The sequence below is a fragment of the Canis aureus genome, chromosome 1 (genome assembly GCF_053574225.1).
Source record: "Canis aureus isolate CA01 chromosome 1, VMU_Caureus_v.1.0, whole genome shotgun sequence".
Taxonomy (NCBI): domain Eukaryota; kingdom Metazoa; phylum Chordata; class Mammalia; order Carnivora; family Canidae; genus Canis; species Canis aureus.
Genome location: NC_135611.1, coordinates 110,681,492 through 110,905,512, shown reverse-complemented (window position 1 = coordinate 110,905,512; position 224,021 = coordinate 110,681,492). Strand labels below are relative to the sequence as shown.

General features: G+C 52.1%; 9 protein-coding genes, 1 non-coding gene and 1 pseudogene across 32 annotated transcripts; 4 read left to right on the top strand and 7 right to left on the bottom strand.

Moving 5' to 3' along the window:
• Window positions 1-29,892: 29,892 nt before the first annotated feature.
• Window positions 29,893-50,775, bottom strand: EXOC3L2 (exocyst complex component 3 like 2). 4 transcript variants are annotated; one of them, XM_077848513.1, is made up of 12 exons: window positions 50,694-50,775; window positions 46,308-46,846; window positions 42,337-42,970; window positions 39,983-40,094; window positions 38,928-39,029; window positions 38,723-38,823; window positions 38,400-38,510; window positions 37,077-37,212; window positions 34,305-34,427; window positions 33,667-33,822; window positions 32,752-32,873; window positions 29,893-30,573 (listed from the first exon to the last, which is right to left on the bottom strand). In XM_077848513.1, the coding sequence occupies exons 2-12, from the start codon at window positions 46,828-46,830 to the stop codon at window positions 30,285-30,287; spliced, it is 2,409 nt and encodes an 802-aa protein (XP_077704639.1). In that variant the 5' UTR covers window positions 46,831-46,846; window positions 50,694-50,775; the 3' UTR covers window positions 29,893-30,284. The 4 variants fall into 4 exon arrangements, with proteins under 4 accessions (XP_077704639.1, XP_077704631.1, XP_077704634.1 ...); XM_077848505.1 differs by having other exon boundaries at window positions 50,615-50,751; XM_077848508.1 differs by lacking the exon at window positions 50,694-50,775 and adding an exon at window positions 50,371-50,505.
• Window positions 50,776-54,966: 4,191 nt separating this feature from the next.
• Window positions 54,967-85,008, top strand: MARK4 (microtubule affinity regulating kinase 4). Of its 2 annotated transcripts, XM_077848532.1 has the most exons (18): window positions 54,969-55,228; window positions 59,634-59,834; window positions 62,454-62,507; window positions 62,612-62,660; window positions 63,374-63,439; window positions 63,516-63,586; window positions 64,667-64,723; window positions 67,193-67,429; window positions 70,076-70,195; window positions 70,644-70,743; window positions 71,932-72,041; window positions 72,148-72,307; window positions 75,992-76,209; window positions 78,437-78,540; window positions 80,828-81,106; window positions 81,263-81,342; window positions 82,226-82,270; window positions 83,657-83,851. In XM_077848532.1, exons 1-18 carry the CDS (start codon window positions 55,178-55,180, stop codon window positions 83,719-83,721), a joined length of 2,067 nt encoding a protein of 688 aa, XP_077704658.1. In that variant the 5' UTR covers window positions 54,969-55,177; the 3' UTR covers window positions 83,722-83,851. The 2 variants fall into 2 exon arrangements, with proteins under 2 accessions (XP_077704657.1, XP_077704658.1); XM_077848531.1 differs by lacking the exon at window positions 81,263-81,342 and having other exon boundaries at window positions 54,967-55,228; window positions 83,657-85,008.
• A 2,870-nt stretch (window positions 85,009-87,878) lies between these two features.
• CKM (creatine kinase, M-type) lies at window positions 87,879-96,762 on the bottom strand. 2 transcript variants are annotated; one of them, XM_077848498.1, is made up of 8 exons: window positions 96,604-96,762; window positions 94,181-94,392; window positions 93,561-93,715; window positions 92,968-93,100; window positions 90,406-90,577; window positions 89,426-89,549; window positions 88,930-89,119; window positions 87,879-88,400 (listed from the first exon to the last, which is right to left on the bottom strand). In XM_077848498.1, the coding sequence occupies exons 2-8, from the start codon at window positions 94,371-94,373 to the stop codon at window positions 88,222-88,224; spliced, it is 1,146 nt and encodes a 381-aa protein (XP_077704624.1). In that variant the 5' UTR covers window positions 94,374-94,392; window positions 96,604-96,762; the 3' UTR covers window positions 87,879-88,221. The 2 variants fall into 2 exon arrangements, with proteins under 2 accessions (XP_077704624.1, XP_077704627.1); XM_077848501.1 differs by lacking the exon at window positions 96,604-96,762.
• Window positions 95,566-114,756, top strand: KLC3 (kinesin light chain 3). Of its 6 annotated transcripts, XM_077848485.1 has the most exons (13): window positions 107,466-107,575; window positions 110,071-110,336; window positions 110,822-111,052; window positions 111,350-111,419; window positions 111,788-112,007; window positions 112,329-112,416; window positions 112,490-112,591; window positions 113,027-113,200; window positions 113,664-113,754; window positions 113,829-113,866; window positions 113,958-114,064; window positions 114,257-114,320; window positions 114,541-114,756. In XM_077848485.1, exons 1-13 carry the CDS (start codon window positions 107,515-107,517, stop codon window positions 114,610-114,612), a joined length of 1,584 nt encoding a protein of 527 aa, XP_077704611.1. In that variant the 5' UTR covers window positions 107,466-107,514; the 3' UTR covers window positions 114,613-114,756. The 6 variants fall into 6 exon arrangements, with proteins under 6 accessions (XP_077704622.1, XP_077704616.1, XP_077704618.1 ...); XM_077848496.1 differs by lacking the exon at window positions 107,466-107,575 and adding an exon at window positions 95,566-95,661 and having other exon boundaries at window positions 114,257-114,756; XM_077848490.1 differs by lacking the exon at window positions 107,466-107,575 and adding an exon at window positions 107,024-107,141 and having other exon boundaries at window positions 114,257-114,756.
• On the bottom strand, window positions 113,392-131,085 carry ERCC2 (ERCC excision repair 2, TFIIH core complex helicase subunit). 4 transcript variants are annotated; one of them, XM_077848459.1, is made up of 24 exons: window positions 130,956-131,085; window positions 130,507-130,606; window positions 128,849-128,926; window positions 128,709-128,771; window positions 128,436-128,549; window positions 125,304-125,420; window positions 125,099-125,215; window positions 124,734-124,857; window positions 124,533-124,629; window positions 124,221-124,354; window positions 123,969-124,137; window positions 122,161-122,279; window positions 119,494-119,563; window positions 119,340-119,409; window positions 119,139-119,240; window positions 117,954-118,017; window positions 117,312-117,433; window positions 116,357-116,449; window positions 116,183-116,255; window positions 115,843-115,913; window positions 115,596-115,739; window positions 115,347-115,490; window positions 114,873-114,971; window positions 113,392-113,999 (listed from the first exon to the last, which is right to left on the bottom strand). In XM_077848459.1, the coding sequence occupies exons 1-23, from the start codon at window positions 130,958-130,960 to the stop codon at window positions 114,879-114,881; spliced, it is 2,283 nt and encodes a 760-aa protein (XP_077704585.1). In that variant the 5' UTR covers window positions 130,961-131,085; the 3' UTR covers window positions 113,392-113,999; window positions 114,873-114,878. The 4 variants fall into 4 exon arrangements, with proteins under 4 accessions (XP_077704585.1, XP_077704579.1, XP_077704589.1 ...); XM_077848453.1 differs by having other exon boundaries at window positions 113,392-114,971; XM_077848463.1 differs by lacking the exon at window positions 130,956-131,085 and adding an exon at window positions 130,917-130,935 and having other exon boundaries at window positions 113,392-114,971.
• Window positions 131,086-136,864: 5,779 nt separating this feature from the next.
• On the bottom strand, window positions 136,865-138,705 carry LOC144284078 (V-type proton ATPase subunit G 1 pseudogene; annotated as a pseudogene).
• A 142-nt stretch (window positions 138,706-138,847) lies between these two features.
• Window positions 138,848-155,557, bottom strand: PPP1R13L (protein phosphatase 1 regulatory subunit 13 like). Of its 6 annotated transcripts, XM_077848417.1 has the most exons (14): window positions 155,418-155,557; window positions 154,449-154,789; window positions 149,447-149,523; window positions 149,195-149,337; window positions 148,294-148,804; window positions 148,104-148,202; window positions 147,937-148,028; window positions 147,185-147,665; window positions 146,213-146,667; window positions 143,244-143,375; window positions 143,010-143,143; window positions 142,715-142,881; window positions 140,681-140,880; window positions 138,848-139,460 (listed from the first exon to the last, which is right to left on the bottom strand). In XM_077848417.1, coding segments are annotated over exons 2-14 (2,532 nt in total). In that variant the 5' UTR covers window positions 154,451-154,789; window positions 155,418-155,557; the 3' UTR covers window positions 138,848-139,421. The 6 variants fall into 6 exon arrangements, with proteins under 6 accessions (XP_077704543.1, XP_077704545.1, XP_077704542.1 ...); XM_077848419.1 differs by lacking the exon at window positions 154,449-154,789 and having other exon boundaries at window positions 155,418-155,534; XM_077848416.1 differs by lacking the exon at window positions 155,418-155,557 and having other exon boundaries at window positions 154,449-154,906.
• A 136-nt stretch (window positions 155,558-155,693) lies between these two features.
• On the top strand, window positions 155,694-158,400 carry POLR1G (RNA polymerase I subunit G). The gene is made up of 3 exons (XM_077848423.1): window positions 155,694-155,840; window positions 156,213-156,354; window positions 156,686-158,400. The coding sequence occupies exons 1-3, from the start codon at window positions 155,717-155,719 to the stop codon at window positions 158,109-158,111; spliced, it is 1,692 nt and encodes a 563-aa protein (XP_077704549.1). The 5' UTR covers window positions 155,694-155,716; the 3' UTR covers window positions 158,112-158,400.
• ERCC1 (ERCC excision repair 1, endonuclease non-catalytic subunit) lies at window positions 158,237-174,477 on the bottom strand. 3 transcript variants are annotated; one of them, XM_077848427.1, is made up of 10 exons: window positions 174,352-174,477; window positions 173,907-174,018; window positions 172,744-172,959; window positions 167,270-167,391; window positions 166,187-166,286; window positions 165,960-166,036; window positions 160,476-160,575; window positions 158,926-158,997; window positions 158,665-158,733; window positions 158,237-158,343 (listed from the first exon to the last, which is right to left on the bottom strand). In XM_077848427.1, exons 1-10 carry the CDS (start codon window positions 174,381-174,383, stop codon window positions 158,290-158,292), a joined length of 954 nt encoding a protein of 317 aa, XP_077704553.1. In that variant the 5' UTR covers window positions 174,384-174,477; the 3' UTR covers window positions 158,237-158,289. The 3 variants fall into 3 exon arrangements, with proteins under 3 accessions (XP_077704553.1, XP_077704560.1, XP_077704567.1); XM_077848434.1 differs by having other exon boundaries at window positions 167,270-167,373; window positions 174,352-174,469; XM_077848441.1 differs by lacking the exon at window positions 174,352-174,477 and adding an exon at window positions 174,224-174,346.
• Window positions 174,478-211,448: 36,971 nt separating this feature from the next.
• On the top strand, window positions 211,449-218,462 carry FOSB (FosB proto-oncogene, AP-1 transcription factor subunit). 3 transcript variants are annotated; one of them, XM_077848413.1, is made up of 5 exons: window positions 211,463-212,170; window positions 214,105-214,425; window positions 214,667-214,774; window positions 215,716-215,871; window positions 216,012-216,162. In XM_077848413.1, the coding sequence occupies exons 1-5, from the start codon at window positions 212,045-212,047 to the stop codon at window positions 216,012-216,014; spliced, it is 714 nt and encodes a 237-aa protein (XP_077704539.1). In that variant the 5' UTR covers window positions 211,463-212,044; the 3' UTR covers window positions 216,015-216,162. The 3 variants fall into 3 exon arrangements, with proteins under 3 accessions (XP_077704536.1, XP_077704539.1, XP_077704537.1); XM_077848410.1 differs by having other exon boundaries at window positions 211,449-212,170; window positions 215,716-218,462; XM_077848411.1 differs by lacking the exon at window positions 211,463-212,170 and adding an exon at window positions 213,395-213,949 and having other exon boundaries at window positions 215,716-218,462.
• Window positions 218,463-220,739: 2,277 nt separating this feature from the next.
• TRNASTOP-UCA (transfer RNA opal suppressor (anticodon UCA)) lies at window positions 220,740-220,826 on the bottom strand. The gene has a single exon. It is a non-coding gene; the product is annotated as a tRNA-Sec (tRNA).
• Window positions 220,827-224,021: the final 3,195 nt, after the last annotated feature.

Below are 224,021 nucleotides of genomic sequence, written 5' to 3'. Positions count from 1 at the left end.
TCTTCTTTCTTTGTATGTTTTATGATTTTTTGTTGTTAAAAACTGGACACTCTGAATATTATGTGTTAATTCTTGAAATCTAACTTTTCCACTCCTCAAAGATTGCTGATTTTTGCTTATTGAGGTTGGAGCTATTTGTGATTTTTCCAAACTATTTTTGCCAAGCATGTATTCCTTGTTGTGTGTGGTCACTGACATTTCTGTTCTATTATCTCTGTGTCATCCAGTGACCTGATAAAGATTTCCTTAAGTGTCTGTCTCCAAAAATGGGGAGAGGTACTGTCTTTTTTGTCTTTTGAGATGTTATGATAGATACTGCCAGGGGAAGATTCTGCTTCTAAGATAGCCAAACCCAAGGCAAGTATTCATACCCATCCCTCAGGATATTACCAAACTAACCAAAATGCACAACATCAAATTTTTAGAGGACAAGGTCTTTACTGCTCTTCCTAACCAGCCATTCCAGGAATTCAGGATGCTATTCCCACAACCACAGTGGGGCTAAGGAAGGCGAGATGGTGGCTTGTCTGCCCATACCACTCACTTATGAAAGATCATCAGCCTCTACAGGAAGCACTCTTCTGATTATTAATGTCCAGTCAGGTTCCAGAGCTCCCAAAGAGTTTATTCCAATTGTTCTTTCTCACTCAGTGGTTGCTTTCCTGAAAGAATTGATCCTTCACACTGTCTACTTTGCCATTTTGTGTTATGCTCTGCTTGGCATAGATTTTAAAATAACTATGATGAATATATTTAACGTATTATAAACAACAACTAAGAATTTACTAAGTAGGGGCAGACCAGGTGGCTCAGCGGTTTAGTGCCGCCTTCCGTCCAGGTTGTGATCCTGGAGGCCCAGGATCAAGTCCCGTGTTGGGCTCCCTACATGGAGCCTGCTTCTCCCTCTGCCTGTGTCTCTGCCTCTCTCTCTCTCGCTCTGTGTCTCTCGTGAATAAATAAATAAAATCTTAAAAAAAAGAATTTACTAAGTAAACCTAATTTTTTAAAAATTCAAATTCTAGGATTGAAAAATACAATTACATGGGATCCTTGGGTGGCTAGCGGTTTAGCACCTGCATTTGGTCCAGGGCGTGATCTTGGAGTCCCAGGATCGGGTCCCACATCGGGCTCCCTGGATGGAGCCTGTTTCTCCCTCTGCCTGCGTCTCTGCCTCTCTCTCTCTCTGTCTCTCTCTGTCTCTCATGAATGAATAAATAAATTAAAATCTTTAAAAAAAGAAAAATACAATTACAGAAAACATTTATGTATAGTTGTTCTTTAGATTTTTATTTATTTCAGATAGAGTGAGCGAGAAAGGGAGTACAAGTGGGGGAAGAGGCAGAGGGAAAAGGAGAAGCAGGCTCTCCACTGAGCAGGGAGCCTGATGTGGGGCTTGATTCCAGGACTCTGAGATGACAACCTGAGCTGAAGACAGAGACAGATGCTTAATTGATTGAGCCACCCAGGTGCCCCTATGTATAGATTTAATAATGAAACAGAAATAGTAGATGATGCCTGGGTGGCTCAGTGGTTGGACCCCTGCCTTCAGCTCAGGGCGTGATCCTGGAGTCCCAGGATCAAGTCCTGCGTCGGGCTTCCTGCATGGAGCCTGCTTCTCTCTCTGCCTGTGTCTCTGCCTTTCTCTCTTTGTGGCTCTCATTAATTAATAAATAAAATCTTTAAAAAAGAAACAGACATAGTAGGATGACTGGGTGGCTCAGTGGTTGAGTGTCTGCCTTTGGCTCAAGTCATGATCCCAGGGTCCTGGGATCAAGTCTTACATCAGGTGCCTCACAGGAAGCCTGCTTCTCTCTCTTCCTATGTCTCTGCCTCTCTCTCTCTCAAATAAATAAATAAAATCTTAAGAAAAAAATGAAACATAGTTGAAGAGAGAATCGGTGAACTGGGAATGAGGACAGAAATGGATATCTGGGCACTTACAGGGCAAGGCAAAGGATAGAAAATATAGAAAAAGATAAAAGAGAGATGCCTGGGTGGCTCAGCAGTTGAGCATCTGCCTTCAGCTCAGGCTGGGATCCCAGAGTCCCAGGATTGAATCCCACATTGGGCTCCCTGCAGGGAGCCTGCTTCTCCCTCTGCCTGTGTCTCTGCCTCTCTCTGTGTGTCTCTCATGAATAAATAAATAAAATCTTTAAAAAATGAAAGAAAGAAAGAAAGAAAGAAAGAAAGAAAGAAAGAAAGAAAGAAAGAAAATATGTGAGGTATTGTGAAAATCCCCAACATGTGGGTAACTACAGCCCCAGAGGAAAGAAGAGAGCAAATGGGGATGAAGTAAGGTTAAAAATATAATGGCTACATATTATGTAATCTCAACCATAGATATCAAGCCAAATTCCAGAATCACTTTGACTCCCCTCTCACCAGCAGTATAAAAAAAACCACATCAGGGGATCCCTGGGTGGCGCAGCGGTTTGGCGCCTGCCTTTGGCCCAGGGCACGATCCTGGAGACCCGGGATCGAATCCCACGTTGGGCTCCCGGTGCATGGAGCCTGCTTCTCCCTCTGCCTATGTCTTTGCCTCTCTCTCTCTCTCTATGTGACTATCATAAATAAATAAAAATAAAAAAAAACCACATCAGGCATGTTCTAGTAAAAGACTTAAAACTAAAGTCATAAAGCTTAAGAACACACAGCAAATATGGATTTTGAATAATGTTCTTGAGTGTATGGAATATTTCACTAAATTGACCCTTTACTCGGTCATAAAACAATTTTCAACAATTTTCAGAGGCTCCAAATGATAGTTTGTTCTCTTTCCATAGTGAAGTTAAGCTAGAAATACATTATTTAAAAATTTGGAGACACCCAATTTGGAAAATCAATTGTTTAAGTACTCATCTCAGGAAGTTAGAAGAACTTCAAGCAAAACATAAGGGTGGAAATAATGAAGAGGAGAGCAGGGATTCATGCACTAGCACACCAACTTGCAAAAGAGAGGATTTAGAAATTCAATAATGTGTGCTGAAAAACTAACAAAATCCTATAAGACTGATCAAGATCAGAGGGAGAAAAGGCACAAATAACTAAAGAAAAATGAGGGTATTGCTGGATATATTAAACATGTAGGGGATGCCTGGGTGGCTCAGTGGTTGAGCATCTGCCTTTGGCTCAGGGTGTGATCCTGGGATCCAGGATCGACTCCCATATCAGGCTCCTTGAGGGGGGCCTGCTTCTCCTTCTGCTGGTGCCTCTGCCTCTCTCTCTTCTCTCTCTCTCTCCCCCTCCCACCTCTCATAAATAAATACATTAAAAAAAATAAACATGTAGGAAGGTCCTAAGAAGACTTAATAACAAATTAAAATTTGACAAAGTTTCTTTTTTTGTTTGTTTGTTGCTTTGTTTTGTTTTGCTTCGTTTTTTATAGAGAGGAAGAGAGAAAGTGGGGAGAAGGGCAGCAGAAGAGGAGGAGTGAGAATCCCAAGGAGGTTCCACACCCCGTGCAGAGCCCAATGCATGGCTTAATCTCACCATCCCTAGACTATGATCTGAGCTGAAATCAAGAGTCAGACAAAAAAAAAAAAAAAGAGTCAGACACCTAACCAACTGAGCCACCCAGGTGCCTCTCAACCTTATTGTTACTGAGGAAACTAAAATTATAACCAGAGTGAGATACAACTACACAGCCACTAAAATGGTTCACTCTAAAATTATTGATGGTACCAAGTGCAGTCAGGGATGTGGAACAATTGGAATCCTTAAGCTTTTGCTAGTGGGCATATAAATTTGGATGATCGGCTGGGATCCCTGGGTGGCGCAGCGGTTTGGCGCCTGCCTTTGGCCCAGGGCGCGATCCTGGAGACCCGGGATCGAATCCCACGTCGGGCTCCCAGTGCATGGAGCCTGCTTCTCCCTCTGCCTATGTCTCTGCCTCTCTCTCTCTGTGACTATCATAAATAAATAAAAATTAAAAAACAAAAACAAAAAAAAATTTGGATGATCGGGGAAACTCGCAGTACCTCCTAAGACTGGAGATATGCATACTCCATGATCTCTCCATTTCACTTGTGGTTGTATGTGAGTTCACCTGGGCTCCAAAAGACACATACAAAAAATGCTCCTAGATAAATTATTTGTGACAACCCTAAACTGGATACAACTTAAATGTCAATCAATAGTTGGTTAGCTAAATAAAGCCTTCTGTATTCATGCAACGGAAAGTTACAGCAATGAACAGGAATGAACTGCTATACCCAACATGGATGAATCTTAGAAACATTATGTTTAATGGAGGAAACCAGAGATTAAAGTGTACATACTGGGCAGCCCCGGTGGCGCAGCGGTTTAGCGCCGCCTGCAGCCCAGGGCGTGATCCTGGAGACCGGGGATCGAGTCCCACGTCAGGCTCCCTGCATGGAGTTGGCTTCTCCCTCTGCCTGTGTCTCTGCCTCTCTCTCTCTCTCTCTCTATGAATAAATAAAATAAAATCTTTAAAAAAAGAAAAAGAAAAAAAGAAAGTGTACATACTACGTGAGTCCACTTATATGAAGTTCAGAACTGGACAAAACTATTCCAGAGCACGTTAGAGTTCACGACAGCAGTGAACCATAGAGGAGGCATGGGGGGATGACTGCAAGAGGAGAAGAATCTGAGAAACTCACTACCTTATTTCTTTATAGAGGTAGAAGTTAATGATTTGTGCTCATTTTTTATGTTAAAGATTTGTGCACTTTGGTGTGTGTATGGTACACTTTTATAAAAAGTTTGTTTAAAAAAAAAAAAGTTTGTTTATACAACAAAAAATCCAGAAAGATAATTTTATGGAATGAAGGTGAAATCTCCCTTCTTTCTCTATCTCATGCCCCAAAAGTGACCCTCAATTAAAAATTTGGTAGTTTTTTTCTCTATTCACATATAAGTATATATATATATACATATATATAAATAGATAATATGTAAAAGTATATAGTATGTATGTATATAATATATAATAGTACATATTACATGTTATATATTATATATACATATTTTGTACATACATATACGTATAACATGACATATAAACTTAAAAATATATTTAATAGTATATATTACATGTTACATATTATACACACATGGCATGGTTTATGTATTATATATATGACCCGTGTTACATGTATACATACATGTATAAATAACACATACACATATATGTATATAGGTATAATATACATTGTGTGTATTTTATATATATATAAATCTGGAGGGCAGGCATCTTGCTGTTCTGCAAATGCTTTTTTACCACTATGCGTATATCTTGAGGATGGTTCTAAGCAGAATAAACAACCCGCCTACCCTTTGTCCAGGCTGCACAGTGATCTATCCACTGCCTACACTGTACTTATTTCTCCATTGATGAACATTCAGGATGTTTCCTGTTAATGTGTAACCAGGAATAGTGTTGCAGCCAACATCTTTGGACATATTCATTTCCCGCATGTGTATCTTGGAAAGCAATAAATTTCCAGAACTGGAGTTTTTGATGGGTCAAAGGGTGTGTGCATTTTAAATTCTAGCAGCTGCTACTTAGAAGAAGGAGGAGGAGGAGGAGGAGGAGGAGGAGGAGGAGAATTTCAATGCTCAAAGAAAAGTAAGCTAGGAGATAAAAAAAAAGGGGGTGGGGAGTGTGGCAAGGCCAGTGAAGGGATGGGCCGATTGGTTCTATCTTCTTCCCTAGAGACTTTTGGATAATAATAATAAACACGGTTGAGTTTTGGATAATAAACTCAACACGGTGTTGGTGGTCCAGGTGAAACCAGGCTGGAAAAGATGGTGTTTAAGGACAGCGTAGCTCTGGCCACTTTGCAGAGTCCCCAGCCAGCATCCCCTAGTGCTGGGCCTGATGGGGAGGAGATTCCGGGAATGGGGAGCAGGTAGAGAGATGGGGGTGGACTTGAGGAGGAGAGGCAGGTAGCGGATTGGAAAGGGAAAGATGCGGTGCTCCCGGCTCTTCTCTGCTCATGACTTGCCCCACATGGTCACCAGGTAAGAGGCAGTCTCTTTCTCTTCCACTCCGGGTCCCCCTCCACGCACCCTCTAGGCTTTTTCTTTTCCCCAGCTGTCCCATCCGCCTTCCAGCTCTTCTCGGTTCCTCTGACTCAACAGTAGGGTGGGGCTACGGGTGGAGGTGCGAGCATCACCCGGATCCTCTCGACCTCGTCGGTGGTGACTGCCTTCCTGAGGCCTTCCTGAGGCTTCCTCTTCCAGGGGCAAAGAATCATCACCGACGTGTCTTCAATGACTGACAGGAACCCCTATTATATTAGCAATGTACTCAGACCCGGCAGACCGGGCCCAGAGCCGTCCTGCCGCGCTGATATAGCCCTTTGTTCTGGCATTGGAAGTTATGGTGCAAAGTCGCACGTGTGTGTGTGTGTGTGTGTGTGTGTGCGCGCGCGCGCGGGCGTGTGTTTAAAGTGCCACCTACATCTGGGGCTACTAATAGGTCAGACGGACATCTGGGGTACAGTCCAGTGAATAGGGGCAGTTTTTTTTTTTAAGATTTTATTTATTTATTCATGAGAGAGAGAGAGGCAGAGACACAGGCAGAGACACAGGCAGAGGGAGAAGCAGGCCCACGCAGGGAGCCTGACTTGGGACTCGATCCCGGGGCCTCCAGGATCACGCCCTGGGCTGAAGGCGGCGCTAAACCGCTGAGCCGCCCGGGCTACCCCAGGTGTTTTGTTTTAAAAGAGAAACAGGAGGCTCTAGGTCAAGTCCTGAGTCCGGCCCAACTAGAACGGAGAGCGGGTGTATGGGGACAGGGGTAGGGCTTAGAACAAGCAAACATTCAGGCGTCAAGGTGAGGACTCGGGTCCTGAGTCTGGGGGCTTTCTGGAGCCTTGCGGTGTTCTAGGGTCCAGGACAGCGCCGGGCAGGAGTCGGCTGGAGGAGTTTGCACAGGGAACCTTCTCGGTCCTGGGGCCCGCCGGCTCCTTCCTCGGCAGGCCTCTACGTGAACCTTCTCCGCCTCAGTGGGCGCAGAGCGATCCTCTCAGGGGGTCATCATGCGGGAGCCGAGCCAGAGTGGGCAGCTCCGAGGGGGAGGGGCACCGGCAGGGGGAGGAGCTTAGGGACCCTGGAGGCTGGAGGGCGGGGCTGGGCAGGTCTGAGACCCGGCGGTGACTCAGGAGGCCTTCAGGGATGCCGAGCCCGCAAGGAGTGGGTTCTCGCGGGGGCGTGGCCTCTCTGGAACACGCCCACTCGGGGGCGTGGCCCGGGGAGCTTGGAGACCTGAGAGACCCGCGGGCAGAGCGTGGAGAGGATGGGACTCTGGGATTCTGAGGCTCTGCAGAGCTTGGGCTGGTGGGGACCAGAGTGCTTTTCTTTACCCCCCTGCTGCAGACAGTGAGCCCTTTACGGCCGACACAAATATGGGCAGACACGCACAATAAGGGCTGCTCGCGGTGAATTTTTGAAGAGTGCTCGGCAAGATGTTGGACACCCTTGGCGTTACCCCAAGCCTCTGGGTGCCTCAGCCACACTGTACAGATGCCTTCGTGGGCAGCCGTGGGCAGAGAGCTGCACATTCCCTGGCCCAGCTCCGGGCTGGGGAGAGAGGATTGGAGATGGGGGACCCAAGGGTGAGGTGTTCCAGATCCCTGGTACCCAGCTTTCCTGGGGTTTCTTGCTGCCCCTCCTCCTGCCCCGTTGGTTTCTCTGTCGCTGGGAGTAAAGTTTTCAGCTGGGTATGACGAGCTCATATAACGCAAAGGTCTTTGATAAAAGGCCTTGGAGAGGTGTGGCCACCTGTCCCCCCTTCCCCATCCAGGGCCAGGGCTGTTGTGAGCGAAGAAATCCCACACGTGGACATAGAGGGACAAGCGGGCCGATGGAACAGAGCTAGACCCCCAAACACCTGGGCATTTAGTGACAACTGGGACATCTCAGCCTCTGACGAAAGATGGAGCTTTTTAACATATGGTGTTCAGACAACCAGATAGGCATTTGGAGAGAAAACGAAATTATATATAGATCTAAGATTGTAGTGGTGATGGTTGCAAAACTTTGTGAATATTTTGAAAACTGGAGAATTGTACCCATTAAAGGGTGAATCTTATGGTATGTGAATTATATCTCGATAAAAATAATTTTTCAAATAGAGACTCCCCCCCAACCACGTGTATCTATGGCTGCAACTTTACTTTGAAATGCACTGAAAAGTTAGATGAACTAAAGGATGGATAGAGAGGTGCATAGAGTAGATGGAAATATGATAAGACAAAAATGGTAAAGTGTTAGAATCTAAGTGGCAGACACGTGGGTGTTCACTGTACACTTCTTTTGCTTTCCTGTATGTTTGAAAAATCTTCATAATAAAATGCTGGGAGAAATTCAGGGACAATGAAATCAAATTTATAAACAAAACTACTTAAGCAGATTTAGAAATTGGTTAAGAAAATAATCCCATAAACAAAGTAAAAACATGACAATCTCAGAGAAAATATTTACAACTTACATCACATACAATGTTTATCTCCTTAATATATAAGAAAAAAACCCCAAAACCCAATGTTTTCAAATGTGCAAAAGAAATGAACAGATGAGGGGCACCTGGGTGGCTCAGTGGTTGAGCATCTGCCTTTGGCTCAGGTCATGATCCTGGGGTCCCGGGATCAAGTCCCACAACAGGTTCCCTGCAGGGAGCCTGCTTCTCCCTCTACCTGTGTCTCTGCCTTTCTCTCTGTGTCTCTCTTGAATAAATAAATACAATAAAAAAATAAATGAACAGACGGTTCACAGAAAAACAGGTATGAATAGTCCTTAATTATATGGAAAGATGGTCAGCTTTGCTCATAATAAGAACAATGCCAATTGAAACTCCTCTGAAGTAGCCTTTCTCCCTTATAAAACTAGCAAAATCTCATAAGCTGCAAAACACACTCTCATGCATTGCTGATGGGGCATGCCAAATGATAACCCTTCTGGGACAAATTCGACAGTAGCTCACTAACAAAACAACATATACATTTGCTCTCCCACTTGGCAATGCCCCTTTAGGAACATACCACGAAGACCCACCTATCCAGCGATGGGGATGAGAGTGCATTTGAGCTGGGTACCTTCGAAGAACAGAAAGGAGACCCAGCATCTCTGGAACAGGTGGGGCTATTTTTAACTTTTTATTTTGAAGAATAGTATCCATGTACTATTCATCTAGATTCACTGCTCATTAATATTTGCTTAACTTGCTTTTATCTCTCTCCATACCTGTCTGATGATGATGATGATGATGATGATGATGATGATGATGAATGGCTCATTTGAAAGTAATTTTAAACATCATAAGCCTTTACCTCTAAATGCTTTAGTGAGTAATTCCTAAGAACAAAAACATTATCCTTTTTTTTTTTAAAGATTTAATTTATTTATTCATGAGAGACACAGAGAGAGAGACAGAATCATAGGTAGAGGGAAAAGCAGACTCCACACGGGAGCCCCATGGGGTACTCAATCCCAGGACCCTGGGATCGTGCTCTGAGCCGAAGGCAGATGATCAATCACTGAGCCACCCAGGCATCCCACAAAGACATTATCCTAAAGACAACAAGACAGTTATGGGATTTTGGAAATTTATCATGGGCATGAACTGTTTTTTTTTTTTTTTTAAGATGTTATTTTTTTTTTAGATTTTTTTTCTTTTTATTTGAGAGAGAGAACAAACACAAGTGGGAGGCAGAGGGAGAGGGAGAAGCAGACTGCCCACTGAACAGGGATCTTGATGTGGGGCTCAATACCAGAACTCTGGGCCCTGACCTGAGTTGAAGGCAGGCGCTTAACCCACTAAGCCACCCAGGTGCCCCTAAGATTTTATTTTTTAAATAATGTCTACATCCAACGTGGGGCTCAAACCTGCAACCCTGAGATCAAGAGTCACAGGCTCCACCAACTGAGCCAACCAGGTCCCAAGACACATACTATTTTTAGTACACAGTCTATAATAAAAAATTTCCAAGTGTAAAAAAAAAATTTCCAAGTGTCACAAAAATGTCTTTTTTAGTCTCATTTTTCCTGTCCAGGTTTCAATCCAGGATCACACATTACATCTAGTTGTCCCGTTTCTTTAGTCTCCTTTAATCTGTACCACTTCTCATCGTTCCTTTGTGCTCCGTGACATGAAGATCTTTGAAGCAGAACTGTTTTGAAGTTGAAAAACACTGTGAATTTTGTGGAATTGGGGTTTTATTATTGGACTGAGATCTTATGCAATTGTGGATGATGGTGGGAAAAGGTCTAGAGAGGGGAGTTGAGGGAGAGGTGGAAAATCACCAACCAACCCTCTTGAAGCACTGGTGCAGGTGGACAAGTCAGAGCTTTCAGGAAAATCTGGGAAGCTGGTATATCCAACTGCCAGAGTAGGATCTCAAAGGACAACCGGTGTGAGGAAGTATCTGGAAGGCTGTTGCCTCTGCATCCAATAGTGGGCCTGGGATTACTGTTGGTTAGCAGGGCAGAAAGTTGAGATGAACAGAGTGTGAGGAAAACAGGTCACAAAGCCTGTGCTTTTGTCTGTCCATCTGTCCGTCTCTCTCACTGCAATGGAGAGCAAGAGTGAGCTGGAACCCACTGGCACAGCCATATTTGTGTCTAGCCATGTCTGAATGGAATCAACCACCCAGAACCAGTGACCAAGCTTCATGTCTTCCTTTGAGTTTTCATGTGGTTTTCTCTGTAGTCTGAACCATAAGGGAGAAAGGGATTCTGAGAAAAGCAGGCGCAGCTCAGCCCCGTTGACACAGCACAAAATCACCAGAGAAGTGTGACTTGTTTTCTCGATTCCCTAGAAGAGCTTCTGTGAGATTGGTTGTTGGTTAAGTGTCTGGAAGATTTCACCAGTGAGACCATCCGGGCCTGGATTTGTGTGGGGAAGTTAATTTGGGGTTAAATTTCCTTAATAGATATAGGACAATTCAGATTTCCTATTTTTCCTTGGGTCAGTTGTGGTTAAGTTTTACTTTTCAAAGAATTTATCAAAAAAATAAAAAAAAAAAAAAACAAAGAATTTATCCACTTCATCTGAATTTTCAAATGCAGTGGTTCCTAATATCATCTTTATTACTTTTCCCATGCTTGTAGGATCTTTAATGATGTCTCATTTTGATTCTTTTTTTATTTTTTAGATTTTATTTATTTATTCATGAGAGACACACAGAGAGGTAGAGACGTAGGCAGAGGGAGAAGCAGGCTCCCCCCAGGAAGCCTGATGCAGGACCTGATCCTAGGACCCTGGGATCGAGACCTGAGCCAAAGGCAGACGCTCAACCACTGAGCCACCCAGGTGCCCCCTCATTTTGATTCTTGATATTGATAATCTGTTTTTTCTCTTTTTCTTCTTCATTGCCCCTAATAGGGATTTATTGAGTATATTAACCTTATATTTATTCATTTTAAAGATTTTTTTCTTAAATGTTTAAGTAATTTCTACACCCCGCACAGGGCTTGAACTCACAACCTTGAGATCAAGAATCCCACACTTCACCAACTAAGTCAGCCAGGTTCCCTAACCTTTTATTTTATTTTATTTTATTTTATTTTGCCCTGACCTTTTAAATAAATGACTTTGCCTTGCTGATTTTTATATTGTATGTTTTCTATTTCACTGATTTCTGCTCCTATCTATATTACTTTATATTCTACTTTGTTTTTAATTTGTTGTTCTTTATCTACCTCCTTAGATATTGGTTTTTTAAGTTTTACTTTTCTAATGCACACATAAAAGATGATTTCCCTCTAAACATAATGTTTACGACATCTAGAAGTTTTGCTGTGTTGCATGTTACCTTCACTCATTTAAAAATGATTTTTTACTTCTTCTTGACTCATGAGCCATTTAGAAGTATGCTGCTTAACATCCAAACGTGCAGATATTTTAGTTATGTAAGTATTGTAGTGCTCAGATTTATTTATTTATTTTAAAGATTTTATTTATTTATTTATTTATTTATTTATTTATTTATTTATTTGAGAGAGAGAGGGAGAACTTGAGCAGGGGAGAGGGGACAGAGGGAGAGGGAGAAGGAGACACCCTGCTGAGTAGGGAGCCTGATGTGGGGCTCAATCCCAGGATCCCAGGATCATGACCTGAACCAAAGGCAGTTACTTAACTGGCTGAGCCACCCAAGCACCCCTGCAGTGCTCTGACTTAATTCAAAAGCGACTGGTGAACAAGTCTTGGCAAGGATATGGAGAAAAAAATGAACCTTCTTGCACTGTTGGTGGGAATGCAAATTGCTTTAGCCACTGTAAAAGACACTATGGAGGGCCTTCAAAAAATTAAAAATAGAACTACCCTATGATCCAGTAATCACACTACTGGGTATTTACCCAAAGAACATGAAAACACTAACTTGAAGGGATACATGCACCTCTGTGCTTATTGTAGGATTATTTACAGTAGCCAAGATATTGGAAGCAGCTCGTGTCCATTGATAGATGAATGGAAAAAGAAGACATGATATATATTTTTTCCAGCCATAAAAATAATGAAATCTTGCCATTTGCAGCAACATGAACAGAGATCTAGAGAGTATTATGCTAAGCAAAATAAGCCAGCCAGAGAAAGACAAATACCATATGATCTTACTCATGTGTGGAATTTAAGAAACAAAATAAAGGAACAAAGGAGGGGGGGGGAGAGAAACCAAAAAACAGACTCCTCTATAGAGAACAAACTGAAGATTACCAGAGGGGAGGTGGGTGGGAGGATGTGTGAAATAGGAAGGGGATTAAGAGTACACTTCTCATGATGAGCACTGAGCAATGTATAGAATTGTTGAATCACTATATTGTACATCTGAAATTAATATAACACTGTATGTTAAAATACTGGAATTAAAATAAAAATTTTAAAGTGATTGAAGAATATCTTCTTATATATGAAATTCTTATACATGAAATATAATTTTCATCCCTTGAAATTTTTCTTTCATTTTTCCAAAGGTTTATTTATTCATCTTAGGGATGGTAGGGGCAGATGGAGAGGGAGAGAGAGAATCCCAACTAGACACCCCGCTGAGTGTGGAGCCCAATGCAGGGCTCAATTCGAAGACCCTGAGATCATGACCTGAGCTGAAATCAAGAGTCAGAGACTGGGACGCCTGGGTGGCTCAGCAGTTGAGGATCCGCCTTCAGCTCAGGGCATGATCCTGGGGTCCCAGAATCAAGTCCCACATCAGGCTCCCTGCAAGGAGCCTGCTTCTCCTCCTTGCAGTGTCTCTGCTTCTATCTCTGTGTCTCTCATGAATAAGTAAATAAAATCTTTAAAAAAAAAAAACTGTTGGACACCCAACTGACTGAGCCACTCAGGCACCCCTCAATTTTATTTTTCTAAGATTATTTTTAAGTAATCTCTACACCCAACATGGGGCTATCAAGAAGAACTGACAAGGCATTTACCAAAAGGCAAAAAATACAATTTGAAGAGACAGAGTGAGCATCAGAAGCATGATGCTCTGTGAGACATGGCAGGGATGTTGGAATTATCAGACCAGGAATTTGAAACAACTATGATTCATATGCTAAGGGCTGTAATAGATAAAGTAGACAGAATGCAAGAACAGATGGGCAATGTCAGCAGAAAGATGGAAATCCTAAGAAAAAAATCCAAAAAGAAATGTCTGAGGTGTTGTGGGGAGAAGAAGCCTTCTAGTCCTGTGATTAGCGAGGCTGCATCACTAGACTGTGAACTTCACAAGTGTTTTTACTTTTTTTTTCTTCCTCTTAAGTCAGGGTGGACAGCTGGGATGGGCTGGAGTTGGGTTTTTCCCTCCCCCCAGGTGGGTTAGGCTCTCCTTAACTAGTTTCTCCTCAGGGTGAGCCTCATTAAGAACAGAGTGCTCTGCTGAATTTCAAAAATGGTCCTTTTTCTCCTCTTCCTGCCAGAAGCACAAGTGGATTTTTCTCTAATATTTACTCTGGGAACTTGGCTTGAGCTCCTGGAGGTAAATCTCTTAAAATTGTGGGGTTTGGGATGCCTGGGTGGCTCAGCGGTTAAGTGTCTGCCTTTGGCTCAGGTGGTGATCCCAGGGTCTGGAATCGAGGTCTGCATCAGGCTCCCCGCAGTAAGCCTGCTTCTCCCTTTGCCTGTGTCTCTGCCTCTGTGTGTCTCTCATAAGTCAATCAATCAGTCAATCAATCAATCAACCAAAAAATAAAATTATGGGGTTCTCCAGTGACTGGATCCCTCCTGGATTTTTTAACTCTCAGAATAGTCCACTCTGAGCCTCCAGCAACCCATCAATTACTGTTCTGGTTTTCCTGCCCCAGCACTGGTTTCCCCAGGGGTTTCTGCTCAGGAGTCTGCCCTGATAAGTTATTCTCTGTATTTGCCCGTCAGTCTCTCCAGTCATGGGGGCAGTGGTTTGCCCTATGTCCTCAATTCTCTTAAGGATTCTAGCAGAGTGGTCGACTTTTTAGTCTGTTCAGCTTTTCATTTGGTGTTAAGAGGGAGTGGTGACTTCCAAGTTCCTCACTTGTGAAACTGCAAAACAGAAACCGCCTTAAAGGGCTCCATTTACTTGAAAAAAGAAAGTGTAGGGGATCCCTGGGTGGCTCAGAGGTTTAGCGCCTGCCTTTGGCCCAGGGCACGATCCTGGAGTCCCGGGATCGAGTCCCACATCGGGCTCCCGGCATGGAGCCTGTTTCTCCCTCCTCCTGTGTCTCTGCCTCTCTCTCTCTCTCTCTGTCTATCATAAATAAGTAAATTTAAAAAAAAAAGAAAGTGTATTTTGCAGTTGTTGGATGTAGTGTTCTATATGTGTCAATTAGTTCAAGTTGATTAACTGCATAATTCAAACCTATATTTTTTCTGATTTTTTTGGACCGTCCTATCAGTTACTACATGAAGCATGTTAAAATATCCAACTATGATTGGGAATTTGTCTACTTCTCCTTTTAGTTCTGTCAACTTTTGCTTTATGCTTTTAAGATACATTATTAGATGCATGCAGGTTTAAGATTATTATATGTTCCTAATCATTTTAAATTATGAACTGTCCCTCCTAACTCCTAATACTTTTATCTAAAGTCTACTTTGTCTGATATTAATACAGCCACACCAGCTTTCTTTCTTCTACTTAGTATTTGCATTGTACTTATTTTCCCTTTCTTTTACTCTAAATCCATCTGTGATTTTATATTTAAGGTAAAAAGAATAAAGGTGCCTGGCTGCTGGCTCAATCAGTGAAGCGAGCAACTCTTGATCTCAGGGTTGTGAGTTTGAGCCCCATGTTGGGTGTAACTAGTAATTCAAAATATTGAACTTTCTTACTATAGATATTACTTAAAAATAAAATCTTAAAAAAAAAAAAAAAAAGGATGCTTGGGTGACTCAGTGGTTGAGCGTCTGCCTTGGCTCAGGTCATGATCTCAGGGTCCTGGAGTTGAGTCCTGCATCAGGCTCCCCTCAGGGAGCCTGCTTCTCCCTCTGCCTATGTCTCTGCCTTTCTGTGTCTCTCATGAATAAACAAAATATTTTTTTAAAATCTAAAAAATATGTATTAAGATCTTGTTTTTCATCCAGTTTGGCAATGTTTTCCTTTTCTTGGAGTGTTAGTTTTCATTTACATTTAATATATTTAGATTACTATTAATTATCTATCGCTGTGTAACAAATCACCCCAAAATTATAGGCTTAAATCAAGAACAATAATTTATTATCTCTAGTTTCTCTGAATTCAGAACTCCTGGGTGGCTCATCTGCATGACTCAGAATTCTCTTGCCAACACTTGTTATTAACTGTCCTTTTAATTCTAGCCATTCTAGGGGATTGAGATGATATCTCATTGTGGTATTGACTTGCAGTTTTCCAGTGACTAATGATTTTGAGTGCCTCATCACGGGCCTGTTGGACACTTGCATACCTTTTTTGAGAAATGTCTACTCAGATCCTTTGCCCATTTTAAAATTGGGTCCTCTTTTTATTATTGAATTTTAAGAGCTCTTTATATATTGTAAATACAAGTCTCTCATCAGATCTATGATTTGCAAATATTTTCTTTTAATCTGTGTGTTCTTTTCACTTTCTTTATGCTATGCTTTGAAGCACAAATCTTTTTAATTTTAATGAAGTCCAGTTTATCTATTTTTCCCTTTGTTTACTTTCATTTCTAAGGCTGTTACTACTGACATAGAATTCTAGGGTAACAATTTCTTTTTCCTTTTGGTGCTTTAAGCATGTTATTCCATTGTCTTTTGGCATCTGTTATGGATTGAATTGTGCCTCCCGCCAAAAAACCCTCCAGACATGTTGAAGTTTAATTCCCAGGATCTCAGAATGAGACCTTATCGGGAAATAGTGTTGTGGATGTAATAAGTTAAGATGAGGTCATACTGAAATAAGGTGCACCTCTAATCCATTATGACTAGTGTCCTTATTACGATGGCCATGTGAAGTCGAGACAAAGGGAGAAGGCCAGCTGAACACGAAGGGGATCCCTGGGTGCTCAGTGGTTCAGCACCTGCCTTTGGCTCAGGGCATGATCCTGGAGTCCTGGGATCGAGTCCCACATCGGGCTCCCGGCATGGAGCCTGCTTCTCCCTCTGCCTGTGTCTCTGCCTCTCTCTCTCTCTCTCTTTCTATGTCTCTCATGAATAAATAAATTAAGTCTTTTTAAAAATTGCTTTTTAAAAAATTGCTTCTCTTTTCTCTCTGGAAGCTACTCCAATTATACACATGATAGATCATCTAACAGTGTCCACATCACTTGAGCATCTCTTATGTTTTTTCTCTCCTATTCTTTTGTTTTAGAGCTTCATTGTGGATAATCCCTATTGACCTGTATTTTTATTAAAGATTTTTTTATTTATATGAGAGACACAAAGAGAGAGGCAGAGACATAGGCAGAGGGATAAGAAGGCTCGCTATGGGGAGCCCAATTCAGGACTCGATCCCAGAACCCCAGGATCATAACCTGAGCCAAAGGCAGATGCTCAAGCACTGAGCCACCCAGTGCCCCCCTATTGACCTGTCTTCAAGTTCACTGTCCTTCCTTTCTGTTACCAGTAGTCTCCTGTTGAATCTAATGAATGAATTATTTTAAAATCAACATTATAGGAGCCCCTGAGTGGTTCAGTCAGTTAAGGTTCTGACTTGGTTTCTGCTCATGTCATGATCTCAGGGTTGTGAGATCGAGCCCTGTGTCAAGCTCCGCGCTCAGTGTGGAATCTGCTTGGGGTTCTTTCACCCTCTCCTTCCCCCTCTTCCTCTCCCCCTGTTCGTCGTCTCCCCCCTCTCTAAAATAAATAAATAATATCTTTAAAATAAAATCAACATTACAGACATAATTTATATATAATAAAATCTCACACTACATGTATATGGTTCATTGGGTTCTGAAAAATAATACACTTGTATGATCACCATACAAATCAAGGTTTAGAACATTTTTATTATTCTAGGAGGTCCTTTGTTCTTTCCAGCCAAATTTCCTTAACTCCTCCAGGCGATCACAGATCTGGTTTATGTTATGATTTATTAGCTTTGCATGGACTAGAATTTCATCTAAGTGAAATGGTATTGTTTGTACCCTTTTGGGGTTTGGCTTCTTTCTTTGGTGGTTTTGAATTCACCAGTGTTGTTATCTGGATGTAGCCTATTCCTTTTTATTGATGAGTGGTATCCATTGTATGACCATACTGTGATTTGTTTCTGATTACCTATTAATGAACATTTGGATTATTTCCAGTTCTTTTGATATTATGAGTAAATCTTCCATGAACATTTGTGTAAAGTTCCTTGTAAACATATGCTCTCATTTTTCTTGGGTAAATACCCAAGAGGAATTTCTCAGTCATCAGGTAAAAATATGTTCAACCTGAAAACAAACTGTCAACTTGTTTTCCAAAGCGAGGCACAATTTTATGTTCTTTTAACAATACGTGAGTGTTCCAGGTACTCTACATTTTTTTGCCAATGTCTAGTGTTGTCAGTCTCGTAAAATTTTAGCCTTCCTAGAAGATGTGTAGCGATATAACTTTGTGGTATTAATTTGAATTTCTCTGATGATTATAGATGTTGAATATCTTTGTGTGTCTGTTGGCCTTTCGTATATTTTCTTTTTGGAAGTGTTAACACTTGAGGTTAGATTTTTTGAACCTTGAAGGTTCACTTGAAGGTTAGATTTTTAAAATCTTTTTATTTATTTATTTTTTTAAATCTTTTTATTATTGGAGCTCCTGGCTGGTTTAGTTGGTGGAACATGCAACTCTTGATCTCAAAGTCATGAGTTCAAGCCCCACCTTGGGTGCAGAGACTACTTAAATAAATAAATTTAAAAAATCTTTTTATTATGGAGGTGTACAGATGATTTATGTATTCTGGATTCAGCTTCTCCGGCAGAAATACATATTGCAAATATTTCCTACCAGGTTCTGGCTTAGATGATTATTTCCTTAATTATGTCTTTTGAAGAACTGATTTTTAAATTTTTAAAAAGGATTTTATTTGGGGATCCCTGGTTGGCCCGGTGGTTTAGCACCTGCCTTCGGCTCAGGGCATGATCCTGGAGTCCAGGAATCCAGTCCCACATCGGGCTCACTGCACGGAGCCTGCTTCTCCCTCTGCCTGTGTCTCTGCCTCTCTCTCTTTCTCTGTGTCTCTTATGAATAAATAAATAAAATCTTTAAAAAATAAAAATAAAAAGATTTTATTTATTTGAGGGGCAGCCCGGGTGGCTCAGCGGTTTAACACCGCCTTCGGCCCAGGGCCTGATCCTGGAGACCTGGGATCGAGTCCCACGTCGGACTCCCTGCATGGAGCCTGCTTCTCCCTCTGCCTGTGTCTCTGCCTCTGTGTGTGTGTGTGTGTCTCTCATGAATAAATAAATAAATAAATAAATAAATAATCTTTAAACAAAAAGATTTTATTTATTTGAGACAGAGAGAAAACACAAAAGTAGGGGGAGGGGCAGAGGGAGAGAGAGAGGCAAATTCCTCGATGAGCAGGGAGCCCAACATAGAGCTCGATCCCAGGACCCTGGGATTATGACCTGAGCTGAAGGCAGCCACTTAACTGACTTAATTATCCAGGCACCCCCAGAAGTTTTTAACTTTGATGAAATTCCACTTATCTTCGTTTTTCTTTTTTTTTTTAAGTTTATATATATATATATATTTTTTTAAGTTTATATTTTTTAGTAATCTCTACATCTAACACAATGCTTGAACCCATGACCTCAAGATCAAGAGTCACATACTGTTCCGGCTGAGCCAGCCAGGCATCCCCTCCTCTTTTTTCTTTTGTGGCTAGTGATTTTAGTGTGCTGTCTAAAATATCTTTGCCTATCTTGTTTTAAAATAAAATCTTAGGGGAGCCCGGGTGGCTCAGTGGTAGAGCATCTGCCTTCAGTTCAGGGTGTGATCCCAGGGTCCTGGGATTGAGTCTCCCATCAGGCTCCCTGCAGGAAGCCTGCTTCTCCCTCTGCCTATGTCTCTGCCTTTCTCTGAGTCTCTCATGAATATAATTAATTAATGAATTAATTAATTAAAATGTTTAAAAATGAATAAATAAAATAAAATTATCTTTGCCTACCCCAAGTTCATGAAGATTTTCCCCAGTGTTTTCTTCTAGAATTTTTATGGTCTTGGCCTTTATACTTAGGTCTATGATTCATTTGAGTTAATTACTGTATGCTGTGTGAGCCAGGTTCAGTTTTGTTCATGTACATATCCAGTTGTTTCAGCACCATTTATTGAAAAGATTATCTTTACCTCCTGTCAATCATACTGACATATATTTAGAAAATCAACTTTGGGTTTGTGTTGGGCTCTTTATTCTGTTTGTGTGATATATATCCTTACACCAATACCATCTTGAATACTGTAACTTTATAGGAAGTCTTGAAATCAAGTAGTAAAGCTCTCCATCTCTGATTTTTTAAAAATATTTTATCTATCTATCTATCTATCTATCTATCTATCTATCTATCTATCTATTTATCTAAGAGAAATCAAGCACAAGCAGGAGGAAGGGCAGAGGGAGAGGGAGAGCCAGACTCCCCACTGAGCAGATGTGGAAGCCTAATGTGGGGCTTGATCCCAGGACCCTGGGATCATGACCTGAGCTGAAGGCAAAGACTTAACCAACTGAGCCATCCAGGTACCCCTATTTTTTTTTTTTTTGTAAGTAATCTCTACACCCAGCATGGGGCCCAAATCTACAACCCTGAGATCAGGAGTCATATGCTCTACTGACTGAGCCAGTCAGATGCTCCATCTCTAATATTTTAAGTCCTTGAATTTATATATAAAATTTAGAATCAGTTTGTAGTTTTCCCTAAGAAGATTCTGGGCTTTTGTTTGGGTTCATTTCTAGGCCCTTTATTCTGTATCTGATCTATTTTTTCTGTCTTTTTAGCAATAACACACTGTTTGATTATTGCAGTAGCAAAATAAATCTTGAAATCAGATAGTGTTAGCTTTGCAACTTTGTTGTTTTTTGAAGTTGTCTTAACCATTCATGGTCCTTTGTGTTTTCATGTGAATTTGAGAATTTCTACATTTGTCAATTTCTACAAAAAAAAAAAAGATAGCTGGGATTTTTATTGGGGTTGCATTGAATCTGTAGATAGATTTTAGGAGAATTGACAACAATATGAGCTTCCAATTCATGAATATAATCTAGCTGTCCATTTATTTAGGTTTTCATTAAATTCTTTCATTAATGTTTTATAGTTTTCAATGCCCACATCCTACATGTATTCTGTTATCTTTACATGTAAGTATTTTATGTTTTGTGACACTGTTATAAATGATAATTTTAAACGTTATTTTACAATTGTTAGTAGTATCTAAAAATCCAATTAATTTCCTGCATTTACCTTGTATCTTGCAACCTTGTTAAAATAATTTATTAGTGCCAGTACTTTATTATTTTTTTGCTAGAATACTTAGGATTTTCTATCTACATAATCGTATCACCACAAATGGAATTTTACTTCCTCTTTTCCTATCTGTTACCTTTTATTTCCTTTTTCCTGCCTTATTGCCCTGGCCAGGATCTCTATTACAATATTTAATAAAAGTGTGACAGCAGACATCCTTATCGTTTGTTTTTTTTTTTAGACATCCTTATCCTATTCCTGATCCTAGAGGGAGAGTGTTCAGTCTTTCACCAGTAAGCAAAATATTAGTGTAGCTCTTTGTAGATACCTTTGTTAAGTTAAGGAGATTTCATTGTATTTCTAGTTTTCTGGGAATTTTTACTGTGAATGTGTGTTGAATTATGTCACATTGTTGTCATTTATTGAGATGATGTGGTTTCTCTCCAAAATTCTATTAATGTGACTAATTTCATTGATAGTTTTATGATGGTTAAATCCACTTTGCAGTCTGGAATAAACCCCAATGGTCATGAAATGTTCCTCCTTTTTATATGTTGCTGTGGTAGATTTGTTAATATTTTGTTAAGGATTTTCGTATCTTTATTCATGGGGGACATTGGTTCTACTTTTCTTTTATTGTAATGCTTTTGTCTGATTTTGATTTCAAGATAATGTTGATCCCATAAAATGAATTGGTAAGCACTTTCTCCTCCTCTGTTCTGAAAGAGTTTATGTAAAATTGACATTACATCTTACTGAAATGTTTGGTAGGATTCAACTGTGAAGCTTTTTGGCTCTCATACCTTCTTTGTGGAAAGGTTTTTTTTTTTTTTATAAATGTTTATTTATTTATGATAGTCTCACAGAGAAAGAGAGAGGCAGAGACACAGGCAGAGGGAGAAGCAGGCTCCATGCACCGGGAGCCCGACGTGGGATTCGATCCCGGGTCTCCAGGATCGCGCCCTGGGCCAAAGGCAGGCGCCAAACCGCTGCGCCACCCAGGGATCCCTGTGGAAAGGTTTTTAACTATTAATTGATTTCTTTAATAGTTCTAATGTTATTGAGATATCCTATTTCTTCTGTGTCAATTTTGGTAATTTGCATTTTTCAAGGAATTTGTCCACTTCAACTAACTTGTCAAATTATTGGCATAATATTGTTCATACTATTCTTTTTCAATTCTTTTAATTTCTTTGGGAAATGCAGTGATGTCCTTTCTTCCATCTTTGAATTTAGAAAATTTTATCATTATTTTCTTGATTTGATCTAATGAGAAATCTATCAATTTTGTTAACTTTTTTCAAAGAACCAACTTTTTTTAAAAACTGAGTTTCCTTGTTTTTGGTCAATCTCCTATATCATTGGGATCCATTCTTTATTCTTTCCTTCTATTTATTTTGGGTTTAATTTACTCTTCTTTTCCTAGCTTCTTACATAAGTGGAAGCTTAGATCATTGATTTTAAACCTTTCTTCTTTTCTTTTCTTTTTTTTTAATTAATTAATTAATTTATTTATTTATGATAGTCACAGAGAGAGAAAGAGGCAGAGACACAGGCAGAGGGAGAAGCAGGCTCCATGCACTGGGAGCCCAATGTGGAATTCGATCCCGGTCTCCAGGATCGCGCCCTGGGCCAAAGGCAGGCGCCAAACCGCTGCGCCACCCAGGGATCCCTCTTTTCTTATTTTTTTAAAGATTATTTATTTATTTATTTATTTATTTATTTATTTATTTATTTATTTATTTATGAGAGACACGGCGGGGCGGGGTGGGGGTGGGGAGAGGCACAGGGAGAAGCAGACTCCATGCAGGGAGCCTGACGTGGGACTCGATCCCGGGACTCCAGGATCATGCCCTGGGCTGAAGGCAGGCGCTCAACCACTGAGCCACCTAGGGATCCCCCCTTATTTTATTTTTTAAAAGAATTTATTTATTTATTTGGGAGAGAGCATGTGTGAGCAGGCATGAGTCGAGGGAGGGGCAGAGGGAGAAAGAGAGAATCAGACTCCCTGTTGAGCAGGGAGTCCAATGCAGGGTTCAATCCTAGGATACTGGGATCATGACCTGAGCCAAAGGCAGATGCTTAACTAAGTGAATCACCCAGGCACCCCTAAACCCTTCTTCTTTTCTAATATAAACATTCAAATATATAATTTTGAGTTAATTTTTATATGTAACCTTTATATTTAGAATGTGCTTCCTATAGGCTGCATACAGTTCAAAACAGATAGTCCAGCTTGGCAATATTTGTCTTGTAATTGGGTGTTTCCATAATTTAGGTTCAATGTGATTATTGGTTTGGTAAGGTGTAAATCTGTCATCTTGATTTTTTTTAATATATCTTATGAAGTATTTGTTCTCCTTTCCACCTTTCTTTTGGACTGAGTATTCTCTATGATTCTAATTTATCTTCTTTTAGGTTTATTAGCTCTAGCTCTCTTTTTCCCATTCTTTTAGTGTTTGCTTAGTTTATGTTATAGCATTAACCTATCACAGACTATGTTCAGTGACCTACTAACACTCACATATGGCCTAAGAACCTTGCAACAGGACCTTTGCATGTCTCCCCTTCTGACATTTGTGCTGTTGTCATGCATTTTACTGTTACATATTTTATATACTCCATAACATTGTAATTAATTTTGCTTACACAATCAATTGCCTTTTAAAGAGATTTGAATAATAATAATAATAATAATAATAACCCAGCTTGTGTACTTACCCACCATTTCTGGTGGTTACTAAATAGTTACCATTTCTAGTGTTTCTCATTCCTTCGTGTAGATCCAGATTTCCATCTGGTATCTTTTTCCTTCTGCTTGAAGGGCTTTCTGTAACATTTCCTGTTTTGCGGGTCTGCTGGTGATAAATTCTTTAAGCTTTGGAATGTCAAGAAAAGTCTTTTTTGCCTTCAGTTTCTTAAAGCTTTTAAAATTTTTTAAAGATTTATTTATTTATTTATCATAGACACAGAGAGAGAGGCAGAGACACAGGAGGAGGGAGAAGCAGGCTCCATACCGGGAGCCCGATGTGGGACTCAATCCCGGGACTCCAGGATCGCGCCCTGGGCCAAAGGCAGGCGCTAAACTGCCGAGCCACCCAGGGATACCCAAAGCTTTTAAATTTTTAAAAATTGTGGTAAAATAGAACACAAATGGACCATCCTAACCATTTTTAATGCACATTTCATGAGCATTAAATACATTCATATTGCTGTGCAACCTTCACCACCATCCAACTCTAGAACTTTTTTGTGAGTACAAACGGAAACTCTGTGCTCGTTAAACACCAACTCCCCATTTCTTCCTACCCTCAGATCCTGAAAAGCACTATTCTGTTTTCTCTATCAATTTGACTATTCTATATACCACATCTAAAGGGAATCATACAGTATTTGTCCTTTTGTGTCTGGCTTATTTCACTTAGCATTATGTCTTTAAAGTTCATTCGTTTTGTGGCATGTATCATAATTTTCTTCCTTTTGAAGGCCGAATAATATATCATTGTATGGATGTACCACATTTTGGTTACCCATTCATCTGTCAGTGGATACCTGGACTGCTTCCACCTTTTTGTCCATTGTGAATAGTGCTGCTATGAACATTGGTGTACGAGTACTGTGTGAGCCCCTTAATTCTTTGGGAGCACATAGCTAGAAGTGAAAATGCTGGATCTCTTGGTAATTCTATGTTTAACCTCACAAGGAACTCCCATACTGATTTCCATAGTGGCTGCACCATTTTGAATTCCCACCACAATGCACATGAGTTCCGATTTCTCCACATCCTTACTGACACTTGTTATTTTCCTTTTTTTGTTCTTAATTAATAGCCATCCTAATGAAAGTGAAGTGGTTATATCATTGTGCTTTTGATTTGCATTTCCCTGATGAGCTTTTTTTAATGGGCTTATTGGCCATTTATATGTCTTCCTTGGAAGAATGTCTTTTTGTTTGTTTGTTTAAACAGATTGCTTTGCTAGAACAAATACAATTTTTTTTGGAGAAATATCTTTTAAAGTTGGGCAGCCTGGTGGCTCAGCGGTTTAGCGCTGCCTTCGGCCCAGGGTATGATCCTGGAGACTCGGGATCAAGTCCCATGTCTGGCTCCCTGCATGGAGCCCACTTCTCCCTCTGCCTGTGTCTCTGCCTTTGTCTCTTTCTCTCTCTCTCTCTGTGTGTGTGTGTGTATGTGTGTGTGTGTCTCATGAATAAATAAATAAAATCTTTAAAAAAAGAAATATCTTTTAAAGTCCCTTGCCCATTTTTTAATCAGGTTATCAGTTATTTTGTTTTTGAATAATAGGCGTGTGTGTTTGTGTGTGTGTGTGTGTGTGTGTGTGTGTGTGTGTTTATGTAGACTCCAAGCCCAGTGTGGAGCCCAGTGCAGGGTTTGAACTCACAATCTTGAGATCAAGACCCAAGTGGAGATCAAGAGTCAAGTGCTTAACTGATTGAGCCACTCAGGCGCCCCAAGGAGTTCTTTTTATATTCTGGATATGACTCCCCCTCTCACATGAATCATTTGCGAATATTTTCTTCCATTCTATGGGGTGTCTCTCTTGATAGTATCTTTGTATCAAGTATTACTCTCTTGATAGTATCCTTTGATCCACAAAAGTTTTTTTTTAAGATTTTGTTTATTTATTCATAGAGACACACACAGAGAGAGAGGCAGAGACACAGGCAGAGGGAGAAGCAGGTCCCCTATAGGAAGCCTGACATGGGACTCGATCCAGGGTCTCCAGGATCACACCCCAGGCTGCAGGCGGCGCTAAACCGCCACGCCACCAGGGCTGCCCAAAAGTTTTTAATTTAGGCAAAGTCCATCTGATCTATTAACAGTCAAAAAATTAATCCAAGTAATCTATCCCACAGAATAAAGAAGAAAATAATTGGATTACAATTCAAGAAACAGAAAAAGCATCAAGCACATTTTATCTCCCATTCCACCCCCCAAAACTCTCACCAAACCAGGACTAGAAGGGATTTTCATGTGACCATGGCCCATATGAAGACTCTTCTCCCTGTCCAGCTCCTCTCTTTTTATCTCCAGTGACAAGGCTGCTTGGCCACTTCCTGGCTGTGTGACCAGATAGAGTGACTGTCAGGGATTGGGAATCTCATGAGTACATCAGGGACGGTGACACGATCCATCTCCTGGGAGTAGTGGGGGAGGGTGACCTGGTTCCAGGAAGCAAGGTGCAGGCACAATTAGGCACATGCTTGGCCTGGCATACAAGGGGCCTCATGGATAGTGGCTAGGAGCTCTTGAAATCTACCTGTATGGAGTTAAAATCTCAGCCACTGCCTCTAACATACTCTTTCCTAGCTGGTGCCTAACCTTCTGAGTCTGCTTTCTGCCTGAGATAAATAGTTCCTTCTCCCAGAGCCAGAGGATAATGCCATGGGATGCTGCACATTTGGGCCACACTCAAGGAGCTTCTCCTTTTTCCTTTCTTTCTTTTCTTTCTTTCTTTCTTTCTTTCTCTCTCTCTCTTTTTTTTTTTTGGAGATGGGGAGGGAGAGGGAGGGGGAAAGGGAGAAAGGGAGAGAAGGAATTTTTAAAAGATTTTTAAAAATTAATTAATTAATTAATTTGACAGCACAAGCAGGGGGAGGCTGCAGGCAGAGGGAGAGGGAGAAGCAGGCTCCCCGCTGAGCAGAGAGCCTGACACAGCTCCATCCCAGGACCCTGAGATTATGACCTGGAATGAAAGCAGATGCTCAATTGATTGAGCCATGCAGGCGCCCTGAGAGAGAGGATTTTTTAAAAGATTTTATTTATTTATTCACAAGAGACAGAGAAAGAGGCAGAGACATGGGCAAAGTGAGAAGCCGACTCCCTGCAGGGAGCCCCATGCGGGACTCGATCCCTGGACCTGGGGATCACGCCTAGGCTGAAGGCAGACATTCAACCATGGAGCCACCCAGGCATCCTGAGAGAGAGAATGTTAAGCAGGCTTCACACCCAGCACAGAGCCCAACACGGGGCTCAATGCCCAACTCGATCTCGTGACTCTGAGTTTATGACCTGAGCTGAAATCAAAAGTTGGACGCTTAATCAACTGAGCCACCCAGGCGCCCGCCAAGGAGCACCTACCAATAAATAGCTTCAGTGCTTTCCCAGTGCCACAGCCAGAAACGGGTGGAATCAGAACTGAATATACCTCCATCTGAGTCCAAACAGCTAGTATTTTCCTAGCACTTTCCATGAGTCAGGACCTGGCCCAAATGCCTCACCAGGGACTGCCTTGCTGTGCCCTCCCAGCTACCTTGCTCAGAGGAGTGGCTGTTGTCCAAGGCTGGGGTATACAGGCAGGGTATACTGGCTGGGTGATGACTCTGACCACATTCCTTCCCGCTCTGTTTCCAAACCTGCATGTTTGTTGAGAAGGGGCATGAGTGAATCCTCAGGAGCATGGGACTTGGCATGCAGTAGACACTGAATTAATGCAGCCATTAGGACCTTCCCCCCCCCCCCATTTTACAAAAATGGAAACTGAGGCTCAGAGGTCAGAGTAAGGTCAGAGCTGCTCAGGGAACCAAACAGCTGTTTGCTATCTAGAAAAAAGTGGCGTACCATAACAACCAAAGAGTAGAGACAACGTAAACATCCCTCAGCTGATACACGGGTAAATAGAATGTGGTGCACACATGCACCTGCAATACTATTCAACAGTAAAAAAAAGGAAGGACATACTGACACAAGCCACAATGTGGCTGAACCTGGAACATATCTGTGCCAAGTGAAAGAAGAGAGACATTAAAGACCACATGTTTATTCACAAATAGCCAAACTATTGCAAGAGCCCCCACGTCCATCCACAGATGAACAGATAAAGAAAACATGGTCTAGCCACGCAATGGAATAATATTCAGGCTTCAGAAAAGGAAATCCTAACCGTCTGTGACCATATGGATGGACCTGGAAGACGTTATGCTAAGTGAATCCCACCAGTCACGGTAGGACAGACTGCACGATTCCACTTCTCTGAGCTCTCTAAAAAACTCACAGAAGCAGAGGATAGGATGGTGATCCCAGGACGGGGGGCGGCAGGGGGGCTAAGGGGAGGTGTTTATTGGAGATAAAGTTGGTCAGCAGGCTGGGTGAGCTCCAGAGATCTGCGGTAGGATGTTGTGTCTGGAGCTAACGATGCTGTATTGTACACTTAGACTGATTCAGTCGGAGGAGCACGTGACTCTTGATCGTGGGGCCGTGAGTTTGAGCCCCACGTGGGGTGTTGAAATTAATAAAATAAATAAAACTTTTTTAATGTTTTAAGGGATGCCAAGGTGGCTCAGTGGTTGAGTGTCTGCCTTGGGCCCAGGTCATGATCCCGTGGTCCTGGGACTGAGTCCTGCATCAGGCTCCCTGCTTAGTGACAATGAATAAATAAATAAGATCTTTAAAAAAAAAAATAGCGTAGGGTCACCTGGGTGGCTCAGCAGTTGAGCATCTGCCTTCAGCTCAGGGCGTGATCCTGGAGATACATAAAATCTTTTTTTTTTTTAAGGATTTTATTTATTTATTCATGAGAGACACAGGCAGAGGGAGAAGCAGGCTCCATGCAGGGAGCCCGACGTGGGACTCGATCTTGGGTCTCCAGGATCAGGCCCTGGGCCAAAGGCGGTGCTAAACCGCTGAGCCACCTGGGCTGCCCCACATAAAATCTTTTTTTAAAAATGTGTTAGGAAGGCAGATCTCATGTTAAGTGTTACACACACACACCCCCACATATTCTGTGATCCTATTTATTTATTTTAAGGATTTTACTTGTTTATTCATGAGACACACACAGAGAGGCAGAGACACAGGCAGAGGGAGAAGCAGGCTCCATGCAGGGAGCCCGATGCGGGACTCGATCCCAGGATTCTGGGATCACACCCTGAGCCAAAGGCAGGCGCTAAACCACTGAGCCACCCAGGCATCCCATCTGTGATCCCATTTAAATGAAATGCCCAAAATAGGCAAATCTACAAAGACTAGCCATCACCAGGACCTGAGGGGGAGAGGCAGCTAAGAGGTACAGGGTTTCTTTTGGGGGTGATGACAGTTCTAAAATTGACTGTGGTGCTGGTTGCACAACTTGGCGAATATACCAAGGGTGACTGAATCGAACCTTTCAAGGATTGAACTGTCTGGCATGCAAATCCTATTTCCGTAAAGCTGCTTCAAATGGGGGACCCAAATCTGGAAAGAACACTGCCACGCTGAGGCTCACACGTCCTTCACAAACTGCCCACACACCGCAACCTGTCATTAACTCCTCAACCCCTGTCTCATACATAAGGGACATCGAAAGCGTCCTCTTAGGAGTGGAAGTGAGGGGGGTACGTCCTCTGGACATCTCACCTTGTCCCGGGCAAAGAGAGGTTACGCAGTTCCCCAGAGAGGGGCAGCTTCCTGCCCAACGTCACACAGCCCCAAGGCTCCAAGAGTCCTGAGTCCCCACCTTCCTGAGTTCACACGTGGGTGAGGTTCCATCCCCAGCCCCAAAGCTGACCCCTGGCTGCCTCCTCCTTCCCAATTCTCAGAGAAACACACACACCAGGAAATATCCATCATAGGCTGTCCAACCAGGCCGGAGGGGCAGGGGTCAGCAGGGAGGTGACCTCAAGGTCTCCGTGGGGACCAGGATCCGGTGGGGCTGGGGGTGAGAGGCTAGAATGTTTCCCACCCTGAGATTTTCCTGCATCAACCCAGGAGGGCGCCCTGGATGCCGTCGGCCCTGCCCCCAACCTCCTTCCTCTCTTGACACAGCTTCCCGCTAAGGATGGATGGGGGGGGGGGTGCCAAGGTGGAGCCACCAGGCTCAGAAGCGAAGGAGAGGCACGTTTGGGATGGAGGGACTCTGGCTGAGAATGGCCAAGGGCCTGCCCTGGAGTCCTGCGGCCTGGGGACTCGGGGTAAGTGGGATGGCTTGCCTACTGCTGGCCTGCAGGGCCTCCCTCAGCCTCCCACTGCCCTGCCCAGGAGTTGGACCCCAGCCCAGCCTTGGGGCGTGTGAGAAGCCCTTGGCCCTGGGCCCTGCCCCCGGTCCTTCCTCCCCCACACACTGGGGACTCAGCCCTTCCTTGTGTTAAATAGAAACCTCTTTATTCTAAGTATCGTACATTCCTTAATACGTTGGACTGGGGCCAGACCTTGAGGTGAGGGGGAAGGGAGGGGAGCCTGGGATACTTCTGTAGAGCCTTCCAGAACGCCACCCACCACACACTGGGCCGGGAGCGGGTGCTGGGAATGAGCTTCGTGGCCTTGGGAAAGTCCTTGCTCCCTCCGGCCTGTTTCTCTTCGCCACAGGAGTGTAGGGGTGGCCCAGAAGACCAAGGATCTTTCCATCCCGGGGGCAGGGGAGGGGAATAGGAGGATCTGCGGTCCCAGGCAGGGAGTCAAGAAGGGGCCATACAGGAGGATGGTTTGTCAGCAGCAAAGATGGGGGGCCGTGAGGCGGGGGGCTGCTAGAGTCTCAGCGTTGGCTGGGGGGCCGCGATGGGGACGGAGGCCGAAGCCGGGGCAGACAGGCCAAACCAGGCCTGGCCAGCCGGCCGAGGGGAAGGCGGCCCGGGAAGGGAGGGAGGCCGAGGCAGAAGGGTGGGCGGGGCACGGAGATGTCGGAGAAGAAGGCGCGGTCCCGAGGGGGTGGCAGGGCTCCCCCCTCCGACAGTTCCAGGTCCCGGGCCACGGCCAGGATCTCCTGGCGGGCGGCTGTGTTGTGCAGGCCGCGGATGTCGAGGAGGGCCGCCACGTGCTTCCGCCTGGGGAGAGAAGGGACAGGTGCATGGGCTTCTCCGCGCCAGACGCAGACGCAGCAGCCCATCTGTGAACCCCCCTGTTCCCCATCCGTCCCACAACCTTAGCTCTGGAGCCTCTATGCCCGGCTCCGAGGTCCCTTCCCCAGACCCGCAACCCCCAGCCCTCCCCTCTCCCAGGCCCTCCCCATTTCTAGTCCTCCCAAACCCTCCTCCACCAGCACGCCCTCTGGAACCCTCTGCCAACCATTTCCAAACCCTTCCCTCATGACTGATTCCAGACCCCTCACCTCCACACCCAGCACAGGAGTCTTCCTTTTCACCCTGGTCTTAGCTCCCGATTAACCTTCAATCTTCAGCCCCAGCTCAGCTCAAAAGGAAGCCCCTGGACTTCCCTCTGGTCCCCTCATACCTGCATAGGCTCTGGAATCAGCTGCAACCCTAACTTTGTCTTCACTTGCACCTCCAACAGTCCCCACTGTCCCTCAGAGGCTGCCCAGGAGGGCTCACCCGCACTCCCATCTGAACCCTCACCTCACCCCTCACCTCCGAGGCAAGGTCTAGAAGCTTCTCCACCAATGTAGTTCCACTGCCCCATATCCAAAACTAACTCAAAATCTCTCAATCCAGAGCCCACCCATGAGAGAACCTTCATCCCCTTGGAAGACTCACTTCACCCCCACACACACCCCAACACACACACCATTCCCAGAACCCTGCTCAGCCAAAGTTCCACTCCAGAACTAAAATTAATGGGGGGGGGGGGGCTTTACCTCAACCAGAAATTTGTCCCAAAACTAACTCTATTTTACAACCCTTGCCCTTAAATCCAAGAGAGGCATCTCAGCAACAGCTCTCGGGTCTCAAGATCCTAAACCTAACAGTCATTTCCAGAACCTTCATTTCAAACACAGCCCTGTGGCCTTCACTGCTTCCTTCAACAGCAGCTCAGAGTCTTCACTTCCCCACACCCCTGGTTTGGAATCACGACGGCTCCAATGTTTGCTCATCCAAAAATGTGACTTAGGAACCTTCCAGCTCACACAAGCTCCAAGACCCAGCCCCAAAGTTGGCTTTGGAACCACTCCAAAAGCTTGAGAGCTTTCAAACAGCTTCACGTTCAAGGACAGATCCCAAATCAGAAACCCCAATCCAGGAGGAATGCTGGGACTCCCACCCTCCATGCACTCCAGGGCTCTGTGCCTTCCCAAGGACAAAGTCCTCCACATCTCAGAGTCAGAACTGTCCATCCTGGAATGGTTCCAGAATCCTCACCCTCAGTCCCAAATCCTCAACCCTGGAGCCTATAAACCCTACTGGTGCCTCAGTCCGAGTATGCAGAGTGCTGCAGGACTGCCACCACCATTCACATTTCCCTCACGGGTGGGGTGGGGGTGGAGGGGGTGATCAAGTGCACCGGCTTTAGAGGCAGCCTGCTGCCCCGGTTCAAGTCCCAGCTTTGCCACTTGCTAGCTGTGACATTTAGGGTAATCTACTTAATTCCTGCCTGCCTCAGATGATGCTAAGCATTTAGAACAGCACTGCCTTTTACTTGCATATAATTTTCTAAAATAACTTCATTATAGGTCTTACTTATAGAGTGTGGGTGGATAACATGCTTTCTCAGGTCTGACATAAGGACTCAATACACAGGCCTTGGTATTGGTACGCCTGTCACCGTGGATGACGAGGGTAATGCTGCTGTGACGCACGATGCAAAATCCCCCAATGATCCTACGAAAAGGGTGCCATGATCCCCACGGAAGCGCCCGCAGAGGGTCCCACACAAAGGAAATGGTCCGCCAGGATCTGAGCGGCGCCTGCAGCTGTCCCAGTGCGTGTGCGCCCGTGTGCCCGTGCGTGTCCCCGTGTCCCCCGCGGCTCCCGGGCTGGGCCGGCCCTTCCTGCCGCCGGCGGCCCCGCGCCCCCCTGCCCTGGGCTTCCTGTGACTGCCTGTTTGTTTGCGAGCCCTGGTGGCGGCGGCGGCGGCAGAAGGAGGGAAATCGTATTAATAATGCCCTGGTTCCAGCAGGAAACGGCCGTCAGACACGCTCGCCGCCTCCCTCCCTCGCCCAAGAGCAGGAAACGCCGGGACGGATGCCAAGGCCGGGAGTCCTCGGCCTGGTGGCGCGGGCGGGGCGGGCGGCGAGGGGCCGGCTCGGGGCGGGGGCGGGGGGCGCTCACCTGATGTCTGGGTAGTCCCGCACCAGCACCCCCACCTCCACCTGGATGCTGGGCGTGTCTTCCAGCTGCAGGACTTCGGCCAGATGGGGCACCACGGCGTCCAGCCACGAAGCCTGGGACTCCTGCAGGGGAAGGCCCCAGCTCACACTCGGGCCCCAGGTCCCCCTCCTCCTACACCACACCCCTCTGGGCCTCGGTTTTCTCGGTGAAGCCGGGCAGAGGACAGACTGGGATCAGAGGGTTTGGGAAGGACCTGGAAGCTTTGGAAACTTGAAGGAAAAAAAAAAAAAACCCAATCGAAATTTATCTATACTCAGTTTTGCGGATAATTTGGGGGCTCGGGGACACCCTTCAAAACCTAGTCTTGTTTGCAAAACGTAACCCTCCGGGGACACCGGATTGCTTGGACGACAGGTCTCCCTGCGTTCTCAATAAAATGAGACACCCTTGGCCGCCCCCACCCCACCCCCGCAATTCCAAGTAGTGCAGACTAGAAAATCCTGGAAACTTCGCGGCCGAGCGAAGCCCTTCCTGTCCTGAGGATTACGATTGGGTAGAAATAAAAGTTGGTCGTTTTAAATTCTTGGGTTTCTGTTGCATTTGGCTCCTATCTGTGCTCAGGAGAACGGCTCCTGTTTACGGAGCGCTCGCTGGGCGCCGGGTAGGGTCCTAAGCACTTCACAGGACTGAACGGATCCAATGAATCCCCACCGCCGGGTGTAGGGAGCCCGAAGCCGGTTTGCGCCGGGAGGCGAGCTCGGCCCGCAAGCAACCGACTTTTACGCGCGGAGGGAGGCCAGGATCGAAGTGTCCCTGTTGACTGAAAGTTGGGAGAAGGCCCGACGCTAATGCCCCGCCCCCCCGCTATCGGGTCCAGGGGTTCTCGGGAGCCCCCCGCCCCCGGGCCGCACTGACCAGCCGCCGGAACAGCCGCTGCAGCTGCGCCGCGTCCTCCCGGAGCCTCCCGGCCACGCGGCTGCGGGTCCGTGCCGAGCGGCAGCGCAGGCGCCCGCGGAGCAGGGGCCGCACGTACTCCACCAGCGCCCGCCGGTGCAGCTCGGCCACCAGCGCCTGGGGACCGGGGGAGACGCGAGGGCCAGTGAGCCGCCGGCGACCCCCTCCCCGCTCCCACTCCCGGCACCCCCGCCGGAACCCCCTACCCCGCCCACAGGGCGCCAGGCCTCTTGGTCGCCCCCAGCGCCCCCCCCCCAAGTAGCCCTCCCGACTCCCAACGGGTGGGTGACCTCTGTCCTGCGGATGATCCCCTCCTCTGCCCCCTAATCAGCTCGCCGACATCCCCTGCCGGCCCCCAAAGGCTGCCCCACCCCAGTCCTCTCCCCACTCTCCGGGAGTTCCACCTCCCAGAGGCCCCCCCCCCCGACCCTGTATGCGCCCCACTCTCCACCCCTGTACCCGCTGATCTGCCTCCCCGCAGACCCCACGCAGAGCGCCGCCTATCTCGCCTTGAGAGAGCGCCCGGCACCTGGAAGGGGTCTCCCCCTGCAGAGCGCTCCCGCTCCCCGCGCTCTCCCGCCCGCGACAAGCCCGCGCACCTGGTAGGGCTCATCCTGCATCCTGCGCAGCGCCAGGGCCTGAGCGCCCAGCGTGCCCACGATGCCATCCAGGGCCTCCGGGCTGTTCAGCCACTTCCTGCGCATCAACTTGTTGAAGTAGGGCTGGGGGGGACAGCATGGGGGGATGGTTGCAGCTCTCCTCCCTTCCACCCTCTTTCTCCACTTACCAGTTCAGCAGAGGAGAGCTGAACCACTGCTGAGCTGTGCCCTCCTGGGGCGCACAGTCCAGGGAGGGAGACCGACCATTCCCCACTGATGGACCCAGAGTGGTGGGGGCTGGGAGGAGGGAACCCGGGAGTTTTAGGAAGCCCAGAGGAGTTGCCTGGGTCAGCACAGAGAGTCCAGGAGGGCTTCCTGGAGGAGGGGCACCAGAGCTTGGGCGGAAGGATGGTGTGGCTAGCCGGGCTAGGGATGATGAAGAGAGTGGCTCAATTAGCGTGAAGAGCCAGCGTGAAGGCTGCTCGGATGGGTTTGCCTGTCAGAGGGTCAGAAAGAGGGTCCAAGTGGCTGACAAGACCATCTATACAATAATTTGTGGGGCCCGGTGCAACACGAAAACGGAATGCCCTTATTCAAAATTATTAATAACTTGAAGACAGAGGGAGAGGGTCAGGCTTATACTTTACCGAGATCCTGATGGGAGGGGCCAGGCAGAGGTAGAAATGGGGAGGAGGGACCGGAAGGAGGGGAAAAGGAGAAAGAAGTGGGTAAGAGGGGTGAGGAGGGGGAAAGCAGAGCCCAAGGAGTAGAATTCCTAGGATTTCTGTGGGGGTGGAGGAGGGAGGCACCTGGATGTGATCCAAGAGGTGGGAAGGGCACTGGGTCTGTCCCTGAAATGGATCTGGGGCAGTAAGGGGGTGAATGTGAGGCGGGGGGGGGGGGGGGGGGGGGGCGGGTCTGAAGAAGGTCAGATCCCTCTCTACCCTGCACCCCGGTCCTGCTCTCATTCCTACAGTAGCCTGCTAGCCCAGGTGTCTGAACCTCCCCGAATAGGGCCTTTTGTTGAAAAGTGGGTGTGAATTAAATGAGCTGATGCTCTCGCTGCAGCACCTGGCTCCGGGCATGTCACTGTTTCTATAAACTCTGTATTTTTAGGAAGATTTCAGCCAGTACCCGTGGGCTGAGAGGGAGCTAAGCACTGTACAGCCACACGATCCCGTTGCTTCCTCACAGCCACCCGAGAAGCCTGGAATTCCTGTGCCCATTTTCCAGATGAGCAAACAGACACCCCGAGAGGACAAGTAACTTGCTCAGGTCCCCCTATTTGGAAAAAGTGCAGCCAGGCCTGGAATGTAGACTGCATCCCCTTCTCGGCAACCCCATAACCTCCGACTCACTTTCATGCACACACCTATCCATGTAGTCATTCAACAAACACTCTTCCTGTGGCTCAGCCAGGGGTGGGTGGCTGGGGACACTTGGGGATGCTCGGGGACACAGAGCAGAATGAGACGAACAAAACTTCAAATATTTGATAATCCTAAACAGGTCGGGGTGGGGATGGGGATCTGATTACCGGTCTGATATTTGCTGATATTAAGGAATTATCGCTCCCTTTGTTTGGTATGAAAAGTCACTGTGGTTATGTTCATTTACAAAGACTTTCTTATCTTTTGGAGATGCAGACTGAAGTGTTGATGGATGATGACAGGATGTCAGGGATGGGGAGGGCGCAGGGGGTGGGGGAAAGGTGAAACAAAATTGGCCAGGAGTTGATATTTGCTGGAGCTGGTCCACCAGGAGGTCATTCTGTCATTCTGCTTACTTTTGTGTACGTTTGAAATTTTCCATAATAAAAAGTTATTTTAGAAACATTCCGACAAACCTTGCCCTTGAGAAGCTCACATTCCAGTGGATGGAGCTGGCTGGGGGGGGGGGGTGTTGAAGCAAAGGCCGTAGGACTGCAGGTGGCTGTAAGTACTTGGAGAAAAACAGCAGGGAGTGGGGAAGGGGAAGGGAGTCTCCTCTTGGGGATTCTGTTTTAAATAGGGCAGCCCGAGGAGGTCTCACCGAGAAGGTGACATCTGAGTCAAGACTTGAAAGAGGTGAGAGGGTAGCGACGTGGCTACTGGAGGTGGGGAGAGTGGTCCAAACAAAGGGAACAGCAGGTGCAAAGGTACTGAACTGTGTGTGGTGAGTTTAAGGAAGAGCAAGGGGGCTGGTATGGCGGGAGGAGGCAGGTGGGGGGAGGCGAGGTCAGAGAGGGGAGGGTCAGATCATCCAGGGCCTCCATCCATCCACCACAAGGGCTTTGGCTCTTGCTCTGAGTGAGCTGGGTTGGACGACATGAATGAGCCTGCATTACAACCAGGGATATGCACCCCTCGGGCTCACTCACAGGTACTCCCACCACTCTCCCCACATACTCTCATACACCTCTTCTGACTCCAGCCCCCTCTGGGGTCCCACAGGAGCCCAGAGGTCAACAGGGTGCAGGGATCTAGGAGAGGCTGGGCAGGGATTTGGGGGGCCTCAGTGGGGAGGGGCCCCACCCAATCCCCAAGGCCCCTTGGCTCTCCATCTTCCCCTTGACCATATCCTCCCCTGTCTTCCTTCCTGCACCCTCCTTTACCCCCCCATGACCCAAACAGGCTATTACCCCCACCCCTGCCTGCTTCCCGAAGAACACTGAGTCCTGGGCTGAAAGGACCTGCCGGTTGGCAGGATGCTCCCCTGTCCCGGCTGCCCCCTTCTCACACACACACACACACACACACACACACACACACACACACACACCGCCTCACTCACCTGCAGCTCCTGGAATAGCAGGTCAGCCAGGACTCGGTGGCAGAGCCGGGTCACGCGGTCCAGAGCGCTGGCTGCTGCTTCCCGGGCCGGCTCACTTTCGGGAGGGCCCACCCGGGCCAGGCGCTCTGCCAGAGCCCTGTGGGGATCGGAGGAGCCAAAGTCAAGGAGCCCCAATATTCAGCTCAATTGCCTGGACCTCGCTCCCTCCTTAGATGGACTCTATTTTGTAAGCACAGGGGTGATGGGTCAGATGGGGAGCTGGGAAAAGTCAGGAGTTCTGGGGAGAGTCTAGGGGCTAAGAAATATCAAGGGATGCCTGGGAGGCTGAGCGGGGGTGGGTGGGACGTGGAAGCTCCGTGGAATGTGATTCGAAACACCTATAATTCTAAAATCCTACCCTTCCCATTTTTTCTTCATGATGACCCGTCATCATGAAGAAAAAGGGCGATTTGGCATTTTCTGCCCAAATCCCAGCGAGGCCCCCTTCTGGGCATGTGTCCCCCAGAGTCCCCACGTTTGTGGGATTGACAGGTGTACCAGATTTTGCTCTAGAAAGGGTGGAGCCGAGAGTCTCCACATTGAATACACGACGGTATATCCGCTCAGTGGACTACAGTTCAGATCTTACAAGGGAGTGTGGGAATGCCACGTGCTGACAGAAAGATCTCCAAGCTGTTAAGGGGAAAGGCACAAAAGTGTGTCCAACATTCTTACCACTTGTGGGTTTTTTTTTAAAGGAAAAAGAATAATATGTATGCACACAGTGAAATATATTTACTTGTATCTGTATGGAATGTGCATATGAAATATGCATATGAATATGCACAAGATATGCATATGCATGAAGTATGCATATGCACACATACACTTATTTACACATATTTACGGGTAAATATATCAAATGCCCCAGCAGAGATATGGCAGGCTCTAGCAATAAGGAAGGTGGGGAGCATGTTGGAGGGAGACTTTTCACTGCACGCCCCATTGTATCTAGAATTTTGAACCATGTAAATGCATTAAAAATTACTTAATAAAAAAAGGAAAGGAAGATAAAAAGGCAAAAAAAATCTGTAATTCCTAGAGTGTTTGAATCTGGCTTCTAAGGTTTCTATAATTACAACACTCCAGTGTTTGGATCACTCAGTAATTCTAGCGCTCTGTGATGCTGAGGTTCTTTTTAGGACTCCCAGGGTTTTCTGCTTCCAAGGCCCCATGTGCCTTTCACTCTGGACCAGCTCTGTGATTCCCCACCCGGGATCTGGGCATCCCAGTTCAGCTGGTCATGGTGACTGGCCCTGTCCCCCACACACGGGGTGCTCTCACCTCAGGGGGGGCCCACAGTTGACCAGGGAGATGGTCCTGCTGATGTAGGTGTCAGGTAGCAGCTCCCGAACTCCTGGATTCTCATGGAATCGCTCCACCCGCTGCTGGAAGCTGGGGACAGGAGAAAGGGAGGGTGTATGACAGATGGGGCGCAGCTGGAGGGGGTCTCCTGCTGGGCACTCAGCCCCGCAAAGCCTGTGATCCTCACCGACAGGCCCCTGCCCATCCATCCTCGGTTTCCTATCTTCCCTCCTCTCTCTGTTGGATCCTGGGTACTGATGCCTCCACCCCAGCCCTGCACCCCTGCCCCAACCCTCCATTACCTCTGCAGGAATTCTGCTAGCCCCCCCAAGCAGCAGTGGGCCATCCGCTCCCCAAACTCCTGGCTGATGCGGGGTGCTCGCTCTGTATGCTCTTCTAGCAGCTGCGTGGTCCATGGAGAGGAGAAGAGGTGAGGAGGGGGGAGGTCCTGCTTTCCCCTCCCCGGGGCACTGTTCTGCTGACTCTCCTCCTCCCGCTACCCCCTACCTCACACACGTCCTGTGCCAGGCTGCTGGGCCGGTCCTCCGTCCTCGCCCAGTGCTCCTCATTCTCCTGCAGCACTCGAAGGAGGGCTGCTCGTGTCTGAGCCTGGCGTGGGAAGGTGGGGGGAAAGGCAGGAGTCAGGGGAGCCCGGGAGCCTCTCCCTCCTTTCCCCCCCTCTATGGTCCCCAAACCTTAGCCTCAAGCAGGTCTGGGTTCTACCCCTAAGCTTCTCAAGGTTACCCTAAGGAGAGAAGCTGGACCAGAAAACCTCCCCAGCCTCTTGCATCCCTAAGTCCATGATTTGCAGCTTGATATTAAGAGTCTGTAGTTTTAAGCTTCCTCCCTTTGATAGCCAGAGAGTTTGAGGGTCTTGTCTCTCATTATTTGACGGTCCTAAGGCTCCGCTCCCCAGATTCTGCAAAACAATTTGCTCAAGAGAGTCAGATTCTGTGATTCCAGAATGCCAAGGGTCTGGGATGCTAAGGTTTACGCATCTCTGACCCTCTGGTTCAGTGCTCCCTTCAATGAATCTGAGACTCTAGGTGTGTTGGGAGTCTAAGATTCTGGGCTCTTAGGTTACAAAGATTGTAATTTCAACGGCCGAGGCAGGGCTGGCATTCAGGTGGGAAGTGGCCCCGTGGCCAGGCTGGGTGTTCATGGCCGGGCCACTCTGCTGACTGGTGCCTGTGCCTGGCCAGTTACTAACCATGCTGACTATCTGCCTCGCTTATGTGCAGAGATGGCTTTGATGCCGAATCTCTGGGACTGTGAGCTGAGCTTCTGTGACTGCCTCTTGCTCCGTGATTGGAAGTATGGGAATGTATCGAACCTTTACTGATGGTCCCTCTGCCTGGCTGGGTGCTTGGGTAATAACACTGAACCTAAGACAGAGTGATCAGTATGGGCTGACATTTCTGTGTCTTTTGGGCCGAGCTCAGAAGTCCCCACAGAGGGAAAAAGGGAATGAGAGTAGCGGAAGGGAGAGAGGGGAGGCCCCCAAGCCCAGCATGACCACTCTCTCCCTGCAGAGTGCCTCCGCGCTCCCACACCCCCAGTACCTTAACGTCTGTGACACATTCATCCTCCAAGCCCCGCAGGGTGCCAGGAGACAGCAGAGGCCCGAGCTCTCCATTCTCCAGGGCAACCAGGTCCACCAGCCCTAGGACCTCTCTGGGAAGGGGGGCGAGAGACAAGGAGGTCTGTGAGAAAGGGATCTGGGCAGCTGAACCCCCTCCTACCCCTACCTCTTTACACCCAGTGTGTTTCTGACCCTGGGCCACTCCCTTCCTCTCTAGAGGCCAGCTTTGCTCATCCCTCAAAGGAAGTCTCTGGAATTGTCGCGCCCCTGGCTCCAGTTCTCTGAGTCAGCTCCCTGATGAATGGTGTCCGGGCAAGACTTGCAGGGGTCAAGTCCAGGCTTGAATGGTCTGGCACGCAAGATCTCACCCAAGATCAGCTTCATCAGATGGAAGCTCCCTTCCGCCTCCACATCTCGTCCCTACCACCTCACCTGGCCTTGGAGGCTTCCCCAGTCCAGCCCTCACTCCCCGATGCTACAGTCTTGCACACCTGGCCTGGGTGATACCATCACCCCCCCATCCCCCACCCCACCCACACACATCCCAAGCTTTTGCTCATGGCATCTTCTCAGCCACAAGCACCATCTTCCTACTCCTGTCCTGCTATTCCAGGAAGCTTTCCAGACTCCCTGTCCTGCCTCCATCTCTCATAGGTGGTGTGAGAGTGTCCTTAACACGTATTCCCAAAGGGGATCTAGGAGGTCCGATGTCACTAGCTGTTTGTTTCCCGTTCTTCTAAGTGACACCATGATGATTTTGTTTGAGGAACCACCCACTCCTCTCGCTGGCCAACATGTAGTTTGGGTGTGGTCAGCTCCCTTTTCCCTGGAGTGCATAGGTGATTCAGTCATGGCTAATCATAGTCCATCCCCTGGCCACAGGAATGGATCCAAAGGATCCAAAGCCTCAAGAATTTGGAGATGTTAGGACTGGGACCATCAATGGTGCTGAGGTTCTAAATGCTAAGATTATAAACTTAGAATTCAAGGGACCAAGAGTCTTACAGTCCCAACACTGGAAGGATCCAAAGTATCAAAGTTCTAGGCTCTAAAGAGGGGATAAGGCTAAGGCTTAGGATTTGAAATCTCATTGGTACTAAGGTTCTAGGATTGAAAGTGTTGATGCTTAAGTTCTAAGATTGGAAGAATCAACAGTGCTAATGTCCTAGGACCTAAGGAAAGCAGTGAAAGGGTTATAGAATTCTGAGGGTCAACTATGCCAAAATTTTAGGGATGATGGTACTAAGGTTTTAGTATTTAAGAATCAGTGGTATTAAGGTTCTAGGACTGGAAGAGTCAATGGTACCAAGATTCTAGGATGGGAATGATCAGCAGTGCTAAACTCTAGGACCAGAAGGATGAACAGTACTGAGATTCTAACAGTATAACTGTCAATCATATTACGGTTCTAGGCCTGGAGGGATCCACAGCACTGACCTTCTAGGGCTGAAAGGGTCAATGGTGCTGAGATTTTAGAACTGGAAGGGCCTTTGGTGCTAACAGGTTCTAAGTCTGGAAGAGTGGGAGGTGTTAAGGTTCTAAGATTTCAGGGGTCAATGGTCAGGTTGCTAAGATTCTGGGAGTTTGTCAATGATGTGAAGGTTCTAGGCTTGGAAGGGTCAGTGGTGCCAAGATTTTAAGAATGAAAAGATAACAAGGCAAGACTTCTAGAACAAGAAGATCAACGATGCTTAGATTCTAGGAAGGGTGAGCAGCGCTGTGATTCCAAGTGTTGAGATGCTTAGGTCCTCGGGCTGGGGGTGCTCAGGTTTTAGAACTGGGAGGACTGATGTTGCTAAAGCTCTAGCACAAACGGGTGGAGAGCGTGGAGAGCGCTCAGATGCTCAGACTGTGAATGTCACAGTGCTGAGGAAAGGAAGGATCCACCTGTTACGGATGCAGGAGTGGAATGGTGCTGAAGTTCTAGGACTGGAAAGGGCCACGGTGCTAAGGTTCTAGGGGCGTCATAGAACCTTTCCACCATGGAAAGGTTCGCGATCTGGAGAGATCACTAGTGATTCTGGGACTGGAAGGGTGGGCAGTGCCACGCGTCCAAGGGTGGAAGTGTTGACGATGCTGAGGTCCTTGGGTTCTCAGACTGGAAGGTGCTGAGGTTTTAACACTGGAAGGACCGACGTGGCTACGGTTCTAGCGCGGGCAGGGGGAGAGCGTTCAGTGTCACCAGTGCCGAGGACCGAGGAGGACCGGAAGGGTCAACGGTCCAGGGTGCTTACTTAGCATCTGAAGAGGTGCGGGAGCGCGTGCTTGGGTGCGGGAGCGTGCGCGTGGGTGGCGGGGTTCTGGGCGACCCGGGGGCAGCCGGCCCCGCCTCACCTGGGGTACACCTGGTTGTGCCAGTGCAGCAGCGCGTAGCGGTCGCCCAGCGGCAGCCTCCGGCGGGCGGCGGCCCCGAGCCACTCGGCCAGCGCGCCGTGGTAGCCGCGCAGGTAGACGCCGAAGGCGCCCAGGCCGGCGGGGTAGGCGGGCGCCAGGCGGCCCCGCACGACGCCCATATCCTCCAGCAGCCGCGCCCGCAGCGCCTCCAGCTGCCCCGCCAGGCCCCCGGGCGCCCCGGGCGCCGCCGCCTCCAGGCGTTCCCGCGCCGCGCGCCCCACCGCCTCGGCCCAGCGGACGCGCAGCTTGCGGGCCGCCCCGGGCCCCCGGCGCCCGTCGGCCGCCTCCTCCTGCAGCAGCACCTGGCCCAGCTGCGCCACGGCGCCCGCCCCGGCGCCCGCGCCCGGCCCGGGGCCCGCCAGCGTCTCGCGCACCAGCGCCCACAGCTCGCGCTGCAGGGCCTCGTAGAGCAGCGCCACGTCCCGCGCCCGGCGGCCGCCGCCCGCGCCCTCGGCCGCGGGAGGCCCGGGCGCGCCGCCCCCCGACGACGCCAGCTCCTCGGCCTCCAGCTCCAAGATGTGCTCGTCGGCTCGGGCGAGCTCGCGCTGCTGGATCAGGCTCAGGATCTCCAGCACTGTGGGGGCAGAGCGGGAGGTCAGGGGGAGGCAAACCGGTGGCGCGAGAGTGGGGGTGGGGGGTGGCTGGCCGGGAGGATGGGAAGGGGGAGGTGACGGCCCAGGAAGGAGTCGGGAACGCTTCACGGGATCGGGCGGAGAGAAGGGTCGGTGAGGGAGGGAGGGAGGAGGGAAAGGGGGACCCAGGGGTGGAGGGTGACGAGGGTGGGGGACAGGAAGGCCAGAGAGGGGTAGGAGAGGGGAGGGGGTGCGGGGGAGAGAGGGGACGCAGAGTTGGGGAGCGAGAGGGCCAGGACCTGAGGGAGGGGACAGGAGAGGGTTAGGGATGGCGGAGGGTGGTAGGCAGTGGGATAGGTGTCGGGATAAGGGAAGCTAGTCAAAGGACCAGAGCATCATTAGGAGACTAGCAAGAGGATGGGGAGAGGGGGGGAGGATGGGGAGTCAGGGGAAATGGGGGTAAGGGATTGAGGCAGAAGGGAGAGGGTCAGGGCACAGGGGAGGACAGAAGGTATTGGGGAGTGGGTTATGATATGGAAAGGGGTCAGGATATTTGGGGGGTGAGGACAGGAAAAGTCCATCAGAGCTACAGAAAGGGATCCGGGCAATGGGAGGGCTGGGGTAAAGCCAGCCTGAGCCAGGTAGGGGGAGAGGGTGGAGAGAAGCAGTGGATCAGGGGGCAAGGTGGAGGCTTGGAGGTGGGGAGAGGTTAGCCAGACTAGAGATGGGGTCTTCTGGGGGGGTGATCTGGCACTCTGAGTTCAGACTCCCCAAGACACAGCCCCATGGGATTGCTGTGAGTGAAGGCAAAGGGAGGGTCCTGGTGGCCCAGGGTTACCCCGACACCTCCACCCCCCTCCACTTCCTCCCTGGCAGAAAAACTGTTTCCTGGCCAGCGCTATTTCTGCCCATCCGTTTCCAGAAGGCGGGGGCTCCAGTCACCCCCTCCTCACCTCACCGAAGTGCCCTCCCAGTCCCTAGGGAGCTGGTGCTGAAATAGCCTCTGGCCAGGATGTAGAGGATACTCAGAAGAGGCTTTCCTGAAGTCCCCACCACTGAGGCAGCACGCCCAGGGGTGGGGTGGGGGTGGGTGTGGGTGGCTAGGAGTGAGAAGGGGGATGGAGCCAGGGTTGGGGACCGCTGGAAGGGGTGAAGATGAGTTTGGGGTGACATCTGTAGAGGGGACAGGAAAGGAGTTGAGAAGGACATCTGCGTTTTGTGGGGTGCGGAGATGAGGGTGGAAGTGGAGTTAAGTGACAATTGAGGATGGAAAACAGGTGGAGATGGATGTGAATTTGAAGATGCAATGTGGACATTAGTTGGGGCTGGGAACGTGGGTGGAGGTTGGGAATGGGGGTTCAGACGCAGACTCAGGGTCCAGGTGGAGATGGGATTAAGAACGAAGGGGGAAGAGACACCTGGGTGGCTCAGTGGTTGGGTGTCTGCCTTTGGCTCAGGTCGTGATCCCGGGGTCCTGGGATCAAGTCCTGCATCAGGCTCCCTGCACGGAGCCTGCTTCTCCCTCTGCCTGTGTCTCTGCCTCTCTCTCGGTCTCTCATCAATCAATAAATAAAATCTTAAAAAAAAAAAAAAAAAAGAGTGAAGGGGGCAGGGACACCTGGGTGGCTCAGTGGTTGAGGGTCTGGCAGGCGGTTGTCCCAACATTGGGCACAGTGCTGATTAAAAATTGCCTTTATTATTATTATTTTTTTAAGATTTGATTTATTCATGACAGATACAGAGAGAGAGAGAGAGAGAGAGGTAGAGACACGGTCCTGGGTCTCCAGGATCACACTCCCGGCTGAAGGTGGCGCTAAACCGCTTGGCCACTGGGGCTGCCCAAAAATTGCCTTTAGACAAGAAATGGGTTGGGAATAAGCATGTGTATGTGTCCCAAGGTGGAGATGGCTGATGGAGTTGGAATTAGTTTGAGGTACAAACCAAAAAGGCATCACACTGGGGCTTGGAGTAGTTTGGGGTGAATATACAGGTGGGGGGGTGTCTTAAGTTGATTTGTACCCCACCCCACCTCCCCCACCAAGAAAAAAGATGTGTGAAGTCCTAACCCCCACAACCTCAGAATGGGATCTTATCTGGAGACAGGGTCCTTGCAGAGGTAATCAAGTTACAATGAGGTCATAGGGTAGGTTCTAATCCACTATGACTGGTGTTTTTTTTTTTTTTTAAGATTTTATTTATTTATTCATGAGAGACACACAAAGAGAGAGAGAGAGAGAGAGGCAGAGACATAGGCAGGGGGAGAAAAGCAGGCTCCCTGCAGGGAGCCTGATGCAGAACTCGATCCCAGGACCCCAGGATCACCACCTGAGCTGAAGGCAGATAGATGCTCAACCACTGAGCCACCCAGGTGTCCCATGACTGGTGTTATACAAAGGGAAGACTTGGACACAGAGACTCACACAGAGGGAAGATAATGTGAAGTCACAGCGAGGAGGCCGCGTGGCGACAACAGGAGTGAGGTGGCCAGGACCCAGGGAACTCCGAGGATGGCTGGCAAAGCATCAGGTGCAGGAAGAAATGAGGAAGGATTCCCCTCTGAGTTTCCAAGGATGCGTGGCCCTGCCGACACCTTGGTTTCAGACTTGTAGCCTCCAGCACGGAGAGAATAGGTGTCTATAGTTTAAGCCGCCTGGTTTGTGGGATTCCATTACTACGGCACCCAAGGGAACCGAAGAACACAGGCCGTGGGGGACACAGTCAGTAGACGCAGGTAGAAGGTAGGCACTGGCCACGGTGGTGAGTTTGAGATGAAGCTTGGACAGTGGGTAGAGGCTGGGGGTTTGGGAGTGGGATGGAGTTAGGGTTGGGGTCCAGAGTGGGATGGAAAAGGAGAGATTAGGGTGAAGGAGGAGGTAGAGGTGGTCTTTGCAATCTGGGGCCAGTGTTGGGGCTGGGGATGGGAAGTAGGCAGGGTCTGGGGGTTAGGGGGAGGCAGAAGGTCAAGGTTGGATGTGGATACTTTGAAAGGAGATGGGATAGTGGTTGAATTTGAAGGGAGGGAGGGTAGGAGGGTTAAAATTGGAAATAAATAATAAATAAATAAATAAATAAATAAATAAATAAATAAATAAATAGGAAAAAGATTGGAGGTAGGGAGGGAATTGGGGATTGGGACCAAAGTTAGTGATTCACTTATCACAGGACACGGTGGTGGGTGGAGGGGGGATGGATTGGGGGTGGGTGTGGAGCTGGAGCTGGCTTCGTGATGGAGATAAGGACTGCAGGGTGCGGTGGGATGTGGACAGACAAAGGTTGGAGAAGTGTGCAGAGATGGGGTCACAGGAGGAGGCCGGGGCTGGGCAGGGGCTCCTGACTCACCTGACAGAGGCTCCTTCATCTTTGGGGGCTCAGGGACCTTGGGCGGGGGCTCAGGGGCCGCCTCGCCTGCGGGCACCACCCTCTCAGCCAGTGACGCACGGTGGGGCTTGGGCCCGCGTCCCAGTCTCAGGAAGGCCAGTCTCCGGGCAGCCTCCCCGGCCGCCTCCTCGTCGCCCTGGGCTCGGGTCCCCTGAAGCCTGGCCAGGAGGCCAAAATCTGCAGAGCTCCTGCGTATCCCTGGCGTCAGCATGCGGCCCAGGAAAGAGCGGGGCGGCCCATCTCCGGGGCTGCCTACCCGCCTGCCAGGGGTCCAGCCCAACCGGAAGGGGGACAGGCCAGCCAGCTTCTCCAGAGTGGCCCGGCGGCGACAAGACGTTCCATTGGGCAGGGTCCCCAGCTCCCCAACCTCCTCTTCTTCCAGTCCTGGAACTTCCTCAAAGGGGTTTCGGGAGGACCTCAGGGGCAGGGTCCCTGCCCGGGGCACCTTAGAGTCGGCCACCCCTAGACTCTTCAGGATGGGCATTTTGGCAGGCAGGGACCTGGGGAGAACATAAGGGACCATCAGTGGGGTCGACAGCAGTAGTGGTGTTGATGACCGACGATAATGCCCCTGCGTGCCAGGCCCTGGTCTAGGCACTCACGGATCCCATGAGGTTAGGGCTACATTATGTCCATTTTGCAGATGTTGCCCAAGGTCCCCCAGTGATTCAGGGATGATGCTGTCATTCACACCCAGACCTGTCGATTCTGGGGCTGGGGTTCTTTTCCCCCCAAGCATTGCCATTCAGACCCTTTTCCTGCCTTACACCTGCCTGGAGGGTTCATCATCTTTGTAGACCCTCGTACTCCACAAGGAAGCAAGCTGACAGAGGAGAAGTGTCCTTCCCAAGCTGGCACAGCCAGCGAAGGCCAGAGGCTGAGTGGGGACTCAGGCCCCACCATGTACCCGGTCAGCCAGTCACACACCTGGGCACCTGCCTCATCTCCCCTGTCCAGTCCACACACCTGTCACCTCCACCCTACCCTGTTCATTCCTTGAGCAAAACTTTCCTGGGAAATGTCCAGAACAGGATAAATCCATAGAGACAGAAAGGAGATGAGGGGTGGCCAGGGACTGGGAGAGGGGGCACTGGGGATTGGGGACGGGTTTCCTTTTGGGAAATGAAAATGTTCTGGAACTACATAGTGGTGATGGTTGACAGCCTTGCGAATGTACCAGATGCCACTGAATTGTATGCTTTAAAGTGGCTCATAAAGTGAATTTTATGTTCTGTATATTTTACTACCCTCCCCGCCCTCCAAAAACAAAACAACACAAAACAAAACCTTACTAGGTATTTGCCCGGTGCAGGCACTGGGGACACAGCGGTGGCCAAGGCAGATCCGTTCTTGCCCTCTTGGGGCTTGAAGTATCCCAAATTCTGTTAATCCCATCTCCTAAATCCTTCATCTCCTCCCTTTCCATGGCCCCCTGCCCCAATCCAAGTGCCCTCCAGCTTCCTCACTTCCTCTCGGGTGTCTGAGCTCCTCTTGCCCCCCCACCCCCACCCCAGCCCACGTTTGAGGGCCTCCTTAAAGCACAGACCTGCTCCTTTCTTTCTTTTAACCTTGCATGGGTCCCCAGTGCCCTGGGGACAAAATTCGACTGCCTTCACCTGCCAGCTGTGCTTCTCACTGCAGGCTCCTCTGCGCGTCAGCATTTGTTGATCCTTCTACAGGGAAACCTGTTCCCCCTGCTCCACTCATGCTTTAGGACACAGCCCCAAATCCCCCTCCTCCCAGAAGCCCTCCCTGATGCCCAGGCTGGGTCAAGTTGCCCCCCTCAGAATTTCCCCCATCCCAACCCTGCCCACTCTGACTTGTCACTGTCTGGGGGTGAGTCTGTGCCTCCCCCCCCCCCACTGGACTGTGAAGCCCTGAGAGGACAGGGTCAGGCTGTTGCAGTCACTGCAGTGTCCCCAGCTCCCAGGGCAGGCGCTCAGGAAATGAATGGGTGCTAAACAGGAAACGAAGGAGGGAAGGACCTCATTCCTCGTGGGTGAGGAGGAGTCAAGCTGGAGAGGTCAGTAAAGAGCAGGCCATGCAAGGCCTCGCAGGGCCATGAGGAGGGACTTGGGCTTTTTCCCGAGGACACTGGGGAACCATGGAAGGGTGCTTTTTAAAATGATGAAATAGTTCAAATATTCAGAAATTCAGAAAAATTTAGAAAACAAACACCTCTTGTGCCTCCAATCTTAGCATCTAATGCAAACATTCGCTCTACTTGGTTCAGGTTTGTTTCTTTGTTTGTTTAAGAATCAAGCATTATAGGGGAACCTGGGTGGCTCAACGGTTGAGTGTCTGCCTTCGGCCCAGGGCATGATCCTGGGGTCCTGGGATCAAGTCCCACATCGGGGTCCCTGCAGTGAGCCTGCGTCTCCCTCTGCCTGTGTCTCTGCCTCTCTGCGTGTGTGTGTCTCTCAGGAATAAATAAATAAAGTCTTAAAAAAAAAAAAAAAAAAGAATCCGGCATTACAGACGCACCCACCCCACCCCACCCCGACTGTCCCCCTGGCCCTGCTTGCTCTAGCCTTCCCCCAAGGAATGCAGCATCCTGCAGCATCCAGCATGTGCATCTCCCCATCCACGCAGACATTTACTCTGCCAACACAGACTTGCAGCCAGGAATCATGTATTGTTTTACGTGGCTTCAAACTCCCTAGAAATGCTACCGTGCCCTGCGTATCCTGCAACTTGCTGTTTGCTGGTTGTTTTTTGGCTCACATACTTGTGAGATGTTTCCACGCCTATCTCCGTGGCCCTGGTTGATTTTTCTTAAGCGTTGCATACTATTCCACTGTGTGGCTGTGGCAAAACTCTGTCATCTGTCAGACGTTCACACGTTCTCCTGTTGCTAGGTTGTTTGGACCTGGGACAGGTCCCAAGCAGGTGAAGGGGCAGCTGTGCGGGGGTGTGGAGCATCTGGAAGGAGGCCGATGCTCACAGAGCCCTGAGGTGGCTGGGCCGTGGGCATGAGCATCTCCATTCATGGTGGAGACCCCCTTCTTTCCTCCCTGACTTCAGCCTCTGGACCTCAGCTGCTGTTCTTCAAGTCCCTTCCCGGTCTTCATGGTCCCCTGTCCCCCAGGGAGGCAGTCTCCATGGCAACCCTTGCCTGGAGCCCCCATGGTTGTGGGCAATCAATACTGGCCCCCCCATGCACACACACACACACACACACACGCACACACACACGTCACCCTCTAATTCTCCATCTTTCATTTTCCAAACAGGCTTCTCCATGCTTCATCCCATCCCCCAGAACTGCCTCCATCACCTCCCCCCAAAAAAACTGCACCTCTCCCTCAAAACAGGGGGTTCAACTTCCCCTCTAATGGGATGTCAACAGTACCCCAACTGGATTTGCCACTCCCCATTGGCTCCCACATCCATCCCCAAACTGGATCCCCTAACCCACCCCCAAGCCATTCCCAACATCCCCAGACCCCATTGCAACATCTTCTGAAAACTGGCCCCCTCTGTCTTTCCCCTTCCTGGCTCCAACAGCCGCCTCTGCAAACTGGCTCCGACATCCTGCCCCTTCCAGCCTCCTCAACTGCCCCCAGTGCCCGGCCCCCTGACTCACTTCCGAGGCATCCCTGGAGCCCCCAGCCTCCCGACCTCCCACAGGATGTCTTGGCCACCAGCTTTCCTCTCTGGGCTCCGGCTCCTCCCCCTCCCCCCCCCTTCATTGCCAGCCTTTCCCTAAAGTCCTGAACCCTCCATGGAGGAACAGCCTGACCCTGTTTGCAGAAGTCAGTACCTCCAGTCCCCAAATCTGTATCAGAAAGCAGCCCTTACAAACTGTGTCCACGCTGGACCCCGACCATGCAACCCCAATCCAGACCTCGCCCCCAAACAGTCTTGTCACCAGCCCAGCCTGTTTCAAGCCCACGCACACCTTCCTTCTGAGCCCCATCTCCAGCTCCGTCTCCATCCCAGCCTTGTCTTCTTTCCCATCTCCAAGCCCCCATCTCTTGGGGAAGGAGCAAAGCACCCATCCCTCTCTGGCCCATCTTCCCACCTGAACTCAGAAGGCATCGGACACAACCGTGCTTCATGTCTCTTCTCCTTTGATGGTCCAAGCTCTCCCTGCGGTCTTCAAAGCTTCTCTGGATCCCCAGGGCCCCCAAATTGTCCCCCCCCACCAACCCCCCTCCTACTTCCAGCTCCTCCTGCCCTCCCGCTGGCACCCTCCTGAGGTCGGGCCCACGTTCTCTCTTTGCCCGCCCCCCAGCCTCTCCTGGCCTCAGGGCGTGTGTTCTCACCACCTCTGGTCCAGCTGAGATCCAGGGGGAGCCCAGGCCTGGGGCATGTGGATCCCGCCCCCTCCTCGGGGGCACTCACCTCCTAGTCAGTGCCTCCGTGCCTCTGTCCCTGCGCTGCTGTCCTGCCCTGAGGACACTTGGGCCAGAACTGCTGAGAGCTTGGAACTTGGGGGGGTGGGTAGGGGGGGGTTAGAGGAGGTCAATTTCCTGTCAGGAAACCCCTCCCTCTCTGGGGCCAGGGGCCGGAAGGACTCTTTATCTGTCTGCCCTTTTAGGCCAAGCTGGTGTTGGGCTGGGAAGGCCAAGGCCACAGAGTCGGGCCCCCACCCTCACCCCCACCCGGAATCGGCCCCCCCTCCTGCCTGCTCTTCACGCCTTCCAAGGTGACAACACCATCCTGAGCACCCTGGGGAGACACGCAGCGCTGGATACGGGCCCAGAGCTCTCCTTCGGGGTCCTCGCTCTGGAGTAATGACATGGATGGGGGTTCTGCTGGCCCAGAAGCTGGAATTAGAGGCCAAAAGGGGGTGACACTGGTCATGGCTTTGGAATTGTGGTGCCTAAACGCCCCGTCCCCAGGTCCTCGCATGGCCCCCTCTTCGACACTGCCCTGGCCTCAGCTCCAGCATCCGTTCCTCAAAGGAGACCTTCCCTGAGCAGCAGAAGCTCTCTTCCCCCACCCCCCATCCCCTCTCTCCTCCAGGGACTGGCTCTGATTTGTCAATTCCTTTATATCACCTTCCTCAATTTGAATGATAAGATTTCTCTGTCTCCCTTGTAGAGTTTCTGAGTCTCCCACTGGAATGTGAAGTCAAAGCCGATTTTGGTCACCTTGTTTATCTTTATATTCCTAGATGTGTGCCTGGCACATAGTAGATGCTCAGTAAAGATTTATTAACCAAATGTGCACATGGGGATACATTAGAGCTAAAGATTGGAAGTTGGGGATGTATATGATGGGTGAAGTGGGGGCTAGGAATGGGTTAGGGGTTGGGTGGAGTTAGATGCAGGATTAGGGTTATTTTTAAGGCTGAGTTTTAGGTTTAGGTGGGCTTTCAGGGGCTCAGGCACAGGTGTTAGGCCTGGGACAAGGGATCACTTGCCTAGACAAGTTGGGGTTGGTGTGGGATTAGGGTCAGGGCTGGGTTCAAGGATCACTGCTTCTCCCCCACTCCCAGTAAGGGCCTTATAGATACTTAGGCTGGGAGAAGTGGGTCAGGGGTTAAGATTCCAAGGTCTGAAGGCCTCAGATCAAGGGTTGGATTTGCCAGACAATGAGTGGTTGAGTGGCCAAGAAGGGAGGGGAAGGCTTTGTCCTCGCCAGGTCAGTGTGGCCAGGTCAGCGTGGACCCATGGTAATCTGAAGGCAGCAAGCAAGTTGCCCCTGGCTGGAACCAGTTGACCTGGTGTGGGCTGTAACAGCTATCAGATCTCCCCTTCTTTTTTTAATTTAATTTTTTATTGAGTTATAATTCATATGCCATAAAATTCACCCTTTTGTGTGTGTGGTGGGGGGGGGGGCAGACAGAGATCTTAAGCAGATGACTCCACACCCAGCACGGAGCTCCACACAAGGCTCAATCTTACAACCCTGACATCATGACCTGAGCTGAAATCAAGAGTGGGTTGCTTAACCGACTGAGCCACCCAGGCACCCCTAAAATTCACCCTTTTAAGATGCAGGATTCAGTGGTTTTAAGTATATTCACAAGATGCAGCAAGTGTCGCCACTATCTAATTCCAGAACATTTTCATCACCTCAAAAAGAAACCCGTAACCCGTTAGCAGCCTTTTCCCAATACCCTGTGTTCCCAGTTCCGTGGATTTCTCTATTTGGGGACGTCCCATATAAAAGGAATCAAACCATAAGTGGTCTTTTGTGTCAGGCTACTTTTGCTAAGCATACTGACTTTAAGGTTCATCATTTTGTAGCCTCATTTAACCTCAGTCCCTGCATCTGGGAAGTGGGGTGGGCACAGTATTGGGGTCAGCGGAGCCAGGGTGGGGCCTGAGGTGTGGTGGGCAGGTGTGTTGTAGGGAGGTGATCTGCTGCCCCCGAGTGGTGTCTGGGAGAAGTGCAGCCCTCCGTGCTAAGCCTGAGAGGAGTGACTCAGCTCCCCCAACCCATCCCCAAGACCCCACCCCTCATCCTGCAGAGCCCTTGAGATCTCAAAACTTTAGAACACCAGCCTGAAGTCCTCCTTCTCTGCATCCCACCGTCCCTGAGACGCCTTGGGCCCCATCTGCTGAGTAATAATAGTAATGTCATCCACTTATGAAGTTCTAATCTGTTCACAGGCGAAGCATTTACGTTTATTGTCTCATTAACTTACTGCTGACTGAGGCTGCTATTATTTTTCGGGGACAGGAAGCCACAGCGGTTAAGAGCCCAAGTTCCAGAATTTGGAGGCACTTGGTTTCAAATCCCGTCCCACCACTCACCAGCCATGTGACCTTCAGCATGTGATTTTTTTTTTTTTTTTTAATTCTCTGGCTCTGTTTCCTCCTGTGTAAGTCGGGCTAATGATGATGGTCCAGCCTCACAGGGTGGCAGAAAGGATAAAGTGCTCAGAGCCTGGCACAAAGGAAGCCTCTGTGAGTCTGTGTAGCTGATAGTATCAGCCAGTGACATGCTGATAAATGTTTAACAACCAGCTCTGGGTGGGTGGGTGGGGGGGGGGGAACCTTGATTTGTGGCGTTTGTCAATTTCCATGGTGTAAATAAATATTCCTGCACTGGCTGATTCAAGCTTGAATTCAGTGATGCCAAGCCACCGTGATGTCACTGAAAGCGTTTCAGGGGCTGGGGGACTTGGGGGGTGAGAGACGCACAGAAGCACATTATACAGTTGTGTCATTATGAACATTCAATAGGTGTAAATAACCTTAGGATCACAGATAATAGTAAAATGTAGTAAAAATAATTAGGCTGTGATGAGTATTTATTACCTTTGTTTTAAACAGAATTTATTTAATTATGTGTTTGCATAATTTAATTTTTTATAATGCCTGTTTAACAACCAGTTCCAAAATTCCTGAGACTTTAACAATCAGCTCACTCGAGCTGACTCCAACACGCTGCTGTTAGCACCACACCCCTACTTTAGAAAGAGAAACTGAGGCGAGAAGATGGTCAGATAGACAGGGGCTGGGCATGGACCCCGCCCAAGGGCCAGATTCTGGGGCCAGGGCTATGCAATGCCCCTCTTTCTCTCATCCCACCCCGGTCTGGAGGGCATGGGTGGTGCCCACAGGGCTGGATGACCTGAGCCAAGCATGCCCTCTCTGGTTTCAGTTTGCCCATCCAGACAGCAGCTGCGCCCCTGCAGGTGAATACTTACACAGGGCTCTTTGGCACCTGCTGCAGCCCTGCCAGGGAAGGCAACATGTAGATCCTCCCCCTCGCTTTATAGATTGGGAAACTGAGGTCCCCCCTGAGTCCCAGAGCCATAGGGAGAGTCCTCAGACCCCAGCTGGGGTGCGCAGGAGAGGAGCTGCAGCCACAACCCCGGGCTCTGGAGTTTTCTGGGAGGTGGGAGGCAGCCGTGCTGGAGACGGTGCTCAGCCTGGGGCAGAGGCTCTGCTTAGCCCACCATGCCCCCGGGACCCTGAGCCCTACGCTCCCCAGAACTTCCTGGGCCCCTGGGCCCGAGAGGGGACGCGCTGGGAGGGAGCAAGTGGACAGCGCCGGCCACCTGGTTCGCGTCCCTGGGGGCTTCCCGGCCTCTGTCCCCATTCTCTTCCCAGGTCTCCGAGTCTCTGGATCTCTTTGTCTCTTTTTGCTTCTCCCTCCGTCTCCGTGTGCGGGTCTGGGTCTTCGTCGCTCTCTGCGTCTCTGTTCTCTCTGAATCCCTGTCTCTTTGTGTGCGGCTCTCTCCCTGCCTTTTCTCCCTCTTTCTTCTTTCTCTCTCTCACTGTCGCTCCGATCTTTTGGCTCCCTTTACATCTCTTTGTGTGTCTGGGTTTCTGCCTACCCCTGTCCCTCTCTCCTGGGGTCTCTTTGTCTCTCTATCTCTGCGTCTCTCAGGACCGTTCCCTGCGTCTCTGGCGCTCTGCCCCGGGGCTCCTCTCCCCTTCCCTTCCGGTGAGTCGCTTCTCTCCTGTGCGAACTCGCTCGCCACCGGCGCGCCGGGACCTGCCTCCGCCCCCGGAGCCCCCGGCTAGCCCGGGCCTGCGCCTTTAAGGGCCGGCGGCGGGGGGCGGGGTCTCGGCGGCCCCGCCCTGCCCGCCCCTCCCCCTGACGTCCCTTCCTCCCCGGCCCCTCCACCGCCTCCCTCCGCCGCCGCCCGGGCCGGCTCCGCGCCCCCTCCCCGGCCCCCGCCCGCCCGCCCGCCCGCCGCCCCCATGGCGCCCCGGGCCCCCGCTGCACGGGGCCACTAGGACCCTCGGCGTCCCCTTCCCTTCCCCGCCCTGCCCCCTCTCCCGCGGCGCGAACCCCGGTGTGCACGGCGCCCAGCTTTTGAGCTCGCGTCCCCAGGCCAGCGGGGGGGGAGGGGAAGAGAGGGGACCCCGGGACCCCCGCCCCCCCCACCCGGCCGCCCAGTCCCCCGGGACCCGGAGAAAATGTCTTCGCGGACGGCGCTGGCCCCGGGCAACGATCGGAACTCGGACACGGTGAGTGGGGCCCGGCCCCTTGGGGAGCGCCGGTCGGGTTCAGCCGCCGAGCCCCTCGCCTGGGGTGCCCCTCGCCGCGCGCGCCCCTACCTTGGTTCGCCGCGCCCGGCCCCGCTGGCCACCTCCCGACCCCCGCCCGGACTCCAGGCCTCTCGACCCTCCCCCACTCCAGCCCAGCCCGACCCCTGGGGGCGCCCCTCTCTCGGGACCCCTCTCTTGTCCCTCTGCAGACCGCTTCCGCTCGGGTCCCTTCCCTCCAGGAAGCCCCCTCCTCTGCCTTCCAGGAGCCCCTCCCTTCCCCGGCGTGTTCTGAAGCCCCTTCCCCTCCTGGCCGCCCGCATCCGACAACTCGCCCCCTCCCGGATTTGCAGGGCTCCTGACCCGGAGGCCCGGCCCTGGCCCTCTCCCAGGAAGGCCTGGCCCAGTCCCGCCTCTGGCGCCGGCCTTCCCCATCTGGATGTGGGTGCCGGGCTCCCCAGGAGCCCCCCTCTTATTCTCAGCCCTCCGCCCCTCTGGATCCTCCCGGATCCTGTGGGCACCCCCTCACAGGAAGCCGGTTTCCACCTTTTCCTGGGCCCAGGGCCCTTTCTGGCTTGTTCAAGGTCTCTCCACTCCCAGGCCTGGTCTCTGTCTTCCAAGCAGCCCTGTCCCTGGATTCCCAGCACCCCAGGTCCCCCCCTCCTCGTGCGCCCCAGACCCTCCCTGGGCTCTTTTCCCAAGCAGCCTTGGCCTCCAGCGTCCAGGCTCCTAGCCTAGTCTGGGATTTCTAGGCCCTGGACTATGGACTAGTCTGACTCCAGGCCTCATCCTCCCTGTATCAACTGCTCAGGTTCAGGCAAGCCCCCTCCCCAAGTCCCCAACCCCTTGATCACCTCCTAGGCCAGGAGTTCCCTCCCAGGGCACCACCTCTTCCCCTAATCTCCAGGCCCCCATCTGTTCTGTCCCAGGGCCTCCTCCTTCCTTGCAGGGGGTCTGGCCTCCCAGGGAAGCCCCCTCCTCAGCTTTGGAGGCCTCTCCCAACTCACAGGGCTGGGCCCCAAATCCTTCTTTAGAAGACTCCTGCACTCGAAGCCTGTGGTCTTGCCCTGGTTGTAAACCCTCTTCTCTTGGGATCTGTCTGCAGGAAACCTCCTCCCCAAGTTTCTAGGTCTTTTTGACCTCCACAAGGCTCAGGCTTTATTCTTCTGGGCTGCCCCTTGGCCAAAAAGCCCCTTCTCCAGGATTTGCATGCTCCTGGACCTTTCTCCACTTCCAAAGACTAGAAACTCCTAGAAACCCCTTTCTTTATCTTCTAGGAGTTTCCTTGGTGTCTGAGTTCCACTGCCCGATGGCTTTAATCCTTCCCACTATTCCCAGGCCCCCTGTCCCTATACCACAGCCCAGAACAAGCCTAAGAGACGCCTCCCTCCCCATCTCCCCAGTTTCTGATTACTCTCAACCCTTCTAAAGAGCCTCCCACCAACCAGTGCCAGCCTCCTCCCTAGGTGGGGTCACTGTCCCTTTCCCCTTCAGCCCCTGCCAAGTCCCTGGACCGCCACCCCCCCCCCCCAGCCACCCTCAGTCCACATCCCCATCAGAGAGCCTTAGCTCCATCCCTTCATCCTGCAAGACCCTCCCTCACAGAGATCCCCACCGCCGCCTCAGCCCACAGACTATAGACCAGACTTTGATTTGGAGTCTCCAGTGAGATACCCACCCTTCCCCCAAATCACTCAGGAAGTGCCAGGGAGCCCACGGGCCCCGGTTCAAATGCTGGTTCTCTCTGCCAGCCGGTTTGCATTGTGTCCTCAGACTACCGGTTCTTCCCTTTCTAAGCCTCAGTTTCCTGCTCTGAAAAATGGGGACGATCCCTTGAGTCCCTCGAGGAGAGGATTACTCGAGATGACACGGGTGAAGCCTGGTACCTAGGACGGGCTCCGCACATGTCGGCTGCTATTGTGACTATAGATATGAGTCAGACGGCCCGGCCCGTGCATTCTCCACCTGGGGCTGTCATCATCGGTTGTTGCGGGAGCTTGCAGATCCCCTCCCTGCTCCGAGCCTCAGTTTATCTCAAAATGGGGTTGATGGTAGCACCTCCCTGTTAGGCATGTTTTAAGGAGCCAAGGAGATTATGTGAGTAAGGTGCACAAGTAGCCGCGCTATTATTATTGCTTTGATTATTCAGACAAGCATGGGTTCAAATCCAGTTTCTATCCCTCCCTAGCTGCGTGACCTCAGGCAGGTGACGTCACCTCCATGAACCTCGGTTTCCGCATCTGTAAAATGGGGCTCATCCGAGCACTCCCTCCCCTTTTGTGGTCCAGATTCGCACCTGGTGGGCATTCGAGGAGGACTATTCCCCTCCTCTCCTCTTATCTCCTCTCCTCACAACTAGTGTGTAAGTCCTGTTTGTGGGTCCTGGCTGGGACTTACCTCTCCCTCTGGAATTGGAGGTCGCAGGCTCCTCCCCTGCCACCAGGTTACCAGGCCGACAGCCATGTGGGGTCATGCTCCCCCACCCAGGGTTGGGGGGGGTGGGGGCCACCGCCCTGGCCTCTCTGGAAGTTCCCTAGCAACAGGCCCGGGTGTTGGGGCGCCAGCCGGGCTGGCGGGAGGGAGCCGGGCCAGCTGGTGGTGCCGGCCAATTTTAGCTCCCGCCCCCGGCTCTGGGGGGCTCCGTCACCCACTGCCCCAGCGCCCTTTGCAGGGATCCCACAGGCAGGCCGCTCTCGGTGGGGTGCTAGCCCATCCCCAGTCTGCTCCCCTGGTGCCACCTGATGGGGATTCTTCTCCAAGCCCTTATCTCTGTGGAGATCAGGGGCCTTATCAGCTGGGATCTCCACCTCCCTTCCCACCCTCCCTCCCCTGGGAGGAGACCTGGGACTAGGAGCAGCCCAGTGGGATGTGGGAAAGAGCTCAGCACTCAGGATCCAGCAAGCCTAATCAATCCCTGGCACTGCTTCTTTGCCCTGTGACCTTGGCCGAGGCACTCACCCTGCCTCAGCCTCAGGGGCCCCTGTCTAGAGAATGTGGATAGTAACCGGGACCCACGAGGGAGGCCTCAGGCGAGGGCACAGTAGGCAGCCGGCATGTGGTCAGGGCTTCCGTGGTGCCGGTGGTCCTTCTGTGTCTTGTGGGTGAACCGTGTGACCTTGACAGGGTCCCCTTTCCCTGTCCAAGCCTCAGTTTCTCCTCTGGAGTATGAGGATGTAGGCACCACCCTCCGTGGGCTCCCGTGGGAATTAAATGCAGATGAGGCGCTTACTAGCCCAGGCCTTGGCCCGTAGTACAAGCAGCGTAATGCAAACATGTAGGAGTGTGAGTCAGTGTGATATGGTGAGGGTGAAGGACAGCAACTCTGGCGTAAACTTTGCCCAGCTCTGGGCCTCAGTTTCCTTACCTTAAGATGGGGATGATGACCGGATCGATTCATCCGTGCTAAGTAGCCGTGCAGATTCCCTGTTGCCTACCTGGCCTTCCTCCTCCTCAGCTCCCCTCGCCCTCCTGCTTCCCACCCTGGCCCTGGGAAGGGCACAGGCAGGGGTGCAGCACAGAGCCACCTTGGCTGGGACCTGTGGCTCCCCTCGGCCGCCTGCACCTGGGCCCCAGTGCTGAAAGGGAGGCACAGTCCCTGGAGCTCACAATCAGGACAGGGCAGCCTGGAGCAGGCAGTGACCTGCGGGGGAGAGAGGCCCAGGAGGGACAGGACGGCAGGAACAGAACATCGGGGACAGATGGGAGCGCTGGCGTGGGAGCCACAGCGGTTCGCAGGTGGTGGGGGGCCACGGGGGAGGCAGCAGTGTTTTCCACAGGAGGAAGGTAGCGGTATGGGGCCAGAAGGTCCGGGCGAAATGAAAGAGTCTTGATTACAGTGTGTGAAGTCGAATTTGGGGCAGTAAGAATTGGGGGGCAATGTTAGAGGCAGTAAGCTGGGAATGAGATGCTGCTCTTGGGGTTCAGAGGGTAATTGGGCCGCCTAGACGGGGAGGTGATGGGTGACCCAGGATGCTGGGAGCCCTGAGAGAGACCTGGGGCTTGAACCCAGATCGAGGACACGGATTGGAAGTGAGGGCTGCAGCATTTGGAATAAAATGCTGTGGTCCCAGCACATGGAAAAGGAGGTTGGGGGGTAGACCAAATGCTGGGGGTACTGGGGGGCGCAAGGAGGAGGCCTGATGTCTGGGACCTCGGATGCTGCCCAGTTGGGGGATCCCCAGCGTTTTTTGTTCTTGGAGGCGTCTTTTTGTAGAAAGGAATGGGGGGACCCCCGAAAGCAGCTTGCTTCTCTGTGGCCTGGGTTTGAGAAGGACCGTGAAGGGGCTGGTGGCCGTGGCTGGAGTGGACCACCCACCCATGGGAGCCACCTCGAGGGCGGGATGGGACGGGCGCTGGCCACCGCTCACGCTCCGTCTCCCCTGTCCAGCATGGCACCTTGGGCAGTGGCCGCTCCTCAGACAAAGGGCCATCCTGGTCCAGCCGCTCCCTGGGTGCCCGCTGCCGGAACTCCATCGCCTCCTGTCCCGAGGAGCAGCCCCACGTGGGCAACTACCGCCTGCTGAGAACCATCGGGAAGGGCAACTTCGCCAAAGTCAAGCTGGCCCGGCACATCCTCACGGGCCGCGAGGTGAGTGGGGGGATGGGCGGGGCGCAGGGCCCAGTCCTGCCATCCCAGTGCCAGCGCCGACGTGGTGGGAGGTGGGGCGAGGTCAGACTTCGCCATCGCTTTGCTTTGTGACCTCAGGTAAGTCCCTGACTCTCCCCGGGACAGGTCAGGACATCTCAGGTTTGTCCAGAACAATCCAAGTAGAATTGGACGGACTACCGTGGGAATTAAATGTAGATGAGGTCCGTATTTGCCCAAGACTTGGCCCGTGGTAAAGGCTAAGTAATAAAAACGACGTGGGTGGGGTGCTTGGCTGGCCCCGTCGGTAGAACATGATCTCCGGGTCTTGAGTTCAAGCCCCACGTTGGGCCTAGAGCTTTAAAAAAAAAAAAAAAAAAAAAAAAGATGTAGGAGTGTAAAGTGGTGGTAAAGAACATCCGCTCTGGAGTAAACTTTCCCCACCTTCAAACAGGGATGACGGCACATGAGTGGCCAGGGCTCGTCAAATATCTCTCATTGTCCCCGGAATTGTCGGGAACTCTCAGATCGCCGGCAGAGCCGTGTGTTGTATTTCTAAGAATTCGCGCAGCTTTTGTGTCTAAACCTGGACCACCTGCCTGTTGCAGGGGTGGATTTTGGTTCCATCCGATCTTGCAGCGATCTTCATGAGATGACAGCACGATCTCCCTGGAGTTCTCAGTTACCCACAGTCCCATTCTCCCCGCCTCCCCCCCCCCCCAGAATGGGCATGTGTTCGGAGGATGGCAACATTAGAGCAGAAGCGCCCACACAGACCTTGTAACCTAGATAGGAAGCCTCTCACTCCCACCTGGGGGGAGGGTATGGCTACTCTGTTCCCCTTTAATTTTAGAGGCTGTGGCTGGAGCGATTTCTCTTGCCCTGGATGAACTCTCTCCTGCCCACACGCCATTACCCCAGACACACAAAAGACACCAGGCCCCTATGGTTTTATGGGCGTATTCCACCAAACGTTCCAATTTTATGCCAGTACTTCCAGAGACTAAGGAAAGAGGGTTCCACTGCCCAGCTGATTTTAAATGCTAGCTGGACGATGACCAATATGTCAAAACTAGATACGAATGCAATTTTGGGCCGGTCATACATGGGAACATAGGTACAAAAATCTGAAGCAAGATATTAGTAAAGAGACCCAGCACATCAGTGAAAGAAAGCCATGTGATGACAAAGCTGGGTTCATCCCAGGAATGCACAGTTCTTTTCAAATTGACAATTTATTCATGTACTTCAGCACATTCACAGATTCAAGGAGAGAAACCATATGATCGTCTCAATACTGGCATAAAAAATGCTTGACAAAATTAAAAACCTGTTCGCGAGGATATGAGGAACGCTAACAGACCCTCTCCTGCACGAAGAACGTGTCATTCCCTTTGTGTGGAACTTGAACATGATTCCAGGGGCTTCCTAGAGGACCAGCTTCTAAGGAAACAGGGCCTCCCAAGTGAAGGATTCTGTAATCCAGGGAATCTGGGGGTGACTGGGGGTCGCCCCCAAAACCTCTGGGAAAGCTGTAGACCTAGGGCTGAGTCAAGACTTTAAACAGCCCCTCATTACTGAAAAATTTCTGCGGCTCTGCCCCAAAGTGCGATTCAAAATAAAAACTTAAACCATGCCGCAAGACAAACAGAGAGGAGAGTTCATGAACTTTCTGATTGTTCCCGCATGGTGACTGCCTCACAGCTCTTTTAAAACTAGGGGCGGCTGGCTCAATTGGAAGAGCATGTGGCTCTTCATCTTGGGGTCTGAAGTTCAAGCCCCACGTTGGCTGTAGAAATTACTTAAAAAAAAATTGGGGCACCTGGGTGGTTCAGTGATTGAGCATGTGCCTTCGGCTCAGGTCGGGGCCCCGGGGTCCTGGGTTCGAGTCCGAGTCCCACATCGGGCTCCCCACAGGGAGCCTGCTTCTCCTTCTGCCTGTGTCTCTGCCTCGTTCTCTGTGTCTCTCATGAATAAATGAAATATTTTTTTAATAAATAAAATCTTTTTAAAAATTTTTAAAAATTAAATATAATCAATAAATTCTATTTTCTTAAGTATTCAAGAAGTAAACTTGATCAGGCTACATATGTTAAAATCCCAGCCCAGGAACTTACTAGCCATGGAACCCTGGCCAACTGACTTAACAGCTCTGTGCCTCAGTTTCCCAGTTTGTAAAATGGGGATAATACTAGCACTATTGTGAGGATTGAAAGAGTTCTCCCTTGTAAAGCACCCAGACTGAGGCCAGGTGGGTGACTCCTCGGAAAATGTTAGCTATGGTTATTATTTATTGTTTCACAGTTCACATGTTCAAAACAAAGGAGATGTGCTGGGCGAATGGTCTGAGGGCTCTCACAGAGGGGCCCCCCTGAAAGGTCTCAGTCACTGTCCCACACATTCACACAGGCCTTTGGAGCAGTCCCACCCAGGCCACGCTGCAGGATAAGGGATATTTCCCTATAGAAGTCAGCGAGCACTGAACACAGTGGGAACAGTATATGCAAAGGTCCTGAGGCCCTGATGGAGGGCTTTCTGTGAGGGGGGCAATCTGGGTTGGGGATCCTTCCCCAACTCAAGCCCTTGGCACCTTGATCTTTTATGCCTTCCTTCTACCTCCAGGTCGCCATCAAGATCATTGACAAAACCCAGCTGAACCCCAGCAGCCTGCAGAAAGTGAGGCTTCGGGAGAGGGAGCAAGGTGGGGCCAAGGTGGGGAAGAGGGTCACTGAAACCGCCCACCCTCATCTTTCTCTTTCTTCTTTTCTGGCCATGCCCAGCTGTTCCGAGAAGTCCGCATCATGAAGGGCCTAAACCACCCCAACATCGGTGAGGAGGGGAAGAGTGTGGGCTCAGAGACTACCAAGTGGGGCACTCAGCAGAGGAGAGAGCTGGGGGATAGAAGAACCGGCAGCTTTAACAGTTAGAAAGACCTGTTTTCTCTTAGCTGTATATCGCTGCTCACTGGCTGTGTGACCTTGGGCAAGTCACTTAACCTCTCTGAGCCTCTGTTTCCTCCTCTGGAGTGGGGCTGATAAGAGGGCCTACTTCAAGGTCATCATGGGGGTTGGATAAGATCGAGCATTCGAAACCCTCCATTTAGAGCTAAGGTGGGGGGCAGCTGGTCTGATGACTGTCATCAGGAGCAAGCACTGTCATTGTTATGAGGCAGGGGGGAGACGGGGATCTTTATGTAGAGAAGCCGGATGTGGCCACAGCATTTATCCATCCGTAGGTTTGTTCACTCGGGAAGTGTTTATTGAGTGGCCGCTTTATGCCAGATGCTGGGGACATCTGGCCTCTGGCATAAGCAGGGAAGAAAGCAGACACAAATCTCAGCCTCACAGAGCCGACTTTCTTGTGAGAGAGAAAGTAGGAAAGGTGGTGACGTAGGGCTGAGGATTTTGAAAAATCTTGCCATCCGTAGGGAGCCATTGAACAGTCTGGAATAAGGGGTGTTCTGCACACGCAGAGTTAGAATGTGGGTGGAGCTGGGGGGGGTCTTTTCCCCACATAACCCTGCTCTCCCCGGATCCTTGCAGTGAAGCTCTTCGAAGTGATCGAGACGGAGAAGACGCTGTACCTGGTGATGGAATACGCAAGTGCCGGTGAGGCTTCCCTCCCCGCCCTGCCCCCTGCGCCCCCCACACCCCTTGCTCACCCCACTTGGCATCTACCCTGCAGGAGAAGTGTTTGACTACCTCGTGTCCCACGGCCGCATGAAGGAGAAGGAAGCTCGAGCCAAGTTCCGACAGGTGAGGGGGGCAGGGTTGGGGGCGGCACCTCCATCCCCAGGTGGGAGGAGGGCCTGGGTGCTCGGGGGAGGGGGGGGTCTGTGCTGTCCAGTGACCTAGGGGCTTAAGTCTGGGTGGGAGTGAAGATGGAGAGCTGGGTGTCTGTGAGCATGCAGATGCCCAGGTGTGAGAGGCTGCCCTGATGCAGGTGTGAGGGTGTCCGGACAGGTGGGTGCAAGGGCAGGCCCATGTGTAGGAGTGGGGCTCGGGCGCGTGGGGGCCAGGGTACTGTAGCGTGTGAGCACAGCAGTGCGGATGAGGCGTGTGGGAAGTAGGTATGTGGGTGCCCAGATACAGATGTGCAGTGTAGATGTGCATATGGCAGGGGCACCTGGGTGGCTCAGTGGTTGAGCATCTGCCTACAGCTCAGATCATGATCTCGGGGTCCTGGGATTGAGCTCCGAGGAGTCTGCTTTTCCCTCTCTCCCTGCTCGTCGTCTCTCTCTCTCAAATAAATACATAAATAAAATCTTAAAAAAAAAAAAAAAAAAAAAGCATATGGCAGCCCCAGTGTATGTGTGAGGAGCCCCAGGTGTGGGCATGTAAGTTTGTTGGGAAGAGGGTATGCAGGTGTGTGGGTGCCCAGGTGTGTGGGTACGGGGGCATGCTAAGGGGCGTGAAGGTCTGCTGGGTGAAGGGATTTGAGCCAGGGGGCTGGTCCGAGACTGTCCAGATGCCCTGGTTGGCCGTACTGGGTGTGTGGGGGCCGAGTGTCTGTCTATAGCTGCATGGTGTCCTTATGCATGTTTCCAGATGTGCAAGTCGGGAGGGGACTAGTTGTGATGTTCTGGTTCTGGTGCCCCTGCTGGGAGGGTGTGCAGATGTCTGAGGGTGTCCAAGTGTCTGAGTGTACATGTGTGTCTGTGTGGGTCCCCGCTGTCATGGAATCAGAACATCAGGCCCCAGCATCTCGGCCTGTGCCTAGGGGAGGCCTGGGGCTCTGGGGCTCTGGGGCTCTGTTGTGAGTAGGTTCCTGGGGTCTGAGAGAGGCCAAGGGCTTTGGGTCCACAAGTGACTGAGCTTCTCTTCTCTCCCCTCCAGATTGTATCGGCTGTGCACTACTGTCACCAGAAAAACATCGTGCACAGGGATCTGAAGGTGAGCCCCCCGACTTCAGCCCACAGACCACCCACCCACACTTGTCCCCAGTCCCACCTCCAGCAGCCCTGGGGATCCCCTAGGGCCTCCTCCATATTCCCCTTCTTTCCTTCCAATCCTCCTCCCTCAGCATCCAGGGCCCCTTGACTCTTTCCCAAGCTCTGGTGGCCAAGGAAGGCCAGCAGATGGGGGAGCAGGTAGGGAGGTGGGGGAAGGAGGGGAGAATTGAAAGAAAGAAACAAAATGTCCCAGGACATCCCACACGAGTACGTGTGTGCTGAGCAAGGACACAGGACACCATAAAGGGCTCACCCACTCTCAGAGCCTCTGGAGCCTTGGCATCTCTCAGGAACCTTCAAGAACTAAGGTTTCAGAGCTACAGGGTCGCATGACCTCTGGGCCTTAGAATCACAGGCATCTCTGAACTTGAGAAGGAAGGATTTTTGAGAGAGAGAGAGCCCCTGAAGCAAACCCCAGCCAGCCTGGACCCCTGCTCCACACCCCCCACCCAGAGAGAACCACCTGTCTCAGGGCTTCTCGTCCCAGACCGGAGAGAGAAACCCATGTCCTGCTCAATCAAGTCGTCTTTTTTTTTTTTTTTTTTTTTTAAGATTTTATTTATTCATGAGAGACACAAAGAGAGAGGCAGAGACATAGGCAGAAGGAGAAGCAGGCTTCCTGCAGGGAGCCCAGTGCGGGACTTGATCCTGGGACCCCGGGATCACCCCCTGCAAAGGCAGACGCTCAACCACTGAGCCACCCAGGTGCCCCTCAAATTGAGTTGTCTTGACTCTCATTTCTTGAGCACCTCCTGTGTGTGAGGCGCTCTGCTTTACGGAAGGTCTTCTCAAGGTTATCTAGAGTGAAGGACCAGGTTTAATATTTTCAATTCCCAGTCCACTGTGATACACGCTTTTGTGAAGTACAGTAAAGATGAAGTGAACAACAACAAAAAAGATATCCAAAACGCAAGACCAATTTTTAAAAACTATTATTATTAGATTCAGAAAAGCCATAAAAATCAACTGTCAAATTGCTGTAGAAGTTTCTAGACTCTCTGCCTTGTCTATACCCACCCTCTGAGAAAGCCCCTTGGGGCTTGGGAGTCTGCCGTCCCCTGGAGGAGGCACGCCCCCTGGTGGAGGGTTCTGGAAGTGGCTGGAAGGAGTTTAGGGGATCTGATTTAGGGCACCCCAGAGGGGGCCAGCCCAGGCTGGACTGTGGAGCCTCAAACACCGGGAAGGGAAGTGTCACCCCTGAGCAAGAGTGAGACGCCATTACACTGAGGTTGGGGGAAACTCTCTGAAACATGTGTCTTTGTTGGTTCTCTGCCCCGTTGGGTTGTAGGTGGGAGGGATGGTATCCAAATCAACCAGGAGGTAGGGAGACCGTGAGGAAGCCGTAGGTGCCGGTGGCCTGGCTGCAGAGAGGCAATGGCTGGGACAGGCCAGATGTAGACAGTACTTTGAAAAGTGGGTATGTATACCGAGATCTGCAAGAGGCAGGAAGCTGGAGACTTCTTCCACGCTCCAGCCATGAGGAGGCCAGGCCCCCCCACCGTTTTTCTTTTTTTTAAGGTTTTACACAGAGAGGGATCCCTGGGTGGCGCAGCGGTTTGGCGCCTGCCTTTGGCCCAGGGCGCGATCCTGGAGACCCGGGATCGAATCCCAGGTCGGGCTCCCGGTGCATGGAGCCTGCTTCTCCCTCTGCCTATGTCTCTGCCTCTCTCTCTCTCTGTGTGTGTGACTATCATAAATAAATAAAAATTAAAAAAAAAAAGATTTTACAGAGAGAGAGAGAGAGAGAGGGGCAGAGACACAGGCAGAGGAAGAGCCAGGCTCCCTGCAGGGAGTCCAATGCAGGACTCAATCCCAGGACCCCAGGATCACATCCTGAGCCAAAGGCAGATGCTCAACCGCTTAGCCACCCAGGCATCCCGAGGCCAGGCCTCCTTTGGAGCCTGGTTGGGCCACTTTCTTGCTGTGGGCATGAGGTGGTCTCCCTAAGGCTCAGTTTCCTCGCTCATGAAATGGCATTTATAAAAATGTTTAAAAATATTTCTTTTTTTTTTTTCATTTTTATGAATCTTGAGCAGCCAGTGCTCGTGTTTTCTTTTCCTGCTCAGAAAACAGAGGTTCAAGAAAGGGGCAGGAGATTGTCTGAGAACCCCCAGCTCTGCAGACCACATGGCATAATAATGGCCAATGTTCTATATGGTCCTTGCTGGATAACGAAAGATTGTTCTAGGCCTTTTAGGATTCACTTAATTCTCAAATGGCCTCATGAGGTAGAAGCTATGATTATCCTCTTCTATGGATGAGAAAACCGAGGCCCAGACAGATAAAGTCACTGCCCAAGGTCACATAGAGAGTGGGGGACCGGGCCACAGTCAGTATAGGTCCATGGGGGGGCAGCTCCAGAGCCTGTGTTCCTGTCCACCACACACACCCACCTCCTACCCTCTCCCAGGCCGAGAACCTATTGCTGGATGCCGAGGCCAACATCAAGATCGCTGACTTTGGCTTCAGCAACGAGTTTACTCTGGGCTCGAAGTTGGACACGTTCTGTGGGAGCCCCCCGTATGCTGCGCCAGAGCTGTTCCAGGGCAAGAAGTATGATGGGCCAGAGGTGGACATCTGGAGCCTCGGCGTCATCCTGTACACCCTCGTCAGCGGCTCCCTGCCCTTCGATGGGCACAACCTCAAGGTGCTGGGTGGGGCTGGCATGGAGCTCTTCATCTCCTGGGGTGGGTCTCTCTGCACCCCCCTGCAAACGGGGCCCCCCAACCTCTCTTCCTACACCTGCTTTGTAGAGGGCCAGAGGGACAGGGCTGGCCTGAGGTCATATAGCAAGACAGGCGGCGGGGGTGGGGAGGCAGGACCCAGGTCCCCATGGTCAGTCGCATGGCCAGCCCAAGTGGATCGGGCTGTGTTGGGGTCCAGTACCCAGGCTTTGCAGCCCAGGCTTGGGTTCAAATCCCAGCTCAATCCCTCTTTCAATCAGTAAATATTTATTACCTGCCATCAGGTGCAGGGGGGTGTCAGGTTCTGTTCTAGGTTTTGCAGATACAGTATGAACAAAAGAGACAAAAATCTCTGCCTTCCAACATGCCAGCCCATGGGTTGAGTTGACCCCAGAGAACACGCTAAGTGGGAAAAGCCAATCACAAAAGGCCACCCATTGTGTGATTCCATTTCTATGAAATGTCCAGAACAAGCAAATCCAGAGAGATGGGAAGCAGATGAGTGGTTGCCACAGGCTGGGGGCAGTTGGAGAACAGGCTTTCTTCAGAGAGGGAGGGGGGCGAAAATGTTCTAGAACTGACCCGTGAGGTCTACAAAACTCAGTGAACCTACTGAAAACCTTTTGCATGGGGCGGCACTTCAAACGGAAAAATCCCTGCCCTCCCGGGAAAGAGCAGAGCTGGGCCGAAAACAAAATAGATAAGCAAAATGTGTATCATGTCAGATACTGGCCAGTGCTGGGGGTGGGGGTGGGGTGGGGACACGGAACGGGTGGGAAGTGTGCACTGAGTGGCAGGGTCCCATGGGGTTCTCCTCTTTGACCTTTTTATCGGGAAACATCGCCTATAGTAGGGTCACAGGACGAGAACGAACGACCCGTGGTGGGGCCTTTTGGGAAATGCTCTGGTCACTAGTGTGGGGACACTCTGGCCCTATCAGTCTGTCCCAGCACATCGTTACTGTTCCTGTGGGGGTTAGTGGCAGCCACGATGTCCCTCTGTCCCTAGAGTCCAGAGTAAGTGCTACTTCAATATTAGGAGGGGGAACCCCTTCTATGCAGAGGCCTCAGCTGAGCGGCCTTGTAGCTGAGGTGGGGTGTGCTAAGTGCTCACTATCACTGAATAATCTCTCTGAGCCCCAAGCATGAAGCCAAGAGACCTTTTCAGAGGGCCACGCCGGCGTTCACTTGCCCCAGGCCCTTGTCACCTGCTCTCCTGGCTTCCCCACCAGGGCCCCCGAAACCTTTCTGGGCAAAGGAAGACAGGCAGCTGGGGGCAGGTTGCCTCTCTGTCATTTCCTTGTAAGTGCCTGGGCACATACCCTCTTTCTGAACCAGTTTCCCCACCTGTAAGATGGGGCCATTAAGAGCATCCACTTAGAGCCATACTGGGTGTCTAAAGCCCACCTCTGGGACCTGGCATCTGGCCAGGCCGTTACACTTGGGATCCGCACCGGTGGAGGTGTCGATGGCCTAGTGGCTGCTTCTCACTACCTGGTAATAGAGGCAGGGTGGTGTGGTGGTTATACAGCACAGGCTCTGGAGCCGGACTGCCTGCGTTTCAGCCCCGGCCCTGCCATTTTTCTGGCTGCACACCCCTAGCACAGGTGACTTACCCTCTCTGGGCCTCAGTTTCCTTGTTGAAAGATGGGCATCATCGCCTGCATCACAGCTCTGTTGTGAGCACAGATGTACCTTACATAAAGACTCAGAACACTGCCCGGGCCCTGGGTGAGTGCTCTGCTCCGAAAGTGATACTCATTATTATTAAATATTCACGACCCTTCGGGTTGGGCTGCTCTGTGGACCCAGGAGGCTCCCGGGCACATGCCTCTTCTAGCCCTTTTAGGAGAATGCTGGGAAGGGAACTCCCAGGCCAGTCCCCAGTCCCCACCCAGAGCAGAGCTTCACCCGGAGACTCCCCCGCACCCACATCACCTGTCCCCCTCCATTTCCTGAGGGTGGAGGGGCTCTCTCTGGTCCGCCATGCCATGGCGAGTGGAATTTATTTTCTCTGTCTTGGCAGGACACCTCATAAAAGGCCCTTTACAAAAAAAAAACAAAAAAAAGTCTGCATGTAAATCAGTTCTCATTCTTTGAGACTGCCAGGGTCTCGGGCATGCCTAGGGGATGGGGGATCCGAGGGTGGGAGCCGGGTGGGCAGGATCCCCCACACACCCCGCTCTTCCCCCTCCATAAACCTAATACTGAAGTAGCACTTACTCTGGGCCACACACGTGCTGGGCACTTGACTTAAACTTACTGACACCCCGGCCTGTGAAGTGGGTGCTGTGAGCGCTGGGTACAGAGGAGGAGACTAAGACCCCGGATGCTGACTTGCCTCTGACCGGGCCTTGTAGAAGTCACTTGCCCTGCGAGATTTCCTCTGAATGAAGGTGCATATAGGGCTCCCATTCTACAGATGGGGAATTGTGGTCAGGAGGGAGGGGTGGGGTTTTGCCACCTGTTTGCTTCTGTGAAGGGATTGGGAGAAAGATGAGCGTGTGTGCTGTGTGTGTGTGTGTGTGTGTGTGTGTGTTTGTGTGTGTGTATCTGTGATGGGTGGGGAAGTGGGGTGGACCCCGCCTCCAGTAACCCCATCCCCCCCAGGAGCTGCGGGAGCGAGTCCTCAGAGGGAAGTACCGGGTCCCTTTCTACATGTCAACAGACTGTGAGAGCATCCTGCGGAGATTTTTGGTGCTGAACCCAGCTAAACGCTGTACTCTCGAGGTAAGCCCCAGCCCCACACCCCTCACATTGCAGCCTTCTTGCCCTCATTTTTCCTCTCCTGTGTCCCATCTGCTTATGATCCCAGCTGGGAGGGGGAGGGAAGCCAGGCAGCCCCAGGGAAAAGGCTCCTAGGCCCGTCTCAACGCCACCCCCAAACAGCTTCGCCCACTCCCCGCCATGCCAGTAATTAGCTAATGAGCTCCTAGGCTGATTACAGGGTGCTGGGGACCCAGATGATGCGGAGGAGGGAGGTGACATTGGGAGGCTCCGGCAGGGGCACTAGGGGTATGGGTGAGGAGGCGCCAGCTCTCAGGAAGCCCTCGATTCTGGGGGGTTAGGTCTTGGAAGTGGGGGGCAGGGCGGGCGGCCCTACATGGGCCTTATTTTCCTCAATTGCTTCTGACACCTGTCTTCCCCCTTCCTGATCCTGCCCCCCCAATCCCTGCAGCAAATCATGAAAGACAAATGGATCAACATTGGCTATGAGGGTGAGGAGCTGAAGCCATACACGGAGCCCGAAGAGGATTTCGGGGACACCAAGCGAATTGGTGAGGGTCAGGGAGAGCAGTGCCCTAGCTGCTCAGTGCCACGGAGCCAGGGGTTATAGGAGGTTCCCAGCACCTGCCCCTCCGGTCAGCGCATGAGAGAAATTTGCAAGGCAATTAGGGAGAGCGGAGAAGTCTAGGCTCTCACCCTTGTGCTGCCACTTTTCTAGCTGTGTGACCCTGGGCAAGTGGCTTCTCCTCTCAGTACTTCTATTTCCTCATCCGTAAAACGGGACAATCGTAGAACCTATCATAGGGTTGTGAATATATTAAATGAGTTAATCTATGTAAAATGTTTTGATAATTAAGACACAAAAGGAAATCATAGATCACGTCCAGAAGTGTTTGGGCCTAAGTCATTGGTAAAGCACACGTTTGGGGCAAATCCCCATGTGGACATGTGCCTCACCCACCAACCCTTTGGTCCCAGATCCTCCAGCCTGGAACCCTTGAACTCTTTGCTCCCCAAGGCATTAGCCCTGAAAGAGCCCCTTAGGAACTATCCAGTAACCCTCCAAGGCCACCATTAGAGCTGGCTGCATTGATCGGGACTGTCGTGGTTGTACATAAGAGAAAATCCAAGCTGTTCGGGCTTATGCCAATAATAATAATAGGCTGGACCATTTGAAACTAGGTGAAAACTTGTTAATGTCAGCAATTTTATATGGTTATAACCTCACAGTCATCACTGATTCATTCACAGAACTATAAAGGCCAGGGTATGTGGGCTTCAGGCACAGCTGGATTCAGGTGCTCAGAGACAGTCGTTGGGAATCTTAGTGGTGGCTTCTCTCCCAGGCAGCTCTGGCCACAGGAACACGCTGGCAACTACATATCCTAGTGGCCTGGACATCCCAACAAGAAGAGGAGCCACTTCCCTAAATGTTCCGATAGAAGCTCTAGGCTGGTGCCCATTGGCTACCCCTGAACCAATCAGTGTGGCCTTGGGGATGGAATACTCTATTTGATCAGACCTGGGTTATATACCTGCCCGTGGGGCTCAGTGCGGGCAGGAGTCAGCCAGGTGATCTGAGCTGGAAAGAGATCTTGCAAGGAAATCAGGGTGCTGCTGGTAGAAAAGAGGAATGGATACTAAAGAGGCCAAAGAGCAGGCATTGCTATATGACACAGAAACGAGTGGAAGGGAAGGGTCTGGAGAGATTGAACCTCCTCTCCATCCCCCTCTCCCAGAGGTGATGGTGGGTATGGGCTACACGCGGGAAGAAATCAAAGAGGCCTTGACCAGCCAGAAGTACAACGAAGTGACCGCCACCTACCTCCTGCTGGGCAGGAAGACTGAGGTCAGAAGGCGCCAGGGGCATTTGGGATGCGCGATGCCCGGGGTGGAGGGACTTCTGGGGCAGAGGGGATAGAGGCTGAGCCTCCTCATCTGTCATCCTCCTGCAGGAGGGTGGGGACCGGGGCACCCCGGGGCTGGCCCTGGCACGGGTGCGGGCGCCCAGCGACACCACCAATGGAACAGGCTCCAGCAAAGGCACCAGCCACAGCAAAGGACAGCGGAGTTCCTCCTCCACCTACCACCGCCAGCGCAGGCATAGCGACTTCTGTGAGTATGGCCCCCACATGCCTTCACACGCCATCCTGGGCCCCGAGGCTTCAGACCTGCCATACATTGGGGTTGTCTGGCTGACAGGCAATGGAAACCTCTGCTCGAGCCAGCTGCAGAGAAGGGAGGAATTTTGCATAAAGATGCAGAGACATTATAGGGGACCTGGAGGTGGGAACACACAGGATCAGGAAGGGATTAGAAACTGGAAGAGCAGCCAGAGCAGATGCTGTTTCTTGCTTCCTCTCTATTCCCCTGGTTTTCCCTTTCTCTTACTTATTTCATGTTATCTTTTTCCCAATCTCTCTGTGTTAGAGACCAGCCCAAATGATAGCTGGAATCCCTTTGGTCCACTTATCAGGGATAGAGCACTCACGTCAGGGTCCACTTGGGATTAAGCCACTGTGATCAGGACACGTTGCACAAAGTGGCTGCTGAGAGCCTGCCCTCTGGCTCTCCTCCACACTGAAATGTGGAGAGGCCCTTCCTAGTGGAAAGGGGCTGGGCAGACACCTAGTTGTACCCCACATTCTGTAACTGAAAGAGATCTCATCACCCACAGAAAACAGACCCCATCACCACCACCACAGATGAGGCATGGAAACGTCCAAGAGGTCTCTCACCCACACCCTCCTCAAAGGTGAACCCTCCCACCTATTCTTGCAATAGCTCTTTTGAGATATAACTCATATACCGTATAATTCACCCATGCAAAGTGGACGATTCAATGGTATTAGTATTTTCAGAGTTGTGCAGCCATTACCACAACTCAGTTTAGCACATTTTCATCACCCCAGGAAGAAACTCCACAAGCCCTAGATAGCCATCGACCTCCAAACCCCCATCTACCACCACCCCAGCCCCTGACAACCTCCAGTCTATTCCCTATCTCTACAGATTCCCCTATTCTGGACATTTCGTGTAAGAGCAATCATACAAGCTGTGGCCTTCTGCGTCTGGCTTCTTTCACTCAGGATAACACTTTCATCCACGTTTAAGCATGAACGAGCACTTCGTCCCTTTTAATGGCCCAGTAATATTCCATTCCGTGGGTCTATCACATGTGGTTTTTCCATTCATCAACTGATGGACGTTGTGTTGATTTCACCTTTTGGCGATTGTGGATCATGCGCCATGAACGTTCGAGTACAACGTTCTGTATGGCCGCATGTGTTTGTTTCTCTTGGGCGGGTACCTAGGAATGGACCGGGTCACTTGGTAACGCTGTGTTTAGCAGTGGGAGGAACTGCCAGCGTGGTCTCCAACTCTCCCTGACTTTGCAGCCCTGCTTCACAATGCTTAACTCTGGGACAGGCACTAGCATGGGGAGGGGGGTGTTGGGGAAACTCAAGCCTCTGTCCTGAGCAGGAAGTGTGGGATCTGGATGATCAAGCCATTCCCCTTCCCTGGATTTCCTTTTTCCACCTATAAAATGGCCAGATTGGCACAGAAAGTCGCTAAGAAACTTATGACTCTAACATCCTCTGGTTCTAGCATGGTAATCTTAACACCCACGTGGAAACCTTCTGGGTTCCAAAGGTTCTCAGGGGATTGTCGATGGGTGCCCTGTGTCCGTCACTGCAGAACTTGTTGTGCTTCTGGGACCTTGGAGCATTGAGGTTCCTGGGGACTTAATATGTAGAAGTTTCGACAGTTCAAAGGGCAGTTCAGCCCCATGAATGCATTTAAACCCACTGGCTCTAGAACTACAATTTCCTAAGATGTTCCAAGGTACCAGATTTGGTTTTGGTTTTTGTTTTTTGTTTTTTGTTTTTTTAGATTTTATATATTTCTTCAGAGAGACACAGAGAGGCAGAGTCATTGGCAGAGGGAGAAGCAGGATCCATGCAGGGAGCCTGATGCGGAACTTGATCCCAGGACCCCGGGATCATGACCTGAGCTACAGGCAGACACTCAACCACTGAGCCACCCAGGCATCCCTTGAGCATCCGATTCTTTTTTTTTTTAATATACTTTAATATAACGCCTGATTTTATTTTTTTAAAGATTTTATTTATTCATGAGAGACCAGAGAGAGAGAAAGAGATTGGCAGAGACACAGGCAGAGGGAGAAGCAGGCTCCCTGCAGGGAGCCTGACATGGGACTTGATCCCGGGTCTCAAGGATCAGGCCCTGGGCTGAAGGCGGCGCTAAATCACTGAGCCACCCCGGCTGCCCGAGCATCCGATTCTTTTTTTTTTTTTTTTTTTTAAGATTTTATTTATGTATTCATGAGAGACACAGAGAGAGAGAGAGACAGAGACACAGGCAGAGGGAGAAGCAGGCTCCATGCAGGGAGCCCGATGTGGGACTCGATCCTCGGTCTCGAGGATCACGCCCTGGGCTGAAGGCGGTGCTAAACCCCTGGGCCACCCAGGCTGCCCCCAAGCATCCGATTCTTGATTGCAGCTCAGATCATGAGATTGAGCCCTGCCTTGGGCTCCATGCTCAGTGAGGAGTCTGCTTGAGATTCTCTTTTTCCCTCTACCCCTCCTCCCCCCGCAAAAAAAAAGTTAAAAAAAAAAAAAAAGAGAGAGATAAAGATGCATAAATACAATACTAACATATTCACATACCATAAGGTAATATTCTCTTTTTTAGATCTTTAAATAAAAGATTTTATTTATTTATTCATGAGAGACACAGAGAGAAAGGCAGAGACATAGGCAGAGGGAGAAGCAGGCTCCATGCAGAGAGCCTGATGTGGGACTCGATCCCGGGACTCCAGGATCATACCATGAGCCAAAAACAGATGCTCAACCGCTGAGCCACCCAGCCGTCCCAATATTCTCACCCTTTTTTTTTTTTTTTAAGATTTTGTTTATTTATTCATGAGAGACACAGAGAGAAAGAGAGGCAGAGACACAGGTAGAGGGAGAAGCAGGCTCCTCGCAGGGAGCCCGACGTGGGACTCGATCCCAGGTCTCCAGGATCAGGCCCTGGGCTGAAGGCGGCGCTAAACCGCTGAGCCACCTGGGCTGCCTATATTCTCACCTTTTAAGACAAATGAGAGCCTTTTAAGATGTTCACGCATAAGCAAGTAGATAAATAGAAATGTAGAGATCTACACATTTTCCTTTCTACAAATGACAGCACGCCTTAGACCACAGGCCCTGCCTTTTCTGCTCTGCAGTCTTAAAGATCATAAGATACATAAGCAGCTTCCTCCTCATAGCTGTAGAGTATTTCATCGTATAGAAATAGCTTAATTTCATTTAGCCATTCCTCTCCTAAAGGGGTACCTAGGCTGCTCTCAGTCTTTTGGCCTTAAAAACAAATCATGATGAGGAGTGCCTAGGTGGCTCAGTCAGTTAAGTGTCCGACTTTGGCTTAGGTCATGATCCTGGGGTCCTGGGATCGGGCCCCATGTTGAGCTACACACTCAGCGTGGAGTCTGGTTCTCCCTCTCCCTCTGCCCCTCCTGTTCATGCTCCCCTCCCACCCAATAAATAAAATCTTTAAAAAAAAAAAAACCAATGCAGTGAATAACCTGCTCATGCATCATGTCATTTACATGGAGTTGGGGGTCAGGGTGCACATTTGTCATTTGGACAGATAGGGTCAGTATGGCTCACACTGGAGCTTGCAGCCTATGTGAGGAATTCTGAGGTTCTCAGGATCACTCAGAGTAGGCTCTGGCTCTTCCAGGTGACGCGAGCCCTAACTGTCCCCTCCCTCCACCAGGTGGCCCATCCCCCGCACCCCTACACCCCAAGCGCAGCCCAACCAGCACCGGGGACGCGGAGCTGAAGGAGGAGCGACTGCCAGGCCGGAAGGCGAGCTGCAGTGCTGCCGGAAGCGGGAGCCGGGGGCTGCCCCCCTCCAGCCCCATGGTCAGCAGCGCCCACAACCCCAACAAGGCAGAGATCCCAGAGCGGCGGAAGGACAGCACGAGCACCCCTGTGAGTGGCCAGGGCTGGGGGTCTGACCGCCTGGCTCACATTTTGCAGACCCTGCTGTTCCCCGTCCTGTTCCCCAGACTGCCACACAGCACTCCTTGTTCTCTTTGTTCATTCGTTCATCCCTTAGACATCTGAGTGCTCTCTCTGCCTGAGCCTGCGCTGGATGCTAGCGTATAAATTAGCATTCGGTGTCAGAAAGAAGCACTCCACTTGCTTTAGGCAGGAGGGGGATTTCAAACAGGGAAGGAAGTACTTACAAAGTTGAAGGAAGGGCTTAGTGCAGCAGGCAGTGGGTTCAACCCCACAGGAATGACACATCAGCACAGCAGAACTGACCCGCCAAGGGAACTGCCACCGCCGGGGCAGACCGTAGCATGGTTGAATTCCAGAACACGCGGTCATGACTGTAATTCAAGGCTCAGAAACATTTCTCTACCAGAAGGGCCCACGATGCCAGGAAGTCTAAAAAGAGGGACTGGGGCCTTTCTGAGCCAGAGCCTCACCTCATGACCTTGCCCATGTAAGCAGAAGGCAAAGGGGACAGGAAGGTGACTGCCACCCCATTGCCATCTTCCAGATCTTCCGGAATGCAAGGGTGGGCAGAACCTGTTCATACATGGATCCCAAGCTGCAGTGGAGTCTGGGGAATGTAGTACTTGACCCTCCTGTTCTGCAGCATCTCAGAACAGTAGGTTGAGGAAGGAAAGCGGCCTCCCCATCAGAGACAAGAGTGGAGGCAGGTCATAAGCAAGCGGTCAGTCCTCTGAGGCCACACAGGCCAGAGCTTGAGTTGCATTGGCAAGCTGTGTGACCCCCTTCCTGAGCCTGTCTTCCACCCTGTGAAATGGGTGCATTAGGGGACTTGGATTGTTGTCAGGCTCTCATAAGACATAAACTAACCTCCCACAGTGTCCAGCTCAGTAAGCCCTCAATATATGAAGGCTCTGGTTGTTGTTAAATTAAACCCATACCTAAAAAGATAGAAAAAAGGTGCACCCGTGTGGCTCAGTGGTTGATCGTCTGCCTTTGGCTCAGGTCGTGGTGCCAGAGCTCTGGTTTCAAGTCCCACATCAGACTTCCCTCAGGGAACCTGCTTCTCCCTCTGCCTATGTCTCTGCCTCTCTCTGTGTGTCTCTCATAAATAAATAAAATCGTAAAAAAAAAAAAAAAAATAGAAAAAGAACAGCATATAAGCCCCCTCCAAAAAAAAAAAAGTAAAAGGAAGGAAATAACAGAAGTCAATAAGGGAACAAGCAGCTATATGCTAGAGAAACCCACCAAAGCTGCAATCCAGTTCTTAGGAAGAGTAAAACAATCACTGGGCCCCACGAATTACTAATATTGGGGATGAAAAGGAAAACTCTGTCCCAATGCAAAAAGACAGAAGGTATCAGGAACCACCTTATGCCAATAAGTGTGACCTCTTAGATGAAATGGACAGATGTCTTTCAAATCACAAGTGGCTCAAGAAAAAACAAAATCCGAACAGTCTTATATTCTTGTTCAAGAACTGGAATCCATAGCTTAAAACTTTCCCAGAAAGAAAATTCCTGACTCTAAGTGGAATTGTGCCAAACACTGAAGGAAGGAATAACACCAACCTTAAAGAAACTCCCAGAGGATAGGAAATGAGGGATCACTTCCAGCACATTCGGGGAGGCAGCCTCCACCTGCGCTCCCTGACCTGAGAGAGTTCGCAGTCCAGAGCAGGGTAGGGACGGATAAAGGGGGACAGATATTGACAATACAGAGTGATCGAGGTGGCGGGTGGGGACCCCAAGAAGGCAGCTGACTCAGCCAGATATATTATGAAAGATACATAGGTGGGAGTCAAGGGGAAAGGTGGGAGGAATATCCAAGTAGGGGGGCCGGGCGTGCAAAGGCCAGGAGGAGACACCAAGTGTGCCATGAATAAGTATGCTGCGAAAAGCTTGACGTGGCTGAACTGTACCCAGGTGGGACAGAGCTGGGAGAAGAGTGGGTGAGGCTGCCCCCCCCAGGCACCGCCCCTGACCCGTTCTTCCTCAGCACCCCTGTCTCAGCCCCATGACTCTTAGCCTGTGCTGCCCGGATGCCTCGTTACCTTCCCTTTTCTCCTGGAGTAAACCATCATCTACTCAGCCTTGGCCCCTGCCTTGATTATAATGAGGGAGGCCCGGGAGGATAAGTGGGGAGTTAAGGGGTGTCCCTTCACCCCCTCACTTCCTCCTGGCCTTGTCTCCCACAGAACAACCTCCCTCCCAGTATGATGACCCGCAGAAACACCTACGTTTGCACAGAACGCCCTGGGGCTGAGCGCCCGTCCCTGTTGCCAAATGGCAAAGAGAATAGGTACGGAGAGGGGGCAGTAGTGGGGAGCGGGGTGTAGGGGAGCGGGGCCCTCCTTTATAGAAGATGATAACTGTTGTGGGGAGGGGGGCACCATGGGGAATGGGGAGTGTGTGTCTGCCCTTCCCTTGGCTGAATCTACCCATCTCCTACCCATCCCACCACTGCCGACCCCCGTGATAATCTTCCCCTCTTAATTAATTAGTCATCGGCCCCAAGAAAGCAGTCTGCCCTGTTCTCCGCCTACGAGCCTTGGGAAACTGAGTTGATTTTTTTTTTTTTTTGAATGATCAATTTTTAGAACTTGAGAGAAGCCCCAGAATGTCACAGCTTCAACATCCTCTTGTTGGCTGGTTTTCAAACTAGCTTTCCTGAGTCTGTTCGGTCTCTCTCAGCTGGCAGGGGAGGGAAACCAGTGCAGACTGGCTGGAGCATAAAAGGGGGATGAATTAGGGGTGCCCGGCTGGCTCCAAAGGTAGAGCATGTGACTCTTGATCTCAGGGTCGTGGGTTCAAGCACCACGTTGGGTCGTTGGGTGTGGCGCCTACTTAGAAAAAAGGCACAGGGGATGAATTAGTTCACATCATGATTCAAGTTCAGGAGTGGGGCAGGCTTCAAGATAATGACACTCGCACCCACTAGGAGTCCTGGTGGGGTCTAGGGAACACTTGATCAACACGGGTTACTGCTGGGTGGGGACAGGATATGGAGTGGTTGAGAGCAGTGCTTCTGTGGCTACTAAGTTCTGAGGTCAAATCTTGCCTCTGCACTCTGCTAGCAGGATGACCTTTGGCAAGTCTCTGAGCCTCTGTTTCCTCCTCTGTAAGATGGGGCTGATGTTCTCTGCCTCTAGGCCCTGTTAGAGGGATCCAGTGGAGATCAGGTGCGTCCTGTACCTGGCACGAGGCCCATGACGTAGAAGGCATTCATTGAGTGAGTGCTTATTTCACGGTCATTAAATAAAAACAGTAGTGAGTATTCATCAAGCAGGAACTGTATGCCAGGCCTTAGTTCACTGGCTGAATGCCCCTAACAACTCTGTGAGGTAGATCCTGGTACCTCCATTTTACAGCTAAGGAAATGAGGCACAGAGAGGTTAGGTAACTTGTGCAAGGCCACACAGCTGGCAAATCAAGGAGCAGAGATTCCAGACTGATTCCAGCGTATTTGTAAACACTATAATGCATAGCCTTCCAGCTCTGGTCGAGAGACGGTGTATTAGTTAGATTGTAGATCAAAAAGAAACCAAGGTACAGTGGCTTAAGTGAGAAGGAGGTGTAGTCCTCTCCAATAGAGCCTTCCAGAGGTAGGCAGGCAGGCAGGGTCTTCCAAGGACCCAGATTGAGTCTGCCAAACTCAACCTGAAGCTCCAGCTCTGGCACCGAGGCCACTGCACCAGCTGCCACCATTTCTCAACCAGCAAGAAGGATGGAAAGAATGGAGCGCAAGCTGCATTCTTTTTAGAGGCCTGACCCAGAAATGGGACAAAATACTTCTGTTTGTATCCCATTGGCCAGAGAATAGTCATGTGACCTGCCCTAACGGCAAGGGAGCTGGGAAATGTAGTCTCTGGCCAGGTGGCCGTGTGCACGGCTCATACGCTCAGAAGTTTGGTTACTAAAAGTAAAACGAGGAGGACAGATTCCGAAGGAGAGGTAGTGGCATCTGCCGCCGTCAGGGTTCCCTCTTTGAGATCCAGGCTGGTCCTGGAGTCCTCCGAAGGATAGGAATTGTAGATTTGGCCCCGCCTGTCAGGACTGGGAGGGTCTGGAGGAGGGTCCTGGGACGCAGGAGCCACCACTGCCCACACAACACCTTGAGACAATTAGGAAGAGTCTTTTCTTACCTGTCAAAAAATCATTGTAATGAGAAGTCCCTTTGATGTTCACATCTATTCCTGTCCCAAGTTTGAATAATGAAAGTTCAGATAGCAAAGTATTTGCAAAGTTGCTTTGGTTCCTGGGGTTTGGATGGCAAATGGCAAGAGATTCATCAAAAAATGTATTTGAACCGATTCAACTGCTGAGTTCAGAGAGAGAAGAATTAGGATACATTTGGGGTATGTAGGGTTTGAAGAAAGGACAGTTTAAAGGACAGCCGACTTAGGAAGAAAGAAGAGTCAGTAAAATAGCTAGGGTTGTATAGTACACAGCCTGCCCAGCTGTACGTGGCAGCCTTGTCTCTGAGAACTAGGTTTTTTACTGTGTTCTCAAGACAGTAAAGAATCAGAGGACCTGGGGCCTTGGCCAACCTCAAGGCCCCACTCTGACTTGTCCCTTTCTGCCCACAGCTCGGGTACTCCACGGGTGCCCCCCGCCTCTCCCTCTAGTCACAGCCTGGCTCCCCCATCGGGGGAGCGGAGCCGCCTGGCACGCGGTTCCACCATCCGCAGCACCTTCCACGGTGGCCAGGTCCGGGACCGGAGGGCAGGGGGCGGGGGAGGTGGGGGTGTGCAGAATGGGCCCCCCGCCTCTCCCACGCTGGCCCACGAGGCCACCCCCCTGCCCACTGGGCGGCCCCGCCCCACCACCAACCTCTTCACCAAGCTGACCTCCAAACTGACCAGAAGGTGAGTCCCATGGGATGTGGGGGGCAGGGGTGGGGTGGGGGGCAATGGGGCCTAACCTGTCTTCTGCTCTGCTCTGCCTCCTGTACCCCCACATCATTTCCTCCTCCTCTATCTCCTCCTCCTCCGTCACCCCTCACCTCCCCCCTCACACTACAGGGTTACCCTCGATCCCTCTAAACGGCAGAACTCTAACCGCTGCGTTTCGGGCGCCTCTCTGCCCCAGGGATCCAAGATCAGTAAGTCCCGTCCAGCCTCTGCTGTCCCTGGCTCTGCCTCCCTGTCTGCATGTCCGACCTGAGTGTAGGGGGCCGGGGGGGGGGGGGGAGCGTGTGCACGCGGGAGGAGGACTGGTTGTGGGGTCTGGCTGTCCATGTGCTGTTAATAAGCAGTAGTCTGGCCTCGGGAGCCAGACCTTTGAGGTTCAGACCCCAGCTCTGCTGAGTGACCTTGGGCAAGTCATTCAACCTCTCTGGGCCTCGCCTTCCTCTTCTGTAAGATGGAGATAGCAATAACAGTGCCTTCCTCCTAGAGTTGTCATGTGGACTAAATGAGATGATATATGGACTGAGCTTAGAATATTGCCTTGGACAATGATTTATGTTTATTCACCAAGCGCCTATTGTGTGCCTGGCACTCTCTTAAACCCTGGAATAGAGTGAACAGAATGTGTAAAATCCCAGCCCAGGGAGAGCTGATATTCTCCTCGGAGATCCAGACAGCGTACAGAGAAGAAAAATAGAGCAGGGAAGGGAGGTACAGTTTTAAATGGAACAGGCCTCACTAAGGAGGTGCCATTTGAGCAAAGCCCGAAGGAGGGGTGCGTGTGTGTGTCCGTGTCCTTCTATATGTAGGTGCCTGTCTCTGCCCACCCCCTTTCTCTTTCGCCTTCCAAATTCTTCAGTATCTCTCCTCTGACCTCCACTAACCCTTTCAGAATGGGTTCCCGTGCTAGGCATGGAGAGGGAGTTCGAATCCTGACTCCCAGCCCAGCTCCAGCCAGCAGGGAGGGACTGGGACCAGGGCTGAGGCAGGGGCTGCCCAGAGTCCTGGAGGCAGTGGGTTGGGGGAGGGGACGCCAGAGGTGCAGATCAGACACCCTGCTCCCCTTCCCCCCTCTAGGGTCACAGACGAACCTGAGAGAATCGGGGGACCTGAGGTCACAAGGTGAGTGCATGTGCCTACCCCTCTGCCTGCCACACCAGCCCCTCCCCCTTTGTGTGCCTCAGATCCCACTTGTGTCCACACCACCCCATCCACCACCCCCATACCTTCAGATGGGACCTAAGCCTCATCCTCCAAGCCAGCTTTTTGAACTCACCCTCGGACCCTCCTTCTTCTGCCCGCTTATCTTTATTTATTTTTTAAGACTGTATTTTATTTATTCACGAGAGACACAAAGCAAGAGGCAGAGAGGGAGCCCAATGTGGGACTCGATCCCAGGACCCCGGGATCACGCCCTGAGCCAAAGTCAGATGTTCAACCACTGAGCCCCCCAGGCACCCCTCTGCGTGTTCCTCTCGTGCCTCACCCCCCCCCATCCGTGAACACCATCCCTTGACCATCCTAACGTCCAGCCTCTTCCACGTATGACCACACACCTCCCCCCGTCATCCAACGAAGCACCACTGTTGCCAACAGCTCAGGCACAGGTTACCTGTACAGCCCCAGATGATAAATAGTTGAGGCTTCAAGGGCCAGGTAATCTCTGTCTTGCCGTTTTGGGTCCGCCATAGTCTGTCGTGCAGAAGCAGCCACAGTCAGTACAAAAACCAAGGGGCGCCGTGGGATTCCCTTAACACTGCTTTACAAAAGCAGGCGGCCCTGTCCCTCCACAACCTGCTTCAGTTCCACACGACCCCCTGTAAAGCTCCCTATGCAAATAAAGGACCTCCCCACCAGTTCCAAAGGTCCCAGGACTGACTCTCATTGGCTGGAACTGAGTCACATGTCCACCCCTCAACCAACGCCTGTGGCCAGAAGGGTGGCATACTCTGATTGGTAGGACCAGGTCAAGCACTCCTCTTTGAACCAATCACAGCAGGCAGGGGGGCGGAATGCTCTCACTGGCCAGAACTCAGTCTCGTGCTCAGCTTGGGGCTGAGGCTTAGTGCCCCCAGCCTCAGCCAGGAGCACGAGGTGTGCAATGCTTCCCAAGAGGAGCACCCTCGGCCCTTCAGGCCAGACATTCGTTTGTTGTGCGGGGCCCTCTCACACACCGCAGAACCTGTGTCCTCCCTGAGCGTGCCCAGCAGCACCCCCATCCCAAGATAGTGCAATAATCAAAAAGCCCCCAGAAATTTCCAGCTGCCCCGTGGGAGGAGGCGATGGGAGGAGGTTGCACGCGTCGCCTCCACTCCCTTCCAGGAATTTAGAGACCCGGGGGGGCACTGGGAGATGGAGGCTCCAGCTGGCGGTCGGTGTGTACAGCCGAGCCTGTCGCTGTCCCCGGGTGAGAGGGCGGCGCGGAGTCCGTCCGGGTGGGAGCCGCGGAGCACCGTTCTCTCCGCTCCCCCGCCCGCCGCCTTTGACCGCTGCGTGTTCTCGCCCCAGTTGCCATCTACCTTGGGATCAAACGGAAACCGCCCCCCGGCTACTCCGATTCCCCTGGAGTGTGAAGCTGACCAGCTCGCGCCCGCCCGAGGCCCTGATGGCGGCCCTGCGCCAGGCCACCGCGGCCGCCCGCTGCCGCTGCCGCCAGCCACAGCCGTTCCTGCTGGCCTGCCTGCACGGGGGTGCGGGCGGGCCCGAGCCCCTGTCCCACTTCGAAGTGGAGGTCTGCCAGCTGCCCCGGCCCGGCCTGCGGGGAGTGCTGTTCCGCCGCGTGGCCGGCACCGCCCTGGCCTTCCGCACCCTCGTCACCCGCATCTCCAACGACCTCGAGCTCTGAGCCACCACGGCCCGGGTCCCCTCCCCTTCCTCCCCCTCGTCCCCTTCACCTCTGCCACCCGGGGGAGAGGGGTCAGGGAGGGGAGTCTCCCCTCTGTCATCACCTCGGTTCCGCGAATCCGATGTGGGGACAGAGATGGTCCGCCTGTGGCCCAATCTCCATGGGCCCCCGGGCATGGGAGAAGCGGGAGGGGGCTGAGCAGGGGGAGCTGGCACCTTCCTGGAGCCTCCAGCTGGTCCTGTCCCCCCTCCCCCTGTGGGGAGGGGCACCCGAAAAGACTTTGGGGGCCGGGCAGGGGCAGAAAGGGAAACTGAGGAACCTCTTCCATCCCGCCCCATCCCCCCACCCCCAGCAGCTCAAGAATTAGGCCTTGGGCAGGGGTAGGAAAGGTTGCTGAGCCTAAAGACTGGAGAATGGAGGGGGGGGCTGGAAGTGGGGGGGGTCAGAGAGGCAGATTCCTTCCCCTCCCCACCCCTCCCCTCACGCTGGAACCCCCCCTTCCTGCCCCAGGCTGGCGCGGGGCACTTTGTACAAACCTTGTAAATACCCCCACCCCCTCCCCTCTGCAGAGATCTCTCGAGGAGCTGCCGCTGTCACCTCCGGTTTTTAAGTTATTACACCCCCCCTCCTGTCAGCCCCCTCACCTGCAGCCTGTCGCCCAATAAACTTAGGAGAGTCCCCCTCCCCCACGCTGACCCCAGGCTGTTCCTTCCCTGCCCTCACCTACGAGTGAGACGAGGAGGAGGCAGTGTGTGACTTTGGGCCAATGGTTCCTCCTTTCTGAGCCTCAATTTTCTCAGCTGCAGAATGGGCCTAGTGGGGGTGTGAGGGTCAAGGATGATGATGGTGGAGGGCAGGACAGAACTCGGCCTCATCCACGAGGCCCCCAGTTCCTATATCGGTCCCCCATTCATTCACTCACGTGCCCACCCACATGTTATAGCGGACTCTAAGCCACTTCTTACACCAGTAGTACATTTATTCAATAAACAGTCATTGACCTGTGCCTACTCCATGCCAGGCCCGGTGCTGGACACGGAGACACAAGGAGCCCCTGTCTGTGGGGGATGTGGGTTCTGACACAAAACACTGGAGAAACTGTTGCACTGGGGAGTCCAGAAGAGAACGGGAGGGAAGTTGGGGAAATGATGCTGGAGTTGGGCTTTGAAGGATGAGTAGGAGTTGACCGGGTGTTGGGTATGCCCTGGGCAAAAGCCTGGGAGTCAGAGTGCATGACAGACCTTCAGAAAACTGTGGGTAATTTCGATGTGGGTGCTGTGTGGGGGCTGGTGGAGAATTAGCAAGAGAAATGCTGTATTAGGACTAATAATCCATCTACACTTAAGCAAAAAGGTTATTTGGCTTATGTTCCTTAATAGTGTGGGGGTGCCTGACTTCAGGTAAGGCTGAATCCAGGTAGCGGGCCATCTCCTCTTGGCTTTTTTTAGTGTGAATTTAGCAGTTTAATAGTTTCACCCCAGAGTTTCACCTGGCTCTCCCTGATGGCAGAAATGACCCCAGCAGTTCCAACCTATCGTCCCTTTGCCTAATTCCCACCCCAGTAAGTTCCTCATTGCGAACTTTTGGCAGAAATCCCAAGATGGACTCTTATTGGCCCAGAGAACACATGACTGTCCCCGAACCAGTCAGTGTTGCTCTGGAGCCACCAGCTCCCTAAGCTGGACTTAGAGGGGAGAGGAAAGCCAAGGGTCCTTAGCCAGAGGAAGGGAATAGAAGCTCAATGAAGCTGAGCAGTAGAGGGTGGGGCTTGTACACACAGGGCCTCATAGGTCAAAGCAAGCTGGGCTTTCATCCAAGGGCACTTAAGAGCCATGGAGAGTTGTATGTGTGGAGGAGGCTTAGTCTGCTGTGCCTCAGTTGCCCACTTGGGGCATGGTAGGGTCAATCCTTGTCTTCTGTTCTTGGGACTTCATAGGAAAGTCGAGTGAGAAATGAAGGGTGGTAGAGACTGAGTGGTCAGTGTTGAAAAATTCAGGGTCTGGGGCAGAACTGCATTCCTGTCTTATGAGAGGCCAGAACAGGGATCTGCTGAAAAGTGTTTATTGATTCAGAGGTTGGGGAGTGGGAAACAACCAACTCCGCCTGGAAATTTCAATCTTTGCCCGGGGGGGGGGGGGGGTTCCTGTGTGCCCAGCCCTGTGCTGGGGATGTAGTGACCAAGGCAGCCCCAGCCCTGCCCTCGTGAGGCTCAGTCCAGTGGAGGAGGCAGCTGCATCAGTGATCAGGCAGGGCAGAGGCTGGGGATAGGCCAAGGGGGTGTCTGTCCCAGCCAGGGAGGGCTTCCTGGAAGAGGAACAGCCCAGCTGCACCTGGGAGAGCTAGACACGGCGGGGAGGGGGTTGGTGTTCTAGGCAGACGGAACAGCTTGTACAATGGCCGAGAGGCAGGGGAACGACAGTACAGCAAATGGCATATAATTTGCAGTGAGTAGAGTCACTGGGAGAGAAGAGGCTGGAGATGTTGGCAGGAGCCTGAAGGACATGGAGAGGGGCCCGGGCTTTCTTCCAAGGACACCGGGGAGTCCTGGCGAGGTTGTGAGCCAGGGAGAGGCAGGGACAGGTTTATGCTGCAAAGGGAGGGAAGGAGACTGGTCAGGAGAGTAGGGAGGAGGTTGAATGGATAGAAGGTGGGGAGAGAAGGGGTGCACTTACGCCTGATGAGTAAAGATAAGCAGGACAGGCACGGTCGCTGCAGGTGCCTGCACTGCAGGTTAGGCTCAGAGGTCCCACTGGCGTGCTTGCCGGTGTGGCCTCGGGTGGGGTAGGGGGTGGAGCTGGGGTTGGTGATGGGCTCTTCATTTGGGAACAGTATTGTAAAGGACACCATGACATCCGACAGGTTTTCTTTCTCTTGTAGCCTTCCTGTTCCATTAATCTCTAGGAACTCTCAGGGACATCCCCTGGCCTGTTTCCCCCTCTACAACAGAGTACATTTCTTGATCTCTAAGGGCCCTTTCGCGGTGTGACTTCAGGTTTGAAAAAGTCCCTCTTCCAGGTCCCTGGGGCTCTGTCTTCCACTTACTCTGCCTCACATTTCCTTCTGAAACTTTTGTCTGTTTTTGAGGCCACCACGCTGCCGTTGCTGATGGAGGCCTCAGCATATTGGGTCGAGTAGAGGTGATTGATGTGGCCAAAACCCGGAACGTGTTCAGATGTCTCCTGATTTCTATTACCTGCCCCTCCCACCGCCCCACCCCCCTTCCTGGGACTCCCCAAAACTAGATCCCTCAAGATGTCATGGGGATGCTGTGAGCCAAGCCCTAGTCCGAAGGAGGAAAGAGCATGGGCAAAGATGTTAAGGTGGGAATTGCAGGGTGTAAGGAGCAGGAGTGTATAGAAGAATAACGGGGAAAGAACTGGAAAGATGAGCCTTCAGTGAATGGTGCACATTTAAGTCTGATCTTGAAGAATCGCAAATAATAGGAGTGCCTTCTAGGAGGTGAGGGAAACTATGGGAGGTTCTTGAGCACAGAAGGGGAAATTCAGAGGCGTGGTAACAGCTATAGAGGGATGAAGTGAGATCACACAGGAGGCCAGTGAAAAATACAACGAAGTGTATGTGATGAGATGCACGGTAGGTCTCAAACTGGAGACCCGCGGGCCAAGTTCACGTCTCAGGCATTTTGTTTGGCTTACATTTCCCCATCATGCGGACCCTGTGCTTGAGATCTGAGCATGCGTGATTAGGAGCTGAGGTTGGAAGGGGCCACACGTCCCTGGGTCTCGGATTCCTCATAGAACCTTAGAAGTTTTGCATTAGACTGGACACTAAACTTTGCCAGGGAGGGCAAGCCACTTCGAGGTCACACAGCAGCCGAGGGCAAACGTCCCTCCTCCTCTTGCTCAGTAACTGTCGCACAAGAGCTAGGGCCACCATTGCTTTTATTTGTTGCTTTGGGTGTAGAAAAAGCATGAGCTCCAGATGTGTTGGAGAGCTCCCCGCGACCCCGAGCTCCTGGTGGTGGCCGGAGCTCCGGGGCAAGGAGAGGAAGGTGTGAGGGAGGTTTTACATTGGCCAAACAGAACTCAGAGGCCGAAGCCCATTGGTCGGAACTCTGGTTGGACCTGGAATTCCGAGGTGGGTGGAAAGAGCCCCCAGGTGGCCCACCCCCCTGTGGGCGGAGCTGCGGGAAAGGGGCGGGCCTCTGAGGGGCCGAGTCCTCCCATTGGCTGGGGCTCCAGCAGGCGGCGGCGGGCGGGCTGGACGCCTATTTCTGGGCGGGGATCATGTCGTCGATGGACTGGCCTTTTTCCAGCTTCTTCTCCATCTCCACCATGAGCTTCACACCGTCCACCACCAGCTGCACCTGTTCTACTTCGGATGAGCCCAGTCGATCGGCGTTGGATATGTCGAACACTGAGCCCACAGCAGCTGTGTCCACACCACCTGCAGGAGCAGGGGGCAGGGGCATAAGGAGGGAGCAGAGATGCGGAAGCGGGGCCCAGGATGCTGCCCCCCGTGCCAGCTGAGACGGCCGCACGCACTGAGTGCCTACGGTGTGACAGGTTACGGCATTCAGAGTCTCCTAAATGGCTATTCATAGGTTCACATCTCAGGCTAATTTAGGTACCTCACACCTCAACCATTCAACATGAAAATACAGCGTGGTGGCTGTGTGAGCTCTGGGGCCAGGCTGCCTGGGGTTGAATCCTGACCATCCTCTCCTTTACAGATGGGAGACCGAGGTCCCTAGGGGCAGGGGACAGACACAATATATATCATATAGCCATGATATCCTATCGAGTCCCATGAGAGAAAGCGTGCTGACACCCATTTACAGAGAAAGAAACTGAGGCTCACAGAGGAGTAGCCCGCGTCCACCCCAGAACTCGCGTGGATGCTCCGCCTCCCCTCCCGCCGCCGCAAAGGGCCCGCCCCTCCCCCGACGCAGCGGGGCGCGGATGCAGAGCCGCACCTGTGCCCCGCTTCTGCAGGCGCAGACGGGTGAGGATCTCCTCGAACTTGGGGTGCTTGCTCAGGTGCGCCAGCTTGACGTGCACACCTCCACGCAGCCCGGTGCCCAGGTTGGATGGGCAGGTGAGCACGTAGCCCAGGTGCTCGTTCCACATGAAGGGGTGTCCGGCCTTCTTGAAGATCTCCTCAATCTGAGGTAAGGGGAGAGGACCTGGGGTCAGCGCCAGCGGGGGCCCCCCAAATACTCCCGCAACCCGTCGGGATTGGGAGCGACACGACGTGAGGACGTGGGTAGTGGGGGGAATTCCGAGACCGCGGGGCTGCAAAACCGCCCGGGATGAGCCCGGACCACCCGGGCGCCGCCGCGGGATGCTGGCGGGGCGGGGCTTGAGGTCATCTTGGGGGCGGGGCTTGGGTGGAGGGTGGAGCCGGGTTGCCCCGGGGGGCGGGGCGTTCAGGGGGAGTCAGGGGCCCGCCCCAAGGGGCCCGCTACCCACCTTCTGCAGCCCCACGCAGAAGCGGCGGAAGACCTCCTTCATGTTGCCCCCCTTCTGCATGGAGATGACTCGGAGGTGGTCCTCCTCGTTCACCCACACCAGGAAGGTCTTGTTGTCATTGTGCCTAGGGTGGGGTGCAGGAAGAGGCCACCCATCAGCTCCGCGTGGCAACCCCATTCCTGGCCTCTCGCAAACACACCCACCGCTAGGGGGCAGCGGGCCTGAGGAGTGCGAGGTGGTGGCATGGGCACCTCAAAATCTCAGAAGCTCTACCCCTGGAGACCCTAAGGGCACAGGATCTGAGAAATCGCCAATCTTAGGATCAAGGACTCTCAGGGTCCTAGATTTTTGGATAGCATTACATTACAGACTATTAGAATCTCAGAATCTTTGAAAAACAGAAACTGGGAATCAGAATTGATAAGTCTTGGAAACCCTACATCCAGTCTCAAGACCAATCTTCCCATCACCTTGCGACATCTCAGAAACAGAGTCCTAGAACCATAAACCATTAAGATGTGGAAAGGTCTGAAACCATGGAATCACAGAATCTGGAACTAGTGGAATCCGAGAACCTAAAAATACTCAAAATCTTGGAACCTTAGAATCATCCCATCTGTATATCTTAGAACTCACACTCTCCAAATCATCTGAAACCTAAGTTTTGAAAAACCGTTGAAAATCTTTGACTATTGGAATCAGAGATTCAAAGGTTCATAGAAACCTAACTAGCAACAATAAAAGATAAAACTAATAGCCAAGATGTTGGGCACTTACTATATACCAGACACTGTTTTCAATTACTGTGCTCTCCATTTTACAGATAAGGAAACCAGGACAGAGAAATGTTAAATATTGTGCCCGAGGTCACAAAGGGGTGGAAGGTGAGGTCATTTTTCTAGAGCATCTGGAAACATAATTGTTTTTATGGCGTTGGATTTGGTGGAGGAACAGGGAGGGTAGTGGGGTGGGGAACTCACCAGATGCCGCGGGCGTCGGGCCAGTCTCGGGCCATGCCTGAGGCCAGCAGCAGTGGGGACACGGGTTTGTCGAACAGGAAGTGATCGTCGATGAGCTGCTGCTGCTCCTGCTCGGTCATGCTCTTCAGAGGGTAGTATTTCCCCTTGAACTCGCCTGTCAGGCTGTTGAGGGCTGAGGGGCCATATAAGGCAGTGGTCAGCAACCTGCTCCACCACAACCTGGGCGTGGAGGCCTGGGGACCCCAACCTGCTGCCCACACAAGCCTGGGGCATGCTCCCGTGGATGTCCTAATGGCTCCTGAACACTAGGATGAAACCCAAATTTGCGACCTCTCCCAGGCTTTGGGAGCAGCCAAGACGTGCTCAGCCAGGAAACATGGATTTGCCCTTTCCCTGACCTTCACATCCTATCCACCTATGACCAGCAGTGTGCTGGAGCCCCTCCGACTGGCTGGAAGACAGACAATCAAAATCTTAGGATTTTGGGGAGCCAACAGGAAAAACTATTATAAAATAGCATTTATAGTATTTGTATATATCCATATGTAGAATAAATGTTTACTATGTATATATGCACAATATACAATATGTATTTATATACATGTTATACATTTTAATATAGTGTAGTATATAATGTTATGTATCACATATTATATACTATATTTTTAAAGATAATTTATTGGGGCACCTAGGTAGCTCAGTGGTTGAGCATCTGCCTTTGGCTTAGGTCATGATCCCAGGGTCCTGGGATCGAGTCCTGCATCGGGCTCCCCGCAGGGAGCCTGCTTCTCCCTCTGCCTGTGTCTGCCTTTCTCTCTGTGTCTCTCATGAATAAATAAATAAAATCTTAAAGAATAAAGTACAATAAAAATAATTTATCTGGGGCCGCTTGGCTGGTTCAGTCAGTAGAGCATGTGACTCCCAATGTTGGGCACGAAGCCTACTTTAAAAAATTATATAAACTTACAATAAAATAAATTATTTTATAAACACAGGTAATAAGGGGTGCCTGGGTGACTCAATTGGTTAAGCATCCAACTCTTGATTTCAGCTCAGGTTGATCTCAGAGTTGTGAGATCAAGCCCCCAAGTCAGGTTCTCTGCACTGGGAGTGAAGCCTGTTTAAGATTCTCTCTCTCAAAAAAAAAAAAAAAAAAAAAGGCAGCCCGGGTGGCTTAGCAGTTTGGTGCCGCCTTCGGCCCAGGGTGTGATCCTGTAGACCAGGGATCGAGTCCCACGTTGGGCTCCCTGCATGGAGCCTGCTTCTTCCTCTGCCTGTGTCTCTGCCTCTCTCTCTCTCTCTCTCTCTCTGTGTGTCTCATTAATAAATAAAGTCTTTAAAAAAAAAAGATGCTCTCTCTCCCTCTGTCCGTTTTCTCTATCTCTCTTTCTCTTTCTCTCTCTCAAAAATAAATAAATAAAAATAAAACATAAAGTCAAAACACTGCCACAGGTTATAAATATCCAAAATTATCACTTCCTAATTATTTTACTACATCTTTATTATCTATGTTCTTGAAGCTTTTTTCATCTCTATCCCTTTGGTGGGAATAGTATGTAATGATGTGTATCTTTTCCCATCTCTCTATGATATCATGTTCATAGTTTAAAGTTGGCTGTGGCAGGAGAATTTATACCATGGAAACTGGCAGTCGCTACAAATTGGGGCTTTTTTTTTCTTCTTAAGAGCTGGTTGTTAGACGTTTACTAGAACAAACATGCTTGCGAGTCCTGATGATCCTACCTCCCAAATATATCGCTCATTCTCTCCATCCCTTTGCCTATCCCTCACCCCACGCCTGCACCATTGTGGTTGCCCCTTACAGCCTCTCTGCTCCTACCTTTGCCCACAGTCTGTTCCCTATTCAACAGCCAGGAAACTGCCCATGTAAGTCTGAACTTACTCCAGTCACCATCCTCCCATGGCTTTCATCTGTTCAGAGTCAAAGCCAAAGCCCCCCTGATGGCCCACAAGTCTCTGCACAAGCAGGCCACCCATACTCCTCTGACTGCATCTCCTCCCCTGGTCTGCTCAGCTCTGGCCACACTGGTCTCCTTGCTCTTCCTCCAACACACTTCCCCACCTCAGGACCTTTGCACTTGCTGCTCCACCTGCCTGGAAATCTTCAGGCTCCTTTTTGTCAATCAACTCCTCCTTTCTCAGGGAGCTCCCCCCAGCCATTCTATGATGCACCCTTGTTTCTCGGCTACACGGCATTTTGGAATTAATCATTCTTTTCTTGGTTTCTGTGTTTCCTCTTATCTCCCCACCAGGCTGACAGCTCTGTGAAAACAGTGACCTTGTCCATCTTATTCATCATGGGAGCCCCGGCCCCCTACTCAGGACCATGACAACCGTAAATGCTGGTTAGCTGGCTGGCTGGCTGGCTGGTTGGATGGATGGATGGATGGAGGTCAGGACCCTGGTGCAATTGAAAGTCTGCATGGATCTGCTCAGGGTGCCTTGACAGCGCCCCCAGACTTCCAGCAGGGGTAATGCTGCCAGCTGTCACTCATCAAGCACCCACGATTTACCCAGTGGTGGGCAGGGTGGGGTTCTCACCTTCTATGGAGAGTTTCTCCACTGCCCGGCGCTCGCCCCGGGAGCAGTGGGGGGGCAGTGTGTAGCCCTTGATGCTACGGCCCGTGCGGACGCGGCTGCTGAGCACATAGTTGGGGTCCAGGTCGTCTCCACCCTGGAGGGCAGGAGGGGGGTCAGGGCTGGGCACGGCCCCCACAAGCCGCCCCTCCACTGCAAGCCCATGTCCTCCCTGGCCCCCCCACCCAGGGCTCCCAGTTCTGACTCTGCTACTTCCTTCGGCTCCTCCTTGCCCACTGGCTTCTCCCACCGCCACCCTGGCTCGGCCTCTCCCTTCTCGGCCTCTCCCTCCCTATTTCTCCCAGCCTCTCATCTGCCCCTTTCCTCCATACATCTCTTTTCCCCCGTCCCATTTTTGTCCCGCATCCGGTTTCTCTTCATCTCTTCCCTGTCTCTCCTCCCAACTGAGTCTCCCCCGCTGTGTCCTGGTCTCCCTGTCTGTCCTGCATGCCTCTCTGTCCCTCCTGCCCTCCATCTCTGCCTCTTGGAGCATCCCTTCCCACCTCCGTCATCCTCCCTCTCTTCCCCATCCCTCCCCTCCCCTCTGGGCAGCTGACCTTGAGGTTCTCATGGTTGAGGTCAGTCTTGTGCTTGTCGGTGGGTTTGTAACCCCCATGCCGGTCCTGGATGATGGGGTCGAAGAGATCCTTGAACACCTGGTAGGACTCCTCGTCACCGGCCACACAGCCCACGGTCATGATGAAAGGGTGACCTGGGGGTTTGGGGTAAGGTCAGAGGCGCTTGTGCCCAGCAAGGAAGACCCAGGCTCCTTGGTCCTATAGAAACTGTATGTGCACATGCACACATGTGTGAGTGCGTGTGTGTGTGCGTGTGTGGTCAGCAGGGGTTTATTCGAGACCTGAGTCGGAGCTGCAGAGACTGAGGGTTGTGAGGATGGGGAGGGAAGGCTGGGAAAGGTCCAGGTGGCATCTGGGCAAAGGAGAAAGAGTCTCCGGGGGTCAGTTACAAGGTCCTAAAAATATTACTACTTGAGAGCCCCCAGATCACGGACTCTTTCTTCCCTGAAAAATTTTCGAAATATATTAGATTCTCAGCTCCCATAGATCCTAAGAGGCTTGAAAGATCCTCATCTTCCCAGATGGGGAAACAGAGTCCCCGGCAGGCAGCCCCGCCCGCCCATCCAAGCCCCTGTCCGTGCTCCACCAAGGAGGCTTACCTGGGTTGTCCACACCTGTCTGGATGACATCGTCCAGAGTAAAGCCGGATGGGGTCTCCTTGTCCCGCAGCTTCTTATAGATTTCAGGGGTCAGCGCTTTGGCCATATGGTTGTTGTGCTTGGTGAGGTCAGGGTACTCCTCCTCAGGCTTGTAGTTCAGCTTGAACTTGTTGTGGGTGTTACCGAACGGCATGGTGGCGGCGTGGGGGGGCCTGGAGGGTGGGGCGGGGGGCGAAGAAGGTTATCCCGCATCCAGCAGAGACCAGCAAGGGACCAGGACAAGGTGTTGGGGTCAGAAAGACCTGATGGCCAGTCCTTTTTTTTTTTTTAATATTTTTTAGAAGATTTTATTTATTTATTCATGAGAGACAGAGAGAGAGAGAGAGGCACAGGCACAGGCAGAGAGAGAAGCAGGCTCCATGCAGGGAACTGGACATGGGACTCCATCCCGGGACTCCAGGATCGGGCCCTGGGCCGAAGGCGGCACTAAACCGCTGAGCCACCTGGGCTGCCCTGATGGCCAGTCCTGACTCATATGCTGTGTGACTTGGAACAAGAAGGGGCCCCTCTCTGAGCCCCTGTGTCTTGACAGGATGCATCAGGACTCTGTGGTTAAGATCCCAGCTCTGCTACACCCTGATGGGTGACCCCAGACGAGTCACCTTGCTAGGGACAGCTTCTCCAGCTGAATGATGAAGGGGGAAGCCTTTGGGATGGAGCAGTAATATTGGCATGGATAAGAGTGTAGATTCTGGAATCAGATAGCCTGGGTTTGAATTCCAGCTCTGTCACATACAGTAAGCTGTGTGACCTTGGGCACCTTGCTTAACTTCTCTGTGCCTCAGATTACTCGTATGTACAAAGGAGGTCATAGTAACCCTCATCTCCGGGGGCGCTTCAAGGAGTTCATGTATGTAAAGCGCTTGGCACACGATAAGCTGTATTTTGCTTAGCTATTATTACAATTTTCGTCGCTATTACTTTAAAAGTCTGGGTAAGGAGCCGGGGAGAAGGTGGAGGGCGTTGCTGGGAACATGTGTGCAAGCAGGGAAGGGACACTCTCTCCACGAAGGGTCCCGGGTGCTCGGTCAAGGGATGAGGGGGAGGGTGGAAGGGAAAGCTGCGTGGCCGTCCCCACCTCTGTTTGCTGACCACTCTCCTGCAGGGCTCAGTTGAGAAAAAAAGCCCAGCAGCTGAAGTCAGCAGAGCTGGGTTCAAATCCTGCCTCTGCCATTTCTCCTGCTGTGTGACCCCAAGCCAGGTGCTCAGCCTCTCTGAGCCTCTGTCGCCTGTGAACTGAGCCTGGCCTAAGGGGTTGCCAAGAAGATTCTTCTGGCTCAGGCACGTGGCCGGCTGAGCACGTGCCCTCACATGGAGTTGGGGCCTGCTCCGTAGGGGGTGGCTGCCGTTACTGGACCCAGGAAGGAGGTGGTGGTGGTCGGCGTGGGAGCTCACTCCGCGGCCCCAGGGATGGGAAGCAGGTATGACGGTGGGAAGGGAATCGGGACCAGGCGAGCTGAAGGCTGAGGCATCAGGCCAGGAGCGGATGGAATTCACGAAAGATCCTTGGAGCTACTATCCAGGGTTGGGGATTATTTATAGAATCTGGCAGACTGCTCCTCCCCCACCAACCCCCCACATTCCAGGGGCTCCACTTGCACCAAGTCAGCAGGCCGGAGACAGGTGGGCCAGGGTGGCCAGGAGGACACGCATCCAGGCCTCGGGGCTCCAGGGCTTCCAGCCCAGAACCGCCCCCCACTTCAGGGTGTCCCACCCCACCCTGCGAGGAACATGTTAGCAGAGGGCATTGAGGCAAGGTGGGGGGAGCCCCAGAGCCACACACAAGCACACACACACACCCACACACACATCCCCATAACCCCCAGATCACACAGTAAACAGAGTCACACACACATCCCTCCAAGCTCAGGGACACACCCAACATACAGGCACCCATGCAGGAGCTACAGAAAGTCAGACACAAGGTCACACCATTGTGGGATGCAACAGGGACCCACAGAATTGCAAGTGCAATGAACCCACAGTGCTTGCTCTTGCAAACCACGACAGTTGACATACAGACACCTCCCACGGCTTGTGGCGCCCAGTTCTGGTGACAAACCATCATGAACACGGGCCCAGCCTGTAGCCCCTTGCAGGGGGGACAGCTGGCAGCTGTCAGGACTCCTTTTGTCTCCAAGATCCCTTCCCGTGACCCTGTGCCACAGACCCTGTGGGAGGCAGGGGGGCTCACAGGTGGAGGGGACTCCCAGACACGGGGTCAACCTTCCCACACACTGACCCTCCTCTGTGTAGGAGGATATGGGGTAGGCTCCTGAGACCAGATCGGCTGCTGGTGCCATGCACCCCCCCACACTTTGGCCTGATCTGGACCCCACCCTGATTCCCACCCCCATCAGTACCTGGCTGGGCTGTGCAGAAAGGGGCTGTCTGTATCCTGGAGGTGACACTGACCCAAAGGAAGGGCCCGCAGCCCAGGCCTTATATAGGGGGGCCGGGCTGTGCTATTGGCTGGGAGGGGCTGCCCCCAGGGAAGGGAGCTGGAGGGCAGGCAGCTGAGCCTTCCAGCTCACTGTCCGGGCACGGTGCCCACCCTGAGCCCAGGCACGCCTTGCGCCCAGCCCTATCGGGCCTTGTATGGGCCGCCCCAGGGACTGAGCCCAGATCCCCACCCGCCCCCCATCAAGCTGATTCCCCGACCAAGTGCTGAGTCGGGCTGGCAAGGACAGCTGGCCCCCTGCCCAGGACACGAGACCATGCCAGGGGACGTCCCAGGCACGTAGAAGCCACCCTCCCCTGGCCCTCCAGCCCCTCCTATGGCCCGGCCTCTCCTCAGACCCCAGTGGCCTTGACCTGGGTAAAAGTTAGGTCTTGAGACGGGCCCCAGGGGAAACCTTGCAACAGTCCCACGAGAGCCAGGTATCTGGTATTCCAGACACTTGCCTGTTGTCACCCAACTATGGGGAACCCTTGGCCAAGGCCCAGGTCTGAAGGCAGAACTGCCTGACCCCAGAAATCCATGTTTGGACGCACTTTCCTCCTTGTGAGTGAGTGGGAGGGAAACTGAGTCTTGCCTGAGCTGAGAAGATTCAAACTCCAGTCCCTGCGGCTGACCCTGGGACGCTTCAGCGGCGGAGGGGACAGAGAGGGACTCACCCCGGAGAGGAGCTTATTTTTAGAGGGCGCTTCGATGTCGCCTTTGCAGAGACCTAGACCCGAGGCGCTGGGGCTGGGGGGAGGCAGGGACAGGTGTTGGGGGGGTGGGATCGCCACGTGTCTGGGTTAATTATAACCGCGTGTCGGGTGTCCCCGGCTCGCCTCGTTACAAGGGCAGCCGCCAGACCGCCCCGCAGGGGAAGGGGGCTGGGCACCCTGGACTCACAGGCCTGCAGATCCCCACGGAGCAGGAGCTCCCCGCCCACGGAGACCTCCAGGGTTGGGGAGCGCAGTCCTTCCCGATTGTAGCACAAGTCCAGGGAGCACCCTGGATTACAACCAAGAAGACACCTTCCTTTGCCCTCCGGGGTTCCTCCCTCCTCTCGGGTCTCCCGGGTTTCTTCCCAGGCAGGAGGGGTCTGATCTAGGGAAAGGGGCCCTTCTTTGTCTTTTCCCCAGATTCCTGGTGGGGAGGAGGCGCTTAGAAAACTTTACCTTGGGGCTTAGCCCCTGATCTCTCCACCCACTGTCCCTTCCCACCAAGGTCAGAGTGACAAAGTTCTTGTTCCAGGCCCAGAGAACTAAAAGGAACCAGACTAGAATAGGAAGGCATGTATCATGTCAACAATTTTTTTTAAGATTTTATTTATTAGAGAGAGAGCATGATGTTCAGGAGGAGGGGTCGAGGGGAGGGAGAAGCAGACTTCCCAGTGGGCAGGGAGCCCTGGGCTCCATCCCAGGACCCTGGACTCACAACCTGAGCCAAAGGCAGAGGCTTAACTGACTGAGCCACGCAGGTGCCCCAACAATTCTTTATTAAGCACTTATGGGGGACACAGCAGAAAACAACAAAACCGTTGGTCTCATGGAGGTGACATTGTAGTGAGCATGAACAAGTAAGTATATGCTGTCATGGCAGGGACAACAGGGCTTTGACAGGAAATCAAAGAGAGTAAGGGGTCAGAGTGATGGCACAGCAGGGGAGGTCAGGTCAGGCCTCTAGGGGGAAGTGACATCTGAGCAGAGACCTGAGGGAGAGGTGAGAGCCAGCCATGTGAGGATCTGGAAGGGGAACAGCAGGTGCAAAGGCCCTGAGGTAGGAGTGGCTTGGCATATCTGAGAGACAGGAAGAGGCCAGAGGACTGGAGCAGATGGGCCAGAGGGGAGAGTGGAAAGAAGAAGATGAGAGATAGAAGCAGACCTGTAGGACCCTAGGGGCCATGGAGGAGTTTCCATCCCACCGTGGATGGATGGGAGCCACTGAGGGCTGTGAGCAGGGGAGAGACACGATCCAGCCACATCACATGCACACACAGGATCCAGCCCAGCCCCCACCCCCACCCTGGAGCCCTAGTAGCCACTTACTGGGACATTTGACATTCCATTTGGCCATACAGCCCTTTCTGTGTTTGGAGAGTTTCCCACCCTATAACAGCCTCCTTTAGAGAAGCCTAAAAGGTCAGAAACTCAGTTTCCCAGAATCCTTTGCAGCAACGTTCTAGTCATGTGACCCGGCTGAGGGACACACCCCCCCCCCAACACTTCAGTCATGAACTCTACTCCTTTATCTTCTTTGAGTCTCATAGAAATAGTTGGCTTTGGGGAGCCAAGACCCCCATGGTGTACCTTTACCCCAACCCCCAACCCTCCAAAGCCTGTCAGTCTCCAAGGCCCGTCCATCCTTCCTCCTACCCTAGCTCCAGACCTCTCCACATTCCCTTCTACCCTAGCCTCCCCCCAGGTCAGCCCCAGTCTGTCCCCTCCCACCTCGTCCCTGCCTTCTGACTACCCCTGCTTAGAACCCACCGTGGCTTCCCAGCGCCCTCAGGATAAATGAGTATTTGTTGACTAAGGAAATAATAGTAGCCTTTTCAGTCGATTGGAAACTACTCTCCCCAGTTTATGCAGAAAGGGCCTCACCCCAGATATTAGGATCTTTCAAAATAATTGAAAGGATTGAAGGAGCACACTCTGGGCTGAGCCACTAGGAACATCTCTCACCCCCAGAACCACGCTCCATTTGGAAAGTTGAACATGCCAGAAAGAGGTTAGCATGGATGTTGAGTGGCCACTCCACAGTCCCCACCCTAACCGCTATTATGGAACAGTCCCAAATATCAAGTAGAATGCTAAGTGCTTTGCATATATCAACTCATTTAACACTCCCAACAATAAAGCTCAAAAAGGTTAAATGACTTACCCAAGGTCACACAGCCAGGAAAGGGGCAGAGCTGGGAATCAAATTGGCACAGGGCTGCCAAGAATGGGTTTTCTGGCTTCGGTGAAGATAACTTACAGGCCTCTCAACAAAGTCATATTGTCACCCAAGAGTCCCTTTGCAGGTGGGTCTTCAGGCCCTGGTAATTTGAACCTACTTCCCCATGCCCTCTTCATCACCTCGGCCATCTGGTTTCAGGGCCCAAGCACTTTATGTGTATTTAACGGTTTAATTCCCCAACAGTCCTATGAGGTGGGTACTGCAAATTTTACAAGTCAGAAAAGTGAAGCCCAGTGAGGTCAAGTCACTTGCCCAGAGTCACACAGCTGGGAGATTACAGAACCAAACTGGACCACGTAGTTAATCCCTGAGCTTGTATTTCTCATCCCTCCTCAATCCCATCTCCCCGTGCTGAAGCCCCATTTTATAGAAGATGGAAGTTGAGGCTCAAAAAAGGAAGGAGTTGCCTAAGGTGACAGCCAGTATTCTAAAATTTCAGAGTCCGTGTTCTTTTCCTTTCACCCCCAAGCCCTGGTGTTACAGAGCAACGTTGCTCCCAAACCCTCCCTTTTATCCTCCATCTCTCCTGTCCCTGCTAGCCCACCCAGGGATGAGGCTGCCCTAGGGGCAGAAACTCTGGGAGGCACCCCTCCACCCCCCATGGCCCATCACCCCAGAATGCTTTCCTCATTCAACTCCCAAATTCTTCTGCCAATCCTGGCAGTCCATGATGCCAACTGGTTCAGGGAAGACAAGTTATAAATCAAAGCCAGCCCCAGAACTGGAGACCCAGAGACCCAGAGAGTTAAAGACCCATCCCCTCCTTCTCTTTCCCCAAGGGCAAGCCCATTGCAGCCCTATAATCAACTGGATCCCCAGTCCCCAATGGTGGTGATGCTGCTGGGAAGACAGGCAAATAAAATAGTCTTTCATGACTCCCCTCCCACCCCACTCCACTCCCTCCAAATCAATCTTTATCAACATTTTCCTCTAGGTGTTGCTTTAGCTACATCTTAATCTCTTAATATTGGGTTTTGCATTCTCTTACTTCAAATTTATCCTTTATTTTGAAAATATTATATTTGGAGTGTATGGATGGTCACATTTCTTAATATTTTAGTCCCTTGGGGCACCTGGGTGGCTCATCGGTTAAGCATTAGACTCTTGATTTCAGCCTGAGTCAGGATCTCAGGGTCGAGTGATGGAGCCCCATGTTGGGCTCTGCACTCAACATGAAGTCTGCGTGAGATTCTTTCTCTCTCTCTGTGCCCCTCCACCCACTCACGCTATAAATAAATAAATAAAATGTTTTCTAAAAAAAGAATAAAGCTAATCTATAGGTACTGCTTTGGAACAATTGCCAAGTGTCTTAGTCCATTCAGGCTGCTATAATACAGACTGGAGGGCTTATAAATAACAGAAATTTTTGCCATAGTTCTGGAGCCTGGAAGTCTGAGATCAGGGTGCCAGCCTGGTGGAGTGAAGGTCCTTCTTCTAGAACACAGACTTCTTGTATCCTCATGTGGAAGGAGGGATGAGGGAGCTCTGTAGAGCCCCCTCCCTTTTTTAAAGATATTTTTAAAAGATTTATTTTTATTTGAAAGAGAGGGAAGGAAGAGGATCCCAAGTAGACCCCTCCACCTCCAATAAGTAGGCAGCCTGATGTGGGGCTCCCTCTCACAAGCCTGAGATCATGACCTGAGCCAAAACCAAGAGTCGGACGCTTGACTGACTGAGCCGCCCAGGTGCCTGGGGTCTCTAAGAGCACTAATCCTACTCATGAGGGTTCCACCCTCATGACCTAATCACACCTGAAGGACCCACAGACTAATACCAACAGTTTTATTTATTTATTTATTTTTTTAATTTTTCTCAGCTTTTTTTTTTTTTAATTTTTTATTTATTTATGATAGTCACAGAGAGAGAGAGAGAGAGAGAGAGAGGCAGAGACACAGGCGGAGGGAGAAGCAGGCTCCATGCACCGGAAGCCCGACGTGGGATTCGATCCCGGGTCTCCAGGATCGCGCCCTGGGCCAAAGGCAGGCGCCAAACCGCTGCGCCACCCAGGGATCCCATACCAACAGTTTTAGAGGTTAGGATTTCAACATATGAATTTAGAGGGAACACATACATGCAGACCATAGTACCAAGATCTATGGGAAAAATATATACCTCTTGCTACAAAAATGCTGTGAAACACATCCACCCAAAAGGCAGTAGCTTTAAAACAGTTGTGGGGTTGGCTCAGAGTGGGCTGATCTGGGCCAGGCTCAGCTGGGAAGCTCTGCCCCATACTGTTAAAAACAAGATGACACTGCCCAAGACAGAGTTACTTATGCTAAGCCCCATGTCACCAAACTGGGACTTGTGACTGTTTCGGCTCTCCCAGAAGTGGAATCTTAAACCACTCAGTCAGGAATCACCTAATCAGCACAATTTAGGTCGTCTGCTTGATAGACCCCAGTAACCCCCTAAAGGAAAAAGAAACTTGCAATAATCAGCCCACTTTTTTGCATAGTTTAAATTCCTTGCTCCTGCTCCCTTCCACCTAAAAGGTCTTTTTTTTTTTTTTTTTTTTTTAAGATTTGATTTATTTACTCACAAGAGACACACAGAGAGAGGTAGAGACACATGCAGACGGAGAAGCAGGCTCCCTGCAGAAAGCCCAGTGCAGGACTCGATCCCAGGACCCCAGGATCATGACCTAAGTCAAAGGCAGACACTCAACTACTGAGCCACCCAGGTGCCCCTAAAAGGTCTTTTTCATTTTGAACAGCACCCCCCCACACACAACCTCCTTTTATCTGCTAGGTTGGATGCTGCCTGGTTCAAATTGATTTTTGCTCAAATAAATTCTTAAAATGTGTAATATGCCTCAGTGTATTTTTCAACATTGTGGGGTGTAGGCAGAAGAGGGGCAGCCCCACAAGGAAAACCTTTCTCCTGCCTATGTCAGTCACAAAAGGAAACACTCTGTCAGCCCCTGAAGGTCTAAGCTCAGGCCTGGCATAATAGTCACTCTGCCATTGGCCAAAGCAAGTCACATGACCACACCTAACATCAAGGCCATCATTCAGGCCTACCTCCACAGGTAAGGGTCTTTTTGTGCTTTTTTCTAAAATGGGCACTCACTCTCATACAGGCACATACAGTTCATATCCATGATATTTCTGGAAGGATATTAGAAACTGGCAGTCATGTTTGCTTCTGGGAAAGGGGTTTGGGGATCAAGGAGAGACAAAGATCTACTTTTCAGTCTTTTACTCTCTGTAAAACTCTGACAGTGAACTTTTTAAATTAAAAAGAAAGTGGTGAGCTTTTTAAAAACTATCACCAAGACAGGCGCCTGGCTGGCTCCGTCGGTAGAGCATGCAACTCTTGATCTCAGGGTTGTAAGTTCAAGCCCCACACTGGCTATAGAGGTTATTTAAAAATAAAAATTTTTTAAAGATTTTTTTTATTCATGAGAGACACAGAGACAGAGAGAGAGAGAGAGGCAGAGACACAGGCAGAGGGAGAAGCAGGCTCCGTGCAGGGAGCCCAACATGGAACTCGATCCCAGGACTCCAGAATCACATCCCTGACCGAAGGCAGGCTCTAAACCGCTGAGCCACCCAGGCATCCCTAAAAATAAAATCTTAAAGAAATAATAAACACAAATAAAAACTGGCCAGGGGGTGAAAAGAGAAAAGCTCCTAACCCATCTATCCATTTTCCTGTCATAGCAAACTGTGGCCTTCAGTGATAGGACGGGGGTTCCATTAAGTGCCTTCTTGGCCATGATCTTGAGCAATGGATTTCCCCTCTCTGAGCTTCGACTTCCTCATCTCTAGATAGGGCTAGAGATGCCTACCTAAGGGGGTGGCTGTCTGGATTCAGGGGCTCTGCTAATCCTTGGCTGTGTGATCTTGGACAAGTCATTTGGCCTCTCTGTGCCTCATCTTCTTCACCTGTAGAATGGGGATAATCGCGGCACCTACCCTATCAGGTTGGTGTACATTCACAGAGCTAATTTACTTACAAGATTTGGCCTCGGGCCTACCCTGGGTAAGAACTCAGAAACCCCAGCCCTCGTTGGTGCTGTGCAAAAGTGCTTGGCACGGGGCCAGCTGAAAGAAACAGACAGTTACCTCAGTTGACACTTTCTCCTTTCAGCCTTGATCCTATTTAATCCTAACTGCTATGCTGTGTGGGGAGCATGATCATTCAGGGTTTATAGAGGAGGATATAGGTGCTCAGAAACATTGTTTGCCCCAGGTTACATGGAAAGGAAATGGCAAGATCAGAATTTGAACTCAGACCTGCCAGGCTCCAACTGCCTCCCCCACAGTGTTAACCACGTGCTACTCTGTTCTGAGCCTTTTACAGGGATTACTCACTAATCCCCACAACAGCCTCACAAAGTAGGTTACCTGTGAGTCCCATTCTACAGACCAGGAGCCTGAGGCCCAGAGAAGTTCATTCTTGGCTCGGGGTCACACAGCCAGCACACGGTGGAGCTGGGATGTGCCCCTGCCCTGCCTCTTCCTAAGCATGTGGCAGATCCAGAACTGGTGCCCAGCACCTTGAGGCCGGCCCAGTGTGGGGAGGAGGGTAGGGTTTGTCTGCCTCCTTCTACCCTGTTCCCTAGAAACCCCCCGGGGATGTTAGAGCAGGAGCTTGAGTTGTATTTGCTATTATTCAATCAACAGCTAATCGCCCAAGTGCCTTCTCTGTGTTCAGTCTGTGCTGGGGAGCACTGGGGACACAGTGGTGCCTGAGACCGTCCCCTCCTGGGACTTACATTCCAACGTGGGAGACAGACCTGTCCTCAAGACAGCGATGACCCAGAGTGGGCAGGGCTGAAACGTGGGGGAGCCCGGGCGGCTGCCAGGCCCCTGTGGGGGCGGAGAGGGCTTCCTGGAGGAGGGAACAGCTGCACTGGAGCTCAGAGAACAAGGGAGCAGAGGGCAGGTGGGCCTTGGCTCTGAGGGAAGAGGCGGGTCTGCGCGGCAGCCTGAGGCCGGGATCACGGACCAGCAGCGCCCTCTGCTGGAAGCATCCTGAAGGGAGCGGTCGAGGTACTGCAGGGGTTTGGAAAAGTTTGGCGTTGAACCAAATTCTATGATCTGAGATCTGAGATTCCTGTGCGCCCAGCTTTGGCCGATTTAAGTTTCTAAGACTTGATTCATTCAACTACTCAGTGAGCAAGCACTTTGCACCGGACTCTATTCTAGCGCTAGTGATGCAGTGCTGACCATACAGAGCCCTGTCCATACAGTAACTCATTCAGTCTTCGCAGCCTTTATCCCCATTTCACAGATTCAGAGAATTGACACACACAGAGGTTAAGTTACTTGCCCAAGGCCTTCACTACCAAATGCTGAAAATCAACTTCGAACCCAGAGCCCAATTTCTAGTCCTTGCAATTACCTCGCTAATATATTATGGAATGAAATATCGTATGACCAAGTTACATAAAATAATCTTAGGTCCTGAGAAGTTTTGTAAACAGCAGGCAGGGGAGGGACACCTGTGTGACTCAGCTGGTTAAGCATCTGCCTTTGGCTCAAATCGTGATCTCAGGGTCCTGGTATCGAGTCTGGCTCCCTGCTAAGTGGGGAGGGAGCCTGCTTCTCCCTCTCCCTCTGCCTGACGCTCCCCTGCTTGTGCTCTCTCTGTCTGTCAAATAACTAAATCCTTAAAAAAGAAGATGAAGCAGGGGAATGGAGTAGTGTTTTGGTGAGACAGTGTCATTAGAAAGGGCAACTAATATTCAACAAAGGAGGAAAGACTATCCACTGGAACAGTCTCTTCAATAAATGGTGCTGGGAAAATTGGACATCCACATGCAGAAGAATGAAACTGGACGATTCTCTTACATCATACACAAAGATAAACTCAAAATGGATGAAAGATCTAAATGTGAGACAAGATTCCATCAAAATCCTAGAGGAGAACACAGGCAACACCTTTTTGAACTTGGCCACAGTAACTTCTTGCAAGATACATTCATGAAGGCAAGAGAAACAAAAGCAAAAATGAACTATTGGGACTTCATCAAGATAAGAAGCTTTTGCACAGCAAAGGATACAGTCAACAAAACTAAAAGACAACCTACAGAATGGGAGAAGATATTTGCAAATGACCTATCAGATAAAGGGCTAGTATCCAAGATCTATAAGAACTTATTAAACTCAACAGCAAAGAAACAAACAATCCAAAAATGAAATGGGCAAAAGACATGAAGAGAAATCTCACAGAGGAAGACATAGACATGGCCAACACGCACATGAGAAAATGCTCCGCATCACTGGCCATCGGGGAAATACAAATCAAAACCACAATGAGATACCACCTCACACCAGTGAGAATGGGGAAAATTAACAAGGCAGGAAACCACAAATGTTGGAGAGGATGTGGAGAAAAGGGAACCCTCATACACTGTTGGTGGGAATGTGAACTGGTGCAGCCACTCTGGAAAACTGTGTGGAGGTTCCTCAAAGAGTTAAAAATAGACCTGCCCTACGACCCAGCAATTGCACTGCTGGGGATTTACCCCAAAGATACAGATGCAATGAAACGCCGGGACACCTGCACCCCGATGTTTCTAGCAGCAATGTCCACAATAGCCACACTGTAGAAGGAGCCTCGGTGTCCATCGAAAGATGAATGGATAAAGAAGATGTGGTTTACTATACAATGGAATATTCCTCAGCCATTAGAAATGACAAATACCCACCATCTGCTTCGACGTGGATGGAGCTGGAGGGTATTATGCTGAGTGAAATAAGTCAATCGGAGAAGGACAAACATTATATGGTCTCATTCATTTGGGGAATATAAAAAATAGTGAAAGGTAATAAAGGGGAAAGGAGAAAAAATGAGTGGGAAATATCAGAGAGGGAGACAGAACATGAGAGACTCCTAACTCTGGGAAACGAACAAGGGGTAGTGGAAGGGGAGGTGGGTGGGGGTGGGGGTGACTGGGTGACGGGCACTGAGGGGGGCACTTGATGGGATGAGCACTGGGTGTTATGCTATATGCTGGCAAATTGAACTCCAATAATTTTTTTTTTAAAGAAAAAAGGGGCAGTAGGGAAGGCCTCTCGGAGGAAGCGGCCTTTGTGAAGCTACCAGACTAACGAATGGCGTCTGTGGGAATAGGGGGGGCCCAGGCAGCGGGCACAGCCGAAGGCAAGGCCGGGCGGCGGGCGCTGCTAGAAAGCCCTCGGCCTGGGATCCCAAGTTTCCAAGGGTCGAGCTGCGCTGCACCCCGGCTTGGCAGCCTCCAGCGCGCTGGGCTCGCGCTCAGATTCGACGGGCCCGACAGGCACGCGGAGGGCTTCGCGGGTCCGCTGCTGCGCTGGCGCTTCCCCCGCGGCGGGCGGGCTGGGCTCCGCGGGAGCGGCGGGGGGCGGGGCGGGCTCACCTGCGGGGGCGGGGCTTCCGCCCGCCCCGCCCCTCGGAGGAGCCGCCCGCGGCCCGAGACCCAGGGCGCAGCTGGGAGCCGCCGGGCGTGCGCGGTGTGCGGGACGCGGCCCGGCGCATCTCGGCGGAGCGGGTCCCGGAGCCGCCGGCGCTCAGGTGGGCCCCTCGAGTGCTGGGCGGGGGAGTCCCGGGGACCGCGAGGATGGGGGCGGAGGGTGAGGGCTGGGCCCCGCGCACCCTGGGGCCCGCTGGCCTGGCGACGGGGACGGGCCTTGGGGCTCCTGGGCCCCCTGGGCCCTCCTGCCCCGCCCTGGGGCCCCCCCTCCCGGGTCCCGAGGCCCAGCTGGGGCCGCGCCCCCTCCCCGGTGCGCAGGTAAACAGGAGCGAAGACGGGGCGGGGCCTGGGGGGAGGAGGGCGGGGGCCCTTGTGACGGCGGGGCCGGGGAAGCCGGGGTGCGCGGGGCTGGGCCAGGCCGGCCGCGGTAAGGTGTGCGGTTTAGGGGCCTGGCCTGCAGGTGCGGGCGTGGAGATGGGGCGTATGAGAGGCGGTGTGCGAGGCTCAGGTGTGTGTGATGGTGTACGAAGCTCAGGTGTGTGCGCGACGGGCTCCGGCGGTGGGTGCGGGCGAGGAAGGGACAGGGACGGTCCGTGTAACCGTGTGCGGGCGCCCAGGGACTGTGGGAACGACGTGGAGCTGTCTCAGATGCAACACGTGGGCGGACCTCTGTGCGTCTAATGATGGGGGTGGGGGCCGTGTGTATGGGAGGGAGTTGCTCTGTTTATAGGATTAGGTGCGTGACTCAGAGCTTGCGTGGCTGGGGCGGTCTTTCTGCCTGTTAAGGCGCGGGGAGCCGCAGGGAGGTGGGCGATGTGGGACCCGCATGGACGGGGAGGGTGTGCCTGGGATTAACACTGTCAGCTGTGCGGTTGTACGTGTGTGAAAGGGAGTTTGTTGTTCACGGGACTGAGTGTGGGCAAAAATCATGGGAATAATGGAGCTGTCTGAATGACTCCATGAACGTGTGATCGTAACTTTGTGGGGCTTGTGTGTGACACGGAGTATGGTGAGACATGTACACACATATATACGTATAGTGAGAGAGACTGGTGTCTGCACACACGTATATGTAGAGATTGATGGCAGGGGAGAGCCTGCAGTGTAGGAAATCCGTGGATTATGTGCCTGCCTTCCTGTGTGTCTTGGTGTATGATGTTCGTGAGCAGGTAAGTAGGTACCCAAACCACTAGGCTGCTTACGGCGCCCTGGTGGCTTGAGTGAGGCACATGCCCGAGAGGGTCTATGCAAACACCTCTGTGTGTCTCCACAACTGAATCTGACTTCAGGAATTGTCTGTATGTCCGTGTTTGAAGCTCTGTGTATCTGTGCGTATGCTGCGTGCAGGTGCGTGAATCTCTGGCTGGCCGGGCAAGGTGTTGGGGGAAGTGGGGAAGGAGATGATAGGTCCACAGTGAATCCCAAGAGTGTGTGTGTGTGTGTGTGTGTGTGTGTGTGTGCGCGCGCGCGCGCGTGCCTGGAGGAGGTGATGGGCATGTAATGGAGAGCTAGCTGCTTGCAGGACCTTATAAGTGCGGGAAAGGTGTGTCATGGGGGTAACTGCAAAGAGATAGCCTGAATGTGAGTGATTTGGGATTTGGTTATCTTTTCACTAGTGAGGGGGGCAGAGTTTCTGTGTGTGTTGGCTTTTTTTCCCAAGAGGAAAATACACCAGTGTGTGGGATTATATTTCCAAGAGGGGAGAGCATACATGTGTTGTTTCTGAAAGAGTATGTGGGTGTGCGTGCACGAGCCTGAGTAAGTGTGTTGCGTTTTTTTTTTTTTTTTTTAAGATTTTATTTGAGAGAGAGAATGAGCCAGGGGAAGAGCAGAGGGAGAGGGAGAAGCCTATTGTGGGGCCCAATTCTGGAACCCCTGGATCATACTTGAGCTGAAGGCAGGCGCTTAACTAACTGAGCCACCAGGCACCCCTGGATTAGGTTTTTTGAAAGGAAAATGTGGATGTGTGGGATTGTATTTTTATTTTTTAGAGGAGAAAGAGAGTGTCCTGTATGTCTTGCTTCAGAGAAAATGTATATTATGTTTTTAAGAAAGAAAGGAGTGTGTGCATGTTGAGCCGTCTTCTTGTAGAGGGGAGTGTGTGTGTGTACGAGCAGGTGTGTTTCTGAGAAAGTACGTATATATTGCACTGCATTTGAAAAAAGAAAGAGCAGGTATTCAGTTTCTGAGAGGAGGAGAACGTGTGTGTCGCATTGTGTATTTAAGAAGGGAGGGTGTGCGTGTGTTGGGGTCTGTTTCTGGGAGGGGAGTGAGTGTGCTTGTGTGTGAATACAGAGGCTCCAGCAGCTGTGTCATTGACTTTGTCACCTACATACAACCACATAAAGTGCCACACATGAGACCCCCACCCATTAGCATCTAGGTCTCAGACTCTGAGTTGTCACAGGGCTAGTGTGACATCCATGGGCCGTGCCTGTCACACGTGTGTCCCAACATGCCTTGGGCTGGCGGAGCCTGTCTGCAGTGGAGGGTGGAGTCCTTGTTCCCTTGGGATCCATCAGGCCCTGGGAGCTGACACACAGGCACCCCCCCATCCCCCTAAATCTAGAGGGCTCCTCTGCTTCCAGTGCCCCAGCCCCTTGGCCCTCTCCTCCGGCCCCACCCCTCCAGCCCCAGTGGTCCGACTGGTTCCCAACAAAAACACCCTAAGAATGAGCTCACGGAGAGGCCGCCTCCACATGCCCCGCCCCACACACCCAGCAGAGGCGGGTGCCTCCAGTCCAGGTCACACGGGGAGTCCTGGGGCCAGGTATCTGGGGCCCTTGGGATAGACAGGGCTGGCCAGGTGAGCTGAGGGCAGGTGAGAGGCCACGAGACCACTGGTTGCCCCAGATTTTGAGTGGCCCTCAGGGCAGGGCCCATGGCTGAGGACAGGCAAAGCTAGACTAGAATGTTTCCAGTTGCCAGCTGGCTGGGATGGGTGCGGGACAGGGAGCTGGCCGGGGTGAGGAGGGACTGATGGGCCCGCTTGCCTGGCCCTGACCCCCCAATCCCTGCTACCCACCCCAGGAACAGCAATGTCCGTGCAGGTGGCAGCCCCTGGAAGTGTGGGGCTGGGCCCGGAGCGCCTGAGCCCCGAGGAGCTGGTGCGGCAGACCCGACAAGTGGTGCAGGGGTTGGAGGCCCTGCGAGCAGAGCACCATGGCCTGGCCAGGCACCTGGCAGAGGCGCTGGCAGGACAGGGCCTGGTGGCTGGCTTGGAACTGCTGGAAGAAAAGCAGCAGGTGGTGAGCCACGCGCTGGAGGCCATCGAGCTGGGACTGGGCGAGGCCCAGGTATGGGGGGGGGCAGCTATCCAGCCATGGCGGGGGAGGCTCAGAGCTGGGAGGAGGCCCGGGATGAGGGAGGCAAGTATGTAGGGGGTGATGAGCCTGGAGCAGGGGAGGCCTAGGGGAGCCAGGCCTGGGGAGGAGGGGTTCTAGGCTGGAAATGGGATCCCTGGGTGGCATTAGGGGGTCCTTTTGTGTGACAGGAGCCCCTGAACAAATGGCATCCATCTATAGAACTGTAGATTCTAGGGAGATGTTGGGGTCACATGGGTAGGATATGAAGTGGCCCTACACGTGATTTGTGTGCCTGAATGAAATCAGAAGGGTCCCTGGGTGGGGTTTGGGTGTGCCCTTGGGAGTTTCTGCACATCCTCAGAGTCACTTGGAAGGGCCAAGAGTTGGGGTGCTCTGGCATGACATGAGGCCCTGGGTTGGGCCAGAGACTGCCTGGTAGAAGAGGGACTGGGCCCCTGATCCCCGGCCCCCTGCAGGTGCTGCTGGCCCTGTCCGCGCACGTGGGCTCCCTGGAGGCGGAGAAGCAGCGGCTGCGAGCGCAGGCCCGGCGGCTGGCCCAGGAGAACTCGTGGCTGCGGGAGGAGCTGGAGGAGACGCAGCGGCGCCTCCGGGCCAGCGAGGAGGCTGTGGCCCAACTGGAGGAGGAGAAGAGCCACCTGGAGTTCCTGGGGCAGCTGCGCCAGTATGACCCCCCTGCCGAGAGCCAGGTGCTGCAGGGCTGGGCAAGCCAGGGGGCCCCCATCCTCCTTAGATCCCCCACAGACCTGTACCACTCCATGGAGCCCCCAGTGCCCTAGACCCTCCAAAGAAGCCCTAGACCTTCGACAGGGTTCCACAACCCCCAGACTCAGTAAAATTTCCACAGAAGCCCTCCCAGCTTCCACAAAATCCCCAGATCTTCCCCAAGCCCTCAGAAACCCCCCTCAAACTCGGAGGTCCAGGACCCTGGTCTCTAAAGCAAACTCCCAGCCCTCTTTGACTCCTCACTTTCCTGCCCTCTGCAGCGGCCTGAATCCCCTCCTCGACGAGACAGCCTAACGCCCCTGTTCTCCAGCGAGGAGGAAGAGAGGAAAGGTGGGTGTGGGGGAGCACGCAATTGTTGGGCCACTCGGCCACGGAGGATAAGAGGCTGAGGCCGGGGAGGGACGGAGACCCAAGGTGGATGTCAGGGCAGGGCGGCAGGAGCATGAGGCAAGGGGCCGGGCCAGGGCGCATGACAGCCGAGGCTGGAAGCTGTGAAACCAGGCGTGCCACAGCCGCACCCGCCAGGCGGACCCCGCGTTCACATCCCATGAACCAATCTCCAAGGTCAGTGCGGGGCCCCGTCATCCCAGGGGCCAATGGGCCAGTGAGGCAGCTATAGCCCTGGAGTATGTTCCTCTTTTTGGGGATGGGAAGGGTAGGAGGCTGGCAGTGACCTGATGTCCATCTGCCACTCGCAGGCCCTGAGGCAGCGGGGGCGGCAGCGGCTCAGCAGGGTGGCTACGAGATCCCAGCCCGCCTTCGGACCCTGCACAACCTTGTGATCCAGTACGCAGGGCAGGGCCGCTACGAGGTTGCTGTGCCACTGTGCCGCCAGGCCTTAGAGGACCTGGAACGGAGCTCGGGCCACTGCCACCCCGATGTGGCCACCATGCTCAACATCCTGGCGCTGGTGTACCGGTGAGGGCTGTGGCCGGCCACGGACCCATTGCTGGGGGCAGGGGAGCTGGCGTCCCACTCTGCCAGCATGGGGCACCTGGATTGGTGGTAGCAGGGGGTGTCGACAGGGATCTGGAGAAGCCAGTGATCCAAGCAAGGAGTCAGACAACCATAGGCAAGAGACCTGTGGGGGCTGGAGGCTTGACAGCAAAGGGACCCTGTGCTAGACTTGGAAAGTGTGGCTCACAAGCGACCATGGAAGGGCGCCTGCCACCCAGGCTTGGCCCGGCAGGTGCTGCCCCAGCATGTCTGACCCCCCTCCATCCCTGGGCCACATCACAGGGACCAGAACAAGTACAAAGAGGCCACAGACCTTCTCCATGATGCCCTGCAGATCCGGGAGCAGACACTGGGCCCTGAGCACCCTGCGGTGAGTGGGGGCCCAGGAGTGAGGGCCGTGGGGTGGAGCCTACCGCCCCTGACCTGCCTCCCCGACCCTGCAGGTGGCTGCCACCCTCAACAACCTGGCTGTGCTCTACGGGAAGCGCGGGCGGTACCGGGAGGCGGAGCCCCTGTGCCAGCGCGCCCTGGAGATCCGCGAGAAGGTCCTGCCTCCTGCCCAGCCCCCACGGAGTCCCTAGGCCACCGGCCCCTCCCATCTGATCCTGATGTGCTCAATTCACTGGCTCCCGGGTTGCAACCCTGATCCTATGATGTCCTTCCCATCTGATACCGTGAGGCCTCAGTTTGAGCCTCAATGATCCAATCTCGCAACCCACTACCCTTGACCTTCTGTGAACTTCCCCAATCTTGACTCTGATCCTTTGTAGAAATCACCTCATATGCCCCCCAACCCAGTCCTAACCTTCTAATCCCATGTGACCAGCCTGATCTTGACCCGATTAATCCCCAGTTTGTGTCACTTCCACCCTCTGGCTCACAACCTAATGTAACTCTCCCCACTGATCCTATGAACCTTAACTCATGACCCCTATTATGGCTACAGGCATCCTGTGGCTCACCGATGCCCCCACCCCTAGGTCCTGGGCACCGACCACCCAGACGTGGCCAAGCAGCTCAACAACCTGGCCTTGCTGTGCCAGAACCAGGGCAAGTTCGAGGAGGTGGAGCAGCACTATGCCCGAGCCCTGAGCATTTATGAGGCCCTGGGAGGGCCCCACGACCCAAACGTGGCCAAGACCAAGAACAACCTGGTGAGGGCCCTGGGGCTGACTGCCAGGGGCTCCCCTGGAGAGGCACCCACTGGCTCAAGGGTGGGATACCCTGGAGCCCTCTGCTGAGCTCCCAGTGCAAGAGTCCCCAAAGACCTGGCCTCTGAGCTGGGCCCCAACTGGTGAGCTTGCTCAGCACAGCTAGAACATAGAAAAATCAGGAAACACACAAGTTGGTGGGGCCAGATGACCGTCTCATATTTATTGAGCTCTGGACCCCCTTTCTTAATACTTTCCCTATACTGTCCATTTCTTAAAGGACACTAGGAGGTAGATGCTCCTGTCACCCCATTTTGCAAATGAGGAAACTGAGGCACAACGGTGGTATCACTAGCCCAAGGTGGAGCAGGAACCAATCACCTGCCCTAGGTCATGAGGGGGGAGAGGGAGAGGATATGCCTGGGGAGCTCCAGATCTGAGCCTCGATCACCCACCCTCCCCGCAGGCCTCGGCCTACCTAAAACAGAACAAGTACCAGCAAGCAGAAGAGCTGTACAAAGAGATCCTGAGCCGGGAGGACCTGCCTGCTCCCCTGGGTGAGCCCCCGGCCCCTCCCCCCTCAGGTGACATTCTCAGTGTCTCCATTGCACTGTCCCCTCTCTGTTCCTAGGAGCCCCCAACGTGGGCACAACTGGTGATGCAGAACAGGTGAGGATGGAGGAGGGGCTTCGCTTTGGCTCCTGGGGTGGGGACCAGATGAGAAGGGGGGACTGACCGGTGTCCCTGGCGCCCTCCCCAGACCCTCCGTCGAAGCAGCTCCTTCTCCAAGATCCGTGAGTCCCTAAGGCGTGGAAGTGAGAAGCTGGTCTCCCGTCTCCGAGGCGAGGGGGTGGCAGGGGCAGCCGGGTGAGTGTTCAAGTGGGGCAGCAAAGAGCCCCGAGGGCTGCAGCCTCTGCAACCCACCCCGCTCCCTGTCCTATTCCAGAACCTTCCAGGGTTCCCATCTCCTCTGCCACACAGTCAAAGCCAGTGTCAGGGAAGTCCTCCCCAAAGTGTGAGGCAGACACTCAGACTCATCCTCCCACCCTCCCCTTACAGGATGAAGAGAGCCATGTCGCTCAACATGCTGAACACAGATGGTCCAAAGGCTGCTGGGACCCAGGTGAGAGGGGACAGGGGCACCTGGGGCAAGGATGGAGTAGGAGGCCATGCTGGCAGGCCCAGAGGCAAGGGAGAGGTGGGTAGGGTCAGAACGGACAGGTTCTAGCTGGGATAGAGACGGGAGGGACGAGCCAGCAGCGAGGATGCTAGGGGGTAGGCCCTTGTGGCGACCGAAGCACAGCTGTATCCTGCCCCTTGCCGATCCCCTGCCGTGTCCACAGTTCCCCCATCAGCACCTGAGCGAGGCCGCACGGACCCTCAGCGCCAGCACCCAGGACCTGGGCCCCCGCTGAAGCTGACAGGACAGTGTGGCTGCTGCTTCTCAGAAAGGGGGGGAGGGGACGGCCTTCTGTCTCTCCGAGTTGCCCCCACACCTCCGGGGGGGTACCCTCTGTACGGGGCTTCCCTGCGATTAAAGGCTGTAGACTTGGAAGCCAGGAATGTCTGCCTCAGCTTTCCTGTAAGGACCCAAGGCCACCTCCAAGCCGCTGGGACCCAGGGCCAGGTAAGACTCCGGAGTCACCACAAACACCTTTTATGGCCCTGTCCCCACCTGGAGCTACAGCTGCTGAGCAATCTGCTCTATCCTCCGCAGCGTCTCTTCTGATTCCAGCTGCTCCAGGCTAAGCAGGGACAGGCCCAGCTGATCCTCCTGGAGGGGAGAGAGGGCCAGACGGCTGTAGCGATTCCCCGCAGGCCCCACTGGGACACAGGGGCACAAGACCTGAGAGCCTTGACAGGAGGCGGCCTGCACAGAGGCATGGGCAGGACGCTGGAATCTGGAAACGCCCATCTAAGGGGGAACAGCCTATCCCTGTAAGCAGCCAACCAGTTTCCAAGTCCGAGGAGGACTGGCTGTGCCCCAACCCCATGGCCCCAGACCTGGCGTGTGGGCACACATACACACACCCCTGTTGAGGGCAGGCTAGGGTTGGAGCCTGAGGAAAAAGAAAGTCAAGGGGCCTTCCTGAAGGAGGAGCTGAGCCTGGGAAGGTAAAGGAAGTGAGCACAGGCCACGTCAGCTCACCCGGTGGAATGGCTGAGCCATCTGCCTCAGGAAGTACTTGGCAACCTGGACTCCCTCGTCAACAGTCAGGTTGAGGTTGGCATCAGTGAGGTGCTCCTGGATCCAGCGAGGCAGTTTCCCACGCTTGTCTGCCCGGGCAAACCGCTTTCAGCAAGAGGGCAAGGAAGAGAGGGAAACATCAGGACCCTGGGGGTGGGGGTGGGCATGGCCCAGGAAGAGCCTGGCAGGCAGAGGCCCCTATGCACACACCTTATCAGCAAAGACCATGAGGCCATAGTCCGTCTTGCCCCGAATGGCACGACCCACACACTGGGCTGCGTGGCGCATGGCATCGAAGGTGAGGAAGTCATTTTCTCGGATCTGGAACTGGTCGCGTAGGTACTCCAGCCGTGCCTGCCCGGAGAAGAAACCAGAGTGGTCCCCCTGCCTCCTCCACCCAAGTCCCAGGAGGGCCCAAGAGGCCCAAACATCCTTAGCAACTGCACGTGCTGCTCACCTTAAGAATACGGCTCTGGGTGTAGACGTAGGGGACACCGAACATGATGACAGCCCGCCCGTAGTGGTGCACTGGGGGAGCGAGCACAGGAAGGGGAGCAGGGTTACCAGTGTGGTGCACTGGAGGGGCCAACTTTGCAGGGCCCAGAAGGTTGTGCTGTTCGAGTGGGGAAAAGCATGGGCATGCTTCGAGGGCCCAGCTGGGTGCCCAGGGATAGAGAGGAGGGGAGGGGAGGTCCCTGTGTGCCCAGGCTGTGTGTGTGTGGAAGGGGGGGGTCCCGTGTGAACAAACAGCTAGAGCTCCAGGCAGGCACCTGGAAGGGGAGAGCCTGTCCACTCACCAAAGTCAATTCCCTCGGACACTTTGCCTCGGGCCACTGACAGCAGGATGGCTCCACGGCCATTCTCACAGGCCTGGGGAGGGGAGGCCAAGACAGGAGACACATGCTCAGAACTGCCTCCTTCGGGCCCTCTGCACACAGTCTCCTGGGGCACCCTCCCACACCCCCACCCACCTCCTGGTACTTCTCCAGGGCAACGCTGGTCTCAGCCCCATCTTGGGTCTCAATGAAGAGCAGCTTATTCCTCTGGATGTTTTCAAGAATGCCCTAGGGAAGGACAGACAGCAGGCAGGTCAGGCTGGGGGTTGGTACAGGCATCCTGGCTAAAGTCAACTCTGCCCCGATTCCCATGCTACAGACCACTTGTCTTCCCAGGCCTTGGCGGGCCAGTAGAAACTCGGGGAGGGAGGGGGGAGGTGGTATAGGCTGAGGCTGGCCTCACTCCTTGCGGGAAGCTCTGCAATCCAGGCAAGAACCCACCCCTGCCCCCCATCTTTCAGATAAGTGGGGCAGGCAGAGCGCTCAAGATGGCCAACTGGGACACTCCGCCCCTCCAGCTGGTGGTTAGTGGAGGGGCTGATGGAGGCCAGGCCACGGCTGCCCAGAGATTTCAGTGACCCCACACTAGCCATGCGACATTGATCAAGGACAGACGCTGGGACAGAAGGTACAGAAACACACCCCCACAGCGATGGGTCACCTGTACCATTCAGGGGGGCGAGTGCTTTCTAGTGATTAGCCAAGTTCTCTCCTCTCACCCTTAACAAGCACCTGCTTTCACCCACCCAAGAGCTGGGCCATGGTGCCCTAGAAGCAGACATGTCACGGCAGGCCCCTCCCACACTCCCATCCTTGCAGCCACCCAGGGCCTGGCTGTGGTGAGCCCCATTTCCAGAACGCTCTATGACCTCACCCCTGCACTGTCCCACAGGGGCTCTTAAGTTTTTAACCGGGATGTGGGAGGAAGGGGGGGACCAGGGTATGATGCTGTTTATTCTTTGAACTGTTCAGATGTTTTAGATCCATGTTACCACTTAAAACACAAGACAGACAAAGCCAACACACAGAGGAACAGAGCCAAGAACAGAGGAGAGTGGGGCCTTCCTGGAGAGCAGGTGGCTGGGCTTACCTGCTCATACCAGGAAGCCACGGTGCTCTCCATGTACTGGTAGCTGGTGAAGAAGGCCACGATGCCATCAGGGACAACAGCAGACATCTCCAGCAGGAGGTTCCCATAGTTCCGGATCACCGCTAGGGGTGGGGAGGTAGGGGTCAGAGTGTGCCTGGGTCCTGCTCCCTACTCCCTCGTCAGAGCTTTCCTAACTAATGCCGTCTTGAACTTGGAGTTCCTAGAAATCCCACAGAGGCCACCAGTAGGGCTGTTCACATACTTTCCACTTCTCTTTCTGGCCCGAGAGAACTGCACCACCCCACCCCACCACCCGCCCCTGAAGTTAGGCGTGGCCATGTGACTCGACCTAGCCAATGAAATGCATGAAGTGGCTATGTGTCACTTCCAGGTAAACCCTCGTGAGGCCCAGCACCATTACCAGGATCCTTGCCGTCACAATTTAGGGGACGTGGTAAGGGTTCCTGGAGTGAGAAACCACGGGGCAGGCCCCCACCAGTCCACAGTGTCACATACTGTGAGCAAAAAGTAACCTCTGTGTCAAGCCACTGTAATTTGGGGATGTTTGTTACTGCAGCATGACTTAGCCCACTGGTACACCTCCCCTCTCAGGAGCCACACAAACCACCATGAGCAGCATACCAATATCTTCCCGGGTCTCAAATTTAGAGCTAATGGCCACCTGGTCATTGCCACGACCAATGATCTGCAGAGAGCAACAGACGTCACAATAAGCAAACGATAAGCAAACAGCACCATTCTGATGCGTTAGCTGCCTGCCGGTGCCAGGCTGAGCTTTTTATAGACACAATGTCATTGAGTGAACCCTCAGCTCCCCTGTTATCTGCACTGCACGGATGGATGACCTCAGGCCCAGATGTGAGCTGCCTGCCTGCCCAAGGTCACGTGGCAAATCAAGGGCAGAGCCGACACTGAACCCAAGTCTGTCTGTGTTGCTAACCAGCAAATATGTGTTACTGGCCTCAGCCTCCCAGCCACGCAGTTCCAGAAGAAAGGGTTCCACCACAACCTCACCAACTGCCAGCCACAGGTGCACCTCCCCTTCCCCCCTCCCCCCCCCCAGCAACTCCACAAAACCATGATGCAGAATGTGGCCGTCACCAGTCCACAACCCCTGAAGGGCAATTCCAAGACCCAAGGAACTCCAGATATTTAAGTTTGGTGCAAACTCCTATAGTGGCAAAATCTGCCCTGACCTGAGTCTATTCAGAGTCCTGACTTACCTCCCTTAGTTTGACGTTTCAAAACATGTTCCTGCTGAAATAAAACTTTCACTGGAGGGAGCTGCCCAGACCCCACTGGGGATGTCACATACTGTACAGCATGTGGTTTGTCTTTAAAATCTGGAAAATTCTCAATTCTAAAATACATCTGGCCCAAGGGATTCAGATAAGGAATTAAGGGCTCATGTTACGATGCCTGTTTTACAAAGGAGGCTGAGGCAGAGAAGGGTCATCATCAAGGTCACGACCAGATGATGAACCAGGCAAAGCCCACATTAACCAAGATGCTGACTGAGGGCCGACTGGTGCCAGGCCCTGGGCCACATAAGCATCTTGTATCCACTATCTCACTATCACCTCAACCGCCCTGGGAGGTCAGGGAGGATGCATCCCCATGTTACAGGTTAGAAACTGAGGCTTGGGGAGTCAGACCCACAGGAAGCAGTAGCATCAAGCCCAGATCTATCTGAATCAGAGTCTATGCCTCAGGCTAATACTCTCCTGCCTGAGCAGCCTGAGAGGGAACAGGAGGACGAGAGCTGACACATCTCCCCTGGCCCAGCATCCACCCTCTCCCACGCACCATAGGGCAGAGGCAGACCCGGGCCAGCGTCATGGTGAAGGTTGCCATGGTGACGGGGTGGAAGTCCAGAATCTTGGGGTAGATGTCCAGTGGGGACAGCGTCTATAGCAGGGACAGCAGGAGGGATCTTAGCAGGACCGGGCAGAAACCAGGATCCCCATAGTAGAGGACTGGGAGTTTAGGGCAGATAAGGGTCCTCACCCCAGATGTGATGATGACAGACTGGAAACGCTCAAACACGGGTTTGATGGCCAGTGAAGCATCCATGCAGCTATAGGAAGCAGAGGAGGGTGGTGAGGACCATGCTTGGGCCCCCGTGGTCTGTTGACAGCCTCACACTGCGGTTGGGTCTCACCTGAAGTGCAGGATGGGGTTGGCAATGGTGGGGGTCCTGTCATCAAAGGGCTCGATGATGATGGTGAAACCTACAACCGGGTGAGATTCCAGGTCACCGGTCATAGCCAAGCCCACTTGTCTATTACCTCCTCCCCCCATTAGTGATTGGGGCCAACCACCAGTTGCTCAAGCTTAAAACCCAGTCTTTGGGAGTCCAAAGTACACCCCAACCTGCCCGCTTCTCCCAGGGCTGACATCCACTCAGGGAGCATCATGAGCAGAGAGCACTAAAGGTTTACTCCTCAGACACTCTCAAGGCTCTAAGAACCCACACCACCACTCAAGCCAAAGCCTGGAGCCTTCCATGATCATGGTATCTAAGCCATGGGTCAAGCTCTGCCTCCAAAGCCTATCTGCAATCTGACCACTGCCCCCACTCCCTCCCCCACTATCACCTCTAGCCTGGACCATTGCAGTCACCTCACTGGGCATCCAGCTCTTGCCCCTGCTCCCCTCCCAGAAGCAGAGGGACCCTGTAAAATTCTGATTCAGGTCACATCCCTGCCCTGCTCAGAAGCCCTGCACAGCTCCCCATACTCCTTCCGGAGTCCAAAATTATCTGCGAGAACCCGCCACGCTGACCCATTTTCTCCTAGCTCACAGGCCTCCTAAGTTTCAAAAACCACCAGGCTCACTCCACCCCAGGGCCTTTGTACTTGCTGGCCTCACAGCCTGAAAAGCTTCCCAAGGCAGCTGGTTCCATTTGGTCATTTGGAACTCAGCTCAAATGTCAGCACCTCAGGGCTTCCCTGGCCATCCTGGCCACTGCAGGCATGCTCCAACATGGCAACATTTTTCTTGTGAAAAAGTATCCCTTTCTGGAATTATCTTTTTTATTTGAGTCTTTGTTACTTGTCTTCTCCTCTACAGTGTAACTGCCAGGAGATCAGGAATGGGGTCCCTCTTGGTTTCTGCCACTTCCTCAGTGCTGGGCAGGACCCATTTGTTGAAAAAAAAAAAAACCAAAAACACAGGTGGGGATGCCTGGGTGGCTCAGCGGTTGAGCATCTGCCTTCGGCTCAGGTCTTGATCCTGGGGTCTCAGGATCCAGTCCCACACTGGGCTCCTTACAGGGAGCCTGCTTCTCTCCCTGCCGCTCTCTCTCATGAATAAATACAAATAAAATTTTTCTTAAAAATAGGCAAATGAGGGATCCCTGGGTGGCGCAGCGGTTTGGCGCCTGCCTTTGGCCCAGGGCGCGATCCTGGAGATCCGGGATCGAATCCCACGTCAGGCTCCCGGTGCATGGAGCCTGCTTCTCCCTCTGCCTGTGTCTCTGCCTCTCTCTCTCTCACTGTGTGCCTATCATGAATAAATAAAAATTTAAAAAAAAATAGGCAAATGAATGAATTCACATATTCAATTTTACTTAATTAAAAAAAAAAAAAAAAGTTGGGATGCTTGAGTGGCTCAGTGACTGAGCGTCGGCCCTTGGCTCAGGGTGTGATCCTGGAGTTCCGGGATCGAGTCCCACATCGGGCTCCTCACAGGGAGCCTGCTTCTCCCTCTGCCTGTGTCTCTGCCTCTCTCTGTCTCTCATGAATAAATAAATAAAATCTTAAAAAAAAAAAATCCTCTGTGCCTGGCCCTGTACTGGGGACACAGTGGGAACCATGACATCTCTGGCCCTGCCCTCTCAGGGCTCATAGTCCTGTCCCCAGAGAGTGACCACTCAGAGTAGACAGAGCTGGAACAGGAGAGCCAAGAGGAAGAGACACACCCTGGGGGGTCAGGGAGGACCTCCTGGAGAAGGGAACATTTTTAACAAGCCAAGAACTGAAGGATGAGTAGGAGGTAGTTGGGGGCTAAGGAATATCGGGATAGACATTCCAGGCAGAAGAATGTGAGGTGTTGGTGGACAGGGAAGTGGGCAGAAGAGGAGAAAGCCAGCCCCAGAAGGAAGAAGGGGAAGGACAGGGGGATGGACACGGAAGGAAGCTTCTAGTGGGACTTGCTGCTGATGGATGCTGGTTTGGGGGACAGCCTCTCTATCCTCTAGGCTGGGTACAGGGTATCAGGAAGCCTGACCTGGTTTCCAGGATAGAGTAGTAATCCCCAGGGATCAGATTGAGCCCTCAGCCAGTTTAATGCTAAGGAAGGGGAGGTAGTGCTGACCAGTAAAGTCTCTGGTCCCCTCTCCCTGGCACCTGAGTGCTATACTCAGCTCCTTGTCCCCTCCCTGCCATGCCTTCCTGCCCCCCCAATCCTAGGTACCAGGTCCCACATCTCTCTCCAGCCCCTCTCATCCTCCCATCCTGCCTCAGGTCCCTGCCTCTGCTCTTCCCTTGCTTGGAACCTTCCATGGCTTCCCACTTCCCAGAAGTAGAAGGGCCAACTCCTTACCACCATACCCTACAGTGTAAGTGACCCCACAGAGCTTCTCTGGCCTCGTCCCCCATCCTACTCCATTCTGCAGCCAGAGGGAGCCTCTGAAAATATACATCTGAGCACAAGGCTTCACTAGCTCAAGGACTATCTGTGGAACCTCACTGTACTCGAAACAAAACCCAAACTCCTGAGCCCAGCCCTACGAGGTCCTGAAGGTCCCAGTCCCAACCCCCTGGACTCTGCTGGGATCCTGATTCCAGCTGCCAGGGGGCCTGGCAGAGGTAGGAGATGAGCTTACCCTTGGCATAGGTGCTGACGAGGGTGGCGAAGTTAGCGAGGAGGGTGAGGGGAGAGAAGTCCGCAAGATCGGCAATCTCCAGGGTGTGCAAGAGGGAGCGGAGGCGTTCGGCACAGAATCTGGGGCGGAAGCCATGTGGGGTAGGTCAGTCCCTCTCTACCCACTGTCAGCGCGCGGCCACACACGCCTCCCCAGGTGACTGGGTGCTCCATGAGGAGAGACTGGAGCCGTTTCAGTCACCAGTGTCTCCTCACCGTACAGCTGCATGTCCTACAGAGCCACGGCCAGATGATGGTGCATACAGAGCAGTGACCATACATCGAGTCACATGGAAACATGTCCCATGTGGTCACACAATCTCACGCAGGCTCTTGGTTCAAAGAGGAGACCCAGAGCTACACCCAGAATCCCAGTCACAACCCGAACCTGCATGGCCACACATACACTCACACCCAGGACCCCTCCCACTGCATCAGTCACACTCGGCCACCCTGGTGACACATACATTCAGAGAACCACACATTCACAGGGTACAATCTCACACACCCTTCATGGACACACACACACAAGGTCACCCAGTCACAAACACCGACAGTCAGGCTTGAGGCTGTCACCCTTCAAGGAGGGCAGGTCCTAGAACAGGAGCGCCTGGTTTCAGAGCCAGGCAGACGGTCAGAGTTTTAGAACCAGACTCCGGACATCACTGCTTCAAGTCCATCTTCTCTGTGCCCACATCCTGGCTGGATCAGGCACCTCCTGGGGGGTCCCCCATCCCCGCCGTACCACTCGAGGTCGTCCTAATCTGGGGACAGGTCTGTCTCCCCAGTGGGCTCTGAGCCCCAGGAGAGCAGAGTCCAACATGGTCTTGGTCACAGAGCAGAGGCCCCAGCACAGAGCAGGTGCTCAGAGAACATGACTAAGATCCCATCCTTGCCCTCGCAAGTCTCTCATGAAGAGGGACAGATGAAGCCACCCCAAGGGCCGTCCCACCCCAAGATGCAGGACAGCCAGGGGCTTCGGAGAGCCCTAGAGGCCTGGCTTCAGACAACTACCCCACGAGGTGCCATGTCACCCTGGGTGATGGCTTCCCGTCTCTGGGCCACACTGTCCTCATCCACAGCCAGGGACGCTGCACAGAGATTCCACAAGCTACGGAACGTCTAGCACTTGGCTCATCATCGGTGCCCAAGACGTGAGGGAGTTACTTCTATCACTGCTTTCTCATTTAACCACCACAGAAACCAGAGAGGAAAGGTGGTAACGCCCTATCCATTCAACAGAGGAGGAAGCTGAGGTTCAGAGGAGACCCAGGACTTCTCCCAAACAGCAGAGGAACAGGACAGAAGGCCCCACCCCACTGCCAGGTCCATGCTCTGCCTTTTCTGTGCTGGGGAGACCAACCCACCCCCCGCCTGCCTGCTGGGGTGTTCCTGCCTGCAGGCTTCTGGGGGACATGAGAAGCACTGGTAGGAGGAGACAGGGGTCCAGGGGATCCACAGCATTTCTCAGGCCTCAGCTCCCACCCTGCTGGGTCTTGTCAAGAGCCCCCCTCCGGGCTGCCCCCTCCCCTGCCATTGTAATACTTGAGCTCTTACAGGACCCCTGGGGGACCCTCTGTTAGTAGTCCGAGGGGCCCCCCGTTGGTCAGTAGTCCCTCTACCAAGTGCTCCTCAGGTAAGCTCTCTGAGGAAGCCACGGGATCCTTCCACATCCCACACTGGCAACATGGTGGCCCCGGGCACAGAGGGCCCGGGGTCTGCTCCACCCCCCACGGGGACCCAACACCCCTAGCTGCCATGGGGCCACACCTGAGGGGCTTGCGCTGGATGCACACACGCTGGGCCAGGCCGCTGAGGAAGGCAGGGGGGCTCTCCTGCACCACGTGCTGTACCCGCAGCCGCCACTTGACGTATTCCAGCAGCCGCCGTAGGAAGCCCAGGAAGTGTTCAGCCGTGCGGATGGAGCCGGGGACCGCCTCTGTGGGAAGAGGGGATCAGCCACCATGGGGTGGAGGGGGGGAGCGGGACAGGGAGCGGTGGCAGGAGGAAGCATCGGCTCACCCTGTAGCACCTCATCAGGAAGCACGGGGTTGGCCAGGTGGGCATCGGTCTCCCGGGCAGCACTGGCCTCCCGCAGCCCCTCTACCAGGCGTCGGTACTCCTCCCGCAGACGCTGCTCATCTGTCTCCTTGATCCTGTGGTGGGGGAGGGGGGAGTTGGGTGTGGGAAGAATGGGGGATATTTGGGGGCAGAGGTGGTCACTAGAACAGGGCTGGTCCCGGGGGTAAGTCAGGAAGAACACAGGGCCCCAGGAAAGGCGTGGGGCCAGGGGGCAGGGGAAGGCACCAGGTCATGCAGCCCCGCTGAGCCCACCTGAGCACCGTCTTCTGTAAGGTCTCCAGGTTGCCCTGGCAGCGGTCAAGGGTCCGGCGAGTGATGTTGACACTCATCGAGTCGATGCAGACATTGTCTGGAGCAGAGAGGGGAGAAGGCCGAGCTCAGTCAGGCAGCTGGAGCAGCGAAGCAGCAGCCAAAGGGGCCGGCGTCATCTTGAGGCCTGCCTTCCTGACTCACCAATGTTGTGGGCCTCATCAAAGACCACGACAGCCTTCCGGGCCAGCTCCTTAGACACCAGCTCTGCAATCTTGGGGTCCAAGAGGTAGTGGTAACTGTAAACCACCACATTGGCGTGCAGGATCTAGGGGGCCGAGGAGGGCAGGGTTAGCCCAGCCTACCTGACAGCACCCTGCCCTGCCGCCCGCTGCCTGCACCCCACCTCATCACCCCTTCGTGGGCCCAGAGAGGCAAGGCGAGACAGACACGGGCAAGGCAGAGATATAAGCTAATGAACAGAGACAGAGGGACACGCAGGCAGGCAGGCAGGCAGGCTGTTAACCCACACACCTGCCCCTCTGCCCGGCCCCCACCAGCCTCCTCACCGAGTAGCGGGCAAGGAAGTATGGGCACCAGCCCTGGCGCTGCCCCAGGGCCTTCAGGTCATCCAGGTTGTAGATCCCAGCAGGGAGGGGCACCTGGCGCCCATGGACATCAAATTCCTGGGGGGCAAGAGGGTACCTGGGGGTCAGGGAGGTAGGCCGTTGCCACCGTCTTGCCCTTCCCTCCCTGAACACAGTCGGCAGGCACCTCGTAGAAGCGGCAGTGGGGCAAGCTGGAGTCCTGCTGGTACTGCGCCCGCACGTACGAGGCCGTGAGGCTGTGGCATTTCCCGTCAACATCTTTCCCAAAGCGCAAGGGCATCACCTGGGGGGGACCAGGATTGGGGGGGTCATAAGAACCATTCCTTGAACCTGGGTTTCTATACCTGCCAGCTAGATGGAAGAGGGGGGCTGTCCTGTTCCGTCTGGAAGAATGAGGAATTTTGGGGGAAACTGAAACCTCAACTTGTTACATTATTAAACAGTTAAGACATTTGGGAACTTAGACCCTGGGAGTGTAAGAGCAGTGTTGGACTCTTACACTGATCTTGGAGTTGTGAGTTCGAGCCCCATGTTGGGTGCAGAAATTACTAAAAAATGAAATCTTAAGGCGGCCTGGGTGGCTTAGCAGTTTAACGCCTTCAGCCCAGCGTAGGATCCTGGAGACCTGGGATCGAGTCTCACATCAGGCTCCCTGCATGGAGCCTGCTTCTTCCTGTGCCTGTGTCTCTGCCTCTCTCGCTCTCTCATGAATAAATAAAGAATAAAATATAAAAATTAAAAAATAAAATAAAATCTTGGGGGGGCTCCAGCTGCGCAGGCGCACCTGGCCCTCCACAAAAAAAAAAATAATAAAAAAAAAAGAAAAAAATAAATAAAATCTTAAAAAAATAATACAGAAAACAAATTGGTGGTTGTCAGAGGTCAGGGGGTAAGGGTGAAGGGGATCAAAAAGTACAAACTTCCAGTTATAAAATAATTAAGTCCTAGGGATGTAATGCAACAAACAGCATGGGAGCTATAGTTCATAATACCACAATGCACATTTGTAAGTTCCTAAGGGAGATCTTAAAAGTTCTCCTTATAAGAAAAACAATTTTTGTAACTATGTTAAGTGACAGATATTAACTAGACTTACCGTGATCATTTTGCAATATATACAAATACCGAATCATTACACTATACACCTGAAACTAACATTATATGTCAATTTTACTGGATTAAAAAAAAAAAATCAAGCCTTAAAGAATGTTTAGCATGTAGATTAAGGATAACTGCTTCATCCTTCTAAACGCCAAAACACCCAGAACCTTGGCAAATCTAAGAATCAGAGGAGGTTCTATGGAATGGTTTGAGAGCCCTTGCCCTGCCCTGCCCCCTCCGAGGTTCTATGGGTGACACTCTCACAGCCCAGGACTGTCCTTTCTCACAACAAAACCTTTGCCTTCACCAAGGGGCAGGCTCTGAGGCTGCTGACCCTCCCTCTCCCTTCTCTTTTCATCACCTGCCAAGGCCTGTGCTACTATAATTATCACCCATCACATCCACCGTTTCTCATATTCTTACAATTCATGTTATAGAATATATCTTCCGTGAGTTACCGTAGTTTTTTAACATAATTTAATACCAATATTCTATGTGTCATATGTTATTATATATATTAGTATCACGATAATTTCTAATGTTGTTTTACTATTTTGTACATGCTTAGGGCTATACATGCATTTTCTCACCCAATCTTTTTACTTATCAAGATATAAATGGATATGAAACACTGTATTGGGATCCCTGGGTGGCGCAGCGGTTTGGCGCCTGCCTTTGGCCCGGGGCGCGATCCTGGAGACCCAGGATCGAATCCCACGTCGGGCTCCCTGCATGGAGCCTGCTTCTCCCTCTGCCTGTGTCTTTGCCTCTCTGTCTCTCTGTGACTATCATGAATAAATAAATAAAATCTAAAAAAAAAAAAAAAACACTGTATTACTTGCAGATGTACAACATAATGATTCAGTACTCACAAATATTGCAAAATGACCACCACAGTTAAGGCTAGTTAGTATCCATCACCACAGAGTTACAATTTTTTTCCTCTTTTTTTTCTTTTTTGAAGTAAGCTCTACACCCAACACGGGGCTTAAACTCATGATCTGGAAATGAAGCATCGCATGCTCTACCAAATGAACCTGCCAGGCACCCCACAATTTCTTACGATGAGAACTCTTTTTACTTTTTAAATTATTTTTAGAGAGAGAGATGAAGACAGAGACAGAGAACACGAGTAGGAAAGAGGGCAGAGGAAGAGAGGGAATCCTGAAGCAGACTCCCTACTGAGCATAGAGCCCAATGTGGGGCTCAATCCCAAGACCCCTGAGATCATGACCCGAGCTGAAATCAAGAGTGATCCCCGGGTCCTGGGATCAAGTCCTATATCGGGTTTCCTGCATGGAGCCTGCTTCTCCCTCTGCCTGTTTCTGCCTCTCTGTGTGTCTCTTATGAATAAATAAATAAAATCTTTAAAAAAAAAAAAAAAAGCCAGATGATTAACTTACTGAGCCATACAGCCATCTGCGTATGATGAGAATTTTTAAGACCTACTTTTTTAGTGACTTTCAGATATACAATAGAGTATTAACTATAGTCACCATGCTGTACAATACATCCCATACCAATTTGTTTTATAACTGGAAGTTTGTACATTTTGACCCCCTTTGCCCATCTCACCCTCTCTCCTCTTTTTTTTTTTTTTTTTTTTTTTTTTTTTTTTTTTTTAAAACCTGCGGTAGATTCACAGAAGATGAAGAGAAGGGATTTATTTTATTTTTTTTTTTTTTAAAGATTTTATTTATTTATTCATGACAGTCACACAGAGAGAGAGAGGCAGAGACACAGGCAGAGGGAGAAGCAGGCTCCATGCAGGGAACCCGACGTGGGATTCGATCCCAGGTATCCAGGATCGCGCCCTGGGCCAAAGGCAGGCGCCAAACCGCTGCGCCACCCAGGGATCCCTCACCCTCTCTCCTCTTGTCCAGTCTTATCAACTGTATAAAGCAGGTAATTATCCCCATATTACAGACAGGAAGACTGAAGCTCCACTATAAAAATCACCTAAGAATACACAACTATTAAGTTTCAAAGCCAAACAAGCTGGAGTGCAAGACTCCAGGAACTGCCTTTTTAACTTCTCTAAGGCTGGGGAAAAGGTGTGTTTGTTTGGGCCACCTCATCAGGAGTCAGAATTTGATGTGTGAGAAGTCTGTGACTGTCTGTCTGAGAGATCTGGTCTTGGGGATTTAGGACTCTGGTTGGATGGAGGCTTAGGGCAAGGGGAGAAATGGGCACGCACCTCAGGATGAATACACAGGTTCTTCCGGGAGCTCAGAGCAAGCCCCAAAAATGGCAGCTTCTCACCCTCCTGCTTCTCATAGAAGTTGAGCAACTTTCGCAGCTCTTCAATGACCTGTTCCAGTCAAGGATGGAGGGGGACTCCAGCATAAGACCCTGCCCAGCCTGGTCCTTCCCCAGCTTTCCCAACACCCCCTGAAAGCTATGAGGGCAACCACCCGGGGTCCAGCAAGTCCTGTGGGAGTGGCGGAGCCCCAGGATGGCCCTGGCTCACCTTCTCAATCTCAGGCACAGTTCTTGAGCAGTAGATGAGTTTAGTCACTTCCAGTGGATATGCCTGCCAGTGACAATGAGCTCAGCCCCTGTTGGGACCCCTTTACTCTGCTTCCCTCCCTGGGCCCAGGGGGCACTTACCCTCTGGTATGCCATGATCAGTGCCAACAGGGACACTGTCTTCCCAGTGCCTGAGGGCATCTCCAGGACTCCATGACCCTAAGTGTTGAGAGAGACAGATCTTCAGGGATACAAACTCTGGGGACCACTCCCAGAATGCCACCATCTTGAAATATAGAGACAACAGCAGGTAAAAAGCTAGGCCCCAGGGGCAATGGGTTTGAACCCCACTTTTGCCACCTCATTGTTGAGTGGTCTTAGGCAAGTACCTTCACCTATCTGGCCTCACCTCACCTCTAAAATGGGCCGAGGGATTCCTAGCTGGCTCAATCGGAAGAGCATGTGACTCTTGATCTCAGGTTTTCAAGTTCGAGCCCCATGTCAGGTGTAGAGATTACTTTAAAAACAAACTTTAGGGCAGCCCCGGTGGCGTAGCAGTTTGGCGCCGCCTGAAGCCCGGGATGTGATCCTGGAGACCCGGGATCGAGTCCCGCATCGGGCTCCCTGCATGAGGCCTGCTTCTCCCTCTGCCTGTGTCTCTGCCTCTCTCTTTCTCTCTAGGTCTCTATGAATAAATAAATAAAATCGTAAAAAAAAAAAAAATTAATTGTCTTTAAAAAAAAAAAAAAAAAACTTTAGGGGCACCTGGGTTGCTAAGTCAGTTAAGCATCTGACTTCAGCTCAGGTCAAGATCCCAGGGTCCTGGGATACAGCCCCTCATCCCTGCTCAGTGCGGAGCCTACTTCTCCCTCTCCCTCTGCCCTCCCCCGTGCTTGTGTGTGTGCTCTCTCCTCTCTCTCTCTCAAATAATTAAAATATTAAAAAAAAAAAAAAAAGAAAGAAAACATTTTAGGGCAGCCCTGGTGGCTCAGCGGTTTAGCGCCACCTTCAGCCCAGGGCATGACACTGGAGACCCAGGATCCAGTCCCACATCAGGTTCCCTGCATGGAGCCTGCTTCTCCCTCTGCCTGTGCCTCTCTCTGAGATCTCTGTCTCTCATGATTAAATAAAATCTTTTTTTTAAAAAAAAGTTAAAACTAAAAAAATAAATAAAACTGGGCTCATAAGTACTTCTTCAGATCATGACTAAGGACTAATGAGAAACTGAGGGTTGAATATTTGGCAAAATAACTGATTTGTAGCAATCCATTTTTTTTCTTTAACTTAGCAAATAAGTTACAGCACTTACTCTGTGCCTGGCACCACTTCTAAGATTCCATCCAGTTTTCTTAACCTAGGCTCTACCTTTGGGGGCCAGATAATACCCGGTTGTGGGGGGCTGAACTGCGCACTGCAGGATGTTTAGCAGTGTCCATGGTCTCTAACTACGGGATGCCACTAGCATTCCACTCCAATAATATGACAACCAAGGCACGGTCTCTGCGGCAGGGGGGGGGGGGGGGTGTCAAAATCATCCCGGGTTAAGTTACTGAAATTAACCCACATAACCTTCCCCGTAACCTCCGAGAGTAGGCAATCATACTAAGCCCGTTTTACAGAGGTGAAAACTGTGAAACAGGGAGACGAAGGGCTTCACCCAAGGGCACACAGCTGTGGGTCGAGGATTCCAACCCAGACAGCCGGCTCCCAGGCGCGCAGCCTTTGATAAACGTCAGGTGCTGCTATCACGAACTATCCTTTTAGGTAACCGGAGGTCTGGGAGCGGGCCGGGCCCCCACCTTGGCGTCCAGCGTGCGCTTGAGCTCCAGCATGTAGGAGAACTGCTCCGGGTAGATGTAGTCGTAAGGGAAGTAGACCAGCAGCCCGTCCACGTTGAGCCTGGCGGCGGGGGCGGCCGGGTCAGTGCCCCGTCCCGCAGCCCCTCCCCAGCCGCCACGCTCCCCTGCCGTGGGGCCCGGAGGGGTCACCTGCGGGCGCCGGCCCCCCCACCACCACCCGGGCGCCCCCCAGTTTCCTAGGAGCCTCGGGTCCCTCCGGCATCACCTCGCTGACCGTCCCCGTTACCGCCCCGCGGGTCCCCGCGGCGATCCCCACCCCACTCCCCCAGCACCCCCTCGCCCCGCCGGGACCCCGGCAGCGCCGCCTGGGCCTCCCCAACTTCTTAGCCTGCCCCCCGCCCGACCCCCACCAGCCGGCTCGCGAGGGGCGAACCCCAGACCCCCCTCACTTCATGGCGCCGGGCGCTGCGAGAAGCGGCGTCGACCCGCCTCCCTCATAAATATTCAGAAAGCAGGACCCGTGGGGCGTCCTCGAGGTGCCGCTCCACCTTTCTCACGACTCCATTGGCTGATCCTGCCTGTCACTCTACTGGGCGGGCTGATGCGCATGCGCACAGCAATGCGGGGGCGGGCTCCCGGGAGAAGAGGTGCGGAGGCGTCGCTGAGGATCGCAGAGTACCCAGAGCAACACTTGAAGGAAGAGAACCGAGATCATCGATCCCATTCATTAGGATTTGGTCTTCCGGCGTCTGCCCAGATCACCTGGCAGCGGATCCTCTAAAACAACCGACAAGGAAATTGAGGACATTTACGGAACCCACGAGTTAGGAATGGCTTCATCGCACCAGACTAACGTGCACCTGTAAAATGCCTGCTGTGTCCTAGACTTCTCTGGGATAAATAACTCCTCCTATTTGGTGAACGCCCATGGTTTGCCAGACAGACACTGTCCTTATCAGGCAGTCATGCAAAGGCACTGTCGCTTGGTGGCTAAGGTGTGGACTCTGGAACCAGGATGCCTGGGTCCAAATCCTGGCCCCAGTGTCTACCAGCTGTGTGACCTTGGTCAAATTAACTTGTCATCCACAAAGTAGGAACAATAGATTATCTATAACATGAGGGCACCTGGCTGCGTTAGTCGGTAAAGTAGGGGACTTTTGATCTCAGAGTCATGAGTTTAAGCCCCACATTGGGCACAGACCTTACGTTACAAAAAAAAAAAGTAAAAACTATTTTTTTAAAAGATTACCTACAGGGGCAGCCCCGGTGGCGCAGCGGTTTAGCGCCGCCTGCAGCCCAGAGTGTGATCCTGGAGACCCAGGATGGAGTCCCACGTCGGGCTCCCTGCATGGAGCCTGCTTCTCCCTCTGCCTGTGTCTCTGCCTCTGTGTGTGTGTGTGTGTGTCTCTATAAATAAATAAATAAATAATCTTAAAAAAAAAGATTACCTACAATGTAGATGATGCTTACTTAAATTAACCCTCATAAAACAGTTAAAATTGGGTTTAGCGCATCCTCAGCATTCAGTAGCTAGTAGCTTTTATGTGATTGTTCAACAAATAGATATGGGATCTCTACTGTGCTAGGCAGTAGACAGCCCCTGCTCATGTCCTCAAAGAACGGACATTAAACATACAGGTAAATATATGGTTACAAGTATGACAAGTACTTTGATGGGAAAATTCTGAAAAGCATAAGGGCTACGTATGGGAAACATGCTGTCAACCAAAGGAGGGTGGGTGGAGTGGTCAGAAAAGCCTTCCTTGAGGAAATGAGGCTTGAGTAGACATAGAAAGTATGAGAAGGAACCAACCAACCAAAGGAGATAGATGTGAGAAAGGGCAAGCCAGAGGGAACATTGTATACAAAAGCTCTGCCGCCAGAAGAAAGCTGATGTGTCCAAGCGCTGAAGGGAAGCCTGTATAGTTGAAGGATGAAGCTGGAGGGAGCGAGCGATAGGGCCAGGCCAAAGATCCAAAGATTCTTAGGATTCACCTTCAGAATCCTAACCAGCATACCCCCTCCTCACCCCACACCAGCCTACCTTACCTCTGTGATCCCCTCCTCTCTTGCTTAGCTCATTCTATTTCAGTCCCATCATCCTCTGTGCTGTTTCCAGAACACTCTAGGCACATCCTACTTTAGGCCTTTGCACCTGCTACATCATCTGCCTGGAATGCTCTTTCCCCTGACATCCACATGGGTGGACCTCCTCATATCCTTCAGGTTCTGCCTCCAATGTCACCTCCTTAGTGGCACCAAATTAAATTCAACCCCCTACACACACACACACACACACACACACCGACTCATACACTACCCACTGCAGTTCCTTTGCCTGCTTTGTTTTTCTTCAGAGCCCATCTAACAATCTGACATACCAAATATTTGACTTTTTAAAAAGATTTTATTTATTCATTTGACAGAGAATACAAGTGGGAGAAGTGGGAGAAGGACCCTGGGATCATGACCTGAGCCAAAGGCAGATGCTTAACCAACTGAGCCACCCAGGTGCCCCTGACTTATTTATTTTGTTTAGAAGGTCAGCTCCATAAGGACAGGGGTTTTGTCCATTTTACTCACTCCTGCATCTGTGGTCCTTGCTGCTGTGCCTGTCACACAATGGAGCATCAACAAATATCTGTTGAAAGGGCAAAATAAGCGAGGGTGGAAGGTGGGGGTGGAAGGGGGAATGGTCAAATTTGCATTCTGAACCCATAAGTCACTGGGGGTGCCTTGTGTCACATGAACCAGAAGGAGTAAGACTGACAAACAGAACCAGTCAGTGGCTCAGGCTAGGGTAGTGGAGAGAATTATGTCATTGAATCCTCGTGGTGGTCCTATAAATCACGTGATTTTATTACCCCCATTTCACAGATGAAAAAGCGGTCTCAGGTGAGGTGAGTTGCTCCGAGCCCGTTTTATTCCGGTATCTGTGTGTCTATGTCTGTGCCGTGATAGTTTCTGGAGCTGGTCTGGGCAGAGAAGGAGAATGAGGCTTGAATTTGAATTCTCCGATGAGCTGAGATTAGAGAAGGAGCTTCATTAACATGACTACGGGGTTCAGCAAGAGACACACAAGGCAGGAGGGAGTGGGCCACCCAAGGTTGTGACTTCCTTCAAAATCTTCTCTTGGGACTCCTGGGTGCCTCAGTGGTTGAGCATCTGTCTTTGGCTCAGGTCATGAACCTGCGGTCCTGGGATGGAGTCCCACATCAGGCTCCCTGCATGGAGCCTGCTTCTCCCTCTCCCTATGTCTCTGCCTCTCTCTCTCTCTCTCTCTCTCTCTCTCTTTCTCATGAATAAATAAATAAAATCTTTAAATAAAAAAAATCTGCTCTTTCATTTGTTAATTCATTCACCCATCCTATATTACCTGAGCCCCTACTTTGTGTACATTCTGAGCTGCGAAGGCAAAAGGCACCCAGCGGTGACCAAGACAGCCTCAGCCCTGTCCTCCTGGGGCACATAGCCCAGTGGAGGAGACAGAACCAACCCGATGGTGATGACCCACAGTGAGCAGAGCTGGGATAGGCGTGGGATGGGAATAACTGGTGCTTATATCAACAAATGACATTTGCTATACAGTCATACGAATGATAACATACTTCCAAAGTTAGACAAAGTCTCTAAAAATAGGTCTTAGGGAGCCAGTAGGATTCAGAGTGGTGCTGATGGTGGGGACAGGAGTCAAGCCAGTTCATGAGCTTGTTGACATGACCCTGAGCCTGAACCAAAGCTACACATACACTGATGCTCCTTGCAGTATCACGTCCAAGGAGAATAAAACAGAGAACCTGCACAGCATGACTTCAGATCATTGGGAGTAAACCATGGTAATGCTTTCCCACTGTTTGTGCCCCCCATGCAGTAACCAGCCCCATCCTGCTGCTCACTCTCGTGCTTTCTACTTGTCTCTGATGGTGTCCTGTGCCATCTCCCCCACCTTATCCTGCCCTCCCTCCTCCTCCAGGTCTCAGATATCCCTCCTCCAGGAAGCCCTCTCTGACCCCCCCCAGTCTGGGCCAGGCACTTTCTCTGGGCTCCCCCAGCCTATCCGTGATTACTTTGCTCAAGCGGGGAGACGGGGAAGAAAGATGTCTTTTTTATTATTATTATTCATAAGAGACACAAAGAGAGAGGCAGAGACATAGGCAGAGGGAGAAAGAAGCAGACTCCCTGTGGGGAGCCTGATGCAGGACTCGATCCCAGGACCCCAGGATCACGACTCGAGCCAAAGGCAGATGTCAACCACTGAGCCACCCAGGCGTCTCAAAAGGACGTCTTAAAATCAAGAATATAATAAAATGAAATTGAGTATTGGACTGACATGAGCCAGGCGTCATACTAAGCGTTCTGCTCCCTGCCTGACATCATTTCTTACTGTTCCCCCTGCCCCCAAGCTACTCCTCCCAGCCACACTTGGCTTCCTGACTCTTCCACGCAGGCACCAGACCTGCACAAGTTGGCTAATCTGTATAACAAATCACCCCGAAGTGTAATAGTCCAGAACAACACCATTTATTATCTCACGGTTTCTGTAGGTCAGGAATTGCACACACCTGCAGACATCCCAGCTCATCTGGGAAACAATCCACTGCTAACCTCACCAGGTGGTTGCTGGCAAGATTCATTTCCTTGCTGGCTGTTGGCCAGGACCACCTTCAGGTCCCTGCCACATGGGCACCTCTGAAGGCTGCTGGCTTCATCAAATGGAGAAGCAAGAGAAACCCGAGAGAGATGCCAAGAGGGAAGTCACTGTTTTTTCTAATCTGATGTCAGAAATGACAGTCCATCCCTTCTGCTGTGTTCCATTTCTTAGAATATATCTCAGGAGGGCAGCCCGGGTGGCTCAGCGGTTTAGCACCACCTTCGGCCCAGGGCCTGATCCTGGAGACCCGGGATCAAGTCCCATGTCGTGCTCCTTGCATGGAGCCTGCTTCTCTCTCTCTGCCTCTCTCTCTGTGTGTGTGTGTGTCTCATGAATAAATAAATTAAAATCTTAAAAAAAAAAAAAAGAATACATCTCAGGGCACCTAGGTGGCTCAGTCTGTTGAGCACCTGACTTTGGTTTCAGCTTTGGTCTTGATCTCAGGACCGTAGATGGAGCCCTGAGATGGGATCCACGCTGGGTGTGGAGTCTGCTTGAGATTCTCTCTCCCTCTCCCTCTCTTTCCACTCGTGCTCCTCTCTCTTTCTCTCAAAATAAATTTTAAAAATCATAACAAAGCAAAAAAGAGGGGCACCTGGGTGGCTCAGTGGTTGAGCATCTGCCTTCAGCTCAGGTTATGATCCCAGGGTCCTGGGAGATGGAGTCCCATATCGGGCTCCCTGCATGGAGCCTGCTTCTCCCTCTGCCTGTGTCTCTGCCTCTCTCTGTGTGTCTCTCACGAATAAATAAAGACCTTTAAAAAAAAAAGAAAGAATCCAAGGAACACGGATCTAGAAGCTGAAAAAGGCGAGGAAATGGGTTCTCCCTCTGAGCCCCAGGGAGCCCAGCCCTGTCAACACCTGGATTTCAGCCAGAGAAACTGATCTTGAACTTCTGACCTTCAGAATGGTATGAAAATAATTGTTGTTTTAAGCCACTGAGCTTGGAGTCATTTGTTACACCAGCCATAGCAAATGAATATACCTCCTAATCAGGTGCAGAAATATATCCACCTCTCCTGATTCCATTTTTTTCCCTAATGGTGATCAGCATATGAGATTTGTGTGTGTGTATGTGCTAATTATTCTCTGTATTGTCTACCTCTTCCACTAGAATATCAGCTCTAATATCACAGTCATTTTATAACTGTTTACTAGGGACAATTTCAAATGGACACAGAGGTTGAGAGAATAGTATGAAGACCAACGTCCACTGAGCTTCATTAATTTTCAACTGAGGGGGGATCCCTGGGTGGTACAGCGGTTTAGCGCCTGCCTTTGGCCCAGGGCGCGATCCTGGAGACCCGGGATCGAATCCCACGTTGGGCTCCTGGTGCATGGAGCCTGCTTCTCCCTCTGCCTGTGTCTCTGCCTCTCTCTCTCTCTGTGTGCCTATCATATATAAATTAAAAATTAAAAAAAATAATTTTCAACTGAGGACTGATCCTGCTTCATGTACACCCCAACCACTGCCACCAGTCAATTGTTTTGAAGCAAATCCCAGGGGACCTGGGTGGCTCAGTCAGTTGAGTGCCTTCAGCTCAGGTCATGATCCTGGAGTCCTGGGATTGATTGCTCCTTGCTCCGTAGGGAGTCTGCTTCTCCCTCTCCCCACCCCTGCTCCTGCTCTCTCTCTCTTAAATAAATAAAAATCTTAAAAAGAAAAAGAAAAAAAAAGAAAAATGAAGCAAATCCCAGACACATATCATTTTATGACAGGTATTTCAGAATGTATTTCTATAAGCAAACACTCCTTAAAAACATAACCACTCTATCATGAGCACACCTCCAAAAAAAATGTAGTAATCATTGATTAATATCATCGAAGTTTCCAGACAGTATTTGAATTCGAGGGTGGGGACTCCTTTTTGTTTTACTTCTTCTTTTTTTTTGCCTTGTGTGGCAAAATGGACTTTTCGAACATGATTAAGTTAAGGGTCCTGAGATGGGGAGATCATCCTGGATTATGTGGGGGGGACCCGTGTAATCACAAGACTCCCTATAAGTGAAAGAGGGAGGCAGGAGGGACAGAGAAGGAGATGTGACAGTAGGAACAAGAGACAGGAGTGAGGCAAGCATGGGCTTTGAAGATGGAGGGAGGAGTCTGAGCCAAGGAATGCAGGCAACTTCTAGTAGCTGGAGAAGGCAAAGAGAGAGCTTCTTCCTTAGTGTCTAGAAGGAAACTCTAGAAAGGAACTCAGCAGTCCTGACCCATTAATTTTAGCTCCATGAGACTCATTTCAGATGCCTGACCTCCAGACTGTAACATATTTCTATTGTTTAAGCCTCAAAGTTCGTGAGAATTGGTTACAGCAGGAATGGGAAACCAATATAAACTTTGCTCTTGGAAGTGGGGTGTCGCTGTAACCAATACCTAAACACACGGAAGTGGATTTGGAACTGGGCAACGGGCAGAGGCTGGAAGAATGTTGAGAAAATGATGGAAAAAAGCCTAGATTGCCTGGAACAGAGTGTTAGTAGAGTATGGATATTAATTCTGCTGGTGGGGGCTCAGAAGGTAGTGAGGAGCAAGGTAGAGAAAATCTGTATCATTTCAGAGAATACCTAAATCATCATAAATAGACCTTTGGTAGAAATGCAGACAGCCTCTAGAAACTAGAAAAAGGGGCACCTGGGTGGTTCAGTGGGTTAAGCATCTGCCTTCGGCTCAGGTCATGATCTCAGGGTCCTGGGATCCAGCCCCACATGGGGCTCCCTGCTCAGTGCAGAGTCTGCTCTTCCCTCTCCCTCTGCTCCTCCCCCTGCTTGCACTCTCCCCACCCTCTTCTCTAAAATAAATAAATAAACCTTTAAAAATGAATAAAATGCCAATCCACATGCAGAGCTGTTCCTTCCTTCCCTATTTATGCAGTAGTTTTCATGGATTTCTGGCCGGATGTCACAGACAAAGGCCAAGAAGTTGTCCAGGATTTTGTCCCTGTTGGAAGGGATGGAAGTAGGTCTGGAGGATGGTCATCTTCTCCTGTGTCGCCTTCTCCAGTTCAAGGCTGCAGCTGCCAAAGGACTTCAGAGCTGCAGTTTCCTTGGCCTTGAAGTCCTTCCCTCTTTACAGGCAGTACTATTCAATTTTAGCCTCAGCTGCTCCTTCCACCTGCTTCAGCCTCAAGTTCTTTGGCTTGTAGGCCTCAGACACCTTCTCAGCAGCCCACCTGTAGGCCTGCAGCAGCTGTTAGATGCCCTGCCTCAGCTGGTCATGGCAGCGGCTGCTCTGAGGCCAAGGTGAGCAGCCTAAATTGGCTTGATCGCTTCCTGGGGTCCCCATTTCAGACTTCTGACCTCCCAAATTATAATAAATCTGTGTCATTTAAGCTACTATATTCGTGGTAATTTGTTATGACAATAATAGAAAACCGACACACCTCTGTTGTGAGAGAGATTGGACTAAATAACGAAGCCCAGAAGGTGGGGGCATCTGGTGGTTCCAGGGGCTGAGCATCTCCCTTCGGCTCAGGTAGTGATCCAGGGGTCCTAGGATCAAGTCCCATATCAGGCTTCCCTCAGGGAGCCTGCTTCTCCCTCTGCCTGTGTCTCTGCCTCTCTCTGTGTCTTTCGTGAATAAATAAATAAAATCTTTATATATGTATTTAAAAAAAAAGACTGGTTTGCCAAATGTAGTAATAATGATGAGCACTTATTAAGTCAGATGGGGATCCAAAGACAGGGAAGTCAATTTCTGTGCAAACTACCTTTATTTATAAGGGAAAATGTCCCCCATTTGGTTATAAAACCAGCACTGTGTGAAAGCCCTTGACTGGAGAGAGGTGGGACAGAGGTCCTGGTAGAGGCCAGTGTGTCTCACCCAGCCCTGGAGAGATGGGGGCAGAGGTGACTCCCAGGGAAATCCAGTGGAGGTGATTCATCCCAGGCTCCACTAGGATGGTGCATTGGCTTGTTTTGAGGGGGTGAGAGGGGTTGGCAGTAGGAGTGGGAGGCACTTTGGACGGGATCTGATCTGGCAAATAGAGGTGGTGGAGGTGGTGGTGCTGGTGGTGCTGGTGGTGGGGTCTCTTGCCTCCAATGATTCCCAACCCCAAGGCAATCTCCCATGGCTAAGGCAGTTTCTAAATTTAAGGCTGGGGTTCTCCTTTTCCCCTGGGCTTCCAGGGAAGCAGAGAGCTGGAGGTGAGGACCCCAGCCCTGTTGGGCTGGGAGCCCAAGGAGAGGCAGCAGTTACTGATGAAGAGGTCTGAAGCAAAGGCAGGATGGCTCTATCCTGCCTCCCTTGAAAATGTCCTTCTGTGCAGCTAGACCTTATTCCTCTGAGTCTTCACCCTGGGGAAGAGCTGAGGAAGACAGGATCTTTAGACATGAGGAATGCTCACTCCCTCATCCCACCCCCAAATTTAATGGAGTCACTTAATCCACCCCCAAACAGATGGGCTGTCTCCATCCTCTTCTCCCTTCCTAACAGACTTCTCCAGTAGAATCCCCGGGGGCCCTGTCACCACCAAGCACCAGATGGAGACAGAGTCAGCAGCCCAGTTGATGAGATGGAACTTCTCGGGTCTTCCATACTGCCATGAAAGCAACACCTGCTTCTCCCTACCATCACCATTGTGTTTGGGACCCACCTCCGCCAATCCCCAAATGAAAAGAATCTTCTCCCCTAGAAATATAATGGAATCTTCCTGGTCTCCTCCCTTAACCTAGAAGAACCTCCCTGGATTCTATCATCATTTTAAGAATGGATCCTTCCTCTCCCTGCCTCAGCCCTGTAACAAAAACTTCCTCGGGGCACTGGGGTGGCTCAGTGATTGAGCGTCTGCCATTGGCTCAAGTCATGATCACAGGGTCCTGGGATAGAGTCCCCCCCCAGGGAGCCTGCTTCCTCCTCTGCCTGTGTCTCTGCCTGTCTCTCTGTGTGTGTGTCTCACAAATAAATAAATAAAATCTTAAAAAAAAAAAAAGCTCCTCACTACCACACCAGTACTCCACGATTCTTTAACATCCCCCATTACTAAAATGGGATTCTTCATCACTTCCAGTTACTAAAATACACTACATTTTTCCTTACCGCCCCAGTAATATAACTAGGGATGATAAAAATATTTGTTTTTTTTTTTTTTGATAAAAATATTTGATTGAGCATGAACCAATCAAGTAAATAGTAAGGCAGTGAGTTCACCAGGAAGGGGGTTCTCTCCCTAACTGTAAGGGGCTCTCCCCTACATCCCTCATTATTAGAATTAATTTTCCAACGAACAAGGGGTAGTGGAAAGGGAGGTAGGCAGGAGGTTGGGGTGACTGGGTGATGGGCACTGAGGGGGGCACTTGATGGGATGAGCACTGGGTGATATGCTATATGTTGGCAAATTGAACTCCAATAAAAAAATTTTTTTTAAATTAATTTTCCTCATCTCCCCACAAACTTGAATGGATTCTTCTGGCCTACCTTGTCCCCAATATAATGAAAGGGCTGTCCCTCTTGCCCCTCTTTTTCCCAGAATCACTCTTTCCCCCAAATAGCCACAGGAGGCCGGGACAGTATCTCTTCTGGGCTCACCCCGAAGTAGTTACGAGGTACGTAGCCCTCCTGGCCGTGCAGCCCAGCCCACCACCAGTCCGTCTCCTCTGGTCCATCCCTCCGCAGCACTGTGACCGACTCGCCCTCACGGAAGGACAGCTCGTCCCCGAACTCCGCGCTGTAGTCCCAAAGGGCATACACCACCCCGTTGTGCATCAGCCCCATGCTCTGCTCCACATCTGAAACATAAAAGGGAAGGGATTATGAGCACCGGGTGGAAGGGTGGGGGTGGGGTTCAACACTCAGGTTCACAAGACACACTGAGGACAGGGACATGCCCTGGGATTTGGCAAACCACCCCCGCAGCTGAGGGATGAGCCACCTGCAAAGTTGTGCACCCCTGTCTGGAGAAGGCTGCCTAAGCTGGAGTCAGCTGCCAGGAATGGCAGTCTCGAAAATTTGAGAACGCTCAGGGTGCATCAGACTGGGCCTCCAACCCCCAGAGGCAGGGTCACTGGCCCCCATCCCCTCTTGGAACATCATCAAGTCCCTGTGTCACTCCCAGAGATGCAATCATCTGCGCACTGCACCCCTCACTCCCCAGCAAGCTATAGTTTCCATAGCCTCAACCCCTCTTTCCTTTTTTTTTTTTTTTAAGATTTTATTTATTTATTCATGACAGACAGAGACAGACAGACAGACAGGCAGAGGGAAAAGCAGGTTCCGTGCAGGGAGCCTGACGTGGGACTCGATCCCGAGTCTCCAGGATCACGCCCCCCGGCTGAAGGCTGGCTGAAGGCTGCGCTAAACCGCTGGGCCACCTGGGGCTGCCCTCAACCCCTCTTTCCAACAGTACAGCCCATCTCCCCCTTTCCCAGATGGTGAGTCCACATTGCTTCCCCCTCCCCAAGAGACAGAAATCTCCAAAGAGGATGTAATAACTTCTCTGGAGGGTACAGCCCAACTGCTCCAACACCCCCCTGGCCCCACCCCATAATGTACTGAATGGTACAGTCCACCATGCTTCCCTCTCTCTAGTGGGGCAGTCCACCAGGTTCCAGGGTCCCTGCCTGCCTTGCCAGGTGTGATATCCAACCTCTACTTCACCCTCACATAACTCTCCATGTCCCGGGCAAGCAGAACGGTGTGATCCCCATGTCTCATAGGCTCCACCTACCTGTACAAATGTGCACTGGCCCAACACTGCTCCCCAAAGCCTATAGCCTATTTGGCACCAGTGGTGCAGTCCCTGTCTACCCCTGTTCACCCACAAGCCCCAAGGCTCTCGGCCAGTGTGACTGTCCTGTGGCCATCCAGGCTCACCTCTCAGAAACATTATCCCATCCCCAGGTCCTGGAGCCTGACTTGCTCCAACTGTGTGATGTTCCTTTTTTGTTTTTTTTTTCTGTGGGATGTTCCTAACGTCACCCTATGATACAATCTGCCCACCCACTCCAGGTGTGCAATATAGACGCTCTGCACACTCTCATGGTCCAGGCTACCTACTTCCTCCAATCACCTGGTTAGGTGATATGGCCCCCCTCCTAAGGGAAGCCTCGTGTCTCCCTACAAGTGGAAGAGTCTCCAAGCCCCTCCCCAGAAGCGGTGGCCTGCTCACCCGCCAGCTGTGTGGCACTGTGTCTCCCACAGGTAGCACAGCCCACCTGCGCTGCCCAACTCCAGGTAAATGGTATAGTTGGAGCGTCCAACTCCCCATGCCCAAAGGTGAGAAAGCAGGTGAACAGTGCAATCTCCAAAACCACTCTTCTCCCCAGAGGTTTCCAGTCTGCATGGCACACTGCCCATGTCTCCCCACCACCCCTCAGGTTGGCAGTCTGCTCACCCCACACACCCCGCTTGCACCTGCCAGATGTGAGGCCCGGTCCCCCCCACACCCCGAGGTGGTTCATCCCTCCACCCTTCCTCTGTAATCCTGCCTCTTGATTGGGACAGCCCTCACATCTTCTCTCCTGCGACTGGCAGTCAGCCCCCCTCCCCCCCAGCTGCCAGCTGGGCGGCCCAGTCCCCAAGACCTCCTCCCTACCGCCGAGGCGCCCCTGCGCTGCCTCGCACCTGCCAGGTAAGTGGCGCAGTCAGCGTAACCCTCGCGGTAGGGGTCGCACTTCTCGATGGCGGTGGCTCCGTCACTGAGCGTGGTGGCGAAGATTGCCGCGCCGTGCTGCACCAGCGCCGTGCAGATGGCCGTGTCGTTGCACGATGCCGCGCAGTGCAACGGTGTCCTGGGCGTGGAGGCGTGCGTGAGTGGCCGCGCGGTCGCCAGCGGGTGCCCCCCCCCCGCCCCGGCAGCGCTGTCCCGCCCGCACCCGCGCCCGCACTGCACCCCGCGCGGGTCAGGGTCAGGGCTCACCAGCCGTGGCTGTCGGGGGAGTTGACATTGGCGCCGGCGGCGATGAGGAAGTCCACGATGGGGTAGTTGGCGCCGCAGATGGCGTTGTGCAGGGCGGTGATGCCCTCCTCGTTGGGCTGGCTCGGGTCGTTCATCTGGGCGGGGCGGGGACGCCGAGGCTCAGTCCCCGCGGCAGGGGTCACCTCGCATCACCCCCCACCCCGCGCCGCCTGCCCTGCACTTTGCAGCACTCACCTCCTTCACCGCCTGCTGCACCACGTCCAGCTCCCCGGTCAGCGCCGCGTCCAGCAGGAGCACAAGCGGGTTGAGGCGCGCGCGGCGGACCTTGCGGGGGGAGCCCGCCTTCCGCAGCACCGAGCGCATCTCCTGGGGGACAGGGCGGGGGGGGGGGGGGAGGCTTCAGTGACTTAGGGAGACTGTTAATATACCCATTACTTGGAGAGGAAAACAGAGGTTCAGGGACCCCGCAATAGCCGCCCCAGGTCATCCAACTAGCCAGAGGTGGGGCTGGGGCTGCAACGCAAGGAGGTACAGAGCCTGAGTCCAGAGGGGCTTAGGGAAGGGGATGCCTCAGCTCCACAGCTATTGTTCCCTACAATAGTCAGGGAATGGGGTGATCATAGGATCTTGGGCCCTGAGACCTGAAAGGAAGCTGGCAGACCAATGAGTTTATGATGGTGGAAGCCAGATTTCTTTTATAAAACATAAATGCTGGGGCCCCTGGGTGGCTCAGTGATTGAGCATCTGCCTTTGGCTGGGGTCATGATCCAAGGGTCCTGGGAAGGAGCCCCACATCAGGCTCCCCAAAGGGAGCCTTCTTTTCCCTCTGCCTATGTCTCTGCCCTTCTGTGTGTGTGTCTCTCATGAATAAATAAAATCTTTGAAAGAAAAAATGCTATGAAGCACACCCAACAAAATGTTGCCCAGTGTTAATTCCAGATGTTTGGGATGAGAATATTTAGCCTATCATTTCCCGTGCTTTCGTATTTTTGATGTTCATGGGTCCTCCTACAAGATTCATTTCTTCTGAGCATGTCGGATTTGTGATTCTGGTCTTTGATGTCGATGACTTAAAGATCCTGGAATTTGGAGATCCCAAGAGCCACTGATTTCAAAATTCTCTGAGGTTCAGCTATTTCAAATCTCCAATATGTTGTGAGTCCAGAAATGCTAAGTTATGCCACGTCAAATTGCTGAAGACCCAAGACATTGCATTCCCAAGATTCTATGATTGGGAACCTTAACGTTTTATGGTTAGAATTTCATTCCAACAGATTGAAAGGAGATACTCAAAATGTTAATCATGGTTCTGAATGCTGTGATTTTGGCCTCTTCGTTTTTTCATCTATGTCTTCCTAGTTACTATGGTGTTTATGTATTTTCTAGTGAAAAATGTTCATTTACAATATAATTCTGGGGGTACCTAGCTGGCTCACTTGGCACAGCATGAGACTCTTGATCTTGGGGCTGTGAGTTTGAGCTCCATGATGGGTGTGGAGAGATTACTCAAAAGAATAAAATCAAAAAAAAAAAAAAAAAGAATAAAATCATTTTTGGGCAGCCCTGGTGGCGTAGCGGTTTAGTGCTGCCTGCAGCCCAAGGTGTGATCCTGGAGACCCGGGATCGAGTTCCATGTCGGGCTCCCTGCATGGAGCCTGCTTCTCCCTCTGCCTGTGTTTCTGCCTCTCTCTCTGTGTCTCTCATGAATAAATAAGTAAAATATTTTTAAAAAATAAAATAAAATTCTATAACATATTAGTGCACTAATCTGTGATTTTTCTGACTCAAATGAGAAGAGTCTTTAATTTTCAGTTTTGGTGACTTCACAAATCAGTTAATAATCAGGGTCTGTGTTACTGACTTTTAAATTCTAAGATCCTGTTCTTTGAACCTTCTGCGCTCTAGGATTCTGAAGCTTCACTGTTCTGAGACTGATAACAGGATTTAATTCTTGAATTCTGTGAGTTTTCAAGTTTCTTTACGGCCAGGACTTTGTGATTTTATAAGGTGATTTTCATTCTTCTGTTCTTGATTTCAAGATCCTGAATCTCAACATCTCCTGGCTCCATTCTCCTATTAGGAAGGTTTGGAAATAGGTGTATTAGGGTGTCTACCCAGCCCCTGCTTCTTCTCTGGGCATCGTTCCCCTCTCTCTGTCCATCTACCTGGAGAGAACAGGACTGTTCCATGTGACACCACCCACCCTAAGCCAAGATGCAGGGACTGGAGCAAGTTTAGCAGAAGACCATCCCCAGGTCAAATGCTAACAATAATCACAGTGGTTAACAGGTGCCAGGCACTGTTCTAAGCACTATATTCATATATGTAATGCTCATAGCAACCCTATGGTTGTTCTCATCCCCATTTTACAGATGAAGAAACTGAGGCCCAGAGAGGCAAGATATCTTGGGCAAGGCTGCATAGCTGATAACTCCTATGGACCTGGGATTTGAACCAGGCAGCCTAGCTCTGCAGCTGGAACCCTTTAAAAAAAAAAAAAAAAAGATTATTTATTTATTCATGAGAGACACAGAGAGAGAAAGAGGCAGAGACACAGGCAGAGGGAGAAGTAGGCTCCACACAAGGAACTCAATGTGGGACTCGATCCCAGGTCTCCAGGATCACGCCCCAGACTGAAGGTAGCGCTAAACTGCTGGGCCACCAGGACTGTCCTGCAGCTGGTACCCTTAATCACAACACCCACAGCCTCAGAGACCAGAGACTTGCTCTCGCAAGTCTAGCAATGGCTAGATGGGCCATTTCTAGCCATAGCACCGGCTTGCTGGGGTCAGAGGAGAAAGCACAGATCCCCAGAGAAGGCAGACAAAAGAGACCATGCAGCAGCTGGGGAGATAAATGGTGACTGTCTTGATTCAGGCAGGTTTTTCGGGTCCTGGAATAAACCCACTGACACACTCATTTCCAGGTTGTAATACTCAAAGATTCCTGAAGATCGGATACCCTTGGGGGCAGCAGAGAAAGTCTCTGTGTTGCCAAGACTTCTGAATGCCTCTCCATAGACATTTCCCCTGTCTTTAGAACACAGGCAACCCCTTAAGACTACATTTTCCAGCCTCCCTTGCAGCTGGGTTCCTGACCAAATGGAAGATGTGATGTGTGCAATTTCCAGGTTTGGTCCTAAAAGGGAAGGGGCACTTCCATGCCCTAACTACTATACCCGGGTGTCCTTGTGTATTACTCACCATGCTCTGCAGCTGCTCTGGTGGGCTGATCTGGGGCAGGGCCGGGGGTGGTATGGGAGCTGGTGGGGCAGGAGCAGGGGGCCCTGCCCTAGCCTCAGATCCTTCACTGATGGAGGACAGTTCGGGCTCAGGCCCCCCAGGCCCACTGTGACGATGGAAGAGGCGGCTGATGATCTGCTGGTATTGCTTCTTGTGGGTGGGGGGCAGGGCTACGGCTGGGCTCTGCTCCATGGAGCCCCTGCGTTTGAGGGGCCGCGGTATCTCTGCCAGCACCCGTGCCACCTCCTCCAGCTCGGGCACCGACTGTGCCTCGGGTGGCAGTGCTGGCTGCAGCCTTGTGGGGCTGAGGGGTCGAGTCACAGCACCTTCATCTGCATCACCAGCCTCCAGCACCGGTGTCAGCAGCCCCTCCAGCTCCGGCTCCGGCTCCAGCTCAGGGGGAGGTTTGGGGGGACCTAGAAGGAACAAGAAGCTCACCAGAGAATGGGTCCCTGTGAGAACCCCAAGATTCCCTTCTCTAAGTCCACAACTTCCAAGACCTGGAGTCGGCATCTTATTTGCCTTGTGCTAGTTTTATGCACATAAACATATTAATAATTATTCTAATTCATATAAGAGCTACTGAGATCTTCCTATGCATCAGGCCCTATTTTAATGACTTTATATGGATTAAATAATCTAATACCATATTTCAATAAGGTGGTATTAGATTTTTTACACTCAAGGATATTGAGGTCCAGAGAGGTTAAGTGACTTGCCCAAGGTCACACAGCATGGAGCTAGGCAGTCTGTGCTTAACCACCATGCTATCCCTAGCTCCTAAGCAAATTCCCAAGCTCCTCTAGCTCAGCTCTCTGTAGGGACAGTGTCTGAAAACAGGTGTCTGGCTGTGCTGGCTCACCCAGCTGTTCTGGTCCCCAGCCATTTGTCCTCCCTCTAACCAGCCCTCAGGGCCCCCCACTGCTGACTCACCTTCGCTCACAGGGGGCCAAGTCTGTGGGGGAGACTGGGGGGCTGGGGCAGGCGGTTGAGTCTGGGGCTGTGGCTGGGGCTGGGGTGGAAGCTGGGGCTGGGGCTGGGGGGGTGCCTGGGGCTGGGGGGGTGCCTGGGGCTGGGGAGGTGCCTGGGGCTGGGGAGGCAGCTTAGGTGGGGGTGCTCGGGAGAAGATGGGGGAGCCAGGGAGCATGGCCCTGCTGGCCCCGTGCTCCCAGAAGGCATTCTGCAGCTTGAATATCATGCTGAGGGGAAGGGGGCGCTGGCGCGGGGCACCCCGGGGCTGGGGGCTGGAAGGGGGCATGGGGATGCGGCTAACGGGCTGCCAGCTGCGGGGCAAAGTGCCTGATGGCCCCGTGGAGCCCAGTGATCTGCGGTAGCTGCCCACATCAGAACGCCTGTCGTTGGCCAGAGGAGAGACCTTGTAGTTGCGGGGCAGAGTGGCGCTGGTGAGGTTGTCCTGGGGTTCAAAGAGAAAGAGAATAAAAAGGGTTCAGGTGGGAGGAAGTGAGGGGGAGGGCATGATAAAGGAGGAAGGAGGTAAGGACAGGGGTCAGAAGGGAGAGAAGGTGAAGGAAGCCAGAGGGAATGCGGGAAAGGGAGTCAGGGACACGGCGGCAATCCAGGATACAGAAAGAAGAGCTTGGGGTGGATGGAGACTGGGGGTGCAGCCGGGAGCAGGAGATGGTCCTGACGGCACTCCACTGGCCCCCTCCCCAGCCGCCCCTCACCTTGCTGGTGGCCCCCAGCCCATCCAGGCTGCTCTCTCTCCAGGGCAGCAGCTGCAGGCCTGGCGAAGCAGGCCGCGAGAAGACGTCCAGGCCTGCAAGGCGGGAATCATTAGGGTCTGGGGGCTGCCTCTCCGGCTCCCCGACTCCTCTGGCCTCCCAGCGCTCACGTTCGTAGCTCGCCGTGTGCGAAGGTTTCTTCTCGTACGCCACGTCCAGGTCAGACTCATTCCAGGCTTTGGGGGGCCGCCGGCGCAGCGTTAAGTCGTCTAGGGAGAGGTGGCAGATCGGGATATAGGGGGACGCTGGTCCCAGGCCGGCTCCCTCCCACGCCTCCCCAAAATTAGGCCCCGCGTTCACCTTGAGCGCGCAGAGGCGGGGCGAAAGCGCTGCCGCCCGCGCCCAGTAGGGGGCCCCCGAAGGCCACGGGCGCGTCGTAGGCGGAGGTCTGGGGGCGTGGCGAGGGCCCGCGCTCGGGGAAGAAGGCCTGGGGCCCCTCGGCCAGGGGGCTGCCGCGCGGGGAAGCGGCGCGGCCCAGGAAGTCGAAGGGCGTGGGGGGGCCCTGCTGGCGGAGCGGGCCGGGCCCGGGCCGCGGGGAGGGCGCACGGCCGAGGGGGCTCCCTGCGCCATCGAAGGCGCGGGGCCGGGGCGAGGGCGCGCGCTCCAGGCTGCCGTAGGCATCCGGCTGCAGGTAGAGCGGGGTGCGCGGTGACGAGGGCCGGCCTTTCGGGGACAGCGGGCTGTAGGGGTGCAAAGCCGGCGCGCTCTCGGAGCGTCCGAACGAGGTGTCTGCACCGTCGGTGGCCGCCTTCCGGGGAGACCCGCGGCTGCTGAAGGGCTCGGGGACAGGGCTGGAGCTGTACCGGGACACCTGTGGGGAGGCCGGGACATTGAAGGGTCAAAGGAGACATTAGTAGAGGGGTGAGCAGATCAAAAGAGGTCTTTGAAAATTAACCTGGGGATTGGGACCGGGGCTGGAGATTCAGGCGGCACGGGGAGCCCTGGTGAGGGGTCCTGGTGAGAGAGCCCTGAAATCGGGGCTGAGGCTGGCCCATACAGCGCCTTCCTGCCTCTTAGAAAAAGTCTTTTCCTTCCAAGGGTCCTGTTAGATTTCCATGTAGACCACTGGCTGTGGTCACTGGCTCCCTCTTTCAAGCGCCCTTTAAATAGCTCACGGCCGTATAACCCTATGGGACAGAACGTCAGGCAGAAAGAAGCTGGCTCTGGGGGCCAAGGTGGGGCCCAAGGCGAGTGGGCTCACCCTCGTAGGGGCTCCAGCCTGCGAGCCCGGAGGCGTCGGCGAGTCTGACCACAGCGACTCCAACTGTTTGGTCAGTTCGTCCACCTTGGCCGCCGCCGTGTCCAGCTCCATCTGCTTCAGGTCCATGTGCTTCATGGCCAGAGCTGGGCAAGAGGGAGTAGCGGTGAGGACGGCGGGGGGCCTCCAGGCAGCGCCCCGCCTCTACCCTGGAGGGCCCCTCCGGGGCAAGCCCCGCCCCCTACCCCAGCTCACACTGGAAGTTCAGGTCCAGAAGGTCCCGGGTGCTCTGGAATGCCTCGCTGTCCATGGTGCCGGCCGAAGCGGGGCGCCTGCGGGGGCATGGGTGGGGGGACCTTCTCAGACCCCGCCCGCTGGGAACCAGAGACCGAGCCTTTACTTTCCTGGTTCCTTCCACTGGAAGCGCTATGCCCCTCCACTTCCCGGGCCGGGAAATGCCAACTCCTTCAAATCCTCCTGCATGGCCCTGGACAATTCCTTCTCTTTACGTGGCTCCTTGCTCATCTTTCTAGATCGGTCCTAATAAGACTTAAATCACTCTTTTGACAATTATCCACTGATTACCTACTGTGTGCCAGGCATTTTGGGGAACAAAGGATACAAAATAACTATCAATTACTGAGTGCCTACTACGGACCAGGAGACAGTGTGTTAGATCCTAGGGATATCATTTGTTTATTTATGCTAGGGATATTTTTAAAAATAATAATTGTGCTGCCTACCGTGTACCTGTGATAGTTGCTTGAGGCCATAAAGAAATCAAATAATGACTATTAACTGAGCGGCCACTGTCTCCTAGAGTTGTGCCGAGTGCTTGCACCCAACATTCCATTTGGTGGCCAAAATCACAGTGGCAGGCAAAAACGTGAGCCTCAGAACTGTTTGTTCAAGATCACCCTGTAAGGAGTCAGCAGTACTAGGTTTCACACCTGAATCTAACTTGTTAGTCTGGGTCGCCTCCACCAGATTGGAAGAGTCCCAGAAGGCAGGGACCACTCAGCTTCCTCTCCCCGGAGCCGACCTTATTCATGGGACCCAGTGTTAACAGAAAGAGGAGGGAAGTAGCTAGGGGCTGCTGGGCCACTGTGGTCACTGGCTAAGTGGGAAGGAGCCAGGCCACAAGGAACCAGTCAAGCCAGCACCATCCCCATCCCCATGGTAGCCACCACGCCCAGGTGGCTTTGCACCTCCCCAGGCTGCACCAACTGCTTAGCTTTGGAGGTGCAGGCGTGGGCAGCAGGGCGGGCTGGGGCATGCTGATTCTGGCCTCTGTCTGGGAAGCCTCAGAACAGAACCTGTTGGGGCTGGTTGGGAGCATGTGACCTTGGGCAACAAGTCCCATCCACTCCTAGGGCCTCAGTTTCCCCAACAGTGAAAGGAGGAGGCAAATCAGCTATTCTAAGAGGCCTCTTCAATCTCTCAGAATCTAGAGGCCTAGATTCTGAAATTGTAAGGACCTTGAGGGTGTAATTAAAACTTTACAAAGCCTAAAACTCTCAGCTTGAGAGTCTCTTGTCCAAAAGTTCTAAGTCCTAGAGTCTATCTTTGGAACATTCTAGAATTCTCCAGTTTTGTTAGTTTAGATTTCTCCATCTTCTTGCACCATGTTTTTCTATCTATCCCAGGCTCCGTTGTCCTACAAGTCTAGTTGAATGCATGGGTAGTGGAGCGGGTAAGATCACAAGTAAGGAGATAGACTTCCAGGGTTCACATCTGGTGGCACCACTATGACCCAGACAAGAGTGCCTCTTGATCTGTAAAATGAAGATATATAGGAGTTCACTAGGAGGACTATAGTGAAGATCCAACTGGCTGGGCGATGCAAGAAGAATTAAGGTTCTGAGAATTCAGGCCTGAGAAAGTAGAGATTACAGGAATCAGAACTCGGGGCTCTTAGAACTTCAGATATAAGGACCAATAGAAAAAAAAAAAAAGGACCAATAGAGGTACAGGGTGGCTCAGTTGGTTACGTGGCCACCTTTGGCTCAGGTCATGATCCTGGGGTCCTGATATTAAATCCTGGTTCTGACTCCCTGCTCAGCAGGAGAGTCTGCTTCTCCCTTTGCCCCTGCTCCTGTGCTCTCTCTCTCTCTTGCTCACTCGCTCTCTCTCTCTCTCTTAAATAAATAAAATCTTAAAAGAAAAGAACCTCAGATCCACAAGAAACTCTGTTAAAATATAATAACGAACAATTCTATGCAGCCTCCAGTGCCAGCATCCTGGCAACGAGATGTTCTTTGGGGGGATTTCAGGATTCCCAAATTTCTAAGCCTCTCCTATCCCATGCTGACATCCTCTGGCTCTAAGGAAATGCCAAGGCTGGGCGTGGGGCCCTCCCAGGGCCGGTGCGGGCAGAGGGGTTGTCGGGGCCACCAGGGGGCGCTCCGGGTCACGGCCCGACCCCAGTGGGGCGGGCGGACCGCGCCTGAGCTCAGACCCTGGGAATGCGCTGCGGGCCCGGGCAGGTGCCTCACCTCCCGCGGCAGGGGAGCGGGGAGCGGGGGCCGGGCGGGGCACCAGGGCGGCGCGGGCCGCGCCCTCTGTTCCCAGGCCCCTGCCGTCCACTTCCAGCTCCCCGCTCCCCCTCCGGAGGGCTCTAGTCCACCACTGGGTACCCTCTAACCCCAGCTCCCACTCCTCCCCTTTCTCTCCACCCCTAACGCTCGTTCCCGGGGACTCGTGCACGCGGCCAGGCCAAGCACGTTCTTGGGGGTTAAGGATCCCGGGGGGCTTCCTGGAGGAATCATCCTCAGTGGGAACTGGGACAGAGCGCCAGGCTAGGCTGGGAATACCCTGGTTAGAATCCTACATTTCTGTCCCGACACACTGACGCTGGAAGAGACCCCACCCTTTCTGGGACCTGGTTTTCCCCTCTGCCGACGACTGTGGAACAGGCTAGGGCCTTCCCCTAAGTCTCTACCCTGGGCTAGTTATATAGCTTCTCCATGCCTCAGTTTCCTCGTGTGTATAAAGGGGAAATTAATACCTTCACCTCCAAAGGGTGTGAGGTTTGAGTGACATAATTTCTGTACAGTGTTGGGAACGATGCGGGGCACCAAATAAAGTTCACACATACTGGATTCTTAATTCCGGACCTTCCCCGGCTGTTCATTAAGATAACAGGATCTGACACAGCGAGGGCTCAAGACCCGGAGTAATACCCCCACCCCCACCCCAAGAGCCCTTTCAGCTCTTTCTGAGAGTCTAAAAGCCATGGGTTTTGACCTCTGGAGTCTCAACTTCCTAAGCCCTAAGTTCTTCCTGTACATTAGTGAGCTCTGGCTAGTGGTCATCCCCAAAAATTCAGGCAGAGGGGCATGGGGTGCCTTGGAAGATTCCAGAGAGAAGGTGGCAAAAGCCCAGGGTGTAGGTGTAGGGTGTAGACCTCTGTAGACAGTGGGAACCACCCCATCTACCTACCAGTGCTGAGCCCGGCCCGCTGTGAGCTCTGTCTTGGCAGCCACGGCTGGTTATTATTTTTAATTTCATCTCAGGCTATCACCGAATGCCCTTCAAGCCCAGACACTAGGAAGTTCTTCCCTCTCTCATCAGAACCCTCTGCCTCCTCCACGGCCCTGTTCCATCCCCTCACATGACACAGGGGGGTGGAGAGAAGGGGAGACAGAGGGAGGTGCTGGTCCCTGCCCTCCCCCAGCTTCAAGGACGGACACACACCTCCAGAATTAGCCTCTATCCCTCGCTTATCTCCCACACTACCTCAGGTCAGACAGATGGGGGTGGAGGTGACATTTCTCACCTCAGGGTCAGGGCAAGGAGCCCTAGAAGGGAGAAGGTTAGTCAGAAAATCTGGTGGGAATGGATGGAATCCCGTCCCCCGACAGCTGCAGAAGGAAGAGGAAGCCAAACTCTTAACAACTCTGCTATCTGAGAGGGTCACAGAAGATAGGAGCCAAACTCTAATCAACTCTACCTGTGTGACCTCTTAGCCTCAGTTTACCCCCATGCCCCTCTCTGCGTGATGGCTGTGTAGCGCCCAGCCATGCAAGCCTCCCAGAATCCAATCCCACCTTCTGGAATTCTGCCCTGGGTTCCAGAACCCCCTGTGCAAACCCCAAATATTTCCCACCTCCACCGGGTAATGGGACAACCCCGCCCCCACCAGGGGGCGCCCTGGGGTGGCGGTCCCTCCTCTGGTTAGGCAGGTCTGACGCCCGGGTTAATGATATGTTGGGGATCTCGCAGGCGCACACAGGTTGGAGAGTTGCCCCGGTCCCCCCACACACACCCCTGCCGCCGGCCCTCACCCCAGGGCCGGAAAGTGCAGGGAGCGCCGGAACCCAGCCTCCAGAGGGACCCCGGGGCCTCGTCCTGCTGCATCTCAGGGACCCGAATTCCACTATCCCCATCCCACGCCTAATTCTGCCTCGAGATAGAGGCTCGGTGGAGAAGACAGCTGGAGGGCGGCACACCCTTTCCAGAGACCCACCAGCCCGAGTCTTGTCATTTCTGCCCGGGACTCAGGGATCCGATACCCCCATTCTACTCAAAGACTCGGGCTTCTGGGAGCGCCCAATTGGTGGGACCCAGGAGTCCCAGGTCCAGCGTGTCCCCGGGACCACGGGTCCGAGCCCTCCATCCCAAGAACGCTGGCATCGGAGTCCCCTTTCCTTTTGCCTAGTAAATCTGAGTTCTTTCCTCCGAAGGAAAGAACTCATCTGCGCACCCCCAATTCCGCCCTGGGACTGGGCGTCCCTGTCCCTTCCCAGTCCTCCCAGGGACGAGATGTCGGCCTCCTCCAGAGCCGCTGGACCCCAGGGGGGCGGGTGGAACTCACGGATCCGGGGCAGATCCTGGCACCGGGGGGACTTCCTCCGGCTCAGGCTCCGGCTGCGGGGAGCCGAGGACGGGGCGGGGCAGGCGCCGGGAACAGGTTAGACGACGTGACTCCGGCAGGAGGGAGGCGGGTCCCAGCGGGGAGGGGGAGTAGGGGTCGCCTCGAGCACCTTGGGACTTGTAGTCCTGGAGGGGCAGTACGCAGCCTGAGACGTTCCCACTGGGAATCACTCAGAGTCCATTTCACAGACAGAAAAGGCGAGGTCCGGAAGCCGAGGGCGACCTGACTCCGTGGATAGAATCCAGACTTTAATCTCGCCGTGACAGCGGGAGACAGACTCCCGAGTCCCTGCCCGACCCCTCCAGGCTTCGTTTCCCCCTTCTAGAAAGATTTGGACGCCACCAAAGGAGTAAAAAGGTTAGAGGTTGGGAAGGGACTCACATGCCTCGCCCGTAAGGCGAGAAGAGAGACTCGCTAAATCAGTATTTGCTCGAGTCTCCGAGCCTCGATCTCCCCGTCGGTGAAAAGGATGGTTGGATCTTTACAGATTTTCCCAGCTACCGAGTCCCGAGTTGTAGGCTGGGACTACAATCCCCAGCAGCTTCCGCGACGGACATCGGGCGTCTCCCTTCCTCCAGTCGCCTGGGAATTGTAGTTCCGTGCCCGCAGGGGCGGCGCCCTGGAGTCTCGCCCACGCTGGGGGGACTGCCCGGTGATCCCCGGCGGAGGGAACGCGTCCCCTTCCCCCGATCCTCCTTCCGCTCTGGGGAGCTGCTCACACCCTGGGAAAAGGGGACGCCCCTCGAACAGGATCCGAAATCACGGCAGAGGAGGCGGGCAGTGGCGCTGACACACGCGCCAGGAATGCAGTCGGGTCACCCTGTCTAGCCGCGGTCCCCCGGCTCCGCCCGCCGCCGCGAGCTGTGCGGTCTCCGTGGAAAGGGGCGTGGACGCGACCCCCAAGTCTGCATCCACGTGCCGCTGTTTACACGCGCCCCCCCTAGATCCCTCCCCCGGGGAGAAAGGGCACTGATTGAACTTTCCACTCCCTCTCCCATCCTCAAAACCTTCGGAAAAGTCCCCCACGCACTAGACTAAGTCCTCGGGGGCGTCTATCTGTCTCACTCGGTCCACAAACCCCACCCCATAGCCCGCCCCGCCCCACGCGTGTTTAGCTCCGGAGCCTGGAGGCCCCGCCCCGTGGCCCACAGGCTCCTCCCTCTGCGTTTCCCGCTCCCAAGGAGTTCACAAGCCCCGCCCCTAGCTGGTATTTCACGCCCTCCGGAGGAACGACCCAGTTTCTCCGTTTTCCCACCTGTCCCACTCAAGTTCCGAATTTCCCAGGCATCCAGGCCGCCCAAGAAGGGATTGTAACACTGAAAGCACAGCCCTGCCTACCTCGACTCTTACCTGTCTCTTTAAGAATCTCAGGCCAATCGAGCTTCCTGTCTCTTTAAGAGTTAGGAGCTACCAATGTGGCTGCCCCTTTAAGGCGACGGTGGAGCCAATGATGGCTGAGACGGGGGGGACGCCCGCCGGGACCCGGTGAGGCTCTGACTCCCGCCCAGCAGCCAGTCAGTTGCTCTGGGGAGCAGGTTTTCGGAGAAAGACTTCTTCCTCGGCTGTCTGCTCGGCACAAACGGAGATTCCCCCAGTTGTGCTCGCAGAGCGCGCGAGCTCCGAGGGACACCCCCGCGCTCCTACACCACATGGGCGCTCCCGGACGAGGCCCCGCCCCCTGGTTCCACGTGGTCTGCGGCGGGGCTCGAGTGGCTCTGGCTACTGGAGCTGAGGGAGGCACGCGTCCCGGGATGGCGGGGACCCCGGCCGGCGGTGAGTTGCATCGGGGCGGGCCGACGGGGTGGAGGAGTTGGCTCTGGGGAGGAGAAAGGGGCCCCCGGGTGGTGGGTTGGGACGGAAAAAGGGACATCCCGGAGACGGGACTCGCGGAGAGAGTATCTCACCCGAGGAAGGGACTTCGGACCGACGGCGGGTACAGGTTAGGGCGCCCTAACCTGAGTACGAAGGGCGCCCCCAGCAATTGGCTCGGTGGAGACTGGAGTGCCTCTGGGAGACAGGCAGGAGCTAACAGACCGGGTGAGGGGATCGAGGCGCTCAGGGGGCTGGGACCCAAGGGCCGATAGGCGCCCCGGAGGATTGGAGCCGCGGGGCAGTGTCAGCAGATCCCCGTTTCCTCTTCTGCAGGTGCTGCTCCCTTCTCCTGTCCCTCCAACTTTACCGCGACGTCCCCAGCATCAGAACCCACTCGTTTCTCTTTGGAGGCGTTAAAGGACCCAGATACGGAACTGTGGCTTATCCAGGCTCCTGTGGACTTTGTCCCAGACTGGTGAGTGGTCCCACGCCACCTCCTGGGAATACTACCCCTCACTCCGGTGGCTGAACTTGGGGGGGAAGTTTAGAAGGGCTTTTCTGGGATGCCTGCGTGGCTCAGTGGTTAAGCATCTGACTTTGGCCCAGGGCATGATCCTGGGATCCTGGGATGGAGCCCCAGTTCAGCAGGAGTCGGCTTCTCCCTCTCTCCCTCTGCCCCTCCTGTGCTAGTGCTCCCTCTCTCAAATGAATAAATAAAATCTTTTTTTTTAAATGCCGTTTCTCAGCTCCTTTCCTCCCTTTCACAAGAAACTGATGAAACTCTGCCTTCCCCTTTCTCCTTCCAGCCTCAATGGGCGGCTAGTGCCTCTTTCAGGCTCCCAGATTGTGAAGGGCAAGTTGGCAGGCAAGCGGCGCCGCTACCGGGTCCTCAGAAGCAGTGGCCCCCAGGCTGAAGAAGCAATCCTGCTGGCTCCCTCCGAGGAGGCAGCAGGGGGACTCACCTGTGCCCCAGCCCCCCAGGGCAGCCTAAGGATCTTTGATAGTCCCCCAGAACCCTCATCAGGGACCTTGCTGCAGCCCATTCCAGCAAGCCCCCCTCCACAAATCCCCCCTGGCCTGAGGCCTCGGTTCTGTGCCTTTGGAGGTAACCTACCAGTAACAGGGCCTGGATCAGTCTTGACACTGAATTCACCAGCCTCAAGGAAGAGGAAGAAGATGCATATGTCAGAGGCCTCAGTTGCCCAGGAGGCAGTGAATGGGCTTGGGGCCCTGGAGGTGGACACAGTCTTGGGGTCCCCAGATACGGAGGTGAGGAAGAAGAAAAAAAAGCAGGAGCCAAAAGAACTAGAGGTTTTGAAGCCAGCAGCAGCAGAAGCCCCCCCTGAGATGTCGGAACCCCTGGTAGCACCATTCCCGTCTCCCGCCAAGAAGAGGAAAAAGAAGCCCAAAGAGGCAGAAATGGCCGAACCAGAAGAGCAGACACCAGAGCCCGAAGAAAAGACAGCGGAGCTGGAACTCATGGTTAAAACAGAGCCCCTGGAAGAGCCAATCCTGTCCCCTACCCGGAAGAGGAAGAGGCAGAAGGGGACAGAAGGGAGAGAGTCAGGGGAAGGGATACCAGGTGAGTCTCTGCTGCAGCTGAAGGTGGAGCCAGAGGAGGAAGCCATCCCACTGCCTTCTTCGAAGAAGAAAAAGAAGAAAGAAAAGGGATACAAAGTAATGATGGAGCCAGGGACTGAAGCTGCAGAGCCTGAGATGGGACTTCTGGAGCCCCTGGGCGAGATGACGGAGCCTGAGCCACTACAGGAAGCTGGGCTTCAGGCTGAGGCAGCTCTAGTGCCCACCAAAAAGAGGAAGAAGAAAGAAAAATGGCAAAACAAGACAGTGGAGATGTTGGAGCTGGGGGCAGAGGAGACGGAGCCTCCGATGGAGCCTAAGCCGCCAGGTGACCCTGAGCCTCACACAGCTCCAGCACCCACCAAAAAGAAGAGGAAAGAACGGGGGCAGAAAGCAATAGAGCCAAGGGCTGAGACGACTGGCCCACAGGAGGGCGGGGTGGTGGAGCTCGAGGTGCCAGCTGAGGGTGAGCCTGAGGCCAGGGCAGATCCTGCATCCACCAGGAAGAGGAAGAAGCAAGACCGGGGAAGTGGGGTCCCTGAGATCACAACCCAGGAGAAGACGCTGGAGCCATCGCTGGATCTGGGGTCTGCGGAGGTGGCTCCCACGGGACGGGAAAAAAAGCGGAAAAAGCTACAGCAGGATCCTGTGTAGACTCTTCCAGGGAAACGGCCGCAATTAAGGAAAGCTGGAGGTGACCGCCTGGGCCAGCAGAGTGCAAGAGCAGAGGACCAACCCCCCTCCCAGTGACTGCCCCAGCATGCCAGCAGCAGCCTGGGCCAGGAAAAATGCTTTATTGTTACACTGAGGGCCTCCTCCTTCACAGCTGGGGTCATCGGGGCACTTTCAAGAAGGGCTCGTGTAGGACATCAAACAGCCTCCGGGCCTGGGTGAGAGCAAGAGAGAAATGGAACCAGTCATTAAATGAGCCATTTGTTTTCTACATCCGGAGTGGACTTAAGTTCTTTCTCTCTCAGCTCAGAGGGGGCTCTGGGGGATAGGAGAGAAAGAGCCAGATCTTGATTCCATCCCAGACTGGCTGTGTGAGTTTGGGCTGGTCCCCACCTTCTCTGGGCCTCAGTCTTCCCCATCTGTAGGAGAAGCACTGTGGGCCTTCCAAAACCTCAGAGTTTTGGGATCCGAGGGCCCATTTATTTGGAGCTCCCTCCTGTCCCCAACCCCGCAGGCCCATCCCCATAGCTCTTACCTTCTGGGGCCCCAGGCCTGGACACAAAGCCAGATCTTCCCTCGATGCAGCCATGAGCTGTTCCAGAGACTGAGGAAGATGGGAGTGAGGGGTCAGAGATGGGGAGCACAAAACTAGCGTGCCCAGCTGACCAGAGATCTAAGACATCCCTGAAAGGAAGTGAGGTCCTGTGGGAGTGCAGAGGAGCCAGGAAGGATGAGGGGACGGGGAGTTCATTGAAAGGGCAAGGGGGTCAAAATGCCCATTGGGACGAGGGCTTACCCCAAAAGTTGTCAGGAGGGTCTGGCTGTCTGTTTTATTGACTGACTTCACGGTGGTCAGGCATTCAGTCACCTGGAAGGGGAGAAGGAAGCAGAGATGCATCACGAGAAGATATAACTGCAAGACAGACAGCCCCTATGGTAGCACAGGTCCCCAATGTGTCCCCAGACTGCCCAGAATGCAGGAGGCATTCAATAAATGCCTCTTTTTTTTTTTTTAAACTTCATCCAGGTTGGGCACCTGGATGGCTCAGTCGGTTAAGCGTCTGCCTTTGGTTCAGGTCATGGGTGCAGGGTCCTAGGATTGAGCTTTACATGAGCTTCACGTAGGGCTCCCTGCTCAGCAAGGAGTCTGCTTCTCCCTCTTCCTCTGCCCCTCCCTCTTGCTCATGCTCATTCTCTTTTTCTCTCTCCTTCTGTCTCAGATAAGCATGCATGTGCTCAAATAAATCTTTAAAAAATAAAAGTTTGGGTTCCTGGGTAGCTCAGCGGTTTAGCGCCTGCCTTTGGCCCAAGGCATGATCCTGGAGACCCGGGATCAAGTTCCACGTTGGGTGCTCGCTTCGACAGCACATATACTAAAGTTCCACGTCAGGCTCCTTTCATGGAGCCTGCTTCTTCCTCTGCCTGTGTCTCTGCCTCTGTGTGTGTGTGTATGTCTCATGAATAAATAAATAAAATATCTTAAAAAATAAAAGTTCTCAGAGTGGTCCCCAACTAGGTGAGAGGGTGTCGATCACATAAGATAAATACCATTTATCTTGAGCTGGTGCTGCCCAGGGGAAGCCCATAGGCTCTGGAGGCAGATCTGAGTCTAAAACAAGGGCCCACTACTTACTCTCTATGAGACAATAGAATTGACCTCTCTGGGCCTCTTTTCAGGCTAATGGGGGCCCTAGGAGTACCCACCTCAGGGGTGGTGGTGGACGTCCACCGTTACTTAGTGGTTGGAGCCCAGGTTACACACTTCATTCAGCCAGTACTCCCTGAGTATCCCTGAGTGCTGCATAGTTCTGAGGACACAGCAGAAACGGAGCCAGCCCCAGCCCAGCCCTCCTGGGGCTCCCAGTCCAGTGTGGAGGACAGATCAGCTCCTGACAGTGGTGACCCACATGGGCAGGGCTGGGATGGGGGACCCCAGCAGGGGCACTTGTCAGGGAGGGCTTCCTGGACAAAGAGGTCTCAGAGCTGAGATGTGAAAGATGGAATTAGGCAGATAATCCGGCAGGGGGGACAGAAGGGCACATACTTAGAGGAGTGGGCCAGGTCTGGGAGAAGTGACAGAGATTACAAAGCCAGGGGTGGACAGGGCTGCTGGGCGGAAGAGGCAGGGCCCTATAGAGTGGTGAGCGGCCCGGCTTTCCCTGAAGGCACTGGGGAGCCATGGGAGGGTTTTGAGAGAGGGAGGGCAGAACCAACTTTGTGCTTAGGAAGATCCCTCTAGCTGCCCTTTGGGTGAGAAAGGAGGGAGGGATTGGGGAGGAGAGAGGAGGATTCAGGCACCAGGAAGGAGCTGGGGGTGGCCAAGGCAGGGAGATGCGGGGGCCTCACCCGGGAGACGAAATCCTGCTCCAGCTTCTCCATCAGGAGGTCGGCCGGCTTCTGCTCATAGGCTTTGTAAGTCTCCAGGTACCGCCCGGCCTCCTCGGGGCTGGGGTGAGAACATTCGGGTCAGCCAGGGTGAGGCGGTTATGTTTTAGACTCAGATCATGACGCTAACTCTAATGTGGAGAAAAATGATCTTTCCTCCCCTAAATGCTTCCCTGGCAATAACCCCAACCAGGCGCATCTTTGCTGGCTAAGGGGCAGAGCTTGGGAGCCTGAGCCATTGGGTTCAGGTTCCCCCTTCACACCTGAGTGACCCTGGGCCCATGATTTTCTCTCTCTCGGGACCTCAGCCTCCGCATCTGTAAAGTGGAGCGGATGGTAGGATTGTGACAATTACACCAGTGCCGGCTCCAAGCGCTCAGAGCCACACCTGACACTCAGAGACCTGTTTAAGAAACATGAGCTATTCTGGAAGGGAAGTGGGTATGGAGTTTGAAAGGGAGAAAAACCAAAAACAGTTATTCTCTTCCCAGCCACGGAAGACAAACTCAGGAGGCACTCAGTTCCCACTGAAGGTTTTTAATAGAGCACACCTTCAAGAGAAAGGCTGTGGGTGAGCTGACTGCTGAATCCTTTATAGCGGCAAACGGGATCTAATAATTGCCATTAATTTTCACGTCAGGCACTGGTTTTTCTGACATGTAATGAACTGCTTCAAAGGTAGGTGACACAGCCAAATCTTAAAAAGGGTCTGTGTGCAGAAGAAAGTAACTCAAGAGTTTCATTGGCACTGGGAAAAAGCTGGCCTTTTTTTGTGAGCTGTGAGCTGCTCTAGTAAACTAAACCCAAGGAGGGGGCCACTGGAAGTGGGCTGGTCAGAAGTACAAGCCTTTTTTTGTTTGGGGAACTTGTGAGGAGTGGAGTCCAAGTAAATAAAGGATTCAGGTTGAGTATCTTCTTGGCCTTCAGATCCTAGCTAATAAACAATTTTCTAAAGATTTTATTTATTTACTTGAGAGAGAGCAAGCATGAGTAGGGGCATGTTTTTTTTTTTTTTTTTAAAAGAGAGGGAGAAGCAGGCTTCTAGCTGAGCAGGAAGCCAGATGTGGGGCTTGATCTCAGGGCCCCAGGATCATGACCTGAGCTGAAGGCAGATGCTTAACCAATGGAGCCACCCAGGCGCCCCATTAGCAATGTTTTTTGATTAAGCAATGGTTTATATTCTTGAAAGAAACATTCATTTTTCTAATTGTTTTTTTCCCCATTAAATGGGCTTTGTAGCTTTTTACTGCAGCAGGATTATTGTTATGGTTCTTAATAATTTGTTCAAGAGCCCCTCAAGTTAGCACGCTGTGTCCAGTTCTAGAATTTGCTTTCGTTTTTGCACTCTGAGATATAAGCAGATGGCTTTCCATGTCAGCAGAAGGAGCTTGACCTCTTTTAACGGTTGCAAAACATTCCATGATTTGGATGTTAAGCCACAGGAAACATTCCCCTTGTGGGGGCCTAGCTGCATGCCAGGCACTGCTCTAACTCTTTAGGTTCAGAAGCTTCCAGAACCCCTCCTCCTCTGAGCAATCCTTTAAGGCACTTATTATTTTCAAACCATTATACAGAGGGGGAAGCAGAGACTAGTGGGGTGGACTCATTTGCCTAAAATCACACAGCTAGCCAGGAGAAGAAATAGCACAGTCACCAAGTTGGGCTCTTAACTTTACATGGCACGACTTCCCACAAAATAGCGTAATGCTTACGCTTGCTTTTGTTTATTTATTCATTTATTTATTTATGATTTTATTTATTTATTCACAAGAGACAGAGAGGCAGAGACACAGGCAGATGGAGAAGCAGGCTCCATGCAGGGAGCCTGATGTGGGACTCGATCCTGGGACTCCAGGATCATGCCCTGGGCCGAAGGCAGGTGCCAAACCGCTGAGCCACTCAGGCATCCTGACTTCTGTTTTAATATACAACTAACACTGGTGTGCCCATCTGGCTCAGTCAGTTGAGTATTCGACTCTTAATCTCTCGGGATCATGAGTTCAAGGTTGTGACCCGGCCTAGCTGCACAATGGAATGTTACACAGTTGGGAAAGAATGTGTATCCAGACAATGGGATATTATTCAGCAATAAAAAGTGAGCTACCAAAGCATTAGAAGGCACGGAGGAACCTTAAAAGCATATTGCCAAGTGAGAGAAACCAATCTGAAAAGGCTTCTGGGAGGTAAGAGGAAATTTCTATGGTCTCTGCCCCTGGTTCTTGGCACAGAGTTCCTGGAGACCCTTGTAAATTCCTCAGTGATAAGAGCACCAGGAATGTCTTTGTTCTTTTTTTTTTTTTTTTTTTAAGATTTTATTTATTTGAGAGAGAGAGAGAAAGAATGAGGCAGGGGAGGGGAAGAGGGAGAAGCAGACTTTCTTTTTTTTATTTTTTATTTTTATTTTTAAATTTTTATTTATTTATGATAGTCACACAGAGAGAGAGAGAGAGAGAGACAGACAGACAGAGACACAGGCAGAGGGAGAAGCAGGCTCCATGCACCGGGAGCCCGACATGGGATTCGATCCCGGGTCTCCAGGATCGCGCCCTGGGCCAAAGGCAGGTGCTAAATCGCTGCGCCACCCAGGGATCCCAGAAGCAGACTTTCTGCTGAGCAAGGAGCCCAACATGGGACTCAATCCCAGGACCCCAGGATCACGACCTGAGCTGAAGGCAGATGCTTAACCAATGGAGCTACCCAGGTGCCCTGTGTCTTTGTTCTATTGTGAGGAGACTCTGGGTTGGCTCCGGGAGGGGGACTGGTCACCAGAAACTATTAGAAGCTGGGAGGTTCCAGCCCCACCCATTTAGGGACTGGAAATGGTGTTAACAGTTGATCGTGCCATAAAATTCTGATATCAGGGTGTTCAGAGTTTCCAGATGGGCAAACACATGATCATGGGGGAAGGGCACATACCCCCATTCCACAAGAACAGGAGCTCCTAGACCTCTCTTCCTATGTCTCTCACCATCTTGTTGTTGATTCTGACCTTTTATCATACCCCTTACTAAACCAATAAATGTTTTTCCCTGAGTTCTGTGAGCTGCTCTAGTAAACTAAACCCAAGGAGGGGGCCCTCCTAGACCTCTCTTCCTATGTCTCTCACCATCTTGTTGTTGATTCTGACCTTTTATCATACCCCTTACTAAACCAATAAATGTTTTTCCCTGAGTTCTGTGAGCTGCTCTAGTAAACTAAACCCAAGGAGGGGGCCACTGGAAGTGGGCTGGTCAGAAGTACAAGCTGGGCTGGTGAAGTGGGGGGCAGTCTTGGACTGAGCCCTTCACCGGAGTGACCTGACTCCATCTCTACGCAGACAGTGTCAGAACTGCATTAAATGCTAGGACACCGGGCTGGTGTTGCAGAGAACGGCTTGGTGTGGGAAAAAGCTCAACACATCTAGTGGTCAGAAGTATATTTTGTACCAGCAGTAAAAGCAACACAAGAGGGACGCCTGGGTGGCTCAGTGGCTAAGCATCTGCCTTTGGCTCAGGTTGTAATCCTGAGGTCCTGGGATCGAATCCAGCATTCGGCTCCCTGCAGGGAGCCTGCTTCTCCCTCCGCCTGTGTCTCTCCCTCTCTCTCTCTGTGTCTCTCATGAATAAATAAATAAAATCTTAAAAAAAAAAAAGAGAGAGAGAGAGAGAAAGTCCCCTTCCTATCACTGCGGACTCCTCACACCCTCCCCAGAGGTCAACACTGTCCAGGGCCTGGTGACTCTCTAACCGTTTCTAGTGTATCCACATACGTGTCTGTTCATAAACACAGCTCCTTTTCCCTCCTTCTGTCTATATATAAAAATATGATGCTGTTTGGTTCTATCACTCTGGCTTTCACCTGCCAATGCTGCAGAGATGGCCCACGTCATCATGGATGCACATCTGCACACAAGCAGAGCTAATCCTGGTGTAGCTAATCCTGGTCTGCGTTGAAGACGGATGTCTATTTTGTTTTAATAGCCAAGCAAGTCTCTCACCAACCAAACATGCAGGTGCCCATTTCACACTATCCATCTGAGAAGTTTTCACCAAATTTAAGGGCGAAAAATGGACACCTCATTTATTTTTAAGATTTTATTTTTTTATTCATGAGAGATACAGAGAGAGGCAGAGACACAGGCAGAGGGAGGAAAAGCAGGCTCCATGCAAGGAGCCCAATGTAGGACTCCATCCGGGAATCCAGGATCACTCCCTGAGCCAAAGGCAAACACTCAACTGCTGAGACACCCAGGCATCCCTGGACACCTCATTTTTTAAAACATACTTTTTTTGGGGTGCCTTGGTGGCTCAGGTCATGATCCTGGGGTCCTGGGATTGAGCCCCATTTCAGGCTCCCCGCTAAGTGGAGAGTCTGCTCCTTCTTCCTTCTCCCTCTGCTCCACCCCACTCGTGCTCTTTCTCAAATAAATAAAATCCTTAAAATTTTTTTTAAAATAAATAAATAATATTTACTTTTTCCTTGATAAACTATAAGGTTGATTTTTTTTTCATGTGTCTTGGCAACCTCTTATTTGGGCTCTTATTGACTTGCAGGAAGTTTTTTACATACATAAATATATAACTATATTTAAGTATATGCATATAAGTATTAATATTTAAATGTATTTGCACACTATAAATATAATTTATACATACACATATAAAATAGAAATGCTGTCTGTGTATATGTCTCTCTATATAAATATATATTTAATAAATATATAAATATATTTTTAAAGTACATAAATATATATTTATATATATATAGACAAATATACACACACACGTATATATATACACCGACACACAAGTAGTTTTTCATAATTGGTCACTTGTCTTTTAACTTTGTTTACAGTATCTCTAACCACCCAGAAGTTTAATATTAATATTAAATATTAAAATTTAATATTCTCAAATCAGCCAGTCTTTTCCTTTATGGCTCTGGGGTTTTGAGTATTGCTTTAGAAGACTTTTCCTAGGGACGCCTGGGTGGCTCAGTGGTTAAGCATCTGCCTTGAGCTCAGGTCATGATCCCCGGGTCCTGGGATGGAGTCCCACTTCAGGCTCCCTGCTCAGTGGGGAACCTGCTTCACCCTCTGCCCTTCCCCCTACTCATGTTCTCTCTCTAATAAATAAATAAATTCTTAAAAAAAAAAGGAAATTAGCCAATCTAAATAGTCTTTAGAAACCTAGATGTGGAATTAATTATTCAGACAGACTTAATGTCTAACTCATAAGTGCCTAGTATGGTCCTGGCAATTTGATCTACATCACCTGCTTTTGTGACTACAGCACTCTAAGATATTAAGACCCTATTTTAAAGATGAAGAAATTGAGGCCCAGGGAGGGGCAGTGCCTAGACCAGGGTTGTACAGGAAATTCACGGCAGGAGAAGGTCTGGGGGTGGGCAAAGCATTGGAATGATGCTCAGATAGAGCCTGACCTGGGCAGGGAGCCTCGGTCTCACCTCCAGGCAAGGACCAGGGTGCAGTCGGCCAGGATGCACATCTTAGCCAGCTCCTTGAGGGCCTGCTGAGGATCTTTCTGGGTAGAACAGAAAAACAGAATGAGCAATCTGGTCGAAAGCAAGGAATTATAGTCTTGAAAACACAGCAGGTTAGGATGCCAAGAGCCAATGTGCCCCATTTCACAGACGGGGCCAATGAGGCTGGTGGGGAAACAACTGCTGCTTACCACGTCCACCTGGACCAGCAGGACCCGCAGCGCAAAACTCTTCCCCAGGCTCTGCAGCCGCTCGTGGATGTAGTCCGGGTGGAGATTGTGGTAGCGGAGGCTGGGGAATGGAAGACAGGGAGGAGTTGGGAGGTCTCGGTCTCCCCGAGACCCCGAGAACCCTTCTTCACTCTCACTGGATACAGAGGGCGCCGGCAGCATAGGGACCTAGGGCTCAGAGAAGTGACTTGCCCCGGTCACCCATCAAGGAAAGGGCACGGGGGATTGGCAGTCAGGGCTGCCTGGCTCTGGCTCTGGCTCCTTGGAGGGAGGGACCCTTCTTCACTGCAGAAGGGAAGAGACTTGGGCTTTGCATAGAGGACAGACTAGACCCTAGAGAGTATAGACGGGGGACACTGGGTCTTGGGAGGCAGGCCATCCCAGGGAATATCTGCTCTGACCTCAAAGGCCACTGGCAGGGAGGGGATGGGGTGGCTTCTCCACCCAGGGAACTCAGGGACATCTCTGCCCAGGAGCTGCCAGCTCTCATACCTTGCAGGGAAGATAGAAACTTAAAAGTTTCACTTCCAAAAAAAACAAACCAAAAAAAAGAAGTTTCACTTCCCCCCAGCTCTGTCTGGAGAGGAGCCCCAGGGAATGGAGGAGCATGCTTAACTGGGATAAAGGTTACAGGAATCTTGGCTCTCATCAACTTGTCCTGGATGCCTAGGACATGGGGGACCTGACCCTCTCCTCCCTTAGACTGAGTATCCCAGGTCCCCAACCTATCCTCCCCCAGATTGAGGAGCTCAGGTCCCCAGCCCCTCCTCCCTCAGGCCTGGGAGTCCAGGCCTCCAGCCCCCTCCTCCCTCAGACCCAGGAGTCCAGGCCCCCAGTCCCTCCTCCCTCAGACCTGGAGTCTGGGCCTGCACCTCTCATTGTTCTGGGCACCTCCAGACTAAGACCCCTTCCTCCTATACTAGGTCCCACCTAGGCCTAGAGCCGACAGGGCCACACCCAAAGGTCTCCCACTGAATAGTCCAAAATACAGAAGCATGCACTCCCAGGCTGTCCTGGAAGGTGGGGCAGCCCCTCAGAGCTCACCTGAGGAACAGGGCACAGGTGCTCTGGCCCAGCACATAGTCGGGAAGCACGTCACCAAATTCCCAGGGCACGTTCCGCACAAACTTCAGCACAGGGTTGCCCCTCTGGGGAGGGAGGAAGAGCTGAGGCGATTAACCACGATGGCCCTGGGATCACTGCCATCCCAGGGTGCCTCCCTGCAAAGCCCACCTCCTCAGCCTGAAATGTCCTTGGTGCTCTGGCTCTGATCTAGGCTCCTCCCCCTGGCCCTAGGCCTTAACTAAAGGGTCCCTGAGTCTCCCTCTCCAGCTCAGCCCTCTCCCCTCACCCCATGTGTATGTCCTGGGGTTATGGGAACTTCCTCCAGGATGCCTGCCTTGTTGCATCCCGAGTGCCTTCAGCATCAGCCATCACACTTGTCCTCCTCCTGGCCCCACTTCAGGGACAGCCCCACCATCCAGAGACCCCACACCCTGGCCATGGACATGTCCGTCTCCCCCTCCTTCTCCAGGAGGAACATCTAACTCCTAAGCATCCCCATCAATGCCTCCCCATCCACTGCCACAGCCCCTGCCCCTGGCCTCTGGACAGTAGCCATAGGGATCTTCCTAAAGCACAAAACTGCCCTTTGCCTGCTCTCAACCCTGCTGTGGTTTCCAGTGTCCCACGGAAGCCCCATGTGCCCTGCGACCCCTACACACAGGTCAGGTAGGCCCTGCAGCTGAGCAGTCTCCTGCCTCTCACTCCACTCTAAACATAGCTCAAGGGGATCCCTGGGTGGCCTAGTGGTGCCTTCGGCCCAGGGCGTGATCCTGGAGTTCCGGGATCAAGTCCGCATCAGGCTCCCTGCATTAAGCCTGCTTCTCCCTCTGCCTGTGTATCTGTCTCTCTCTCTCTCTCTCTCTCTCTCATAAATAAATAAAATCTTTAAAAAAATAAAATAAAAAATAAACATAGCCCAAGACCAAAATTCTCTGAGCAAGCCAGGCTCTAATCCATCCCATCAGTATTTATTGAGTGCCCACTGGGTGTCGTGGTGCTGTGGACATGGCAGGGACCAAGATACAAAGATCCCTGCCTTGCAGGGGACACGACAGTAAAGAAAATCACGTCACGGATGAGTAAGTAATTATTACATGAGGTAGGGTGTGGGTGGGCAGAGTAGCTGGGATGAGCAGGGTCTGCAGAAGTCCCAAGTCCCACAGGCCATGAGGCCAGTCAGGTGCCTGAAGTGAGGCACCTGGGAGCCAGAAAAGGGCCTCGAAGAAAGGAGGAGCAGGATCCTGTTTTATTTCATTTTATTTTATTTTCTAAAATATTTTATTTAGGGCTCCTGGGTGGTTCAGTGGTTGAGTGGCGGCCTTTGGCTCAGGTTGTGATCCTAGGGTCCTAGGATCAAGTCCTGCATCAGGCTCCCTGTAAGAAGACCTCTGCCTAGGTCTCTGCCTCTCTCTGTCTCTCATGAATAAGTAAATAAAATTTTTTAAAATTTTTTATTTATTTGAGAGAGAAAAAGAGGGGGCATGAGTGGGGGGCAGAGGGAGAAGTATGGGCAGCCTGGGTGGCTCAGCAGTTTAGCGCCGCCTTCAGCCTAGGATATGATCCTGGAGACCCAGGATCGAGTCCCACGTCGGGCTCCCTGTGTGGAGCCTGCTTCTCCCTTTGCCTGTGTTTCTGCCTCTCTCTCTCTCTCTCTCTCTCTCTCTGTCTCATTAATAAATAAATAAACTCTTAAAAAAAAGAAAAAAGAGAGAGAGAGGGAGAAGTAGACTCTCCACTGAGTGAGGGAGCCTGACCTGGGGCTCAATCCCAGGATCCTGAGACAGGATCCTATTTTCATTTTTAAAGGATTGCTTTGTCCACTTGACACCCACTAGAATGGCTGAAATTAAAAAGGCAGATAAGGACATCTGGTGGAAATGGAACCTCCGCAAGCTGCTGGTAGGAATGTAAAATGATGCTGCATCTAGAAAATGGTTTGGGAGGGGCACCTGGGTGGCTCAGTAAGTTAAGTGTGTGCCTTTGGCTCAGGTCATGATCCCAGGGTCCTGGGGTTGAGCTCCGCATCACGCTCTCTACTCAGTGGGGAATCTGCTTCTCCCTCTCTCTGCCACTCCCCCCTTTGTGTTCTCTCTCTCTCAGACAAATACATAAAACCTAAAAAAATTTTAAAAAGATAATGGTTTGGGAGCTCCTGCAAAAACTCAATAGTCACCCCACGACCCATTAAGTCCACACCTGCATAAATACCCAGAACTCAAAACCCATGTCTACAAAAAGCCCAAACACAAATGTTCACGCCAGCATCTTTAGAATAACCAACAAGTACAAACAATCCAATGGCTAGCCCATCAGTGGTTGGATGGAGACCACAGCATGGCACCTGCATACAACAAATACTATTCGGCCAGCAATGGGAAGGAAAGAAGCATGGGCACACACTACCTCGTGCTGAGTGAAAGGCAATAGACATTTGAGTTGCTTGCACTTCTTAGCTAATGTGAACAAAGCTGCTGGGACAGTCCGTGCACAGGATTTTGTATGGATGTATGTTTTCATCTCTTCTGCACATATACCTAAACATAGACTTGCTGGGTCATATGGCAATGCTTATGTTTATTTATTTTTTAAAATTTTATCTTTGGGGGGCACCTGGGTGGCTCAGTGGGTTAAAGATCTGACTCTTGGGCAGCCCCGGTGGCGCAGCAGTTTAGCACCGCCTGCAGCCCGGGCTGTGATCCTGGACACCTGGGATCGAGTCCCATGTCGTGCTCCCTGCATAGAGCCTGCTTCTCCCTCTGTCTGTGTCTCTGCCTGTCTCTTTCTCTCTCTCTCTCTCTCAATGAATAAATAAATAAATCTTTAAAAAAAAAAAAAAGATCTGACTCTTTGTTTTGGCTCAGGTCATGATCTCCGGGTCTTGGGATCAAGCCACAAGCTGGGCTCCATGCTCAGCGGGGAGCCTGCTTGAGGTGCTCCCTCTCCCTCTGCCCCTCTCCACGCTTGCTCTCTCTCTCTCTCAAATAAATAAATAAAATCTTTTTAAAGAATTGTATTTTTTTTAAAGATTTTATTTATTTATTCATGAGAGACACACACAGAAAGAGAGGCAGAGACACAGGCAGAGGGAGAAGCAGGCTCCATACAGGGAGCCTGATGTGGGACTCCATCCCGGGACTCCAGCCAGGATGACGCCCTGGGCTGAAGGCAGGCGCTAAACCACTGAACCACCCAGGGATCCCCAAGAATTGTATTTTTTAAAGTAATTACATGGGATCCCTGGGTGGCGCAGCGGTTTGGCGCCTGCCTTTGGCCCAGGGCGTGATCCTGGAGACCCGGGATCGAATCCCACGTCGGGCTCCCGGTGCATGGAGCCTGTTTCTCCCTCTGCCTGTGTCTCTGCCCCTCTCTCTCTCTCTCTCTGTGTGTGTGACTATCATGAATAAATAAAAATTTATAAAAAAAATAAAATAAAGTAATTACATGGGATTCCTGGGTGGCGCAGCAGTTTGGCGCCTGCCTTTGGCCCAGGGCACGATCCTGGAGACCCGGGATCGAGTCCCACGTCGGGCTCCCGGTGCATGGAGCCTGCTTCTCCCTCTGCCTGTGTCTCTGCCTCTCTCTCTCTCTCTCTGTGACTATCATAAATAAATAAAGAAAAAAAATATTTAAAGTAATTACAACTAACATGGGGCTCGAACCTACAGCCCTAAGATCAAGAGTTGCATGGTCCCTCGACTGAGCCAGCCAGGCATCCAGGTAACTCTATATTAAAAGTTTGAGGAACTGCCAGACTGTTTTCCAAAGTGTCTCACCACTGTACATTCCCACCAGCAGCCTATGAGGGTTCCAATTCCTCCATAGCCTTGAGATCATCCTTTGGCCTTTTGATTACAGCCAACCTAGAGGGTGTAAACTGGCATCTCATTGTGATCTTGATTTGCATTTCCCTGGTAGCTGATAATATTGAGCTTCTTTTCACATTCTTGAGTCCTACTATTATCTCTGTGAGTAGTTGCTTTCCTCTGGAATGGCAGCTCCACCAATGGCAGAGACCTCACCTGCTGCGTTTCCAATTGCTCTATCCCCAGAGCCTAGAACAGCACCGGACAACTTTTGAACATATTTGTGGACTACAAGTGAACAAAACCTTGTTTTAAAGGCACAGATGAGGGACCCCTGGGTGGCTCAGTGGTTGGGCATCTGCCTTCAGCTCAGGGCGTGATCCTGGGGTCGAATCCCACATCGGGCTCCCCATGGGGAGCCTGCTTCTCCCTGTGCCTATTCTCTGCATCTCTATGTGTCTCTCATGAATAAATAAATGAAATCTTTAAAAATAGTAATAATAAAGGCACAGATAGGGCAGCCCCAGTGGCTTAGCGGTTTAGCGCCGCCTTCAGCCCAGGGCGTGATCCTGGAGACCCGGGATCAAGCCCCACATCAGGCTCCCTGCAAAGAGCCTGCTTCTCCCTCTGCCTGTGTCTCTGCCTCTCTCTCTCTCTGTGTGTGTGTCTCTCATGAATAAATAAATAAAATCTTTAAAATAAATAAAGAAAGGCACAGATAAGTTAAGTCACTTGCTCAAGATCACACAGCTACTGCATGCCAGAGCAGGATTTGAATTCAAACCTGTGTTCAAGAAACAGTTTTTGAATGAATGAACAAACCCAGGGACAGGAATTTTAGCTGCACTAACATGGTCATATCCCCCAAAAAGACAAGACAGGATGTTACAGGCTAAACATTCGTGTGCCCCCAAAATTCACATGTTGAAATCCTAATCCCCAGTGTAATGGTATTAGGTGGTGAAAGAGAGGCAATTAGGTCATGAGGGTGGAGCCCCCATTAATGGGATTAGTGCCCTCATAAAAGCGACCCCAGAGAGCTCCTTCACTCCTTCTGCCGCGTGAGGACACAGTGAGAACTACGAATAGTTCTTCTATGAAGGTTCTGCAGTCTATGAACCAGGAGGTGGGTCCTTTCTGGACACTGAATCTGCCAGTGCCTTGATCCTGGACTTCCTAGGCTCCAGAACCATGAGGAATAAATATATGCTGTTTAAACTATCCAATCTATGTGGGCGCCTGGGTGGCTCAGAGGTTGAACATCTGCCTTCAGCTCAGGTCATGATCCTGGGGTCCAGGCATCGAGTCCCACATGAGGCCCCCCGCAGGGAGCCTGCTTCTTCTTCTGCCTGTGTCCCTGCCCCTCTCTCTCTGTGCCTCTCATGAATAAATAAATAAAATATTTTTAAAAAATAAATAAATAATAAAATAAACTACCAGTCTATGGTATTTTTGTTATAACAAAATAATAGGATATGGGGCAATCTCAAGGCACACAGGATACTTGAATGGATGAATGCAAGAGGGGCACAGCTCAGAGCACAACAGCCATAGTTCAGACTCCCTTCCACGGTCCTCTAGAATGCCCCCCCCAGAACCCCTATTCCCAACCAGAAAGCTCAAACCCCCACTTCTCCATCCCCTCCTCACCTGGCGGGGGCTCACAATGATGCTGTTGGATTTCGCCCCTGGTTTGGAGGCCTGATTGGGGGTCTCTCCTGTCAGGGGTTCTGGCCCAGTGGGGTGTGGAGCTCCAGCCAGTCCTGGAGGTCCCGAGATGGCATACTCTGCATAGGTCTGAGGGGCTGCCTGAACCGAGGTCTCCACAGTGGGCAGGCTCCGGGTGGATTTGAATAAGGGCTTGACCTGTGCAGGGGAGGGGAGTGTCAAAATCTAAGTCTGAGCCGCTTCTCCCCACTCCCCAGCCTCTGCACTGGTCCTGGCCACCATCTTCTCTCCCTTGGACCACCACAGTCACCTCCTCACCATCTCCCTGCCTACACCCTTACTGCCCACAGTCTGTTCACTGTCATTTCACATCCCTCTGTTCAGAACCTTGGCGGCTCCCATCTCAGAGCAAAAGCCAAAGCTGTCACTGTAGCCCACAAAACTCTAAAAGAGTCCCTGCCCCCTTGCCTCAGGGGTCTCACCTCCTACCTCTTTCCTTTTGCTTTCTCTCTTCCAGGCCCGTTGCCCTTCTTGCTTGCCCTCAACATTGTCAGGCTCTCTCTGACCCTGGGCCTTTGCACTGGCTGCCCCCTCTGCCTCTAGATAGCTAGAGGCAGATAGAGGCACATAGCTCGCTCTTTCACCTCACTGCCAAGATGTCACCTCCTCAGAGAAGCAGTCCCTCTCTTCCATCATCCCCTATATCTTTAGCCCACTCTGTTGTCCTTCCTAGCCCATAGGGAGCAGCCAGTACTCAACACCAGCCGATTGTTTTCCTGTGGGAATGCGATCACAGTGTGGTCAGATCCTTCAATTTACCAAAAGATGTCAAAAGGCAGACTTTTTTTTTTTTTTTTTTAATTGCAAAGCCTTCCAATTCTCCAATGTCAGCAATAAATTCATGCTTTGCAAGGCAGGGTGCTGGCCACAGAAAACACATGCCAAGGCCATAGGCTGCTTGCCGGAGCCCCCTCTTGGAATCACCATGACATGTGACAGACAGGGAAACAGACTTGCGGAGAGCAAAGGTGTTTTCCCAAGGTGACCCAGGCCACATTTCCTAACCCGCACGGCGGCCACCGGACCGGACCCTTCCTCTCAATCACCCCCTACCTCCCAGCGTTCTCCCCATCTCCTCGTCCTACCCCTACAGGAGGGGCCTCATCCTCGCCCAGTGGTATGAAGAATTTCTTCCTCGTGGGTGGCTCGGCGGGGGGCCGCACTGCGTCTCCGTCCATCCCAGGGTTCTTCTGGGGCCTGAAGATGAAGACATGGCGGCGGGAGCGAGGGAGACACCAGCGTCTGCCTTCCCATCCTCCCCGCAGGAACCCCCACTCACTGCCATCCCGCCCTCAAAACCCCAGGGCTCCACAGAGCATCAAGTTGCAAAGAGCCGGTGCCCCAGATTTTTTAGGGCCCCGCCCACAAGGAGCCGGCACCTCCAGCTCGCCCCGCCCCTTACCGTCCAGACTTTTCATTAGCGCCGCCCCTCAAGCACCCCACGTCCTATCCACCCCGCCCTCACTGTTCCCCGCCTTGGGTTTGCCCAGTCCAGCCTCCGTCCCCTCCGCCCCGCCTCCAGGCTCGCACCTGATACCCTCCCCTCGCCCCATCCCGTCCATCTCTCAGACACTGCGACGACTGATTGGCTTCTGCGGGTGCCAGTCGCCTCCCCTCCCGCCCCCCGCCCGTCCGCCCCTCACGACCCAGCCCCGCCGTCGGAGCGCCGGGAGGACTCACCTCCTCGACCCCGAGCCGGGAGCGGAAGACCGGAGAGACAGCGAGGCGACCCACCGCCGACGCGGCCAGCGCGTCCCCGGGCTCGCCGCACTTCCGGCCTCTCTAGCCCTCGATCCCGCCCTCCGCGTTCCCCAGACGGGTAGAGCTTCGAGAGGGGCGGTCCCCGCGCCGCTCTCTATGGTCCTGGAGGACTGCGGCGGTTTGGGTGGGAGAGAGCCGCGGACCTACCCCCTTGGTCGTCTCTGGTTGTCAAGTTCCATTTGGATGCTCTTTTTTTTTTTTTTTTTTTTTTTTAAGATTTTTCTTTAATTTACTCATGAGAGCCAGAGAGAGGCAAAGACATGGGCAGAGAGAAGCAGGCTCCCTGCGGGGAGTTTGAAGCGGAACTCGAACCCAGGACCCTGGGATCAAGACCTGAGCCCAAGGCGGACGTTCAACCACTGAATCACCCAGGCGTCCCTGGATGTCCTTATTAAGCACCTCCTTGTGCTCGACCTCTGGACAGGACTCAGTGTGGGGGTGGGGAGTGTGGGAGGGGTGGAAGGAGATCAAATTGGGTTCCTCCTCTAAGCCCAGGCTTGGGTTGGCATCCCAGCCCTGCCATTGGCTTGGCCTCGGCGTCCGCATTCATTCATTCTTGCATTCCACACGCATTCCCCCTGCGCCGCCTCTGTTCCCCGCCCTGCCCTGTGCGGGGCAGTGCTGGCGACTCAGCGGTGACCGTTGATTGACAACCATAGCGCCCTCCTGTCCTCCTGGAGCGGTCCCCGTCCAGTGGTCCAGTGGGAGAGACAGACTGGTTCCCCAACAGTGACCACCCGGAGAGGGCAAGGCTGGAATGGGAGACCCCACGATGGCCGGGGAGAGGGGAGAGGCCGCCCAGCCCAGCCCCAGGGTAGGGAAGGGCTTCCTGGAGGAAGGGACATCTGAGCAGAGACCTGGTCGATGAGTTAGTATTAGTCATTTCCTGAAAGAACAGTATCACACTGTTCTAACTTGCGGCTCTCTGGTTACTAAGGAGAGAGAACATCTTTTTTTTAGTTTATTGGTCTTAGGTAGTTTGTCTTCTGTGGATGGCTTGCTCATATCCTTTGCACAGTTTTTTAAATGGGGTTGTATGCCTTTTTTTTTTCTTTTTTCTTTTTTTTTTTTTTTGTTAGTATTTATTTGTAAGGATACTTTACGGATTCCGATTCAAATTCTTAGTTGTGTGTATTTCCAGTGTTCCCTCCTAGTTTGTACTTTGTACTTTAACTATTTATGTCACCGAGAAATTCTTAGTGTTTATTCACACCACTTATCAGTCTGTTCATCCTGACTTTGGCTTTTGGTGTATTGTTTGAGACCTGCAGTACCCCAAGGTCATAAATATATCCTGTAATTACTTTTAGTACTTTCCGACTCTGGATTTTGTTTGTCTTTATACAAGACTTATTTTTGAAACTGCACGATGGCAGGAATTTATGATGAATGTAGCCAATTGTACTCAAACCATTTATTTTAAAAATCCATCTTTTCACTAGTTTTGATGAACCAAATTCTCATATACAGGCATCTATTTCTGACATTTCTATTAAAGTGGGGGTTTTGGTTTTGTTTTTTTAGATTTTACTTATTTATTCATGAGAGACCCAGAGAAAGAAGTAGGGACATGGGCACAGGGAGAAGCAGGCTCCCTGTCTGACTCGATCCCAGGAACTCAGGACCATGAGCTGAGCCAAAGGCAGACGCTCAACCACTGAGCCACCCAGGGGCCCCTCTATTAAGTTTTATTAATCTTTATATCTGTTCCTTGCCTCCATGCTACACTGTTTTTTTTTTTCATGTTGCCCTGTTCAAATATTTTATTTGGATATGTTTTGTGATCACACCAGGCAAGTCTCCTCTCTGTTCAGTTTCAAATCTGCCTTTACCATTCTTCCAACCTTTTCTCTTCTAGATGGATTTTAGCAGCTGTTTTTCCACTTCCATGAAGAATCCTATTGAGATTGATATTGGAGTTTCAATTAATTGATGGGTTAATTCAAAGAAGTTTGATATCTTTTTAAAAAGATTTTATTTATTTATTTGACATACAGGGAGAGAGAGAGCACAAGCAGGGGGAACAGCAGAGGGAGAGGGAGAAGCAGGCTCTCCACCTAGCAGGGAGCCATGCAGGACTCGATCCCAGGACCCTGGTCATGAGCTGAGCTGAAAGCAGACACTTAACCGATTGAGCCACCCAGGCACCCTAACATCTTTTTCATATACATGAATATATGGATTGCCTTTATCTCTCCAATGATTCCAGCTTTTGTTAGGAACCTACTATTAAAAGTTTTTTGTAAATAATTTTTATTTGCACAACTGATTCATAAATACATTTTTGTACTAGTCTTCTAGGAGAGCTATAACAAAGTACCCAAAACTGGGTGACTTCGTTCCCAGAAATGAATTGTCTCATGGTTCTGGAGGCTAGAGGTCCAAAGCCAAGGTGTTGAAAGGGCTGTGTTCCCTCCGAATGCACAAGGGAAGGATCTGTTGCGGGCCCCTCTCTTAGCTGCTGGTAGTGTCAGGAGTTTCTTGGCTTGTAGATGACCACCTTCTCCCTGTGTGGTGGTCTTTTCTCTGTGTGTGTCTATCTCTGTGTCTAAACTCCCCTGTTTCATAAAGACACCAGTCATATTGGATTGGGGCCCATGCTAATGACCTCATTTTAATTTGATTATCTCTGTAAAGACCTTATTTCCAAATAAGGTCACAATTTGAAGTACCATGGTTAGGACTCCAACGTATCTTTTTTGGAGGACAGGAGTTAACCCACAATTCTGTTACTTTTTATAAACTTCTTCCTTCTAGATTCATTTGACTACTTGCTACAGAGTCTATTCACTTCTAATTCTTTCAGAGAGCATCCTGGCTAATCATGTTCTGAGTCTTGCTCATCTCAAAATGCCTTCATTTCATCCTCACAATTGGAATCTCCTTGGGGCACCTGGGAGGGTCAATTGGTAGAGTGTGTAACTCTTGATCTTGGGGTGGTGAGTTTGAACCCCGTGTTGGGTGCAGAAATTACTTAAAAATAAATAAAATAAACTTTAAAAATAAATAAGATGGGCAGGGCACTTGGGTGGCTCAGTGGTTGAGCTTCTGCCCTTGGCTCAGGTCGTGATCCCGGAGTCCTGGGATCGAGTCCCACATGGGGCTCCCCGCGGGGAGCCTGCTTCTCCCTCTGCCTATGTCTCTGCCTCTGTGTGTGTGTGTGTCTCTCTCTTATGAATAAATTAATAAAATATTAAATGAATAAATAAATAAATAACCATAACCAAGTCCAGCAGGGGCTGGAGCTATTTGGGCCACTGTTGTATCACAGTGGGCCTTGTTACGCTGTCCCCCTTTCCCCCCCACTTCCCACTCCCCACCCTCCACCCCTAAGCACTTGGCAACCAGAATAGGCTACCAAACTATGTATTGTGTGAATGAACAGAGAACAGAGGCCGAGTGCTACAGCAAGCAACTGCACTGCTGGGAGCCTCAGTTTCCCCATCTGTAACAGCTGAGGACTCATTAAGACCACAGAGAACTGTATTGAGATGGATGGTTCACTCATTCCTTAAATAACTATATATGGAGCACCTACTATGTGCCAGGCACGGGGGACATAGCTGTGACTAAATCAGCCCAAGTCCCTGCCCTGTGAAGCTGGTGGTCTCATGGAGGAGACACACCATGAGAAAGAAGCACACAAGGGCACCTGGGTGGCTCAGTTCATTAAGTGTCTGCCTTCAGCTCAGGTCATGAGCTCAGAGTCCTGAGATCAGGTTCTGCATCTGGTTCCCTGCTCAGTGAGGAGTCAGCTTCTCCCTCTCCCTCTGCCTGCCGCTTCCCCTGCTTGTGAGCTCTCTCTCTCTCTCTCTCAAATAAATAATTTTTTAAAAGATTTTATTTATTTATTCATGAGAGACAGGGAGAGAGCGAGAGAGGCAGAGACAAAGGTAGAGGGAGAAGCAGGCTCCATGCAGGGAACCCGATACAGGACTCGATCCCAGGACCCCGGGACCATGACCTGAGCCAAAGGCAGATGCTCCACCGCTGAGCCACCCAGGCGTCCCAATAAATTATTTTTTTTAAGAATTTATTTATTTATTTATTTATTTATTTATTTATTTATGAGAGACAGGGAGAGATGCAGAAACATAGACAGAGGAGAGGCAGGCTCCCCTGTGGGGAGCCCAATGCAGAACTCCATCTCAGGACCCCGGGATTAGGACCTGAGCCTAAAGCAGATGCTCAACCACTGAGCCACCCAGGTGCCCCTCAAATAACATCTTTTAGAAAAAAGAAAAAGCAGCATACAAATAAGAGAGTTTCAGCGGGCCACATGTGCTATGAAGAAGATAAAGCACGGTGCCCTGAAGCAGGTGATGCAGGAGGGAAGGTCACACTGTCACGGATGAGGAGCTCTATAAATAATAAAAATATTACCGCCACGTAGAGTACCATCAAAATAGATAGAGCACTTACTCTGAGCTAAGTTAGCCTCACAATAATCTTCCCCTTAGGCATTCATAGGTCACTTGACATGCGAGGGAACTGAGGCCCCAGTGACACAGAGAAGGACCATGCCAATGTGTTCCTGAATCCAAGGGCAAGAGAGTTTATTCTAGAAGGAGGCCAACCTGGGTGGGCTTAGTTTCTCCCTTTGGAGAATGGAATTGCCAAACAAACCTGCAACTCGAGCCTTTTCCGCCAGGGGGCGATGGCGCCCCACAAGAGGATTTGGGGTGCCGGGGCGCGGGGAGCTGCTCGGCTAGGATTCCCCCAAAGCAGCCCCCAACACACACACAGAGGACCCTGCGCAGGGAGCCCCTTCACTACCTCCCTCTCGTTTCTTCGTGGCAGGAAGTGCAGCGAAGGCCCTGCCACCTGCGGTTAACGTAGTGGGGAGCCTGTCAGCGGTAGTTGCCGCCGGGACACGTTGCCCTCGGTTCTACATCATTTCCAAGTTTTGATTTTCCTTTTTTAATTTAACTTAATTTAATTTAATTTAATTTAATTTAATTTAATTTAATTTAGTTTTATTTCATTTCATTTCATTTCATTTATTTTATTATTTTATTATTTATTCATGAGACACATTGAGAGAGAGGTAGAGACAGAGGCAGAGGGAGAAGCACGCTCTGTGGGGGGCCTCATGTGGGACTCGATGCCAGGACCCCGGGATCATGCCCTGAGCCACCCAGGTGCGCCCCCCCCCCATTTTGATTTCTCCTCGATTCCCCAATAGAACTTTCAGATCCTGGATTGGAAGCTTCCCGGCTCCCAGAGTTGCGAGTTGGAACGTTCCACCTGTCCTCACTCCGACTCCGCGTCGTCCTCCTTCCAAACGCTCCAAGTTCAAATTCCAACTGCAATTCGAGTTCCCCGGGGGGGACTCCCCGAGAATCCGGCCCCAGCTCCACTCCCACAGCGTCCCCTAACCCTAACGTCGAGGTTCCTGGGCGCCTCCGAGGCATTGGAGTGGGGATGGAGACTACGGGGACCCCCGCCCCCGATTCCGCCGGAGGAACCCTGGGCGGGGGGCACGGAGGCGCCATCCGAAGGCCCTGGAAGCGGGGTGCGGCCGAGGGGCGCAGTGACCAGGCCGGCGTTCCCACCCGCCTCTAAACTTAGCCGCAGTGACGCGCGGCCCGGCGATCGCGGCGGGGCTGGGGACGCAGGGGGGCCGGAGCGGAGGGGGGCGGCTCGGCTCCGAGAGCCTCTATTTATAGCGCCCGGAGCCCGAAATAGCGCGGAGCCGAGCGGCCTGCATGACGCGGGAGCCGCCGGGGACTGACTCACCCGGCCCCGAGCGGCGGCCCCCGGATGGGGGGACAGTGGAGGCGCCCGGCCCCGACCCCGCGCCATCCCGGGCACCTCTTCTGTCCGGCCGTCCCAAGTCTCCACCCGTCGCTGGGGAGGGATATGCAGCAGAAGCGAGGATCTGCAGCGCGAGAGCCTGAGGTTAGATCAGAGGTGGGACTTCCGCCGAAGGGCCCAGAACCGAGGAACGAACTTTTTCTTTCTTTCTTTCTTTCTTTCTTTCTTTCTTTCTTTCTTTCTTTCTTTCTTTCTTTCTTTCTTTCTTTCTTTCTTTCTTTCTTTCTTTCTTTTCTTTTTTCTTTTCTTTTCTTTTTCTTTCTTTCTTTCTTTCCTTTTCTTTCTCTTTCCTTTCTTCCTTTCTTTCCTTCCTTCCTCTTTCCTTTCTTTTCTTTTCTCTTTCTTTTCCTTCCTTCCTTTCCTTCTTTCCTTCCTTTCTTTTTCTTTTTTCTCTTTTCTCTCTTTTGTTTCTTTCTTTCTTTCTTTTTCTTTCTTTCTCTCTTTCTTTTCTTTCTTTCTTCTTTCTTTCTTTCTTTTCTTTTCTTTCTTTCTTTCCTTCTTTCACATAAGTGCTACACCTGACTGGGGGCTTGAGCCCATAACCCTGCGATCCAGAGTCACCTGCTCTACCAGTCACTGAGCCAGCCAGGTGCCCTTCCAGGAACTAACTTTATATAAAAAGAGATTGGGAAGGAAGGAAGATTTAAGAACTAGAATATGCACACACACACACACACACACACACACACCTATTTCCCACCAGCGACAGGACCAAATCATCTTGTGGACAGAGAAACAATAACCTGGCCAGTCACCAGACCAGAGCTGTCCATCTCTCCAGGGCTCCTGGCATGCTCTTCCCACTGCCTAGCATGCCCTTCCCTATTTCCCCATTTATAAGAACTGGTGTCAAAAAAAAAAAAAAAAAGAACTGGTGTCCCTCAGAGACCCAGTGCTAAAGGCAGTCCCTCCCAAATGACAACTCTGTGACCCACAGGACTTGGAGCACCACAAAGGAGGGCCAGGCCCATCTCAGTCATCACTACGTCCCTAGCACTGCCCAGCACAAGACAGGCCTCTGGAGAAATTAACTACATGAATAAAAAATGTTGGCAATAAAATAAAATGACGTTGCCCAAATTATAATAGCAAGTGTTTATTATATGCTACAAGCCAGGCGTGAGTCGGAGAGTCATCTCCCCCGGGTCTCACTATAACCTTAGCAGGGAGAGGTGCTTTTACTATTTTAATGATTACTATCCCCACGTTAGAGATGAAGAAACCAGAGAATATCTGAGCTCAGACAGTATCTCAGCTCAAAGAATATAAGCTCATCTTGCTTGTAGTCAAAGCTGTCTCTTAAACCAGGCCCCTGGTCCCCAAAGATGTTCAGTTTCCCAGGATACTGTCTCTGGGCTCTGTCAAACCCGAAGCTAACGAATGATGCTCAAAGTGCAGTCCATGGAACCCTGGCCCATTCCCCAGTACTCTTTCAAGGAGTTCAAGAGGTTAAAATGTTTATAATAATATAAAGACACTTACTTGCCTTTTTCACGTTCACTGTCTCATGTGTGCAAGGTGCAGCCTGTATAATATCACAATACACTAGACACAGAAGCAGGTGTGAGGACAACACATAACTATCTTCCGGCGAGCCAGACATTAAAGTGATCTGCAAAAATTATAAAATGATGCCCCTCTTCTCATTAAATTTTTCTGGTTTGGGGATATATGGTTATTTTTAATCAAAAAATATATGATTTTGGGGATCCCTGGGTGGCTCAGTGGTTTGGAGCCTGCCTTTGGCCCAGGGCACGATCCTGGAGTCCCGGGATCGAATCCCACATCGGGCTCCTGGCATGGAGCCTGCTTCTCCCTCCTCCTGTGTCTCTGCCTCTCTCTCTGTCTATGCCTATCATAAATAATAAATAAATAAATATTTAAAATATATATATATGATTTTATGTTAACATGAAATTTTTTTAAAGATTTTATTTATTTATTCATGAAAGACACAGAGAGAGAGAGGCAAAGACACAGGCAGAGGGAGAAGTAGGCTCCATGCGGGGAGCCTGACATGGGACTCGATCCAGGGTCTCCAGGATCAGGCCCTGGGCTGAAGGTGGTACTAAACCGCTAAGCCACCTGGGCTGCCTGAAATTGTTTATTTTTAATGAATCAAATGTTTTTTAAATTTCTCAGTTTTGGGGGATCCCTGGGTGTCGCGGCGGTTTGGCGCCTGCCCTTGGCCCAGGGCGTGATCCTGGAGACCCGGGATCGAATCCCACGTCGGGCTCCCGGTGTATGGAGCCTGCTTCTCCCTCTGCCTGTGTCTCTGCCTCTCTCTCTCTCTCTCTCTCTGTGACTATCATAAATAAATTTTAAAAAATCTTTTTAAATAAAAAAAATAAATTTCTCAGTTTTGGGTGCCTGGGTGGCTCAGTGGTTGAGCGTCTGCCTTCAGCTCAGGTTGTGATCCTGGGATCCTGGGATTGGGTCCCACATCAGGCTCCCCACAGAGGGGCCTGCTTCTCCCTCTGCCTGTCTCTGCCTCTCTCATGAATAAATAAATTAATTTTTAAAAATTAGTTTTAATTTATAATGCAGTAAATTTTTTTTAAGATTTTATTTATTTATGATAGTCACACAGAGAGAGAGAGAGAGGGAGGCAGACACAGGCTCCATGCACCGAGAGCCCGATGCGGGATTCGATCCTGGGCTCCAGGATCGCGCCCTGGGCCAAAAGCAGGCACCAAACCGCTGTGCCACCCAGGGATCCCTAATGCAGTAAATATTGATAGATATAATCCACATTAAAAAAAACCTCTTTGCAAGAAAAAAAAGCCCAACTCTTTGGAGTCCTCAATAATTTTTAAGAGCATAAGGGGGCCGGAGACCAAAAGTTTACAAATCACTGAACTAATAATCATGTATACTTGGTAAGTATTATATAAAGGACATTCTTGTCCTTTATACATCATTTCCACTGAGGACAGGAGAGGTTTCTCTGTCAAAGTAGCATTTAAGAAGATACCTAAAGGGACACCTGGCTGACTCACTCAGTAGAGCATGTAACTCTTGATCTTGGGGTTGTGAGTTCAAGCCTACTTAAATACATACATATATGCATAAAAGAAGAGAATGGAACGATGATTGGGAATTGGCTAGGTGAAGGGAGGGAGAGCTTTCTTTTCTTCTTTAATTTATTTATTCATGATAGTCACAGAGAGAGAGAGAGGCAGAGACACAGGCAGAGGGAGAAGCAGACTCCATACACCGGGAGCCCGACGTGGGACTCGATCCCGGGTCTCCAGGATCGCGCCCTGGGCCAAAGGCAGGCGCCAAACCGCTGCGCCACCCAGGGATCCCAAGGGAGAGCTTTCAAGGTGGCGAAGCAGCTTATGCAAAGGCTGATAGGTAATTGCTAGGTGAGTTTATTTTTTATTTTTTTTAAGATTTTATTTATTTATTCATGAGAGACACAGAGAGAGAGGGGCAGAGACACATGCAGACAGAGAAGCAAGTTCCCCACAGGGGGATGTGGGACTCGTGCCGGGGACCCTGGAATCAGGCCCTGGGTCAAAGGCAGGTGCTCAACTGCTGAGCCACCCAGGTGTCCCAGTAGGTGGGTTTTAAGAAGGCCCATGTATCTGGAGCACAGGGAGCAAAGCGGAGAGTGGCAAGAAATAAGGCAGAGCAATTAAGGGACCAGATTCCTTGAAGGCTATATAGTAAGTATTTTAGATGTTATTTTGAGTGGAGAATGAACTATAGGGGAGCAAAGATGGAAGCAGGAAGGCCCATGAAAAAGGGACTGCCATTGTCAGATGGTAACCTGGACTAGGGTGATGGAAAGTCAAGAGCAAAGCTTAGGTTTGAGGGCAGTAACACGAACCACAATTGCAGACTGGGGAAGAAAGTTGAGAATTCCGGCTGAGCCTTCTCAGGTTGTTGAAACCTCTAAGACATCCTGGGGGGAAAGGTCAAATAAATAGAAGGGAGTTCCAGGCTCAAGATTAAAATATGGGGTGCTTCCGTGGCCCAGTCATTTAAGTGTCTGCCTTCGGCTGAGATCAGGATCCCGGGGTCCTGGGATCCAGCCCCTCATCAGGCTTCCTGCTCAGTGGGGAATCTGCTTCTCCCCCTTCCTCTGCCTGCTGCTCCTCCTGCTTCTTCTCTCTCTTTGCCAAATGAATAAATAAAATCTAAAAAAAAAAAAAAAAAAGATTAAAAGCTAAAACTATTTTAGTATGAGAATTTGGCCAGTTTGCCTGTTAGAAGGCCAACCACCAAATATTTGTGTGAACGGAATTTTATCTATTATTAAAAATACAAAGATAGTTGGAGATCTTTTTTTAAAAAAAAATATTTTTAAGTAAGCTCTCCCAGGGTGGGGCTCAGACCCAAGATCAAGAGTCACATATTCTTCTGTCTGAGCCAGCCAGGTGCCCCAATAGTTGCAGGTCTTTAACCAACAATGTCTAGTAGCAGTAATCAACTAGAAATTATAATAAAAATAAGGAGTTAGCAAACTAGAAAAATACCAACTGCATGTACACTGGTGACTCTCAGATTTTTTATTATTATTATTTATTTGAGAGACAGAGAGTGTGGGTGGGGGTAAGAGCAGAGGGAGAGGGACAAGCAGACATGGGACTCGATCCCAGCACCCTGAGACCATGACCTAAGTCAAAACCAAGAGTTGGATGCTCACACAAATATTTGGTGGTTGGCCTTCTAACAGGCAAACTGGCCAAATTCTCATACTAAAATAGTTTGTTGATTCTTTAAGTTTTTCCTTGAAAATGATCCACATGGGGCAGCTCGGGTGGCACAGCAGTTTAGCACCGCCTTCAACCTGGGGCGAGATCCTGGAGGCCCTGGGATCAAGTCCCACGTCGGGCTTTCTCTGCCTCTCTTTCTCTCTGTGTCTCTCATGAATAAATGAATAAAGAATCTTTAAAAAAGAAAAGAAAATTATCCAAATGGCAGTTTTCTCTTTTGCCTTCTGATCTTTACACCTCGTTTATTTTTCTTGTCTTATACGGCATTTGCAAAGACTTCCAGGACTGTGACAAATGGCAAAGTTGATCGATTCTCATGCACTGCACATTACAACCCTCGAATATGACTCATCTCATTATCTCCATTCTACAGAGGGAGAAAGTGAGGCACAGAGAAGGTAGTCTCTTACCCAAGGCCACACAGCAAGGAATCAGTCAAACTTGGATTACAACCAAAGCTTGTGTTCTCAACCACTGCCTTAAAAGAAAACTCAATAAGCATATTTTTTTCAACAGGCAAAATACTCTGCAAATTTCCACAGGGATCTCTGAATTTTGGATGAGGAGCTGGGGACTTGCGGTCTGGTTCTGGCTCCGCCCCCTTGCCTAGACTCAGTTTCCTCTGGTGATGGAGGGTTGGAAAAGATGGTATCTGAAAGCCACAGAAACTCTGCCTTCGGAGTGGAGGAGACAGGCCCCCAAATAGATCATGTTCATTTCCTGTGGCTGCCTAACAAAGTACCACAAACTTGGAGGCTTAAAGCAACAGTTTACTCTCTCACTGTTCTGGAGGCCGGAAATCCTAAATCCAGGTGTCTGGCAGCAGGGCCACAGTCCCCACCCCCCATGCCCCTGAAGGTTCTGGGGAGATCCTTCCTTGACCCTTGCAGCTTCTGGTGGCTCCAGGCACTCTTGGGCTTGTGGCCGGATCACTCCAGTCTCTGTGTTCCTCTTCACAAAGATTCTCCTCTACCGTGCGAGTCCCATCGCCCTCTGCCTTTCTCTTCTAAGGACACTTTGCCGCTGGGTTTAGGGGCTGCTTGGATAATCCAAAATGATCTCACCTCGAGATCCTCCCCTTAATTACATCTGCAAAGACCGTTTGTCCAAATCAGCTCACCTCCACAGGGCTCAGGTGGACATATCTTGGGTGGGGAGGGGTACATCATTCAACCCATGACACAGATCAAACGGGAAAACCCATAACAGGGAAATGAATATGTGGCAGTTAAACTGGGAGATGTCCAAAACTTCGTGATTGCACATGCCTATTCCAGCGTGGAATGGTGGAGACCCTCCCTTGAGAACCCAAGTGACCTGAATGTCACTGTTAGAGGCTGCGTGTGTTCTGCCTACTTACTCCTGGACATCCTCAACTCTGAGGCTGGGAAGTCTTTCCATGTTTTAAATTAATTTATTTATTCATGAGAGACAGAGAGAGAGAGAGAGAGAGAGAGAGAGAGGCAGAGGGAGAAGCAGGCTCCATGCAGGGAGCCCGATGTGGGACTTGATCCCATAACCCCAGGATCACACCCTGAGCAGAAAGCAGACAGACGTTCAACCACTGAGCCACTCAGGTGTCACCAGAGGATGGGAAGTTTTGAAGGGAGCTTTTCTTCAACTGTTTTAAAGATTTTATTTATTTGAATGAGAGAGAGAGAGAGAGAGAAAGGAAGGGGAGGGGAGGGGAAGGGAGAAACAGAGGAAGGACAAGCAGACTCTGTGCTAAGAGCGGGCTAGATGTCAGGACCCTGAGATCATGACCTGAGCCGGGCTAGATGTCAGGACCCTGAGATCATGACCTGAGCCGAAACCAAGAGTTGAACGCTTAACCGCTTAACCGACTAAGCCACCCAGGCTCCCCCCCTTCTTCAACTGTTAATGTGGGGTCAAGGGACCTTCTCTTACACAAAAGCAGCAAACAATAGTAAAAAGCAACACTCACACAGCACTTAATTATGCCAGGCCCTGGTCTAAACGTTTAAAATCTATTAACTCACTTAATCCACACAAAATCCCAAAATCCCTTTGAGGTCCTTTTATAGAAGAATAAACTGAGGTGCCAGGAGGTTGCAATTACAGGTTGCAAGTTACAGAGCTAATACTGGAACACTGCAGTCTGGGTGCAGAGTCTGGGGGCTTGACTGTAACCTAAGATAAACCGTCACATGCTAAATCTGGACTTTGAGGGGACTCCTGGTGAGCTCAGCTGGTTAAGTGGCTGGCTCTTGATTTCAGCTCAGGTCATGATCTCAGGGTCCTGGGATCGAGCCCCACATGGGGCTCCCTTTCTCTCTGTCCCTCCCCCTGATGCGCTCTCTCTCTCTCTCTCAGATAAATAAATAAATCTTAAAAAAAAAAAATCTGGACTTTGAGGAAACCACACTCCTAGATCTGTGCTCAGAAAATTGTCCAGCTATGCTGTCAGATAGGGCAGCCACTGGCTGCATGGCGTTCTTGAGTGCTTGAAACATGGTTGGTCCAAAAGACAGGGCAGCCAGAAAAAGAAATGTAAAATATTTCATTAAAAATTGCTGATTTGGGACGCCTGGATGGCTCAGCGGTTGAGCCTCTGGCTCAGGGTGTGATCCCGAAGTCCAGGGATCAAGTTCCACATAGGACTCCTCACGGGGATCCTACTTCTCCCTTTGCCTGTGTCCCTGCCTCTCTCTCTGTGTCTCTCATGAATTAAATAAATAAATAAAATCTTTTTTTTTTTTTTAATTCATGAGAGACACACAGAGAGGCAGAGACACAGGCAAAGGGAGAAGCAGGCTCCCTGCAGGAAGCCTGATGCAGGACTCCATCCCCGGACTCAGGAATCACACCCTGAGCCAGAGGCAGATGCTCAACCACTGAGCCATCCAGGTGTCCCAAAAGTTCCTGGTTTTGAAGGATGCCTGGGTAGCTCATTCAGAAGAACATGTGATTCTTGATCTCAGGGTTAAGAGTTCAGGCCCCGTGCTGGATGTAGGGACTACTAAAAAAGATAGACTTAAAAATATGCTGATGATATTGAGCACATGATGATGTATTTTGCAGCTCTCTGCTTAAATAATATACATGAACAAAATTATTTTCACCTGTTTCTTTTTACTTTTTCTAGGGTGGCTACTAGAACATTTAAACTTACACAGGTGGCTTGCATCGTATTTTTCACGGGCAGCTGTGGTCCACGGAATTTGCCATTAGCATGTTCTCCATCTGGGAGGACATTGGGTGCTGAGGTACCATTTGTTCTGGGGCCACTGAACCTTGAGATTTCTTCCCATGTGCTACAACAATCCGTCCCAGAAGCACAGTCAAGTAGAGTGACTGATAGGTCAAAATGTGGCCCCTAAAGGAATTTCTAAAATCCTTTCCACCACCATGCCCAGATTGAGAGGCCACAGTACCACACAGGATTTTGTGGTCACTCTATATATAGAGTTTATTTTTTTTAAAGACTTATTTATTTATTTATTTATTTACTTATTATTTTAGAGAGAGGGAGGGGGAGGGAGAAGCAGGCTCCTAGCTGAGCAGAGAGCCTGATGCGGGGCTGGATTCCAGGACCCTGGGATCATGACCAGCTGAAGGCAGATGCTTAACCCACTGAGCCACCCAAGCATCCCTAGAGTTTATTTTTCATTCATATAAGTGTGTGCCTCTACGGAGAATGCTATAAAACAAAAACTTAAAAAACTGAGATACATGATCGACAACTGGACAACCCAGGCTGCCTCAAGGTCCAGAGGTCAACTACAGACTCTGTCCCTTTCCTGGCTGTGATTCTTTCGGTAAGTCACTTGTTCTCACTGGGGCTCAGTGCCTTCATCCAGAAACTGGGAATGTTGGTTCCTGGCCCCAAGGGTTATTGGGGGGAACTCTATGAGGTAGAATGTGCAAAGTGCCCAGCACACTGCCTAGCAGAAAATAATCTACACTGACCAGGTTTCTTAGGCAGGGAGCGGGGGAAGTGGGGGTTTAAGTAGAGGGATTCCATGCTAGGTTCTGAGCAGAGGGGATGGCTGAAATGGACCTTGAAGGATGGAGAAAAATTCACTAGGTGGAGAAGCATGGGGAAGGTATCCTGGCAGAAGGAACCAAAGTTCAAGTTCAGGTAGCATGCCAAAGCACAATATGATCAGGAAAAGGCAAGGGGGGATCCCTGGGTGGCGCAGCGGTTTGGCGCCTGCCTTTGGCCCAGGGCGTGATCCTGGAGACCCGGGATCGAATCCCACGTCAGGCTCCCGGTGCATGGAGCCTGCTTCTCCCTCTGCCTGTGTCTCTGTCTCTCTCTCTCTCTGTGTGTGACTATCATTCATAAATAAATAAATAAATAAATAACCAGTTTTAAAAAAAAAAAAAAGAAAAGAAAAGGCAAGGGGGTTCAGGTATGATTTGAGGGCAAAATGAAAGTGTGCTGGGGCAAAGGGGGGGCAAGAGATGAGGTTGAAGAAGCAGCATCATTCAGGCCACAGAGGGTCTCGTAGGTGATAGGACTGGAGCACTGAGGAACCATAGTAGGCTCTGAGCAGGAGAAAGACCTGACAGGAGCAAGTCTGTGTTTTTGCCAGATCCTTCTGGATGGGAGGTAGGTAGTACTGGGGCAGGAAAACAGAGGAGTGGAGGGCAGGATGAAGTGGGGATAGGGGATCAAGTTGGAAGGGGGAAGAGCCAGAACATATGAAATCTTGGGGCGCCTGGGTGGCTCAGTTGGTTAAGCATCCGATTCTTGATTGGCTCAGGTCATGATCTCAGAGTCCTGGGATCGAGCCTCACATCAGGCTCCCTGCTCAGCGAGGAGTCTGCTTCTGCCTCTGGCTCTGCCTCTCACCCCTTCTCATGCTCGCTCTGTTTTCTCTCTCAATAATTATAATAAATAAATAAATATAATATATATATATAATAATAAATAAAATATTTTTTTTTAAAAAAAGAACATATGAAATCTTTAAAAGATAGAATGAAGAGGAGGGACAAGCTATGGGGGAAAAGAGAAAGAAGGCATCCAGGATGAGGCCAGGCCTCTGGTCCAGGAGACAGGGTCAGTGATGGGCCTATGCCTGAGCTGGGGACCCTGGAGGAGGAGGCACAGGAAGGAAGCTATTGAGGTCAGGGTGAAATCCTGTGGGACATCCAGGAGGCAACATCCAAGAGCTGCCCAGACAGTTGAGTCTAAAGGGCAGAAGAGTTGGCCAGGCTGAGACCAGGAGGCTGTCAGAGTTCAGACAGGGCTGAAATCCTGACAGTGGGAGGTGGAGGGTGCAGCAGGGTAATCTCACATCGGGCAACCATGACTGTGGGAAGTGGCCCTGCCCAGCACAGCAGCCTTGGCCCCCAGGTTCTCATGTCTGTCTACACCTGGGGACATGGAGATGGGTAAGCCCAGAGCCCCACAGGAGAGCCTGATCAGTGGAAGAGCCCAGATGCACACAAGCAGTCCATGCCTACACAGGGGGAAGTGTATGATGAACATGGGCTCCAGGAAGTACAGAGATCCATTCCTAAGGACTAGGGACAGGGCAAGTGTCAGGACCAGTTCCTAGAAGGGGCTTGGAAACGGAAAGGGAATTAATTAGAAGTCTCTCAGCTTCAAGTGCAAACACATTTAGGGGAATGTATTGTCTCACATTAAAAAAATTATAATAATGGGATACCTGGGTGACTCAGTGGATAAGCGTCTACCTTGGGCTCAGGTCCTGGGATCAAGTCCTGCATCAGGCTCCCTATAGGGAGCCTGCTTTTGTCTCTGCCTGTGTCTCAGCCTCTCTCTGTGTGTCCCTCATGGATAAATAAATAAAATCTTTACAATAATAATAATAATAATAATAATAATAATAATAAGTAAAGGTCAAGGGTAATACCACCTTCAGTCACCGCTTGATCCAGGAGCTCAAATATGACATGAAATCACTATCCAATCTCTAGGTTCCATTTTTCTCTGATTTTTTTTCTCCTCCAGAGGACTTTCTTTGAGGTAGTGAAGATGGCCCCAGCAGCTTAGAGCTTACATCCCACCCTCTTAGTGACCTCAAAGGGAAGAAAGGTCTCCTGCCCTGTGGTTCCATCACTCACAAACTGGATTGGGCCACATGTCCACCCTTGAAACAAGCACTTTCATCAGAAGGCAGAACTGGAATGCTCTGACTGGCTGATCCTGGATCATGTTCCCTTCCCGGGAAAGGAAGAGTGGGGTGAGATATACAGGTGAACTGAAATTTAGGCAGGGGTGGTTTCCCAAAGGACAAGGAGAATGCAGAAGGCTGGCAAAGCTACAGATGTCCATGAGGCTCAGAGAAATGGGAGGCGGGGAAACAGCTTCCTCATTTGTTAACGAGGCATGGGAATAGTACCTTATCTCCTAGGTCTAGAGAGAGGATTCAGAGAAATAATGCAGGTGAGGCATTTAGCAGACTTCTGCGAAAAAGAGCTAAGTGGCGAATAAATGGCACCTTTTTTTTTTTTTTTTTTTTTTAAGATTTTAAGTAATCTCTACTCCCAATATGGGGCTCGAACTTATATCCTGAGATCAAGAGTCACACACTTCCATGCAGGGAGCCAACCAGGTGCCTCTGCAGCTATTATTTTTAAAATACTTCTTTCTGCCTCTCTCTCTGTGTCTCTCATGAATAAATAAATAAAAATTTAAATTTAAAAATTAAATTAATTAATTAAATTTAATTTTAATTTTATTTTATTTATGACAGTCACACACACAGAGAGAGAGAGAGGCAGAGACACAGGCAGAGGGAGAAGCAGGCTCCATGCACCGGGAGCCCGACGTGGGACTCGATCCTGGGTCTCCAGGGTCACGCCCTGGGCCAAAGGCAGGCGCCAAACTGCTGCGCCACCCAGGGATCCCTAATTTTAATTTTAATTTTAATTTAAAAATTATAATAATGGGATCCCTGGGTGGTTCAGTGGTTGAGAGCATCTACCTTCATTTCAGGTCATGATCCCTGGGTCATGGGATCAAGTCCCGCATCTGGCTCCTGGATGGAGCCTGCTTCTCCCTCTGCCTGTGTCTCTGCCTCTCTCTCTCTGTCTCTCATGAATAAACAAATAAAATATTTTTAAAAATAAATAAAATAGTAATCAATACTGCCACTGCTGAGGATAAACAGAATCTGTATGCTGGGAGGTCATGAGTTCCCAGGCACAGGATGTGACCTAAAATTGAACAAGCACACACTGGAAGCTCATACAGTCTACCTCCTGCAAGCTCAGTGCCCAACTGGTTTCTTTCCAGGCTTCTGTCACCAGATCTGTGAAATGGGAAGAGAGTTTGAATTAAAACACAAGGCTGTTTTAGATGCCTCTTCTCATCAGATTGCAGCCAGCTCACCTTCTCAGAGAAAAGCCTTTCCTGACTCCTCTTGCCAAAATATCCTCGTTCATTCATTCATTTATTCATTCATTCATTCAAGTGATCTCTACACCCAGCATGGGCCTCAAACTCACTACTCCCAGGTCAAGCCAGCCAGGTGCCCCGTCCCCCTTTATTTTAACAAATCATTGCATTTTACTTTTCTTATAGCACTTAATCACAATCTGAAAGCATCTTATTTACTTTCTGCCTCCCCATTAGAACGTCAGTCCCATGGGAGGCCTGCTCAGGGCATGATCCCACCCCGGGGGTAGAGTCCCGCATCGGGCTCCCTGCATGGAGCCTGCTTCTCCTCCTGCCTGTGTCTCTGCTCCTCTGTGTGTGTGTGTGTCTCTCGTGAATAAATAAATAAAATATTTTTAATAAAATATTTTTTTAAAAAAAGAACGTAGCCTCAAGAGGGCAGGAATCGGGAATCCCTATCTTGTTCACCGCTCTGCCCCGGTCACCTGCCCCCAGTGCCTGGCACACAGGCGGCCGTTGATAAATATTCCTTGAACACGAGATAAACATCACTTCTGCGAGGCAGTAAGCTCCCCCGTCGGCAGAGGCATCCAGGCTGAAGCAGAGGGATCGCACCTCGCAATTCACGCTGCAGGGCCCCTCTCCGGCCTCAGTGTCCTCCTTAGTGAAGCGGTCCGCGGGCAGGTGGCCCCAGGCCCCCTTCCTGCCTGCGATCCCCGCGGCGGCCACCAGGGGGCGCGGCGCCCCTGCCCACAGCCCGCCCGCGGCCGCCGAGCCCCGGTGGACGCGTCCCGACGTCCCTGGAATGTTCTGCGCCCCGGGCGAGCGGAACCCGGGAGGCTGGAGCGGATGCGAGGCGTCCGAGGCCGGCGGGCCGCGCTCCTCGCCGCGCAGGGGGGCGGGCGGGCGGGAGGTGACTCAGGCGCGCGCCCCCGGCCCCCGGTTCTGGCGCGGGGGCGCGCACGGCCTCGGGAACCCGCGCGGCGCCGCGTCCATTTTTACCCGAGCGCCGCTAAAAATAGTCGCCGCGCTCGGAGCCGAGCCCGAAATAGCGGCCCCCAGATAAGGCAGGACGACTCAGCGCTTCCGGGGAGCGGAAGGGGAGGCAGCGGGGGGCGGAGGATGGAGCCGGCTCCGCGGGGCCCCCCTGCCCGGGCCACCGCGCTGCCCCCGACGGCCCCGCGCCCGTCACCAGCCTGGCTTCACCCTGCCCGCGGCCCCCCGCCATCCAGCGGCCCTTCCAGCCCTCGTCCCCGAGCGCCGGGCTCCGCTCCCCCGCCCCGCCCCGCCCCCGCGTCCCCAGCGGGCACTCGGCCCTCCACCTACCGGTCCCTGAGCCCTGGCCCCGCTCCCCCCCCCACCGCCCCGACCTCAGGCCTTCCTGACTCTGCCTCTGCGCCCCCCGTCCAGTTCTCCGCCCAACTTCTAATGGGCAGGGGTGGTTGTGGGGAGAGGGGAGGGGGTGGGGAGACCACAGGAAGTCGACCAGCTGAGGGCTGGGGTGCGGCACCTTGACTTCTTGGTTTGCTTCTACAGTGGACCCGGTAGGTTTATGTCTGGGTCGGTGCCAGTTTCCTCCCCTATGTCCAGCCTTAGGATTCAGGCTGGGGCGAGACAGGAGGTCTTCCGGTCACCAATGTTGGGGGTCTCCGAGCCGGCAGCCCAGCCCTCTGTGCACAGCCCTGCGCTCAGTGTTGTTCCCAGCAATCCTAAGCCCAACACAGTTCTTTGCTCCCTTGCAAGTCTGTGATTGGACACAACAGCTCCAGGCCTGGGAATGGGCATTGATTGAAACAGCCAGAACCCTGCCTTTTCTGGGCCCAAGTGACCCCTTTGCACTTGGATCCACTAAGGCACCTTCCCATTCTGATATCCTGTGGCTTTCAGTGCTTAGTCCAAGAATCAGCTTCAAGGAATCTTACATTGCATTTTCTAAAGGTCCAAAGGCAACACCTACATCTTCTAGTGTCTGAAACATCACAGGACAGACAGACTGCCCTGTTCTTTTGTGGCCCCAGAAAGCAGGATGTAGTAGACAGATGTTGATTCAGGTAGAACTGCCTGGCTATGGATGGAAGGCCTCAGGTGGTGGTAAGGTCCCTGTCCCTAGAGGACACCAAACTTCAGCCAGATGCCCACTTGTTTTGTTGTCTGGATGGCTGGGGAACCTCACTACCAGGCAAATGGACTGAACTGGAAGGTCTAAGGCATGAAGAATCATGTATTTGGGATCAAGGAATGAAGAAGCTGGAAAGGTCTGCCAGGACCAGATCAGACTGGGTCTTGTGGGCCATGCTGAGGAGCTCAGACTACTCCCCCAGGGGCACTGGGGAGTCACAGCAGGTTCTGAGCAGGGGAGAGACAAGGACAGATTTATGCTTTAGATCTTTCCAGCCTTATGGAGGTAGACTGAGGAGGGGCAGAGGAGGACAGGGCAGATAGGAGAGACGGGAGGCAGGGAGGACCAGACTTGGTGGCCAAGAGGCTGTGGACGGAGGGGAGCCACTGGGATGAGGCCCAGGTTCCTGCCAAGGTATCAGGGTGGGTGGTGGGATCCCCCTGAGATGAGGCCTAGGAGGAGGAAGGAGCAGATGTGGCTGGAGGATACCCAGATAAATTCCAAAACCAGTCCAAAGATGGTAAATTTTAAATAATATGGTATTTTTTAATTTTTGGAAAATATATTGGTTATACCTTGAAAAAGTTTATGTCGTTCCTCCCTCTGATCCCTACTTCTCACTGTTAACTATTTCTTGTGTATGTTGGCCAATAGGATTCAAAGAGCTTTCACCATGTTCTTCCTGGCCGGTCCTAAACCCCTGCCCAGGAGTGGTGACCTCGCTCAAATCACCACTCAGCGTGTGGGCTAGGCACCAGTGCTGTGCCCATCTTAGAGAAGTGAAAACTAAGGCCTGGAGAGGTGCATGGAAGTCCTTTCACCTGCCTGGCTCTGACGGCTTTTCAAAATTGAAGGCTTGGGAGCTGATGAAATCAGAGAGGGAAGGTCCATAAGGCTAGAGTCTAGACCCATGGGGAACAGCACCAAGGAGGGGGAGCAGGAGGGGGAGGGGAGAGAGCACAGTGATGGGGTCAAGGAAGGCTGCCTGGAGGAGAAGTGAGAGTAGTCAGAAAGGTGGCTTCCAGAGCCTTCTGATGAAGAGTTTGAATGGAATGAAATCACTTCCTTGGGGGGAGGCGGCTGAGTTATCACTGACAGCAGGGCAGCACCCCTCCTCAGGCCCGCAGGACCCCAGAGGTGTTTATAGGAGATTGGGGCTGCTTGATGACATTTCAGGGACACAGTGATAGCACAGCGGGCTGTTATGACGTCTGAGTGATTCGCCAACTGCCTATTACAACCAGCATCTCTAGTCATGCCCTGTGGGGGGGGGGGGAGGATGAGGATAGGAGGAAGTGACAGGCCATGGGTGGGAGTGGGGGCGACAGGGAGGCAGTCGTGCAAAGACCAGGGACTCAGGATGTATTCTGTCCTTTGCCCTGGGGAAGGGTGGCCCAGAGGTGGGATGTGAGGACCCATCTTTTGGGGGCTGTTTCTAGTGAAGGACGTCTGGCTTCAAGGAGCTGGGGCTGGGGTGGAATTGGTCTGGGCTCAGAATCAGGGGTCAGCCCGAGGCTGCTGGGATCAGGGACTAATGCTTTGTTCACTGCTGTGTCCCCATCACCTAGGACATTGCCCCCTCAATACATCTTTGTTGAATGACAGCATCAAACGAAAGGGGTCAGCGTTCTCCGGGACTCAGTTTACCCTCTTGCCTAAAAGCTGTGGCCAGCAGACCCCCTCAGCCAAAGGCGCCCGTAGCAATACCCCTCCCCACTGAAGGTCTCGGACCCCAGCCGTTGCTTCTCCAGTGGGGCCGAGGGGTGACCAGGAAAACAAGTCCGCGCCTCCGGTGGCCTCCGCCCACATATGATGTAACAAGCGGCTAGGGGATCCCGACCCTTTTCCCTCCCTTGGGATGGGGCGTGGAGAGGAACCGGGAGTCCCGACTCTGGCCCCTCCTCCAGGCCTGGCGGTGTTACACAACCCGACGTCGCGTCCCCAAGGATGTCGCCGGACGTCCTGACCGGTCCGGGGACAATGGGCGGAGAGTGCCCCTCCTGCCAGGAGCCCAAGTGGCAGGGGTGCCCCCTCCTCTATTCACCCTTGTTTCCGGCCCCTTTCATCCTCCTCCTTCTCCCCGGGGATCCTTAACTCCCCCAAACTCTCTACCCTCGATTCTCGCACCCCCTATAACTCGGCTTTTTTGCACGACCTACCACATATTTACACTCCGCCTCCTCCCAGCTCCCAGCCCTCACTCCGGCCACTGTGCTTCTCGAAACTTCCATTCTCCCGTGGCTGCCCTCATTCACCCATCCCAGGGCCCCTCTTCCGGCTCCCTCAAACCCCTCCACCCTCCTACCCCGGCCGCCCAATCTTCTCCCTTGGCCCATCCCCCACCGTGATCTCAGTCTTCCCCAAACCCCCCTCCACGTCCCTAAACCGACCCCCTACTCCTCTCTCTTGTCCCTGATCTCGGTCCCAAGTCTCCTCTGGTCTTCTCAAAACTACCAGGATATCCCAAGCTCCTGTCCCCCCTCCCCCATCGCGTCCTCCCCCCCAGCCGCCCCTCCCTCCCGCCGCTCCCCGCCCCCAGGCCCCGCCGGCCCGCGCCCCTCCCCGGCCGCTCCCACGCCCGGCGCGGGTTCCCAGGCCGCCCCCCCGCGGTGGCCCAGAGACCCAGTTTGCGGCCGCAAAACATTGGTCTCCGGGCAACAGGCCCCGCCCTCCCGGGGCGGCCCGAGCGAGCGAGCCGGGCCGGGCCGGGGCCGGGGGGCGGCGAGGCTGCGGGGCCGGGACTGGAGTCCGGATCCCTCGCCCCTGGACGCCTGCGGGGCGCAGAGACCCGGAGCCGGGAGCCAGCAACGCGGAACTTGTAGATTCGGGGCCCCGGGGCAAGAAGCTTACGGGGAAATTCCTGGAGGCCGAAGCCACAGGGAGCTGTCTGGGACGCTGGGCCACGCGAGTCAAAGCGAGCAAGGACGGGGGGGGGGGGGGGGGGGCAAATAAAAACCGAGATAGCGAGGTGAACACGGACAACACAACCCCAGGCCCGCAGGGACGTCTCCGAAGGCTGGATAATCTACCTCTGATCTCAGGGCCTTTGCACTTTGTCACAGGGACTTCCCCTCTCTGAGTCTCAGTTTCCGCGTCGGTAAAATGGGTAGCGCGCTTAGCATGTGGGGCTGTTGTGATGATTCAGTTAATTCGCCGACTTAGAGCTCGGAGCACAGTTCTGGCACATACCGTACATTCATTCGTGCAACAGATATGCATCGAGCACCTATGATTTGCTAGGTCTACGACCTGACTAGGACAAAGGTCTCTGCTCTCCTGGGAGCTCTAGCTTTGGGAGTGGGGAGGGAGGTGGTGAACGATGCATAAACATAAATAAACAAGGTATGCAGCCACTGGAAAGTACTGAGCGCTGGGGAAGTGCGGAGAAAGGGAGGGTTGGACGTGTCATCTTAAATAGAGTATCAGGGAAGGCTTATAGGAGGAGGTGGTGTCTGAGCAAAGACCAGAGGTGAGTGATGGGGATGCCGTGCAGGAATCCCACCTAAGAGTATCTCATCTTGCCAGCAGCAAGTGCAAAGGCCTTTAGGTGGGAACATGTCTGGAGTCTTGGAGGAACAGGGAGTCCGGTGTGAGTGCCTGGAACACAGAGAACAAGGGGAGGGGAGTGGCAGAGACAAGGGAGAGGGAGTAAGGTCAGATTGTGCAGGACTTTATGGGCCATGGGGAGGCCTTTGACTTTTACTCTGAGTGAGTCAGGAGTCACGGGAGGGTTTTGAGCAAAAGAGGGGCACGAACTGATGTTGATTTGAGCAGCATCTCTGGGTCTGTATGTAGGGAATGGATTTTGAGAGGCAAAGGTGGAGGTAGGGAGACCAGGGAAGAGCCCCAGGCCAGGTGTTTTGCATAACAGGTGATGGTGACTCGGACTAGGGGCAGCAGGGGTCCCATTCTGGAAGTGTTTGAACTGAGAGCTACAAAACTTGCTGACAAGCACATTCATGGCAAGCCCTCAATAGATGGCAGTAGTTACCATTATGTTAGGTGGTGCTCACAGCATCTCCATAGAAGTCATATCACACACACACATACACACACACCGTTTCACAGATGCAGGAACTGAGCCCCAAAAAGGTCACTCAACTTGCCTAAGGACTCACAGCTCGGTCAGGCTCCAAAGATGCTATGGTTCTACTTCTCTGTCAAGGTGGCTGTTGTCAAATTCACAACACCCTCAGTGCCCGGAGCTACACTCAAACTCCTCTCTGTGAGCCCCAGGGCTCCTGGAGCAAGATCCTCCTTGGCCATACCCAGTAGGCAAAGCGGTGGCCCAACAGGAGAATGCCAACTGACTGGTGTTCAGGTTGTTAGCCAGTCACCCATGCTGGCCGGGGACACTTGCTCAGAGGCAGGCAGGTACACGCAGAGAGGGTCCGCCCAGAACCTCCCAGCCCAGCATCTGCCTCCCACGCTTAATCCCAGCGCTGGTCCTGGCACACCCCAGCGCTGCCTGCAGCGACCTGCTAAACTGTCACCAGCTCGCACGCAGACAGGGACGTGGCCCTCCACCGGGGAGGTGCATTTGTAGGCATTGTGCAGAAAACATTGAATTTCTGTGTCTTTCTATCCCTCAATGTTCCTCTATTTTTTTCTTCCTCTCTTTTTGACTCCAAGTCTCTATCTTGCTGTCTGCTCGGACCCCCACTGCCACTCCCACTCCCTTCTCTTATTTGAATCTCCACACTCTGATCTTCTACCTACAGTGAAAATCACTCTTGTCCCTGGCCATCAGTCTCCATAGAACCTCACCCATTATGTGGCATCAGAACCTGGCGCTGGAACAAGTATGTGGAGGCCCTAGGTCAGCGGTTCTGGCTAGCTGATCCGAAGCACCCCAGGTGGTGGTGGGGAGGGTCTCACATGTTCTAATCCCTGCCACCTCTTTCTCTGAGATTCTGACCCACAGCTTCTGGGTAGGGGACTGGAGAAATCCACCTTTAAAAAGCTCCCTAGGTGACTGGGACCCCTGTTGGCCTGCATTAGTTACTCCTTCTAGTTTTGCACGTGGGGAAGAACAGAAGTTCAGAGAGCAGAGGCCCCATCCCAACATCATACAGTAGTCACTGTGAGGGACTCCGAGCTTTCCAGAATCAGTGGAATCCCCTTGGTAGTTAAATAATAAAATCAAAAAAGACTCAGACAAAAAAAAAAAAAAGACTCAGACAGAAAGAGAGACCCAGAAATGAATGGAGACTCAGGATATAGAGACTTAGGAAAAGAGGGAGTACCAGGGGTAGGCAGAGCCTCAGAAAGGAACTTAGGGGAACAGAGACAGGGACAGAGATACACAGAGATATTGAGACAGAGACAGAGAAGTAGGGGTCAGAAAGACACAGAGAGAGATACACACATTAAGAGGCAGGACCAAGCCATTTAGGGGGACAGAGATACCCCAAGAGGGAACATTTTCTTTTCAATGAGACAGTATACACATGGCCCATGTTTTACAGGCCTTCCTTCCTAGAAGCAGCCTGTGCCATAGTTTGGCAATTGCAAGCTTACCAAGCCAGGTCTCCTCCCCAGGCCCGGTATGTAGGATGCACATTAAATGCATTTATATAACCTGCCCTCTGTGCAGAATCTAGGAGCTTTACATAACATAGCCCTGTGAGTCATGCTGCAGACATGGGGCACTGACCCGACACACCCAACAAGAGGGGACCCCCTCACCCAGGACCATTATCTGTAAGTGACTCTGCGAGATGTGAGGGATCACACGTTTCGCTGAAGAGGAAGCAGAGGGCCAGGGGAGGGCAAGGCACTTGCTCTGGGTCACACAGCCAGGATCCAGCAGGACGGGAATTCCAGCCATATCTGCCTGATTCCATAGCCTTTGCATCACAAGGCACCGAGAAAGACAATGACTGTCAATACCCTCTGATGTGCTTTCCAGAGGATAAGAAATACAGACACTAATAATAATAATACACACACACACACACACACACCATGTATTGAGTGCACTGTGCTGTAGTGAGTACTTTACAAACACCATCTCATTTATTCCAAAACCCAGTGAGGTAAGGACAGAACCCAGTTATTAAATAACATAATTATACCCGTTATGTACAGAGCACTTACTATGTGCTAGGTGCTTAACAGGACTTCATAGAGTCACAGTTCTGGAGGTGAGTGATGTTATCACCCCCATTTCAGGAAGGAAAGAGGGTCGGAGAAAGGAAGTTACAGGCCAAGGTCATAGAAGGGATATTTGAACCCAGGTCGGTCTGGCTGGTTATCGCTGCCACCCATTCCCCGAGACGTGCCCGCAGTACACCGGTGCACACGTGCAATCAGTCTAACATCTAGCACCAACATCTCAAATACTTTAGTTCAGATCTCCCTCCTCATATTCTTTCTCTGCTCAGGAGGACCTAACCCGGCCTGCAATCCACTTCACCTCCCCTACCCCTGGGGAGGGACCCTCTCCTCTCCTTGCAGCCTCCGTCTCACCGCTCGGCCGGCGCCTGTAAAAGGTTCCTGCCCCTTTAAGAGAGCGAACAGTCGGCCGGCGTTGCCCAGCAGCACCAACGTGGTTGCCAGGCAACGTCAACAAACGACGCGGCCGCCGTCTCCGCGCACCCCCCCTCCCGCCCGCGCAGACGTGGTGACGCGACGGGCTGTGGAACGCTGTCGCCTAGCAACGGGAAGGCTGTTTGTCCCGGCTCGGCTGCGCGGCCGCACAGGGCGCAACCAGGACCGGCCCGGGCGGACAGACAGGCCGACCGGGAGCCCGGGGTGGGGGGGGGTGGGCTGCGGTGATGGGAGCGGGGGAGAACCGGGTCCCCAAATTGCCGGTTTCCCTTTAGACAACCGCCGTCTGCTTGTCGCCCGCTCCTCCTGTCTGACCCCGGACCGCCTCCGCTCGGGTATCTGTTCGTCTGGGCCCCCTCCTCCCCGGCATGTCTGTTTGTCCAGCGTCTCCCGAGCCGTGGCTGTCTCATATTCCCCCCCAAAACAATAACAACCAAAATAGACACAAGCTTTTGCCTCAGCCTCCCGGGTTTCTGGGTGCACTGTTGTTATGGAGGTCAACCAGTGGAGACAAAACTGTACTCGCACGCACGGTTGGAGCCACAGCCCGAGAGAGCACCCTCCTGTGCCTTTCCCCGGCTCCCCCTCGGGTTCTGATTTCTTGCCTGTCCTTGAGCCTCTTTCATCAGACAGGCAGCCCCGTGGTCCTTCCATCCTGTGTCCGCGATGCTGTCCACAGCTGGGAGGGTCTAATAACTCATTCCCAACTTCTCCCCCCCACCAACACCCCCATGCAGTAGCTTCATGTGACCAGGGCTGAGGCGGATCTCCAAGCAGAGAGAAAAAATTGGGTGTGTGACAGTGTGAATGGATGTGACTTGGAGGTGCATGACTCTGCCAGTGACAATGTGTACATCTGGTATTTCCTGTGTGAAAGCATGATCATGAGGGCTTCCTTTGTGTGTGAAAGAGCAACTAATTACCAGACTCAGAGTTTCCCCAGCTTGCATTTGTGTATCTGGATATATGGGTATTTGGAGCCCTGCTAACTCTGTGTGTGTTTGCGTGTGTGTGTTCGTGCATGCCAGTGTGTAGTTGTGTCTCTGCATGTGGTCATATGTGGAAACTGTGTAAGCACAGTGCTTGTGTACGGTTTTGCCTCTGGTTTGCATTTCTAGTCCTTAGTGTGTGTGGTTCTGAATCTCATATAGGTCACGTGCGTGTAACTATATGCAGGTACCTGTTGTAGTGAGCAGATTATCTCTAGAGTTCTCTCTCCAGCATTTTCACAATTTCTACTAGTTATACGTTTATCTACAGTCTGTTTCCTCAACTGAACTGTGTGCCCCATGAAGGCAGGGCCCAGAGCTGTTGTCACCGCTGGGTCCCCAGCACTGCCCTGCACACAGTAGGTACTCAGTAATTATTTGTTGAGTGAATAAATCAATGATTCATGTGTGTCCATGTCAAGTGCACGCATTGGTGTAACTGTGAGGGTGGTTCTGTGCTTCTGGGTGGTGGTCTCCTCTGTGCAGTTCGGATCACAGGAGGAGGCATTGTGTCTGGCTGCGCAGCTCTAATTTTCAGTACTCGCCACCCTATGTGACTCATAGGAGGGCCTCAGTCAATATTTGTGGACTTGAAACTGTGTGCTTCTCTCTTTTAGCATTAGGACCTCTACATACCTCAGTTTTCTCATCTGTCAAATGGAGATAGTAATTGGCCCACTCATGGGACTGTTGTGGGAAGTAAATGAGTCTGTACAGAGAGCATTTAGAAAGTGCCTGGCACACAATAAATATTTACAAAAATAGCACTTTTGATCGTCAGCAGTATTATTACTTCCTGTTTATTCGGCCCTGGATGCGTATGTCCTGAATTCAAGTTACAGACTCAGGTGTTAGCTGTGTGGTCGAGACCTACTTCTGAGTCTCAGTTTCCTTCCTATAAAATGGGCACTTCTCCTCCAGAAGTGACTGTAGCCAAATGAAGCCATGTCTGTTAAGTCTTGGTCCTGGTGTAAGAATGCAACGAGCACTCAGAGTCTACAAGGCCCAATGACGATCATCACTGTGAAGCTCAGGTTCTTGGGAAGGCCAAGGAGGGGTGGAGTTTGGGGGTGGGGGGGAAGGAGTAGAGGTTCAGATCCTTCAAGGGGACCAGGAATGCAGAGTTGAAAAAAAGAAAAAGTATCCACTGAGGCAGGCTGACGGAAGGTCAGATTCCAGAAAGGACTTCTTCCAAGGACCATGAAGGGCTAAGGATTAAAAGAAGCTGGAGCTGTCAGGAGAGCTGCCTGGAGGAAGAGAGACCAGCCTGAGTATTGCAGGCTGGTTGGTGGGATTTGGGGAGGGTGTAACAGTAGCAATGATCCTAAGGTACAGTGTGTAGATGCCATTAGGGGCTTTGGGGGGGGGGGGGGACTTCTGTCTTGTTCTCGGCTCTGACACCAGTGGCTTGACTGCCTGACACAGGGGCCCCGCTGAGGAGTGTGTTTGGTGGATTGGATGAATACGATGAATTTCATCCCACAACAACCCTTGAGTCTGGGTCTTGGGGGGGAGTGGGGAAGGCCCGAGGGCATGCAGGGCTGGCTCTGGGCCCTCGGCCTGTGGGTACCCCCTCCCCCGGGCCTGCCCCCACCCCCACCCCGCCGTTCCCACAGCTCAGCGCCGCGGAGGGCGTGGAAGGGGCCGGGAAGGGAGTGGCAAGCGGCCGGCCCGCTGCCCGCCCTGGACGGGTGCCCGGAGTGTCTGCTGCAGGAGGGAAAGGGTAGCTCAGGCGCCTGAGTCACCTCAGAGAAACCCCGGGGCCGCATACCTGGCCGCTGACATCACCCAGCCAGGGCACCCCCGGCAGCCCAGACAAGCGGACTGAATCACAGGCGGAATTCAGCCACCGCGGGCGCGGGCACGTGGCCCGCTGTGACCCCCCCAGGAGACACCTCCGCGCGGCCAGTCTGGGTGCGGGGGCCGCCGGCAGGCCGCACGGGGGTCAGGGAGGGGGCACCGGGGCCTGAGTCAGGGACGGGGCGGCTACCGGCGGGGACCACCGGCCGCAGGCATCCCCGACGTGCAGGAGGGACAGCGTGGGGGGGGGGGGGCAGGGGGCGGAGAGCGGCGGGGAGGCCCCAGCGCTGGAGGAGGAAGCCCGCGTGGGTGTGACCGGGAGGCTGTGGCTTGCGGGCGGCGGCTGGATGACCTGCCGGGGTGGGGTGGGCCCCCGCTGCTTGCGCAGGGAGCCACCGGGTCAGGGAACAGGGCCATCGCCATACAATGCGCTCACGCACGCACGCACACGCACACCCACACCTGCAGGCACGCGCGATCTCGCACACTCCTATCCCCAGGTGGTGAGGCCCTGTAGCCATCCAGCGCATCCAGCCCGGGGCTGCGGGGCCTCCCTGCCTGGGTTGGCACCTGGGCCTCACACCACACGCAAGCCTGCAAGTTGGGCAAGTTCAGCAAGGGCTCCCGGCCTTAGTTTCCTTATCTGGGGAATGGGGATGATACTACTTTTTGCCCTGAGCGCTTAAGCTCAGGGGGAACATACTTTCTGCCAGACACTGTTCTAAGCACTTTGCATATGAACTCATGTACTCCTAAAAACCAGGCTTGGGGGGAGGTGTCCTGGTTCTCCCCACTTCACAGATGAGGACATTGAGGCTCAGAGAAGTTAAGTTACTTGTGCAGGGTCACACAGCTAGTGCCCACCCTATAGTGTTACTGGAAGGGTTAAACAAGAAAATACGGTGGTGGGATGCCTGGGTGGGACGCCTCAGTGGCTAAGCCTTTGGCTCAATCCCGAAGTCCCAGGATGGAGTCCCCCATTAGGCTCCCCATGGAGAGCCTGCTTCTCCTTCTGCCTGTGTCTCTGCCTCTGTCTCTCTCATCAATAAATCAATAAAATCTTAAAAAATAAAAATACAGTGGTTCTAGGGGGGCCTTGCTGGCTCATTCAGTGGACCATGTGACTCTTGATCTTGGGGTCATGAGTTGGAGCCCCACACTGAGTTGTCTAGCTTAAAGAAGAGAATAGAGTGGTTCTGTATAACATAGCACCTGGCACATGGTCGTTTCATTAAATGACTGTTACCATATTATTACTGCTATTCTGATTATTTTCATCTTAAATCCAGCCAGAAAGGTCTTCAAAACAGTCATCTTCAACACCTCGGGCTGGTCCTTCCTCTCAGCTTTCCACAGTCTCTGCTGCTTCCCCTTCTTTGGTCTTACATGTCTACAGTAGGGAGAGAGCGCTCCTTATCTAAATCTTTTCAGGACTTGGTGGTGGTTGTCCAGACTCACCTTTACCAGGAAGTTCTCCTGGCTTGCTCCAACATCGCAGACCACTTTTGCCACCCAATGCCTGGAGTGATGATAGCCAGTGACACACCATTGCACTGTGCGGGTCTAGGTTGGGGGTGAATGAGAAGCTAGCCTGCACAGTGAAGGGGTTCACAGCACCCCTGGCCCATGGCCTGAGACAGGCCAGCAGCTGAGAGTGGCCTCTGCTTAGCTAGGTCTGCAGGCCCACAGATGTAGAACTGTGTGTGTGAGTGCATGTTGGAGCAGGGTGTGTGATCTGTGTGCCTTGTTCTATAGGTTTTCATGCAACTCTGAGCAAGTCCATGGAGGCTCTTTGGGCCTATGCATCTGTGGGTGCATCTCAGCACAAAGAAATTCCGTGAGTCCACAGCTCTGGGGGGATCTTACCTGGCAGTGGGGTAAACTCAGCCAGTTTGTGCATGTGGAGTTGTGTGTCTGTGCAGACAGACAAAGGAGCATGTCAGTACCTATGTGGTTTGGTGTATGCACACCTCTGTGCTGTGGATGCACAACGGTGTGTGTTTGGCTGTGTGTGTGTGTGTGTGTGATTGTGCACTGACTTCGTTATCTGTGTATCTATGCAGACAAAAGTGAAAGGCATGTGCCTGTGTATCTGCTGCGTGTACGTGTCTTTCTGCCTCCACGGTTTGGATTCTGTAAACCAAACCTGCTTCTTTGCTGTACCCCTGAAAAATGTGTCCACACCAACCCAACCCAACTCACCAAGGATCGGAAAGACCCAAGGTCACCAGCTCAGCTCAGTTCCCCCCTTAGATCCAGGCAGGAAGTATGAGCAGGCCGACTGTTTATCAACACCTGGAGCCAGGCCCCAACACCCACGTACAGCCTCCCCGCCTGTCAACTGGTCTATAACATCTTTACCCCTCAAAGAGCATGATGGCAAAGGAACAGAGAGGCCTCGATATGCTTCTGCCTGAGACAATCTGTCAGGGTTTGAATGCATAAATGAGTGAATGGTGAAGATTCATTTAGTCAACAAATGTTTATTGAGTGCCTACTGAATGCCCAGCACTGTGCTGGACCTGGCTGTGACCCGGACAGCCTCAGCCCAGGCCTCAATTACAATGCAGCCTGGTGGGAGAGAAAGATCCAGTTCCCAGAGGGTGATGAATACAGAGCGACAGAGCTGGGAGGGGGGCTGCCTCGGAGGGCTACCTGGAGGAAGAGGCTAAGCAAGGGACAGGGAGAGTGCTCCAGGCAGAGGACAGAGCACATTCAAATACCTGAAGACAAGGAGGGAGACCATGACGTCTAGAACATGGAGTTAGCACAGGCCAGGTTATGGTGGACCTTGTGGGCCACGGTGAATGAGGAGTTTGAATTCCAAATGCAAATGTGCTGGGAAAGTCAAGCTAGGAGTCCCTCATCTGGACTACTTGGCTTCCCTTGCAGGCTACAGACACCCCCTCCAGGAGGCCTCCAGGACTGCTGAGTGGGGAGCTGGCCTAGCTAGCCAGTAAAACTATTCAATGCTGGGTACCAAGGGGCCAGCAGTAACTAACCCGCCTGGCCCTACAGTCATGGAGGTCACAGTCACAACAGCAAGACACACACTTGCAGGTGCATCCCACCCCCACCCAACTCCATGACGCAGAAACCCCCACAGACATTTCTCTTGGGGGCTGAAGCCCCAGCATCACCCAGGGGCTTGCTGGAAATGCAAAAGGCTCCATCAGATCAGCCCTGTAACCAGATTCCCCAACTGATTCGCCATCACACCAACAGCTGAGATGCCCTGCTCTCAGGCTTCACATCCTAGTTTCTTTTCTGTACAATGTGGATAATAACACAACCTCCTCCTGGGGCTGGCCCGCTGTGAAGATTAACTGAGGTAACGTGCATAAAAGCACCCAGCACAGCCTACTAAGCATTTGCTTTCCTCCTCCTCCTCTTCCTCCTCCTCCTTCTTCTCAGTATTAAATTACAGAGCCAGAAAGGGCTTTCAGAGCCCACTGTCATCCAGCTGTCTTGCTCTGTGGATGGGGAAACTGAGGAACAGGGTTGCAAGAGTTTTGTTCAGGGAAAGATAGAAGGATGTGCTGAGGTCCACCTTTGGCAGAGTTGCCTCCAGGGCTGCTTACAGGATCCTCTGAGCAAGGGGGGAGTTGGCACTGCCACCCCAGCCCCCACCCATGGGGGCAGAAGGCTGAGGGTTCCCTCTTCCCCCTCCCCATGCAGAGCCAAGCCCTCCAGAGCCAGAGCAGGTATGTACGTGTGTGAGTGAGTGTGTGTGTCTTGCCCTCTCCCCTATATTCCAGTCCTCCTCCTCCTGGAAGCTCCCTGGGATTGAGCCCTGTGAAGAAAGATTTGCCTTGCCCACCCCATACTCTGTGAACAAGGTGTGCATACCTGTGTGTGTGTTTGTGTGTGTGTGCATGTGTGGTCACCAGGGCTAACGTTTCCCTAAGGCACAGAGGGCACGACACTAGGGCCTATGATAGTTTTAGGGCCTCACCCCCAAAATGCAATTTCTTTTAACATCAGAAGAAAAAAAAACAAACCCTGAACTTCTAAGTAAAAGAAAATGTTCTAATATATAGTATTCTCTGTCTTTATACCAATGCAGTCATAATAATCCCATTTTATTATTTTTCTAAAAGATTATTTATTTGAGAGGGAGAGAGAGATTGAGAGGGGCAGATGGAGTCAGGGAGAGAGAATCTCAAGCAGATTCCCTACTGAGTGCACAGCCCGATGCAGGATTCGATCTCATGACCCTGAGATCATGAACTGAGCCGAAATCAAAAGTGTCAGACCCCCAAATGACTGAACCACCCAAGTGCTGCATAAAATATAATTTTAGATGTCTTTAAGGAGGAAGAAGGCAATGAAAACAAAAGTATCCATGGCTCAAGAGACTTATAATGTGACCTTGTGCATCTCTGCTTCAGGGTGACATCTTTAGGAGGGTGCACATCTGCAAAGGTCAGGATGGCTCTGTTTCTTTCTTTTTTTTTTTTTTTAGTAGCATCATGCCCAGTGTGGAGCCCAACACAGGGCTTGAATTCACAACCCAGAGATCAAGACCTGAGCTAAAATCAAGAGTCAGATGCTTAACCAAATGAGCCACCCAGGTCCCCCAGGGTGGCTCTGTTTTCATAACAAAACAACTCCCTACAATGTGCCAGGTGTGATCCAGAAGCTTTCCTGATACTCATCTTATGTTGTCCCCCACCAGCTCCATGAGCTGGGCACTATTCCTGTCCTCCTTTCCCAGATGAGGAAATGGAAGCTCCAAACATCACTAAATCAAGGTCATCCAACTACTAAGTGGTAGGACAAGAATGTAAGCCCAGGGTGTCTAGATTCTGGGTCTGCCTGTCAAGAGCATAAATGCAAAGTGTCTATATGAGCATAATCATATGCATGTGAATATATTGACATACATAACTCATTAAAAGCACAGGCTTGGCACCTGACTGGCTCAGCAGGTGGAGCATGCGACTCTTGATTTCGGGGTTGTAAGTTCAAGCCTCATGATGGGTGTAGAGATTATTTAACAATAAAATCTGAAAAAAATAAATAAACAAAATAAAAGCATGGGCTCTGACATGCTGTCTTGGCATCCCAGCTTTGCCGCTAATTTGCTGTGTGACTCTAAGAAAGTGACTCTACCTCTCTGGGCCTCTATTTCCTTGCAGGTTAAATGAAAGTTCCTACCTTACAGGACTGTGGTGAGAAGAAAATAAATTAGTAGGAGGGCTGGGGAAGAGTTAGCCCTCATTATGATCATGTGCAGAGCGTCCATGTGCATCCACAGTGAAGGTGTGTGGGTCATGTGTGTCAGTGACCACATGACAGTTGTGTATTTCAATACGTGGGTGTGGGTGAAGCTGTTTTTCTGTGTGGCCATATATGTTGCTGGTCGTGGGTGAATGTCTGAATGCCCGCATGACCCTGTGAGTATGTGCCGGTGACTGTGTGGACGTGTGGGCCACCTGTGTCGGGGTGTAAGGGTGTGAAGATCTTTGGGCAGCCAGGGTATTTGTGTGTCTCCTTAATTCTGTGGGAGAGATGAGGGGCTTAGACAGGACAGGGAACGAGGGGTCACTCCCTGTCTGCTGCTGGAGCCGAGTCACTGCCTGCTGGTGGTTGCTGTGTCATCTCCTAGTCCTTGTCCCTACTTCCAGACTGATGGCAGACAGAGGGGGCGTAGGGGAATGGGGTGGAGGGCAAGCTTGAGGCTGGACTTTTGTCTGGAAACCTTGACCTGCCCAGATTGCCCCCTGTGTTCCTCCAGCCTTCCACGTCTCCCCATCCCCACCCCACTATCAAAGCAGGGTACGAAGATTCTGCTGAGAATCAGGGTCCACCCACCCCCTCCTGCTCTGCCTCAGACCTGCTGTGTGACCCTGAGCCAGAGCCTCCCCCTCTCTGGGCTTCAGCAATCTCAAAGCACTTCTCCCTCCAGGGCCGGGTTTGGCTCCACACTGGAGGGGAAGTACCGAACCCAGGATCTCTGAGATTTGTGAAGCAGCAGGTGGGACTCTTTCCAGTGGGCACTTAAGAGCCAGGGACTGTGGCATCCCAAATACCCAGATTAAACTTCTGAACTCTATTTCCTAACTGGGAGGGGCCGCAGGTAAGCAACTCTACCCCTCTGTGCCTGGGTCACAACAGTACACTGGGAGCAGACAGGCAGGTTCTCAAGGCTTAGAGCTTCTGCTCAGTATCACCGTTATCATTTCAACAATCCCAAGACCCAGTTTCTTCAGGGAGTTTCGCTGAACCAGGCAGTTCTCAGAAATCAGGAAGAAAGTAGGAGCTCTGGAGTTAAACATTCTGGGTTTGAATCTCTTGCCATCGGATCCCAGGCAAGTCCCTTAACCTCTTTGAGTATTATTTTCCTCTTTTATAAAGTGAAGATTTTCCTCCCTTAACCTTCAAACACCGTTTCGAGGATTACAAATCTCATATTCAAAGGCTTAGTACAGGAGCTGGTATTTGGTCATTGTTAAATACAGGGCATCTATTATTATTTTTATTTTATTCATGAGAGACACATAGGCAGAGAGAGAAGCAGGCTCCCTGCGGGGACCCCGATGCGGGACTCGATCCCACCCGGGATCAGGACCCGAACCAAAGGCGGACGCTCAACCACTGAGCCACCCAGGCGCCCAGCATCTATTATTACTATTAATGATTCTTCACGCACACATTCGTTCTGTCTACAGGTAGGATTATAACGCGGGAAGGAGAGGTTACCAACCCCGTCAGCAGGGACGCTTCATCCTGAATTTCGCTCTCTACCCGCTCCGAACCTGCATACCTCCCCCGAACGCCGGGCTGCGGGGCCAGCGGGTTCCAAGACACACATCCTTTGTCCAGCCGGGAAAACTGAAGCTGAAACTCAGAGCGGGAAAACACTTCCCGAGTCAGGGCCGAAAGCCTCCAAGAGCCTCGGGGCTCCACCCCCACCTCCACTTTCACCTGGAGCAGCAAAACCCCTCCCACTCCGCTCGAGACTCAGTTTCCCCACCTACGTGACTCACGCCACGCTAGCCAGGGTCTCTTCCTGGGGATCTGACCTTCCTCTTGAGCGGGGGCGCTGCACCCCCAGGAGAACTGAGGGGGCCTGCCAGAGGTGAGGGGTACCCGCTTCTCGGGGTCTTCCCCAGGCTAGTTTCAGAGCCTAATAATACTCAGCCCCCGGGGCGGCGCGGTACTGCGCAGGCGCGGGCGGGTTCCGCAGGCGCGCGGGGTGAGCGCGCGAGCGAGCGAGGGATTCCCTCTGACGTAATTGCTAGGATACCAAACAAACACTCAGCCGCGCCGGCCGAGCTCCTTATATGGCTAATTGCGTCACAGGAACTTCTGGGAGGCGGGGCCGGGATCCCCTCCCGCCGAGGGCTCTGGAACGTAGCCCCCGCGACCCCCAGGGTCGCGAAGGTGATGCAGGTGGACAGACCGAGGCCAGGGCAGACCTCTTGCCGGACGGCGCGGGGCTGCGTTCGGCGGGGCCAGAGATTTTAGGAAGTTTGTGGAGCTTGGGTAGGGTGACGTAAGCAGAGAGGCGGGCCCCGGGCATATAAATACAGGCTGGCGGCTTTGGGCTTCATTCATAAAACTGAGAGCTACGGCCTCGGCAGGGACAGGCGGAGCTGGGACTTGGGGACTTGATTGTTGTGGTTCTTCTTGGGGGCTGTGAAGTTCAGCTTTTTTTTTTTTCCGGCGAGAAAGTTTTGGGGGCTGGATTCTTCTAGATAATTCTACATTTTATTTTGGAGGAGCGACTTACTCTTTTTGTCTTCTTTATTACTCCCCTCCCCCCGTGGGACCCGCTGGACGCGTGGAGGAGACCGCACCCGAAGCAGATTCTGTACGGCAAGACAGCGCTTTCAGCCTCTGGGGGAGCGATCCCCCCCCACGCCCCTGGGTCCTACGGAGCCTGGACTTTCGAGGCACAGCGGCATCTTGTGGGGGCCTGGGCACCGCAGAGGAATTGCACAGAAACTTTGCCATTGTTGGAGCGGGACGCTGCCCTCATCCCGAGTTTTCTCGGACAGCGCGCTTTGGGGACGCGCTCGGCTCACCCCGGACTCGCACCTTTCTTTTCCACCCGGCCATAGCCTTGGCTTCCCGGCGACCTCAGCGTGGTCACAGGGCCCCCCCTGTGCCCAGGGAAATGTTTCAAGCTTTCCCCGGAGACTACGACTCCGGCTCCCGGTGCAGCTCCTCACCCTCCGCCGAGTCTCAGTATCTGTCTTCGGTGGACTCCTTCGGCAGTCCACCCACCGCCGCCGCCTCCCAGGTAAGTTCTGGAGGTTGGGCTGCTGCTTTACGGGTTTTATTTCATTTATTTTTAAATCGGGGTGGAGCGAGCAATCCCCCCTCCCCAAATAAAGACGCACCGAAACTCAGGATCTGAGAAGAGACAGGCTCACCGCACACTTTGCAAACTGCAGAGTCGGGACGCGTTTGCAATTGGTGGTGTGCGCGGCTCGCAGGGAGGGAACGCGGAGGGGTAAGCTTGGGGGTGGGGAGAATGCTCCGTTCAGTGCAACGTGTATGCGGTGGCAGGGCTGAGAACTTTTAGCTCGCTCCGGGACTGCTCCCGACTCAGTCCCCAACCTGAAGCTAGAGCAGTTAGGCAGGTGGGCGAAACCCCAGGGAAGCTGCCAGTGACCTCCTCCCCCTTCCTTCTCCATCGGAGCGCCTACTCCGGCATCGGGCTGCCCTCGATCCCGCCGGCAAGCTGGCCTCGAACCCTCGCTTGGAAGCGCAGCCTCCGCCTCCTGCGCGGAGACGTAACGGGGGACCCGTGCGTAACGGCTGACGCGCTGGAATCCTCCGTCTGACGCGGGGCACGCACGGCGCGCGGCGCCCCCTTCGTCCGCCCCGCCCCTGACGTCCCGGAGCGTTCTATTTTGGAACGCCGGGGCCACGTTGCTAAGGGAGGGGGCAGCCCGGCGCTCCGATTGGCCGCCGCGGCGCGGGGTTTGGCCAATCAACTTTCCCTTCCTATTTGTAGGGTGCAGTTCCCTTCCCCCTCCCCTCCGTCCCCGGAACTCGTGGTTCCTCGGCACTGGGGTCTCTGTTACGGGCCTCTAGAGACCGAGTGATGGGATTCCTGTCGCGACAGGAGCGACCCTCTGCGATCCAATGGATCCACGAGGACCTTGCGGGGATCAGGACTCTCCGATCTCAGGGGCGGCGGGCGTCCGTGCGCCGGGGTCTCTTTGGGAAACATGGGTGCCCGTCACCCTCCTCCCAGGGCACACACAGACACAGCCCCAATCCCCCTGCTCCGGACGCCCGATCCCTCCGCTGTGTCCGAAGAGGGGACTAGAAATGCTAACCCTGGGGGAACCAGCCAGGTGGTCTCCAGGAGCCCCGCCCCCTCTGGGTTTCCAGGGCTCTGATTGGCCAGTGAGCCAGCCCATCCCTCACCACGCCCCCGGGAGAGTAGTTAAGCCTGCCGAGCAGTTCTAGGATTCCATTTGGGGGTGGGGGTAGTTGAGCGCCGCTGGGGCTGGGGGGGCTCGGGACCTGCTCCATTCGTTCCCCGTGGCAGGCTGAGGGAACCCGGGTCGTCACTTTTCTCTACCTGTCCGTCCACCGTAACCTGTCACTTGTCGGCCTCACTCCGTGGAGAGACAATTACTTGAAACGTTGTTCTAAACTCCTAGGCCAGTCCCCCAACACCCCTTTAACTAAGAACCACCCCCCACCCCTGCACGGAGGTCTCATGGACCTTCCAGTCTCTCGTCCCCCCGGCTCAGAGGAGTGTGTGTATGTGTGTGAGTGTGGAGGAAGGCTTGGCCTAAGGCCTCTCCCTCTCCCTCCCCTTGCCTCTGGGGTGGGGGTGGGGTGTTGTGGCTGTGTGTGTGGCTGTGACTCCTTCCCGGGGGTTCTGTCACCCGGCTGTGTCCAGCCTCCTCCCCACCCCCCCACCTAAGAGTCACCAACCCGGGGTGTGATTCACCACCCGCTGGAACCGTGCAACCTTTCCCCGAAGAAGAAGGAGGAGGTAGAAGCCAGTTGAGCAGAAATCCTCTCATTAACCACTGCGTCACGGTGTAGTGGAAGGGTGGGTGTTGTGGCTTTTTGCCTGTGACACACACATCCACACCCGCTCGCCCTGTGCTCACTCACGGGGTCGGTGTGTGTATGTGTGTTGGGTGTGTGTGTGTCGGTGTCTCTGTTTGTGTGTCTACGCCTGTGTGTGTATGTGTCACCCCGTAGGAGTGCGCCGGTCTCGGGGAAATGCCCGGTTCCTTCGTGCCCACGGTCACCGCGATCACAACCAGCCAGGACCTCCAGTGGCTCGTGCAACCCACCCTCATCTCTTCCATGGCCCAGTCCCAGGGGCAACCACTGGCCTCCCAGCCCCCGGCTGTCGACCCCTACGACATGCCAGGAACCAGTTACTCCACGCCGGGCATGAGTGGCTACAGCAGTGGCGGAGCTAGTGGCAGCGGTGGGCCTTCCACCAGCGGAACCACCAGTGGACCTGGGCCTGCCCGCCCCGCCCGAGCCCGGCCTAGGAGACCCCGAGAGGAGACGGTGAGTAAGGCGCACCCGAACTTGGGGCTGGGAGTGGGAAGCAAGAGAGGTGGGAACTTTCTCACTCATGGGGTGAGGGGCCAGCAAGGCTTTAGTGCCACAGAAACCTTGCCCACAGTCAGTGAGGACCAGAGGGGTCCTCTTCTGGCCCTTGGGCCTTCTGGAAGAAGAGGAGGTTTGGAATGGATGGAGGCAGTGCATCATGTCCCCAAACCTCATGGCCTCTGTCTCCCCTATTCAGCTGACTCCGGAGGAGGAGGAGAAGAGAAGGGTTCGCCGGGAACGAAACAAACTGGCAGCAGCTAAGTGTAGGAATCGTCGGAGGGAGCTGACTGACCGGCTCCAGGCGGTGAGCATGGTCCCTGGGGCAGGGTGAGGGTACACTGACCCAAGGTGGGGGGCTCCCCATCCACTACCCCTTGCCACCTGCGCCTTTGGCCTGGCTCACTGCCACAGGTTCCTCTCAAGGAACTAGGTACGGGTGTGGCCAGACAGGGTAAAACACCCCCCCCCTCGCCCCGCACACACAGCCCCTCATGTACTCCCTGCCCTGCCTGCCCTGGCTTATGACCTTTAAGAGAGGTCCTGTCCTCTCTCCTCCCTTTCGGGCTTGGGCAAGCCATAACCCATTTTGGACTCAGTTTCTCCATCTCTTCAATCCCTCGTGGAACCTTCCTGGTTCCTCCTAGTTTTGGCATTCCGGAAAGTCTGGGAAACAAAATGCTTTTCTCCTAGGTCAGTTTCTTGTCACATGCACCCATGCTTCTCAGACCATGGGCAGGTGGCATCTGCCACCGCTCCCTTCCCTTTTTTACAATTCACCTCGGTCTGGGAGCTGTGCCTGCAGGGTGACCCGCTGCCCTTTGAGGAAATCAGGGCAGAGGGGGTGGGATCCTCTCCTTCCCTGTGCCACCTGGCCTCTTCCCTGGGAGACGGGGAGGGAAGGATAACGGAGAAGAGGAGGTGGCATTAAAATCATGTAACGATTGCTCATTCGTTCAACAAACCTCCGAGTGCCTCTTGCAACCAGAGCCCCCCGTGTCTACCGTTCTCAGTTCCCACTGAACATATGGGGAAAATGGGCTCCTCGGAGGCAAGACCCTTGTCCCAAGTCCCATCCATAGCACACCGGGACCCCCATATCAGGAGGTCTCTCCTCTCCATGTGGAGCTGCCTTCCAGCCCCCGGGGCCTCCGCAGCACGTCTAAGGGAGCTGGTTTCCGCCGACCCACCTTCTCTGGTCACTCACCGCCTTTTTCTCCTTCCCTCCTCTCCACGACTGCGCCTCAGGAGACAGATCAGTTGGAGGAAGAAAAGGCAGAGCTGGAGTCGGAGATCGCTGAGCTCCAAAAGGAGAAGGAGCGTCTGGAGTTTGTGCTGGTGGCCCACAAACCGGGCTGCAAGATTCCCTACGAAGAGGGGCCGGGTCCTGGCCCGCTGGCGGAGGTGAGAGATTTGCCGGGGTCAGCATCCACTAAGGAAGATGGTTTCAGCTGGCTGCTGCCGCCCCCGCCAGCACCGCCCCTGCCCTTCCAGACCAGCCAAGACGCAGCCCCCAACCTGACAGCTTCTCTCTTTACACACAGTGAAGTTCAAGTCCTCGGCGACCCCTTCCCTGTTGTTAACCCTTCGTACACTTCCTCGTTTGTCCTCACCTGCCCGGAGGTCTCCGCGTTCGCCGGCACCCAACGCCCCAGCGGCAGTGACCAGCCCACCGACCCCCTGAACTCGCCCTCCCTTCTTGCTCTGTGAACTCTTTAGACACAAAACAAACAAACACACAAGGGAGAGAGATTTGGAAGAGGAGGAGGATGAGAGAGAGGGGAAGAGACAAAGCGGGTGTGTGGCCTTCCTGCCTCTCGTGTCTGACTCTCTGCGACCACTGTCATCGGACAGGAGGACCTCCTTGTGTTTTGTGCCGCCTCTTGTTTCTGTGGCCCGGTGAGGCCAGAACGCTGGTGACTTTGGGGGCAGGGGTTGGGGAGGGAATGGACCCCCTCCCCCCAGCTGCCTGTTGGCCCTTTCACCTCAACCCAACCTCTGGGGATGGGAGGGGAGAGGGTGGGGGGAGGGTGTCTCGCTTTGGGCGGAGGGAAAGGGGTACTGGTGGTGAGCTGCGGGGTGGACTGGAGTCTTCCCAGAGAGGCCCGACAAGGAAACGCCACAGACCACTGCCCCACGATGTTGCCCACGCCCACCCTTCAGGGGGTAACCAGGCCGGTTCTCCCTGCTTCCCGGACCTTAGCTTATTTATCTGACATTTCCACGTGGTTAGATCCTCCTCTGAATTGAGCCTCCCTTTAAGGGAAGTTGATGCACCCTATGATAATCTCCTTCCCTGCCACCCAGACTTAGTCTGAAATGTGAACCTCCCTCCCTGGCTGTCCAGCCTCTCCCTCCCAGCAAAAGTGGCTCTGAATTTCTGGTCTCCTAAGGATCCCCCATCACAACCACCGTCCAATTCAGCCCCCAGTCCTCCTTTCTGATTACAGTGTTACCCCAAGCCTCCCAGCCTGGCTCAGCCTTCCCTCCTGGCCTTCCTTGCTGGGCCTCTCTGATTCAGGCAGCAGGGGGGCGCTGTGATGCCCGTCCTGCTGGAGTGCTTTATACTGTGAACCGGGTTGGCCGGATTGTGGGGTGGGGAGTGGGGGGCGGGGGAGGGAAGCCCAGTGGGACAGAACCCTTGCTGGGGGCGGGGAGAGAATTGTGTTCCCCACGCCTCAAAGCCTTTCCTTGGTCTCCCCTCCTCCCAGCCGCCTCCTTCCTCCCCTCAACAGTGAGTTAGTTAGACTCCAGGGGTGACAGTATCAAGAGTGGGGGTGACAGTTATCCACCCGCGTGGCCTCTGTCCTCAGGACCCCGCAGCCCCCAGCCCTGGCCTTCTTCTCTAAGGCCTGTCCCCCTACCCCGGCCTAGGACGCCCACTTCTCCCTCCTCGTGGCACCCCTACATCCTTTCTAGAAAGAGACTAATGGGAGGTTGCCAGGGGGCCCAGTATTTTTTTCCGGAGAAGATTTAAAGGCTGAGGCCTTGTCCCCACCCCCAACCCCCCAACCCCAATATTTTCGGACTGGCAAACTCAAAGGGGCTGGACTTCCACAGTCCCAGCTTCCTAGCCCCCCAGGCCCCCAGCCCCAGATTCTTGGTTTGGGCTCCCCATCCCTACTCTCCCCGTGCTTCACCTCATGGGAATTCTACCGTGAGGCTGATTGGTATTTTTTTTTTTTTTAATTTTAACTTCGGGTGGGCCACGCCGCCTTCTGTGCTGCATGGGAAACATTCCACGTGCCCCGTCCCCGCGCCCCCCGTCCCCGTGGCTATTTATCCCTTTCCTGGTTTCCGAAAGGCACTTATATCTATTATGTATAAATAAATATATTATATATGGGTGTGCGTGTGCGCGTGCGCGTGAGTGTGTGTGAGCGCTTCTGCAGCGTCGGCCTAGGTCACGTCCGGCCCCCCAAAGCAGTGCCGTTGAATTGGAAGCACTGCTTCTGGAACCTTCGAGGCAGCCTGTGTCAGGCTCCCGTTTTCCTCTGGCTGTCTCTAGCTGTCTCTTCTGATTGTCCCGGGCCCCTCTGGTCGTTTGGGGGCAGTGTCTCTGGCTGTCTCTTTCTCGAGTCCCTCCCACGCTGGTCTCTTCTCTGCCTGTTCTCACCTGGTCTTGTGCCCGCTCCCCCCCACCCCCCAGTGTGTCTCTTTTCTGATGGCCCCCCATCCTCCCCAGCTGTCTCCTGACTCTGGGTGTGTTGGGGACATGAGATTTTACTCTTGTGAACGAGCCTGAGGGATCGTAGATTTTTACAACCTGTATCTTTTAAGGATTCTGGGTGTGAGTGTGAGACTGTGAGCAGGGCCTGCCCCTGCCGGACCACAACTTATTGACTCCGCGACTGCCCCCACCCCATGCTGTATTTGTGATTCTCTTTTTTTGTATTTTGCACCTGACCGTGGGGGGGCTGGGGCTGGCTGGCACTGGGCCACGACCCTCCCGCCATGGTTCTGCACTGTCGCCAATAAAAAGCTCTTAAATATGAGTCTGCCAAGCTGTAGGGTCTGTTTGTCCCTGATACCCGTCCCCCTCCTTTGGCAGGAGGGTGCCAGGTTAGATCTGCTGAGGGGGCTGGACACACACATCACACATTCTGGGACTCCCACTTGTGAATCAGTCTGTAGCAGGACCACAGGACAGAGGAGGCTAAGCAGTCAGAGGACTTCCCACAGAGTTTGCCTCCTCTTAGAGGGACTGAGGCAGAACAGTGGGCGTGAGGAACTGAAATGCCAAAGGGTGTTTTAGGGGTTTCTTGACAATAGAGGAACTTAACCAGCCCCTGTATGCTCAGGATGAGCTGAGTGAAGCTTGAACAGGTAGAGAAATTCGAACCACGCATCCCACAGTACTAGAGATAAAAAAAATACTTAGCAATCCTCAGGGTTATATGAACCACAAAAACATGGATCACTTTACACCGAAGATGAGTTTCCTTTTACTTTTCCCATGACCATATTTTCTGGATTATGAACATATAGAGGCCAACCTAAAATGGAATGAACCAAAAATATTGCCACTTCATCTTTTCAAAGATACAGATGAACCATCCCCACTGCAAAATTCAAGCCCTGTCTTATTTGCACGGCAGCAAGTACTCTGGGAATGAAGTGATGGTCTGGAAGCCTTTGTAAAAGAATAAGCAGGGGCAGTTGTCATGATGGAATCACTTAATTTATTAATCAGTATGAAACATTTGCTAAGTACCTACTCTGTGCCCAGCCCACTGCTGGGCAGTGTGGGGGACACAGCAGGGACTGAGACAGCTCCAGACTCTGCCCTCCTAGGGTTCACAGTCCAGTGAAGGACATAGATCTGTCGGGAATGATCCAAAGTGCCCAGGGTTGGGGGAATCCATGGGGCTGGGGGAGCCCAGTGAGGCACATAACCTGGTCTGGGAGTCATCCTTCTTTGAGGAGGGATGGATGAGTTGAGTTCTGGAGGCTAAACAGAAAGTACAGAAGGGGATAGAAAAAGATGCAGTGAGTACAAAGAGCTGTTGGTAGGGAAATGGCTTGATACATTGAAGGAGCTAGAGGTTCATGGAGCAAAGTGTGTAGAGAAATTGTTTAGCAAGGACAGGATTCTGCAGGCTTAAGTTCCAGACTAAGAATTTAAATCTTTTCTTGTGGGCACTGGGGAGCCATGGCAGGTTTTGAGTGCACGAAAGGTAGGGGCAGGTTTTTGCTTCAAGAAGACAGCTTTAGCCACCAAGTGGAGGGTAGTTGGCCGAGAAAGGGGCAAGACTGGGGCAGGAGACCAGGGAGGGGCCTCAGGTGGGCATGCTGGTGTGTGTTGGGGAAGCCTGGAATAGGGGCAAGGCTATGAGATAGAGAGGAGGACCGGAATTGAAAAGACAGTAGGAGGCAGAACAGACAGGACTCAGTGAAAAGCTAGCTTGTGAAAGTCAGCACAGGGCAGTAGTAAATAGTATGGGCCAGGGGTCTGAGAGTCCTGGAGCCCTGGGACCAAGGCTGGATGACCTCGGACAAGAGGCTTCATCTCTCTGAACCTCAGTTTTCTCATCTGCAGAATGGGGCTATGAGGTGTTGGGAAGCTTATGCCTGCCGATGCTGAGTGCAGAACGAAGGTACAGTTATCACCCTCTTCACTGCTGTTATTGGGGCCACCTTGATCCCTGGCCTGGAATATTCTCCCCTTCTGTTGGCTCATCCCCTCTCATCCTTCAGGTGTCTGCCCACATGCAACTCTGACACCTCACCTGAACTCAGGTCTCCCTATTACACGGCCTCTAAGTTTGGCACTTGCTTTCCCAGTAGTTATCACCTTTGTGATTGTTCATTAAATGTGTAATTAATGATTGATTAATATTGGTCTCCTTCACTGGACTGGGAACATCATGAGGCTGGAGCCAGGGCTGTGATCAACACTGTGTGCCAGCACCTGGCACCAAGTAAATACATGTTGAATGAATGAATGAATGAATGAATGAATGAATGAATGAATGAATATCTGACCTATGAAGAAGTGCATGTGTGATTAAATATACGAATGAGCAAATACACTGAATAGGAGAATAAGCAAGTGAAGGGGAGAGATCAAGGACGATTTTCATCATCTTTTGGAATCTTCTTTGATATTCCCAGGAAAAGTGTCACCGTGGGAAGAGACCCGACTGGCGGAGATTAAAATGTGAAGCCGAGGATTGCAGTGACGTGACTAGGCGTAGAGCAGAGGGATGTTCTTTCTCACGACAATCCGCTCTAATGTGCAGTTTGAAAGGAATAAAAAAAGTTTGTTGTGTCGCCCGAAAGGTGGAATTGAACCACTCTGTCGCTAGACAGCTACAGGTTTGAAGCCTGCACCCCAGACCACTGAGGATCATCCGGGCAAGGCTTGCCTCTCTCCACACAGCTATATAAAACTCAGAAATCGCTATCTTTTTACAATTATGGTCGTACAGTTTGGGAGGGTGTGAGATTGTCGGCTCTGATATCTATAAATTCTCCCCAACTACGACATATATCCTTCCAAAATGTTACCTTTTTTCTAGCATGGTATGAATCATCCTCGCTTTGGAAACCATCTTCATTTGCATAGCGCCGCGCATTCTGGGACAGGGACAGGACCCAGTCGCCTCTAGCTGTTAAAGGGCCCGAAGTCCCCTTATCCAAGTGAGAAGTTTGGTTTTTTTTTTTTTTTAGGAGGAGAAACTCATAAGTCGGCTTTCAGAAGCCCGTTCCCTGAAAAAAAAAAAAAAAATCCGAATTCGAGTGAGCGAGTTCCTGCTAGAGTTTGATGAAACCCAGCCCCGCGGACTCCGGGTAGGCGGTTATGGGGCTGGTGCGACACCTGCTGTTCATTTGTGGAACTTCACCGACCTACAGAGTCCAGGGTTCTTTCAAATATTTATTGAGCGCCTACTGAGTCCCAGGCACTGTCCTAGGCCACGGGATGACAGAAATTCTGTACCCGTTGAGCTTAAGACACTAGAGGTAATCAATTTAGGCACCTATATCTTATGGCCAAGGAAATCTAGGCTTAGAAGCAGATTAGTACCGTACCCTGGTCTACACGACCCATTCACCTGGGGGAATCAAACCTGTGCCATCGTAATTGTTAATACAAAAAAGTGACCCTTTTATAATTTAAGTCACTCGTTCTGGACCACATGAAACCTACCCAGGGCTCCCATCTCAGAATAAAAGTCAAAGTTCTCACCACAGCCTTTAAAAATCTCTATATTGTAGTTCCTTCATTCCTCTGACCCCATCTCCTAATCTGCTGTCCTCATTTTTTTGGCATCTGGAATACAGATCTCCTGCTGCACACACCAGGCATGGTTCTTTCCCAGGGCCTTTGTGTTTGCTGATCCTCCTGCCTGAATCTCCTTTCCTCCACATGTCCACTGACTCACTGCCTTCCATCGCTCTGGCCTCTGCTCAAATACCACCACCTGGTGAGGTCTTCTTTGACCACTCAGTTTAAAATAGCAAGTCCTGGGGACGCCTGAGTGACTTAGTGGTCGAGCATCTGCCTTCCGCTCAGGGCTTGATCTTGAGTCCTGGGATCAAGTCCCACATCAGGCTCCTCATGGGGAACCTGCTTCTTCCTATGTCTCTGCCTCTCTCTGTGTGTGTCTCTCATGAATAAATAAATAAAACCTTAAAAAATTAAAATAGCAAGTCCTGGCACTCTATCCCCTTACCCTGATGGGCTTTTCTCCACTTCTGATCACCAGTTACCATATTCTATGCCTGTTGGCTTATGGTCTGTCTGTTCCCACTAGAATATCAGTTCCATTACACTATGGACTTTGTTTTGGTTTATTTCTGAGTCCCTACTGCCTAAAGAGAGCTTGAGAACTTAGCATATGCTTGGTAAATGTTTGTAGGATGGATATAAGACCATGCTTCTCTGAGCCTCGATTTCCTCATCTGGAAAACAAGATTAGTACAACTGATTCCAGTTGTGGAGGAATCAAAATGAGCAGATGGATATAAAACTCTGGGGTGCACTCCCTAAAGGTTGTTTCAAACTCCAACCTGTTTTTAGATTCTTGTAAGGGTGCTAAGGATGGGCTTGGGGGCTTTAACCATTCTTGGACCCATAATTATTTTTTAAAGATTTTTATTTATTTATTCACGAGAGACACACAGAGAGAGGCAGAGACATAGGCAGAGGGAGAAGCAGGCTCCCCGCAGGGAGCCGGATGTGGGGCTCGATCCCAGGACCCTGGGATCATGACTTGAGCCAAAGGCAGACATTCAACTGAGCCACCCAAGTGCCCCAACCCATAATTTCAACCAGTCCCTCTTTCTCCATTCATTTTTTATAGGTTTTTTTTGTTGTTGTAGTTAATTTTACTTTGAAGTAATCTCTACACCCAATGCGGGGCTCCAACTCACAACCCTGAGATCAAGAATAGAAGCTCCACTAAGCAAGCCAGACACCGTCTTCCATTCTTCATTACAAAGCGACACTATCTTATGGAAAGTGTGAATAAAAACATATTTAGGAAATCTCATTATTTTTAAATTTGGAAATGGAGAACATGGTCCCTGCTTAGCAGGTCTAGATTCAAGCGAAGCCCCCTTAAGCTCTCTCTTTCTTTTTCTTTTCTTCTTTTTTGTTACATAGCTGCTGCTAGGCAACCCCTACACACAAAGACCGGGGCTGTAACTACTAGTCCTGCAACATCATTATCTATCTCCTAAAATGTGACATACGTCTCTAGCGGCAAGTGAGATGATTTTAGGTGATGCACGAACAAACCGTTTAAATGTTAATACTTTTGTGTTTATTTTTACTGTTACCTTCTATTTCTAGCAAGTGATACTTCCATAGACGTGAAATAATTTTTTTTTTTTAAAGACATTTGTTTTCAGGGCACCTGGGTGCCTCAATCGGTTAAGTGTCTGCCTTCAGCTCAGGTCATGATCTCAGGATCTTAGGATCGAGTCCTGCATCAGGCTCTCTGCTCAGTGAGGAGCCTGCTTCTCCCTTCCCTCCGCTCGCTTATGCTCTCCCTCAAAAAATTAAATAAAAAAAATATTTTTAAAAGACATTTGTTTTCTTTTTAATTAACCGATTTAAAGAAAAATATTAGATGAAAAGCAGAATGGGTGATAGAAAGATCATGAAGGTTAATGAGGGAATGACTGAGATTCGGGGAAACAATGTCATAGCTCACAAGCAGCTTCTGTTTACTGGGCATTTAGTGTGTGCTAGGCCCTGCACCAAGGGTTTTACAAGTCCACACAGTTATGATGACAGTTTTCCATTTGAGGAAACTGAGGCTTCAAGAGGTGAAATTACCGGATACCTGGGTGGCTCAATGGTCCAGTATCTGCCTTTGGCTTAGGTCATGATCCCAGGGTCCTGGGATGAAGTCCCACATCAGGCTCCCTGCAGGGAGCCTGCTTCTCCCTCTGCCTATATCTCTGCCTCTCCCTGTGTGTGTCTATCATGAATAAATAAATAAAATCCTTAAAAAAAAAAAAAAAAAAGGAAGTGAAGTCACTTGCTCAAGGTCACATGGCCAAGAGGTAGTGAAGCCAGGATTCAAATCCAGGTCTCTGGGTCA

What these genes read in the sequence shown, in the direction of transcription:
- EXOC3L2 (XM_077848505.1), bottom strand. Translation starts at nt 50,661, where the DNA reads ATGCCCCAGGCCTGGGCTCCCCCTGGATCTCAGCTGGACCAGAGGTG. An exon ending in AATGTGTCACAGACGTTAAG is followed by an intron (nt 39,030 to 39,982) that starts GTACTGGGGGTG and finishes TTCCCACGCCAG; the next exon opens with GCTCAGACACGAGCAGCCCT. An exon ending in TGGCACAGGACGTGTGTGAG is followed by an intron (nt 38,824 to 38,927) that starts GTAGGGGGTAGC and finishes TGGACCACGCAG; the next exon opens with CTGCTAGAAGAGCATACAGA.
- MARK4 (XM_077848531.1), top strand. Translation starts at nt 55,178, where the DNA reads ATGTCTTCGCGGACGGCGCTGGCCCCGGGCAACGATCGGAACTCGGAC. An exon ending in ACGATCGGAACTCGGACACG is followed by an intron (nt 55,229 to 59,633) that starts GTGAGTGGGGCC and finishes TCCCCTGTCCAG; the next exon opens with CATGGCACCTTGGGCAGTGG. An exon ending in TCGATGGGCACAACCTCAAG is followed by an intron (nt 67,430 to 70,075) that starts GTGCTGGGTGGG and finishes CATCCCCCCCAG; the next exon opens with GAGCTGCGGGAGCGAGTCCT.
- CKM (XM_077848498.1), bottom strand. Translation starts at nt 94,373, where the DNA reads ATGCCGTTCGGTAACACCCACAACAAGTTCAAGCTGAACTACAAGCCT. An exon ending in TCAACCATGAGAACCTCAAG is followed by an intron (nt 93,101 to 93,560) that starts GTCAGCTGCCCA and finishes CCTGCCCTCCAG; the next exon opens with GGTGGAGACGACCTGGACCC. An exon ending in CCCGACGCCCGCGGCATCTG is followed by an intron (nt 89,550 to 90,405) that starts GTGAGTTCCCCA and finishes ACCCCACCCTAG; the next exon opens with GCACAATGACAACAAGACCT.
- KLC3 (XM_077848475.1), top strand. Translation starts at nt 107,515, where the DNA reads ATGGGGCGTATGAGAGGCGGTGTGCGAGGCTCAGGTGTGTGTGATGGT. An exon ending in ACCCCCCTGCCGAGAGCCAG is followed by an intron (nt 111,053 to 111,349) that starts GTGCTGCAGGGC and finishes TGCCCTCTGCAG; the next exon opens with CGGCCTGAATCCCCTCCTCG. An exon ending in CAACTGGTGATGCAGAACAG is followed by an intron (nt 113,867 to 113,957) that starts GTGAGGATGGAG and finishes CGCCCTCCCCAG; the next exon opens with ACCCTCCGTCGAAGCAGCTC.
- ERCC2 (XM_077848453.1), bottom strand. An exon ending in TTACAGAAGACGGTGCTCAG is followed by an intron (nt 124,355 to 124,532) that starts GTGGGCTCAGCG and finishes CCCCCACCACAG; the next exon opens with GATCAAGGAGACAGATGAGC. An exon ending in GTCCGAGGGAATTGACTTTG is followed by an intron (nt 115,914 to 116,182) that starts GTGAGTGGACAG and finishes TCGCTCCCCCAG; the next exon opens with TGCACCACTACGGGCGGGCT.
- PPP1R13L (XM_077848417.1), bottom strand. An exon ending in CCCGCCTCTGCGCGCTCAAG is followed by an intron (nt 148,203 to 148,293) that starts GTGAACGCGGGG and finishes ACCTCTCCCTAG; the next exon opens with ACGACTTAACGCTGCGCCGG. An exon ending in TTGGCCCCCTGTGAGCGAAG is followed by an intron (nt 146,668 to 147,184) that starts GTGAGTCAGCAG and finishes TGTTCCTTCTAG; the next exon opens with GTCCCCCCAAACCTCCCCCT.
- POLR1G (XM_077848423.1), top strand. Translation starts at nt 155,717, where the DNA reads ATGGGCGCTCCCGGACGAGGCCCCGCCCCCTGGTTCCACGTGGTCTGC. An exon ending in GGCGGGGACCCCGGCCGGCG is followed by an intron (nt 155,841 to 156,212) that starts GTGAGTTGCATC and finishes CCTCTTCTGCAG; the next exon opens with GTGCTGCTCCCTTCTCCTGT. An exon ending in GTGGACTTTGTCCCAGACTG is followed by an intron (nt 156,355 to 156,685) that starts GTGAGTGGTCCC and finishes TTCTCCTTCCAG; the next exon opens with CCTCAATGGGCGGCTAGTGC.
- ERCC1 (XM_077848427.1), bottom strand. Translation starts at nt 174,383, where the DNA reads ATGGACGGGATGGGGCGAGGGGAGGGTATCAG. An exon ending in GGGCGAGGGGAGGGTATCAG is followed by an intron (nt 174,019 to 174,351) that starts GTGCGAGCCTGG and finishes CTTCATCTTCAG; the next exon opens with GCCCCAGAAGAACCCTGGGA. An exon ending in CCCTCCTGACAACTTTTGGG is followed by an intron (nt 158,734 to 158,925) that starts GTAAGCCCTCGT and finishes CATCTTCCTCAG; the next exon opens with TCTCTGGAACAGCTCATGGC.
- FOSB (XM_077848410.1), top strand. Translation starts at nt 212,045, where the DNA reads ATGTTTCAAGCTTTCCCCGGAGACTACGACTCCGGCTCCCGGTGCAGC. An exon ending in GGAGACCCCGAGAGGAGACG is followed by an intron (nt 214,426 to 214,666) that starts GTGAGTAAGGCG and finishes TCCCCTATTCAG; the next exon opens with CTGACTCCGGAGGAGGAGGA. An exon ending in TGACTGACCGGCTCCAGGCG is followed by an intron (nt 214,775 to 215,715) that starts GTGAGCATGGTC and finishes ACTGCGCCTCAG; the next exon opens with GAGACAGATCAGTTGGAGGA.